Source organism: Lynx rufus, unplaced genomic scaffold (assembly GCF_022079265.1).
Source record: "Lynx rufus isolate CCGP_SWC_20201006 ecotype Redwood Valley unplaced genomic scaffold, mLynRuf1.p SCAF_1, whole genome shotgun sequence".
Classification (NCBI taxonomy): domain Eukaryota; kingdom Metazoa; phylum Chordata; class Mammalia; order Carnivora; family Felidae; genus Lynx; species Lynx rufus.
Window position 1 is genome coordinate 50,118,756 of NW_025814823.1, and position 288,358 is coordinate 50,407,113.

Below are 288,358 nucleotides of genomic sequence, written 5' to 3' on the forward strand. Positions count from 1 at the left end.
GTGAATAATATATTGGGGGGGCTAAGAATGGAGGTAGAGAGGTTTGTGAGGAGATCACTGCAATTAGTTCGGTGACGTGGTGGCTCGGTCTTAAAAAGAAGTAGTAATTTAGATAGAGGTATGTGTGTGAATTTGATGTGTGTTTTGAAGAAGGAAGGGCTTCAGCTGAGTCCTCAAGGATAGGTGAAAGGCGGAGGAAAGGTGGAAGGGTATTTATAAACCTGGGTCAAAACACAGGGTTGGTGTGATGGCAATGTCCCATATCTTTGGGGGAAGGGCATTGGTTACACAGGTGTATGCAATGATCAAATCTGTACTTCACTGCGTATACATTTTACCTCAGGGGAAAAAGATGCAGAGGTGGGTTGGAATGAGCATAGCAGTTAGGAGAAAGACCACATTGGTCTTGAATGAAGTTCTGGACCAATAACTGATTGCCAATGTGTACACGCGATCCACAGAGTTCACCTAGATTCCTGAGGCAGTGACAGGAGATCAGTATTTTAGGAAGAGTAATGGGGCAATGGCTTACAGAATGGGTTAGATCTATGTTATCCAAAGTGTGGTTGTATCAGTATTACCTGAGAGCTTGTTAAAAAAGAAGAATTTCAGACCCCAGTCTAGACCTACCAAATCAGAACTTACATTTCCCCAAGATCTCTGGGTAATTCAGTTGCGTATTAAGTTTGGGAAACGCTGGATTAGAAAAGATAGACTATAATGAGGAGAGGCACTTTGGAAAAATCTTAAGTTCTTTTTGTGGTGAAGAGGGCCTGAATGAAGTGATGGCAATAGGGCTGAAGAAATAATCTGAAACAACTGAGAGTGTTAGCAGATGGTGCCTCTGTCCTGCCAATAACAACCAACCAAGTGTCTCTTTTTTTTTTACATCAGTTGCATTTTGTACTCACGTCTATCTTGTATATTATCTTAGAATTTTAAGTATTCCTCAATAGTTTTCGCTGAATTTCTCCTAACATAGAATTTATTACTAAAATTTTACATCATTTCTCAAAGATTGCTGTGAGGAGTACTAATTTTTTAGACACTTAATATGCAAGAAGGGTTTGAAGTCAAGTATCTTGAAAATATCGGCTTAAAGTTGTTTTTTTTTTTTAATTACAGTTATATGGGTGGGGGCAACTGCAGAACTCAGAGCTTTTTAAAAAATAATCTGTATTATGGATGTCATTTTATAGATATTTTATGGAGCAACATTTTAGGGCTGGCATTCTTTTACACACACATTAGGATGCTGGTCCCTTGTGAAACTCTTTTCTCTTTTCTTAGGTTTATGCCTAGAATTTCAGTCCTACTGTATTAACTACAATACTTGGGTCACTTTCTTAAAATTTAGCACTTGGAGAAGAAATTGATGGTTAATTTTGTGTAGAAACTTCCAGAGAGACACACTAAGGGTGGTCGAGTCATGGGTCACTTCTGGAAATTGTTGTTAATGACTGATATACAAGTGGAACTGAATAGAACTAACACCTTAAATGTTTTTGCTTGGACTTTCGGGAATTGACGAAACATCACCTTTCAGTGGGTGTAATGGTTTGCTTTCAAGTACTGAAATGGTTTATGATATCCATATTTAACCTCTAATATTCTCCATGTTCATTTGTGACTAAAATAGGGATTTTCTGTATTCCGTGGTGAATCCATTTTAATATGTCTTAAGTGAAAACTATCTTTAATACTGTATAAAAATTGTTTACGCCTGATTTAAATTTAGTTCATTCCATCTTAGATTTGTATACAGTTCTTATTAGGTAAGCTTGGTATTGGGTTATGTATAACCTATAACTTGCTTGTTTCATTTTGAAAACAATATAAATTTTCAGCTATTGTCTGTGTACTATAATATCTTTCAAAGTAGCATCTATAAGCTTATTCCTGTACTGGAGCTTGTAAAAGAAAACTGCTAAAATTAATATTTTCATCACTTAAAATTTTTTTCTATTTATAGAAATTCATTTCTTTTAGAGAAAGCTTACATATATGTCTATATATATTTGTACCTATATATATTTTTTATATATATGCATTATTTGAGAACTAACAAATATATAGATATGTTTGTTCATGCATATATATGTGTAAACACATGCACACATGTTCAAACATTCATACTTTGAATAGGCAAATAACGGGTCTAAATCCTCTGTGGATTATTTAAATCCTTGGCTGAAATTAAAGTAAAACCACTCTGAAAACTATATAATCATTGTAGAAGGTTTAGAGCTAATTTAAAGTACACATATAAAGTTTAATAGTTAATGTCTTTATTAACATTCTCTGGTAATGGGGCGCCTGGGTGGCTCAGTTGGTTAAGCATCGGACTTTGGCTCAGATCATGATCTCAGGGTTCATGGGTTTGAGCCCCGCATTGGGCTCTGTGCTGATGGCTCAGAGCCTGGACCCTGCTTTGGATTCTTTGTCTCCCTCTCTCTCTGCTCCTCCCCCACTCACACTGTGTCTCTCTCAAAAATAAATAAACATTAGAAAAAAAATAAAAAAAAATTCTCTGGTAAGATCTTAAAACGAGGTTCCTTGTGCTGTCAACAAAATTAATACTAAAATCCAAGTGTGGAATATATTGAGTTTTCAGGTAGCCGAAAGTAAGTTTCGTCATTTCTTTTGATTTCAAAATATGGCCTGCAGAAACTATTGTGATGTAGAAGATCCAGTGTCATGAAGAACATTTGTCTAAGTGCTAGTGGCACTAGCTGATCCCCATGCCTAGTTTCCTGTATATTTTTACTTGTTTTGCTTTTGAATAAAAGTTATTCTAAATCTTTCTCTTGATTTCTTTGTTTAGGATAGTGGTTCTGAACCTGTCTGTTCCTTCCACCTACTTGATAGGTGAGAGTCCCCAGTATGACATTTCCATAGTCCACACCTAGGTAATACATGGGAAGTTATGTAGACAATAAAGGCCATATATTGTGAGCATTACCTTATTGTGTAACTGTTGGAGTGATGGGAATCCGTGGTTTAGGGCATTAAGTGGACATAACCTATACTAAAAGCTATTTTGCAAAATCAATTATTTAAATGGCTTGGAAAAAGATAACAAAGCCTTCCTACTCTATAAGACAGCTATGAATATAAACTGAATTATTTAGAATAAAAATCCATGCGGTCAAGAATAAATCCCAAAGAATGTGAATGACATATTTTAGTGTCAAAATGTGTCATTCAAAATGTGTCCTTTATCAACATGTAAACATAGTTGGTATTTATTATTTATTTACTTATTTATTTTACAAAGTCATCCATTTATTTGCTCTGCCACCCTATTATAACTACAGTTAGTAATATGTCACCTTTTTATTATATGCTTGGTGTGTTATTACATCCATGATCCTACCCACTCATACACTTTCATATCCTGCTTTATTATTTATAGACTTCCTTATGTTTTCCATTCTATTCATTACTAATTTTCAATGAGTACATAATGTACCATTCATTGGATACCATGGCTATATCTGTTTATTGACTATTTCCCTATACCAGGGGTTGGCAAACTTGGCTCTGCATTTGTAAATAGAGTTTTATTGGAACACAGCCAGGCCCATTTACTTACATATTGTCTATGGTTATTTTTGTACTACAGACACCACATTTGAGAAGTTTTAAGAGAGACTATATGGCTTGCAAAGCCTAAAATATTTCCTTTCTGGCCATTTACAGAAAGTTTGCTGACCCCTCCCTTAAACTTTTAAGTGGTTTATAATTAGGGCCATTACAACTAATACCACTTAGGATATCTTTGTGCATATAATTTTGTATACTCTAGGCACCATAATTGGGAGGTATTAACAAAAGTGGAATAACTGGGTCTACTTAACAAAGATGTTTCTAAGGCTGACACTGTCCTCACCATCTCTCTAATATTCTCGCCAGGATACAATAAGGGCGGTGGTAAGAATAGAAAAGCAAGGCCCCATGCTCTTATAGGCGGCACTATTAATCTACACGTATATGTACTTTTACAGTCGGAATGAGCATATTTTTACTTTTGATTTAAAGTTAACAGTAATTGCCACAAAAACCAACTGAGAGAAAACTTTTACTTTCTATTGGGGATTTAAATAACAGTTATGTTCAATAGGGTATCCTTTTAGAGCTACAGGATACACTGTCCTGCACATGTTTTGGGAGGACAAGATGGAAACAAACTGCTTGAGGCTGTATTTGTATCCTAAACATGAAAGACTTGAAACACATGCAAAAGTTGCAAATTAGACTATATTTAAAAGTGTCCTAAAACCTGTCTGTGAAAAAGTTGCATTGCCTACGTAGAGTTTAACTACCTGTAGTAGCAGATGACGGCATGACAAAAGTTTACATTTCTATTTTTCTTTAGGGGTAAGCAGTAGTAAGAAGTTATTTTTTCTTTATTCTGCCTGGAATACAAAGTCTTTGGAACCAGAAGTTCCTCCTGCCCTTCATCACCGCTAAAGAACTACACGCATTTGATAATAGCATGCACAGTTAATGGGGATGTGACATTGTTCATTGTTCACGACCAAAGTGTGATATTTCATAGTCTGGGTATAATTTAAAAGATGCATTCTTCTAAAAAATTGATTTATTTTAGAAACAAAATACAAGTCCTGAAATATTTCTTCATTTTAATGTTGTAAATATAATTGCTCTTATAGCCACAGTCCGGTATGGCTTGATAATCTAGTACGTATGAAGGATTCAAGATAACAGCATAATTATACTTACTGATTTTATTTTTAAGAATTTTAGAAAATATTGCTTGTGGGCAACATAAAGACAGAAGGAATATTTAAAAACTGTTTTAGTTTTTACCTTGTTGTCCATTTTCAGGAGACAGGAGCATGTATCTCAGTTGCTAAAAATATTCCAGGGAAGACTTAGTTTTTCAGGGCTAGTAGCCAACTATTTCCAACTAGTTCAGTTGGTTTCCTGACTGTGCATGAAATGCCTAGAGAAAGTTTCATCTTTAGCTAAATTAATAAAACATAGGGTAGACATGCTTAGACCAATTTATTCATATCCCTCTGATATTACTTGTATAGTTGATAGCTACAGAGTTCAGTGATTTGTTGAGCAACTAAGCTGGTTTTCAAATGGGATCTAGTTGTTCTCAAACTTTTCAGTCTCGGGAGCCCCATTACATTCGTAAAAATTATTGAGGAGCCCAGAGAGAGATTTTATAGTGATGACATCTGTTGACCTACAAATATTAGACATTAAAACACTTTCACAATATTTATTAATTCATTTTAAAATTAAAAATAACCCCATAATGTTAACATAAAAAAATTTTATGAAAATAACTATTTTGGGGGTACCTGGGTGGCTCTCTCGGTTAAATATTCGACTTCAGCTCAGGTCATGATCTCAGGGTTCATGGGTTTGAGCCCCACATCGGGCTTCACACTGGTGGAGTGCAGCCTGCTTGGGATTCTCTCTCTCTCTCTCTCTCTCTCTCTGCCCTTCCCCCACACTCTCTCTCAAAACAAACTTAAAAAATAACTATTTTCCTTAAAAAGGTAGGGAGAAGAGTAGCAGTATTTTACATTTTTCCAAAATCTCTTCAACCTCTGACTTATGGAAGACAGTTGAATCCTCTTACCTGATAATGAAGGAAAAGTGGAATTGGCAATTTAGAGAGTCAGTTGGTTATCGATGTCAAAGCAATTTCAGAGACAGTCATTTGAGGACAAGAACTGTGTCTCTTGCACAACCAGTTTATCCTCAGAGTCTGGTACAGTGTTTGGCATAGAGTAGAGGGCCAGATGATGTTCGGTGGGTGATTATGCTGCAGCAGGTTGAGACATGAACAAGAGGCAAGATGTAGATTTGGGGAGTACAGACAGCTCCTTCAAGGCACTTGGTTGAGAAAAGAGAAATGACGCGGGATGCACGGAGACAGCAGAGGACTTTTAAAGGAGTATTTCTGTGTGAGGGTAAACAAGACAAAAAACAGCAGAGAGAAATCGAAAACACAGGTAAGGGGATGATTGAGGGATCTAAGGAGGTGGGAGATAAGAAAATGCATCATCTAGCAGAGCATTTCAAACTTTAGTGAACATACAAGGTGCCAGATCTTGTCAAAATGCAGATTCCAATTCAGCCATTAGATGTAGGGCCTGAGATTATACGTTTCTAACAAGGACCCAATCTGATGGTCTGAGGACCCACTTTGAGTAGGGAGATTCTAGAACTCAGTTGAAGAGGTAAACCACCTCTGTAGGATTAAACACCTCTTCTATTCAATTTGGAGATCCTGGCTGATGGAACTTTTTTAAAACGGAATTTCCCCCCCCTAATGTCCAGTTGGTACTCTTTCTCACTAAACGGATATCTTGTGAGAATTGCTTCACTAGAAAATTTCTGGCCTTGGTGGGTTAGAATCTCAGTATTCTCACAATGCTTGATTGATGGCATGATACTGAGGTTATGGCATAAAATACAGTGGTTCTACAAAAAAAATTATCTAAATGTTATTGATTCAGGAACACAACTTAGACTTTTGTGTTAGACATGGTTTGATTCTTGGTTCTTCTGTCTCTGTGTGGTCTTGGGCAAATGAACACATTAGATAAATGACTGATGTGGGTCTTTTGTGAGAATTATAAATCTAGTACATAAAAGCCGGCGCTCAAAAATGATAGCTATTATTATCATAATCACCCCCAAGAGTGCAACAAGCTATACTGAACATAATTTTAAAGTTCGTTTCATGAATCATCAGACTCACCTAATTTTCTAAAGAATTTAAATAAGATGGAATGAATAGATAACATTTCGTTTCCAGGCACAAGGGAACTGTGCATACTTCTTCTGTAACTCAGAAATGGTTTAACTTTAAAAAAATCTCAAAATAGCTGAAGTTAGCAAACATGCAATTTAGCAAGGACGATTGGAATTTTGGTCTTTCCTGTAATAATACTATACCAGAGCATACTGCTCATTAGGAAAACATTTTTATCTGAATCTTTTACTCTGGAGGGCCAAGAATGCTGTTTTTCTTTTTGATGGCTATGTTTACAGAATCTAAATCACCCTGAGTAATTAATTCAACATTTCAAGTTAGTATTACTGTTCATGCTTCGTTTATAAGCTATTTGAATTTTGATGAATTCCAACATGGTGCTAGAATGACAAAACAAGGTCAGATAAGTTCAATATATATATGGTTGTGACAAAACCTGTTTTAATTTTTATTACAACAGCTGTTAAGAAAATTCGGATATTCAATATTTCCACTTTTTACAGTTGGACTTCTTATGCTGAGGACAGACCTCTGAGCACTGGAAATTTGGAGGAAACTGGTCAATGCCTACGTCCGGCTACATGTGGGTTGGCTATAACCCATGGAGGAAGTCAGCATCATGGAAGGTAATAGTTCTTTGACTCCTTCTATATTGTTGCTTTGAAAGCTCGAAGGTATGTCTCCATTTGGCTTTCTTCCAGAACACGTGCAGATGGAAAAAAGGAAGTCAGAAGGAGGTTAGGAAGTAAATACTACAATTGAGATAAAGTTGTCCATTTTGCAGACTATCCCCAGGCATATTCAATCTGAACTTTCATTGCCAGTAGCAAGAATACTGCAAATACTTAGCCCCCTCCTAAAAATTTTATACAATCATTATTGGTCTCTTGCACTGGCAGAGTATGTCTGGGTGGTGGAGGATATTAAGGTAGCATAAAGCATGTTGTAGTTTGTAAGGTGCATCCCATACAAGGTGTTAAGGGCATGCATAAATGTCAACCAAGCTACTCAAAGCCAGTTTTAGTTTAGATTTGTGGGCCCAGTGTTATTAAGATCCTTCTGGACTTAGCTTTGAAAAGTTTTTCTCCTTTTTCTAAATCTGGTAATTGTCTGTAACTACTACCTTCATAATTGATGCTCCCACTCTAGCCATGCTTTTAAGAGTTTTAAGAATTATAAGCCCAAAGACTCCTTTCAAAGGAACCAAACTAGAAATGGATACTTAAGGCAGGTGACATGTTGATTTATGGTCACGGTCCTAACCTGACATTAGATCTATTCAACTGATAGGACAATAAACATAGACACTACTAATGTCTGATTCTGAAAAATCTAGTTATGTGGGAGAAGAGTTTATCTTCTCTTCATGGTTGTAGCTGGATATGTCAATTAAAAACAGGTCAAAAACAAATCCTGCTCTTTTGGTTTAGTATACAATAAATTTTTCCCTGGCCACGAGGGCTTAATGAACAAAGCACCTCTTTGGCAAATAATTTTTCTGGCATGAAATAGTACTGTAAATTTATTTTGTTGTACAGATTAAAACAAAAGGTTAATTTTACATTGCCAATATATCTTGCAAAGAATTTTTCCTGTCTACAACAAACAGCCCTCTATATTATACACAGCAAAGTTTTAGGCCTTTCTCCCCATATTCTTCTATTTATCTAGATCGTGCCTGGAGGCCTATCTCTGCAAGAATAAAATACAGTCCATTATAATACTTCCTAAAGTAACAAAGCCATATGGCCCTAATCACTACGTCTCATTATTCAAAGATCCAGCAGAAGAAGATATATGTGTGTGTAATCTGTGGAGGAGTGTGCATGTGTGTGTATACATGTGTGTGTAGCCTTGATCCATATCAAAGTCTAATTTATTGTCTTGGTAAGCAGAAATGGAGTAGATAATTGTCTTCTTTCTCTGTCCTGAGAAAGCCCCAATGTCATGTTTTTGTTTTTATTTTTTAATTGAGTTATATAGGATTGAAATAGTTTGGCCTGACTGGTCTATTTCTGTCCACAGCAACCAGAGAAATTTATCATAGACTCATGGATGGAGCATTCCTCCAGGGGACTTGGGTGATTTATCTCAGAGGCCACCTGCTTTCATTGCTGATTCTCAGGAGCATTCTAAACTGAGGTCCACCTTCAAGGAACTCCTTTACCTCATTTCGTATGGAAGCTGCTGCTCCTCCTGCTTCTTCTTCTTTTTTTAATGTTTATTTATTTATTTGAGAGAGAGACTGAGACAGAGAATCCCAAGCAGGCCCCACAGCTGTCAGTGCAGAGCCCAATGTGGGGCTCATACTCACAAACAGTGAGATCATGACCTGAGCTGAAAGCAAGAGTCAGATGCTTAACCAACTGAGCCACTCAGGTGCCTCACTTTATGGAAGCTTCTGATGGAGCTGAGTGCAAGGCTGGCATCTTCTGTGACTATTTCTAATCCTTGAGGGAGCATCAGACCTGTGTCAGCACAGACAGATTTCATGGCCATACTGGAACTCTGAAGAACAGTCAAAGGCTTCTTTTCATTGCTGTTTGTAGTTTCTTTACATCGCATGAAAGTAAGAATGAGCTTTGTTAGAAATCTGTCATCTTACGACTGAGGCCTGACTAAGTACTAGTGGTAAGCCTAGGAGCCCAACTTGGGTCTCGTTTCCCAAGCCAGTTTATTTTGTGGTTTTTGAATCCTTTCCCTTCCTTTTTTTTTTTTTTTAAGTTTATTTATTTTTGAGAGAGAGAGAGAGAGACCGTGCACAAGGGGGGCAGGGGCAGAGAGAGAAGGAGACAGAGAATCCCAAGCAGGCTCCTTACTGTCAGCACAGAGCCCAACACAGGGCTCCAACTCACAAACTGGCAGATCATGACCTGAGCCAAAGTCCAGAGTCAGACGCTTAAGCCACTCAGCTCCCCAAATCCTTTCGTTTTTGCAGCTAATATATTATCGATACCCAGCCAGTTCTCATACAATAGGGAGAATGAAAGGGTTATTAAAAAATTCTTTCCTATAATTATATAAAATTAAGTTTCCTATAACTGATGAGCTGTTTCTTCTGTGGGTTCAATATCAAAATGTAAAAAATGGTTATTACGATTCTAAAGTATTAATAATATAGTAAACACCATGCTTAATTTTTTCCCCCTGGCTTTTTAGCAGAACAATTTGAACAGGTAGTATGGCTGTTGCTCTTTTTTAGTTAATTTTTTCAATGTTTATTTTTGAGAGACAGAGCGTGAGCAGGGGATGGTCAGAGAGAGGGAGACACAGAATCAGAGTCAGGCTCTAGGCTCTGAGCTTTCAGCACAGAGCTCTATGTGGGCTCGAACTCACAGACTGCGAGATCATGACCTGAGCCAAAGTCTGATGCTCAACCAACAGAGCTACCCAGGCACCCCTCTTTTTTTAGTAAACTTAATGAGAGGCCAGGAAAATCTTTTCTACCAAAACATAAAAACACAAAGAAAAAAATAAATATGTTATAAGGAAATCTGGACTTCATAATTTTTATCTGATGCTAGTTATTAAAGATATCCTTTTAAGGAAAATACAGTTTATTTTACTCATCTTACTGGGCTTCCAGAAGAGAAGTGTAGTAAACACACATTCTCTCCTTTCCCAGAAGCCCCAATAGTTTATTTTAAAGCTAATTCTAGGGTAAGTTCTTTTGATCTCACTGCTATCACTCAGAGAATTATAGTGTGGTTTTGCAATTCTGGCTAGAATGAGGATGCAGGACCTTAACAACAACAAGAAGTCCTAGATTTTATGTTAAATAATTTGAGTTCAATGATAGGAAACTGTTCTACATGTTAAAACAAAAAAACAAAAAACCCCCAACAACTCTCCCCCCCCCCCCCCCGCCCAAACTTCAAGCCCTTAAGATCTTTACAGTAGGAAGAAAATAATCAACTGTTCTTCATGTTATGGGCTTGGTCGCATGGACCAAAGTTACCATCTCCATCGACCTCTCGATGAGAGGTCTGTGAACACAGGGGGAACGTTGATAAGGACCAAGGGCTTCTCATCTGTCTCTTCTCAGTTAACCATCCAGCAGATTCAGAAGACTAGTGTAGGACCCTTGCCTTCGTCCATTGGGCAGAGCCCTCATCTCATCCTAAGGCTGTACTGAAAGCCTCCTCAAGGTTTGTCTACATTTTAGGGGGAATGATCAAATATGGGTTTACCTTGATTTTCCCCTTCTGCCTCCTGGCACATCTCTATCTCCACCCTGCCTCCCCCCAACTTCCCCCCGCCCACCCCCGCCTTATCTTCATTTCTTTCTTTCTTTTTTTTAATTTCTAAAAAATGTTCATTTATTTTTGAGATGGAGACAGAGCGTGAGTGGGGGAGGAGCAGAGAGAGAGTGAGACACAGAATCTGAAGCAGGCTCCAGGCTCTGAGCTGTCAACACAGAGCCGGATGCGGGGCTCGAACCCACGAGCCGTTTGATCATGATCTGAGCCGAAGTCGGACGCTTAGCCCACTGAGCCACTCAGGCACCCCTGCCTTGTCTTTATTCCTTAACTATTATCTGTTTTTCTTCTTTTTTTTTCTTTAGTTTCCAATTCCAAGTACAGAATCGAACCTACTTGTCTGAATGTCATTCTGTAAGTACTGACATCATAATCTTCTAATTACTAACACTATAGGATATATTTTTGTGGGTAAAGGTGGGATAATTGGGACTTTATCATTATATATGTGTGTACTTTTTGTTTACATGAACTTTATTTTTTCCAGTTTTGAGATATAACTGCCATACAACATTACGTAAGTTTAGCGTGCACAACATGATGATTTGATAGACACATAGTTGTGAAATGATTACAATAAGGTTAACACCTCCATCACCTCACAAAATTAACATTTTTTTCTTTTTACTGTGTTAATAACACTTAAGATTTACTGTTAGTAACTTTCAAGTGTATAATACAGTATTGTTAACTATAGTCCCCATACTGTGCCTTAACATCCTAGAATTTATTCATCTTATACCTGGGGAATTTGCACCTTTTGACCAAATCTGCTCATTCTATGCCCCACCTCCCCCCCCCCCCCCCCCAAGCCCTTGGCAACCACCATTCTTGTCTCTATTTCTATGGGTTTGGTTTCTTTAGACTCCACATCTAGGTAAGAATATACAGTATTTGTCTTTCTCTGTCTGACTTATTTTCCTTAGCATAATACCCTCAAGGTCCATCCATGTTGTCCCAAAAGGCAGGATTTCCTTATTCTTTTTTTTTTTTTTATGGCTGAATATTTCATTTTGTATGTGCATGTGTGTGCAAGCGTGTGTTTAGATTTTTCATCTATTGATGGATACTTGGGTTGTTTCCATGACTTGGCTATTGTGAATAATGCTGCAATGAACATGGGGTTGCAGATTTAGTGATTATGTTTCCTTTGGATATATACCCAGAAGTAGAACTGCTGGATCATACAGTTTTATTTTTAATTTTCTGAGGAAACTCCATACTGATTTTCACAGTGGCTGCACCAATACACATTGCCACCACAGTGCACAAGTGCTCCCTTTCCCCCACATCCTTGCCAACACTTGTTATTTTTTTGTCTTTTTGATACTAGCCATTCTGACAGGTGTAGGGTGACACGTCATTGTGGTTTTGATTTGCATTTCTCTAATGATTAGTGATGAGCATCTTTTCTTGTACCTGTTGGCCATTTGTATATCTTCTTTGGAAAAAATGTCTATTCAGGTCCTCTGCCCATTTTCTTTTCTTTTTTTGTTTTTTAATTTTTTTTAAATGTTTGTTTATTTTTGAGAGACAGAGACAGAGCACGAGCCAGGGAAGGGCAGAGAGAGAGGGACAAAGAGAATCTGAAGCAGGCTCCAGGCTCTGAGCTGTCAACACAGATCTGATACTGGGCTCAAATTCATAAGCCATGTGATCATGACCTGAGTAGAAGTTGGATGCTTAACCGACTGAGCCACCCAGGTGCCCGATCCTCTACCCATTTTCAAGTCATATTTTTTCTTTCTTTCTTTCTTTCTTTCTTTCTTTCTTTCTTTCTTTCTATTTTGCCTTTGAATTATATGGATTCTATATATATATATATATATATATATATATATATATATATAACTGATATTAACTCCTTATCGGATAGGCGGTTGCAAATATTTTTTCCCATTATGTAGGTTGTCTTCTCATTTTGTTGATTGTATATATATACTTTCATTTTGTTGATTTTATATATATATATATAACTGATATTAACTCCTTATCGGATAGGCGGTCGCAAATATTTTTTCCCATTATGTAGGTTGTCTTCTCATTTTGTTGATTGTTTCCATTGTTGTGCAGGAGCGTTTAATTTGATGTAGAACCACTTCTTTATTTTTGCTTTTGTTGCTTGTGCTTAGTGTCATATCCAAAAAATCATTGCTAATCCTCATGTCAAGGAGTTTTTCTCCTATGTTTTCCTTTGGTAGTTTTATAGTTTCAGGTATCACAATCCATTGCAGGTTAACTTTTGTAAATGGTGAAAAATAGGGGTCCAATTTCATTCTTTTGTGCATGACTATCCAATTTTCCTAACACCATTTATTGAAGAGAATATCCTCCCCAATGAATGTTCTTGATAGGGATTGTACTGAACCCATAGACGGCTTTGGGTACTATGGACATTTTAACAATATTAATTCTTCCAACCCATTAATATGAATATCTTTCCATTTAATTTGTGTCTTTGATTTCCTTCATAAATGTCTTGTAATTTTCAGGGTACAGATCTTTCACCTTCTTTGTTAAATTTATTATTTAAGTATTTTATTTTACTTTTTGAAGATGTTATAAATGTTCTTTATTTCTTTTTCAGATAGTTTGTTGTTAGTATGTAGAAATGCAACTGATTTTTGTATGTTGATTTTGTATTCTGTGGCAATTTTACTGAAATCATTCATTAGTTTTAAGTTTTTTGGTGGAGTCTTTGGAATTTTCTCTATGCAAGATCATATTGTCTGCAAACAGGAACAATTTTCATGTTTTATATAACGGAATGTATTTATATATTTATGAAATATATTGAAATATTTTATAAAATATATTATGTTTTGAAATATATTCATATAAATACATTTTTTCCATATATTTTATATATATGTTTATCTACCTTGTAGGGGTGAATCTTCCTGTTAATAAAGATATTCTATAAGCATGAGAAGTATACATACAATCCAGATGTTGGCTATCTTGGAACTCATAAAGGCTAGTACTTTTTGAACCATAACCAACCACAGTATAAATTCAGTTCTTTTATTAGAAGCATTTCCACTGTGCCTGTCTCTTCTCGCAGACCTTTCCAGTCACCAGATCCCTTTCCTTTTAGAGTCTTTGCCCCAGGCACCATTCAGTCCAGTTCTCTCTTGCCCCTTCCCCCATTAGAACACAGAATAGCCTTTTTCCTATGGTTCACGCTATCTCTTCTCTACCCCTACCACTTGTTTCAAGAAACCCGGGCTGGAGTTACACTTCATAGTGCCAACGCATTAGCTATCAAAGCCAGTCACCTCCTGTACAGCAGTGGTTCTCACCTGAGGTGATCTCGTTCTCAACTGAGGGGACATCTGGCAATCCCTAGAGACATTTTTGGTTGTTGAATTTTCAGGGATGCTCCTAGTACCTAGTGGTTAGAGACTGGCGATACTGCTAAACATCCTACAATGCACAGGACAATTCCCCATAGTAAAGAATTATCTAGCCCAAGGTATTAATTGTACTTCTGTTTAGAAACCCTGCTGTAAAGAAATTCTTGTATTAGCTGCAGTAATCAGCAGTACTTTCTACTCTGCTCTCAATGTTTTATTTTTTCTGTGCATTAAGAGTGATAGTATATTGGGGCGCCTGGGTGGCTCAGTCGGTTAAGTGTCCAACTTCGGCTGAGGTCATGATCTCACTGCTCGTGAGTTTGAGTGCCATGTCGGGCTCTGTGCTGACAGCTCAGAGCCTGGAGCCTGCTTTGGATTCTGTGTCTCCCTCTTTCTCTGCCCCTCCCCTGCTCATGCTCTCTCTTTCTCTCTCAAAAGGAAATAAACATTAAAAAAAGTGATAGTATATTAATTATATATATGTGTATATATGTATATGTATATGTGTGTGTGTGTATATCTATATATCTAGATATATATATATCAACACCCACATACACGTTGATCAATAAACAGTTGTTGAACACCAGATGTGTGTCACACACTCCTATTGCTCATGGTTCAATGAGAAAAATAGACAATAGAAATATAATACTTCATGAAAGGGGCAAAGACTACATAAAGAAGAGATAACTAACCTAGCCCAGGATGATCTGCAAAGATGTTTTAAAACTGAGATGCAAGAGACCTGAATTGAGCCTGGTAGAATAAGGAGGAGAAAGCCAGGCAAGGAGAGAGAGAAGCACATTTCCCACAAGGGGAGAAATATGGGCCCAAACAGGTGGTTAGAGATGTGGGCAGGCGCAAATTCTGAAGGATGACACTTAATGTTCTAGGAATCATCAAATGGCCCTTGAAGGCAACTGGGAGTCATTGAAGGAGTAAAGGGAGGTGGGATGTTTTGGTAGTGTGGTAAGATTTACATTTTAGAAAGGTCATATGATTTGTGAAATGTAGCTGAGAGCTAATGAGGGCCAGACCTAAGGTACTGGAAATGGGGATGGAGAAGAGGGGCCAATTGGAGAGATATTTAAGAAATAAATGGAAAGGAGTGGTATTGGGGTAGACATGGGGGTGAGAGACAAGAAGTCCAGCACAGTTCCCAAATTTTAGGCATGGTACTATTTACCAAGTCAGAGAAGGCAGGAGGAAGCTGAAGTTTGTGGGATGAGATAGTCAAAAAAGATATTTGGATGTCTCCTTTCTCGTTTATAAAAGTAACATATATGTCTCTTGCTAAAAAAAAATTGTAAAAGAGAGAGAAGTACCATATCTTCATTTAAAAATAGCTGGCATTAAAATTTAAGTGGAGTTTTTTTCTAGTTTGTTCTATGTGAGAAAATAAGCATTTTAAAAATATAATCACAAATTAGGGTGCTTTATACATTGCTATTTTACCCACTTCACTATATACCTTTAAACATCCCCCTGTGTCACTGAATAGGCTTTTACATTAAAAAAAAATTTTTTTTAACGTTTATTCACTTTTGAGAGACACAGAGAGACACAATGTGAGTGGGGGATGGACAGAGATAGAGGGAGGCACAGAATCCGAAGCAGGCTCCAGGCTCTGAGCTGTCAGCACAGAGCCCGACACGGGGCTCAAACCCACTGACCGTGAGATCATGACTTGAGCTGAAGTCAGACACTTAGTGGACTGAGCCACCCAGGTGCCCTGCCTTTTACATTTTTAAAAAGTTTATTTACTTATTTTGAGAGAGACAGAGACAGCGTGAGTGGAGGAGGGGAAGAGAGAGAGAGAGAGAGAGAGAGAGAGAGAGAGAGAGAGAAAATCCCAAGCAGGTTCTGTGCTATCAGCACAGAGCCAGAGGCAGGGCTCGAACTCACAAAGCCGTGAGATCATGGCCTGAGCCAAAACCAAGAGTCCAAAACTCAACCTACTGAGCTACCCAGGTGCCCAAGCCTTTTACATTTTTTTTAAGTTTATTTTGAGAGAGAGACAGAGACAGAGACAGAGACAGCAAGTGTGGTTGGGGCAGAGAGAGAGGGGAGAGAGCGAATTCCAAGCAGGCTCTGCACAGTCAGTGCAGAGCCCAATGTGGGGCTTAAACTCACAAACCGTGAGATCATGACCTGAGCCGAAATCAAGAGTTGTACCCTTAACCGACTGAGCCACCCGGGTGCCCCCCGCCTTTTACATTTTTAATGACTGTGTAATATCTCACTGTATGGAAGCAACGTGATTTACTCCACTGTCCCTGTTGTTGTTGGCTTAGATTGTTTTGGGATTTTCATTTTTAATGAATGCTTCTTGCCATCAAAGGTTTAGTCCTCCAGAAATGGCATTAGAAGAGCAGGTATTTATTAGCGATTGACCCCTGTGCAATGAAGAGGAAAGAGCAAGGGAGAAGCTGAACTGTGACACTGGCCTCATGTTTATGGGAAGCACCTATCAGAGGTACTCAACTCATTTAGGTGGAGATGACTGAGCTTTTCTAAGTACAGTCACTCAATCACCAGATGAGAGCCACTCTGGGAGGACCATGACCTCAGAAGAGGTCTGCAGCTAAGGCCGACCTCAAGGAGCTGGCAGATGCAGGCTGGCTGCTGACCACAGCCCTCCTCTAAAGGGAGGTTTGAGTGTATCTGTTTCCACCACACATGCTCATTTTGCACATAGATCTTCCTTCATATCCTTAGGATAAATTCCCAGAAGTGAAATTGCTGCAACAGAGCACGGATAGTTAAAAAACTTTTTAATATTTATTGCCCAATTACCTTCCAGAAAGATTGTACCACTTTCTCCCACCAACAGTTCATTGGTAACATATAACACATGACAGTTGTACTGTTTTTAAATAATGAAAGTATCTCCAATTCTCCTGGAAAATGAGTAATATTTTTGATGTTTTATTGTTGTGAATTTAATTGTAAACTCCTAAGGTAGGTTACTTTTCTTTATAGGGCTGATTCAATTTTTCCAGAAGGTTAAAACACTCACTCTCATGCCTGATAGAAGGCAAAGATTTGGATTTGGGTTTTCTGACTTGCAAATTTGCATCATTAAAGAGACAGAAATGGCTGCTGCCTGAGCTGATTTGAAACCAAATTGGCAATGGGAATACTTGAGCAAATAAATGAAATCCCCATTTATAAGGAAAAAATCCATATTTGACACACTACTGTTAGAGAGACTAATGGGAAATAACCATTATTTATTTAGTGTCCTCCTATGCCAAGCAGTGCCCTAGGCTTTTACATACACCATCCTATTTAATTTTCACAACCTTATTTACTTTGAAGTAGTAATTATCAGCACAATTTTCAGACGAGGAAATTGAAGCTCAGCGTGTCTGGTGACTTGGTAACTTCAGTCATTCATATTCGTGTCTATGTGCTTCTTACCAACCTGGGCTGTTACCCCCATAGCTTTAGGTCAAGTTACAGAGCAGTAGCTTTAAACAGTGTAGTATATGTACATAGTAACTGTAGTAACAATAACTCTTATGAAGCTTCGGGAATGTCTGTCCTTCTCCTGGACTAGAAGTACATAGGAGTCCGTCTAACAAGACAATGTCATTCTTAAAAAAAAAAAGCAGGAATTTGAGAAACAAAACAAACAAGCAAAGGGAGAAAGAATGAACGAGAGAGAGGCAAATCAAGAAACAGACTCTTCAATACAGAAAACTGATGGTTATGAGAGGGGAGGGGTGTGTGGGGATGGGTTAAATAGGTGCTGGGGATTAAGGAGGGCACTTGTCCTGATGAGCACAGGGTGATGTATGGAAGTGTTGAATCACCACACTGTATACCTGAAACTAATATAACATTGTATGTTAACTAACTGGAATTAAAATAAAAACTTAGAAAAATTCAGTAATAAAAAATAAAAGAGCGGGTTGGGGGCATTGAAAGAGGAAGCTATTCTAGGTTAAAAAAAGATGTAACCAAATGCAACGTGTGGTCATTGTTTGGATTCTGTTCTGAGTAAGACAGCTGTAAAAGACATTTTGGGATCAGTGGGGGAATTTGAGTCCGGATTGGGTATAAATTGACACTGGGTAATTGTTAGCTTTGGTTAGAGGTGAAAATGGTAATATGCTTTTGTAGACAAGTGTCCTTTAAAAAAAAAAAAAGAGATTCATATTGTACTATTTTGGGGTGAAGTATAATAATATCTATCTTTAAGCAGGAAATGAAGGTGATAAGCAAATAAGGCAAAATGCAAACGATTGTTAACTATAGGCGCTAGGTTTTAGCTTTTCATTACACTAGTCTCCTTCCTCCTTACTTGTTTACTCTTTATGATGAAAAACGACATCAATCAACCGGAAAAACGAAAGTAAGGGGTTATTTACTTTACGGGAGTAAGATCTTTATCTTCCTCCAAAGGTGACGCCATCAACATGTGGCCTAAACAGGGTTTCAGGAGTTTCAAGCGAGGTCCCAGGGAGACTAGACCAACGAACACATTCCTTTCCGAAGACCTGACTTTCGTGTGAAGAGAGAACGTAAGCCTTGAGCCTCCGAGCCTCCAGCCCCGGACCTACCCAGGACCGCTGCGGCCACTGAATAATCTGTCACGCTACCGACCGACGCTCGGGGTGAGCGCGGGAGAAATTCAGGTGGCCACCCGCTCGCATCCTTTGCGACGCGATCCAGGTCCCTTCCACCTCACCCACCTGGAAGCGGGGAGGAGCGGGGCCGGCTTAGTATGGGGGGAAATGGGCGGCACGCGCTCGGGCCACTACCCCCACCTGCCGCCAGGAGGGCCCGGGCGGCACAAGGGGGCGGAGAACTTGGGGTGGGGAAGGCCGCGCACCTGGCTGCGGGGCTGCGCGCAGCGGGACGGTGGGCTCCGGCCGCAGGTGAGGGCGGCGGGCTGGGCGGCTGCGCGTCGCGGAGGGCCGCGCTCCTCCACCGGGGAAGTTTCTTGGCCCGGAAAGGTGCAATTGTGTGCAGCTATTTCTGGTATGTCAGGCGGGCCGGGCGGCCGAAAGCCGAGGGGACGCCTCTTACCGGGGCCCCGGGACATGGAAGGCGGCCAGGCGGGCAGAGGCTGGAAGGATGCGGGCGTGGGGGCGCCGTCCCTCGGGGCGGAGCCGCGGTCTGGGCGGGCAGCGCGGGAGCGGGAGCGTGGTCTCGGCCACGGCCTCCTGGCGGCCGGTGGCATCCCCTGGCCCAGACAGTCTGACCACAAAGGCGGCTGCGGCCGGGAGCCCCGGGGAGCCGCAGGGGGGGCGGACGGAAGCGGCGACTCTGCGGCTCGCGGTGGGCGGCGGGGTGGGCTGGGGCGGGGCCATTCCGGGGAGGGCGGTGGCTGCGGCGCTGCGACTTTTGAAGTCCAAACAGTTGCCCGGCTGGTGAGACGCGCCGCCTCTAGTCCCCCGTCCACCTCCCGCGCCCTGTCCGGCTGCCCGGAGCCCCGGGGTTGTTTTCAGGAGTTGAGAGGAAGCCACGTCTTCAGGTTCTCGTGGGTTCGAAACTTTAGCGAACTGCAGAGCGCAACAAAGGGAAAGAGAACCCGGGAGCCTCGCAGCTTGAGCAGAGGCCGGGCGCCGGGGCCAGACGCGCGCGGGACCCCCCGCCCCTCCGTGCACTCACCGCGTCTCTCTCTCTCCCTCTTACCCTAGTCCTGGAAGGGATGGAGGAGGCCGGGGCCGACTGCGCCCTGGCGTTCGCCGAGGCCCAGAGATGGGTGGAGGTGAGTGCCTTTACCATTTTCCGCACGAGTTTGCGGCCTCGAGGCCGCTCCCGCCGATCTGCGCCCCAGCCTCCTCCCGGGACCTGCGCCGGCGCGTGGCAGCTGGTTGGCTTTGCAGTTTGGGGGACTTTGCAAGTCCTGCTTCTCTGATCTTTTAACGTCCAGCTGAGCTTAGTGCTGCGCTCCCCACGACGGCCTCGCTGGCTTCCCCAGAGCTCCTCTGCCAGGGCTCAGTGCAGAGCCGAGCGTTCGCCCTCTTGGGTTCGGGACCGCGCATCCTTGTGAGCCAGACCACGTCAGCACAGGGGCAGAGTCGGCCCCGCGTCCTCCGGAGTGGTTCTTTGCGGTGGTTACAGTGGGGATGCCCGACACTTACCTGCGCAGGGTATTTCGTGTGTGTGGTGTGGGAGGGTGAGTGGAGGAGGTTGGACGCTAAAGTCGCATCCGGAGAGAGATTTTCTCGCGCGCGGCATCTGGAGTCAAGGTTTTTACTTATTCAAAGTCGGCGTTGATGAGACTAAGATCTCCTGGGGTCACTCACTGACCCCGGTTGTGCCTTAGGGACAAGATCTTCCATTCCCTTTTCCCCCCGTCGAAATGGAGATGGTCTCTAGGAGGTTTCTTCGTCAACACCTAAGGTTGCACTTATCTGTAAAAAAGTTAACACCAGGACTTGCACCCGCTATTCTGCTGGATGAAAAAGATGACTTTTTAAATGATGCTAAGGCAGTCTTCAGAACAGATGTGAGCCAGGAACAACCGCTTGTTAGAAAATTGTTGCCTACACCAGCCTTGCAGTTATTTAGGAGTTATAGATGCCACGTGCTGGCTTATTCAAGGTATTTAAAAATGCAGATTAGGTTTAAAGGTTATTCCAGCGGGGGGAAAAAACCAGCATATTTAGGAATTCCCAAAGCACACAATGTTTAATAAGAATTAATTTGTCCTTAAGAAAACAAATGTATATATGGGGGGAAAGAAGAGAATAAACTTTCAGTGTTCCATTTCTAACAGTAAATAAAGGAATGTGAAATGTGAGTCGGGGGGTCAAGAAATCAGCTGTTGATGTCCTTTTTTGGACTGAAACTTTGAGCTAGTCTGAAGGTGATTTAGAAGGTTGGGGTGGGGGGAAGGTGTGAGGGGAGGGTATGCAGAGGTTGAGAGAAGAATAAACAGTGTATTTTGAATTGAAATGAGAGTGGGAAAATTCCAGCAGTGCAGTTAAGAGAAATGACTTCCCTCATTCATAAACTTTGAAAGACCAGGGCATCCAAAGGTAATTTTCCACTAGTAGGATTTGTTCTTCATAATTTTAGAAAAGAAATTAAAGTTGCCTTTTTGATTTTGAGTGTTAGGGCCGGAGGGAGAGAGAAGGGAAGAACTATGGGGACACTTTTGGTCATACGTGATTCCTATGCGGTGTTTGTATCTGCGTGCTCTGTATTTGCTTCAGGAAATCTATGAATATGGATGATTTCACACTTTCCTCGTTTAGTATACAGATTTTTGAAGTCTAAAAAATTCCTTGTTTGTTTTAGCTTGCTCATGACGGTGTAGGCTTTCTGTGAGAAATTTGCATCTAACAAACTCTAGCGAAGTGTGTTGCAGTAAAAGATATCATAGTGCAGGGTATATGTGCTCACCTTCCCACTCTCAAACGTCCCCTCTAAACGCGTTTTTTTCATCTTTAGCAGAGAGACCATTTTTCTTTACATTTTTTTTAGTGTTTATTTATTTTTGAGAGAGTGAATGAGAGAGAGCGTGCGCGAGTGGGGGAGGGGCAGAGAGAGAGGGAGACACAGAATTGGAAGCCGGCTCCAGGCTCTGAGCTGTCCGCACAGAGCCCAACTTGGGGCTCGACTCATAGACCGTGAGATCATGACCTGAGCCGAAGTCGGACGTTTAACCCACTGAGCCACCCAGGCGCCCCAAACCTATTGGTCTTCTTTTCTCCAAAATCATTGCCGATACCACCCATCACTGTTTTGCTTCCTACTACCAACACATTTAAAGAAGGCCTGTCTCTTCAAGTACAAGAGTAGAGCTTACCTTGCCATCAGTAAATAAGGGTCAAACATAAGTAATACATGGTAGGACCCAAAACAATCCCAATAAGCTATATAAGTATAGTCATTTTTGAAATCCATTAAAAAAAACGGAGTATAAAAAAAAACAACTAAATGAACAAAACTCTAGAAAATAACAAGCTCATAAAAAAGAAACAACCCATAGCTGCTGTCATCTCTGAAATAGGGAACGATCTGCCACTGATAAAAGTAATGAGGACCAGTCTACCTTTTTTTTTTTAACGTTTATTTGCTTTTGAGAGACAGAGACAGACTGTAAGTGGGGGAGGAGCAGAGAGAGAGGGAGACACAGAATCCGAGGCAGACTCCAGGCTCTGAGCTGTCAACACAGAGCCCGATACAGGGCTTGAACCCACAGGCTGTGAGATGATGACTGGAGCCAAAGTTGGACGCTCAACCGACTGAGCCACCCAGGCGCCCCAAGAGACAATTTTTCTTTTTTTTTTTATTTTTAAAATTTTTTTTTTTCAACGTTTATTTATTTTTGGGACAGAGAGAGACAGAGCATGAACGGGGGAGGGGCAGAGAGAGAGGGAGACACAGAATCGGAAACAGGCTCCAGGCTCTGAGCCATCAGCCCAGAGCCCGACGCGGGGCTCGAACTCACGGACCGTGAGATCGTGACCTGGCTGAAGTCGGACGCTTAACCGACTGCGCCACCCAGGCGCCCCAAGAGACAATTTTTCTAAAGGCTTTGCCATATCATTATAATATAGTTAATGAAATTAACATTCAAGTCATTTTTTCCCCCTCCTGCCACTGGGAGCAAGGCAGTATGCTCATTGAAGATATGTGAACGCTTTACATATTCATGTACACTTTGGGCATGCTCTGGGCATTCAGAGTGACAGCAGTGTGCCTACTCTTAGGTTTACTTTATTTCTCCAGTTAGTGTCCAAATTTATTTGTCTCCTTAGCTTTGCCTTTGCAACTAAAGCACATATTTTAAAACATTGTTCTTGCCAAAAGAAGCAGAATGGATGACTCCTTTGTTGCCACAATCGCCTCTTAATTCTGAGAACCCCTAATTTAAAGATAAAATATCGATTCCAAAGTGTATCTTATAACATATTTTGGAAAGTGAAGAAGATTATGGTGTAAGTCTTTCTTTTGCATGCTAATATTCTTGCTCCTGCTCCATTTTCTCTACCGTACTTTTCTCGACATATATTGAGGCATATGTGGGTTATTCATATATATAAACATATATGTATTATATGGTGTACTTTGCTGCCTTTATTCTCAGCTGCAGCTTTGACTAACCCAAGGTTGAGGAACTCCAATAACCTTGTAAAATTTTGAGTGACAGCCAGTGTCCATGTTAGTATGTTCTTTGTCATTTCCATTCTTTTGTGATAGCTAATACATTATTTCCCACAACCAGAGTTAAAGTTTTATTTATTTTATTTTGAGAGGGGAAGGTGAAAGGGTGGGGCAAGGGGCAGTGATTGTTATTCTACCAACTAAAATTTTATGGCTATTTTAAATTGTGCTTAAATGGTTAAGAGTGTATGTATTTTGGGGGGGCTAGTTTAGCATTTCAATTTAAAGCAAATGTAGGAATGTGCACTCTTTAATCCAACATAATGATATTGGATTATTATCTGGTTGGAAATGCTGTTTGGAATATTAATAATGTAGCAGAGCTGGTTTATGATTAAACACTGGTTTAAAACCAAATAACATAGTAGTTTAAAGGCAAAGGCAGAGAGGAAGTTTAATTCCAGCAAGGTCATGGAGTAGGTGATGAAGTAGAAAGTGCTGTCCAGACCCTCTAATTTTAAACTTTTTCTGGAGCACCTTCTAATTTTCTACACCTAATAGTTGCCTCTGTCTCTCTGTTTTGGGACATTAAAAAGTCTTTGTAGTGAACAGACAAAATACCAGTAAGATTGAAAACTGGATATATCACTCATTGCATTGGTTGGTGGCCAGTTTCCATTCTGTGGGTTAATGTTGCTCTTTAGGTTGAAGTTTATATACGGTAGTAATTTTCATGGCTGGAGAACAGACTAACTTAATTTACCACCTCCTTGCTTACCTGTGCTTCCTGTTATCTCGGAGTTTGATTCTTTCAGTATCACCATCATCCTGTAGAAGGACCTAAGGATGCCAAGTTGAACTCATTGCCAGACCTGGCACCAGAATATAACTCCTTCCTCAGTTACTTCCAATTAGTCTGTTTCTCCATGCACCTCCAAATCTTTCTAAGTGGTTTCCCTCTTTCTCTGTAACCTGCATCCTTTCTGCTAATGGTTCCCAACCTGTGATCTGGTTTGAAAGGGTTTGCTTGGGATATATGTGTCCTCAGTGCACACCAGCATTATCTGTGGACTAAATGAAGGTTTCATGGATTTGTACTGTTGCTTTGCAAATGTATGTGGAATGATGTAAACATTCACTTGAAAATGTCCCTAAATTCATAGAAGAATTTTTGGTAATTTCATATAATTTCAAGGAACAGTGTTAAACCTGGACATACTATGATGGTAAAAATTTATTTAAAAATTTAAATGTTGGGGGCACCTGGGTGGCTCAGTCAGTTGGGTGTCCGACTTCGGCTCAGATCATGATTTCACAGTTTGTGAGTTTGAGTCCCGCTTCCGGCTCTGCTGACAGCTCAGAGCCTGGAGTCTGTTTCAGATTCTGTGTGTGTCTCTCTCTCTGCCCCTCCCCCACTCATGCTATTTCTCTCTCTCTCTCAAACATTTAAAATTTTTAAAAAAATTTAATTGTTAAGAAGCAATTCTTATACTAGCTGTTGTAGCCAAAATTATTTTTTCAAAATAAAAACCTGATTTTGTTAGTTCCTTCTTTTCTGGGGAGTCATGAATAGATTTCACTTATTTTTTTCTGATTTTTTATTTTTAAAAAGTGTTTATTTATATTTGAGAGAGCGAGCCAGAGACAGAGATAGAGAATGTACCAGAAGGGGGAGGGGCAGAGAGAGAGGAAAGAGAGAATCCCAAGCAGGCTCCCTGTTGACTTGAGATCATGACCTGAGCTGAAATCAAGAGTCAGATGCTTAACTGGCTGGCCACCCAGGCGCTCCAAGATTTTAAAGTCTATCACCTTCACATCTTCGCAGTGTGAAGCATACCATAACATTTACAGCTGCTTACAATCTCATCTCTGCCTATATATCTATTTTTTTTTTATCTTTTCTCCATAACTGTTTGCCTAGGTGCCAGGTGGCATAGAGATTAAGAGCACTGTTTTGAAAAAATTTTTTAGCATTTATTTATTTTTGAGAGAGAGAGAGAGAGAGAGAGAGAGCGCGCGCATATGTTGGGGAAGGGCAAAGAGAGAGGGAGATACAGAATCTGAAGCAGGCTCCAGGCTTTGAGCTGTCAGTACTGAGCCCGAGGCAAGGCTTGAACTCTTGAACTGCGAGATCATGACCTGAGCCAAAGTCGGACGCTCAACCAACTGAGCCACCCAGGTGCCCCATGAGAGCACTGTTTTGTACACTACATACCCAGTACTTATTTGTCTTATAATTGGAAATTCATACTTTTTGACCACTTCATCCAATTCCTGAGGACTATGGTTAACACTGCTGTATGGTATATTTGAAAATTGCTAGGAGAATATAGATCCTAAAATTTCTCACCACAAGGAAAAAACTATTTTTGTAACTATATTGTAACTTCCTGTGGCAAGCGTTTTACAATATATGTATGTGAAATCATTATGTGTTACACTTTTTAACTTATACTGAACTCTGTGTCAATTATATCTCAATGAAATTGGAAAAAAAAAAAAAAAGAAAAAACCCTCACTGGTTTGGGAACAAATCATAGTTCAAGTCCTGGTTCTGCTGCTTAATTAAACCCACTAGGTCTCTGTTTTCTTCCTTGACCTCCCATGGTGGCTGTGTTGGTTAAGTGACATGCTTACCAAAAAGCAATTATTGTTCCTAATCTTTGCTTGAGTTTGCCCACACACAGGAAGCTGTTTTCTCACCTCTGGGTTATCATGTGTGGAATATGCCTTATTCCTTGTTTAAAAAGGAAGGAGAAGGTAAAAGGAGCCAGTTAGTCTCATCTTTGTGTGCCTGATACCCATTACTCCTCTTCAGTCCTCTATGCTTGGGCTAAAACTAGCCTTTATGTGGGGCCTTTTCTCAACTACCACACCTATACTGCACCCATTCCTTCCTCCCCTCTATCCTCGTGTAGATCTCTCTTTTTGCACTCATGCTATAATTCTATCCATTTTTTCCATATTAGATTATAAGCTGAGGGAAGGAACAATATCTTTTTTTTATGTTTATTTTTGAGAGAGATATAGAGTACGAGTGGGGGAGGGGCAGAAAGAGGGAGACACAGAGTCCGACACAGGGCTTGAACGCACGAACTGCGAGATCATGACCCAAGCCGAAGTCAGTTGCTTACTGACTGAGCCACCCAGGCGCCCCCAGAATAATATCTTTATTTCAGGGATTTGGCATGGTTCCTGGTAAGTGCTTGTTGAATGGAAGTATAATCTGAAGGCTACAGCTTTAACAAAACTTAAAAATAGGGTTTTAAGGACCAGAACTTATTTCTTCTCCCAGCAGAAACTTGCTTCAGGGTCTAAAGCTGAGTTCATTGCTTGCGCAGTTAGTTGCTTGGTCAGGACCAGCTAGCTACAAGATATGCCTTCATCTGAGTAGCCGTGTGTACTTGCCTGTTTACCTAACATTTTCTCTTCTGTTCCAGCCCTGCTCCTGAGTCATGGCACACTCTTCCTGCCTTCTGATTAATGCTGTCCCTCATGGGGACTTGCATTCAGTCAATGTGTTACCCAGAGATTGCCTATTATGTGCTTACTCTGTACTGGACACTTGCTGGGCTTATTGATTCAAATGCCACCTTCTGAGCCTCTTTCCTGGACCTCCAGATGGAGGCATGCCCCACAAGGAGCAGACATACAAACACACCCAGCAGCACTGTCAGATAAGTGCTGTAGTAGTAGAAATTTGCACAATTTGTAGTGATGGCACTGAGGGGGCAGCCTGAGTCGGCCTGGGGAGTCAGGTAAGCTCACAGAGAGGCAGCATTTGCATCAAGCTGCAGCGGGGCTAACACATTTGCCCACTTTGTGACTTTATAACTTGGCGTAAGAGCTTCAAGTTCTCTACAGCACAACTTTTAGAAGTTGCTGAGAGTAGTTTATTTTTACTCAGGTAATCTTTACATGCAGAGAAATGCACCGATTTTTAATGTACGGTTGTGGGAATTTTGTCAAATGTTTTTACACCCGTGTACCCAGAAATTTAATCAACTTATAGAACATTTTTGTCACTCAACAAAGTTCCCTTCCAGAAGGGCACTTGAGTCTCTCCCTCTTACAGGCAACCACCTTTTTGATTTCTAACATCTTAGATTTCTTAGTGTAGTTTTGAACAGCCAAGCAATATCATGATTGTCAAGTTGTTCCTTTTTTCTTCATGTAGCATTTTACTATTACTTGAACACACTATCTTTATTTGAAAATAAAAAAATTCTATGACAGGAAGGATGGCAAGAGATGAGTGTGTACTCACAAAATCCTCTTGAGAAGGAACTGATTCATACAAATAGAAACCAGGGCAGGGATGCCATTAAAATAGCCTGACTCTAGGAGGTATAAGCACACACATGTCTTGGCGTTTCCTGGGCAACTAGGAGGATTCCAGTATAGTGTTATTCTGGATCTTTTCAACGTACCTGTGTACTGAAAGCTAGAAATATGCCTTGTCTTAACATGAGGGGAAGTGCAAGAACTTGTACCTTTAATAAAATGGAGTGTCCTCAAACCAGTTACAGACATGCACTCACTGGGTCAAAGGAAATGAATGATTTCTTGGCTCTTGACACCTCACCAAGTTACCCTGTGAAAGGTTTGTGCTAGTTTGCAACCATGAGTGGAGGTTGATACATTCTGGTATATATAAATGAATATATTAATGCTCTCCAAATTCTGGCCAGAATTGGAAATTGTCATTTGTGTTTTTTCTCTAAATAAATGGATGAAACATGCATGATGTTCTCCCTCTTCTCAGATCCCTGGTGATGCTAAACATTTATGTAACAGATAATACATCGGGTTTCCTCCAGTGAGAAAGGATGGCCCTGGAACACGGAGGGTTCTGGCTCCTCTGCCTGCAGTCACAAAAGGCTCAGAGGGCCCCTGGCCTGCTAAAGCACATCTCCAAGGTCATGGGCATGGTGGGGGTCCTTAAGGAAGTGCCTCCTGAGTTGTCTTGGGTTTTTTTTTGGGCTGTTTGGAGATAGACGCTCTGAATTCTCAACAAAATTATGAAGAATGGAATGTTTGTCCATTTTGAGGAGTGGAGCACCTCGATATTCCGTCAGCCCTTGATAAAACACAGAAATCCTCTCTTAGGCTGAGAGGAATAACGTCCCAAGTGTGTGGCAGGGAGCCTGTTGCTTCATCTGGTTCATTTGGGTCTCGTTGTTCTGTGTAGGGCTCTAGCAGGCTCGCTCTCTGGATGCCAAGAGTGCTTTGGCTTAGTAAGGGACTCCTGTGGAGACAACTGGCTCCTTTTACCTCCTCCTTCACGTTTAAACTGCTGGCAAACATAACGGCATTTGAGTTAAAAGTACTCGTTTTGAGAATGTTAGTTAAGAAAAACAAAGCAACATTAATAAATTTTGTCCAACCTTTTTAGTTTGGAGAAAATGGATGTTGTGGGAAGACAATCTCATGTATTACCTTCTGTAGACTGAGTTGTTTCTGTTGTTCTGCAGCCTATAATTCCTGGCAGAAAGTTCTCAAATGCTTGTTGAAGGAATGACTGTTTTGTGTCCTGTCAAAAGATTGGCTTATTTACTTAATGCTTGCAGATCTCCTTAAAACTGTTAACTGTCAAAGAGTATATTAGAGCTTGAGGAGAGTGATAAAATATGTGCACTTCTACTTAGTCTTCAGTTTCGGAAGGTAATTATTGGGTGTGTGTGTGTGTTTTCTTAAAACATTTCTGATGTACTCAAAGCTCTTAATAAGGAAAAGAGTTGTCATCTGTGCACGACTTTGGGAACAGAGATTTAATACACTCAATCTGCCACTTTTCTCTAAGTAGACGGGCATTAGCAAATTCTACAGATGAATCATGACACAGTCCCATAAACAGTCTTTCCAAAGATTGTAATATCCTCCCTTGTAGGGTCCTCGAAGACCGGTTCTCATTTCTGTGTAGAGGAGGATCAGTTTGGTGCTTGCGTGCATTAGATGATGGTGCACAGACATTATGTCTCTTTAAGTACAGTGGGGATTGTCATAAGGACAGAGGTTAGAAAAATTCTATGTGGGTTCAAAGGGCAACACTAGTAATAACTGTTCGGGTACAGTGAGACCTTAGTATCAAGTATTTTGAAGATGTTTCTATAAACAAAGGGCTGTCCTGTGCCAGAATAGGCTGACTTGAATAGGCTGTGAAGGTTTTATACGAGAAGGTGAGTAACTGACAATTAAAGCAACTAGTACTTCCTTCTACATGTGCAAGACACGGGGCAAGTGTATTGTCCCTGCGTACCTTAATAATGAAGGACTGTTAGGACCAGGGGTGTTCTCTCCAATGAGGAAAAAAGAGGACTGAGAAGTCAAATAATTTTCTCAGGAAACACTGAAACTACTAAGTGGTGGTTGGGGATTTGAACCCAGGCATTTTGACTCCACAGCCTGCCCTCTTAATCACTACACTCTACTGTCTCAGAGAAACACTGGTCAGACAGTGCTCATTCTATCTGAAGCTGTAAGATAAACTATTTTCTGTTTATGGTAAGTCCTTCACACTAGAACGCAGCTTCTGTCTTGTGATGTTGGTGCCTGGAAAGCACATGGTGATCAAATATTTTATAAACTATAGAATTGCTGATAGACATTCCTGAACAATTGCACACTTTAGATTTATGTGTTCTGCTATATCTAAGTAACCAGATTAATGCTCAGTTAACCATTTAAAGTGTTGTAAAAGGGAAGCATTTTTATATGATGACATTGAATTATACTTTGAGCTACAACAGGAGATAAATTATATCTATTAGGTTCTTCTATAAGACTGTTTACAAAAAGTATCAATTTCTTTGTTTTTTAAATATTTATTTATTTTGAGAGAGAAAGCAAGAAAGGGAACATGTGTGTGAATGCATACAAGCCAGGGAGGGACAGAGAGAGAGAGAGAGAGGAAGAGAGAGAATCCTAAGCAGGCTCCTCACTGTCAGCACAGAGCCTGACATGGAGCTCAGTCTCATGATCCATGAGATTGTGACCTGAACTGAAATTGAGTCAGACACTTAACCAACTGAGCCACTCAGGCACCCCCAAAAGCATCAATTTCTTATTGACCTACATTTCAGTAGTCCATGGCATACTAGAAATTTCTCATAGTACTAGAAATTCAGTACTAGTAAGTACTGGAAAAAAGACCATGATGAAAGATTTTCTCTTCTTGACAAGGTTGAAATTTGATCTAGATGTCTGAGCTGGGAAGGAGAGATCTTGTTTTGTTATACCACAATTTCATAATATTCAAGGAAGGACACTCATTGCCTTCCTTATTATAAACTTTGATTCTGGAATTCTTTCTTACTAGGGTTTAAAGTCTTTCATTCTACCACAGGAAGGAGAAAATAAGCAAACGTTTTGCCTTCTTGAGTGGTGTGCAATCAATTTGGAACTTACCTTAGTGTCCGAAGAAAGTATTGTCAATCTATCAAAAGCATTAGACACAGACACATCTTCCTTCTTGAAACATTTCCTTCAACTCTTCTCTGGATTTTTCTCCCATTTTACTTGATGTTTCTGATTTTCCTTTGCTTAGTCCTCCTGATTACTTGATCAGTAAGTATTACAGTATCCCTGGGTTCATCTTCCCATGCCTTCTCTGTCTATAATCTCTCCCTAGCAGATATTATCAAATCCATAGCTTTATATACCTTCTATATGCTGATGACTTCCTTTTTGTATTCCTGGCGTTGACAGTGTCTCCCTTTTCCTCTCTCCCTGCCCTGTGTGTGTGACACACATACATGTATACATACGTACACTGAAGATTTCCAATTGTAGATCAAGTAGGCACATCCCACTTTGTTCCCCAAAAAACCTCTGAGTTTCTCCCCCTTCCTATCACCTGCCTACTCATCTCCCCCAGTGTTTCCCATCTTTGTACATGGCACCACTCTCAACCCATTTGCTTTGGTCCCCAGCTTTGAGTCATTATTGACTCTTGGTTGTTGTTGTTGTTTTTTCACACTCCACATCTAGTCTATAAAGAGATTCAGTTGGCTGTATCTTCAAATATATCCAGAATCTGACCACTTCTTACCGTAGCCACCATCCTCCCTGCTTCAAATATAATAGCCAGATTCCTCTTTAAAAGTGTAAGCTAGAAATAAGACATACAAATGGCCAACAGACTCATGAAAAGATGCTTAGCATCACTATTCATCAGGGAGATGCAAATCAAAACTGCACTGAGATATCACCTTATACCAGTCAAAATGGCTAGACCCCAAAAGACAAGAAATAATAAGTGTGGTTGAGGATATGGAGAAAAAGGAACCCTCATGCACTGTTTCTGGGAATGCAAATTGGTGCAGCCACTGTGGAAAACAAAATGGAGCTTCCTCAAAAAATTAAAAATAGAATTATCATATGATCCAGTAATACCACTACTAGGTATTTAGCCAAGGAAAACAAAAACTCTGATTTGAAAAGATGTATGCACCCCTGTGTTTATTGTAGCCTTATTTACAATAGCCAAACTGTGGAAGCAACCCACATGTCCACCAGTAGATGAATTAATAAAGAAGATATGGCATACATACAATGGAATAGTATACAGCCATAAAAAGAATGAAATCTTGTCATTTGCAACAACATGGATGGACCTAGAAGGTATAATGTTAAGTGAAACAAATCAGAGAAAGACATATACTATATGATTTCACTCATACAGAATTTAAGAAATAAAATGACCAAACTTAAAGACAAACAAAACAAAACCCGACTGTTAAATACAGAGAACAGACTGGGTATGCCACGGGGGAGGTGGATGGGGGAAATGGGTGAAATAGGTGAAGGGAACCAAGAGTACACTTACTGTGATGAACACTGAGTAATGCAGAGAATTGTTGAATCATTATATTGTACCCCTGAAGCTAATATAACACTGCACGTTAATTATACTTCAATAAAAAAAAGTAAACCAGAGATCGCATTTCCAACTCTTCCTCCTCCTCCCCCCTCAATGGCTATCTATTATATTTTGAATAAAATCTGCATTTTTGTTTAAAAAACTTTTTTTTTAATAAAATAGTCCCACTTGCCCATGTCATCTGCTGTCACTGTGTGTCTTCCCATGCTCTAGTCATACTGACCTCCTGCTATTCCTCAGATGTGCAGAGGTTTTTATTTTAGGGCCTCGGTGTTGCTGTTCCTCCTGCGTGAATACATTTCTTTCACTTATTCAGGTCTCAGCTCAAATGATACCTCCTCCTCCCTTTCCTCCCCTTCCTCTCTGTAGAATAACAATCTCCTGTCAGTCCACACTCAAATTTTGTAGCACTTATTGTTTGCTTTCATAGGCTATTATTTTTTTGGATTGGCTGTAACCGTCACTAGAATCTGTAAGTGCCTTATGTGCAAAGGTGTACCTTGTTTTCAAGCCTTAAATAGTGCCAGGTATTTGCTAGATGCCAGTAAATGTTTGTTGGATAAATAAATGGACGAATCAACAAATGTCTTACCTGACATGTTGTTAATCCTGTGACTTGACTGACTCTGGCTGTGCTTCACTGAATGAAACAAGCTGTTTTGTTCTGTTAGGTTTTTTGTTTGTTTGTTTGCTTTTCTTAAACTTCGGTTCCATATTGAGTAAGTTCAAAGCAAGTTTTTAAAAAAGCAGGTTTGAAGCATGGGTAATTGACCTTGTTCAACCAATGGTAAAGATGCCTAAATGCAAATAAGTATCATAAGATAAAGCAGCACATTTGAAAGTGAGCTGCCTTAGCTGAATATCCTGCACTGGGGACAGTACTTTACCAGGCAACTTTGGGGCATTTGTCATGAAAAAGATCTCACAACTCACCGAATAGTATCCTCAGCTTCAGTAGGAACCCAGAGACTAATTTGAGACAATGAAGCATAACACAACTTTACCCTTTTAGAAATAAATGAAAATAATTCAAAGAATTTGAGAATAGGAATGTTTTTTCTCTGCCCCACGCAAACACCAGAGGCCTACCTCATGCTTCCAAAGTGCTGTAATTTTGTGTGGTTTTTTTTTTGTTTTTGTTTTTTTTGGGGTTTTTTTTTAGGAATCATTCTGAAATGGCACATAAAACTGAGGAGTGGAAGTTTTCTAAAGAGCTTTTTTTCAGAAATGGGGGAAAAAGGAAGCTGAAACTAATTGTCTGTTTTGATGCAAACTGACTTTTTCTTAATGTGTTTTTTAAAAAAACATTATTCCTCCTAGGTGTCATATGAATTATGTGATATTGTTCTTTTTATAAATATAATTTCCTGGGGGGGCACCTGGGTGGCTTAGTCGGTTAATTGTCCGACTTTTGATCTCAGGGTTGTGAGTTCAAGCCCTGCATTGGGCTCCGTTCTGGGTATGAAGCCTACGTTAAAAAAATAAAAATAAATTAAAAATTTATAAATATAACTTTTTAACAGATGAGAAAAGATTAAAGAAGTGAAGTTTCTTTCCCAGCACCATGCAGCTGATACTGATAGAACCAGTATCTGAAGTTAGATTTTTTTTCTAACAGAAAAACTCAAGCTGAACTGCTTCATTTACTTTCCTCTGTTTCCTTCTGTTATAGTTGTATGTGTGGTTTTGGCACATACATACCCTTTTGTGCTATTAGCTATTCCATAGATAGTCCATGTGTGTGCCTCTGTCTTTCTCTCTCTCTCTCTCTCTCTTTTTTTTTTTTTTTTTTTGTATTTCAAGATTGGAGCTAAGTTAAAAAGCATAGGAAAGTTCTCAGACTTTGTGTAAAATGTGTAAATTCACAGTAAGATGTGAACAACTTCCTGCTGTTGGAATGTGATGGGTTTAGAGGCAGGGTGTGTGTGGAGAGGGGGGAATGGTGAGGGTATGTGCTATCGTGGTTCTTTCCGGGGCTTGCCCTGACAGGGAGGAGATAAGCCCAAGAACAGCATGGGAATAAATGTGACCATGTTAGACAGCAAATCTGCAGGGATTTTGAGGATAGGAAAAGCATTTGGAAGCTAATAGAGAAAGTCCTTCTTGAGCTTGACCAGAAAGATGATGGTGGTCCTTTGGACCACCATCATTGGCCAGGGTCCATTGGATTGCCCTGTTGGTAGGGCAATGAAACTAGTAGTCCACTGGTTGTGGAAGGTGCTTATCTGAAGGTAGTGAGAATTACAAGGCCAATTTGTGGATACAGACTTTGAATTTTTTCTTGAGGTGCTCTATCAGGTGATGGTGGAATTCTGGGGACAGAATGGGTCAGTGGAGGGGAAAGACCATATCACAGAGAGGATCAAGGACTGGGCCTTGGGATATGTCTTCTCTTAAGTGGAAAGGAAGCAGAAGGGGAGGTCATGTTCAAAAAGCTAGGCAGAAAACCAGGAATGTGTCAGAAATCTTAAGGAAACATTGTTTTCCTGAAAGAAAGGAAGAGGAGTATCAACAGTGCTCTGGATTAGAAGAAGTGATCGTGGGAAAAGAAAGTGGGAACAAAGGCCATTGCATCTGACAAGAGAGTAGTTAGTCTCTCACTTGTTGAGAGTACAGCTGGACAGTGTTAGTGTGGGAACCACATGAAGCTTCAGAAAATCCTTCTGGAAAGTCTTAGTGTAGGGGCAAGAGCGCCATGAGAGAAGAGGTAGGAAGAGCTACCAAGAAACCAACATTGTGTCAAACAAGCTATTAACTTGTGTTAGCAAAACCGTCCCCTAAGCGCAGTTGGTATCACTGGATCTGTCAGAGGTACAAAGCCTTCGTTCTTAGGGGAAGTATGTTGTCGGACAACGGGTCTGAAGGAATCATTGCGGTCTTCTATATAAAGTACTCTTAGTGTGTTGAACATCATCAGGAATTCACTTTAGTCTTCTGAATTTAGTTTCCTCTTCCATAAACTGGGGAAAAATGTCTCTCCTGTCCCCAGGGATTTTAGCTGACAATAATTTGGGGAAGATATTTTGTTTCAAATGTTCAGAAAAAAGTATCTTCATAGTTTCGATTTAGTGACTCTAAGAAAATTAAAATCATGTTAATCTGAAAACAGAAGGTGATCAGGAGATAAGGCATTTCTCTTAAATATACACACAAAATAGTTATCATGCAGATGAACGTTTTCGGAATGCTGTGTCTTTGTTTCTTCTCTTTGGTCCAGCATGGCGTAGTGGCAAGAGTGGCAGGGTTTGGGGCAATACTGACTAGGTTTAGCTGCCATATAGCGGCTGCTGCAGTAAAATGTGTGACCGTGGACAGAATATAAAGCTTCTCTAAACCCAAATTCCCAGAACTATAAAATGAGGATTGCAAGATGGTGATGGGTTTAGAAGAAAAGATGTGGAATATGCGTAGGCACTCAACACATGGTAGGTGCCCATATTATTATTATTATTATTATTATCATTATTATTATTATTATTATACTTTGTATATAATCCGAAATGAGGACCAATTGATGACTTTTTTTTTTTTGCCTTTCCTAGAATGGCTTATTTTTTTTTATTATTTTTTATGTTTTAATGTTTATTTATTTTTGAGAGAGACAGAGACAGAGTGCGAGCAGCCGGGGGACAGAGAGAGAGGGAGGCACAGAATCCGAAACAGGCTTCAGGCTCTGAGCTGACAGCACAGAGCCCCACGTGGGGCTGAGCCCTCGAACCGTGAGATCATGACCTGAGCCGAAGTCAGACACTTAACCGACTGAGCCACCCAGGAACCCCTAGAATGGCTAATTTTTAAGGGTATGTGTGTGTGTGTGTGTGTGTGTGTGTGTGTGTGTGTGTGTGTGTATCCCAAAATGCACTTAGATAACTTGATGTTTTTCCTAACCTCTGATTTGTGAATATGGGTTTTTATTGAGCCCTTTTTATATTGTTCTTAAGCTGTGATAATGCTTTATGAGAACTTGAGGTTGGAATGAACAAATGCCTTAAGAGTAATGAATTCTGTTTCTTTATGGTACTTCTGTCATTGTCTTCTCTCTGGGGATCCACATGTGCATGTGAGCCATTTTAGCACCTCTTTGCTATTAATTCTGTCAGTGGACTAATAAATCTAAGACTAGTCAACTTGCCTGAGACTTTTCAAGTTGGAGAATTCCATATTTATTGCTCTGTTGAAAACACTGCCATATGTTCTTATACTCCCTGCTTCCTTCCACTTAGCTCCTGTCTATTTGAAGTTCAAGATTAGACTCTAGGGTATGTAGATTCCATGCATTAAGCTGCTTCTTCTCATATGTATTGTACATAAATTGTTTTTTCAAGTCTCCATACATTTCTGTTATCTCAATTATTCTTAATGGTTTACTTTTTCATGTTTTGTGTGTGTGTGTGTCTTTGAGTCATCTGATTAATTTAGTTTCCCTGCTGTATTCCATTTGGAAGATGCACTTGTGAGATCTTTCCAAGGACATTTTATGATGTCTTACTAAAAATGAGCCTAATGAGCTATTTTGGTGAAGAGAAGCTTTTATAGTTTCCATGAAGAAAGGAAATACAGTTTTAGGTGTTTTATTCAAAGGATAAAGTTTATACTGCCTGTTTTTAAGCCAATTTGCAAACATTTTTAGACGTGGAAAATTTAAGTCCTAAAAGGTATAGCTTGCCAAATAGCTGATATTTTTGAAATTTGGCCTCCGATCTGGTAAAAGAATGTGGTTGACAGTCACACTGCAATTTACAGTAATCCTTTTTGTGTAAGGAAATGAATCTACTTTGGCTTAATAAATTCCAGATGAGTTTCTGGCTCCTTGATTATTACCAAATCATTTAAAATTCAGGTTTCATTTTTCACTCTAGTTAACAGCAACCCTCTCTGTCCTCATCATGGCCAATGTGATATTAAAATCCTTCGCAGAACTGAAATAATTTGGGGGATAATTGCATTTTGGGGTGAGTTAATTTGGGACACGAGTTTATGATGTGACCAGCGGCTCTGCATTTGGCATGACCTGGGACTAAAAAGTGTCAAGCATCTGTGCTTGTCCAGGCCATGAGGAGATCAAGGTGAAGACCCATAAGGAAATTCTGCTAGTGGCACAAAGGAGAACTTTCTTGGAGTCCCAGCTAAATATTTCTAGTTACTTTTCATTGGTCACCATTATCTGCAAGGGAGTCTGGAAAATGTTTCTAGCTGGACATCTCACTGTCTCCAATAATATGGGGTTTCTGTTACTAAGGAAGAACAGGTTGACAATGTTGGGTTGACACTAAAGTCCCTGCTACAGATATTTGCCGATGGTTCCTTTCATGTACCATTTTGCTTTATTATGGCAATCCAGTGATTGGAGAGAGAGGGAGACACAGAATCCAAAGCAGGCTCCAGGCTCTGAGCTGTCAGCACAGAGCCCGACGTGGGGCTGAGCCCTCAAACCATGAGATCATGACCTGAGCTGAAGTCTGACGCTTAACCCACTGAGCCACCCAGGCGCCCCAGGTTCTTTTTTTTAGTTAATAAAACTGTAATCTTTTATGTTTTCCCAGTGTTGAGATATAATTGACCTATAACTTTATTAGTTGAAAATGTATAAAATAATATGTGTATATATTGTAACATGATGACCACAGTGTTTAGTTAACATCCATCACCTCACATAATTAGAAACCTTTTCTTTTTGTGTTGAGAACTTTCAAGATATATTCTCTTAAGCTTTCAAATATCTAATACATTATTATGCTAACGATAGTTATTAACTACAGTCATCATGCTGTATACATTATGCCTCAAGCTTCTTAAGAACAGGTGCCAACCACCCAGGACCGTGCCTGAAGCTTGGGTGATGGCTCAATAGAAATTTCCTGAAAGAAAAATGTTGAATGAATCCAGTGCTTTATATGTACTATACATTCTTATTGAATGAGACCTGAGCCTTAGATAGTGACTTAGATGTGTAGCTTCTGGAAGGAAGAAATGCTGAGTGAGACAAGGATAGCCATCAGTACAACCGGAAGCAGTCTGTAATGGCTCAGGAATTTTGTGACTTCCGGGAGTATAGTCCACATCTCTGATAACAGATGCTAATAAGTAGTTTTCTGTTATTCTTGTGAATTTAGATTTGTAATTCTGGCATCATTAGTCAACAGATAATTCACAGCCTGATACCATAAATATGAGGTGTTTATATGTTACTCAGGTACAAATTTAGGTGAGATTGCACGGATCACTTAATGTATAGTGATCTTAATTTGTTTAGTTATCATCTCATGTCTTTGTAACTCCTTTTGTTTGCATTTAGGTTTCCTACTGCTGTTCCTCAAATCTTTTCATGTTTTCTGTCCCTAGGTAGTTTTGCTCTGTGGCTGATATTTTTTTGAGGCTTCTAAACTTGTTAGTACCAATGCTTCTTCAGCTCATGTGCTATTTTTTTTTAAGTTCATGCAATATACACATAGTTACAAAAAACTGCAGGTATGTGGTTATTTTTCTTTGTCTCCTTGTTGCAGCTCAGGTCCCGCTTCTGGGCCACCTCATGCGGGGGAGGCTCAGTGGTTTCTGTCCATGTGGCAGGCAGTGGGTCTGCAGGCAGGTTCTTGTTCTATCTGGAGACACCAACAGGAAACTCCTCTGCTCCTGGGTTTCTTTATGCTCTTGTACCCTTGCATAGAGGGGTCACATCCCTACTGGCTCTGATCCTGGGGCCATGGAAACTGCTACTGTTATTCCCTTGGGGATCCAGGTCTGTTTGTGCATCACTTCTTCCTAGAAGCCACTGTGGTCACAGGCTTACCTGGGGCTCTTCCACTGCTGGTCCCCAGTTCTCTCCTACTGAAAGGAGATAGTCCTGTGACAGCTCTCTTGTTTTTTCTCTGGGGGTCTTCTTGCTTGTAATGCTGAATCCAGGAGAGATAGATGGGTTTAAAGTTGAGAGAGAAAGGAAGGCTGTATTTAATATACTACCACTTCCTGGTGTATGTAAAAATGTTTTAGGCTTTCTCTAGATGCACTATTAACATTTATAATGTTTTTGACCATCTTTCCAGCAATTCAGAATGATTATTCACCTTTGGGATAGATTTAATTTTTTTTTTAAATTTCAGCATATTTAATGCATAAAGCTGTTTTTATATTTCAAAACCTAGACTGTAACATTTTGTCTTATATTATGACTTTAGAATAAATGTAGGCATCTTTTGTATACTGAGAGATTGTCCTAGTTAGGGTTTCTGAGAGGCCATGTTTAGCCTGTGGTCAGTAGACTATAGAACATTTATAGTTAGAGCCAGTGGAGAGAAACCCCAGCCAACAAGTTTTATTTGGATGTAAAATATGGGTTCTTGGAAAGGTTACAGCAGTTGGGTTGGCTGTGAAAAAGCTTAGTTCAGGACAGCCACACTGGCAATGTGAGGACCTGCCTTGTGAAGATTAGACGTCAGGATCCTCCTTTTCTCTTCCCTTCTTGAGTCAACAGTCTATACATGAACCCAGCATCAGTCTTTTTTTTTTTCTTGATTTTTTTTAATGTTTGTTTATTTGAGAGAGAGAGAGAAAGAGAGAGAGAAAGAAACTGAGCGAGCAGGGGAGGGGCAGAGAGAGAGGGAGACCCAGAATCTGAAGCAGGCTCCGTCCAGGTTCAGAGCTGTCAGCGCAGAGCCTGACGGGCTCGAACTCACAAACTCTGAGATCATGACCTGAGCTGAAGTTGGATGCTTAACCGACTGAGCCACCCAGGCACCCCTTAGCATCACTCTTTAATATTATATTGTTCTGGGTGAATTTTGGACCAAAATGATAGTCTTATTTTTCTGGAGTATTGGTTCTCACTGGGGGTGATTTTGTCCCCTAGGTGATGTTTCAGAATATCTGGAGACATTTTTGGTTGTCACAGCTGTAGTAGGGAGTGCCTCTGACTCCTAGTGGGCAGAGATTAGGGATTTTGGGAACCATCCTCCAGTGCACATGGCCTGAATATCAAAGATTTATCAGACCCCAAATGCCAGTAGTGCAGAAGTTGAGCAACCCTGTTCTTGAGTCTAGACTCTTCTCCCAAGTATTTTTTGGTGCAATATGTTCTTTAAAAAAATTTTACTTATTTATTTATTTATTTATTTAGAGATTCTCTACTGTTTGTCTGTTGCTGTACCAGTATCACTGTGTTTTTTATTTTAGTTGACTTTGAGCTATGTGAAATATTAGATAGTATGAATCCCTTCTTTTTGCAGTATTTCAAAGTTGACTTAGCTTATTTGTAAACTTGCATTTTTTTCAAACAAACTTTGGAATTTGTTTAGAGAGTTCTTCCAGCAATCCAGTATATGCTTGAAATTGCCTGAGTTTCTAGATGAGTTTGGGGGGGAATTGGCATCTTAATAGTTTTATCCCATCTGTGAACAGGGTTATTTCTTTATTTTTCAAGTCTTTTAACATATTCCTTTAATATGTTTTTTTTTTAATTTTTTTTTCAATGTTTATTTATTTTTGGGACAGAGAGAGACAGAGCATGAATGGGGGAGGGGCAGAGAGAGAGGGAGACACAGAATCAGAAACAGGCTCCAGGCTCTGAGCCATCAGCCCAGAGCCCGACGCGGGGCTCGAACCCACGGACCGCGAGATCGTGACCTGGCTGAAGTCGGACGCTTAACCGACTGCGCCACCCAGGTGCCCCCCGACTGCGCCACCCAGGCGCCCCCCGACTGCGCCACCCAGGCGCCCCTAATATGTTTTTAAAATTACGGATGAAGTCCTTATTATCAGGTTAAATCTGGGAACTTCATAGTTTCTTGCTGTCCTGTATGGTATTTGATTCAATGACTCCTTCTAATTTAATGGTTAGTGTTGACAAATACAACTCAGAAGTTTATCTTCAATTTGGAAACTCATCTCTCCCATTGATTTTTCTCTGCACATAATCAGATCATCTCCAAATAACGACAACTTTATCTCATTCCCTCCAATCTTGGATATTTTTTTTTCTTTTTACATTGGTCAGGACCTGCAGCATGATGTGGTATGTTTGACTCGTTCCTGTCTTAGAGGAATGTATAGAAGTTTCCTCCTTTCTACTATCCTGTATGGTCTAGTTTGGGGTATATAGCATCAAAAATCAATTGAGCTCACTCTTCTATTTCTGGCTTTGAGAGTATTTATCATAATCATATGTGGAATTTCATCACATACATTTTTGGCATCTTTTAAATTTATGTGTTTTTTTTCCCCTTCAATTCATTTATGTGGTGAAATATACTGATAGATGTTCTAATATTAAGCTAACCTTGCTTTCTTGGAATAAACTTTTTGTGATGATGATTATAAAAAATACTCTTGTTAACTTTTTTACTTGATATTTTTCTAAGATTTTTCTCATTTATATTCCTAAGGAATTAGCCCTGTAGTTTTCTTTTTTCGGCTTAAGATTTGGAATTAAGATTTTATTAGCCTCATAAAAATGAATCGTGTTGCTTCTTCTCTTATTCTGTCATGTGTAAAAACATTTAAGTATATATGGGTTTATTTCAGGGAAGGACTGATTAAAAATTTATTCCTTCTTGCATTCATTTTGGTACTTCATATGATTTCAGAAATCTATCCATTCTGTTTAGATTTTCAAATTGTAGTTAATAGTTTATAATGTTCTCGTAAACAAACAAAAAAGCCTGTGTATTCATTGAAAACAATGAATCGAGTGTCACTGAGCACTTACTGTATTCCAGACAGTATAGTCAGTGAGGACACAGCAACAAACGGGTAGATCAAGGTCCCTAGCCTCATGGGACTTATATTTTGGTGAGCCACCAGGGGGTGTCTGATGGGTGCCGCGCCTTAAGTCACTGCCCTGGGAGACTCCCTGCATCTTGCCTTTTCTCTCCTCTCAGTGTCTTTTCTCTTACTATAATGGGCAGGGAAGGGGCAGAGAGAGAGAGAGGGAGAGAGGATCCCAAGCAGGCTCTGCATTGTCAGCACAGAGGCCGACAAGGGACTCCATCTCATAAACTGTGCGATCATGACCTGTGCAATCAAGAGTTGGGACACTTAATCGATTAAGTCACCCACGCACCCCCTCAGTGTGTACTTATTCTGAGAAATTTTGATTATTCTTTCTAGGAGCAATTCTTCTATGTATTATTCTACTGCTTGATTTTCACCTCTGGTGTATATATCCCTTTCTTTTAAAATAGTTTTGCTTCGCTGTTTGCCATCCTTATGTGGGAACACTTAAAGGGCTGAGACCCTGGCTTTTTCATCTTTGTGTTTCCCATAGTACTGGGTATACATAGTAGGTGCCAAAAAAACAAAACAAAACAAAACTTGTGGTGTGTTAACCAAATATCGTCAAATGTTAATTTTAGAAAAGGTGGCTTCTTAACATTGGACAGTCAAGAATAAAATCTCCTGTGTATATATGAAAGTGGTTTGTAAACTATTGAATGTGACCATGAGCAAGTTACTGAACCTCTCTGTGCTTTAGTTTTCTTATTGTACAATGGTTGTAAAACCTGTTTCATGGTGTTTGGAGGATGAGATGAGGCATGTAAGAAGCTGTTTCAACCAGAACAACAGAGGAATGCAGAATATGTGGACACCAGAAGGAAGGAAAAGGGTGAGATTCCAGAAAAGATCAGAAGACACCATCGAGTGCCCAAAGGGTGCCTAGTAACTAGACCCATCTTCCAACCACTGCCGCCGCCTCTCCTGGTGGTGAATCCAGGAGGCACGGGATGTCCCTGTGCAGGACTCTCACATTCAGAATGCATCTGCACTTGAAGCCCATGATTCCCGTCTCTTTCTATGCTTTATTTTTATTTATATTTTAACAATTTTGTTGAGTATAATTTACATCTCATAAAATCCTGTGCTTTATTGAAAATTCTTAAGTATCCCCCCACAACAACATTGTTGTAATAATATAGGGTTACTTTTATAGGTGAATAGTCTTTTTTTCCCCCCTCTTTAAATGGGTGTGCTTTCCTGCCACTAGAAATCATAAATGTTTTATACATGGAATTTATAACTTCATATTCTTATTCTCCTGCCATTTTAAATTTTCTTTTGTTTTAAAAATTCTTTTCTCCTTGCCATTTTAATGTTAAGTAAAAAGTGATAGTTTTTTCTTTTTTCTTTTTGGTTTTTAAAATTAAATTAGTGTCAGGATCCAACATACGGATTCAACGAGTCTAAACATTATGCTGTGCTCACAAGAGTAGCTACCTTCTGTCACTGTACAATGCTGTTACTGTGCCCTTGACCATGTTCCCTATGCTGTGCCTTTCACCGCATGACTTATTCATTCCGTTACTGGAAGCCTGTATCTCCCACAACCCTTCCCCCATGTCACCCATTCCCCCCCACCCCCTCCCCTCTGCTAACCACCAGTTTGTAAAAGTGACACAGTCTAACTGAATGGCTACTCATGCCTGACCTTGACTCACCCTTAATCATGTGTTAAACTAGATTTCTTAATGTTCCAAAAGTTCTTTGGTGTGGTACTCATGGCATTTTTAGAAACTGATCATTTAACAAGCACTATATAATTTTCAGCTGTTTCTTTGCTTTCTTATTTACCTTTACATTCTTCGAGTATTAGAACATTTTCACAATTACCCTGTGAAGGCCAGCGAGGAGATAATGATTAACTGTTGGAAGAGGACTGGGTGGGCAAAGATGTTGATTTAAGTGTCCCAAGTTCACATCTCTCAAGTTGATGTTCGTGCTTTTGGGCTTCTACTGCCCTGTGTGTTCTCATCTGATCCTTCCGGAACCCCTCTCCACTACGAGTGCCAGGTGAAGTTACCATTTTACAGATAAGGAAACTGAAGCCCACTGAAGGGACCTCTACACAGCTCCCAAATGGTGGAGCTGAGGGTCTCCGATTTTGATCCTGATGTCATTTATGGATTGAATATATTCTCCTCCAGGTTATTCTATTTCTTAATTACAAGTAGAAGTAAAGTTTTTATTTTTTGATGTTTATTTATTTTTGAGAGAGAGAGAGACAGACAGACTGTGAGTGGGAGAAGGGGAGGGGTAGAGAGAGAGGGAAACACAGAATCCAAAGCAGGCTCCAGGCTCTGTGCTGTCGGCACAGAGACCCATGCAGGGCCCGAACCCACAAATGGCAAGATCATGACCTGAGCTGAAGTCGGACGCCCAACAAACTGAGCCACCCAGGCGCCCCTGAAATTTTTTAATTGTCAATTTTAACTAAGTATTGATTGATTTTTCTGGTATATGCCTAGGAGAAAGAAATTTCCCTTGTTGGAAACCAGTTGGTTTTGGGGAATAAAAACAAGCCCTGACCCTGTTTATAAAGAAGGGAAACCTCTTATTAAATCCCTTTAATTACCCCCCACCCCCTTTTTTTTTTCCTTTTGGAAGTTTTCTGCTTTTGATTAATGCTAAGAGTTTTAAGGAGTGCTTGTAGCATCTTCTGGTTAAGTAGTGTCTTTAAAGTGACCAGTGTGCCAAGTTTTCCATTTGCTTTCAATGCTGATAGTAACTGAGATGACTATTATAGAGGGGACAAGAATATTGATGATTACTAAGGAGCTTTTGAGATCTCCTTCATGACCGTGTGTAGCGTTTACTTGATCAGAGCAAATGGCATGAGTTTGTTCTCGTTGTTAAATATGAGACTTAGCTATCGAAGGATTTTCTCTGAGATACCTGTATTTTAAATTCAGATTTGTAAAATAGAGTTCAGCCATAATTTTTATTTCTTTATATATTACATGCTTCTTTAACTTAAAGTACAGTTTGGGATTTAAATTTTGGAGCTTTAATATGTTTTGAACTGTCAGTCAAACGCTAATTGTAAGATAAAATGGGTTTAGATTTACCTTTAATTATCTTTACACGAACCATTTACAAAATGTTATGCTGAGGAACACAAGATAAAGACACTGCATACCGTTGGAAGGTAAAAACAGCAACAAGACTGATGGCATCAACAGCAATTCTTCCTGAGGTATGCTTAAAAAAAAGTGACAGAATTTATTGCGCTACAAATTTAATTACTGCTTGTTTTGTCTTTAAGAAGCAAAATAGAACTTCTAAATATTTAAGTGAGAAACTTTTAAGTTTCAAAATCTTGTGAAGCATCAGTACTAGTGATGAGTAGTGGTGTATTTTAGTTTTGGGGCCAATTCTGGTCTTTATGTCAAATGTTTAAAGATCTAAAACGTTACTGTATCCCTTGTTCCAAAAATAGAAAAATTTACACGTAGGAGATTTTTTTTATATAAGCTAAGTCAAGGGATGACCAGGTGGCTGAGTTGGTGGTGTTTGACTCTTGATTTCGGCTAAGATCATGACCCCAGGGTTGTGGGATTGAGCCCCATGTCAGTCCATGCTCAGTGTGGAGCCTGCTGAAGATTCTCTCTCTCCCTCTGCCCCTCTCCCCCACTTACATTCTCTCTCTCTCAAATAATAAATAAACAAACAAAGTCAAGTAACATAATGAATAAGGAAAAATTAATATCTTTGTCCCTTTGCGTTCACATCTAGAACTTAATGTTTGCCAAATGAAAAGTTTGGGCTTTCTTTCTTTTTCTTCTTTCTTTCTTTCTTTCTTTCTTTCTTTCTTTCTTTCTACTAACTCTGCATGATTTGATACATTTAGAATCCAATAACAAAGTTGATTTTAATTTAGATAACTTCTGGTCCTTGAAAGGATCTTTCTAAATATCTTTGTAAGGCAACAATAGAGGGATTATATGTGTTTTTGCTCATAAGATTTTGGGAAAAATTTGTTTCATGGTTGAAGTTGATCACTGAGAAATATTTCCAACTAGAAAAAAGAACTTACATGTCTCATTTTTGTTTAGTGATTTTGGAAATTTATAAGTATAACTTTTAATTCTTACTGAATTCAGCATGGTGTATTAAATGAGCACTCCAAATTAGACATAGTGGTAGAGTAAAATAAGTTTATCTCCTTTGAAAATATATAGGGTTGACTATTTCCTGACTAGCTTTTTTACAGAAATTCTTTTATAGTCTTCCCTATACCAAGAATCCTTTTCTAGTACTGTTTTCTGTGATATTTTCTCTCTCCAGTGGTGCCTTAGATTTTTTTTGTTGCTGTTGATTTTTATATTTGGTAAAAAGGATTTTGGGATAGAGAAGATGAATGTAAGAAGTCTGTCAATGAATTCTTAAATTTTTTTTTTTAATCAAAAAAGTTGCTTTGATTTTAATTTTACTCTTCAGGTTGGCTAAGAGAATAAATGACTGTGACCTCTTCTCAAGTTGGACTTCTTGCTTGCTATAGAATTACAAAGAAACGCTTTCTAGACTTTAATTCCACCTTAATATAGTTAAGCATTTAGAGTGGATTATGTACTTATTGACCTCATAATCCCCATCTTTTATGCATTCTGCGTTCATAGTATAAAATTAGTGTAAGAAAATTTTTCTGTAGCCAACTTAGCAAGCCTTGTTTATATGATCATACCTGAGGAGCCCTACAGCTGGCATTACCCCCATTTAAATGAGCATAATGATATCAAGGTCAGGTATGTGTGTAGAATGAAAATTTTAAAATATTGTTTGTTTTTGAGGAAATAGAATAGCTATTGTGAGTTATAACAAATGTTTCATAATTTTAAATTTGTTTTCATGCTCTTATTCTTGGGTAGAATATGCTATTAGATTTTTTAGTAATTTCTTTAGAAATTTAAAGCTTTCAGAAATTTTCAAATTTTTTTTTCTTAATATATGAAATTTATTGTCAAATTGGTTTCCATACAACACCCAGTGCTCATCCCAAAAGGTGCCCTCCTCAATACCCATCACCCACCCTCCTCTCCCTCCCACCCCCCATCAACCCTCAGTTTGTTCTCAGTTTTTAACAGTCTCTTATGCTTTGGCTCTCTCCCACTCTAACCTCTAATTTTCAAATTTTTTAATATGAACTTTAAATCGAGTTAAAAGTTCAGGAACAAATCTGTAAGGATAGTGTCTTTTTTCATAGTATAGTAATTTTTCCTTATATATTTTGGATATTTGGAAGTAGTCATTTATTTTTTTAAAGCATTTTTTTTTTTTACTGTTTATTCATTTTTGAGAGACAGAGACAGAGCGAGTGGGGGAGGGGCAGAGAGAGAGGGAGACACAGAATCTGAAGAAGGCTCCAGGCTCTGAGCTGTCAGCACAGAGCTCGATGCAGGGCTTGAACTCATGAACTGTGAGATCATGACCTGAGCTGAAGTCGGACACTTAACTAACTGAGACACCCAGGCGCCTCTGGAAGTAGTCATTTAGATATTTTGTAAACTTAGTATGATCACATTTACTTTTGGATCGTTATTTTTATAAATTATTTTATTTTATTTATTTTATATTTTTATTACTGTATTAAATAAAATTTTATTCCAAATGTATTAAATAACTTGATGAGAGTTCTGATTCAGAGGCAATTTGTATCTACTTTGCCTATATTTTATATGTTCTATAGCTATTCAGTGTTGGAAGTTAGAAACCAGAAGTCAGTATGGTAGGGATTTCTGTAAGTGTTGATCGTTACTCAACCCTATGTATGATTTTATTTTAAGATTCTATTTTCTATGTAATGAAAAGTGAGGATGTTTAGATTAAAAAATCATAAAATATTGGAATTTTTTTCCCAATAATGTTTGGTATAAAAATATTCTAATGTGTTTCTGTCTTAGTTTGGAGTCAAAACTTAAAAAACATTTTTTTTAAGTTGGAAATTTTTTTGTTATTGATATAAGCCATGTTTATAGTTTACAGTGAAATACATTTTTAAAATTGACAATAAACTGGTTTATATTTAGAAGATGGATATTACTGTGAATAATTTGTGATTTTTATTTTTCAAAATGAGATTTCCCCAATGTCTTAATTCTTTTATGTGTCAGGATTTAGAAACTTCAAAAAGTAGAAATCCTCCTAAGGTGTTCACAATTCTGCTGTTAATTCTAGAGTGAGATGGTTAATATTCTTGATGACCTAAGAAAGTGTAAAATTGTTGATGCTTCCCTCTGACTTTACTGGCCAGCATTCCCCGCCGATGGAAAGGAAGTAGACTTGCTTTTTCTCCCCTCTTCCTATTCATTCACTGAGTGGTCTGGAGTTAAGAGAGGACTCACATGTAAGATATTTTACTCACCATTCCTGGGGACTGTACCTTTCTGTAGCTGCCCTCCTTGACAAACAAGTGGTGACATTTATCAGCCTGCTGCAGGTTTCTCAATTTTTCTTCCCACTTCAATATTTTTCATTACTTATTTTGTAACTTATGTGAAAAACAGCCAATCGGAGCACTCTTATTTCTCTGTGGGAATTAGGCCTTTGTAGTTCCTCATATATCATCTAGGAATGTGTTCCTGGTGACTCAACATGGTTACTAGGTATTTTGATAGCTGTTTCTTCATCATCAGAAATGATTCCTGTCATTCATCACTTTCTTCCTTTTCTTCACTTTATTTGAACCCTAAGAGGTCCAAAATGCTCAGTCTTTAGAACTGAAATTCTATTATAAAGGAGACCCTCCTAATAATTTTAATGTCGAGAAATGAGTTGAGTAGCTTGTTTATAGCCTAACAGACCAGGTTGTTACTTCTGTATTTACAATTTGGGGGAATGACGGACTTTATTTCTTTATTAGATCTGTAACCATTAAGGATCATGTATTTGTGTTGAATGTGTACATAAAATTCTGGGCCTTAATTCTGGGTTACAGAGATGAGTAACCCCCGTTATATTTCTTGGTTTAGTTGTCTGATAATGCCATGATTCAGGGAGGCAGAGCGAGCTATGGGAGAGGAGAGAAGGGACATGAAAATCAAACTGTATCAGAAAGTTTAGGAAATGCTTTCTGAAGAAGCAATATTTAAAGTCTTGGGAATGAGTAGGTGCTAGCTGGGAAATCTGGAACTGAAAGACTTTTCTTCTAAGGAGAGGTGCAGAGCACAAAGAAAGTGGTGTGCTCAGGGAACTGCCAGAAGCTTGGGCTAGCTGAACCTTTCACGGGCGGCTTGGCGCCTGAGGGGGTCCTGTAAAGCAGCAGTTCTCAAGGTGTGCTCTCTGAGAACCCCGTAGGCCCCTGAGGCCCCTTTTTGGAAGGTCTACAAGTTCAAAACTATTTTTAAAATTATACTAAGATTTCATTTGCCTTTTCCTCTGGATTCTCTTGAGAACATGCTAAGAATTTTAGAGGCTACATGATACGTGATGACATCATTGCTATCATGGTTAATGGGATATGTACTTATGGATTCTTATATCTGAAAAATTTCTCACTTTAAGTTTCCTTTTTCTTTAATTTAAATTTTCTAAATGTTTATTTATTTTTGAGAGACAGAGAGAGACAGAGTGTGAGTGGGGAAGAGGTAGAGAGAGGGAGACAGAGAATCAGAAGCAGGCTCCAGGCTCTGAGCTGTCAGCACAGACCCTGACGCAGGGCTCAAACTCATGGACTGTGAGATCATGACTTGAGCTGAAGTCAGATGCTTAACCAACTGAGCTACCCAGGCACCCCACTTATATATTTGTTTTAAAGTTTATTTATTTTGAGAGAGAGAGAGAGAGAGAGAGAGAATCCCAAGCAGGCTCTGTGCTGCTGTCAGTGCAGAGCCAGACTGGGGGCTCGATCCCACAAACTGAGAGATCATGACCTGAGCTAAAATCAAGAGTCAGACGCTCAGTTGGCTGAGCCACCCAGGTGTGCCCCAATTTTATTTTTTAAGCAATCTCTACACCCAACATGGGGCTCAAACTCACAACCTCGAGGTCGAGAGTTGCACACTCCCACCTACTAAGCCAGCCAGGTGCCCCTCCCTTTAAATTTGTAAAACAGTAAACACTGAGGGATAAGCCTACATAAACAAAGGTTTTTGGGACCTTCAATAATTAAGTGTATAAAGGGATCCTGAAACTCAGAACTCTTAGAATGTTGTTCTAAAGACTTTGGATTTTATCTTGAGTGTAGTAGGGGGTCGTTGAATGACTTTTGCAAGAGGTTGATATAATCTGTATTCTTAGCATGAGTTGTGATGTGAAACACAGTGTATAGGGGCCAGAGAGACTAGGTAAACAACTATTGCTGCAATTCTGGAGAGACATGAGGGCTCAAGCCACTTTTTTTTTTTTTTTTGAGATAGATATGGTATGGTGCAGATATACCTAAATGAGGTAGAATCAGTAGTCCTGAGAGCAGGTGAATATGAGGAAGAAGTCCAGCTCACTCTGGGTTTTTGATGTGGGATGCTGGCAGCCAGTGGTATTATAAGCTGAGTGGACTCATTATTTTCGTTCAGCATTTTAAAGGTAATGTGTGTGTGTGTGTGTGTGTGTGTGTGCGCGTGTGTGTGTCTGCCCACCCCTCTGACCTTGCAAAGATGAATAAATAAATGAATGCACTAATGTCCCACTGTCTTCTGGCTTTCATTGCCCCTGATGAGAAGTAACTTGTAATTGAAATCAGTGTACTCCTCCATGCGAGGTCTCCTTTCTTCTCTGCCTTCAAGATGTTCTGGTTCTATTTAGTTTTAGCAGTTTGGCTCTGATGTGCCCATGTGGCATGTTCTTTGTACCTATCCTGCTTGGGGTTTGCTTATCTTCTTGAATTGCTTTGGTTGGTAAGCCTCCTGGAAGCTTCCCTGGAGTAATCTGAAATTGGTCCCTATACTCAGAGGGCAGAGAGGGGCCAAAGAAAGAGGCCACCTCCAGGTTAGTAGGGGGTAGTCTCAATAAGCACAGAGAGCTTATATGTGAGTCTTGTACAGGGCAGCAGCAAGACGAGTGGATCCGTGCATCCATCTCCCAAATTGTAAAGGCCTCTTCAGAGGCCCTAACTGGGTTCAGCCATGTACACTGTGCAGGTTTTCTTAACACCAAATCACAATCTCAAGACCGTACCCTTGGAGCAGTCTCTGGGAGCAGGAAAGGCAAGCAGCAGCCACATTCCAAGGACAAGGGAGGGGCTGAGGAGCCTCTGAGTGCCCAGGTCCAGCTCATGGGTCACTTGGTGGTCAGGTCTTTTAAAATATCTTTTTTTTTGATGTTTATTTACTTTTGAGAGACAGAGAGAGAGAGAGAGAGGGAGGAGGGAGAGAGGGAGAGACAGCATGAGCGCAGGGGAGGGGCAGAGAGGGAGGGAGACAACAAAATCCTAAGTAGGTTCTGGGCTCCCAACTATAAGCACAGAGCCTGACCCGGGGCTCAAACCCACAAACCTTGAGATCATGACTTGAGCCGAAGTCAGACACTTAACTGACTGAGCCACCTAGGTGCCCTGGTGGTCCCATCTTTCTGATGCACTCTTCAGCAATCACTAAATGCCTTTCCCAATTTTTGAGGCATTCCCATTATTTTGTCAAATGATTTTTCTGCTCCATTCTCTCTCTCCCTTTTTCTGGGAACTCAATCGCAATTGTTACCCAGTTGTGTTAGACATTTTAATGTTACCCCACGGATGCCTATAAATCACTTTGCAATCTTTCATCTTTCTGTTCTCTAGATTGAGTAACTTTTATTGATGTGTCTCTAATATGTCTTCGGTATCTTCAAAGAGTTCACTGACTTCTCTTTGTCATCTCCACTCTGCTGCAGATCCCACCCAGTGAAATCTTTATCTCAGATACTTTATTTTCGGTCCCTGAATTTTCATTTGGCTCATTTAACATCATTGTTACTCAGTTTCATAGTTTATATTTCTCTGCTGAGTTTTTCTTTCAGGATTATGAGCATTTTTGCTTTCTATGCCTGAATGTTGGAATGAGAGCTGCTTCAGAATACTTGCTTGCTAATTAAAACATCTGGAACATCTTGGAGTCTCCCTTGACTATCTTTTCCCTTGTGAATAAGCCCCCTGTTTCATGGTTCTTTTATGTCAAGTAATTTGGATTGTATCCTGGACATTATAAATAAATTTTGGGTACTTTCAATTATGTTATATTTTGCCAAAAAATGTTTGTTGTTGTTGTTGTTAAACCAGGCACTAATTCGGCTGCAAATTCAGTTTTCCCGCAGTGATGGCAACTTAAATCTTTGTTCTCACCTTAGCTGCGGTGCTTGGAGTCAACTGGTAATCTGTGGTTCAGAGGCCATGTAAAGATTTGATATTTGTTCTCTCTAGCCCTCTCTTACCTGGCATTTTGTTTCATTTACCAGTGACTGCCGTTGCCCTGGACTCTGTTCTCTAGTTCTGAAACCCAATGAGACTGTGGGTTTTGTACCAGAATTTTTGGCACTTGCATGGTATGTACTGGGCCTTTCTTCGGGCTATAAATCCTAAAAACTGAAAATTCATTTAGTGCAGCTCCCTCTTTCAGTTGACTGAAGTCAACTCACCTTCAGTGATTGCCTTTTTCATCTGCTCTCCAGTGCATTCTGAACTGTTGTTGTTTTTTGTTTTTTTTTGTTTTTTTTAATATTTATTATTCTTGGGGCACTTGGGTGGCTCAGTCGCTTAAGCATCTGGCTTTGGCTCAGGTCATGATCTCAAGGTTTGTTGGTTCGAGCCGTGTCGGGCTCTGTCCTAACAGCTCAGAGCCTGGAGCCTGCTTCAGATTCTGTGTCTCCCTCTCTCTCTGCCCCTCCCCACTCACTCACTCTTTCTGTCTCTCTCTCTCTCTCTCAAAAAAAAAAAAAAAACATTAAAAAATTTAAATATATATTAGTCTTGAATTTATATTTCTTTGTATGTGGGAGAGTTGGTCTGATAGGAGCTACTTGGCCATCCCAGAAGTGGAATCATATTGTGTTGGCATTCTTAGTGAGAGATTATAGAAAGACAACCTAATTCACTGAATGTAATTTTGGCCATGTTGAGTATGATGTTAGCCAAAGTGGAGTTATCCACCAAGTGGTAGTTATGGAGGCATGAATCTTAGAAGTGTAGTTTGGTCTGCAGATACAGATTTAGAACTTCTAAGCACACTGATATGACTGAGGTCATGAGAATAGATGAGCAAGAGGGAGTGTTTTGAATGAGAGGCTCAACCTGAATTCATAACCATGTTTAAGAGGTAGGCGCAGGAAGAGGACCGCAGGAAGGAGGTTAAAAATGTAAATGGAGTAATTTGTAAAGAAAAGTTGTAAAAACTGAGCAAGTGGTCAGCGGTTCTTAACCTGGAATCTGTTGACCGAGTTGGTTTACGATGAAGTTTCAGGAGGTTTCTGGATTCTCTGCACAGTGTATGTGTGTATGAATCTTCCGGAGAGAAATTCTATAGCATTCATCAGATTTCCAAAAAGGTCTGTGACCCACAAATAGTTAAACATTGAAATGAACAGTATCAAAGTTCAGAAAAATGAGTGGAAGCCACTAGTGGCTTCATTATAGCAATTTCAGAGTGAAGGTGGAAAACAAAGTGGAGTACACCGCGAAGTAAATCGGAGATGCAGAGGTGGTGATACGGAGTGTAGAATTCTCTTTCAGGAAGTCTGGATGATAAGGTGAGGAGAGATTACACGATAGAGGGGAATAAGATTAAGAAAAGCGTAGCAATGCCCAGGCTGGCCTCATCTGTCACAGGCCACTTGCCATACTAACCCTTTGGTGCTTATGTACTCAGATCTTTAGTTTGTGAAAGCTGTGCTGTTGTGACAACGAGAGACCACTTGTGTGGGCTGGCATGCACGCTTTCACAGCTTTGGATCCCGAAGAGGTTATGAGCTCCATGACAACAAGGACTTATTTTTTCTGTATTTTGGGTGTTCTTTCCCTATACCACTTTTTATTATACTCTGCTTAAAGACTTAATGTGCTTCACTGGCACAGGTTTCAGGATATGGGATAGGGCCACGATCTGGTGGAAAGGGTTGTCTGTGCCAAGGGTGTAGAGAACGTCTCTGGTACAAGGTTTCCCTTACAGCTCTGCCTGGATATTCTCAGGTCCCTGGAGAGATTGCAGACTGCTGTACATTGTAGGCTTGGCTTCCTAAAGTTTACCCATTTAGAGGCCCTTAGAACAGGGAAAGACCTTGACACTTTGTCCAGGAGAGGTAGGGAAAATATGGAATATATACAGTCCCCACCCCTTTTGGGGGCTCACTTCTTAATAGGACAGAAGTGTCGATTAGATGGGGAAACACTTGGCTGAACTAATATGGAAATCAGAAAGGTAGCCTGAAGTAGGGAAATTGAGATTTAATAGCTTTTGGCACTCATCCTGATGGCCTTAAGTTAAGAGACAGCTGCAAAATAACTACTGTGGCTCATTTCTGTTACTTCATTTTCTGCTATCCTGCTTCCCAGTGTCTTGCCCACACCCAATTCACCATGAATTCTTCTTCTTTTTAAAATTTTTTAGTTTTAATTTTTTTAAATGTTTATTTTTGAGATAGAGTGTGTGCAAGCCAGGGAGAGGAGAGAGAGAGGGGGACAGAGGATCCAAAGCAGGCTCTGTGCTGACAGCAGAGAGCCAGATGTGGGGCTCAGACTCACAAACGGTGAGCTTATGACCTGAACCAAAGTTGAATGCTTAACAAACTGAGTCACCCAGGCACCCCATTCTTCCTTTCTTAAAATTTTTTTTTTAATTTATTTTTGAAGAGAGAGAGCATGAGTGAGCATGAGTGGGGGAAGGGCAGAGAGCAGGGGAGAGAGAGAATCCCAAGCAGGCTCCGCACTCAGCCTGGAGCCCAACAGGGGGCTCAGACTCACTCATGAACTGTGAGATTATGACCTGAGCCAAAATGAAGAGTCAAATGCTTAAACTACTGAGCCACCCAGGTGTCCCATTATCCTTCTAGCCCAAATGAAGCTCTCAAGTGTCATTCTGCTTCTCTTAAATGCAAGCTAATCCTCCACCAACATTCAATTATAGTAGAAACTTGTTAAAAAATAAATCTCTAGGGGCACCTGGGTGGTTCAGTCGTTTAAGTGTCCGACTTCAGCCCTGGTCATGATCTCACGGTTCCTGAGTTTGAGCCCCATGTCAGGTTCTGTGCTGATGGCTCAGAGAGTGGAGCCTACTTCAGATTCTGTGTCTCCCTCTCTCTGTCCCTGCCCCACCCGCACTCTATCTCTTTCTCAAAAATAAATAAACACACACAAAAAATTAAAAAAATAAATCTCCAGTTGCCTCCATTTGTGGTAAGAACATTTTGGACCTCACCCTTTTTAGGCACTCTTTCTAAGGAGTGAAATATATCATAATCAGCTTTGGTGTTCTGGTCCCACAGCCAGCCTCTTGCCTTCCTCACCTCTGTGAAAACTCTGTCTCACCTTGAGTTGCCACTGTTTGGTGGGAGCATGCAGTTCATCTACACATAGTAAATGAAAAAGAAAACCAAATGCTTCTGAGAAATAGAAGTACTTTAGATAGCCTGCAAATTTCATATATGACTTAATTTTTAGGTGTACAAATGGAAACATAATATATACACTCAACAGTTTTTGGTGCCTAACAACACAGCTTGGCTACACTTGTACATTGGCACAAAAGGTTAAAAAAATTCTTTACAGTTGCAAAATCTAGTATTTGTCATTATTGTATTCCATTGACTGGAATTTATTTAGCCTGTCCTCTTTTGATAGATTCTGAAGTTTCTTCTGATATTTGTAATTATAAGCAATGCTTCAGTGACTAAGATTGGGCCTAGGTCGTTGTGCATAACTGTAGGATTGTTCCCAGCTGCTGAATGTTGGTTTTCCTTTCTAGAGGGTCAGTTTACACTCCCACTAACTACGTAGGAGAGGGTTTGTTACACCTGTTGTTATTCTTAGAAAGATGAAGATCAGATCTTGTAGTTTTGATTTTGTACTTATCTGATAAGTGAATTTGATCATCTTAATATGTTTAAGGGCAATTTGTGTCTTTTCTATGAACTCCTGATATCTCCTTCCTCCTTTTTTAGGAGGTCTTTACTTATTAAGGAATTTGTTTCTTTGTCTAGCATGTGAGCTACAAATGTTTGTGTGTGTATGTGGTGGTGGTGGTGGGGGGTGGTTGTGTTTTGATTGTGTTTTGGTTTTCTATGAAAAGCTCTTTTTTTTTAAATATGTAATTGAGTTAATAATTTCTTTTATGGTTTCTGAGTTTTATATCACAGGGACCTTTCTCATTTCTGGAGCATAAAAATTCTCCCAGTTCTATTTAGCTTATTCTGTGGGTTCATCTTGTATGCTTTAAAATCATTGATTTACTTGGAATTAACTTATATGTAAGGCATGAGCTATGGATCTAACTTTATTTTTCCCCTCAGATGGCTACTCAGGTGAATTCACTTTTTTAAAAACATGATCTAGGGGTGCCTGGGTGGCTTAGTCAGTTGAGCATCCAACTTTGGCTCAGGTCTTGATTTCATGATTCATGAGTTCAGGCCCCTCGTCCGCCTCACTGCTGTAGGATCTCATGGAGCCTGCTTTGGATCCTCTGTCCCCCTCTCTCTGCCCCTCCCCTGCTCACACTCTCTGTCTTTCTCAAAAACAAATAAACATTTAAAAACTATGGTATACCTATGGCAGACATTACCAGTTATCTACTTGATAGCCATTCTTCCCTCTTCACCATCTGAACCCTGATGTTTGTAAGAATGTTAGTGAATCCTGATGAAAAGATTTGTCTTCTTGGATATCTTTGTGCTTAGTGTGGCCAAGAGCCATTCTCCTTGCTGACAAAGAGGGACAGACTGATGGCATAACCCTTTGGTCTTACCTTTTCTCTCTTTTCCTGTTTGAATGAGGGCATAAAGGGCAGATGCCCAGCATTCATGGGCCATTAAGGAATTCACTGTGAATTTCACTTTGAGAGAGAATCCTATGGATGTGTGAACATCACGGAAAAATGTAATGGAAATAAAGACACTTGTGGGAAAAGTTCCATTCTCTGGCAGTAGAGGTCAGAGTGCTTCTGTGCATGTGTGCGTGGGCAAACTCAAGGCAGAGGGTGAAGAACAGTGGAAAAAGACAACTACACAGAACGAGGGACTGAATTCTTGGTTTTTAGTCCTAATGTGTTGGCCTTCCCCAAATTCAATTTGAGAATTGGGGGATACACAAAACTACTCTGAAATATGATGGCATCTCAGACCAACTATGTTAGTATTCTCACTGGGTTTTTTTCCTGGGTTTTGTTTTGTTTTTAAAGTTCATTTATTGTTTTGAGAAAGAGAGAGCACATGTGTGCACGCACACACAGGGTGTAGGCAGAGAGAGAGGAGGAGAGAGAATCCCAAGCAGGCTTTGCATGGTCAGTACAGAGCCTGACGTGGGGCTCAATCTCATGACTATGAGATCATGACCTGAGGTGAAACCAAGAGTCAGATGTTCAACCAGCTGAGCCACCCAAGCACCCTGTAGCCTAGGTTTTGAGAGGCAGAGAAAACCCATTCAAAGAAAATGACCTACTGGGTTTCAACATAAGGGTGGTACCTTGATTAGAGTAGTGGAGTAAGTAGTATGTACTCTTTGAAGAATAGAGATTTAGGGGTGCCTGGGTGGCTCAGTCGGTTGAGCGTCTGACTTTGGCTCGGGTCATGATCTTATGGTCTGTGGGTTCAAGCCCTGCGTCGGGCTCTGTGCTGACAGCTCAGAGCCTGGAGCCTGCTTCAGATTCTGTGTCTTCCTCTCTCTCTGAACCTCCCCCGTTCATGCTCTGTCTTTCTCTGTCTCAAAATAAATAAACATTTAAAAAAAATAAAGAAAGAATAGAGATTTCATTGTAAAGAAAATGTAAGGAACAATTTGTTGATATTACTGGATTAAATCTGCTAGCAACAATAAATAGTAGTGAGTAGATGGTACCTGAGTTAATTTCAACTCCCTCTCCCTGTTATTTATAATTTTATGTATACTTTATAACAGAAGTATGTTCAAACATATTTGTATCCTATATTTCCTTTCAGTTATAAAATGTTTTGTAAGCCAAAATAAGCGAGGTCCATGATTGTAAAATAAGTACTTTCATGAAATAATATTTAAATAAGCTTATTTAGGAAATTGGGCTTTATTTTTGCAGATCTACACACTTTCCCTCCCCCATCCTACTGCTAGCATTTTCTTGTTGTTCCCCAAAATAACTAAACACTCTCTTTTGGAAGATATTCTCTCTTCTGTGGTCTTGGAAGCCTGAACCAGCAAGACAAATCCGAAGACATCTTTGTTGTTAGGGGTAAACTCTGAAGTGGTGGGTGAGCTTTCTGAGAAAGAGCTCTGTATCTAAATGTTACCCCGCCAGTCATTGCTGGAATGCTATTCTTTAAACAGACAAAGAATGAGTTATTAACTTGGTTGAAGAAGGTGGTCAATGAGAAGTGATACTTGTAACATAAAAAATTGAAGAACATTTTATAAATTGGCTTCCCTGTTCCTAAATGTCTCCTCTTATACAACACACACAGACACAAATGGGTGTCATTTACATAGTGCTTCCTAGAAGAAGCAAAGTAATAATTAAAATATTATTGGGGCGCCTGGGTGGCTCAGTCGGTTGAGCGTCCGACTTCAGCTCAGGTCACGATCTCGCAGTCTGCGAGTTCGAGCCCCGCGTCGGGCTCTGGGCTGATGGCTCAGAGCCTGGAGCCTGCTTCCGATTCTGTGTCTCCCTCTCTCTCTGACCCTCCCCCGTTCATGCTGTGTCTCTCTCTGTCTCAAAAATAAATAAGCGTTAAAAAAAATTTTTTTTTAAAGATTATTGAGCCACCCAGGCACAAGGGAGTGGTGCCTGGGTGGCTCAGTCAGTTAAGTATCTGACTCTTGATTTTAACTCAGGTCATGATCTCGTGGTTCGGTAGTTCGAACCCCTCGTTGGGCTCTGTGCTGACAGTGCAGAGCCTGCTTGAAATTCTCTCTCTCCCTTTTTCTCTGCCCCTCCCCTGGTTAGTGGCACATGTGCTCTCTTTCTCTCTCTCTCAAAATATACAAACAAACTTGAAAAAATGCATGAGAAAATTTACAGCATTTCCCTAAAACTGCACACATTTGGGAAAGACTGCATATACAAAATCAGGTTACTAATATATATGCGTTGTTAGATGTAGTCACATTCCTGTTGAAAGTATCTTTAGCGTCCCACTGGAGCATAGTAAATGATCAGTAAGTGGTGGAATGGATGAATAAAATTATGTTGTCAAGTACAGCATATTAATTTTTAAGTATGTGCCTTTCTCCAGACTGAATATTTGACTGACTTGATGAAATGGTGGCTGTTGCTACTCATTAATTTTTATGATTGTTAATGTAATTACAGTTGTCAAAAAAAAAAAAAAAGATTTTTCAGATCTTGCCTTTTTCTATCTGAATTACACACAAAGAAACCAAGCCTTCCAAACTGGCTTCTTTGCATTCGGATGAATACCTTCTAAGTGTTTTTGACTGGAGGGGGAAATGAGCCTGGAAGAAATGTAGCAGGTAATGTAACACCCAGGTGGGGGAGTAAGAATTTGTTAGGTGTTGATTCTCTTTTCAGTTCTGTGAATGTTCTTCTCTTTGTATCAATCCACACCTGAAGATTAGCTTTGTTCTGCTCTGGATAAAACATTCCTTATTTAATGCATTCCACAGCGGCTACCAATTGAATGTGAAACTCAAACCTTGTGTCACTAGCTAACAAAGATGAGAAGGCATTGCATTATTAAAGCTTTTAGCCACTTAGAGGGGTGCTGGGTAAAGAAGCTGAGGACAACCCCCTGCCATTGTTTTTCAAAGAAAAACTACTCTCCAAGGGTAGTGCTTTTCTGTAGCAAGGTGGTAGTTCTTTGAAGGCTGCATACAAGTTTTTCTTAAAAAGCTTTTCACCTATTAGTGTTTAAAATTGTAGTGTGGACTTCTACTTTAGGTCTGTAATTGAAGCTTTTAATATAAAAGTGGTGAAGTTTTGCTTTTGGATCAAATTCTGGTAGTACAACTTTTATTTTTAGGTCTGAGAGAAGAACAACTTATCTTTCTTTTTTAGAAAAAACTGTAAGACCAGGGCGCCTGGATGGCTCAGTTGGTTAAGCGGCCAACTTTGGCTGAGGTCATGATCTCGTGGTCCATGGGTTCAAGTCCCCTGTCAGTCTCTGTGGTAACAGCGCAGAGCCTGGAGCCCCCTTCGGACTGTGTCTCCCTCTCTCTCTGCTCCTCCCCTGCTCATGCTCTCTCTCTCAAAAATAAATAAACATTTAAAAAAATTGAGAAAAAGCTTTTAAGACCTAATTTATGGTATAGAATGAGCCCAAGTATTTTTTTTTTTCCTAGATTTGTTTTTCAAGATTTTGCTGAATTCAGAAGAGACATAGCTAAGAATATATACACCACACAACAAGAAAGATGCACAATTAGAGTGACAGCATGGCCACTGGTGGGAGATAGAGACCATGGAAGGTCCTCTCTACAAAAATCTACTCTAATACCTTTGACTAATTAGAGATGCATTTGCTTAAAGATTTTTTTTTTTTTTAATTGGAATTATCCTCTGGGAAATTTAACCATTGTCATTTAATTCTTACCAGTATGTATAATCGTATTTTCAATATACTGGGGGTTATGTTTTACATTGATGTTTATAAGCCACTTTATGTTTTGATATTCATTCAAAAATATTTGAGTACCTACTATGAGTCATAGAACTTCCGATGTGTTTGGGATGTAATAGTGAATAAACCAGACAAACATACAGAGTAATAAGTGTTAAGTTTAATAAGTGTTAAGTCAGCCAGGCTTATTGAATTTGCTGAAAAATTTTTGGTAGAAATTAGCCAGATTTCTTTTATGTCCTAATAAAAGGCTATGCATTTATTCTTGGAACCTTATTTTTTTTTTTAATTTTTTTTTAACGTTTATTTATTTTTGAGACAGAGAGAGACAGAGCGTGAACAGGGGAGGGGCAGAGAGAGAGGGAGACACAGAATCTGAAACAGGCTCCAGGCTCTGAGCTGTCAGCACAGAGCCCGACGCGGGGCTCGAACTCACAGACCGTGAGATCATGACCTGAGCCGAAGTCGGACGCTTAACCGACTGAGCCACCCAGGTGCCCCGAAACCTTATTTTTTGAGGATGTCGTCTAATGTTGTTTCACAGAGCAGAGCTCTCAATGATGACTTTTTGGGAGATGGGGTGGGGATGGGATTTAGAGAGTATATAGCTTTTCAGTGATGCTCAGAATCGTCTCCCACTTTATTAGACCAGCTGTACTCCTGTGAGTTTACACAGGGGAATTTAGCATGGTATTTCTCTAAAAATAAATATTCTACTTTAGGTTATAAATGGAGTAGATGAGTGTTAGAAAATGGAGATATTTTCTCCATTAATTTTTTTTAATGTTTATTTATTTTTGAGAGAGAAAGAGAGAGAGAGAGAGACAGTGTGAGCAGGGGAGGGGCAGAGAGAGAGGGTGACACAGAACCCCGAAACAGGCTCCAGGCTCCAAGCTGTCAGCACAGAGCCTGACGTGGGGCTGGCACTCACAAACCCTAAGATCATGACCTGAGCTGAAGTCAGATGCTTAACCGACTGAGCTACCCGGGTGACCCTTATCTTTTCCATTTGAAGCTTGCCTTAAACACAGAGAAATTGTTGGTTTGGATGTTCTTTGGTCATGTGGTCCATGTTTGGACCAAAGGTCCAACCTTTGAGGTCATGTTCCATGTTCACCTGTCAATTTCATTTCCTTATTGTCTTTCCAGCTTGGTAAAACTGTTCAGGAACACTAAGCAGGTGATTATCTGAAATCCATAACTCTCTTAGAATTTAAAGTTTGGGAAAGACTTTATACAGCATTTTGTATTTGATTATGTTTATTATGCCCACACCCTCCAGTGAGAAAGCCCTGTTCCCTCTATTTACAGTTGTTTCTGCCTTTGTAACATCCTGGGTCACATGCAGAACAGCTGGAGTTGCTGAACTTTGGAAACTAACAAGGCTTATTCAGAGGAAGAAATGATGGAAGGGTATTTGTATCAGCTTTTGCCATGATACTGCTGTGGAACAAGCTCAAAGTGTAGTCTTTGGATCACCTGCATCAAAGTAATCTAGGAGGTTTGTTAATGCTGCAGATTCCCAACTCCCACCCCCCAACTCAGGCATGGAGGCAGAGGTGGAAATCTGTAATATTAGTAAACAGTCCTGTGATCCCTAATTCTCAGTACAAGAATCATTGTATTTTAGCTTGGATAATGGCAACATTTCTGACAACTGATTTTGCATTGTTGTCTTTTTTTTTTTTTAATTTTTTTTTCAACGTTTTTATTTATTTTTGGGACAGAGACAGAGCATGAACGGGGGAGGGGCAGAGAGAGAGAGGGAGACACAGAATCGGAAGCAGGCTCCAGGCTCCGAGCCATCAGCCCAGAGCCTGACGCGGGGCTCGAACTCACGGACCGCGAGATCGTGACCTGGCTGAAGTCGGACGCTTAACCGACTGCGCCACCCAGGCGCCCCTGTTGTCTTTTTTTAAATTGAGGTATGATTGACAATGAAATCCTTTTTTAATTTATTTTTTAAATGTTTTTTATTAAAAAAAAATTTTTATGTTTATTTTTGAGAGAGACAGAGACAGTGTGTGAGCAAGGGAGGGGCAGAGAGAGAGGGAGACACAGAATCCGAAGCAGGCTCCAGGCTCTGAGCTGTCAGCACAGAGCCTGATGCGGAGCTGGAACGCATGATCCGTGAGATCATGTCCTGAGCCGAAGTCAGACACTTAACCGACTGAGTCACCCAGGACCCCGAAATTCATCCTTTCTAATATACTGATTTCTGAGAAATGCACACAGTGGCATGAGTGCCACCTCAGTCACGATTTGGCATTTCACCCCCCACCCCCCACCAAATTTTGTTGTGTACCATTTGTAGTCCCTTTGCTCCTCATCCCCTGTCCCTGGCAACTGCTGATGGGTTTTCTGTCCTTGCTGGTTATTATGGTTTTGTCATTTCAGTAATGTCCTATAAGTGGAATTATCCTATTTGTAGCCTTTTGAGTCCAGCTGTTTTCTACTTAGCATAATGCATTCAAGACTTATCAGTATTGTTGGCTCTATCAGTACTTAAGTCCTTTTTATAGTTGAGTAGCATCCCTGGAATGTGGATATACCATGGTTTATTGATTTCCATTTGAAGGACATTTGGGTTCTTTCTAGTTTGGGGCAGTTATCAAGTCACTGTGAATATTCATGACAGGCTTTTTATTTCACTTGAGTAAGTGCTGAGGATGGGATTGATGGGTCTTACCATAAGTGTGTTTAACTTTATCAAAAATTAACACTGTTTTCCACCTTGGCTGTACCATTTTGCACTTCCACCAGCAGTGTGAGAGAGTTCCAGTTCTTTGACACACTTGTCAATGCTTGTTAATGGGAGTTCTTAAAATTTTAGCCATTTTACAATATAGTAGTAGTATGTTTGTAGGCATGCATCATATACTGGTTTTAATCTGCATTTTCCTAATGCCTGATTGCTTTATTTGAGCACCCAGCATCTTCTGCTGGACACTAGGCAGTAGCTCCCCTCTCCCCCAGGAATTTGTGGATATCGGGACCAATGACACACAGCCATCAGTGGATGTGCAATCAAATTTATCACTCATATAGTGAATAGCAAGAGGACTTACTAAGGAGAAGAGCTTAAGTTTTGTCAGGAGCGAAACATGGTAAAGAAGAGTTCGGTAGATTGGGACTTTTACTGTAGTTGAGGGATGGAGCCTGGATGAACCCCCCTTTTTTTTTCAGCCAGGCTTGTATTTTCTTAGCAGGTTTGAAAATTCCATTGGTCCCAGTGGACAGATCGTGCATATGGGTTTTCTTATCAGGTTTTCCAGATGTGGGGTGAAGGGAAAGAGGAGGGCTGAGGACTTGAAAGCTGTAGAAACCAAACATCAAAACTTTAGTTTTTCTCTTTACTATCTACTGATATTGAGCTCGTCTTTGCTTGTTATCCATACATCTTCTCTGATGAAGTGTTGAGATTATTTGCCCATCTGTTAAATTGGATTGTTTTCTAGAGTTTGTATATTCTAGAAAGAAGTCCTTTATCAGTTATGTTTTGCAAAAAATTTCTCTCAGTGGCATGAGTTGTTTTGTTTTTTTTTTTTTTTAACTCTCTTAACAGTGTCTTTCAAAGAGTAGAGGTTGTGTCCCAGCACTAATTGTCATTTAATGCAGTCATATGAGTCTGTTTTTCTTAACAGATTCCTGTTCAGCTATTCTTCTCCAGTACTTTTTTTGTCTGTTTTGTTTTTAATGTTTATTTATTTTTGAGAGAGACAGAGACAGAATGCGAGTGGGGTGGGGCAGAGAGAGGGGGAGGCACAGAATCTGAAGCAGGCTCCAGGCTCTGAGCTGTCAGCACAGAGCCTGACGCGGGGCTCGAACTCACAAGCTGTGAGATCGTGACCTGAGCCGAAGTCCGACGCTCAACCGACGGAGCCACCCAGGCGCCCCTCTTCTCCAGTACTTTTAAACCCATGAGCAAGATCTTAAATTTATCCAGTGGCCGCATGCAGTAGTGGAAAAGAGTATTTTTCGTGTATCCAAACTTTTGAAATTCTTGGCCATTTTTTTTTCCTTTAAAAAAATTTTACCATGGAAGGCAGAAAGTCTTGTGGGTAGGGCATGAGATTAGCTAATCTTCTTATGAAAATGTGGTTCAATATGAGAGGAAAAGAGAGGATTAGACACTCTCACATAGCCACGGGCGGCAGAGCCTGAAGGGGACAACAGATGTGTCTAAGCCAAAGCTTGCGCTCATTGCCACATACTGTCCGTTTTCCAGTAACCATTTTACTTCATCTCTTTCAGTGAAGAGACTTAGTTTTCTCATCTTGCATATAGTGATTTATAGTTTACAGAGAGCTTTGGATGTCAGCTATTAGGAAATCTTAGAGGCCTCTTCAAGGCTTCATCTTCAAGGACATTGGGCTTTATTGGATTAGCTCTGGTAAATTCCACTTCAGCTATTTTTAAATTATTGTGTAAGAGCAATAGTGGAAATTGTAAGCATGTTTTCCATAACTTCGCAGTCCTTTATCCTACAGGTAATTTCCCCAGAATTTGTTAGATAACGGGAAAAGGTTTTGCCTCTGAGTATCATTTGGTTTCGATTTTCCGTGGAATTTGCCTTTATTTCATTTTGCATAGACTTGGTAAACATCCTGTAAAAGGCAGATGTGAACTCGATGCAACCTGGGTTTGCAGTTTCTGTGAACCCTGCTGGCCACTGGGAACGAGGCCACCACACCACATATTTGAGTGTCTTTCCACTGTATAGCTAGAGTTGACTCCTGTTTGTACAAAGTGGAAGGAAACTAAAGCCTCATCCCACACTATTGTCTTCCAAAAGAATGCCAAAGAAAGAGACCAATTAAAAGATGAAAGCCAGGCAGTGTATTTTAATCTTCTCATCTGCCTGTCCTGGGTGGCCTCCAGGCCCTGTCAAGGAGAGGAAGCAGAAGAGCCTGTGGAATATTTACTTTGATTTATCTTATGGAAACTAACTCAGTACTCAGCTGTTCATGGTTTGTGCCAAATGGCTCATGAAGAACACGTTGAAATGAAAGCCATGCTTTCAGGCTTCCTTTGACTCTCCACAGAAGGGGATCCCTCCCCTCCGTGCCCACTCTGTTTTATGTCCCTCAGTTCGCATACATGCACCTCTGTCCCGCCAAGCTGTCTCCCTCCACGTGTGGAGATTTTTCTGTCACTCCCCAGAAGGAATTCCTGGGTGTTCCAAGTGTTCTGTCCTTAATACAGCTGTGTTTGAGGGACAAGAGAAATCCTGGTTCCCCTACGTCTCTGCCATCTTAACCCCTACCCCCCCTCAGGCTTACCTTTGAATGTATAGCTCTGTGGAGGCCTGTGGTGGTGGCTGACTGATGCAAACATTGAAGAATGAGAAAAGATAGAGGAAGTTTTTTACAGCTTAGATGTAGAGGAAGTATATGTGAGCCATGTCAAATGACAAAAAATAATACAATTTAGTAATGAGTGTATCATTTTTTCAAGGGAAAACAATCTATGGGTTGGGGGAATACAGTGCCTAACAAGAAGGGGAGCACTGTTCCTGAGGGATTTGGACTAAGAATGAGTTTTATAGAGAATTAGAAGCAACAACATGGAAACAGGGAGTGATTGGCTTGGAGGTCAAGGATTTCCTGGTAAGGCTAGCAGGTCTTATTTTCTAGGGTAAAGTGAGGTAACTAAAGCTGAGTCGGAGGATTGTGAGTAGTGTATGTTAGGTTTCCTCGATCACTGTTTCCTGAAAGTGCAGGTTTTCTTAGGCTTACATTTGTGACATGGGCAGAACACTGGGGTGGCTTCCATTTTGTGGATCATGATATGGCCGTTAACTTTATCAGCCATAATTATGTGTATGAAATAATGGGTGAAAAATAACAAGAAATTGGAGACTCAGTCTGTCAATGAGGAAATGAGGAAGGGAAAATGAGACTTCATCAAACCCTCCCCTCACCCCCCAGGGATAAAATACATTGAAGTTGGCTTTGTGTGAGGGGGTTTTATATATGACAGATTAATAGAATGTGTACAGAAGGATCTAGGCAAAATTTGTGCAAACAATATCAAAAACAAATCCTTACTGAGAAAGAACTGGAAGAACATTTAGGAGAAGGCAGTACATGTGCAATTAGTTATCCTGTGGGGGGAATGAGGGACATACTACAGGTTCTGCCAGCATGAAGGGTATTGTTCCCATTCTGGATTTATTATTAGTGACTCTTTATAGGATATGTTTGTATAAAGTGACCGTTGGTTTTATGGGAGGGCTAATACTTGGCTGTGTTAGGATCTGTTTTGTCAGAAATATTAGGTCACATTGTTATTAGTCTTAAGTGACTGGAATAAAGCATGGGTAAGTTTTGAAGGAAAAGGACTTGGGGAAGTTCTAGAACAGTTTCAGTAATTTGGGTGAAAGCCCTTATGGGGGATAGTGCTTCTGAGCCACCAGAGGGCAGTATTCATTCAACAAATACTTGTTGAACTCCATGTTTCAGAGTACCACTGAGAATTGTGGGAAAGGAGCATGGCCTCTGGAGTGAACACAGCTTTGTTCTGATTTTATGTGCTTTCCCCCTTTTCTCTCCCTAACTCCAACAAAATGGCCTTTTTTCCCCCTGGAACTTTTTCTTTCTCCCCAAGCAGAGTTATTCTACATCTTTTAGTGCATAGGTCTATGTGGCACTTACGTTTTATTTTATTTTTCTTTAATTGAAATATATGTGAAGGAATGTAAAATGTAATTGCTATTCCTATTTATTTTACCATATGACTGAAATATTAACCCCACTGCCTCCCAGTTAAAGATTTAATGGTTACTTTTATAACATTAAAATAATTATGTCATCTGCAAAGACATTATCAATTGAGACCCTCTTGGCACTTACGACTGATTCATCAAAACAAACACTAATCTTAAAATTCCAGGATAGCATTGTTAAGCTGAATTAAGGTATAGGAGGCTCATGGGCTATGCTCTGCCAAATGGATGAAAACTGAAATGGATTGTATACTGTAGGTCTATATAAGTGTTAAAAATCATGGGGTGCCTGGGTGGCTCAGTCGGTTAAGCAGCCAACTTCGGCTCAGGTCACGATCTCACGGTCCGTGAGTTCGAGCCCTGCGTCGGGCTCTGTGCTGACGGCTCAGAGCCTGGAGCCTGTTTCAGATTCTGTGTCTCCCTCTTTCTGACCCTTCCCCGTTCATGCTTTGTCTCTCGCTGTCTCAAAAATAAATAAACGTTAAAAAAAAAAATCCTAGTGTATGCTTATATTTCTTGACAAATAACAGCACCATTTCATTCATTTCACTAGGATAAACTCCTTAGAAAAAGACTGAAAAGTTTCCATAGTTAGCTCCCAGTTTTTATGCTTGCTTTTTGCTACTTCTGTCAATTTCATGACACACTAAATATAAGCAAGAAGATCTTTTCAGTAAATTGAGCACTTGGAGCTCCCAGCTAGATTGAAAAGTCCCAAATCCCATTTTGCTTTGGTTTCCTATCTATTCTTTGCTTCAAGTCTCCATACGCATTTATTCTTTTCTTAAACAACCTGTGAATTCTCAGCCTCCTTTTTGGCTCTTACACAGTTGGGGCTAGCAACCGCTCTGACAGTTTTTACACCAAGCTCTCTGGTAACTAGCTGGTTGCTGAGTTCCTCGGTCTTCTCCTTGTTCTACTTGTCCACAGCCTGGTCTATGCTCTCGAAGGCCTGACTTACCAATTCTTTTTTTTTCTTCAAACCTATCACTGACTCCAAAAATTTGAATACACTTCTTCCCCTGGCTTAAAGATTGCCCTTCATTCTTCAACTTGTATTTTCTCCCCTCCCCTGAGTCTTGAGGTTGGGGTTTTATGCTTGGAATGTTTTTTTGCAATTCTTGAAATTGATTCCACATATTTAAGGAAATTCCAGAAGGGCATGCTTCATATGCATTTACATTTTCCTCTGTTTTGGTTTTTGCTCCATCTATAAAGAAATCTGAGATTTGGTTTTCTAATTACCCAACCTTTCTCTTCCTGTGAGTTCAGGCTTCATCTTTAGAGTTCAAGGCAACATCATTTCACTTAGGCCAAGAGGAAGCAGTCCACGCCACATCTTCTCTTAAAGTTCAAATCTTGAAGAAGACAGCTCTAGAAAGGTATACTTTCTCTGCCTGTTGGCTTTACTACACCTAGAAGTCTATAACTCCGGGGGCAGATTTTCACTTCGGTCCCAGGCACAGGACAAAATGCTCAGGTCCCAGATGTGATTTCTAGCCTCTTGACACTTCCTTAAACTGTAGGTGTTTTCCAGAATAGAATGATTGTAAACATGGTCCATTTTCACAATGGGGAGCATCCTTACTCTTCTTACTTTGGTTGGGTTGGGATCGAGCAACCCTTTCCCACCAAAGTCCTGGGAAGGTGCTGAGTTACCCTTTCTGTGGGAAGTGTGGGCCTGGCTGGGGTCTTCCATGGCCCACTCTGCCTATGCTGGGCCTCTTGGCAGGCCCTCTGGAACTGTCACCAGGAGCCAAAGCCTGTTATTTTATTGTTTATTTTGTCCTGTATTTGAAATACACTCAGCGCATGCTGTCTTTCCTGTACATTTGTATCTGTCCCAGCATTTGGCACTAATGTATTTGAATGAATAAATGAAATCCTTGGTCATTTGTCAATAACAAAAGTTGGCAAACTTTTTCTGTAATGAGCCGAATAGTAAATATTTTAGGCTTTATGGACCATACATTTCTGTTAGGACTACTCAGTTTTCTCTGCCCATTGTAGTGAGAAATCTCATTGCTACTGATTGGAATCTGTGTTCCAGTAAAACTTTACAAATACAGATGGTGGGTCTCAGTTTGGCCACAAGGCTCTAGTTTGCCTATCCCCGGTTTAAGATGTATTTTTCCAAAAAATTCGGTTTGCAAATTATTTTATCTCCTGTATTGCTTTAACATAGGACTAAGAAAATGCACAGAGTGATTTGGTGAATGGATGGCTAAACAATTATTTTCTAATGACTGAATAATAATTAAAATATTTTATTTCTTTTAAAAATTGTTTTTAATGTTTATTTATTTTAGAGACAGCGAGTGAGAGTGGGGGTGGGGCAGAGAGAGAGGGAGACACAGAATGTGAAGCAGGCTCCAGACTCTGAGCTGTCAGAACAGAGCATGACACAGGGCTTGAACTCACGAACTGTGAGATCATGACCTGAGCCGAAGTCCGACACTTAACTGACTGAGCCACCTAGGTGCCCCTATGATGACTTTTTCTGATAATACTTCATATGTAAGGGATCGTCTATATGTTGCATTTGTAAGTATTTACTGTAAAATTACACTTAAAACTGGATGTTTAATTTTAGTAAATGAAAAGTTTTGATAAGTCTGTTTGACATGTGCTCTTTAAGCGAAACTAGGAGGTTTTTCTAAGCCAAATATGTGACTGAGAAGAATGTTTTTAAGAAGCTTTAAAGAATTAGTTTTGCTTCAGGTAATGTGAAAATAGCCAAAATATCTCACTGTTTATGACCTAATGACCCAATGTTTGAAGCATTATTCATCCCATCAGTCTCCAGGGTGTGTGTTGGGTAGAGGATGTTTGTTCAGTTTAGTTTCAAAATGTGGAATGGTTTATCACAAGAAAAAATGCATGAGTTGTTCGGTCTTGGCCTGACCCACTGTTAAATGTAATAGGAAATGTTTAATATCATGTAGAGGTCATCTTTGTAGCCAGCTGACCTCCATGTCCTTCCTGTTAGCTTTTGTTACTGCCCAAGATGGAGGAATTTTGGTCATGGTGCTCAGTACTTGGTCTCCTGGACTGGTGCCCATACTTCCTCCCAGACCTTTCCACTCTGCCCTCTGGAACAATTCTGTGGTATCAACTTCTGTCCCTTCCTGAGCCTTCTCTTTGCGTCCTTTTCATGTGAGATCTAGTCCTCTTTTTCTCCTGTAGCCTTCCCCAGTACACTTTGCTCTTTCCCACACCCTGCATACTCCCCGGGCTGGAAGCAGTGGCCCCTTCGAGGCGAACTGAAAAGTGTACATAGAAATATCTATGCCTTATACCACGGGCTTACCTATCCAGTACCCTCCTCCTCATTACTATGCTGACTTATTTTTGTTCCTCTTTATTCAGTGAGGCCTTGAGCTGCTGCCTCACTATTTTTATTCCACCCTAACCCTGCCATATAGATACACTGTGGACCAGGAGGGAGGGCTGATCAAGTCCTCTCACCTCCAAAACCATGTCTTTTCACTTCTACTCCAGCCTCTTTTTTTGATGTCCTAATCCTGGATGTTGTTATTTCGTGAGAGGCCTTCACTTTTGCATTGCTACATCCCAGCGTCTCACTCTGCATCCTGCTCGGTGTCTTACCTTGCAGCTTCAGCTAAACCTACTTAGTCAACACCTCTTTACTTTCTTCCTTCTTACCAGCCTCCTGTCTTTCCCTCCCTTGTTTGCTTAGCATAGTCTGCACAGTCTAAAGTAAGCCCCTTTCTTGACTGTGCCTTCAAACCTGCTGTGTTGTCCTCTCACACCTACCTGGGAAAACCCAGCTGTTGACAGTCTGCTCAGGTCTGCTTGGTCTGCACTAGCTGTGGACCGCCTGGACCCTTGTTCTTTGGAGTGGCTCATAAGCCAACAGACACCAGCAAATTTCAGGGTTGTTAGCCCACTCAGTGTCTCTTATTTAAAAGGTTACTTACCTATGGCCTGCAGGAGTTCTACAATCACCTAATTCTTCTCTAGTTGCTTTAGGGTCCTGCATGCTTGCATATAGCTATTCATGTTCCCTCTGGTTAGCCAGGCAATTTTAGCTCTTTTGACCTGGAGTTTCACTTCATCCCAGATATCAAATGGCTGTGCCTTTCCAAATAATGTCTTCCTGGGGAATAACCTCTCTCCAGGCGATTGAATGCATTTTGTCAAGGCTTATAGAAGGCAGGTAACACTGGTAACCTTCAGTCTTATTTTGACTTCAGACTTTGATTAGATCATTAAAGAGGGCCTTTTACGCAAATGTGAAGTAGATCGGAGCATTTCTCCCAGACAAGCTAGAGTTAATAAGGCACTGTGGGCACTCTTGTGTAATCTGGTCTGCTCATTCTGAGGGTTAAGCATACATTTTTATAGTAGCTGTAACCTTGCTTAATTTCTCATGTAGAGATGCTAGGAACTGGCATGTACAAGTCTTCCTCATTCATAGCCAGAGCTATCCTTTTGGGTCAAGTGCATGGGTAGCTGAATTACCTGGTCTTTTGTAGTTATTAATACAGTCATCTGGAGAATCAGCTTAGGGTTCAAAAAAGTAACATTCGTTTTCATGCCATAGACAGTGGTCATTCTCATCAGCAAAAGCACTTATTAAACAACCACATTTTGAAAAATGTACAAATACAGCTGGGTAAATAATGAAGGCAATTTTAAGTCTTTTTTTGTGTAGTACTGACATTTGTTCTATTATTAGCTTGTTTGTGGAAAAGAGGCTTTCATTGTGTGGCCATTAAGGAATTCATCAAAATTTCATATCGCCTGTGTGTGTCCCCATTGTCCGTGGCTGCCATCTGGCTCTGCTTTTGATGGGGGATGATAATTATTTCATACAGCACTGCCAGTCCTCCTGACTACCTTCACTGAATCTGTTTTTCTTCTCTTCCAGCTTTTCCATCTTCTGACTCCATTCCCTGTTCCAGGTTGTAGACTAGCTATCATCCTCTGTTAGGGGAGGAAAATGGTAGTTGATGCTGGCTCTTGGCTTTTCCCTTTTCCCTCAAGATATTGGGTAGGTCTCTCAGGCACTCCGAGTGTTTTCCACATCATAGGTACCACCTGTCTGATCTGGGACTCTTCTTTCTGAGTTGTGGCCTGAGAGTCATTGAGGCTGGCTGGCTTGCCCAGCTTCTCCTTTTCCTGGCTGCCTTCTGTGGATGTCAGGCAGTAGCCTGGTCTTGCCCCGTCTCATCATACCTAACTTTTTTGTTTTTTTTCAGAAAGTCAAAGTCTTTTTCCTGAGCTGTGCTCTTAAAAAAAATTTTTTTTTAATTTAATGTTTATTTATTTTGAGAGAGAGAGAGAGATAGAGCATGAGCAGGGGAGAGGCAGAGAGAGAGGAAGACACAGAATATGAAGGAGGCTCCAGGCTCTGAGCTGTCAGCACAGAGCCTGATGTGGGGCTTGAACTCAAGAGTTGCAAGATCATGACCTGAGCCGAAGTCGGACACTTAACCGACTAAGCCACCCAGGCACCCCTGAGGTGTGCTCTTTTAGTCTCTGAATCTGAATTAACCGTTCTCTATAATACCTCAAGCAACAGTTTCTCTTTTCTTTTAACCTTTGGCTTTAGAGGAAGTTAATTATTTCTTATTACTTACAAGTACTGGTGTTCAGTGGGAAGGGAGAGAGAAGATGTGTAGAACCTTGATGTCAGTTGCTCACTTCAGTAAAGTTTCTGTGTAGCACAGAAGAAAAGTAACTACATAATGACAGAATGGCTCACCTCTGAGTTAGTGGATCAGAAAATCAGTGTCACAAAGATGTAGAGGTAGAAGGAATCTTTGTGGAGCAGTAGTGTTTGGGGAAGACATTTTACTTTAATGGAGGGATGAACATATTGGAGGACATGGAATTTTTGTGTTCAGGCAGAATCAAGGATTTCTGTGTGAGAATCCAGGGGAGAAAGGCTGAAGGCAGATAGGAAGGCCTTATTCTATAGACCAAATGGACCTTTGGAAGATTTTGAGCAGTGTTTTTTTGTGACAAAAAGCTTATTTTGATTTTTAAGGAGCAATAGGCAGGCATTGAAGGAGAGTAGATGCAAAGGAGGTTAATTTAGGCAGTGCAGTCAGTATGAGATAGTGAAATGTTACATCTGCCAGACAAGAAGGCTAGACCTTGGTGGAGAGAAGTACGCAGACCTGGATGGACAGGGAAGGTACATTCTGATGCTTTGAGTCTGGGCATCTGGGAGAATGTTGGTATCATGATTTCAATAGTGAATTGAGGTGTGGCAGTTGAGTGTTGGGTGAGAGGGTGAGGTCTATTTTACATGCTGGCTCTGTGGTGATATAAGCGTGCTCAAGAGGAAATGCTCAACTGGGAGCCATGAATGTGGGGCCGGAGGGACGTCCCAGGTAGGACCTGAGTTGTACACGTAGGACGACCTGCTTGGAGTTTATATTGGAATGAACAAAGTTTAGAAGGTGGAGGAAGAGCTCTGAGTAGGTGAGCTGAAGAAGAATTTGAAGCAGGGAGTGGTTGGCAGGTTAAGCTTCACAGTTTCGAGGAGGGTGAAGTAATCATGAGAAAGCTTCCAGATTAACCATGCTTGCCTGCCTCCCACACATCCTGTCACACCCAACTGCTCTCTGCTATGGATCCTCCTGAGTTTTGCCTGAACACCCAGGCAGAGATCTTCAGTTTGTTATGATTGGCTGTCAGCCTGTATTATCTCCCTTCTGGAGTGTAGTTCTAGGCTTGGAGAGCAGAATCCATCTGTAAACTAAACCCAGAAGTCTCATAGGACCCAGATTCTTGTGCTCCCTGGTACGATGTGCTCCCTGGTACGATATCAGATGAGAGAGTAGACATCCTGACCGTTGAGAGGAGGAATCATGGAAATCTCACCCAATCAAGGTGAATTACATATGTTTGGCCTAGAACATTTTCTGTATCTGGGGTTTGCTTTCTCCAGAAGTGCAGATAAGTCCATTCTGGAGCATTTTATTGTGGTAGAAATTTGTTCCATGAGTAGGCCCAAAATCTACAGTTATACAGACTGCATACTTTAATGTGTAAATATTTCCACTAAAAGTCTCAGCATATATTTGTGTGTTTCAAAGTCAGTTTTATAGAAACACATCCAGAAGCTCTTATAGAATTAACAAAGGAGACAACCTTGTGATATTAACATTTAAAAAACAATCAGCTTTATTGAGGTATAATTGATAAATAAAATTATGAGGTATTTATTTTTCCTTTTCACCAAATGTATCTTGGTTTTGTGTTAAAGTATTTTGTTGTATTTTTTATGTACTTGGATCTAGCCATTAAAAATAGAGGACACTGGGGGCGCCTGGGTGGCCCAGTCGGTTAAGTGGCTGACTTTGGTTCAGGTCATGAACTTGGCAGTGTGTGGGTTTGAACCCCGTGTTGGGCTCTGTGCTGACAGCTCAAAGCCTGGAGACTGCTTCGGATTCTGTATATCCCTCTCTCTCTGCCCCTACCCCACTCGCACTCCGTCTCTGTCTCTCAAAAAAAAAAAAAACAACCAAAAAAACCCTATTAAAACAATGAAAAAAAGAGGACAGTATTTCCAGGGCTGGTTTATACCTTTACCCTACCAAGAACATGCCAGCAGGGGGTAGCAGAGAACAGGAACTAATTTCCCACTTGTTTTCCTTAGACTTCCAATAAAGAGCCAAAGCATTTGGAGCTGGGAGAAGCTGTGGTGATTTATTACAAATGCTTTTTCTTCTCTTATCTATTCTTTTCTTTTTTAAAGTTTATTTATTTATTTATTTTGAGAGAGAGAAAGAACACAAGTGGGGAGTGGCAGAGGGAGAGACAGGGAGAGAAAGGATCCTAAGCCGACTCTGTGCTATCAGCATAGAGCCTGACGTGGGACTGGAACTCATGAACCATGAGATCATGACCTGAGCTGAAATCAAGAATGGGATGCTTAACCCACTGAGCCACCCAGTGCACCCTCATTCTTTTTCTTATAAGGAAATCAAGACTCATAAGAACCCCATGGTTTAATAGTAAAACCATGTTTATCTGAGACCATTCTTGGCAAGACTCAGTAAAGGTGCTTCTAAAAATGGTGAACTTCTGGGTGTCGACGCTGGCAGTTTGAATCAGGACCTCTTAGAGAAAGGCCTGGGTTGTTCTACAAGCACCATAGGTGATTCTTCTACACGCTAAATTCTGAGTCCACAAGCAAGAGTCCTTCCTACAGGGCAGGAGTTGTCCTAGGCCTTGAGGATAAAATGAAAAACCTCACGTAGTTTCGAAGGGACATGCCTGCAGGGGCCAGCCAGGTTGTGTATATGAACGAGAAAGGGCAAGGGTCAGCTGATATGGCAGCATAGGGTTGTCACTGTCTGGAGAGTGTGTACTCCCCCCGGCCTGTCATGGACTCAGGGGCAGCCTGTTGGGGCTGTGAGGTAATGCATGCCCAGTGTGGTCAGATGGTTTCTTTTTTAAAGAGAAGTTAGCAATCCAGAACTTTGTTTTCTGTTTCCCAACTTCAACATGTTGTGTGAGCCAAACAAAACATGTCTACAGGTTGGAGTCAGCTTATGGGCTGTGATAATCTCCTTTAGGAACTTAGGCTGGTAGATGAGTCATAAATGCGAATACACATTTGCCATTAGGTGCTGTGAATGTCAGGAGGTAAACGGGGCAGTGGGGCAGAAGGAGTCATCAATACTGCTTGAGGGAAGTCATGCTCACTTCCTGAGGTCCAGTTCTCAAGATCACCGATAATATTTTTGAGTAAAACAATCTCATTCATTCTTTGGGGCAGAGTCTTCCCTCTGTTTCGCTAAAAGGGAACACACATACCACTCTTTTTATGTCTCAATATATCAGAATAGCGTTAAAAAATTATTCTCAGTGCTTCAACCTTTGTAGCCTTGAAACACAGGATTCCAATAAAGAGAAATGAAATTATTAGTCAAGGACTTTCTTTTTTTTTTTAAGGTTTATTTATTTTTGAGGGAGAGAGAAAGAGTGCACAAGCAGGGGAGGGGCAGAGAGAGGGGGAGAAACAGAATCCGAAGCAAGCTCCAGGCTCCCAGCTGTGAGCTCAGAGCCTGATGTGGGGCTCAAACTCATGAACGGTGAGATCATGACAACCAAAGTTGGACACTTAACTGACTACGCCACACAGGCGCTCCAGTCAAGGACTTTTTAAACTAATAAGTAGGTATGTTATGGAGCCATCAGAATATCTACTTTTTAAAAATTTACTTTGGGGGCAGGGATGGGCAGAGAGAGAGAGGGAGAGAATCCCAAGCAGGCTCTGAGCTGTCAGCACCGAGCCTGATGCAGGGCCTGATCTTGGAGCTGTGAGATCACAACCTGAGCAGAAACTAAGAGTTGGGCACTTAATCAACTGAGGCGCCCCAGCATATTTACTTTTGACATGAATAAACTGGAAGCTTTGTTAAGATCTGTTAAGGCCATGGAGAGAATCTAGGGGAAACTTTGTTCCTGCAGGTTGTTTGAGGAAAACTGATTTCCTAACCATTCTGTTGTTGGGACTGTAATTACTTTACAGCAGGAGCTAATGTGGAAGTGTATAAGCTCATTTGCTGTGGCCCTCTTTGTTGCACTCTAAGTGTGTGTTCTGCTTTGAAACCATATAAGTAAAGCAAATTATCTAAAAAGGGCATATGGGGCGCCTGGGTGGCGCAGTCGGTTAAGCGTCCGACTTCAGCCAGGTCACGATCTCACGGTCCGTGGGTTCGAGCCCCGCGTCGGGCTCTGGGCTGATGGCTCAGAGCCTGGAGCCTGTTTCCGATTCTGTGTCTCCCTCTCTCTGCCCCTCCCCCGTTCATGCTCTGTCTCTCTCTGTCCCAAAAATAAATAAAAAACGTTGAAAAAAAAATTAAAAAAAAAAACAAACCTGTTCTTTCCTCCATTTCAGGTAAAAAAAAAAAAATAAAAAAATAATAAAAAGGGCATAGATGCACATAAGAAAACTTAGGGTTGTGGCATTATTTAGATACAATGCAAAGATGACACATTTAAAAACCAAAAGATAGGTACTATTATATAAAAGGAAAAATCATAATTTAATACTCAAACATTTCTATGTCAGGTAGAGGAAACTCCACTTTGGAAGCTTAGACCTATTTCTTTGAAATTACATGTAACTTTTTAAGGGAGGTGGGCATTTAGAGTACAGAAATTACTTTATTGGCTTAACTCATGTTGATTGTCTTTTGTGTATGGGGTATAGATAGTGTCTAAGGCCTTTTAGAACCATCTTTTTAAAAGTCATCCGTATTAACTTTCAGTAAAATGCACAAATTTCTAGGTGTACAATTTTTTTTAAAGAGCGTATTTATTGAGCTATAATTCATATACAATTCACTTTTTAAAGTATACAATTCATTGTTGTTGTTGTTGTTGTTGTTTGGTGTATTCACAGAGTTGTGCAACCATCACCACTGTTTAATTTCAGAATATTGTCATCCTTCAAAAGAAACCTTATACACATTAACAGTCACTCCCCATTCTTCTCTTCCCCTAACCTTCTGGCAACCGCTAATCTACTTTCTGTCTCTCTGGATTTGCCTATTCTGGACATTTCACATAAAATGGAATCACACAATATGTAATTTTTTTGTGTCTGGCTCTTTTCCTTTAGCTGTGTGTTTTTCAGGGTTTCTCCATGTTGTATCATGTATTAGTACTTTGTTCCATTTTATGGCTGAATGATCCTCCACTGTATGGTTATGCTGTATTCTATTTATTCATTCATCCATGGGTGAACATTTGGATTTTTTTTATTCTTTGGCTAATATAAGTAATGCTGCTGTGAACATTCATATATAAGATTTTGTGTGGGCATGTTTTTATTTCTCTTGGGTATATGCTTAGGAATATATTATAACTGTCTCTTGTTTCCTAGAAATTCACTGCTGAGTGGAAGGAAGATTGACAAGTGGGTCAGAAGGACTGAAGTGTTAGCTTGCAATAGGAATCCATCAAGAATCATTTAGGGAACTCCTGTGTTAGTGCTCACCTCAGCTCCATTCCTTAATACCAAACTTACACAGGCGACTAAAGCATATCATTGGTGCCAGGGGATGTAACTATCAATTTGAAGTTCATATAAAATAAGTAGTGACTCTTACCTGTAATATAGACACACTATTTCCCCAAATGAATGTTTCCCACAGTGATGACTCTCATAGTAATTCTCTGGGAGATAAGCAGATAATTGTTGAGACTTGCTAATGTGTATGTGAGACATTTCTGGAAAAAAGAACATCTCTTGACTCTTGACAACCCATGATTATATTAAGCATTTGAACTATACTTAAAATATCCTGATAATGGATGTTCACATCTACGTGTGCCTTGTGTGCTAGTTATTTGAAAACTTCTTGATCTGGAAAAAACTAATAATTTATATACTAGGCTAGGCTTTTTGTAGACTTTTTTTTCCCTTGGAATATCTTCCTTATTGTCTGCAACAGCATAAATTGGAGTATGAACCTGTATCTATAGACCAAATGTACTTTATACTTTACCCTTTGGAAGTAGTTTTTGTGATCGTTAACTGAACAAAGTATAGCTGTAAAACCTGAGCACATGTGTGTGTGATGTTTTCAGTGAACTTAACTAGCTGCTGACAGGTTCTCTTGGATTTGGTATCTAGATGAAACCTGGCGCATAAATGGTCAGCCCTGAAGCAAATCTTCCTCTTCCCTTGGTTTTATTTAGTTCTTTCCAGTTGCTTTTCATTTTTGGCTTATTAATAATTGGTTAAGCCAAGATTATTTGAGACTGTATCCTAAGAGTTAGTAATCGTATAGGGAAGTGGCCACTTCTGGAGCAGAAATTATGTTTAAACTCATTTTTTTTTTTTGCACTTCTAAATCTGAGTATAGTTGACATTTGGCCTGATGATGATTGAGTGAGAATTTTGAGTGTTTATAATGATAGTTGGCTCTTAATTATCTGGGAATGCAACTGGGAGCTTTGCATTTTGCTCTTTTTCCTTCCTGGCTTTATGAGGACCCGTGGGTCCTTCCCAAGAGAAGGCGAAGTGGGAGGTGTAACTTATGTGAACCACTGAGACTCAGGGCTTAAGGGAACCATGGGGGCAGGAAAAAGGTTTAGATTTTTGACCATTCGGAGACTTTTGGATTCCATTTAGAATTCGGTGATCTGTGCAATTCTGATTACCACTATTTTGGAAGACTGAGAGTTAGCTTTGGATTGGCTATCAAGTGATATTAGTATTGGCAAAAACAGTCCTAGTATACTCCAGGGTATTATGTAGTACAATGCCAAATCATAAGAGAGGCCAGTGACTTGAGAATTATGTTGCTTAAAGCAATATTATTTGCTGAATATACAATATAAGTTAACCAAGAACATGCTGTAATTCAGAGGGTTAATCACATTTTAGAGAGATGCCCCGGCTTAAAATAGCATTTTGGGTATGCATTTCAAAACAGGGTTAGATTTTTAAAGAGGGATTTCTGAGAATTGCTTCATCTCAACTTTTTATATTCCTAGTGCCAAGCGCCATGCCAGGTATGTGCATAGCAACTGTCATTATGTGATTTTTGAGTGAATAACTGGGTACTTTCTTAGTATCTCTGTTAAAATTAAGAAATAGTTTATTTATTTTTTTTCAACGTTTATTTATTTTTGGGACAGAGAGAGACAGAGCATGAACGGGGAGGGGCAGAGAGAGAGGGAGACACAGAATCAGAAACAGGCTCCGAGCCATCAGCCCAGAGCCTGACGCGGGGCTCGAACTCACGGAGTGCGAGATCGTGACCTGGCTGAAGTTGGACGCTTAACCGACTGCGCCACCCAGGCGCCCCAAGAAATAGTTTAAATGGAAAGTTAAATTAAAACATATTGTTTAGTCTGGATAAAATTTCAGGTAGCAAATCCATAGTGGTGACAAGTTCTCAATTTTTAACATTTTGTCCAGGAATATTCCCTTTAATTTTTTTTTTTTTTTTTTTTTTTTTTTTTTTTTAATTCTCAGGTTAGTTAACATACAGTGTAATCTTGGCTTTAGGAGTAGAATCCAATGATTCAGTACTTACATATAACACCTAATGCTTATCCCAACAAGTGCCTTCCTTCATGCCTATCGCCCACTTTCCCCACCCAACCTACTCTGCCACCCCCATCAAAGCTTCTAGTTTGTTCCCTGGATTTAATAATCTCTAATGGTTTGCCTCCCTCTCTGCTTTTATCTTGTTTTTTTCTTTCCCTTCCCCTATGATCATCTGATAAGTTTCTCAAATTCCATATATGAGTGAAATCATGTGGTATCTGTCTCTCTCTGATTGCCTTATTTCGCTTAGCATAATATCCTCCAGTTCCATTTATGTTATGGCAAATGGCAAGATCCCATTCTTTTTCATCGCCGAGTAGTATTCCATTACATAGGTACACCACATGTTCTTAATCCATTCATCAGTTGATGGACATTTGGGCTCTTCCCATAATTTGGCTATTGTTGATAACACTGCTATAAACATTGGGGTGCATGTGCCCCTTCAAGTCAGCACTCCTGTACAGGAATATTCCCTTTTGAAAAGGTGTATCACTAGAGTGATATGTTTTCATAGATCCTTGTGTTTATCCTTAAACTATTGACAAAACTAGAATGGGTTAGCTCTTATGCAGTAGAAGGCTACTTTAATAAAGTGATATCAGGAATTGAGGTAGGTTCTTCCTCCAAAACACTCCCCACCCCCCTCCCATCACCCCCTACCCCACACACTTGAAATGTAACCATCTGTTTGTTTTTGTTTTGTTTTGGTCTTGTTCTATTTTGCTTAAAATGTTTGTGGTGTAAATACTCAAAGGAAGAGTAATAATTAAATTTCACATAAGTGACTAGTATGTGTACACTGTATTTCAACCAATGGGAAGTTGGGTAAGACAGTTCTGCCCTGGAGACTGTGCAGTGTAGACTGGCATGGCCAGGGCATAGGTTCCTGATTACATTGTAGAGTTCACTCCATGCTGTGATAAATGATAGACATTGGGACTTGATTCTCAACTCCTGTTAGGTAGGGAGCTACTTACTGACCTAGATCTCAACCCAAGCAACCATATTGTAACTTAGTTTCCTCATGCAAAAATGGGCTAAGAGCTCCTACCACATAGGGTTACTGTGCCAATGAAGGGAGATTGTGCACGAAGTAAGCAGAGTAAGTGTTGGCTGTCATAATCCGGGTACCTGATTCACAGCAGAGAAGACTGAGGCCTGGGGACAATCAGAGACTCACTCTTGATTATACAAAGGAGCCTAAGGTTCCAGTCTCATCTTCTTTGTCTCCAAGTTCCTTTCTATTTGGGACACAGTATTAGGGTAGTTTCAAAAGAACAGGGCCCATCCTTTTAGGAAGAACTGGCTTCTCTAACAATGTGAATAACCTTTTCAATAATTTTACTCCAGGACAGGAGCTAGGAGGTAGACATTTGTTTTATTTGAATTATGTTTAGTTTCTACCTAATGCTTTTGATTGTGCACCTCAGTCCTTGTGTTTGTAAGTTTTTGGCATGTGTGACCAGTAAGATCTGTCAAAGTTATTGTATCATAAACCATGATAGAGACAACTAATGGGATATAAAAATTGGACCTGTATTGTGGAGTTGTCGGGATCATGTAGCAGTTGCTTCAAAAATGAATTAAAAAAAATTTTTTTTATGTTTATTTATTTTTGAGACATAGAGAGACACAGCACAGGCAGGGGAGGGGCAGAGAGAGAGGGAGACACAGAATTGGAAGCAGGCTCCAGGCTCTGAACTGTCAGCACAGAGCCGACACGGGGCTCAAACTCATAAACCATAAGTTCATGACCTGAGCTGAAGTCAGATGCTTAACCGACTAAGCCACCCAGGTGCCCCCCTTCAAAAATGAATTTTAATGGGGGTGCCTGGGTGGCTCAGTCAGTTAAGCGTCCAACTTCTGCTCAGGTCATGATCTTGTGGTTCGTGGGTTCGAGTCTCGTGTCAGGCTCTGTGCTGACAGCTCAGAGCCTGGAGCCTGCTTCGGATTCTGTGTGTGACTCTCTCTCTCTCTGCCCCTCTCCTGCTCACGCTGTCTCTGTCTCTCTCTCTCTCTCAAAAATAAACATTAAAAAATTTAAAAACCCGATTTTTAATGGAAGAAAGGAGAGAGAGGTGTTTTTAATTCTTTGACAGCTTTAGAAATTGACCGAAAGCGGGACAGGTCCTTGATGTGCACTGGCCTGGGGCTTCTGGCTGTGGAAACAATGCCTGATATGGGCTCTCTCATTTGAAGGCGAACACTCAGTCATTCCCTTGAATGGAAAAATTAGGGCAGACCCATCTTTTGTGAATTGTTTCATGATGTGTGTCCTGTGTTCCACAGTGACTTCTGGGGGTAAATGTTCCTTGGGTTTTGTTTTTGTTCTGTTTTGTTTTGTTTTTTGCGTTACTTAGGTTGAAATGATTGGCATGATGATAATCATATGTGTATCTTAAATATGATCTAGTAGTTGATCAACCAGTTAATATGTAACTCCATTTGGAACCAGTTATGAGACCATCGGAAGCTCATGGCCTAGTTTTTTTTGCGAACATCACTTTCCCTCTTTTAAAACAACTTAAATGGGCACTATGTTTTTATTCAGTGATTCACACAAAAATATGATTGAGAGCCATTTTTGGATTCTAAACATCTTTTACATGGCTGCTTGAAAGGAATTGAAAAATTTAAACGAGATGAGTGTCTGCTGACTTGCATTAGTGGATGTTTTGCTGATAACCAGTCTGGTATGAAGTGGTCTTTGAGAAGTTCCCAGAATGTTTGGGATTTAAGTCATGTGGGTTATGTGGTCAGGATTGGAATGGAGAGATGATGGAGCGTTAGAGAAGCGTGTTGCTCACATTTTGTGGGAAATCTCATCCAGCCGTAGGATTAAAATATAAAGGAGACAATAGAGGGTGTGAAGGTAGCTCCCATTTGTTTATTAAATTAATACATTTCATAGCAAAAGAAATGGCTTTTTTTGAAATTTGTGAACTTGTACTTATTGCCTGTATACTTAGCTGATATTTTCTTTCACAAAATATGCCCTTTGAAAACTTCCTATCATGGGCTTCTCTGGAGGCTATGGGTGGTAAGACAGGTTTGGTAGTGGTGTTTATGCGGAGTCTGCTTTTGGCCTGTCGCTCCACCCTTAATATGCTCTGGAGAGTAATTAACTTCATAGGAAGCTTCTCACCCAAGAGCTTCCTGCTTGGTCCTGTTTCTTCTTAGCTACTTTCCAATAGGATGGCCAGTCAGTACACGGGACGCACGCTGGAAGAGGCACTAGCCTGGACTCTAGTGTGTAGTCTTTTTGTTTGTTTGGGTTTTTCTGTTGTTGTTGTTTGTTTTTTAGAGGGCTCATGTATTTCTACATATCATTTGTGTGCTGTGAAGTAGATAGGGCAAGTATCAGTGTTTTTTGTTTTTGTTTCAATCAGGGGACTGAGCAGTGGCTTGTCAAAAGTGTGTCCATTGAGATGGGTCCAGGGTTAAACCCCAGGCCTTTTTGTCTGATGTACCTCTCAGGTTAGTTCAGGTAATGGTTTTATTTAGCTGCATTAGGGAAATATGGAAAGGGGCACAAAAAAGTAGAAAAAAACCAAGTTTTTATAGAAGGCAAGGTGTGACTGTAACTACTGAGTGATTATTACTCGTTTGTGTTGACTTCTGTTAGCTTATGAGGGAAACACGTAGTCTTTATTTATTTAGCTCCTATGAATCACAACCTCATTACGTAAAATGTATCACACCTCAAATAATTTACTAATGAGTAAGGTTCAAAATTTTTGAACACAATAGTAATTGTTAGATTAGAACTTCTAGTTTGTTCTTTCAAAATTCTGGAATTTCTGCGCACTGAATCTTTCTTAAAATAAGGATGGGTTTATATTTTAAAGTATGATTTAATTGTTTTAACAAGCTGCCTTCACTGTATTTTGAGTTCCTTTACAGGTTTCTACAATATTTACACTTTCCACGATACAGAAGGTAGTCTAGTGGATTTTTATAATGTAGTAAATCAGTCTCTTCCTTTAATTAAAGGATGTCATGTCTGGCAAAACAGACTTTTGTTTGTTGGATAAGATGAAACTTCTTGTCTTCATTCTACAGATGGATGGTAATGGCTAATTACACTAGCTAACGTTTGTCAGTGCTCCTCCTGAGGCAAGGGTTGAGTGTTTCATATATTTTATCTTATTTAATTCTCAGTCACCCTATGAGGGAGGGTACTTTGTGTCTCCATGGCACAGATGAGAACATTAAGAAAGTTAATCTGGCTTGTCCAGAGTTACAGGTAGAAAATGGCAGGGCAGGGATTCCTGAGCTGGCCTCACTGGGAACAGTAGATACCATATTGTATGTTTCTTAAGGAATGTGGCCCAGGTAGTTCTGTAGACCAAACATCTCTGCTATAAATTTACGCTTTCTTTTTGTGGTTTAAAACACTAGGAAAAACTTTTTTGTTTTAGTCCCCTAGGATGGGTCTTAGATGACTTTATATTTACATGGATATATAATTTGCTAATTAAAAATTTGTACTTTACAATAAACAGATGTTTTGAATTACTGAGGTTGGGGTAGCTAGCATATGTAGTATGAATAATTTCTAATGTTCATGAAAATATCCAGGGAATCTCTTAAACCACTTAAAGATAACTTTTCATTTTCATTTCAAGTACTGTATTTGCTTTCTTTGTCTCTCTTGCACACATAATCATTATATATTAAGACTCAGTTTTCTTTTATCCAGGAACATAATAAAAAAATTAATGGAACATTTTTAACTTACAGAGTTACCTATTACACCCAGAAGAGTGGAGGATTATCTTAAAGGGCATATTACATGGTGAAATACACTAATTTAGATTAAAAAAAATCTAAATATAGATTGAAGACAAGTTAATTTTTTTAGTTTAAGAACATTTAGTGTGTGATGCAGTTGGAATACTTTCTTGCTGAGTACTTACAAAATGCTGTAGGTTTTTGGTTGCATGTGGATGGTTCTGTAATTTTCTAGCAAGTTGTAATTAATACATTAAGTATTCTTTTTTAAATTAAATTAAAATTTTTTTAATTTTAGAGACAAAGCATGTGAGTGGGGCAGGGGTTGGAGGCAGGGAAGGAAGGAGAGACACACACAGAGAGAGAGAGAGAGAGAGAGAGAGAGAGAATGAATCTTAAGAAGGCTCCATGCTCAGTGCAGAGCCTCATGTGGGGCTTGATCCCATGACCCTGGGATCATGACCTGAGCTGAAATCAAGAGTTGGAAGCTTAACCAACTGAGCCACCCAGGTGCCCCTACATTAAGTATTCTTTACAAGTGATCTACTTTCATGACATGAGTTTAAATTTCATGTAGTTTTCTGTTTTGTGGTTATATCCTAATTTAACAAATTTCTTATTGGGCATTTAGGATGTTTATAATTGTTGCTGTTACACATAATGCTGTGAAACAGTCCTGTCATGTCTTCGTGTTCTTGTCCTGCTGTTGTAGTATAAATTCCTGGATCTGCACTTGGTGTGCCTCAGAGTATGCATATTTAAGACTTCAAATACATATCCCAAGTTGCCTTCTAGAATGGTGGTATGGTTTTATAATACCTTCAGTAATGTACAGAGAATGCCAGATTCCCATGTCCTTAATCTATGGACTCTTACTTAAAGATCTTTGTTTATCTTTTATATTCTGTTTTCTTTATAAATACAGTATAAATGGAGTCTGGTTTTATATTATCAATATTTAGATTTTGAAAATATTATAGATATACACATATATATACAAGAGTACACTAATATTTTGACATGGATGGGTGTGGTCTGAAATCTACATACCATGAATTTTGCCTTTCTGTAGTCTTTGTGGGGAAATAAACCATTCTGGATAGTTGGGTTTTCTGAATATGTCTGTATATTTTATTATTTCTACTTAATATTCTGAATGTTACTAAGCTTTCTGTATGGTGCAGAGATATTCCTTTGAGGGTTAATTATCAGAGTGTGTTGTCAGAGTGCTAACTTGCAGGTCAGTGCCTGTAAAGAGGTTAAGCTTCATGGCTGTTAGCTACCCTCAAGTATTTGATTGCACAGCCTCTTGGCCATTATAAGCTAATAAGTAGGTGCTATTTTCCTTGTTTGAGATGAGTAGATGGGTTCAGAAAGGTTATTTAACTTGCTTAAGGTCACACAGCTCTTAGGTAATGAAAGTGGGATATGAACATACTTTTGTCTGACATGAGCCCTTTCTCTTTCCATTCCATCATTTGCTGCCATGCCCTCTTGATTGGCCCCATCCAGGACTGTTGACTGTCTTCACTGCTATCCATGTGTCAGTACGAACAACCTTTCTTTCTTGTAACTTACTGCTTCTAATCTGGGTTAATTTGGGAACCTCAGTCACCAGATTGTGTCAGTGGTGGATAATCAAGTATTGGTGGCTCTGAGGGGCTGTCCTATGACTAGACAGAATAGACTTTGACATCCGTTTTGGATGTTCTTGGGACTTTTTTATGCCTTTTTGGCTTTGGAGAGGAGTTTTCAGGTAAAGGAGATGTTACTGTGTTTTTCCTGGTTGGGATCCATGCTTATCTTGAGTTTGTTTTGGGTCTATTTGGGGGAAATTCAAGAGAGTTTGTGCTACATGGGGTACCTGGGATAATCCATGGGCCACTTAGGGTTTTCCCCCCAAAGGAATGTATCAGTCTGTTTAGATATGTTTTATTGCATTTTTATACTTTGTGTTTACTTATGTGACTGTGAGGTCTTTAAGGGAAGAGCTTCTTGCATTTTTTTTTCTTTAGATCTCGACCCAGTATCCAGGTAAGTGTCTGTAACAGAGACACTCAGCACATGTTTAATTCATGCAGCAATGTAGCCTTCTGTAGATTAATGCTGTGTATAGGAAAGGATCTACTTCTTGTGTTTGAGTGTATTACTTCCTGGCCCAGGCTCCCATCCATATTTATAGAACCAGCTTATGAGAAACTAACTTTTATTCTAAAAACAACTTGTTTTGCATTTAACGGATAATATGTCTAGCTATAGCAATGTTGGGCATTATGGAAAAGATGCGGAAGGCATACAGGGACTCTAGGTGGGCTGAAAACCTAGCAGCGGTGAGTAAGGACAGCAGGAGCCTTATAGCTCACTTAGGGTTTAAGGTTAGGGACTTCCCGAGTCAGATTTCCATTTTTCCCCTGCAGTGGCAGGTGGAGTGAGGGCCCTTGCTTTCAGGTGACGGGTGCACCTCTAGGGCTGCTGGCATCACTGCCATTGTAGCATACTCTTCCCGCACCGTTAGCTAGGGAGCCAGTTTTGGGAGTTGTTCTTGGACCAGCTTTTTCCCACCGTGGCCTCCATTTTCTCTGCTACTATATCCTCTGTAAGATCCACTTTCCTCCCAACTACTCCACCCTCAAGAGACCAGATCTGTAGACATTTTTCCAGGTGGTTTCGCTAAGGAACATTGGTTGTGGTGACTGTAGGTGGCCTGTTCATATGTTATAGCCTTAAGGGAGGAATTGTCTGTTTAAAATATGTACCATCTTCCATGTCTTTCTTTTGTCTCTCTGTGTTGGGATTTAATAGCCTTCTCCCTACGATGTTTCAGTAAAGAGCTCATGATGCAAGTCAGGACCATTTCGTAAATCTGTTTCAGGAGAGTCATGCCCTCTGCTGTTTTGCTTTGCCATGAAACTTGAGGAATTTAAGGATGGGACTGAAATTAGTGATATGCATCTATAGTTGGTATTTCAAGTTTATATCTTAATCTATTTTTATTTATTCTTGGTAAACTAGGTTGCCCATAGGATTTTTACAGAAAACATATTGGAAATTTAGCTTCTAACTTTTGGTGATCTGCCATTAGATAGTTACATTACAGAAAACTCTCATTATGTTTTTTTTTCTTTTTATATTTGCTCATACTAAAATGGTTAATCTCTCTCTTTGTAACTTAAAACTACATGTAATTTCCTAAATGGAACGACTTTTGGTGATATATGCACTTCTTTCAGGTATAACATTAGATGCGTATTTATTAATCTTGTGCTGAATTTGACTTGTGTATTAACCCCGATTGAGAGAACATTAATACCTAAATCTGTCTTTCAGGCAGTAACAGAGAAGAATTTTGAGACAAAGGATTTTCGAGCTTCTCTAGAGAATGGTGTTCTGTTGTGTGAGTAAGTATTTAAAGCACTGAAAACATTCTTCAAAAGCAAAGGTGTGTATGTGTGTGTTGTGAGTTGTCATCATGGCCACCTTAGTCACAGATCTGTTTTCTTGGTAACAAGTGAGATTTGATCTCTGCAAATTGATACCCCTACAGTACCAGACAGCAGGAAGGGATTATCAGTCTCTGCATCTAAAGATAGCATTAGTGAAATATATATTATTTTAAATTAGTAAACAAGAAAGATTCTGTTATTTCTTGATGGGCCAGTAGGGGTGGGTGGTTGAGGAGGAAGCTGTATTACATTGCACCAGCTCTCCCTTACTCTGAGTATTCTAACATATGGAATTGCCTGGTTTAGAAGTTAATATAAGTTTTTTCTTTTTTTCATCAATAAAGGGTGATGCTTGTAGAACAAATTTAAGCAGTAGCAAATTTTTCTTTTAAGCTTTAAGTGGAGTCATTACATTACTGCAATCACGTTGAGTTATGCATGGGCCATTCACATTTAGCTAATATATTGTTGAAAATCGTGTCCCAGATTTTGGTTATCATAAGTAAACTAGGCTTCTGGCATGATTGATGGTATGAGGCCTACATCATATGTCTGGTATACTGCTTTGTCCTTCTGTGGATCAGAGTGCAGTTAGCCAGGTATGTGACCTTTGGGGGTAAGGGAGAGGTAGGGCTGTGGGATGTAAAGATGAAGTCTTGGGTGAGGGTGCAGGTTGCAGAAGTGAGCAAATAAATTATAAGAATGTACTTGAGTATGCACCCACGTTTTTGAAAGGGCTTAAGTACTCCAATCTAGACACTTACCACGTCGGTATTTATGGAATCTGTCCCAAAGCAAACACTGGGAGTATATGTACTTGTATTTAGATGACTTAGATTATCCTTTTAAAGGAAGGTTGTCTGCAGCAAATATCAAGAGTCAAAGGGCTTAGGTTTGATTTCTTGCCCCATTACTTTTGGACATTTGAGCAATTGATTTAACATCTGAGCCTTATTTTCTCATCCATGAAGTGGAAATCAGCATATCTGATCTGCCTAACTCACAGGGTTGCAAAGTTCCATAATATATATATTAAGGTTTTTATAAACTATCAAACTTTGCATAAATATAAGTTCTTGCTAGGAAGATGGCCATGTATATAACAGCCTATATCTCATCAGCTCTTTTGATAGATGTTCACACTTTTTTTTTTTTTGTCTTAGAGCAATGTTGTTAAGTTGAACCAGCTGAAGTTACTGATATTCAAGCATTTGTGACTTATAGAAATGTCAATTTCATGTGGTTCTACCTGATATACAGCAGAACAGGCATATGAAGAAGGGCCAAATAAAGTTTAAGGGGTGTTAGTTGTCCTCTTCTGATGTCACATTTAGAAGTGCCATTGCCAAATAATGTTTAAACTAATTCTTGTAAACCATGTGGTCACTCTCATTGGCCAATGTTAGGAAATTATATTAATTTGAAAACTGTAAAATTTAAATGTGTTCTAAATCATTCAGAAAATGGAGGGGGGAAATGATGGTTAGATGTATGTGATCTTAAAGCTACCCAAGCTAGGAGTATGGACTGTCTAGAGGTTTGCAGTGAAATAACTTTGTCCGTTGTAAGCTCCACAAGTCAGGATAAACATTAGGTAGGAAGTGTGCCTATGAAGTACTGAATGGTTTGTAGAGATGTGAGAGCATTTAGCCCAAACAAATGATCTTAAAAAAAATTGTTTTTAATGTTTATTTATTTTTGAGAGAGAGAGAAAGAGAGTGAGAGTGAGCAGGGGAGGGGCAGGGAGAGAGGAAGACACAGGATTCAAAGCAGGCTCCAGGCTCCAAGCTATCAGCACAGACCCCAGTGTGGGGCTAGAACTCATGAACCATGAGACCATGGCCTGAGCTGAAGTTGGACGCTCAACTGACTAAGCCACCCAGGCGCTCTGGTGATCTTTTCAAAGAAGTCACTTTGTGGGTTTATACTACCAGTGATGAGCTATTACTTAAATCCTTTTTAGGGTTCCTCCTTTTGGGGCATTGCCTGCATAACAAGGTCATTAAACATGCTGGAGAGACTCTTAGAGTTTTTAATTTAAAATGCAGTTTATGCACCAACTGGTCCCTGAATGATTTGAGGTGATTTCTAAAAACTATACCCAATCTGAGAGGATGAGCATATTGTTACCACTGAGGATATGCAGAGTTGATGAAAAACTGTTTGGACCACAAGCGGTATTATTAGATTAAACACAGCAAACATTTGGATGCATGTTTAGAGATCTATTGGCTTTAAAAAAGTCACTTTAATTCACAACTTCCAAAAGTCATTCTCAGATTGTTTCCTAGCTGGAATAACACCAGTTGGGGGTTTTGTGCATTACCAGAGGAGTCTAATCAATGTGTTTGGTGCCCAGTATTCTTCAAATGAATGTTTTCCAAAAGTAGCATAAGTAAATATTAAGCTGTGGTAATCAGCAATTGTAGTTTATTGAGGGACATCAAAGTATTGCATGTTTGTGTTAAAAAAAAATCTTTCTCTTAATTGTGAGTCACATTGTTTACAGCCACTGGTCAATGAAGCATTTAATCTAAAAGGTGTAATCCTGGGGGGAAAAAAAGCCTAGGTAACTATATTCTGTATAAATCCATAAATAAGAAAAGCCTAGCTGGTTGGTCTGTGAAATAATTAAGCAGGGATCACTGTTTGATCACCTCCACCTGAGTTATAATGCCTATGAGGAAAGCAAAATCCGCTGTTCAGAGTCTAGTATTAGAAGTCCTGACTCTTAAATTAATGGTAAATATAGTAAGCTTTGAGAATATTTTACCCATAAGAGATTTCAAGTGTTAGCTGACATATGATTAGGATATTTTAAAATTCTAATTCATTTTCTTACAGAAGAAGGCTGACTTCTGCTTGGTTCACTGCCAGAAAAATGGATTCATGTGAAATACAGGATCTGCTTGTTGCCTATTAAAAATCTCCAGGCATCCTAGTTCGTTATTGTCATTAGAGTTTTGTTATTGCTTCATCTAATTTCAGCAGTCTTTTATTCATTAGTTGCAGTTTATCCTTTTTAGCTGGATTCTGAAATATCAAAGTCAAGAGTTAGAGGAAGTGAGCTTATTTATAGCTTCCACCCAACTGGCAGTGTTCTGACATTTCAGATAGTCTAAATTGGGCATAAACTCTGTGCTGAGGCTTCAGACGAGATAGACACCTGAGTAATGAGGATAATGTGCCCCTAAATCTGATTGACTATTGAAGTTAGTATCGCCTGTTAATCATTTTAGTATCATTTAGTGTTTACTGACTGTGAGATCTAATTGAGCTGAGGGCTAAAGAATACTGTCCTGGTTAAAGCCTGTTGTGGTAATTCTTTTACTGTATACGCTACACGTGTAATCTCTCTTGGCTTTACTAAACAGTGAGATGGAAACAAAATCTAATTTGGGAATTTTTCCAATTAGTAAAAGGATTGACAAGAGTCTGTAAAGTGGCTTCAACTCCTTGTTATTTATTGACAGTATTCATTAGGGGAATAATTAGTCCCCTAACTTCAGTGTTTATTAGTGTTCATGAGGACTACCTTACTGTATATTTTTAAAAATATGAGATTTGCCACCTACATAAATATCCATAGCCTCTCTTGCTCTGTGGTTCTAGCAGAATTATTTCTCTTCTCTAAACATATTTGGTAGAGGCATATATAGCTAGTGATATGAGTTAGTAATTTCACAGTTACTCATCTTATGATAGCAATCTTGGAAATACTAAAACGAAAACATTCTTTATTCTCTTTATGAAGTAAGATCATTTGAAGATAATTTTATTGGGTGTGTCTCTGGTTAGTCAGTTTTATTTCCCATCCCTGGAATATTGCCAGTCTTTGCTCTATCTCAAATCAGGCATGCCCCAGAAGTTTATATCTCTTTGAACTTCGCTCAAATGATTGAGAAAACTCTTCTCACATTGTTACCAGGCCTTCTTTCCATGGCTTGCAGTTTGGAAAGAGTGAATCAAGATGTTCACCCGTTTGGTTTGAGACATCTTGTTTCTATTTATGTCTGTCATGTAACCACTACACTGTCTACCTAAAAGTAACATGATGTTTTGTTAAAGATGCATTCAATAGAAGGAGAAGGTTTATTTAAAAAAATGCTATTAATTTTCTATGGGATACTCAGTTGATTGTTCTAAGACATAGGACAAGGTAAAGAACTTTGTCACTTCTCATTCACACAAGAGAGCACTGTCTTTTGTGAGGGTTGGAGACCCTAACACATTGAATGACAGTGACATCAGTGGGCCTTTGGGCTTCTATGCAGTGTTCCATGTGAAGCCCAGAGGCCCTTCTTTAATAATAAAGACTTTTTCTTAGAGTTCTTTCTGGTTTTGAATTTTCTGAAGAGGACACTTGCTTCCATAGAGCTCTCTAGCATGCCAACACTATCCATTGATTCTCATACATATTATAGCCATTTATAATTTAAGTAATAAAACGATTTTTCTTCATTTCACTTTTTTGAAGTTTCTATATTGTTTGATAATCCAGCAGTAGGTAAAGATGCAAATATTCAAGTTCATAAAGACAATTTAAAAATTTTAAACTGCTTTATCTTCATGGCAGTAATTAATGATTGCCAATCTGTATGTTCTCTTTTTAAGATTCACAATCCATTTTTTTTGTAATTTGTTATCTATATATAACAAAACATTATTTTAAGAAAATAGTTTGTTAAGTTGAAGGCTAGCTTATTAAACATCAATTTAAAAATGCACTTCTGGGGCGCCTGGGTGGTTCAGTTGGTTGAGCGTCTGACTTCGGCTCGGGTCATGATCTCGTGGTTTGTGGGTTCAAGCCCCGCCTTGGGTTCTGTGCTGATAGCTTGGAGCCTGGAGCCTGCTTCAGATTCTGTGTCTCCCTCTCTCTCTGCTCCTGCCCCACTCACGCTCTGTCTTTCTGTCTCTGTCTCTCTCTCAAAAAAAAATTAAAAAATTAAAAAAAATTCACTTCTGTTATAGTAGTCATATTATACGGACTCACTGCAAATTTTGCAGATGGTTTTTTGTATTGTGGCCTCAAACTTGAAGTTAGAAAGCTTCAGTCCTGTTTCATGAACCAGCATGCATCATCTACAGGATTTTTCCACCATAAACATAATTACTGAGAGAACATATGGCATTTCAGTGGTAAGACCTCTGGAAAGAAATGAGAATGATGGTTTACTAAAAATAAAAGGAAGTAGTATGTATGCTTAGATGTATGAGATGTAAGCAATTTTATTAAAGTTGATCAGTAAGAAGTTATTCCTGAAGTCAGTTTTATTGTAATAAAGGTACTTAGGTAGGCACATGGAAAACAGTGTGTTGGCCATTAAATATACAAAGTACAATAATTCTAGTCAGTGTATTGAGAAGTAAATTAAATAATGGATATTGTAAAAAGAACAAATATATAATGGTGTCACATTAATTAAAAATAGAACATTTTCCTTATATGAGAGAATCTCTAGAATTTTTATATACTGACAGTCATTGGTCAGAAAATTAGGTGAGATCTAAGGTGACAAAAGCAATAGTGACAAAGTTTAGAACACTGTTTACTGTAGAGAAATGTGTGAGACTTTCATCTTGGATGTTGAAAATGTAATGGTAAACTCTAAGATTTAAGAAATGAAATGATAATTATATTTCTACATAGGGTAATAGATGTCAGTTAATTTATAATTTTAGTCCAATATTCATATTAAATCTAGCCAGGATTTTTTTTTTAATTTTTTAAAGTTTATCTTTGAGAGAGAGTGTGAGTAGGGGAGGGGCAGAGAGAGGGGGAACAAAGGATCCAAAGTGGGCTCTATGCTGACAGCAGGGAGCACTACACAGGGCTCAAACTTACAAACTGTGAGATTATGACCTGAGCCGAAGTCTGATGCTCAACCAACTGAGCCACCCAACGGCCCTAGTCAGGCATTTCTTAATGAGTATTATTTTAACATTCACGTGGAAGAATAAACAGGTGAGAATAGAAAAAATTCTAAAAGTAAAAGTTTCTGCAAAATGAGGTTGTCCCAACATAGGAACATGTGACAAATGTGCAAAGTAATTAAAAATTATGGGTTGCTTTATAAATGTACATACTGGGGCGCCTGGGTGGCTCAGTCGGGTAAGTGTCCAACTTTGGCTCAGGTCATGGTCTCACAGTTCGTGGGTTCGAGCCCCACACCAGGCTCATTGCTGTCAGCCTGTCAGTGCAGAGCCTGGAGCCTGCTTCAGATTCTGTGTCTCCCTCTCTCTCTGCCCCTCTCCTGCTCACTCCATCTCTCTTTGTCTCTCAAAAATGAATAAATGTTAAAAAATATATATAAATGTACATATTAATATAGGGGCAGGGTGCAAAATACATTCTTACCCATAGATATTTGTGATAAAGGAGATATGAAAACATGGAGAAGAGATGAATCACTCAATTCATTGTATTGGGATAAATAATTGGTTAAGAATGAATTTATTAACCCACCGAATATCCTAGATTAAGATAATAAAAAGGTGAAAAAATAAAATTTTAGAGTTAAAATCTTTGGAGGCAGTTTAAAATTCTAACCTTTGAAGGAATGAGGAAATAAGAACAAAAAATAGATTTAAAACTATATGTAAATAGTTATTCTGACAAATAACATTCTGAGAAAAATGTATGAAGCAAAATGACTTAATCATTAATCAAACAAATTGGTGAGATATACATTTGAAAACCTTAATAGACAAATAAGCAAAGGATGTGACTAAATACTTTACAAATGAAGTAATACTACTGGAAATAAACAGTAAAATCTCTGCCTTCATTAGTAAATAATTGTGCTAAAAGAAGATACTATGTGTGTGTGTGTGTGTGTGTGTGTGTGTGTGTGTTTTAAAGATTATTCATTTATTTTGAGAGAGAGAGAAAGCACAGTTTGGGGAAGGGCAGAGAGGGAGAGAGAAAGAATCCCATGCACTGTCAGTGCTGAGCCTGACACAGGGCTTCAACTTCCAAACCATGAGATCATGACCTGAGCTGAAGTCTGATGCTTAACTGACTGAGCCACCCAGGTGCCCCACAAGATACTATTTTGTAACTGAAGCCAGTAAATAATTTGAAATCTTACAAAATGTTGGCATATTATGGTGAAATGGTATATACTCAAAATGCCCAATTGAATATAAACTGGTACAGTTCTAAAAAGCAATGTGGCAATATCTATCAAAGTAATCATTTGCTAGTTTTTAAATTAATATGAACATGTATTTACTTACCATACAAATTATAGGACTTTTCTCAATAATCCTTGCTTTGGGGAATCATAAAGAAAAAGACTGCAAGATGGGGAAAATACATATAAAGCTTCTTCATAGTGGAAAATATCAAAAACAACTTAAATATCTATAATGTGATAGATAAAGCTGGGGAAATGTTGTGCATGCCTTAAGAGTGTGGTTGTGAAGGATGCAGCTCTGTGGAAGATCACGTAGCAGGGAGCTGAACTCAGCGCAGAGGAAGGTGCTGCCGTATCCTGCCGCGAGGTGAGCACAGGAGCACTGCCTTCTGGTGCAAAAGTAAATTGATTCACATTGTCAAATTCCTTTCCAGACATGTATCAAAAGCGTTGATGAGTTTATTTTTAGAAACAGAACATAAGAAACGGTAAGGAGCACAGGCGAAGGTATGCACACAGACCTGCATTGGAAGAATTTTCACGATGGCGAATATTGGAGCGAACCCAAGTCCCTCCCACAAGAGAAGAGCGAATCACTGTCATTTACATGAAGGGGTGGAGAGGACTTTAGAGGTGTTACTTAATGGTAAACGCAAGAACCAGGACAGGAACTCAGAGCGCCCTTGCTCTGGGACATGTCTCATCACCCAGTGATATCTATCTGTTAGTGCTATAACTGTCAAGGCTGCTTAAAATAAGGGAAATCTGCTGTCAGACCACTCAAGCGTTTCTTGACTCACTTCAGAGATCCTTTGCGCATAACAATGAGGCTAAATAAGAAGGTCCTATCATAATAAAATTATAATTATCAGGTGTATTGATACTGATTTGTTGCTCTTACACTTTCCCATCTTTGCATTTATTGTTAACTATTTGTGTTGTATTCTAACTCAGCCATATTCAAAGTTACTACCATAGGAATTCTAGAAATTAAACTGAGATTAATTTTACTACCAGTCTTTGAAAATATTAAGGTGACCATACTGTTTATATTGCATGCTTTTAAAGTTAAATGTATTTTGTTTGACGTTTATTCATTTTTGGAGACAGAGACAGAGTGCATGCAGGGGTGGGGCAGAGAGAGAGAGACCGTGTATCCCACGGTGAGGGATCCCACTATGTATCCCACACAGAATTTGAAGCAGGCTCCAGGCTCCGAGCTGTCATCACAAAGCCTGGCATGGGGCTCGAACGCACAAACTGTGAAATCATGACCTGAGCCGAAGTCAGATGCCTAACACCAGCTGAGCCACCCAGGCACCCCTAAACTTTAAAATTTTAAATTACATATGCTTATTACTTTACCCAAGGAAATGTGATCACTAACTTCTCAGTGTGGTTTTTATTTTAAAGATATTATAGCTTATGAATTTAGATGAAGGTAATTAATGAAAAATATTAGTTAGAAATTTACTTAGGATAACCTGTCCAAAGTAATATATCTGATAGAGAGTTTATTCTCTTGATCAACATTTGACAATTGGGAACCAACATCAAGGTTTGATTTGTCTGGCAACAGAAAACCTAACAGAGGGCAGGTGTCCTTTTTGGGAAAAGCCAAAAACCATTTCTCACATTTGAGTGAAACTAAAGGTAAATTTTTTCTAAATTTATTTTTGTAAAGAACAGAGAGGTTTTCAACCACAGAAAAATATCTGTATTAAAAGTTAGTGGGTTTTTGCAGACATTTTTAAAGCACCTTCACAATACCAGGTACCTTGCTAAGTGCCAGATGTTGGCAATGAGAGAATGTCCTTGTACTTGATATCTTCACTGTCTCCTTAGCACAGTGCTCTGTCTTTAGTAAGCATTCAAATGTTTGTTGCCAGAATTTGCATCTAGAACAAACTAGGCAAATAAAGATGTGCCAAATAGCAGATAAAACACAAGTCATTTTCCTTTAATTTGTAAGGAAATATATAATATTTTTATTTTGTCTTCTAAAAATTTATCAATAGGAAAATTTCACTAATATGGGGGTAGATATTTAGAAAATGTTGTCAACAGAAAGATAGTAGAAATATGTATGTGCAACTGACCATAGGTTAGCAAGTTCACTCTCAATGTATTGATATGCTGTTTGAGGTCAGTGTCTCTAGTGCATTTAGAAAAAACATCTTTGGAAATAGGAAGTTGAAACATGTCTCTAAATTTTCCACCTCTACTGAAGGGCTTTCTGGTAAAGGGGAAAATAAGGTTTGGCATTTAGAACTAGTTTCTGGAGACTAAGAACACCAAGTTCTAGCTCTCATTAAAACTGTTTATAACCAAGCTAGATGTTACATTGAACTTTATGTACAGTTTTCCTTGTGTTATATTTAAAGTCAGGTCACATTCACTGGTGACAAAGTTGCAGAACAGAGACAGCTTTCTAGAATCTGTTATGTAACTCAGCTCTCTCGGAGGGAGTGGGCAGGATGTTTTGGAGAAGAGAAGAAAAAGAAGTAGACAACAGTACAGGGATGAGCTGAGGGAGAGGGGTTGCAGGCTTTAGCCAATGTGGTCTACCACAGGAGGTAGCAAATGACTAGGTGTTTTCTGTCCCGGTTTTAATCTTAACCAAAAGAGCAAACCTCTGATGTGCTAAAAAGCATATACCAGATTTATGCCATGGCCTGAGGGAAGACTTGGGGGGGTAGAGGTATAATTTTGCGTAGGATTAGAGGAATGGTCTGCTTGCAGGCAGTTAAAATGGTCCCTTGACTGCCTTTAGTTCCTTGTGCACAGAGGCCATCTGGAAGATTATCATGTTATATGATTCTTAAATAGAGCCAGTGACCAGAAGTGAGTGTTGCCTTTTTGAATTTCACATGTGTAATTGAAGAACCCTTTTTTTTTTAAGTTTATTTATTTATTTTGAGAGAGAGAGAGAGGGCAGAGAGAGAGGGAGAGCAAGAATTCCAAGCAGGCTCCGTGTTGTCAGCACAGAGCCTGATGCGGGGCTCGATCTCACAAATCCTGAGTTCATGACCTGAGCCAAACCCAAGAGTTGGATGCTTAACCAAGGAACTACCCAGGTGCCCTGAGGAAACTTTATTATGCAAAGAAGTTCTATTTGTAAAAGAGAGTAGTATCTCCCTAGTGTGGCTTTTTTATTTGATTTGATGTTAAGACTCTACCCCTCTTTTTTTAGATATCCTTAAATTTCACAGAAGTTTAGGGTCACCTGAGTGGCTCAGTTGGTTAAGCATTGACGTCACCTCAGGTCATGATCTCATGGTTTGTTGGTTTGAGCCCGCACCAGGCTCTGCACTGACAGCTCAGACCTGGAGCCTTCTTCAGATTCTGTGTCTCCCTTTCTCTCTGTCTCACTCCAGCTCACGCTTTGTCTCCGTCTCTCAAAAATGAATCAACATTAAAAAAAATTTTTTTTTAATTTCACAGAAGTTTAGATTTAATGAAATCTATGTTTCTCCCTAGAAGAAATATCCTAAAAGTTTTTCCTTTAATTGTATATGAAAATAAGTATTCATGATTCACAATCTGATGGGACGTTCAGTTTTTGCCAAAACCATATGTGCATTTTCTCCATACTCTAGTGCTTAGAACAAATACCACTTTAACATTTGACAAAATAATGTTTTCTCCTAGTGACACAACTTTTAGAAGGTCGTTTGTATGTTATGCGGAGTGTTGTTTTTGCCTGGTGGCTATTTCCATGTTTCTACACGTGCTAGGGGACTCAGGAGTCAAGAAAGAAGCTAATCCACTGTGCTGTGTGTTGCTTCTAGGTAATAGCTGTGGAATCTTCTGATGAGGGAGGAGTCAACTCATTTTTGGGAGACATCATTTAACTGTGCTGTTTCTTTACTTCCATCCCTTACTTCCTTTTGCTGACTAAATTGAATGTAGGCCGAGTTATTATTCATTCCAGAAACTGTTTTTAAAAAATGCTTGTGATGTTACTAACACTGTAGTATAAGAATGATAAATGAAGTAAACAGGTAAATACAGTGATCTGGCCAAAGTCATCAGTGACTCAAATGTGTGGAGGAAGACTTTATGACATTCTTCTGCTAATGAAGACAACTGATGCTAGGCTTTCCTGACATTTGATAAGTTGACCCAGCTCATTTTAGTCTTTAACTTTTTACACCACCATAGGATTACATTTTAAGATCCAAGTTACTGTAGGAAAGTCACTGCCAAGTTAATGGCCAACAACTCTATGAATTTCTTGATTTATACTATGCCAGAATAATGTTCCTATTAAGTAATGTTGCATTTATTAGTTCTTCTATGCATTGCAAGATGCCACTGGTAATAGAATTTAATAAATACCTGGTTAATAGGGAACAGCTGGAAGAATTAATTTGGAACTGTCATTTCTTATAAACCTGTTCAACTTCTTTTCTAGCTCCTCAGCTAGTGATTAAAGAAAAATAATTCAGCTATAAAGGGAGAAAGCCTTCCTTCCTACATAGCTTTCTTTGTACAAATAAGAAATTAGGAATCAAAGAGTAACAGTTCTAGAAAATGCTTGAAGTTGAGGGGGTGATTTTATTATGTATATTGTCTAAAGATCTTTGTGTGAAGAAACTAGGAAAACAGAAAACAGCTCACCAGACTAAATCTTCATAAGCCATTGTTTTGTAATTTTGATTCCCGTTGAACAACATTCTGAAGGTTATTAAGTTGAGACTTTTGTCTTCTTTATTTTTAACACATTCAAGTGTATATATAAATCTCTGGAATGTTGAAGGAGTGACATTCCACAAGTGTCAGATTTTTTTTTTTTTTCTGTTGCCCATTGTGAAGAGGAGACCAGTAAATTAAGAATGTTTGATTCTTTTTCCTATATCTGCTTTCCTTTTGCAGCTCTGTTTACAGAATAAAGAATTGCTTTTTGTACCCAGATTATTGAATAGGAAAATCACTGTTTTAAATTGCTGTTTTCTGACAGTGACTAATGATTAATTACCCAAGCTAGCATTAGTAGAAAAGCATTACTATAGTATTAAATTTCTACATGGCTTAACACTGTATTGGTGAAAAACAACAACAACAAATAACATACAATTGATGATAACTACATTTAGAACCAAAAATTGTACTCTTAAGTTATAGTTTTTAAAGATGGCTTCTTTTTTTTTGTTGTTCTGGAATGTAGCGACTTATACATATCTTTGCAGATTCTGTCATAGCAACTTAAATGTGTTCAGTATTAGATTCTGAGGTAACTGTTGCCTTGTTTGGGGGAGTTCTGGCACATTTAATATTTATCCAGTCATTCTGCTATGGTAACAAAGCAGTTGGTCACATATTTGAAAGAGTTAACAATAAGAACTTGCTGGCCATTTGGATGAGTTCCACTGACCCTTTAAATCTGGCAAAATACATTTGTGACAACATGGATGGACTTAGAGGGTCTTATGCTTAAGTGAAATAAATCAGATGCAAAGACAAATGCTGCATGATTTCATTTACATGTAGAATCTAAAAAACCAAGCAGAGCAAACAAACAGAAATCGATTCATAAATACAGAGAACAAACTGGTAGTTGCCAGAGGAGAGGGATAGGGAAAATGGGTGAAGTAGGTGCAGGGGATTAAGAGGTATAAACTCTGGTTATAAAATAAAGTCATGGAGGTGTAAAATACGGCATAGGGAATATAGTCAATTATATTATAAACATTTTGTGTGAGGACAGATGGTAACTAGACTGATAATGGTGATCATTTCATAGTGTATATAAATGTCAAATCACTATGTTACACCACTAAAACTAATATTGTATGTTATAACTCTGGCAAAATTATATGGTTCGAATCTCCTTTTCAAAATAAAGATCAGTTTGAGGAAAAAATAATATGATTGATAGAAAAAATTATTCTTAGGTCCAAGAGAACTAAATTATAATGAAAGAGATTCTTACACTGCCTCTTGGAACAGAATCAAATGTTACCTTTAATAAATGTGGAACTATTTTTAGGGACATGGCTTTGAAGATAGTGTCTGTATGGTCTAAGAAGATACTTACTATTGTTTGCTGTGCCATTCTTCCTACTGTGTTTCTTGACTTGTTTTCTTGGTTGTTTGCCTTTTATTGGGCTCTTGGCTCTGAATCACATGTGGGGGATGGGGTAGTGACATACATGATTTAATACTAAACTGATATGGGCATTCTTGTAATTGCATGTGTTATTTCTTTATTTTCAGTTTGATTAATAAACTTAAACCTGGTGTCATTAAGAAGATTAATAGACTGTCCACACCAATAGCAGGTTTGGTAAGTAAAAAATTATCTTCAAAACTAGATTTCTTTGTTTTTGCAGTGTAAAAAGATGGGTGTAGACCGGTACTCTTATCTGGAACTATCATAGAAATTAGGTTTGGAGTTTTTTGCTCAAGAAAAGTGTTTTTAGTGATGTTCTCCTTATACCTTTAGTTCTTTCCTTTCTCTTCTGCCAGGAGGCTTTTATTTTTTTACTTTTTGTTTGCTTTGCTTTTTGTGCCCTCAAACTTCATATATCCCCTTTCTTGGCTTATTTCTTCCACAGATTGCATTTGTTTATGATCATGTTCTTTCTGAAGTTCAGCCCTGCATACCTTGTTTGCTAGTTGACCACAGTTTAGGGAAACTGTAGATGTTCACCAGTTGTTACATATCTGTTGCTTCTGCTTAAGGATGGCTCTCACTTAGCACACTTAGATCTTGGAGTGTATTTCTAACACTTTTGTTTTATATAGTAGATTCCCTACCAGTGTTCTGTGTGATATTGGGTAGGTCACTGTCTTCTTTGCCTCAGTAATACTACCCATGAAACAACTATGGGATAAGTCTTTAGATTCCTTCTAGCTTTAAATTTAGATTTTGTGTGTGAAAAATACCCTACACTGTCATTACATAGATACTCTGGTGGGTCAATAATAATTGAAAGACCAATAACAAGGTGGGGCTGTATCTTTGAAAGAAATAATTTATAATTAAGTATATACATGATGGGTTATTTTCAAAATGTTAGCAACTCCTAAGATTCAAGGCTGATCAAAGAAGTCAGTTTAACAAAACTAATTTTATGGGGCACTGGGTGGCTCAGTCAGTTAAGTATCTGACTTCAGCTTAGGTCATGATCTTGCAGTCCGTGAGTTCGAGCCCCGCATCGGGCTCTATGCGGACAGCTCAGAGCCTGGAGCCTGCTTCCGATTCTGTGTCTCGCTCTCTGCTCCTCCCCTGCTCATGCTCTATCTCTCTCTGTCTCTCAAAAATAAATAAACGTTAAAGAAATAAAAAAAAACCCTAATTTTATAATACACTGAAGTTTAAGACAGCTAATAACCTGGAATTAGATAGATAGATAGATAGATAGATAGATAGATAGATAGATAAAATCATCTTTACAATAGACAAGCTGCTTATTATATTCAAAAACTTTTTTTTTGGCCAACAATGTGTTTGCAGATGTCAGAGGCATGAAGGATTAAAGGGTAACAGCATCAAAATTTCTGGATTTGCAGCTGGTATGAAAATCTCATTACAGTTTTATAGGAATAAGTTAGTCACACATTGTGTATTATTGGAAAATAACTGTCTAGGAGAGAAGGAAAGAAGAGTTTTAGAGCTTTCTTTTTTCTTTGAAAGATCAATTATAATTTTCTTTTGAAACATAGAATATATGTAAAGTTCTCAGAGCAGCTGGGCTCAAATATGAATTACTTCTTTCTTACCAAGTTAATTCTATTCCATTTCTATCATGACATGATTTCTATCATGACGTGATATTTTTATTGGTCTCAAATTTGGTTAGGTAAAAAACCTATCAGGCATGCATATATTGCTATATATTGAAGATATGTATATGAATGTATAGCAATATACATATATGTATGAATTACTTCTAGTAATTTATAGTCAGTAATTCATAGTCAGAAGGTATTATTTAAGGAATAAAATTAAAGAAATTTGTTTTTTTTATTAAAAAATTTTTTTAAATGTTTATTTTTGAGAGAGAGAGTGAGAGAGACAGCATGAGCAGGGCAGGGGCAGAGAGAGAGGGAGACACAGAATCTGAAGCAAGCTCCAGGCTCTGAGCTGTCAGCACAGAGCCTGATGCAGGTCTCGAACCCATGAACCTCGAGATCATGACCTGAGCTGAAGTCAGATGCTTAACCAACTGAGCCACCCAGATTCCCCAAAGAAATTTGGTTTTTGAAGTCTTTCTAGGAAGAGACATTCAGTTTAATAAAAATAACTAAGTCTTATATGAAAATCATTTTTATGAAATAATTTCTGTGAAAATTAAAAGTTTGAATTATATTGAAAATCTTTTTGTCTCCAGTTTTTCTTACTTTAATATTTAAATTGTGAATTGTCATTTCTTGGATCAATTATACACATTTTAAATGAAATTAGCCTTTGATTTCAAACACCCTGCATATTTGGAATTCTTGAATTGTGGTGGTTTGTTGTTACTGGCCACTAGAGGTTTTATTCAATCTTCTGATTCTATGATTAGATATAAGCCAAATGTTTTTTATATTTAAATACAACAATCTCTCTAAGTATTTCTCCTTCAAGCATGAAAATTCTATCTAGTTTGGATTTTATCTCTAGAAACTAAAATGAGATGTATTTCCAGAATATTAAATGGGATGATTTCCCAAGTATAGGACACTGAACACTTTTAGTGGAGTATAGGAGCATAAGAATCACCACAGTTGTAGAATTGACTACAGTTGGTTTGAAGTTGTTATCATGCCACATGGACTCCTTCTTTCCATGCTTGTATGTCAGGATGGTTATGTCAAAACTTCTAGAAACCTCAGTTTGAAGTATGCATTAGAGCTCCAGCATCTATCTGGTAGGGTTGTCATATGTGGACAGAAAGGGATTATATAGTGTGACATACAGGTCCTTTTGTAGCACATTCATTTTTTAACAAATAGTTGAGTGCCTACTAGGTCAAGAATGTTTCTGGTTTGTAGGGATATATTGGAGGAATAAAGACAGAGAAGGACTTTATCCTCAAAGAGCTTAATGTTGTAGTGGTGGAGCAGGATCTGGAAAATAAATTAGTAAATGGGCAAGAAAACACCAGATATATAAATGTGCTGCAATGAATTATAATAGCCTGACATTTATTGAACACACATGAGGAATCGTAGTTGGACTATGAAGTTTGACCTCGAAGAACTCCTCAAGAAAACGTATGTTAGAAGCCTTCATTTTCGATGTGTATAGAAGAAAGATAAAAAGTCTGAGCCAGACTTTTTATACTAGAAATTTTTTTTTGGTTCACAGCAACATAATGATTGATATTTATGGGAGGCAAAATTTTTTTTTGAATGAATAAATGAAAAAGGTTCAGTCGTGAAAAATAGTAAGCTCCAGAATTAGGTCTTTTTTTTTTTTTTAACGTTTATTTTTGAGACAGAGAGAGACAGAGCATGAACGGGGGAGGGTCAGAGAGAGGGAGACACAGAATCTGAAACAGGCTCCAGGCTCTGAGCTGTCAGCACAGAGCCCAACGCGGGGCTTGAACTCACTGACCATGAGATCATGACCTGAGCCGAAGTCAGGCCGCTTAACCGACTGAGCCACGCAGGCACCCCTCAGAATTAGGTCTTTGAAGGAAGAGTGTTATAGGTTGAATTGTGTTCCCCCTCTACCCCTACTCACCAAAACATAACATATTGAAGTCCTAAACCCCAGTACCTCAGGGTGTGACATTATTTGTGAATAAGGTTGGTGAAGATGGGGTCATAATTGGTGGGGGGTGGGGGGGAACTGGTCTAATATGACTGTTGTCCTTATAAAAAGATGGCTATGTGAGTACAGATACACCCAGGAAGAATGCCATGTGACAGCTGAGGACTGAAGTGATGCATCTACAGGCAAGGAAAACTAAAGATTGCCAGCAAACCACAAGAAACTAGGAAGAGGCAAGGAATAATTTCTTTACAGGTTTTATAGAGCCCATGGCTTTGTGGACACCTTGATTTTGGACTTTTAGCCTCCGGAACTGTGAGACAATAAATCTTTGTTTTTTTCAGCTACCCAGTTTATGGGTAGGAAACTAGGAAACTAATACAGCTAGGTAGTATTTTTTATCTGATACTTGCTTTTTAAAAAACTTTTTGAGATAAATATAGTTTCATGGGAAGTTGGAAAAAAAAACAGTACAAAGAGGTCCTCTGTGACCTTCACCCAGTTTCTCTCATGGTAATATTTTGCATAATTGTGATATAGTATTAAAGCCAGGAAATTGACATTGGTATGTCCAAAGACCTTAATCTGATTCACCAATTTTATATGCAGTTATGCTTTTTTTAGTAATAAAAAGAGCATAGATGCTTTCAAGCTAAGTGAGATGAAGTGTTTTATTTTCAGGATTTTTCAGAGGACTCTGTCATTAATTCAGTGTTCAGTCATAAATATGGCAGCCACATTCCACATGATTACTTTTTTCTACCCCATTGCAAATAGGAAATGGTGTCTCTCAGTCGAGGGTCCCAAGAGAAGAGTCTGAATGAATCAAATTACCTTGTCTTTCCAGGCTACAAATATCATAGGTCACTGGCCAGCTGACGGATGTGTTCCTTGAGAAGGGAGTCATCTTGGCAAAATGGGTTGTAGTCTGGAGTGCTGGTAGCCTTTGGCTCACTGAGTTCAGGTGTGTGGGTTAAAGAGGATTCTGTGAATGAGGTTTCTCTAGGGTAGATACACCATATTAAATTAAATATAGTAAAAATTATACAATTTCCGTGCTCCAAGCCCTGTTTTCTATCATTCCATTCTTAATCTCTTTCCTTCAGCTATAACTTCCATCCACTTCATGTCAGCTACTCTGTGTATTTAGCTTCGAAGCCAAGGCGATGTGTTTACTGTTTGTAGGTGGACCTGTGTGGAACACATGAATATCCTCTGAGCAATGACAATATGGAGAGAGGTGTTTAGCTGATTTGGAAATATATTGAATGCTTTGCTTGAAACATTCATATGATTTTACGATTTTTTCTTTCCCTTTTGGAGAGACGTTAACCATGTTCTCCTAGATCTAGAGATATGGCTTTTCTCACTTAATACTAAGTTCTGATTTTTCAAGAAATAGATTTTCCCTATCTTTTCTATTCTTTTATATTCTTCACAAAGCGATGCCCCCCCAAAATCTAACCAGTCTGAATTTTCCAAAAAATTAGCTGCTGTTAAATGTGGGTATGTTCAATTCATTGAAACTCAAAACTAAAACTTTATTTGGGAATTAAAAAACTCAATCTCAAAACAAAACCATGAGAAACAGGCAAGATATTCTGATGGTGAAAAGAGTCATTGAACCAGAATAATGTTTACCATCTGATGTCTTAGTGTGCCTGAAATACAATATGTGCAGAGAACATCAAGGAAGTTATTAATCCCAAGACTTACAGTTGTCTTGGACCCCTGATGATTTAGTTGTATTTACTGAAGCAAGGTTTCTCAACCTTGGCACCACTATTGACATTTTGGGCCAGATCATTCTTTGTTTAGGGGGTGGTCTTTCCTGTGCATTGTAGAATGTTTAGCAACTTCCCTGGCTTTTACTTACTACATGGTGGTAACACCACGCTCCCCAGCCCCAAAGAATGACCACTAAAAATGTCTTCTGACATTGCCAATGACCCCTATGGGGTAAAATCATCCCTGGCTGAGAGCCATGGAGATAAAGAGTTGAGAAAATAAACGCTACCCCTTTGCATGGGCTGGTTTGTTGACTGAGTATAGATTTGAGTGATCTACTCATGCCTGCTATTTCAATTGCAGTTTCTCTGAGAAAAGGAATCGTATTCTAGAAAATTTGGTTTGAGGGGCTCCTGGGTGGCTCAGTTGGCTAAGCATGCAACTGACTGTTGATCTCAGCTCAGGTTTTGATCTCACAGTTGTGAGTTCAAGCCCCACATTGGGCTCTGCACTGGGCATGAAATCTACTTAAAAAAAAAAAAGAATATTTGGTTTGAATCATTTTTTGTTTGAAAGTTTGTGTCTGTCAGTGTGCTTAATTTAAAAATCTTTACTATATCCACACTTGCTTGAAAAATACGGGCCAAATTTGAATATCCTTCCTCTAAAGGGTTACTCTTTCAGATTATTTTCAAGAGTGGAATATATAAGGTGTGACCATAGAGACTGGGAAGGTTGTCTCCTGATTTAGGGATGCTGTAGAATGCAGGAAATGAAAAGATGCCAGCTAGCTTAAGCTGTTGGATGTCAGTCAGATTCTCTTCTCTTCATAATAGCTGCTTCAAGAAATCACACAAGTCTATGGGTCCATTCTTACTGCCATTTTTCAAAAGGTTGTTAGTGGCTAATGTTCTTGTGTCTGTAAAATTATTTCTGATTCATCTTCACTCTCCTCTACACTTGGGCACATCAGCAAGGTAGTGCAACCTAGTCTGTGCCAAGGTCACTATTGAAACATCTAGTTGTTCCCTCTCAGCAGTAATAGAAAATGCACCCGAGGAATCAGCTGTAAAATTTAAATATGCTTGTCCAGGTTTTATCATGTACTTTTTAAAACCCACTCTCAGGCAGTGACTCTATGTATCCCACTCTTTTTCCAAGGGGAAGGGGACCCAGGGGGTTGGGAGAGGGAGGTTTATGGGACACTAAGCTTCTGAGCTCTTTTACAAATAAAACCAGTAGAGGCCTCGGAGGTTAATGATATGAATAAACTTGATTAAAATTGCTCAATTGTGATTTCATGATTAAAACCACACTAAAGAAATCTTTTAATTTCAAAGGGAGGGTGAACCACTATTACAAGTTGTATAATTATGCCTCGTACAATGAAATTTAAACTATTTTTATTTTTCTAGCTTGTCAATCTGATTATTTTCTTTAAAAACAAACACTAATAACTAAAACATGGAGTGCTTTTTCTTCTTAATAAAGTTATAGGAGAGTACTATAGTGTTACTGCTTACAGTGTTATTTAATGTATTGTTACACTTAGGTAAGATATTATAGCATAAAGGCAGACCATTTACTAAAAATAAGGCCACTTTATGCATTGAAAATGACGTTTTCTGTGGTTGTATTTTAATTTAAATAATTTCTTTTCTAATGTATATTTTCCTGGAATTTCTGTGATCAGCAGTATTTTGAAATACTTTAGCATTATACAATAATCAAGTCTAAGAAAACAGACTGAATGGAGATTGTTCATTGGCTGTTTTCAAGGTAACAAATATTGGATATTTAATACCTCTGCCTTAATACCTCCATATAAATGGCCTATAAATAACTCCATGATAATTGAGTTATTTATAAAGAAATTTTAGGTGATTTCGTCAAGAATCTCCTTATCTCCTTACTTTTCTCCAACTCCCAGTTAAAGATAAGTATCACCAAAAATGAAAACATAAAAACTTAGTGTCAACATTGAAGTTGTTTCCAATACCCTCATAATGATACAGCACTGTAAATCAGGAAATTCCTGTTTTATTTCTGGCCATAATTTGTTAGTCATGGCACTGGCACAAGATAGGAGCATTTCCCTAGAGTTCCAAAACGTACTTGTTTTTAAATCTAAGATGAACGTATGCCAACTTTTAGCCTTGAGGGCAACATCTTAAAAAAACATTAATGAATTAGAATTCCTAAAGCAACACCATGATTAGCTTGTAAAGTTAAAGAAAAATTCATTCATAGTAGGATTATGTCATACAGGACAGTTTTATTCAGATATGAAAATGCTCAGAATGTCTCTCTTTAAGCACCTTTTGTTATGTAGAAATTGGAAACCTTAGAGCAAATGGAGTTAATAAGAAATAGAACCCAGGTCTAAGACTGGTATGAACACATCAGTTATTTGATAGGTTTTAGGCCCATGACTATCCCTCCCTTCCTAAAAGTATTTATTGAACACCTACTATGTGCCAGGCACTATTCTTGGAACTTGGAACAAAGCCACAAGTAAGGCAGAGAAAGTTCCTCCCTAATGGAGCATGGTCAGCAGGTCAGTAATAACTTATCAGGTACTAATAGTTACCATGCAGAATATGTAATACCTCGTCAGTTGACAATAATTACACTGGGAAAAATAAAGTGAATGGATAGCGAATGATTGAGTATGAGAAGTGTTTCAGAGAAAGTGCTTAGGGACATCTTGTTTCTGGAGTTGACATTTGATTGGGGACCTGAATAAACTGAAGGAGGGTAATGTACGGGGATCATGAGACTTTTCCAGACAGAAGGAAACGAGGGGGGATCAAGGCAGGATCAAGCTGGGCCAGCAAGGACTGTGGATCTGGAACTGAGTAAGGTGGAGAGGTAGGCCAGCAAAGATGTATGTGGCTCTATCAGCTTTGGTGGTAGATCACATTTTACTTCTAGCATGATGAGAAGCCACTGGGGACCTTTGAGAGGAATTTAATTTGTTGTTAGAGATCTTTGGTTGTTTGTGGTAAAGGATGTACATGTATCTGTGAACATACCAAAAACCATTGAATCACACACTTTAAATTCATGACTTGTATGTGAATTATATCTCAATAAAATGTAAAAGTAAGAAAATCACAAATTGGTATGTGATGAGTAGACTGAAGGAAATTAAGAAGAAAAGCAGGAAGGGCAGTTGAAAAACAGTTTTGATAGTTGTAATGACTAGTTTTGTGTGTCAACTTGACTGGCCATGGAGTGTCCGGATAATTGGTTAGACAGTATTACATTATTCTTAGGCAGTTTGCATAAGATTGCAGATTTGCAAATGTCAGAGTGATCAGTGTCAGTCTTAGATATTGTTCCCTGATAACATGATGGAAAAGATGATTAAAGGGATGGATGGTTTATGATTATTTAACAAGAAAGTAACATTAGAAGCCAGCCTTGTCCACCACAAATGCTCTAAAGAAAAATATTACCGGGTTGGTACCATGGCGAGTTCAGGAGACCAGCAAGAAGTCATGAAGTGGCTCATGATGAGTTTTGTTTGACTTAAACCATTTTTGCTTGTTTTTAAAATTGGCGCCAACATTTTCAGACCCTCAGGTTTCATTTAAAATCCTCATCTCCGGCTTCACAAGGAATGTGGCAATAACAGGCCTGCATGCCCCCAAAGCAACCATTGTGTGGGGGTGTCCTGTGGAAAAGATGGGAATCTCTGCATTCCTTGTTGCCTGATCATTTCCCTGACATGATGCTCATTTTATTCATTTATGGTTTATTCAGTCATTTTACCACCCCTCCCCTTTTAGACATGTCTTAATTCCTGCCAACTGTCTGTTGTGGCCTTGTTGTAGTCAAGATGGAGAAAAGTAGACCAGATAATATCTGTAGGTGAAATCTTAAGTAGTTGAGTAAAAAAGCTCAATTTTAAGGAGCTAAATGTAAATCCATATAAACTTGGAGAGAAGTTTCTACAGTTTGCCTTAGGGCTTTGTACTTGTGCTATTTTCATTTTTAAAAAAAAAGGATGGAATAAAAACATGGGGATTATGCTTAGTCTTGTTTGTAGATGTTGGAACAATCAGACATAGTTAATGTACTGAATATCAAAATCTGCAATTTAACGTGATCTAGATGGCTGCAAGACTCCAAAAGGATATTTATCAGGAATAGATTTGGTTTTTTGGGGGAAAAAAATCACAAGAAAGCAGTGGTTTTGTATTATCTGCAAACTTAATCGTGCACTTTATGCCTTTATCCATAAAACCTCACTTGATAGAATCCTATGATTTGCATTTCAGATTCTTTATATCCACCTTAGTTTATGCTAAATTTCACTAGCCTCCTGGTCCATTAAACTCCACAGGTCATCTTCCTGTGAATTATCTTGTCCCTGTGAACTGGTTGCTGCCAGTGTACATCTCAGTTAGCCAACAGCATCATGTAGATGCCACAAGGCAAAGCACCTGTGGCCTGTAACGAGAAGTAAGGTCCATTTATTGGCTACTTACTATATTCCTAGAAACTGCCAATCAATCACCTGTTTCCTCACTAAATCTTCAAAATCACTGTCATTTGCATTTTATAAGAGGACAATTATTAGTGACCCATCAAATGATGACTTTGATAATTAACCACACCTGGAGTCCTGTTTAGAGTTACATATGCTTCATTTTGAGAAGGAAATTGTCTATAAGGAACAGTGATGGTTGTCATAGAAAGAATGGCTCCCAATAATGTTCATGCTCTAATGCAGTGACCCTGCCAATGTCTTGTAAGAGGAGGTTAAGCATTGGGTTCCGGGTAGAATTGAGGTTGCTAGCCAGTTGACTTTGAGATGAAGAAAGGATCCCGGATTATCTAGGTGGGCCCAGGATAATCCCAAGAGTCCTATTAAGTAGAAGAGAGCAAGAACTAGTCAGATGGTGGTACAATAGAGACTCAGGCTGGTGCTGCTGGTTTCGAATGTGGAGGAGAGGGCCTCTGGAAGATGGAAAAGGAAAAGAAATGGATTTTCTCCTAGAGCTTCCGAAAGAAATGCAGCCCTGCCAACACCTTGATTTTTACCACAAAGAGACTGACTTTGGACTTCTGACCTCCAGAGCTTTAGGGTAATAAACTGGTCTTGTTTTCAGCCACTGATGCGGTGATTTGTTATAGCATTAATGGGAAATCAATATAGTGGTTAAGAGCACAGACTCAGGAATTGAACTGTTTGCTTTGAATCCACACTCCACCACTTACTGGATGACCTGGGGTAAGTCACACACTTCTTAGCCTCAGTTTCCTCATGTGTAAAATGGGTACAATAAGACTTCCTAAGCTTTTTTAGTGTGAATTTGACATAGTTTGTGTAAAGGGCCTCAGAATGCTGCCTGGCATACGATAAGAGTTCAGTGGATGTTAACTCGAGAAAATCAGCGATTCAGCGAAGGGCTGGTTGGGATGACATGAGAACTGAAAACTGTCACAGAGGGCTAAGGGGCACTGAGAAAACTGGGGATATTTGAAGAGAAGATGTGAGGTTGGGGGAATGTGTGGAGGGTAGGAGGCAGGAGAACTAAGTAGCTAAGGGGCTCTCGTGGGAGTTAGTTCATATTAAGTAGTCAGATTTAGGATTGGTGTTTTACAATTACAGCGAGGGAGTCTTTGGACTTTTTTTGACAGAGAAATGACTAAAAGAGAATCAGTCTCATAAAGCAAGGAGTCTCTGAGGCTGGAAAAGCAAATACAAGGGCTGATGATCCAGACACATCACCTGTAAAAGTGACTCTCGGAAGGGGGGTAGGAGCAGTTATACTGACGGAGCATGAATTCCCAGCTAGCTCTTAAGTTTTACTGTGTCGTTTGCCTTCATTAAACGTGCTTTACTGCTTCCCAAAATGTGTTTTGGCATCATTATGATGTGTTTCTTTAAGCAATTACGTATCTGTTTTACTTTGGAATGTAGAACATGGATAATTTGACGACAGAACATTTTTCTTTTGTTCCCCATGCTGGTCTCAGAAGTTCTTAAGCCTCTATTTCAGCATTTTCTTTTCTTGCTTTCAAAAGAGTAAGTATGTTTGAGAACTCCTTCATTTTTGATGTAAATTTCATCTGAACACCATGGAAGACCGTACCTTAATGCACGGTGCAATGTGACAGCCTGTCACCGCTTCTGTGTAGTTCATTGTCACCCGGGGTTGATGAAGCATTTCAGTGACCACCCTTTTACCAGAGCACAGCCCTCTGCTTGCCCTTCCCCTGCTTGCCAGTGCTTGGTTCTGCCTCTCGGTATGGTCTTTGCTCCTCCTCTGCCAAGCAGTGCTGGAGAAAACTACGCCAGCAGCTTGGTGGTTTATCATCTATAATCCCCTGGGCCCTCAGTGTCACTTGGCCATTCCTTTTAAGCATTCCTAGCTGGTTCTTATTCCCATCTCCACTCCACATGTGACAAAACCTTATTACTCTCCTCGTCCCCCAATCCTTTGCTATCTATCAGCACATGACTGAAGCTTTCTCTTGGCAGACAGATAAGAACCGAAGGAAAACGTACTGCTTACTTTCCTCAAATAAGTACCGAAGTTGGATCTGTAGGTTTACCTACATATTGTAATCATAACATGTAGGTATTAGTAACACAGCTTACATTTCTTCACTAAGCCATAAAATAGAGGATGAAGTCTCTAAAATAATAATAAAACTAGTGCCCCTGACGAAAATTGCAACCACACCACTTTCTTAATGGAAACTATATAATTAAAATGCACACTTGGATATATTGTAGTCACTTTGCTGCTTGGAAATTGCTTTCGAGTACTTGCGATTGATCACGATTAGTACATCACCAGAATGGAATGTGAGTACTTTTGGAGGTGGTGCATTGGTGAGCTCCACGGTCCCTAGGTGACCTGTGCTCAGACTTTCCTTATTTTTTACTTGCCAGAAAACTTATGTCTACAAAGACTCAAATCACCTGAGTGATTCTCTTAGCATGTGGGTTCTGATTGAGTGGGTCCAGGGTGGAGCTAGAGTCTGCATGTCTCACAGGCTCCCAAGTGATGGTGCTGGTGTGCGGACCCCGTGTTGAGTGGCCAGAGGCTAGGTCGGCTGTTGTCTAGCGTGTGCATCAGCATCACCGGTGTGGTGACTGTGTGCTCCCTCTAGAGATTCTGACGTGGCTGGCTAGGGACTGTTATTCTAACGTAGAGATTTAGTTCAGTTTCTCTGCCTCAAACAGTGGATACAACCTCTTGATGGCTGGCATATACTTTCTAACTTTTGACACTGTCAATGCCAGGGAAAGAGGAGACAGGGGCTTTGGTACCATATCATAAATGGAAAAGGAGTTGAGGTCACCAAGTCTCTTGGCCTTCCGATAAATTGATCCACACCGTCATGTTCCCAGGTTCAGAGGAATTGGATAATGTGCTCTCTTTTTTAATAAAAAAAAAATCTTGCTCAAAGTAGGCCTAGAAACTTACTGGGAGTAACAGGGCACAGGTGAGCACACGAGGAGCGCTTGGCTCATTGATGAGGGAACACTCTCAGGTGATGTCATTCTAGCTAGGTTTTGTTTATGGGTGTTGACTGTATGGCCCTTGTTGTCTGTACGGCTATAGCCCTGAGCACAGACCGTTTTACTCTTTTTCAGAATTAGGATCTTGATCTTATTCAGGGCTTCTGTAATAAATCTCTTTGTCTTTATGTAAAGAATCCATTTTTATTGATGACATTTTTGACCGTCTATACTTTTGCAGAAGTGGGTCTAACTGGTTTGACATTATGAATAGACATTCTCCATTTGTTGTCACATTAAGGTTTCTTGATACAAAGTATTCCCTCTAGAAGTTGGAAGTCTTGAAAGTATATCATTAAAGATATATTTCAAAGAAATGTATGAAAGATACGTTTTTTTAAGTTCCTCCAAGTGAAAATGAAAATGACTTTGGTCGGTGTAAGAGCCTAGGAAGGTATAGTATAGACTTTAATGAGGATTGAGACTTTTGTGTAACAAAATGGTTGAAGCTCTAAGACAAAAATGTGGACCATAATGCCATTTATGTAAATGAGATACATAAGTGAATCAACACTTTAAAGGACATTTACATTTTTAAGCACGTTAGAGAAGACACTCCTTTAAAAAATTTATGGAGGTGAAATTTACATAACAAATACGGCCATTTCAAGGTGGACAATTCAGTGGCATATGGTATATTCACTGTGTTGTGCAGTCACCAAACATTTCCATCCCTCCCCAGTGAAACCTCTTACCTATTAGGTCACTTCCTATTTCATACTGTCCCTTGCCAAATTCCTCTGTCAACAACCAATCTGCATTCTTTCTCTTAAGGATCTATCTATGCGGGATGTTTCATATAAATGGAATATGTAAATGTGTGTGTTTAGCTTTTACTTAGCATAATGTTTTGGTGGTCCATCCATGCTGTAAAATGTATCAGTTCTTCATTTTTTTTAAATGGGTGACTAATATGCCTTTGTGTGAATATATCACAGTTTGTTTATCCATTGCTGTAAATGTACATTTTAGCTCTTTCTACCTTTTGACTATTGTGAATAGTGCTGCTATTAATGTGCATGTACATGTACTTGTTTGGGAAACTCTTTAATTCTTGAGGGTATATTCTTTCTTTCTTTTCTTTTTTTTTAAATCCTTTAAACTTTTTTTTTTTTTTAGAGAGAATCCCAAGCAGGTTCCACGGTCAGCACAGAGTCTGACTTGGGCCTTGATCCCATGACCCTGGGATCATGATCTGAGCTGAAATCAAGACTCAGATGCTCAGTTGACCAAGCCAGAAAGCACCTTTTAGTGAAGAGGAGTGGGAGTGAATGGGGGCTTGGGACGAAGAGAAAAAAGTACTGAGAGAGCCCTTATATTGACTGATAGCAGCTTGCTAAAATGTATTCATTCAACTCTTGTCCCCTGATACTCTCCTCAACTCCCATCTCTGATAAGAAAGCAAAGTAATCTGCTGAAGTGACATGAGTCTGTGTTACTGGATAAGTGCTTTGAGAAGGAAAGTGGGGTAAAAGGCTCTGAAAGAGTTCATGTCGCCAAAGACCCATGTTACCTCTGCATCTAGTGTGAGAATATTCATTTTGGCCTCACGTTATCCTTCTTATGACTCTTCAGGATGTATAATGGAGACAGAGAGGAGTTAAGATTCCATAGAAATGTATAATATATGATTGTGTTCAAGTACCGTAGCCATCTTCTAACGTGGTCCCGATGATTCTCTCCCTTGTACCTATACATTGTACCTAATTAGGTGTTCTAGCCGAGACCTCCAGGTGGTGTGCTAAAGTGCTGCCTGGCGTCCTCTTGCTGATCCTAAGTAAAATGTGGGACAGCAGATAACATGATAAACAAGAGGGGCACAGGAATTGCTGGTTTTGAAAATCGTCAGCCTCTTTAGTCAGTAAAGGAGGCTAACATTGAGAAATGGCTTTCAGGCCAACATCAACTTAAGTGCACACTAGCAGGAAGACAAGGTCTGAAGATGAAGCTGAGCGTGTGGCTGTAAAATCCTTGAAGATCTTGGAAAGATCCAAAGTAGTGCCTCGGAAGTCCATCCAAATGACAGGGCTTCTAAGAAGCATAAAGGTGATGTCCCTCTGTCATCTCAGTGGACTAAGAGAAGGGCTGCTGTTCCCCCTTGAAGGGATTTGTGGGTGCGGCTTTTATCTAATGAAATTAAGGGCCAATAGGATTCATAAAAGATGGTATCGAGGGAATTCTATTTAGAAGCTGTAAACATAGACTGAAAAGGACAGAAGGTTACAAAATTAGTCCCCCAAACTTTTTTAGGCAGAAAGACTGAGAAAGCTACATACCTGCAGACACAAACTACTTTTCAAGGAAGCAAATGATGACTTTAAGGGGGAATCAAGAATCCGGAGGATGAAGCAAAAACCATGACGAATTCACTGGCCTTGAAGACTAATGAAAGACCTACCAATCTATGCCTTGCAGGATTTCAGAGTCCCTGAGGTGTAGTGACTCCTGTGTGCCCTCATTTCTCCACATTTGAGCTGAAATATATCTAGAGGTTACCCTACACCACTGTGTTGGGTATGTGGGGACAAGTAACTTGTTGCTTTAGCTCACTGGTATTCGTGTTGAGAGGAACTGTATTCGAGGGCTGTCCTTAAGGATATCCACCTGAGGAGCCTCATGTAAAGCCAGAATTGGTTTAGATGAAATTATGAACTTGGAGCTCACCTTGTATAGGGGTGAATATTTCTAGGGCTTTGGGAAGGGATTAGTGTATTTTGCATATGGGAAGGACATGAACCATTAGGGCTCAAGAGTGAACTGTGGTAACTGGTCCCCAGTGATCCCGCCTCCTGCCATTTATGTTCTTGCGTAGTCCTCCCTGCATTGAATGGGGCTGACCTAGTCCATCAGCAGGATACTGAGAAAATATTGTGTGACTTGAAAAGATAGGCCACGAGACCCTGCAGCCTCTATCTTGCTTTCCTTTGGATCATTCACTCTGTCAGGCAGCCGATGGAGATGTCCATTTGATCCAGAACTGAGGCTTCCTGCCGACAACCAGCCCCAACTTGCCACCTACAAGTGCACCTCTTTGGAAGCGGCTCCTTCAAGCCACAGGAAGGTCTTCAGGTGACTGCAGTCTGGCCTGATGTCTACAGCCTGCTCAGGGACCTCCATGCCAGAACAATCCAACTTGGGTCACTCCTGAATTCCTGACCTTCAGAAACTGTATCAGTCTGTATTGTTTTAAGCTGCTAAGTTTTGGGATAACTAGCTATGTAGCGGTAGATAATCAGTAGAGGTACTGCACTGCGCTACTATAAACCTGGGAATATTGGTAAATTTTTATGGAGTCCTCATCTTGCTTCAGGTGTTAGCAGGTACTGTTCCTGACTCCTTAATCTCTCTCTAATTTACTCTGTTATGATTGCCCTTATAACTGATTCAAGGCAAAGGGATGGAGAGGCTCTGGGGAAGAATGTGAAAATCTTGAGCCATCCCACCTTGTCTGTTTATAGTGTCTGCTTTTATTCCTACCTTAGAAGAACAACACTGAAAGGGGCTATTGCAGATCATCCGGGATCCTCATTTTGTTTTGTTTTTGTGAAGCCACTTTCCGTCCTCAACGTGTGGGAATTGCAGATGCTTAGTGGTGGCTTTTGCCATGAAGTCTTTTCTGCAAGTTGGGCTATGCAATACTCGTGTGAAGGGTTGAGCTGGGGAGGGCCGGGCTTCTCTCCGCTGGCACAGAGGTGTGTGCCCTTGGGAATGGGGTACGGATCCAGAAACTGCTCATTTCACAGAGGCGGACAATAGGGCCAGAAAGGCTGATACATTAATAATGTTAGAAATGTTATTTCTAAAGTTAGTGGCAGAGCTACTGGGCTCTGTCCTGGCTAACAGTCCAATGAGAAGATGTTTTCACGTTTGTCCTTTGTTTTTACTTTATCTTTGCTAGTTTCCAGGGAAAATGATTCCATTAATGAAGACTAAACGCTTCCCTTTTAATATGTTGAGTGGGGTGTGGCTCGATGGTTCAACAGACATTAAAATTTCATTTGATAATTCTGTATCTTCCCTGAGGGAACTCTCTGCCTAGGTCCTTTGAAATTGCAAAAAATAAATTACCCGTGGGCTCAAGTCCAGTAAGCTGGATTTAGGTTACAATTGTGATCTTAATACAACCTGTTCCTGCTGCATAGGCCATGTGCAGCCTCGTTTGTAAAGTCAACTTGAGTGTCATTGAACTATTTAAGAGAAACTCTGCTTTTTCATGTAAAGGCTTTATTTAAAACTAGAATTTAATCATATTCTATTTTTCCCTTCATCTCTAATTGACTATAATCACTTTGATTTTAAGTGGTTTCTTTCTAAATAATTGGGTGGGTTTTGAGGCATATGTAGTTTTGTTCTTAGCAATCTGTATATATATTTGTCAACTGGATGACTGCTATTATGTTTTTAGAAAACACATGAAGGACTATTTTGGCAATCAGTGCAATTGGCTTACTTTCTGTACTTACTTTCTGTTTAACTGTGTCATAATGTTTTATAACATTTTAAACATTCAACCAAATTGAGTTTGTGGGAAGACTTCTTGTGTGTGTGTGTGTGTGTGTGTGTGTGTGTGTGTGTGTGTGTTGGGAAGACTTCTAATGGTTTTTTTCTTCCTCTTTTGAAACGTACTTTTCTTCCTGTGGGATTTGGAGTACTGAAACACCAAACCATTCGTTCTTGTCTGCTTCTCTGAAGGCCAGTTTTAGAACCGTTAATTTGAATCATTGGGTAATGAGATTGTATGGGTTTTTTTAATTATGCGAGCTTAACAAAATGATCACTGTTGCTCCTTCCGGAATATTGCCAATATGTGATTTCCCCCTTTTGTTTTCTTCCACCAAGTCAGATTTATCATCTTCCATTGAGCCGTTCAACTTTGGACTTATAAATTCTTTTGCTCTTTGACCTCTTACTTAAAGTGAGCATGGATTTTAGCTTTCAGCCAGGTAGTTCACGCTGCCTTTTACTGATAGTGCACTAGAATAACCCCCCTCCCCCCCCACACACATATTTTGTTTTGAATGTCTCTTAGTCCCTAGTAGTTGGTGTGGCTTTTCTCTTGCTGTGCATTTGCTCACCTTTTCCCTAAATCCCCTCACTCTCCAGGAATCCATGCTGCTAAAATTAGCTTCTTCCTCCTTGCTTCTGTATCTTTCCTTCCCACTTTGCTAGGCCACCCTGCCTTTTCTTGTGGGGATTGGCTTCTCAGCATGGGAAAAGAGTAATTGTCTTTTTCCAAGCGGCAGGCTATCTTCTGGTTCCTCAGAGCCAGCTGTTAGGGAGGTGAGGTTTCAGGGAGGCCCTCTTAAACTACAGATGTGGTGTGAGAGCACTGGCATGTGCACGTGGACAAATGTGTGTTGGCATGCTAGCAGGCTGTTCTCTTCCTTGAGAGTCCTAACCAAGAGAAGGTAGAGTCCCCACGCGATCTTCCCAAGCTCAGCCTCATAAAGGAGAAGAGGGAAACTCCAGCTAATTCTGCCCGCCAAATGTGTATCTGTAGTAGTCCATGTTTGGGCAGCAGTTTACATGAATGGAAAGCATTGGTTTGTGAAAGGAGGATTTTGGTTTGTGAAATTAGCCAGGAGGGCAACCTAGATTTCCTTTTTTTTTTTTTTTTTTTTTTTGGCGGCAGTTCCTGAAGCAGGTGCAGGGCGTGTGTGAATAATGTACCACACCTAAACTATGCGATTTAGCCAATGAACGTTAGGCTTCTCCTGGGTCCTGTAGTATGGTTTCCCTGTCTGTCAAGAGCCAGCTCAGCAACCAAACCCAGATTCCAGGTGTGGTATTCCACGGTCGTTCTGTAATTTGTAATCATAGAAACAGAATGTTCCTCCTCTTATTTCTTCCCTGCCAACAGTTTCTGGGTGGGTGACTGTCAGTAGCTGGAGTTATTTTTAAAGAGGAGAGGTGAGGCTTGTCGTGCAAAGCTGGGAAGAGGGCGTTTGTTTGCAGAGCAGAGCTGACATCAAAGTGTAGATTACTGCTCAGTGGCTAGGCACTTGTCCTGTAACAGGTAATGTTTAACGTGCCGGTCACAAAGATCACAGAACAGCGTATGCCCAGGCATAAGCTAGCGCTACTGTGAATGCTCTGGAAGACTGAAAGGCTATACATGCCCATGTAATTAAAAAAAAATGTATGCACTAGTCTTGCTGCCTCATTTTTTGCTGGCTGTAATTGGACTTTGAAGCTTAGAAGTTCTATCATAAAAACATGTACCCTTTGTTTGAGAGAGAGATCGGCTAAGCAATCACTTTCCACTTCTTTTCACAGGATAATATAAACGTTTTTTTGAAAGCTTGTGAACAGATTGGATTGAAAGAAGCCCAGCTTTTCCATCCTGGGGATCTACAGGATTTATCAAACCGAGTCACTGTCAGGTAAGTTTCACTGGTTTGTTATATGTTTTTTAAGCTTAGGGCTTGTGGCTCAAGTGCAAAGAATTTCTGAGATTTTATGATGACTGAAAAATTGTTCCTCTGTCTTCCTCTGTTTTCATTCCAAAACAGATTATTTAAAAAATAGCTGAGGCACTGTGAATCGAAGCTGTCTGTAATTGAGATCATGGCATGTTGTTATTTTAAATCTCTCTACTAACTGAAATGGTAGTTTATATTTTAATGCTTGTCCAACGTGGTAGTGTTTGGTTTCTAATGGGGAGAATGGCCATTATGCTTATAAAACAAACTTAGACGTTATATTTATAAACAGAATTATTTTCATATGGTCTTTATGTATTTGGAATTAAGACTTGCTAACAAAAATGAGACTGGGACAGTGGTTAAAGAGACTTTCTTTTGTAATCTGGAAGGCAGCAATGCCTGGCGGAATGCTAATGACCTTGTCAGTTGTGGAGGATTTCTAAAAATGAACAGTTTTTCACTATTTTAATAGTGTGGATGAGAAAGTGAAAGTAGGGGTGAAAATGTGCACAGGTGTCTCCGTTGTGTTTTAGATGGAAAATGGTGTCATGTAGGAGTATATGGTTTCAGGAAATCTGGTTTTAAGCTCCTGTGAGATTTTTTTTCCTATAAATCTAATTTGCTTTCAGTGAATCGGAATAAACTTTTGTTACCAGATAATGGTGACAGAAAAATGATTTAATTTTGTGATAATGACTACCTCTTTATCACGACTCTTAAACCTAATTAACATTTTTTTTTCAAAAGGAGAGAATATTATTCTAGCTGTAGGAGTAATAGAAATGGGAAAATTAGTTTCTACCGTTTTAGAGCAAGATTTAGTTTATATGGTTGATTTCCCTGTTGTGGTAGCTTTAAAAGTTATTTAAAATTGATGATAAAATCTTAAAAATGGCCAATATTTTTTCCTAAAGAAAAATAACTCTCTATGTAAGTTTCATAGTACACATGGTCTTTTAGCAGTAAAACCTAAAATCTCAGATAGAATTCATCTTTTCAAAGCCTAACAATACATATTTTTAAACAAACAGTCCATTTTGAACTTACGTGCTTCTACTTCTGTTGAATTAGCATTTCTAAACTACACAACCTTGATAAGTGCATAGCAGGGAGGGGTCTGTCTGCATTTCTGATTAATTGGAAGATAGTTTGTTCCTAAGTTTCATCACCAAAATGGCACGTTGACTTCTGCAGTATTGCGAGGACATGCTTGATATCCATGAAAAATTACTGCATGGATGAATTTGTTTTATTTTTACTAATCAGCAATCTCTCCAGACACCTATCTGATGGGCAAAGAAAGTTTTCACTTACAAAGTGTTTTATTCTTAATGAACAGCAACAACTTAAGGAAAAAACACCCCCCCCCCACCCTACCCCAGTCACACCATTTTGAAACCCTGTAGCAGATGTTTGAGTAGGCTACCGATTAGGCAAAACATGTTTGTTGGCTTCTAATTCCAAGAATGCTCTGAGCAAAACTTGCCTGGAGCCTGTTTTATGAGATGTTGGGTCTACGGTGTTCAGGAAAAAAGTCAGTACCTGGGCACAGCCTTGAGTGAAATTAAATCCCTGACGAACTGAAACTGGGAGGTCACGTAGTTACAGCTGTAGTAGGAAGTATGCAGAACAACTTGTCTCAGTGGAGACTGCAAGTCCATAAAGGCGTGCCCAGGTAGTACTAGTGAGAATGCCTGAGAGCCTCAACTCTGCTCAGGAACATTTCCCCTGAGAATTCTGTCTTGTTGGCCCAAAGAACACAGGGCTTGACCCTGGGTCTGCTGCAGTGGAAGCATGGGAGCCTCCCGGTTATGAGACTTGAGGAAGCTGGCAAGTGGCTTATTTAAAAATGTTGGCCACAGCTCTTCTGCCCCGAGATTGCATTTTTATAAAAGGAAGCAGGTATATAGGAAAGCAAATTATTGGCTAGTAAATATCCATGCATTTCATAGGTTTTAGTCTTTGTTCTTACATAACGTGGAGATTTCTGTAGGTCAAATCTTGTCCTTTCTTTATTGTAGATAGAAGGACTTGGTGTTGGTTAGACCAGTGGTTTTCACCTGGGGGCAGTTTTGTCCCTCCAAGGGATGTTTGGCAAGGTTTAGGGATAGTTTTGTCGATATAACTGGGCTGGGAGTGCTACTGGCATCTAGTGGGTCAAGAATGCTGCTAAAAACCCTTTCATGAACAGGATGGTCCTCATAACAAAGAATTTTCCAACCCGAAATATCAGTAGTGCTGAGGTTGAGAAACCCTGACCTAGACGTAAAATTCCTTACTTATTTCAATGGTGCCAGCAAGACAATCATGTGGAAATGAAGGCTACTGACCAACAGACTGTACTTTCTGCTAAAATATAACTTTTTACTCATTAATATAATAATTTAGTATAATAACTTACATTTCTCCATGGTAGTATGTTTGCCCACTTTAAAAGGAAATCTTATTATAATTTGAGTCTGCAGTAATGTGTCAGTACATTATTATTTTGCTCTTCTGTATACATTAAAACTAGCAAAAATGGGACAAAATACTTAATTATTTTAAATGCTGTATCAGAGCTCAGCTGCTAAGACTGCACAGTTGATAGATGGGCTGCAAGTGCGATCTAAGATCCATGTTTGCATGACGCGTGGAAAGCTAATAGGAAAGGCCAGTGGATGCCCTCCATGTTGGCAAATGTGAGGTATTTTTTGTTAGAGGACAGCAGTCGTAAAAAACATGGATGGTGCACGGAGCCTAGGAGAGTGGTGTGTGGGTAGGAAGGAGTAGCAGGAGCAGAGGCTGCCGATTTAAAGAGCCGTTGATATTTCAATCATCCAGGCCCTAAGTACAAATATTTATTTTCCAGCAGTTCCAGATTTACAATTTAATTTGCAATAATAACTTTTTACTGGTCAAACAGAACTAGGTTACTCTATAATTCTATAATTATACATATTATGTTATGTAAATTTTCTAACAATTGCTTCTTGCAGGAAGTAGCTTGAATTTTTCCAAGTGTGTTTGAGTCACTCATTTATTTTGGGACTGCATATATTGTTATCAGTTACTATTTAAAATTTCTTTTTAGATATGTATTTATTTTTGAGAGAGAGGGAGAGGGTGAGTGGGGGAGGGGCAGAGAGAGAGGGAGACAGAAGATCCGAGTGGGCTTTCCCTGATAGCAGAGAGCCTGATGTGGGGCTCAAACTCACAAACCGTGAGATCATGGCCTGAGCGGAAGTCAGACGCTTAACCGACTGAGCCATCCAGGCACCCCTCAGTTAATACTTTTAACTTTGACATTCCTGACTTTAATGGGTAGGATCCATCTTGCCCCCCCTCTTTTTTTTTTTGCCCTGAAAGGCTAATGAGCAAATTTGTGAGTTCACCTTCATGAATGGTAGATTGAGGTTGAACTTACCCTACTTGAGATGTTTACTGAGGCCATGAAATTTGGCTTCTGTAGCAATGAATAACGACACCATTGTTATTAACCATTTGCTAAATGCCCATACTGAGCTCAGAGCCACAGCCCACAGAGAAGAGGTGCTGTGACTCCTGGAGCCAAGCAAGCACAGTGACCACCACATCACGTCACAGCACACTGGAGAGCCCCCGTAGCAAATCTCCTGGTCTGGTCATTAAGCAGCACAGGGCAAATGCTTGTTGTAGAAAGCAACTCAGCAGAGTGGTTTGGAGGTCATCCTGTTTTAGAGGAATCGAAGTTGGCAGAGAGGGAGAGTTGAATTATTAAAGGTTTTAATTTTATACATTTAGCAGTTTGACTCAGAAACAAAGTCATATATTTAACCATTGCTCTAACGAATTATATATTGAAATTTTTAAGCTGAGAATGTGAGCAGATTGTAAGCATGTTTCTTCTTTCTGCTCCCTTATCATTCCAGTCCAATTTTTAGCACTTCCTCCTTAGATGCATTCTGTTCATAATACAATTACAGGATGGCCATGCTTTTGAACACAGTATTTCAGTCATGCAAAGAAAAAAAAATTATTTTCTAATTCAGTCTTACTCTCCCATTTAGGATATTAATATTTTAGGTGTAAATTGTAACTTCAAATGTTTCAGTTTTTAAAAAATGTCTTATCAAAATGGAGGGTGCAGGAATCAATTTTTTTTACACATGGTAGGTGCCAAAGGAACAGTAGTTAGAAACAAAATTAGTGTTAACATATTTCCCGCATGAAAATAAAGGAGGCTCAAAGTGATATTTAAGGATTTAGCTGTTCTGTACAGCTTCAAAAGGGTGCTTGATTTTATGGCAATACTGTAAAGTCATTTCTCTGGAATCTGGTTCCCAGATGGCACTCTAAACAGTCTGCCAAATCGGGCGTGGGATATGAATGTGTATATGAGTATTTATTTAAGATTTTAATTCATGTAAGTAAAAATATACCTACTCTGAAGTAATTTTCATCATTTGCTGACTTAAACCTGCTTTTACTTTTTTTTCGTGTCTTTCAAATGAGTTTCTCAACATCAATCTGTGTTTTTTTTTGTTTGTTTTTGTTTTTTTTAATAATGATATCCAAACTTGGATCAGTAACTTGATCATGGTGACTTCCACCTGTCAATTCATGTTACTATTTTAAAATGTTCTCTTCCTACCAAGCAATTAGAAGAGAATGAAACAGAAAAGAAGTTTGCACTGCACACGTTTCTGTCCTGTTCAGTTATTCTCTGGTGGTAGGTAATTCCTGAAAGGGGACATTAATTCTTTTGGGTTGCCAAGACTCTGTTTAAGGCCAGCAGCAAAAATGTACGGACAGTTTTCAAAAGTTGTTTGATCGCAAGGTTAGATTATTGAAGAGCGTGTTTAGTCGCAGAGAAAGGTTGTGGAATAGGAGGTAGGTCTGACTCTGGACAAGCTATAAAATACCTGAAGTTTTATCTAGTATTAGTTTCTCTCCATTTCTAGTTGCTGGTAAGTTCTTGGAGAGATAAATAAGTTTCTGAAAGCCAGCTCTCCATCCTCAGCTCTTCACTCCCTTAAATCCCCAGAGCCACAGGGCCTGATTGTGTCTTGGCTTGCTGGGTCGGGCTTGAATGCTGTGGACTTTTCTGGCCAGGGTCTTTGTATTCAAAAGTAACCCCATCGATGCTCATTGCCTCAGAGTCTCATTTGGCGGCTCATCTGCTTAGCAGCTGGGTTCCTGGAGGAGTGATAGAATTTACTTCCCTTGACCAGCTAGCATTTGTTTTATAATGAGATCCTTCGAAGGGTTAAACCAAAGAAACAGATTTTTCTTGAAGAGATTCTTCTCTCTTTCAAATTATTACCTGTGGGGCTGCATATGTTGAATTAACCAAACCTTTGACATGACGTGCACCATAGTATGGATAGCCCTGTCAGTCACTTTTGAAAATGAGAGCTTTACCACTAACTCGAGGTGTTAAGCATTGCTTTTCTTTGAGTTTTTTTGCTATCTTGTGGTATGATTTACCTGATCATTTGTGTGAGGGTGTATGTGTGGGGTGTGTGTGTATTTACATCTACTTCTGGAGCTAGAGTAGAAAACAGCACTTAATTCAGTAAGGGGAGACTTTGGGGGCAGGAGTCACTCACTTGTTTGTCACACATCAGGCATTGATTGGGCATTTTCTCTGTAGCATCTAAGTATCAGATTCCCAGATGCCACTCTTAACAGTCAAAAAGTACAGAGCCCTGCCCTTAGTGGGGTTCAAGTTATAATTAAGGACATGTCTTCTTAAGTTCACAGAGTACATTGTTTTGAGATAAATGCACAGGGTTCTCAGAGTATATAGAGATGAGAAGCCATTTCAACTTTTTAATCAGGAAGACACTTAATTGGAGGTGACACTGATTTCTCATCTGGGCTTTCAAAGCACTTTTGTTTTCATCTACATCTAATTTTTCCCTAGACTTGAGACTATTTGAGGACAGAAACAATTACATTATTCCTTATTTCCTTAGTTCCCGACATCTTAACTGTTAAGTGTTTATTTGAAAATTAAATTTTAGTTATTTTGACTTCCTGGATGTTTTAAAGCCAGGCTTTAAAGATGGAAACTTATTTTTTCCTCTTTGTCAAGTTTTTCTTTTTATTACTCTCTTTCAAAATTGCAAAACAGTTCAGGCAAAGCAGCCGTTGATCCTTTGGTTTCTATTGCCTTTCACTTATCATTCCGGAATAATAATATGGCATATTACAACATAGTCTAAATGGATACAATTGAAAAGAAGAATGTGTCTTCACCTCAGTGTATAATACAGTAAAATGGGAACTTTAGACCATGTGCCTTTCAAAGTAGTTGGTGGAAGTCTTAATCTTTATGCTAACATGAAAATGACAACCGCTAATGTTTAATGGACATTTGAAGGATATTCTGTGCTTATAAGAAGTTTTAGAAAAATTTTAATGTTTTCATATCATGATCACAAATCCCTTCATCTTGTGAAATAAATCTAAATGTATGTTTAAGACTTTTTGGTGGAAAAATATGGTGGCTATATAGGTGCTGAAGTAGCTTGTAGAAGTTCAAGGGCAACAAATAGAAATTTTTGAAAGCTGAGACCGATATTGGAGGTAACTTCTTAAAGGAGTCCTGAAAGTTACTTTAAGAAATGTTGCCAGCAAGTTTTTAAGTAAGCCTCATTCCTTCCAAAGCCAGGCTAGCTGCATTGGTACATCTTACCTTTGCCTAGCATTAAACATCAAAGCCAGTAAGAAAAAAGTCACAAATTACCTTTGACTTTGATACGATAACTTTGACTATGACATGTAACCATTTGAAGAATATGAGCACACAGAAACTTGAAAATTTCTTGACATTTCATTTGAACTATTTCTACTACACCTTGGGCTGCGTTTCTGTCACCTTCCCCCAGGATGGAACAAGTTCAGTCATTGTGCCTCAGTTGTCATGGACAGATCTAAGATGAGCATCGAAGATGTGGGCAGGGATTTAGGTGTCCCCTGGCATGGGTTTAATCCCATCCCATTCAGTCACTTGGTAGCTGAATGGCCTTAGGTTAAGTTTCCTCCCTGTGATCACTTTGCTTCTTCATGAACAAGATGGATGTTACTGCTGCTCTCTTGGAACTTAGTAAGACATTTGGGGGCTATCCTTACCTCACATGCTGTAATGATTACAGATCAGGGATGTAAAGTATAAAGTATTTGGCATATACTAGTGCTCAATAAATGGTGTTGACTTACAACTGTGATCATTTTCATAATTTGTCTTTCCCTTCTTGACCCTCTGAAGATACATGTTCCCTGTGGAAGAACATGAAGGAAACAAATCTGGCCCCTGGGTCCTTAAATTGTGACAATTAGCTATAGGCTTTATATTTTCTTATGAGAATTTAGGTCTTTTGAGACTTATCCCTTCTTTCAATTGGGAGCAGATATTAAAACAGGTGTGTTTTTCTTACATTTATGTCTAGTCAACTTTTTACAATTTATTTTGTTAGAATAGCAAAGCTGGAAACCAGAGAACAACAGATAGCTATTTGCTCTTGTCCTTGTATATGTGGGACCAAAACAATTCTGTTACCTTCTATGAGAACTCAACCAACTTTTTTTTTTTTTTTAATGTTTATTTATTTATTTTTGAGAGAGACAGTGAGACAGAGTGTGAGTGGGGGATGGTCAGAGAGAGGGAGACACAGAATCGGAAGCAGGCTCTAGGCTCTGAGCTCTCAGCACAGAGCTAACGCGGGGCTGGAACTCATGGACCATGAGATCATGACCTGAGCTAAAGTGACTGAGCCATCCAGGCGCCCCTCAACCAACTTTTTATTACATTTTCTGAATTGTGAATGTTAGTTTGATTTGAATCTTTTAAAAAAGTTTTGTTGCCACATTTTAAAAACAAAACGTACATAAAAACCAGAATCGGTCTATCACACAAATCCAAATCTAAAACTTTATTGTTTCATTTTAATCGTCCCATTTCCCCTCCTTCATTTTTGTGAAAAGTGTGTCATTTTGGCCACGAGGAGAGGAAGTTATCCTTTGGATGGGCAGGGCTAGACACTATTCTCCAAAAGGCTTTTGCAGGGCTTGTGAGTTTCTTTTGAAAAGGTGTTCATAATCTTTAGGGAACTCAAATGCACATGCTAGACCTGTTTTCCACCAGACAGAAAACGTAGCTGCCACTTTGGGGCATCTCCCCTCTGTTTTGTCCACCAAAAGTCTGCTATACTAACAGCATAAAATCTTGATTATATTATCTAAAATATTTATGGTTTTTGCTCTAGACACTAAAAAAGTAACAGCAGTAGGCACTGTGTGGGTGGTCAAAAGTCTCGCTGCTTACTTCCACTTGTACCCAATGCAAGAAAGTCAGGAAACTAGGAAACATACTTTTGTGTTAATGCTCTTTGACATAATGTAACTTGATTTTTTACAAGATAATGTAACTTGATTTTACTATCAAAAATGTTAAAAAGAGTGGGTATTAAGTTATTTATTGACCTTATTGGTTATTTTTCAGAGTTTAGGTTAATGGGGTAGTGATGTTCTAGGGTAACTGCCCAGGTATAATTTGTCATGCTGAGCAGCTGTCCCAGGTGGGATTGGCTGCTGGTCAATGGAGACCTACCTTTTTGAGGATCCTTCCTGACCTGAGTATCCCAACTAAACTGTGAGGCAGGGTGAGGTGTTCTCTCTTTTTCTTAAGAGCCTAGTACCATTGCTTCAGACACCACTGACCAATGAGCCCAGTAAACCTAAGAAAGCATGTTTCTAAAGGATTACTGAAAAGTCTTGAATTTTAAGGAAACAAAGTATACTTGCCATCTAAATGTAAGTAACCCACATTAAGCATAAGTGACAGTGTAATAAAACTCCATTAAAAAAAAAGATTAAAAACATGCTTGGAACACACTTCATGTAAACCAGTTATTATTATTATTATTATTTTAAGTTTTTATTATTTACTTACTTCTTAAAAAGCATGAGTAGGGGAGAGGCAGAGAGAGTGGGAGAGAGAGAATCCCAAGCAGGCTCTATCCTGTCAGTGGGAGGTCTGTGATTTGGGGCTCAAACCTACCAGCTGTGAGATCATGACCTATGCTGAAGTCAGCTGCTTACTGGCTGGACCACCTGGACACCCTTCAACCAGCTTTTCTTAAGCTAAAAAGGGTGGGGGGGAAAGTAGGGGATCTTGCTGGCCTGGGAGAAGCAGCTGCTGTGAATTAACTGCATTAACCACTATCAATTTAACCAGGATTTTCTCTGTGTGCTTTGTGCAGGTTGGGGGAGAAATCTCTAAATAAATATCAGGTATCACTGTCATTACATTTTGCTATTTCATTACATTACAGTAACATTGCTGGTAGATTTTTTGAAATGCTTTTGTTCTGTATCTTTTCTTTTTAGTTGACTGAGGTATGGAAATAATCTTCAAAAGAATCACTGTATCTGGGTAAACAATTTGGCTAACATGTTACTAGAGTACTTTTGGCTTAATACCAAGAAGGAAAAATGTGTACTGGGTAGTTATTTCATGCTCTGTTTTGTGTATACTAGTGTGTATTCACCTATAAAATGTGCAATAGAACATACACACACACTCACAATAAGAATATATATGAAAATTTGTGTGAGGCTTCAAAGACTGAGACACCAGATCCTGAGTGTCTCCAGATTTTTGTTTATTTTGGTGATGAATTCATTTTACAAAGGGGCTTGGTCTCTGTCTTGGAGGAGAAACAGCAATAGTATGACAATGACTTATGGGTATCTGGAGCAAGATGATTAAGAAATAGAGCTGTATTCCATTGATATACAATGGAATACTACTTGGCAATGAGAAAGAATGAAATCTGGCCATTTGCAGCAATGTGGGTGGAACTGGAGGGTATTATGCTAAGTGAAGTAAGTCAGAGAAAGACATACCATATGTTTTCACTCATATATGGATCTTGAGAAACTTAACAGAAGACCATGGGGGAGGGGAAGGGGGGGTAGTTATAAACATGGAGGGAGGGAGGCAAACCATAAGACTCTTAAATACAGAGAACAAACTGAGGGTTGATTGGGGGGTGGGGGAGAGGGGAAAGTGGGTGATGGGCATTGAGGAGGACACTTGTTGGAATGAGCACTGGGTATTGTATGGAAAACAATTTGACAATAAAGTATATTAAAAAAAGAAATAGAGCTGATATCTTTTCTCATGTTTTCCATTCTCCATTGAATTCATCTTGCAAGAAAGAGGCAGGAAAACAAATATTTTTATTAAAGACTGTGACATCCATGGATATAAGCCTTGGGCTGCTGGAGCCAGCGAAGGCTGCTCTAGGGAAGCTAGAAGCTGCATGGTCCTGATGGGCTGATGAGGGTGGGTGGGTATTGGGTCCTCTCACCTGCAGGCCTTCTATCTTGTGGCTTGTCAGCCACATCCATTAGGTGTTTCATATTCATTGTGTACAGATCCTGGACCCTGGGTGGTAGGAGAAAAGCAAATCCTACTCCTTTTCTACCTCAATTTTAAGACCGATAGTGGAGAAGATGAAATGCATTCTAAAATCTTAATGTTTGCTTTTGTGTCTCAGGGAGCATTGGCATGATATAAGGGAAAACACTGGGTTTGGAGGGATGAATAGCAACTAGGTAAGGAAATCACTGTGCTAGAGTGTCCAGAGTATTTCAAATACTCAATCAGATTTAGACAACCCCGATCAGAGCTCTCAGGCACATTAATTATCCGAACCTAGTAACAGCCCAGCTAGGTGTTACCATTTTGCTTCTGTTTTGCTTCCGATGGGTGAAATAAAATGAGTCCGAAGAGTAACTTGTTTAGCTGTATGACATTGGGCAAATAACAGAGCTAGAAGTTAAATTCAGGGGCTGTCTTTGCCTACATAGCTTGGACTCCTTCCACTATATTGTCAAAACAATTAAAAAAAAAAACCCTACTATTTCTAGTGCTATATGACTGAAATTGTCTTTTGAGTTGTTTTTTTAACTAGGCCAGCTATACCCAAAGTAGATTTGTGTATATGATTGGTATTGCCACATTTGATACATGGCAAATATCCTTTCATTATGGTTGAAATTGTTTTTCCTTCTTTGTGAGCTATGTAACATCAAGTGGCTATAGTGCTATACAATATGCCATCAAATATAAGATCACCCATAAGACCTCCTAATCTTAGGAGTGTTGAGTGAACCCATGTGTGCCTTGGAATAGAAGAAATATGCTACATGTGTGGTCTTACCACTGGCTGGTTGGAAAACGGTGGGGTCTTTGGATTTTACTGATATGTGCACATAAATGCTTTTATAAGCTTTATGACTGACCCACAGATATGTATGAAAGTTCAGTTGTATTTGCCATGATAATGCAACATTCCTGTTAAAGGCTGTGGATTGTAAAACCTTACTAATCTAAATTGCTCAAGATCATGCTACCACACTTTGACCTTTATAACACTGGCATGGAAAATATCTTTTAAAATAGAACTGGTAAATAATTTATTTATGATAATTTCTTACCAATATTTGATGCTGCATTTTACTTGTTAAAACCAAGCTAAATTATGAGTCCCTCCTCTAAACATTCTTAGTTGGGAATAAGTGCTTATTAAAAATATGTAAGATGGAAAAAAATATATATATGATGAAATATTTTTATTATAGTTTAGGTCATTGTATATTAAATCTCATAAAAAGCCCTAATGATAAATAATTTGAAGTCTTGTTTGAAAGCCCAATCTATAAGCAAAAAGATGAATTACAGTCATGTTACCTAGTGTAATGGATTAAAGGAAGATTACTTCAGAGCACTGCCCAAAGTCCTGCTACCAGTGTAGCCATTGGGGGGTTAGAAACAGGTGGTGAGCACAGAGCATCAAGTGTAACAATAAATAGCACAGTCTAATTCCCGTAAGATGAAACTCCTTTCTCATTGCAGAGAAGAGTACGGGATCAGATAGTGACTCGGAAAAGCAAAGGCCAAGAAATGACTCAAGGACAGAAGCACTTTTAAAATTCCTTTACCAAGACTTACAATAAATGGAGTAATCACTTCTTTTCCTACCAAGTTATTAAAAATTGCTTCTTGCTGGTTGTTAAACATAAAACATCAGGCATAATTGCCTTTCATTAGTAGGAAGAAATATTTATTAAACTCCTATTTTGTGAATGTAATGTTTTAGACTACCAGAAACAGATGAAACTATTAGTAGCTCATGATAAATACAGAAGAATACAAAGAAATTTTTCCTTTTATTTTTTTAAAATGTGTATTTTTTTTGAGAGAGAGAGTGAGCAAGCGAGCATGGGCAGGGGAGGGGCAGAGAGAGAGGGAGACACAGAATCTGAAGCAGGCTCCAGGCTCTGAGCTGTCCACAGAGCCGACGTGCAGCTCGAACCCATGAACCGTGGGATCATGACCTGAGCCCAAGTCGGATGCTTAACCGACTGAGCCCCCCAGGTGTCCCAAAAATTTTCCTTTTAAATAAATGGTAGGATGGGTTGGATGCAATAATAGAAAACACTTGATTTTTAAGGCTATTAAATATGTAAAGAGGAAAAGTACTGCTTGTGAGAGAGGAGGTGGAGTAGAGTAGAAAGAAAATAACATTTGAATGTTTTAGTTAATGCCTTGTGTGATCTTATAACTGCTTTGTAAGATAGGGTGGTTGCCTGATTTTACAGATATGGAAACCGAGAAGTTCAGTGGCTGGCTCAAGGTCACATGCTTAGTTCAAATGGGAACCCTCATTACAACTCCTGACCCAGTGTTCTTTCCACTATAAAGTTCTGCCTCTCAAGTATGCCTTAATGAAAGATATAAAGATTGAATGAAGGACTTCTTTAAATGTGTTAATATATATCTGTCAGACATGACCTCCGTGAAGTTGGTTGGGTAGGAAGGAAGTTTTGGAGCTATGGAGGAATTTGTAATTTTTAGAAGCTATGGGTAAGAAATTACCTAGACTTTATTAGAGGTACAGTGCTTTACACAAGTGCTTCTCAAATTTCAATGTGCTTGTAAAACACCTTAGGAACTGGCTCAAATGCAGATTCTGATTCATGAGGTCCAGGAAGGGCTGAGATTTTGTATCTCTACCAAGCTCTCAGGTCATGACAACAAGGACCACACTTTGAATAACAAGGATTTTGGCATCAGATGCTGGTGGTCACGCACCGGAGTGAGGGTTTAACAGAGGTCCTGGGGGAGATGTAAGGCTTGAGCGTGGATCTAAAAGGTGAGTGGGATTTGAGTGAGAGATAGGAGGGAACTGCAAGAAGACTAGCACATTGGTATAAAGTTCTAATCAAACATTTTCCAGAGCCTTTGGGATTTAACGTAATGAGTGAAGAAAAACAAGATCTCTTCTTTTGAGGCCCTTGTTTTTGGGGAGGTGGAGAATGGGAAGCACATGGAATGAATGCATCTCTAGGCTGGCAGATTGGAGGCAGGAAGAATGAAAGGTTGGGCCCAGCTTGAGTGGTACCATGAGTATCCTGGCTGGGGAGTTTAAGTGTTACCTCCTAGGTGGTGAGATCATCTCCAAAAGCTTTTGAGCGGAAGGTTCTGATGTTCAAAGCAGAGATGGAGATCAGTGGGCTCCTGAAGTCCTATGTGACACGGAATGAACTGAGCACGACGAGGCTGGAGGTTTGGAGAGGTGTTTGGAGATTGTCGACGTTTGTGGCTGTTTTGATAAGGATTTCAAGGCTCAAAGCCGTGAAAATGTAAATGAGGAGAAATGCCAAAGATGTTTCAAGTAAGGCAGGATGGGGGTTGATTAGTATGATGGAGCTAGAAGAATCTGCTTTTGAGCTGTGCAACTGTTAGCAGAAACAGGAAAGGCAGCCGACTCTGCAGCAAGATGCAAGTCAGGCCTCAGCACACCGCATTGGACATGGCAGAAGAGCATCCACACGGAAATGGAGTCGTCACGGTATTTGTTCAGAAATTCTGGCTGGATGTGTCGATTTGAGAGTCCTCAGTGAAGAGCTAACAGCATTTGTAGAGAAGAAAAGCCACACTTTGAGGAAGTGAGGGTAGAGAGGAAGTGTAGTGGCTAAGCACTCCTCTTCGTGTTCTTCTCTGCGCCCTCCATTATCTGCGTAAGTGTGCATCTATTTTGGAGTCCCCTGTGCCACTGACCTAACTTCCTGCCTCTACTGCCCATGGTCTTGATAACTATAGCTTTAACCATTGTCTTTCCGTCTTTTAAACACAAATAAAAATTTCTCTTTTTGTTAAAGTTCAACATTGTTTTCTGTAGACCTTCTGGAAACGTGAGGCCTGAGTTCTTGTCCTAGGAATTACTTTGCTTTGGAAAAACTGGCACCGGGTGCCTTCAAGACAAGCACCATGGGCCTGTCCTTTTGACCCAGTGGGATGTTCAAATCAGTACAGAATCCAATATCCCTGTATGTCCTGGCTTTGGGGTCCTTAAATTGGGGCTCTCACTGTTTGTGTGGTATTCACAGCATGGGCCAGTGTCAGCTGTACCTAACCCCACTCATTTACTCTGTGGATTCTGCTATAGAATGAGCAAACGTTGTTGCTTGCTTGCTTTTCTTTTCTGTCCTCTTTTTTAAAACCCAAACTCCATGTTTCTCATATACGACTATTCAAAAAAGAATATATACAACTCCTGACAGAGTATTTTCAGGCACATTGCACTTAAATTCATGCAACAAAACGTACTTATCTTCCTGTTCCCCCTCCTTGGAAACCCTACTCCCAAACAACAGCACTGAAAACAAACCCACGAAGTTGACAAAATGATATCTGATTCAGCCTGGCACAATTTTTTATAACCAAAAAACTACTTCTGTTTCTATCTATCGAGGTTGAAGAACAAAAAATACAAAAATATTTTAAGGCATGTGTGATACCAGGGTATTTGATTCTATCACTGTATAAATGGATGGATGGATGAGTTCAACAACCATTTATTGAGCTCCTGCCATGTGCCCAGCACTATTCCAGGTATTAGGGATTCCGTTTCATGGTGAAAAGGACAGGGTCCTATCATCCCTAGGCATATATTCTAATAGAGAGGGCAGATAATGAATAAATAAGATAATGTGAGATGGTGATAGGGCTATGAAAAAACAGGAGAGGGCATGTCTGGAAGGTTCTTTTGGATAGAATGTTTTTGGTATATGCTGAAATAAAATTTTACATGCACTAGATTTGAAAGTGCTAATACAATAAAAGCACTGGAACTAATGTTTTATTTTTATCAGTATCGTAAATAGTTCTTGTCAAATTATCTCTTAAGAAAAGTTCATGGAATTGATGGTTTAGTGTGCTTTAAGAATCAGAAAGGAGTACACCTAAAACTAATATCATGTTTCAACTATACTCAGATACATTTTTTTTTTTACATCAGAAAGGCACACTAACTTCTGAAGGTTGGGGCCCATTTGTGTGTGTACAGGAGTCCTTTTCTCCTCTGTTCCTGTACTCCCAACCTGGTGAGCTGCTGCTGGCCCTGATCAGATGATTAGATGCTCATGATATGCATCATGCTTATGGATTTTCATAAAGAGATTTGGTATTGTCCATTGCTTTCCTCACATCTTGTGTGTAAACTTGAACTGTGCATTCACTATGAACCCACCATGGCTACTTGTCTAACATGACAATTCCAAGCACACCCCACAGACTTTCAAGGTGTTTTGCCTTCTGATTACTTTTTGCTTGTATACCTGCATTTATTCCCCTTCCATACAAGCTTTGTCAGTTAAGCCAGCTTCCTCTCTTTTGCCTCCTGAAGACAGCCATTCTTGGAGGCCAGGCTCCATCTGGCCTCATCCATGAAGCCCCCCTTCACTAGGAGAAGAAGCCAGACGGTGACTAGTCTCAGTTCAGCCAATACTGCCTGTGTGGGCTTTGGCCAGTTCCTGTGTCTCTTTGTCCTTCAATTTCTTTACCTGTAAAATGCGGAAAAACACTAATACTTGCTGCACAGGGACCATTGTGAGGATTAAATTTGTTATTAGAGGTAAAGAATTTAGACGCCTGACGTTTAGTAAATATGTTAGCTATCTAATTATTACTATTGATACTTTTTTTATGGTAAAATTTTATACTGCTCTTGGATCTCTGGACTCCTGTGGTTTGTACAATCTACATGACGACCTTTTTTTTTTTTAACATTTTTAAAAAATTTATTTATTTATTTTTAGAGAGAGAGAGTGCACGTGCCAGTGAGTGGGGGAGGGGCAGAGAGAGAGAGCAAGATGGAGAGAGAGAGGATTCCAAGCAGGCTCTGCACTGTTAATATGAATCTTGACACAGGGCTCGAACTCCTGAACCATGAGATCATGACCTGAGCCGAAATCAAGAGTCAGTCACTTAACTGACCGAGCCATGTAGGTGCTCCCTACATGACAACTTTTATCTTTCTCTTGTTTTTTTTACTTGTATGGTAAATACTAAACTGGTATATCTAGAGCTTGGTGGAATTAAAAAATACTTGATGAATGATGATAGGGTAGGTAAGAGTGTGAACACTGGCAGGCACAAAGAATTCTTAGGGATGGATCTTAACCACTTGCATGAAATGTGAGAGGAGGGATGGACCCAGTTGCTGCTCTGTTTTGACTCTTAGATTAATTTATTATTAATTAATTTATGGATTTTCTCATGGTAGTATTCTTTATTGTGGTCTGAATACTTAGCATGAGAACTACCCTCTTAACTAATTTTTAATTGCACACACAATACAGTGTTAACTTTAGGCACAATGTTGTACACCAGATTTCCCAGAACTTATTTAACTTGCACAACTGAAACTACATACCTGAGCGGCAGTAGGCCATTTTCCCCTTCCCCCAGTCCATGGCAACTGCCATGATACTGTTTCTGTGATGAACAGTATCTACATGGTAGATACCTCATGTAAATGGAATCATGCAGTGTTTGTAAACGCTTTTGTGGCTGGTTTATTTCACTTAGTCTACTGATTTCCACTTCTGGGTATATATCCAAAAGAACTGAAATCAGAATCCCCCATGTTTATTGCAGCATTATTCACAGGAGTCAAAATATGCAAACCTAAATGTCCACTGATGGATGAATCGATAAAGAGAATGTGGTGTATACCTACGATGGAATATTTTTCAGCCTCATAGTATTCTTAATTTTGTATGTCCACCTCAGTTTAAATCCTTAGTCTCTGATTCCCTAGAGTTTCTTAATAAAGATGCGGGTAAAAAAAAAAAAAAAAACTTTGTGGTTAATAGCTTGACTGAGTCTTAAGAAAGGATTGAAAGGGTGCATTTTAAATGAACTAAGCAATTAGATTTCATCCTTGGAAGAATAAGAAAGGAAAGTAAGGCATTTATCCATAGGAAGAGAAAGAAGAGGGAAAAACCTTTCCAGGAGAGAGACATCGGCAGGTGTGGAGGAAGGAGAGGTCTGGTAGAGGGACTAGAGCAGTTTCCTTTGCTTGGAGAAGATGGTATGACCCAGGGGACGTTCCCACAGTCTCCATCTATGCAACACACTAGAATGGGAGAGGAAGGGACTCTAAATACTCTTGACCTTATATATAAAAACATTTTTTTATTTGATATTTAGAGTAGACTAAGAACTGTAAGCCAATTAAATCTAAATCTTAAGGAATGGAAGGATTTAGGACTATCTGATGATCACTGTATATTCTTTGGATATTTGGATTGTCATGACAATAGTTGTAAACGTCTGGCTTCATTATAACTGATAATATTCAACAGTGTTCTTCGAAAGAAAAAGGTGAAAGTGAAAACGTTTGTATCTGCATCCTAAATGTAAAATGCCTAAAAGTATTGGATAGCCCACTAACAATTTATTTTTGTTTTAATCTAGAATATTATTAGGAATGGTTATTTTTACTATTTCCTTAATTACTTACTTTTAAATAGATTCTTTTGTCCTCCTAATTTTAGTGACGGTGGTATTAAAGTACAGAAGTAGGAAGAGCATTATTTTCCCAAGATGTCAGTAGCAAATCATCTTGGCTAAGTGTCTAAAGTCTTGTTTGAAAATCAATTAATTAATAAAATGATGGGAATTATGGAATCAGGAAGGACCTATCTTAGGTACACTTTGGACTTTTAAATATTCAGCCTCCACTCCCAAATATATTGGTCATGATTCTCTTCCTCCTCCCCCACTCCTAAGTAAATAATTTGACAGTTTGATATTTGATGTTTCTCTTATGGTCTGTTGAAACGTCAAGAAGAAATTTGGGATGCCTGGGTGGCTCAGTGGGTTAAGCGTCCAACTCTTGATTTCGGCTCAGGTCATGATCTCTCCATTGGTGAGACTGAGTTCCAAGTCCAGCTACACACTGAGCCTGAGCCTGCTTGGGATTCCCGTTCTCCTCTCTCTCTGCCCCTACCCTGCTCACATGTACGTTCTTTCTCTCTCTCTCTCTCATAAATAAACTTTCTAAAAAAAAAGGAAGAAACTTGGGGTTACATCATTTGAAAGCTTATTTTTTTTATGTCTGAAGAGTGCTTTTTTGGAATGACTTTGATAACCTACTAATTATCAGTTACCTCGATTATGATTTTAAAAGCATTTTTAGTTTCATAAGACTTAAAAATTGTAGATTTTCAAGGAGGTAAATATTCAGAGTTCTCAGCCTTCAAATCTGGAGCACATTATCCCACAATTACAATCAAAGTAATATATGAGGACATCTATTTATATTAGTTTGGAATGCTTAGTCATGTCATACAGTTGACAAGTGTTCTTTGTCTGATTTGAACTTACCAGAAAGGCCCTCTCGCCAGACCAGTAAGTCTTTATATTGCCTTTCATGTCAATTTTAAATTTGCAGTGGGAATTGTTAATTTCAGAAACTGTACTTTTGATGAATATTCCTTTGTAAGAGGTAAAAATCAGAGTTTCAGAGCCAGAAGGTACTAAAGAGAATCTTCATTTAATGTGTTTTTTCACAAAAAAGAAAGTGGCTCAGAAGAAGTCAGGTGGCTTTTGCAGGGCCACCTGCAGGACTAGTGTCCTGACTTCATTCCCTCTTCTTGCTTTGGGTGTAGTTATTTCTGCTGTGCCTCACTCCCTGCTTTACTACAGAAGCAAAAGACTTGAACAAGGGTAATATTTCATTTTATGGGGTGTTAATCTTATTCATTTCAATGACTGGCTGTCCATATTGGTACTTAATCTACATTTTAATGTATTATTTACTCTATTTTAGATTTAGTAAACTGAATAAGAGCTAGAATGAAGTTTTGAAGGAAACTACCTGCTTGAACCAGCAGACCAAAATATGTTCACATTATTTCAAATTTTAAAATACAAAGCAGGGAGTTTACCAATGGAAATTTAGTTTTTTTGGTGCAGCCACTATTCGTTTTTCTTTATCCATGTTTTGTACCTCTTTGCAACAAGTTCTGTTTTTATGTTTTAAATCTAATACCTTATAGCTCTACCTACTCATGACTGTTTTTACACAAACTACTTTGGTATTGTAACTTTCTGTGTAGGATTTTCTAATGCTCATTTAATCTTTTATCACAGTCAGATGAATTATTCCAGCATTATTTAATTCAGACTTCCTTACTGGGCAAACAAATTAGAGATTAGGCAATAGGAAAACATGTCTAGGCTGGTTTCTTACCACTTACTCTTCTTTGCAGACTTAAAATAGGAATGCATGATATGAGGAAATTATAAGATGAATGCAACAAAAAGGAACTAACTAGGACCTCCTGAATAGTATTCCTTTAAAGCCAGAAGTGGTTGACTTTTCAGCAAATCACTTCTGTGGTTCTTGCTTCTTGAAACATTCTGTTCTGTGGACTCGATGCATGATTTTTATGCTTAGATGTTCTCTTCTGGATCCCTTGGAGTGTTGGTGCTTATGGAGTGTTAAGTAATAAACTCAATGACTTTCCCTGTCCTTTAGATTCCTGAACCAAGACCCCCTGAGAGCCAGCTTAGTGTGCAGTGACAGCAGCAAATCAAGTGCATTTTTATGGTGCCCTCTTCAGCATGCCTAAGCACAGTGAAGCATGTGAGGTTTTTTTTCTGCCCACACTTGAAAATTGTTGGCAGGAGTTTCTGGCTTTTCACTTAATTTTGAGTTTCTCTGTGCTTTTTGTTTTAAATTCTAGTTGGGTAAGTCTAGAGGAATTAGGTTTCATTTTAACTTCCTTTTTCAAGAGAAGTAGCTAAAGTAGTTGAAGCTGTAGTTTCAGTTAAGATGTAGTTTTAACTTTTGTATATTTTTAGGGCACTGGCTCTCCATCATTAGCACACATTGGGATCACTTGGAGGGTTCAGTAAGCCACATTACTAGACCCCTAACTCCACAGTTGCTGATTCCAGAGGTATGGAGTAAGGCCTGAGATTTTTTATTTCCAACAATTTCTGAGGTACTGTGGATGCTGCTGGTCTGGAGACCATGCCTTGAGAACTTCAATTATAGGGAATAAACCAATGAGAAATACTCTAAAGAGAAGGTGTGTGAAATTGTTATCCTAAGCATATTTTCTACTTAAGTTTATAGACTTAACAAAACCCCTGTTATATGAATAATGTCTATAACAAGAAAAAGATTAGTCCTCAGAGTTCCTTTGGTGGTGGTGGTACAAGAACACAAATATTAACATTAGTAATATATACATGTGGAAGAATAATGGTATGGCTTCATATTCCTGTAACTACTATCCATATATACCCAATAGCTCTCTAGAGTGATGGTATTTTCAGTTATATGACATTGTCTTGTGGGACTTTACTGGAAATTGACATTTAAGAATTAAATATGTGACAGATTCTGGCATTTTAGGCTGAAGGAATGGCATATTTGGCTCTGCAGTGAGAATTAACAGCTCCTCTTGTGTTGGACTTTCTTGACTGAAATTGGAGTATAGTATGGGATACAACAGGAAATGGCTGAAAGATGGAAATGGGGCATGTAGCTAAAAATAAGTTCAATAGTAAGGCCTAGGGAACCATAAATTTTAATGGAGATGAGAGGGAGTAAATGATTTAGTTAAAATGTCCCCTCAAAAATGGTTCTGTATTCTTGGATAGATTTTTAGAGTGAAGAAGCTGAAGAATAATCTGTTCTGCCCACTAATATTTTTTTGTCTTTTTTGAATACTGAGCCAGAGATGAACAGCATTATGTCTCTGAATTCTGAATTCAGCATTCTGTCTCCACAGTCTAGTGGAAGAGACTCGGGAGACATCCATGGTACATCACAGTGTAATGGAATGCTCTAAAAGCAGTCTACTTTGGTTATACATGGGCTTACATGGGAGAGGCCTCTAGGAGAATATAGGAAGTCTTCAGAGGCAGGTGAAATCTGAGCTTAATCTGAAAGAATGAATAGCTCAAAGGAAGGGGAGAACAGTCAGGAGACTTCTAGAAAGAGAAAACCTGTTGTTTCCCATGTAGAGATGGGAGTCCCATGTAGGACTGTTGAGAGTAATCTAAGGATGCTTTATGGAAAGAATGTTGGGTTTGTGCTGGGGCAGGACAAGAAATGAGGTCACTAAAAGTGACCACAGCATGAATGCAAATGCCACGTTTGTATTTTACTCAAGGGAAATAAGCCATCAAGTATAAGGATTTTAAGGGAGAAGACATAGCACTCCAGTTTAGGAAGGTTCTTGAGTCACCCCTGTGAAGGAGGATGAGGTTGAGGTATGGGGAAAGACTGAAGACAGGAAATCGGTCTGAGAAGGAAGAGGTGAACATAAGAGATATTTAGGAGCTAGAATTGATAGGACTTGGTTGGTAGGGAGGTGAGTTTGAATGAGAGGAAGTTGTTTGGGTTAATTAGGCTTTAGCTCTCAGGCTCTGAAACTTAGCCCTTCATCAGGACAGAACACATGGAAGGATGAACAGGATTGGGGATTAGATGATACCTGCACTGGACAAGAACTTATTAAATTGTGCATTCTAAGCTGGGATAATGCTAGTGGGAATGTAAAGGGCATGTCTGAGAAAAGTTGTCTGGGAAATATTAGTTGAATTTGGTTTGGACTAAATGTGGTGAAGGAGGGGGAAGAAGAAAGAGCTCATTAATTTCGTTAGTCTCAGAAGTTTCAAAAAAGTATTCAGAAATGAAATGGGAAAATTGAAGTTGATTGCAATAAATGCCAGCTAGTCTGAAGGATATCCAGATTGAATGTATATTGACCTTGAAAGTTAATTGAAAGGCAGGGTTATGTTAATATGCATTTGAAAGCCAATTATGTTATTCCTTTGAAGCGTGTCCTTTCTTTCTCAGTGGTTTATATAGGATTATTGGTGATACTTTGGTGATATTCTGAAATTTCAGGTGTTATATGGAAGGCTAAATAGGAAATGGAAAATCTGTCACAGGTGGTATATGTAAATGGAAAAGTTTTAAATAATGCATGGTGTTGGTTTTCTAATAAAAGGCAGGTAGCTTTATACAAATTGCAACAACACCTGCAAAATCCCTTTTGCCATGCAAGATAACATTTGCAGATTCCAGGGATTAGGATGTGAATATTTTGGGGGAAGGGAATGTTTGTTATTCAGCCTACGATAGTACTCAAATTATCAATATTGTGAACAAAAAGAATTAGACATGGAATATTTGTGTTTGAACTAGGAAAATCCATGATAATACACTATGAAATAACAATATACAATATATTTTGTATACAGATGTATATACACATACAGACACACACACACACACACACATATATATATAATTATTAGATAATGGCTTAAATAGAGTTTAATTGGAGGACCATCTAAGTTGATCAGACTTTATAAGATATAATTTAATAGGACTGTGATGAAAAAAATGAAGATCTGATGCATTATTTCTTACCACTTTAAATATGAAGGATAAGCAAGCTGGAATGCTTTTTTCCAGGGTAATGAGAACACAACTCCTGGCTTATACTAGGTTGTTGTAATTCTTCAAGCATTTAGTATATATTTGCTGAGTGTCAAGTGACGATGCAGGCACTGAGTTAAGTCTTGCCCTTTCATCTAATAGTATGTTTTCTTTTTTTTTTTTTTAATTTTTTTTTTAACGTTTATTTTTGAGACAGAGAGAGACAGAGCATGAACAGGGGAGGGGCAGAGAGAGAGAGAGGGAGACACAGAATCAGAAGCAGGCTCCAGGCTCTGAGCCATCAGCCCAGAGCCCGACGCGGGGCTCAAACTCACGGACCGTGAGATCGTGACCTGAGCTGAAGTCGGATGCTTAACCGACTGAGCCACCCAGGCGCCCCTAATAGTATGTTTTCTATGAACTCTTCAGGTGTGTAGTCACTGCTTGGCTATTTGTTTTGTTCACAGATTTGATCTCTTTTTCTAGATTGCCATCATTAAATGACCCTTTCCACTAATTTTCAGCCGATGGGCATGCTTTATTTGGTTAAGAAGAGTTAGTTAAATTCTTAGATCCTCTACCACTGTGGTTCTCAACTATGGGCAATTTTGCCCTCCATGGGGCGTTTGGGAATGTCTAGAGACATTTCTGATTGTCATAGCAAGTGTGAACAGAGTGCTTCTGGTAGCCAGTGGATAAGGCCAGGAATGCTGTTGACCCCCTGCGATGCACAGTATAACTCCCCCACAGTGAGGAACTGTACAGTTCAAAAATTTTAATGCTGGGGTGCCTGGGTGGCTCAGTCAGTTGAGTGTCTTGACTCTTGATTTCATTTCAGATCATGATCTCATGGTTCGTGAGTTTGAGCCCTGCATTGGGCTCTACGCTGGTGGTTCGGAGGCTGCTTGGGATTCTGTATCTCCCTCTCTCTCTGCCCCTCCCCTGCTCATGCGTTTCTCTCTCCCTCTCCCTCTCTCTTTCTCTCTCTACCCCTTCCTCCCTCCCTCCCTCCTTCAAAAATAAATGAATAAACAAACTAAAAAACCCAACAAAATATTAATGCTGCCAAGGTTGAGAAACCCTTCCTGGGCTAAATTTATATTGCCTCTGTGAACCTTTGGATTAAATAAAATTGTGAAAACTTTAGGGTTTTTTTTCTACCTTGGAATTGCTCTGGTAAATATTAAAGTGAGGCTTATCTAGAATGGTAAAATTTAGGACAGAAATGATAAAATTGGGGTGGGGATTTTTTTGAGGGGGGAAGGAATACTAATTTTTCCCATAGTGGAAATTAGAACTTTGAAACAAGTATTAGAGGCAAGAGAGAATAATTTACTTCTGAGAAATATGGGGACTTTTGAATGTGTAACATGAACAAACAGTTTAGTATGTAACACTTTGACAATACGGGATTTATATTCTACACACACACGGCACATTTAATATTGATTATAGCTGAGGAATTAGCAGAGTGATAACTTACTGATAACAATTTATATCCTCTTAGGCTTTGCTGCAAAGAATTTTCATGTGTATCAGGAAGTAGGTAAGTTTTTACATGCTAGGCACCTGAAATATATCTTAATTTTCACAAACCTAAATGTAGATAATAGCTTTTTTTATATATAAGAAAATGTCCTTTTATGAAACTAACTGAAAAATTTTCCCATTTCATCTTGTGATTAATTTGTAATCTTATTAATTTATAGTTGATGGGTACTTGTCTTACAGAAACCATACTCATAAAGGCTTAGCAGTGGTGAAGTGGGGAATCTACACTTTGTAGTTGTTCTCTCACTCTGAGAGTTATTGTGATGTATTTCATTTACGTAGAAGTCTCCTAAAACGCGTTTTGGCAATTTTCCATCTGTGGAATACCAAAATGGGTTGTATGTTCAAGACAGTGGAACATATGTCTAAACTTTTCCAGAAAAGATGGTTATGGAGAGCTTCTGACATTGTCTCTAGGAGACAGGTTTACACAAGACATGGCTACTGCCATAGGTAGGTTTTTGAGCCAACACTTTGAGAAAATATTGAGCAACCTATTTCAGGATAATGTAGAGAGTTAATGGTTCTTTTCAGAATCAAAAAAGAAGTAAGTTATATAAAAATAGATATGATGGTGAAAAGTACGACTGCACTAATGCTAAAACACAGTCTTAGTATGGATTTTAGTCTATGGAAAGTATGGGTCACATCAAGTCTTAATAGTTTTATGACTCTGGGAAAGTTTTAAGCTTTTGGAGTCTGAGTTACCTAATTGGTAATCATTAGATGACTGTGGTGATTAAAGGAGATAATACACAGTAGTCAATATAATGGTTAATAGTAAGTGCTTTATAAAGGCAATTATTTTAATATGCATTGTATAATTAAGCATAAAGTGAGCTTAAAACAGAACACAATTGCAAAATACTTCAATACTATCAGTGTCTTTTAAGAGTTTAGTAGGGGCGCCTGGGTGGCTCAGTCGGTTGGGCATCCGACTTCAGCTCAGGTCATGATCTCGCTGTTGGTGGGTTCGAGCCCTGCGTCGGGCTCTGTGCTGACAGTTCAGAGTGTGGAGCCTGCTTCAAATTCTGTGTCTCCTCCTCTGTCTGCCCCTCCCATGCTCATGCTGTGTCTCGCTCTGTCTCTCAATAATAAATAAAACATTTTAAAAAATACAAAAAAAAGATTTTAGTAACAGTTGTGCCAAAAATATGAAAAAAAAATTCAAACTCTAAGTAAAATGGATTTCTTATTGTAGGACTTCTCAGAACTTTAATTTGCTATTGTGTATATTTAAGAAGAAAATACACACCACTTCACAAAAAATTTCTACCTTAAATCCCATTAAAATTTTGCTAGCTTCTCGTGTTCTGTGGCACATAGTTTGAGAAACACTGACTTTGAAAGTACCTCGCTTAGCATGTTCCAATGTCATGATGCTAGAAGACTTAGGCTAATAGTTGAACTTCATACTGACTTGGAAAATGGGCTACAGCATCTCGAAGGACACCTGAGGTATGTAGTTCAGTATTCTCATAAATTGTGTCTTTAGGACACCAGTGGTTTTGACAAGATTTTTGTTGATAATTCATTCTTTTTCCTCCTTTGAGGAGGAGAAGCAGCCAGTAATTTAATAATTATGTGTACATGTATAAGATATTATAAGAGTTTAAAAAACAATCCAATAATAACTCTTCAGCTCTCTTCTTAACAGCATGTTTTGACCCTGTTGGCCCCTCCATTTTCTTCCCTTCCATCTGGTGTGCCACTCTTCCCATCACACTGGGTGGTCCTCTGTCTGCTTTGCTGGTTTCTTCTCTCTTTTTTTTTTTAACGTTTTTTTTGAGACAGAGAGAGACAGAGCATGAACAGGGGAGGGTCAGAGAGAGGGAGACACAGAATCTGAAACAGTCTCCAGGCTCTGAGCTGTCAGCACAGAGCCCGACGCGGGGCTCGAACTCACGGACCGCGAGATCATGACCTGAGCCGAAGTCGGCCGCCCAACCGACTGAGCCACCCAGGCGCCCCTCTTCTCTATTTCTTAAACCTTACATGTTGGGTTTTCCAGAGCTCAGTCCCTACATCTCTTCTCTATTTAGCCTTATTTTCTAGGTGATACTATTTTAGCATTATGACCTTACATTTCGTCTCTATGATGACAGTTCCCCAAATTATATCTCCAACCTAGATTCCTAGCTTGACCATCTCACTTGTGTGTCTAATTAGCAATTCACATTTCTATTGTGTCTGTTAATTGTCTCAACCTTAACATGTCTGAAACCAAAACCCGCTATTTCCATTGCTGCTGCTACCTAGCATTGTTACCTGTGGAAGTAAAACTACGGCTCAGCCTGTCATTGACATCCTCTCTAGCTTCTCCCCAGTACATTTGATACAGTTGAGTGTATAATTCCATTTAGTACACAGCAGACATAACGGGTACTAAATCTTGTGTTGAGAATTGCCTGTTGCCTGTTTTGGGGTTTGGGGTTGCAATATAATAGGGAATATATATGTGTGAGTCTCCAGTGCGTAATCGGTTTCATGTAATAGCAAGCACTTGCTCCACGAAGTAAAAGAGAATTACAGAGAATCTGTGGTTGAGAGAGAGCGAAAACCCATCTTTTAGCTTCTGTTTCAGTTTTTAAGTGGAACTGTGTGCCAGTCAGCGTCTTTGGATGCATGTTGTTTTCTTCCTTTCTCTTTAAGTAAAACTTGGCTATTCTTAGTAGTATGTGGGAGGGTGTGAAATTTAATAAATTATTTTTAACAAGAGGTACTTATTTGATTGAGGAAGCATTTTATGTTGCTAGGGCAAAAACTGTTGAATTTCCAAGAGTTTTTTCTCACATAGGTAAATTCAGAAATCATCAAGTTTATCTATTTGTGCTCACTAATTACCTCCAGGTTTAATGTTATTTTCTCAAGTGTCATTTTTACAGCTTCCACACTCAGGTAGAGCTGAATTTTGCAGCAGTGGCGGATTACAATCTATGAGTCATGGGTTTCTGACATTACTGAAAGATTGTCCAATGGAATACAGTTTCATTTTTAGGGATGAAGGTGGGAGGAAAGGAAGAATTTCATTTTTTTAAATGCAGCTTGCTTTTGAGAGAAAGAATAAGTGCAGTATTCTAAGAATTCACCTTGAAACTGTTATTCACATATCTCTTCCTCCTATCTAACAGTCATTAGAGACAGGTGGTGATATTTGCTCTATATTAAATAATGCAATGGGATGAGATTCCATTAATAGAAAAATAGAGCTTCTGTTTATAGAAAAAAGGAGTCATTATCTGATCTATTCCTAAGTTGCTTCTTTGATTCCTGCATTTGGAAAAAAAGCAAGCCATTTCCTCAGAAAGTAGCGGTAGAAATTATTTTCTTGCTATGTTTCTGAAAATTTCACTTGGTATCTTTAGGGTTGCTCATAATTCCTTTTTTTCTTCGCATTTGGAGGTGACGGTCTTGTTTCACATGTAAAAATGATAGTACTCTTGTCATGAGAAGGACATCTGCTCAGAACTATCTCTACTGTCTCCTACTACCACAAATGTTCCTCCCTGCTTACCCCATACAGGTCTAACAGATTTAAAGCAGATGCTGTCCACACACTTCTACTTGTGACTGCTTATGAAATCATGACTCAGGACCTCATTTCTTGAAATATTTTTAAAGTTGTGAACAGGTGGCTAGACTTCATAAGCAACAACTGGAGGGCCGAGATTACTTGGTGGCTTGGAGAGGGACCAAGTATCTTGTGAGCCCAGTTTCTCTAACATCAGCCTGGTTTCTGAAGAGGCAATATCCAGGTCAGCTGGTGCCATGCAGGGCAGGGCAGACTAACTCTAGAAGGGTTGAGCCCCTAGGAGGAATCCCCACCTTACTCATTCTGGGAAGTTACCTCAGGAAGTGAATGCCAGGGGACAGAATCACCCAGTGAGTTGCAGTTGTTCTGAGGAACAAAAGTGGAAGCTTATTCAGGGTCAAGAAAGGGGGACCTTAGGGCTGTAGGATTAGGGGCCAAGAGAAGAATGAGTGCATGTGGCAGGGCAGACATGGGTGGGTAGGAAGCTATAGTTGAGCCCCATATAGAATTTCAGATTCCTTGTTAGCCAGAGAAGCTTTGGGGAGTGGCAGGTGGGACCACACTTCTCATCTTTCCTAGTACGATGTAGGGAAGTCTTCCACCATGGTAACTGGAGCAAAAATAATGCCACTCTAGAAGACGTTCCAGCTCGAGTTTTTAATCATGTTTCCTTGATGGTAGAGTAAGACAACTGTATTTGATCTTTACTGATTGGTAAAGGTTTGACAGGATGGGAGCTGAGATTTATGGAGGAAAGATGATTTTGAAGCATGGAGAATTCATTTCTTAGGGGGTTATGATATTGTGGCAGAACATGAGAAGATTGAACCTTTCACTGTTGCAAATGAGGAAGTTGATTCCTTGAGGAAAAGGGGTATCAAGATATAGGAGAGGAATAGAAAAAGAGAAGTGGGTTTATGCTTAAAAGTATGAAGTTTTACCTAATTTGGGGGAAAATTCCCTCCATCTCTTCGTCCTTCATTTTCTGGACTGGCTCTATGAGTGGCTTTAGGTAACTTCTACATGAACATATTGAGTGCAGGCCTGTGGCTGATTCCAGAGATACATCCATGAGTCAGGTGTGGCCCCAGCTCTCTGCACTCTACCAGAAGAGACTATAGGCTGTAGTGGGTGCATGCGTGTGGACCTGAGGTCAGGTCTTCAGATTAATAGAAGGTATTTAGAAATATAGTAAATTGGATTGTGAATAACTTGTTCTGTGAGTGTTCCACAAGATGAGCAAACATTTCTAATAAATTTTAACTTGATAAACGAGGGATGTCTTGCACGAGTAGTACATGACACCGAATGTCACGTGATTACAACTAAGCCAATGGTTCTTGAAATTTGCTTTGATATACAAGTGCTTTGGATTACAAGCATGTTTCTGGAACAAATTATGCTTGCAAACCAAGGTTTTACTGTGCTTTTGATGAAGCCCTAGAACACAACTGGCTACACCAAACTATAATAAAACTATAATGTCATCCTTTGTGTTCAAACTGTGCTATCAGATATTAGGGAGACAGATTTTTGGCCATGTAAGCAGGTTTTTTTTCCTCCAGTTTTGAGCTTTTGGAGAATTTACAGGGTTGGCCAAGGCAGTTTACAATAGAAAAAGGATGGATGATGAGGGTTTGATGCAAATATGGATGTTTGGCCAGTGATGGTAATACCCCACCAGTTTGCTTTGCCCTTTGTTTGACTGTATTCTAGAGATCATTAACTGTTCAAAACTTTCCATAACGTGAGAGTGTCTTGAATTATGCTTCACAGAAATGTCTTTTCTGAGGAAGGATTTTGTGCATAGGGAATCTTGACTGTCCTCTGGCCACTTCTCTTCCCCACACTATTTGGTTGAGATGGATAATTAGAGGATAGTTTTGAAATGTCTCCTTTACTTGATCTGCTTCCGTTAAGCACTTCTTAAATTTCTTATTTAAGCCCAGCAAGACCTGGTGTGTTGTTCCTAGGTAAGACTATGAGAGTTCAGTAATATGACCAAATTCTCACAACTAGTAAAAGTGGAGCCAGAATTCACACCCAGAGGTGTGACCTCAGAGCCTACCCTCTTAGCTATGCTGGCTCTTCCTGGAAGAACCTGGCATGGGTATCTCTGGAAGAGAGCTAGAACATCTGCATGGAATTTATTTCCCTTTGTTCAAAGATGGTATTTCTTATAAAGGAGGAATCAGACCTAGGACTTCCTGGTTCAAAGGATACCTAAAAGCTATTAGGATAAGGTAGTTACAGAAGGATGTGTTCACTGATGGGCTCACTTGAGAGTTTATGCCTCTTTTCTTCCTGACCTCTAGTAGAAGGTTCAGAGGTCTGTGATGGGCATGTTTTTTGGCCCTTTGTCAGGTAGCAAAGAAATTACCAGAGCTATTTCATATAACAGTGGAGGATTATATCTATGTTTTACTTGTGATTTTTTGGATATTAAACACAATATTCAAAAATTAGTGTATGACACACAGAGAAGACTAGCAACATATTCAATATAGTCATTTATTGACATTATTAATGTTTCACCTCTACCCCCTTTGATGGTGAATTTGGGTTTCAAGGAAAGTTTGGATTCTTTTGGCTTTTGTCTTTCAGAGCTCTGATGGGAAGCTCTTCATTGCAGGGACTAAAACCTTATCTTTGTACTCAGCACTCTTAAGTTGGTCTTTGTTTTTGAAGCTCTACCTTTTTGGACTCACTGATGTACAGTTGTAAAGAATTCCCTTTTATTGCAATTTTAGAAATAGTATTTTAAAAAAGAAACCCAGGGGCGCCTGGGTGGCGCAGTCGGTTGAGCGTCCGACTTCAGCCAGGTCACGATCTTGCGGTCCGTGAGTTCGAGCCCCGCGTCGGGCTCTGGGCTGATGGCTCAGAGCCTGGAGCCTGTTTCTGATTCTGTGTCTCCCTCTCTCTCTGCTCCTCCCCCGTTCATGCTCTGTCTCTCTCTGTCCCAAAAATAAATAAAAAACGTTGAAAAAAATTTTTTTAAAAAAATAAAAAAGAAACCCAATTATGGGTATCAATACAATTTGAATCAATTGGATATGTTTTAAGCAAGGTAATGCAATTTAACTGTTCTTTGACATCATGAATATTTATTAGGACTCTCCTGAGCTATTATCATTTTAGGCTTTCTCTTGCTAAGTTACATTTTTGTAAGCTAAATAAATGTATTCAGTCAATATTTGAGAGCATCTGTGTGCCATGCACTGTGCTAGGCATTGTTAATAAAATATTATGTGGTTGCCAAGTGGTAAACCTGTCTTAAGACACCTGAGATATGACAATAAACAAAACCACAAAAATCCTTTTGGAATCTGGTGCAGGAGAGCCGTAATGAATGCATGCATGCAGTAGATGGTTAGAAGTACAGAAATAAAGCAGGGATGAGTGGTGGGGAGTATCAGACAGGCTGGTTGCAATTTTAAATATCTGGGTCCAGCATGGCTTCAATAGGAAGCATTTGTACAGAGCTTGGTGAGTAAATGGGCTCTGCCCTCTCTAGCTTATAGTCTAATGATAATGTTCCTTGATGAACACTTACCATGACAGTAGGGATTCTGCTAAGTACCTGCGTACATTTCCTCCTCATCTACTGAACTGGGGACCATTATCCCCAGTTTCATAAGAAGGAAACTGAAGCTTTGAGAGTCAAATTGCTCAGAAGGACATAGTACAATCCAGATCTGACCCAAAGTCCATCCTCTTACACATGGTATTACACCATGTCAACTCTTGAAGTATTTGTGGAGGAATTAGCTAACTTTGTAGATAGGGCTGCCTTATTTTTGGTTCTGTTGTGTTGGGCAGTAACTTGGCTGGCTCACGGAAAGTCTGTGTTACCATGAGCTTCCCTTTGAGCCTGTTCTATTTAAAAGGCTTTGGGGTTGTGCCCGGTGGCCACAGAAGGCAAGGAAGCCACCTAGTTACTGACTTCCATGCGGTGGATTGTGTTTGCTATGTGTCAGAGAGTGGCCTCAATTGACTCCAGTAAATCATTGACTACTTGAATTCCTGGCATTACATTTCAGTGATAGGATACTAATTTGACTGGACTACATATCATTGTGTCCAAGAATGCATTATAAATGCTCATACATAGAAGAGAATGTAAAGTGCGTGGAAGGTTATGGTGCCAAGGTTACTGCTTATTATGTTTGTTACAGAATAGACCCATACCTCGCATTTATAGCGTTTGCTTTATTGTAATAAAAAGTAAATGGCAAAGGAGTGTGTTGGAATAGAAGCCTCCATGAGGGGAAGTGGAAAGGAGGTCAGGGGTTCAAGAGAGCTTTCTTCCTTCTGCCCTCACTGTGCTTAAGAGAATATTCCACTCAAAGCATCCCATTTTAATTGGATGGCAGTTTTCAGTGTAGCCTATGCTTTGTGTTGAATATTAATAGTTCTTTTGTGCTTAATTTCTTGGGTGTATATGTTGATCATGGTAAAAAGAAGCTCTATATTTTACAACTCTATGTGCTGTTTTTTTAATGATCAGCTTTTAGTGATCCCCCTCCATTAACTGCTTCTAAAACTAAATGTTTTTGATTTTTACAAGATGATTTTCTTTTACTTAGGAGATAAGCTATGATTTGAGCACTTAGGCTGTACAATTTATTCTTTTCATTTACCTCTTTGAAGTATAATAGAAATATATAAAAGGATATGTATTATAAATGTACAATTCAAAGACCTCAGAGAAAGAGAACCCTTAGGTAGCCAGCTTCTAGATCAAAATAAAGGGAAATACCAGTGTCCCCCTTCTTTTTCTAATCATTCCACCATCCTTCTCCACAAGGGTAACCGGTCTCTTGACTTCTCTCATTATATCTGTGTTTTCGTACTTGCTATGAATAGTCTGTACTGTTTGTGTTTGGCTGCTTTTGCTTCTCATTGCTAGACTGAATCATGTGGTTGCATGCAGTTGCAGATTGCCCGCTCTTGTGGTCATATAATATTTCATTGTGGGTATCCTGTAATTTGTCCATCCTATTGTTAAAGACATATGTGCAGCTTCCAGTTTATTCTGTCATGAAAGGTGCTTCCGTAAACCTCATAAATGACTTTTGGTGAATATATGTAGGCATTTCTGTCCAGTAGACACCTAGGGGTGGAATTGCTGGGCCACAGAATATGCATAGACTTGGCTTGAATAGTTACTACCAAATGGATTAAAAATTAAAAAGTAGTTGATCGGTTTATATTTCTGCAATAGTGTGGGAACTTGTGGATTCTATTTTTGTTCTTTGCTGGGATGGGTGGGAGGTGCATGTTATTCTAGGGTCCATTTCACTTCATGTTTGTTTTACGGAAAGGAATGGCCATAGCTGTCTCATTGATTCTTTGAAAGCTAAGTTAAATATTTGTGTGCTCATTCTCTCCCCTTTTTCCTTTCTGTATACATGTCTTCTATGTTAGATATGTGTTTTATATATCTCCTATGTACACAGGACATATATGTATATACATTTTATTTGGCAAATATACATCACTTACAGACTTTAGGCTAGAAAGCCACCTTAGAGGTCACCTAGTTCTGGCTTCTCCAGTCTGAATTAGCAACAATCCTGCTTATAAGTGTGTCTAATGACAGGAAGTGCATTAGTTTAGGGTAACCCTTTGTTAATGAAGGATTCCTTCTTCAACATTGTGCTGACATCTGCCTCCTTTTAACTTCTCCCATAAATATCATGCCCTTTTACAGGTGAGGGAGAAAACTCATGATTCTTGTGACAAAGTAAAATCGCTTCAAGCAGAGATTCATGGCCATTTTTTAAATTGTACTTCTCAACATCTGTAGGACCTTGATCTCTGAGCATTTGCTCTGAGTAACTTGGATGAAAAACCCATGGACGATAGAAAAGAAAACTCTGCAAAAATGCTTTTTCTCCCCCTCTTTTTTTTTTCTCAATTTTTGTTGCATGGGCACACTGATTCCTGCTTCCTGCTCTCCCCACTTTTTGAATGGTTTTAAACATTGTTTAAAATGAAAATACAAAAAATGCCAGTAGTACACTTAAAAAATCTATAATGAAAAAAATGAGAAAAAGACAAACTTGCTTATAGATAATGGACCATTCTATTTCATGAAATCAATGAATGTTGAAAAATTCTGATGGATAATATGCAGTCTAAGGTTTTTGAATGTCCAGGTGGTATTAATATTCATTTAGAATAAAAGAATTTTTAGAATAAAAGACCTTTTTCTACTTAATAATTGAAGGCTCATAGATGTTACTTAATAGGCATTTTCTCTTTTCTTTACAGGCAAGAAGAGACTGATAGGAGAGTGAAAAATGTAAGCTATATTTAAGGGAACATTATTAATGGTTTTTTACTTACATGTTCTGTAATAAGACAGTGGTATCTAAAAATATCTGATACACTCTGAATCCTTTTTCTAATGGAATTTCTGACAGTAGCCAACAAGTCAGGAACTCTAAATATGTTTAAATAAGGTTAAACCATATGTTCTCTGACATCAGAGTGTAGGAGGGTAGGTGAAACCTGGGAAGTGGCATCTTATATGTGAGTAAGGGTGGGAAAGGCAAAAAACATACTTCAGGATCTTTAGAGGTGTAAGTCAAACCACAAGATCAGACTTTAAGGAAAAACACTGAATGTGTAAGAACTCCGGGTAATTGCTCGGTGCACACTTCTATCTCTAACATTCTGCATATTAGAAGAGTTTCTAAAACTGTGACAGCTTTAGTTAAAAAAAAATACAAGAGCTCAAGATCCTTATTAAGGAAGCTGAGAATTCCTGATTTTAAGAGTTTAAGCTGTAAATTTGTTGGAAAAATTTATTGCTTTGGAAGTTTAATTTGCTTTCTTCATAAATGTTTTCCTTCAGATGAACTAGTAGATTATACAAATGCCTATTGACATCTGAGCTTTTGGTCTGAGAATGTGCTCGGAGACAGAAATCTAAGAATAATTAACATTTTTAATGGCCCTTCTCCTTCACATAATTTAAAAGAAAACCTACTTTTCAACCATAGATAAATACACTATCTTCTGTCTGGAGTGCTCAGCTGCATTTGAACTTGCAACTAGTTACTAACTAGACTGATGTTGTTTCATGGCATTTTTCAAGGTTTTGATAACATTGTACTGGTTGGGAAGAAAAGCACAAAGTAACCCCTACTATAATGGACCCTATCTTAATTTGAAAGCATTTGAGAATCTTTTAGGACAAGCTCTGACTAAGGTAAGGAAACTACATCTGGATTCAATGAATACTGTTCCTTATACTACTGCTTTGTCCTCCTCCCCACTCCCTGTATTCCTTTCCTTCCACTTCCCTTTTTCGTTCTTCCCCTCTTCTAACAAATATGGCAGCTCCTATTATCTTTACTCCACTCTGGATTGTGCTGGGTAGAAAGCATTGTTATTTATTTGCTGGCTTTGTATGCCACCGCAAAGCAGTGAGGGAGTCTAGGAATTTATTTCTTAATTTTAGTAATTCAATGACCGACATATCTGCTTCCTTTCTAAGGCACTGGATATAAGTTAACTCTTTCTATATTAGGAAATTCAACCTGTATTAGAGAGGTGCTGCAGGATAGCTACCGTGTGTTGAAGTTACTCAGTTTCTCTATCTTAATATGTTGTCATGTTTCATTAGATCTCTATGCCCATACTCCATCCTCCCCATAATTCTGTCATATTGCTTGTGTTTCCTAGACAGCAGTAAATGCTGTTACAGGAAACATGATATGGGGCTTAAATTAGAATCTTTTGTTTTAAACACATTTCCAGTCCTTTATGTCCTGAAGTCAGTGTTGTAGCTTTTGAATGCTCAAGGATTCCTTGAGCAGGGTCAAGTGCCAGGACTGACCATAGTTCTGCCAAATTTTCATTTATAGGATCCAAATGGGGAAATTAAGTTCTCTAGGGGGATATTTATCCAGGGGAATTTACAGTGCTCAGAAGAAAATAGGTAGTTAAAATAATATACCATCATCTGATTCATAGTAGTTGCTCCATGGGTTTTTATGGTGATTAAATGGTACTGTACCAATAAGGCATTTAACATTAGTCTCTGGGACATTGTAAGGATGTAATAAATGTTAGTTACCATGATTGGAAGATAGAAATTTAGGCCAGGATGAAAATGAGCACCTTGCCTAACATCTACTTTGATCTTGAAATCCTTTTGCTTGAGTCTGGCCACATATACTGTAGAAATATGAGATTATAGAGCAAAGAAGATTAAAGTATTCCTTCTTGATTTTTATTTTTGAATTGTAGGGAGCGGATGGTACTTCACCCAAATTCTTTGAAACAGTTAATTCAGGTTATAGAGCATTGTTCTAGATGTTGGAAAAACAGTCACGAAAGGCCCATCATCCTAGAGCACCAGTGTCTGATGGAGACAGATGAACAGGTCACAGAAGTTGAAGAAGATAAGGCTGTGACGGATGAATGTGCAGGTGGCCTGGGGCATGAGCAGAGCCTTGCCTTACAGTTATGTCAGCTAAGAAAACATCCAGTTAAAAATAATGTGGGGCTTTGGCTCCTGCATCAGTGCTCTCTTCACAGCCTTTGGTTCTTTTTATGGCAGTCTGACTCAGGTTGAATAACCCTAGTACAGCATTTGTGCTGGGAATGCTTTATTAAAAGCTGTATCCTGTCACCAGTGTCACAACCAGAATAGGTAAAAAAAAAAAGAAAAAAATTGATCAAACCTCAGTTGTTGCCATTCCATTACTATGGAGTGGGGATAGCAGTAAGAAGTGTGTAAATACGTATGATCTCTGTTTTGCATCTGTTCTGTTCCACTCAAAGTCATTGTGTTCAGATGTTTCCCACTGAAGTAGATAATGCTTAATGGCCAATCCAGAATGTCAATTAAAAAACAAAAAAAAATTCGTGAGCTGTTGCACCTGAGTCATCATATAATCGGAGATGACTCATTTTAGATGACTTGTCAGAGGGAAGTCCTCGTAAAAACCAGGCACCAAGGCCAGACTCAGGTTCTTTTATAACTGAGGTGGCCCATCATCAATAACTTTAAGATAACTTTTTATGAGGTCAAAAATCATCTCACTGTGTGTTGAGGACTCTGATACTTCCACAAGTGCATGTCTAAGAAACCTGAAAGAGCTAAAGATATATTTTAAAAAATTGTAATCTTTTTATATTTTGAGAATTAGTTTGGTGGTACCAGCACTAAGCCCAGCTTCCCCATCTCCTTGAAAATAAGGTACAAGGTAGGTGCTGACATTTTTATGATAGGATATCAATGCTAATGCCAGGGTGTCTGGCATCGAAAGTATATGAAAGCTCACGTAAATCCACTAGATCTTATTGGTGCTTCATACATTTGTCCAACAGTTGAACCATGAGTTGACAGAGTCTCAGCCAAAAGTGTGCCCGGGACAGCTGCTAATGATGCATTGTAAACATTCTTTTTTCAACTTTATCCATATGTTGAAAATGTTCATAATTATAAAAGTTGAAAGAATACTACAACAAATACCCAAATATGTACTGTCTGGTTCAATTGTTAAAAACTTCCCATACTGGCTTTACCCATGTGTCTATCCATTCATCTGTTTTTACTTAACCATTTCAAGGTAAATTGTAGATTTCTTATGTCTAAAAATTCAGCATGCATCTCTTAAGAGTAAGCATATTCTTCCATATACCTACAATGTCTATTATGTTGAAGGAAATTATTAAATGTTGCCTACTATCTATTACCTAGTCCATATTCAGAATTTCCCAATTGTCTCCCAGCTTTCTTTCATGGCCCATTTTATCTGAATTCTGAGTAATGAAGATTCACATATTACATCTGGGTGTTAGGAATTCCTACGTTCTTTAAACTGTCTCTGTAGTTTGCTCATCTGAGACTAGCATTTCTGATTTATATACTAATGACGTTGTATGAAAAAATTAGTCATTAGATGTTCTTTGATTACTATGTATCAGGACAAGGCTAAGGGCTTTATAATTTTACTTAAATCCTAATTTTAAAAAGTCCAGTTTTGGGGCACCTGGGTAGCTCAGTCAGTTGAACGTCTGACTCTTGATTTTGGCCCAGGTCCCGATGCCAGGATCGTGAGGTAGAGCCCCGTGTGAGACTACTTAAGATTTTGATTTTTCTCTTTCTGTCCCTCTGCCCTTCACCCCAGCTCATGCTCTCTCTCTGTCTCTGAAAAAAAAAAAAAAAGTCCAGTTTTATTTTGCTATTAACTTTTTCATAAAGGAATGTTATTCAAAATAATGCTTATATACGTATTATATATATTTGTATAATGTATATAAATTTTAAAAGATTTTACCTTTAAGTAATCTCTACACCCAACATGGGACTTGAACTCATAACCCTGAGATAAAGAGTCGCATGCTCTACCGACTAAGCCAGCCAGGTACCCTCAAAAGGATACTTGTAATAAGTTCTATATAATTTACAAACCTATGGCTAATCACATTTGTTATCTGTCTATTTATCTCTCATGTGAGCCAAACAAATAAATACTAAGATTGAGGGAAAGTAAATTTTGAATGTCTGCAGACAAGTCTACTTTCCTTGGCTCAGATCTAGGTGTTGTGATCAGTGGAAATGAATGAACTCTGTGGTGTATGCCTGCTGTCCTTGCCCTTTTATCTGTTTTTAAAGTTTTTTCTTAAGAAACTATGAGTTAAAGTTACTTTATTCTAAACACTGCAAATATTTCCTGGAGGGTAGGCTGACTAGAATCTTGTTAACTTACCTCCTTTGGAACATGGAAATTAAGGTTGACTTTTTGCTTTGACTCCTTTCATGTTTATTGCCAGATACCTGTAGTCACTGGTTTTTAGCATTTGAATCTATTATTAGCTTCTCTTTTATTAAAATGCCCCCCCACACTTATTTTTAGATAAACTGTAGTCTTTTATTAAATACTGTTGAATACCTCCTCATTGTTACCTAAGTGCCAAATACTGTGGGAAAACATTTACAGATTTATACTCTGATTTTTGTCAGATTTTTTTTAATGTTTAACAGAGAAATCTCATTGCCACACCTATCAAATATAGCACAACTTGAGCTATACAAACAAGTAATGACTGATTACATTTTTGGAAGTTTATGCTGACTCACTCTTCTTTAAAAACTTTTCCTTTAGGCTCTTGAAGACTCCAGGTGCCTGAAAAGGAGTGGCAGGGACAGTGGTTACGGTGATATCTGGTGTGCTGAACGTGGAGAATTTCCTACTCCTCCAGGCAACCATAAGAGAGAAGATTCGTTTGAAAGCTTGGACTCTTTGGGGTCTAGGTCATTCACAAGCTGCTCCTCTGATATCACGCTGAGAGGGGGACGTGAGGGTGAGTTGCATCTTTGACTGTCAGTGTATTTTGTGCTTGTTTGCATTATTAAGAGAAAATTGGAAATAGGAGAGAGTAGGAAAATGGAGCAAAAACATTTGGGGCAAAAATTTTACAAAGATGTGGATTTCCATAGAGACTAAAATATTGGAGGTTTCTTTCTCGTTTTCCATTTCTTTTTTTTTTCTTTCTTTCTTTTCCTTTCTCATTGCTTCCTCACTGTATTACCACTAGAGTGATCATTGTTTCATTGTTTTTCATTCCATGGTTAGAAGAGAGTGGGGAGGAGACCATTAACTGTGACCTGTTCTATCAATGATGATCTATCCTGATTCTCTTCTGTCCAGATGCAGGTTTGATAATCTGTGCTATGAGGCCTATTTACCAACGTACCTAAACATAAAAAAGAAAGCTTCTATAAAATTCTGCTCTAGTTTCTGAATACTTTTCTCTCCAAAAGATAAAAAAATTTCTCTTAAGGAAAAGGAGGAAACATATCCCTATAATTCTGTCCAAAAAAAATGATTGATATCTACCAGAATAGATTATTATGCTAAACTTCGATAAATTAAGTAGCCATACTAGCATGGTGTTAGGAAACCTCTTTTGTTTTTATTAGGGTCAGAGCGAATCCAGGACAGAGTGAGAAAAGAACATAAAATGAAAGTTACTTTGTTACGAGTTTCAAAATCCTAATATTATGGCCACATCAGTTACTTAAATGCATGTCTTCTAACAATGGCTATTGGATGGGGTCAGAAATTCCCGACTGTGTACCTTTTAACAATTCAAATTCGGATGGATCAAAACCACAAGTAAAGTTTCTGTGCTTCTAGCATTGACATGAAAAAATGGAGAGTTCTGGTTGTGAGTTGGTGCTAAATTGTTAGGGATTTTACTTTGCTGGTTATTTTGATAATTACTTTTATATTTTTACTTGTTTTTCCTAATGTTGTTATCATAAAGCATTTAAAACCTCAACAAAGTTGAAAGAATTTTACAGTGAATCCTCATGTTCCAAGCCCTAGTTCTTACCATAACATTTTACTGGGCTTGCTTTACCACATATCTTCCCCTCCCTCTATATACATTAATTATCCATCTTGGTGTTTGAGGCACTTCAGAGTACATTAGACTTTGCCTAAATATTTTAGCACGCAGTGCTCAACTACAATTCAATCTTTGTTGTTGTTGTTCTGATGTAAATTTACAAAAAAGCAATGGATGTACAATGTATTTGGTTTTGAAAAATAATCAACAAATTAAGTGAAACACAACTCCATCTCTTTAGGTTTTAGAGTAGTAGTGGCATTTGAAATTTTAAAAAAATGAGTAGCTATCAAAGAGTTACCCTTTATGATTATTGTTGCATGTGTTGGTGGCTGCTATCCAGGTATGACATTTTCATGGCCCAGATGACTAGTACAGGGTTAAGGAAATGAATCTGAGTTTATAGTTCATCTGAGTGATTAAAACTGTAAAAGCAGAGGCTGATGTTCTTAATGAGCTATATTCCTTTGTCCTGACTGGATAACCTAAAACATTCAGTGTTTAAATTTATATCTGGCCAACAAAGAATAACAGGGGCAAAGACTGAAGGCATGTGGGAATGAATATACAGACTTCCGTCGGTTCAGTATAGTCGTCCCGAGTGTGGAATTAAAGTCCTTTCCTCAGATACTTGGTGGACTGGATGCCTGGTATGTGTGACAGAAAGCAGACGGCCACTGTCACACTGCTTCCTGATCTTGGGAAAGGGGTTGCAGAGCTTGTGTGAAGAGTGCGGAAGGGAAGATGTGGTACTTACAACTGAGGAAGAAGAGAAAAGCCTGAGGGTCACCCGGATGATCAAACTTTTTTGCAATCAGCATGTTGAAATTCTGCTGCCTGCCTGGTTGAGGTCCCAAACTGATCCCCACCCTCCCGCCCCTTAGGATAATATTTTTAAGTTAACAAACTGAAAAGTCAAATTCCTTAGTTTTATACGAACTCCCTTTCCATATCAAGAATATTTGCTTACTCTGCGGGAACTTCACTGCACTCAAAAATAAAAAGATTTTAGCTTTAAAACTTCCAAAGTAGAAAATCTCCCTGTGTGTTTAAAATTCCACATGTACACATTCGGGCAAGAACCTCTAAGACCTTTCTTATTTGCAACAAAATGGGATATTCAGGAAGTGGTAAAAATGGAAGCACCTGATGATTGACCATTAACCCTCCCGGTCTGTCGTAGCTGCTCATTCTTCCTCCCTTTTTGCCTTTTCTCCTTTACCCTATTCCAGCCTCACGGTCTCCCAGGGTGTGTGAAACCACTTCCTGTAGGCCATTCTCATTGTTATTTACTGTAGATTTCTGCCAGGCAGGAGGGAGGAGACCAGATGGCCTTGAGCACAGGTTGACCTGCCCTGAGTTCGCTGTGCCCAGAGGCTGCAGCTGTCAGGTACCAGCTATCCTCTGAAGGAACCCTGGCAGGAAGGGGGCAACCTCTACAAACTATCTTTGCAAATACATGGAGGCAGAAAGAACAAAAGGGTAGAAAAGGGAGACAACTCAGCGTGGATCTGTAGTAGTATTTTGTAGTCTCTTTTCTTCCTGTGTCTTTACAAGAGTAGACTTATTTATTTAAGAGAACAGATCAGCATTTGTGTCTATCTGACCTTGAGGTGTATCACAGTGTATTCTTTTGAATTTGTATTTAAATGATTTGATTTGATTTTGGAATCAAAATACAAGGTTCCCAGAATGTTCGTGGCCACCCTGAGAAAAATCCTTGAGTTGTGTGTTCATTTAGACATGAGGCTTGATATTCCTTTGGACCAAATGATTACTGAAGTTCCAACCTCCTGTTTAATGTGTGACCCTTGCCTGTAGGGATCTCACAACGATGTAGCCAACCCCTTCCTGATACTATGCTTTCTACTGCTTTTTCCATGTCCTCCCTTATCTCTCTTGCCCTCACAGAAATTTGAGACAATGGTGTGCTTTATTTTAAATTACAGACTTTTCCTTGAATGACTCTTTGATCTAGTTTTAGGTGTCTTTGACTCAATTGCTATATTTTACTCATATGTATTCCATCAGTAAATTTTATGTACAGTCACAGGGTCAAGGAGGATTGGGAAGAAAAGAAGTTCAGTGGTTAATGGGGACATTTTCTGTTTAGAATGTTCAACAGTAAAAGAATGTAGCACATGTGCCTCCAGTATGCAAAGCAAGTTCCTCCTAATGGATCTTATCACAACTTCATGACAAATTTCTAAAAATATTCCCCAGAGTTAGCAGAAGAGCCCTGGGTTTCCAAGGGAAAGACAAAGCAGGCATGCTGTGTGGGTTCAGTTAGACAAATGATCTGGAGAGTAAAGCAAATTCTCGTGCTTTTTTTATAGGTTGCGAAAGCGACACAGATTCTGAATTTCCATCCAAGATGCAGGATTATAATAAAGACGATATGTCCTATCGAAGGATTTCAGCTATTGAACCAAAATCTGCTTTACCATTTAATCGTTTTTTACCCAACAAAAGTAGACAGCCATCCTATGTGCCAGCGCCGTTGAGGAAGAAAAAGCCGGACAAATACGAGGATAACAGAAGAAGTTGGGCAAGCCCGGTCTATACAGAAGCGGATGGAACATTTCCAAGGTACTGGGATGCGAGCTGATGATGGAGTTTTAAAATTCAGTGCACTTTGTGAATTTGCAGGGATATTTAAATGTGGGAAAAGGAATAGTTCTTAAAATGTATTTCATAGCCCAAAAATTTCACTAATGAAAATGCATTTTTTTCTTACTATTATCTTTAGTCATGCATATCCTGAAGGTGTTTCTTCCCTTTTAGGATGTCAGCCTATGGTGTGTTGGTTCTTTTTTTAGATACATGCCTTTAGCTTATTGACATCTTTCAGCATATTGGATGACTTCTGCTTTTCACTGTGAGCTGTTGTTTTCTTCCATTTTTTCCCTGTTTGATTGATCTCAGTGGACACACAGAGAATCCTTTAATTTCCCATCAAATTAGCAAAGCAGAGTGGGATTTTTCCAATGCAGCTTCCTGTCAGAAGGAGGTATACGGTTCTGAAAGTGGTTCGGACTCCGAGGATGAACGAAGGTTGCCTGATGTAGTTTTGGATGACTTAGCCAACCGTAGATTCCAAGTGAAAAAGAGGCCTGAGTGTTTCATCTCGAAAACCACCTCTCCTAGCTCTTATTCGCAAAGGTTTTCTCCTGCTGACCCATTAGCCACTGGGCTGTACGAGTTGACGAGGTCAGAAAAATTCTCCTAGATCAGAATGTCTGTTATGTTGATTTTAATATATAACACCCCAGATTGTTTGCAATTTTATCTCTTTTTAACACATCTTATAATTATCTTTGGCCCTTGCATATCATGCTATCCTCTGATTAAAATGAGATGCTGTTATCATGCCTTAACTTTGTTCTAGGAGCTGTCATGATAGAGTGGCAACTAATTTGTCTCATTCAGTGATATAAACTTTGTGAGCCAGAAAGCATGCCTTTTGTGTTCTGTGTCACAAACTGCTCATTCAGTATCTTAACTGGTTGGATGTTTTGAACAGTAATGAGAGGAGAACTTGGGGTACCAATGTGGAGAATTGGCCAACAGTACAAGAAACTTCAAACTCCTCTTGTTACTTGGAAGAGAAAGAAGCAAAGACAAGTACACCCAACACCGTAAAGGATGATCTTTATGTGCGAAAGCTAAGTCCAATCATGCCAAACCCAGGGCATGCTTTTGATCAGTTTCTTCCCAAATGTTGGATCCCAGAAGATGTGAACTGGAAAAGAATAAAAAGAGAAACTTACAAACCATGGTATAAAGAATTTCAGGGATTCAGGTTTGTCTCTGTGCATGTTTCTGTTGTTCTAATGTTCATTCGGCACCCTGGCTGGGTGTGTTCTGTGTGTGCTTTTTACGAGAGGGAAAGAGAAAGGTTCCTTTTCCCTTTAATACCCATAGAACCTCTATCACTGAAAAAAAAAATGCTGTTTAAGTTTAAACCTTAGGATCTGGATCTTAAAAAGCCTTCTGCACGGCAGTATTTTCAGTAGTTCTAGTTTTCTCCAACTCTTTCTCCTTTCCTCCCTCCTTTCTCTGTATCACTCTACAGTAGGAGGAATTCAGATTCTGAGGATGAGGATTCAGGCTCTCACAGAAGCTCCTCCATTTTTAGTAGAATCCAAAAAGCAAAGCGTAGGCTAGACAGCAACTGCCAAAGACGTTCACTCTTGCTGGAACTGGCTACCAGAGGGGCCAAGAACTCCTGGGACACCCATGCAGCCAGGAGAGCCAGTGGTGCCGCGGACGAGCCCAGGTGTACCTGTGTGCATGAGCCTGCCTGCTTTGAGTCTGGCCTGGGACATCTGTGCCAGTTTCTGCTGCTACTTTAATCTCTGACCATGATGCGCTAGGTCATGAAACCTTATAACATTTAGCATAAAAGCATAATGTATAACGTATTGCTTTCTGTGGGAACATATGAGCTTGGAAGTCTATGGAATTAAATATTCTTCACAGTAATGTACAAGATAGTACATGTGGTATAGTCTGTGCTTTTGGAAAATTATTTCTAAAAAGCTTTTGTGAAAGTTGACCTAATTCTGTGGTTTTGTTATGTATGGAGATGTGGAGAAAGGAAATAACTTTTTTTAAAAAGTTTTTATTTAAAAATTTTCTTTGAATGTTTATTTTTGAGAGACAGAGACAGAGCACAAACAGGGGAGGGGCAGAAAGAGAGAGGGAGGAACTGAATCTGAAACAGGCTCCAGGCTCTGAGCTGTCAGCACAGAGCCTGACGCGGGGCTCAAACTCAGACCGTGAGATCATGACCTGGGCCAAAGTCAGACGCTTAACCGACTGAGCCACCCAGGCGCTCCAGAAAATAACTTTTAGATAGACACCAGGGCGCACAAGTCTAGTGGGAAAATGCAGAGAAAAGATTTTTTTTTTAAGTTTATTTATTTATTTTGAGAAAGGGAGCTGTGCATGCACCAGCAGGGGAGAGTCAGAAAGAGAGGGAAAGAGAGAGAGAATCCCAAGCAGGGTCCACGCTGTCAGTGTGCAGCCCGACTCTGGGCTCGACCGCACGAACCATGAGACCATGACCTGAGCCGAAATCTATAGTCGGACACCTAACCGACTGAGCCACCGAGGTGCCCCCATTGGGGTCTTTTTGAATGCTTCACAGCATTTTATTTTTTTAATTCTGCTGACTACCTGTGCCTATTGCATAAAGTGCTTAATGACCGACTCTTTAAAATCTGCAAGATCGCTGCTTCGCTGGGATGGGGGCTATATCACTGTGGGTGACAGAATACGGGCAGGGTAAAAGCAAGTACGTATTCATCAGGGAGGTGTGTGCTGTCTACGTTTTAGCCCCATCAGTTGGCCTGGACGGCACCCACCTTTCTTGAGAAGCACACGCTGCATTTGCTTATTTAAATGGTATCCAAGAAAGTCACGGGTGATGGCATTAAAGGCTAGTCTTTCTCCCAAGCAAGAATCCCTCCTGTGACTCCATGACATAATTCACCCATGGTAACTGAGTAGTTGGTCTGCTGCCTAATTACCTGTTCTACCTGAGCTTAATAAGATTCTCCCTTCCTTTTTCTTTTCTGTGCTTCAGTCAGTTTTTATTACTTCAGGCCCTCCAAACATATTCTGATGACATCTTGTCTTCTGAAACAAATACCAAAATTGATCCCACTGCCGGCCCCAGGCTCATAACACGCAGAAAGAATCTCTTTTCTGCACCAGGGTATAAAAGAGATGACCTCGAGATGTCAACCCTAGACCCTGATTTAGAGAATGATGATTTCTTTGTCAGAAAGACTGGTGCTTTCCATGCAAATCCATATGTTCTCCGGGCTTTCGAAGATCTTAGAAGGTTTTCTGAGCAAGATGATCCTGTCGAGCGAGATATAATTCTGCAGTGTAGAGAAGGTGAACTTGTACTTCCGGATCTAGAAAAAGATGATATGGTTGTTCGCCGACTTCCAGCACAGAAAAAAGAGGTGCCTCTGTCAGGGGCCCCAGACAGATACCAGCCAGTTCCTTTCCCTGAACCCTGGACTCTTCCTCCAGAAATTCAAGCGAAGTTTCTGTGTGTACTTGAAAGAACACGCCCATCCAAAGAAAAAAGAAAGAGCTGTAGAGTGTTAGTGCCTTCCTACCGGCAGAAGAAAGATGACCTGTTGACTCGCAAGATCCAGTCCTGGCAGTTGGGGACGACCGTGCCTCCCGTCAGCTTCATCCCTGGCCCCTGCAGTGAGGCAGACCTGCAGAGGTGGGAAGCCATCCGGGAGGCCAGCAGACTTAGGCACAAGAAACGGCTCATGGTCGAGAGGTCAGAGTGTGTTTCTGCAAGGATGTGGCTTGTAATGGATGGTCTTGTATAACTTTTCTGTGTGAGAAAGTGGCATTGTGTTGCCCAACTCTGCATGTCACAAGCCATTTTGAAGCATCCTGCAAAAAGTTGTGTTGTTTTGAGGAACCTGTAGTGATTTCATGGAAAAAGTGCAATTCCATATTTGCACATCTCTAAATCTAGAGGCTAAATCTAGAGGCTAGCTGAGGCCTGTTTAAAAAAGGTGTGAACATAAGCCTTGCCTTTGGCCTTAAGGAAGACTATGGTACTATTTGCAACATGATGTTTCATGAAAATGTTACATTTACAGACTTTATAGTCTCATGTCCAGGCATTTCTGAAACAGTCTGGTTGTAGTTTAGTTTTCTGTGTTTCTCATAATTTGGAATGTATGATTTCTGTGTAACCATGTCCCTTGAAATATGGCATTGCAAATTTCATTTAACTTGATTATAATTTTTGTTTTTGACCTAGGTTCCTTGGATTGTCAATATGTGACTTTTTAAATTTCTAGTTTAAAATTGAGTGCAGACTTTATTAAATGCATGAATGTTATTTGCTGTCTGCTAAATTTTACATGTATGTAATTATGGCCATAATGTGTCTGCATTTATGTGTTATGCAACTTGCCATTTTGATGTTCAACTTGTTCAACTTTGGGATGGACAAATGTAAGGCTGATTAAAATCACGAGATCCAAATGCAACATTTTATTCTTGACAACAGGAAGTTTTCTGTTATGGATTTGTTGGTTCAAGGTAAATTAGGAGACTGTTTATCTTGCTTAATTTGATTCCTTGAGATATGAGATCAATTAGAATTTGAGACATTAAAATGTGATAAAACTTTTTGAGTTTTGTCCATCTCAGGTTAGAATCTTAAAGTTATTGAACATTTAGAAACTAACATAACCGAAAAATGACTTTTAATTTTTGGTTTTCTGATTTCTTAGACTCTTTCAAAAGATTTATGGTGAGAATGGGTAAGTTTTTTAGTTTACTGTAAAAGAAAAAATCTTCGCATATTGTTTGTCCTTTGTATAACATGTCGTCGCACTTCTGTCCTGGCATGTCACTAAATGCGGATGCTGTGTGCTGTGCATGTAACTTTTTAAAATGGGGAATTTTTTTCTTAATTTTACAGCTTAATGATGATAATTCTGTATCCAAGTGTGCAGTGCATGAAGTGCTATATGACTGCAGTAGGTTTTGTGTTTATTAGAAGTTTAAAATCCAAGTTGTTTTTTTTTTTTTAAATTTAAGGAGTCGATTAAAGGTAACACAATTACTTGCCTAAGATTAGATATATTTGGTTTGGTATTTGATTGCCATATAGACCAAAATTCTCACTGCTGGATGTTGAAGCCCTAATAAAGGTATTTTAGAAAAAATCTATGATGGAAAGAAATATTAGCATTTACCTTGAAGTTGGAATTCATACAGGTGGTATTATCTATACACTCCTAGCTTATGGAGAGGTTCATTAGTCAGGGTGGTGAATGACATTAATATTCCCTTAGTAGAATTTGGAAGTATTTTCATGATTCCTGATTAGGGTAAAAAGTTATAATATGGCTATGTTACAGCGCCAAATCAGCTTTCCAAATCTGCAAAAATTAAAATCTTTTAAACTCTTCTGGAAATGTTTTCCTTTTCTAGAATAATGGAGAGTTAAGAGCAAATGCTGCCATACTTTTACTGCACACTGGAGAATCATTCATGCTCAGGGCAGGATAACCAGGTGGCTGCATCTCAGTATTTTCCATCAGACTTGCAGTAATTTTGTGAATCTAACTGCTAATAGTTTTTTCCAATAAGAAGAAAATTTAAGTATGTCAAATATTTTAATCTGCCTAAGCCTTAGTAACTAAGTATATTCCCCTACTGGGATTTATGTCATCTCTAAAAATCTCCAGTTTTGATAGCATTGGATAATTTTTAGAGTGTAGGAATTTTGGAACTTGCTAAAATTACTATTTAAAGCAATATAACCATTCTAGGTGTCAAAAGTGTAATTGAGCCCCGGGCAACTAATTGCAAGTACTTCTCAGCCACTGATTTTAAAAATCAGGCTCCCAGCATGCTTTCAATGGGCCATGCAAAGGCACATTATTCCCTATCCAGCTCCTCAAGTGCTTAAAGATTTCTCACTGGTGAGGGTGAACAAGGCAATTGTCAGCATGAAGCTTAAGCATCTGCTAATCTCAATTCACCATGGGAAAGCTGTTTTAACTGATAAAAAATCTCTGCAGCTTCAAGCATTTTGAATGAAAACTTGCAGAATTTTTATTGCTAATAAGGCTTTATAATCTAAACAGTTTGTTTTTCTGAGTATAAGAACTTGATGCGAATATAAACATGTGCGGCCATTTCAATGACTGTACATGTTCCTCCTTGGGGATACCCTGTATGACTGGGTTAAGAAAAGAGAAATGAAACCCAAATACCAAGTTTAGAAAGCTAAGGATTTTTCTGGTCTAGAGCTAGCTAGCAGCAGCAAATACCTTCTGTAGACTATTTCAAGATTGTTGCTTGTGTGGTACAGTATTTGTTTTAAAAGCCTGTTCTTCTTACAGTTTAGCCAAGGTTAACACAAATAAAGCAAGATTGTCTGTAAATTGAAATTGATGAAAGTAATGTGAATATGTCTTCAGAAAACTAGAGTGTACTTTATACCACTTGTAATCAAAATCTTTTACATGGGATTTTTCCCCCCATGTTCTATTGGTTACCAATAATTTCCTTAAACTGATTTGCTGCGATGAAAAGAAAAAATTGGATTGAGTACAGGCATTTAATCTAGAACTTGTTTCCTGTGGATAAACATGTTTGTAAATGTTTATCCACAGGAAACTAGGGATATTTCTTCATGATATTTCTTGGACGACATGTATGTGGTTGAACTTAGAATACTTACCTGGAAAATCATTATTGCTCACCATCCTGTGATTGAAAAATGCCTGCCTGTAGCATGAATGCTTTCCTTTTGGTAAGGACCAGGTGAAAGAGAAATGTACATTCCCTTTTGAAGTCTTAGAGTGTTCACTTTTGGCTTGCTTTTATTTGGCGCTTAACATCTGTCACTTTATTTTTACTCTGATGCTTTATATGTGGCGGTCATTTCCTCACGTGTGCTTTTGTGTCGCATGGATTTGTCTGTATGGTTCCATGACATTTGAAAACATGGTTATGATGCCTCTTGGTCAAAGCTGTTAATGACAAAGTTATTGTAAGGGTATATAGCTATAATTTGTGATATGACTGAGCCATTAAATCTTCTGCCAGGATCAACAGGAAATGAAAACTGATTCAAGGTGAAGTTGTAATCAAAGGCAACTAAGAGATACATATTTCACCTATGGGTTTTGGCCAAAAGATTCTATAGAACTGTAAGGACACCTAAGAAAACAAAAAGGAAAGGACAATAAAGTTGATGCAAGTTTCTGGGGATTTTGTCCCTAGGGGACGTTCAGCAGTGTCTGCAGACATTTCTGATGAGTTACATCGGATGGGTTGGGGATGGAGGTTTGCCACCAGCACCTAGTGCTTTTATATCCTGGGATCCTGCTAAATTGTCCTGCCAGATGCAGGATAGCCTGTTACAGTAAATAATTCTCTAGCCCAAAATATCAATAGTGCTGCTATAGGGAAACCCTGACTTAGACTATCAACCTAAAAATGAAAAGTTTCTTATATTATCATTCTAGTTTGTGGCCGTTCTAAAGCCTATTATCCAGGTTTTAGTACTGATTATGCTTCAGAGAATTCCTACAGCACCTAATGGGAATATATTTAAAAGTGCATAAGTAAGTGTATTCCTCTCTTTCCTTGAAAGTTCAGGACCCCGGGGACCCCAAACTTAGTATCATGGAATTTCTACTTGCTGTTTAAGGCAATCAGTGATTTTATATTTAGTAAATTTTGCTACATGTTAGTCCTTTTTGATCCCTTGCTTCTTAGATATTACTTCTTAGACTATCTCTGGTCCTTAATCTCAATTCTATGAGGTAAAGAGGTTGGTATTGGATGCATTGTAGAGACATGAAGAGACACAGCTATTGCAGCTTTCCTGAGGACAAACATACAGCTAGTGAGTGGTAGAACCAGACTAGGACATCATTTAATAAGATAATCCATGCAGACCACTTGCCAGTGTTGCTGGCACATAGTAAGCCCTCTGAAGTTTAATGTTATGCTGTTAACTCTGATAAGGAAGGAAAGAATTCTTCATGATCTGGCTGAAAGACTTCTGTACTCAAAAAGTTCTAGATTTTATCAGTGTGGCCTGGGGTGACCTCTCTAGTCTGAAGCTGTTTGGGGAGTTAGTTTTCAAGAGATCCCATGCAGCCATGTTTGCCTTAATAAGGATCATTGGTGTGTAGCACCTGATGGTTTTTAAAATACGATCAGTATAACCTTCCCCTTTTCTCATAATAATCCCATTCTGGCTTAAGTGATGAGGACCTGAGGCTCAGAGAAACTAAGTGATGTTACGTTAGGGTGAAAATTGGTGCCACTTCCAGGCCTGGAACCCTCACCGCAGTCTCCTGTGCTTGGTTCAGCCTGCATGGAATGTGCTCAGGCTTTATTTAGGTAACTTGACATCCTAGGGAACAAAGGGAACTCCCATTTCTGCCTTACAGAGGGATTAGTCTCTTCTACTCTGTTTGGCTCACTTGGTTCATACTGGGGGCCTCCTGGGTGCCAGGCTCTGTGCTCTTAGCTACCAGGAGGACGATGTAGCATATGCTCATGGTGAATGTATTTTCTGAAAAGACACCTGTTAAGGTTTTATAGTGCAGGAGGATGAAAGCTCAAAGAACGTACATGGCCATTTCTGGGCCAGCTGAGACCATCCAGCCTTCCCTCCCACTGGAAGATTATTAAAGTATTAGCATATCCATGTTTCTTCTGGAACATACATAACCTTATGTGTTGGGTATCCAGATTCCTCTCATGCCTTGGTCCTGAAAATTTTTTTCTTGCCTCTTTTTAGTGAGTCTTTTAAAGTATTAGCACAAAAAGTCTTATTCTTTGCAGTTATAACTTAATTCATACTTTCAAATTCACATAAATCTGGTTTATATTTAGTCATACCTAGTTAGGTATATATTTTTAAAGATGCAATATATATAATTATATATGTATTCTGTATGTAATTCCTTAATACTGTTTAGTAGATCCTACAGTGTTTTCTTTATAAAACTTTGGGGAGGGAATCTTAATTTGTTATACACATAAGAAACATTTCGAGTTTATTTTTTGCTTGATTAAATATGATAAAACTTTCCTCATTCTTGCCATCGATGTTAAATGCGTGTATCCTGTGTGCCTTGTTATACATCAATGTGTTTTTCTCCAAATAACATGTGGACTCATGAGGGAGATAAGCTAAGCGCACACACACACACACACACACACACACACACACCACGCACTATAATGCTGAGTGTTAATGCCAGGAGGAAGGTATAGCTAAAGCACTAGAGAAGTAGAGAGAAGGGACAGGCCACTTTTAGCATGGAAGAGGTAGGAATCACTACCAAAGTGGTAGAATATTCTGTAGAATAACACATATATGAGCACCTACCATGGGCTGGGCACTCTGCTAGGTGTAGGTGATATAGAAGCTGACAGACTAAATCCCTGCTTTATAATCTTACAGGATGAGGCAGGTGATTTGTAAATAAACTTTTCAAATGACAGTAAATGCTATATGGAGAAATACTATGAGGAGAAATGGTGAGGGATAAGGTGACCAAGGGAGAGGGGCATTTGCTCTTTTTTATAGGGTGGTTAGGGAGGGAAATGCTGAGGTAACATTCAAACAGATGACTGGAAGTGAGAGGTAAGCCATATGGTTGGTTGAAGAGCTTTCTGGGTGGGTTGAAGAGCAAGTAGAAAAGCAAGAGGTTGAGCAAGGAAACCAGTTGGCTGGAGCAAGGTGAATGAAGGGGAACACGGTGGGAGATGAGCACAGAGAGGTGGGCAAAATCCAGGCAATGTCCTAGATCTTAGAACAATCTGCTTTTAACTCGTGTGAGGTGGAAAGAAACAGATGGGTGCAGTGTACATGGATGTCGTGGTCTGAGTGTAATTTTGAGAAAATCCCTCTGGCTGTGGTATTGAGCATGTGCTATTTGGGCAGGAAGGTGTAGAAACAGGAAGATTGATTATTGTAATAATCCAGGTGGGAGATATAATGGCTTGGATCAGGGTGGTAATGGCAGAGGTGGTGAGAAGTGGTTGTATCCTCATTATATTTAGAAAGTAGACAGGATTTAATGATGGAATCAGTTATGATGTATTAGAGAAAGAGAGGAATCTGGGATGACTCAAAGAATTTTGGCCTAAAATCTGGAGGATGGAGTTGAATTTTACCGATGAGTAGATTGTGGGGTGAATAATCATGGTTTTGGTCTGTTACAAGTCAAGTTTGAGTTGTCTGTTAGACTTTCAAGTGGAGAATGAATAGGAAGTTGCTTACACCCATCCAAAATGGAGTGTATCAGGGATCTTGAGGAATGAGTGGCATTTAAAAAAGGCATATATACTGGTGAAGGGCTTTCATGTTGGAACAGTTAAAGAAAGACTCACTGGATCTGGAGGCTGGGTGATAATTTAAGCTACTTTAAAAGTCTAGCTAAGAGCTGGCTGTGTTCTGATCTAGGTGTTGGCAATAGAAGTGGAAAGAAAAAGACACTGAATAAGAGGACTTGATAACTAATTGAAAGTAGGGAGAAGGGAGAGGCAAAGGTGAAAAATAGTTCTTAGGTTTCAAATGTGGATGATTGGAAGCAGGTTACACCATTAACAGCCACAAGCAGAAAAGCAGGTTTGGGGACAAGATTCAGTTTGGCTACACCAACAATAACCATGTGTTTAGTGAGTTATAGTTTACAAAATCCTTCCTGGATATTATTTCAATTGGTCCTTTTACAATTGAGGTGCCTAGGGGATATCCATGTAGGTAACTTATTCAACAAGTAATTGGAATTGAGTAAAGGGAGGATCTGGCCCTGGGCTGTGGATTGGGAGTCATTTGCATAGAAACTAGTTGAATTCCTGAGCTAACTAAGGGCAAGTATGTTATAAAAGAAATGTGGTGATAACAAAATCTTGGGGAAGGCAAAGTTTAAAGGCCCAAGAGGATGTGGAGTTACTTAAATAACTAAAAGTAGAGTCTGTTTTAATGAAATAAAATCCAAAGTGCATTATGAAAGATCTGTGGGAAAGCACATTTTGAATACCCCACCTTCAAAAGCTCTGTCTTCTTTGATTCCTCCAATATTCATACTGGACTCCTCTCACTACCCCACTTTCCAGTGTAATTTACCATCCATTCTGTGTGCGTGTAGACAGCACACATATATGCCTGTGTCTAACACCCCACTCTGTTCATTGTTTCCAATCTAGAGTGAACTGAGAGCTAATCCACAGTACATACCCATGGCAGGAATCCATATTGGGAGACCTGAAATCTGCCAAAATAAAACACAGGGCTATAGAAGTCATTCTATTATAATTGGCTGTTAGAAACTACCTGTGGTGCTTTGAGAACAAGTCCAGGGCAGTGGTAGGGTGGATCTTAGAGAATCCTTGAGAAGAAGCAACACATTTATTCAAGGTATTGAATTTGAGGAGAAAATATCAGGTAATCATTAAATTATTTAATAAGTGCCCAGAAAAGGCAGCCAAACCTTAAAAGATTATCTTTGGGGAAGACAGAAAATTACAGATGAGTGTAGTAAATATTTCTTTCTAAAGTAATCCCTTTATGCACGGGCAACTCCAAATATGAACATTGGATTATTTTTTAGACTCATGCAGGGTTCATTTAGCCATTTTGTAAAAGAATTCACACTTGAGTGTTAGGCTCTTGTTTCTCGTTTTGGAAAAACACCCATTTATCTCTGTAGTGCTATTTCTGTGATATTATCAGTAAAACGTCTAGGTCGTACAGCAGAAATTTAGATGGAATTTCCAAATAAAAGCCCAACCTTCCAGTTTTAACCCTAATCCGGTCATGTGAACCTTGGTTACCATGGGTATTTTTGTCGTAGGAGCAAGTCCATGAGTGATGTCAGCGCAGACGATGTTCAGAACTTGCGTCAGCTGCGTTACGAGGAGATGCAGAAAATAAAATCACAATTAAAAGAACAAGATCAGAAATGGCAAGATGTGAGTACGTTTTATACTGGGAGATGGGAAGACTGGGAGAATGTATTTATTTGACTCTTCCTTGCTTCTCTTAAATGAAAATCAGTATACTTGAAATGATTTTCCTTGATAAGAATTCAGTTCTATAGAAAATGTGATCGACCTCCTGTAAAAGATTTTACCTTTTTGACCTATTACTGTCGCCTATTTTAAAGGTCACTGTGAAAAATACAATAGGAGGTTTATTTTCTCATATTCGCTATGAGTTCTAAAAAATGTGAACCTGCTTCCTTACAGCATGGTTAACTTGTTAACTTGCTTTGGTTGGTTGAATTTGGAGTATGACTGTTATTGAAGCTTGTGAAGAGAAGAGACTTAGCTCAAAGTTTAGGGGTAGCAGAAGAGTAGGGGGTCCAGAACAGTCTTGGCATTAGCAGGGAGAGATGAAGGGGGCTCTGAGAGTTAATAGAGATTTGGGGAGAAATAAGAAATGTAACTAGGAGTACTATTTGGGTTGGAAAAGTAGCTGATATGAATCAAAATCAGATGTTTTCACAGAGCTGACCTATATCCAGATGTTTATATGGATATAGACGTAATATTTAGCTTTGTTCCTGCAGGAAAAAAGCTTGACCTTTTTTTTGAAAGAGGTAATTGTTACAAACCAAAGGAGTGTCTAGAAATACACAATAGATAATTTAAACAGAGCAAACTCAAAAGAGTTTGAGGGCAACTTTATGGGAAGGGCAGAGTGTTAAAATGAACAAGAGGGCCAGAGATAGTAAATCTTCATTTTCAGAGAGATTAGAGTCTATGAAATGAAGAAGAACCCTCTGCCTTGGCTGACACTAAATTCCAGTGTCTCTTTTAGTTGGGAACTCGATTTAATTATCAAGAAACAGTAATTCAATGTCACTTTGCCAAAATACATGGTGGTGGTTTGGGTATGAAAATAACTATTGAGAGGTTATCCATTAAGTCAAGTCAGATGAAAATTCATGCTGATTATCTTGTGGGACTAAATGTACACTGCTTTTGTTCTTTTTGGAAGTAGTTTGTATTGGCTTCAGGCTGTTTTTAAACAGGAGTGGCCCTGTCTACTCTTAAAGGTATAAAGCAAACTTAGTCTGAGACCTTGTATGTGCTTCTGTTTGGACTGAAATGCCACTAGTAATTCTTAACATGGCATTTCTCTATTTTGGAGACATAGAAAAATGTCTTAAACTCCTGAGTGTGACAACCAGCTTAGGCTGCTAGGGCTAATTTAGAAGGAAAATTAAGTTGATTGTCCTGGGGTCAGCCAGCTAGGTTAGACTTCTATTCCTGGGAATATGGGAAACAGATACACTTGTTCCTGTGTGGTCTTCCTTATTGCCCTGTCAGTAGGGGGAGTTTACTGGCTTTGAAATCATGTACTCAAGCCTGGCCTCCCCAGGAAAGCCTTTCCAACCTCTGCCCTCCCCTGCCTCAGGTACAATTGACCACTCCCTCTCCTTCAAACCCCCACCATCCTGTGCAATCCAATCATCACATTCACTGTTGAACTTTTATTGACAAGTCTCTTTCCCTTCAAGACCAAGAGTTCCTTGAGGGGACCCACATCTTCTGCGTCTGCATGTTTGTGGTCTTCTGGATTGAGCTGGGTGTACGTTAGATGAAAGAGCGTGCAGTCATGCTTAACCATTGCAATCCTAGCTCTGTCCCAGTTGTACTCGTGAAATCTGCCATTTCACATGACAGACAGATTATTGGAGTGACATGAGAATAAATTTGAAACAGTTCCTGATATTTCTGACCTGGCACCCAATTACAAGCACTTAGCGTTCTTTGTGAAATGGTCGGGGAGGCAGGAGAAACAGTAATGGGGTCTATCTTACTAGGTCAGGTTTTTTAGACAGACACATGAGATAAAGGTTGGTACAGAAACGCCAGCTATAAAAAGCAAAATTAGGGCACCTTGGCATCAAGTTGGAGTGAATAGTTTCAGCGATGTAATGGGATACTCTGGCAGTTTCCCACCGCTAGAAAGGGTGTGTATGAATTCAGGTATGCCTGTGCTGATGTGATTTTCTTCTGTTAGGACCTTGCAAAATGGAAAGATCGTCGAAAAAGCTACACTTCAGATCTGCAGAAGAAAAAAGAAGAGAGGGAAGAAATTGAAAAGCAGGCACTTGAGAAGTCTGAGAGAAGCTCTAAGACATTTAAGGAAATGCTGCAGGACAGGTAAGAAAGCTGAGTGCATCTCATGGTTGCAGATACCAGTGTTAGAAATCCATATTTTATGTAAGTGTAGTGTGATGGAAGGTGTATGCCAATATTAAACCATAAACAGATAGACATTAAAGTCTCAGTATGTTGCTCTGTAAAGAAAAAGCAAAGTATTGCTGTAATAAATGGTGACTTGGATTAACAAAAGAAATGGGCGCTTAATATAGTGTGCTTTACTTCCTGATTTTTACATTGTATATTCACATGTGATATTGGATGGTGTTGGCTATAATTGGTGCCGAAAATAAACTACTTTTCCTCCTTTTAAAGTGAATTTAGGAATGGAGTGGCCAAATAAAACCAGGTCCCACTCTTCCAAATTGTGTAAAATATAAAGTTCCTTTTCACGTTTTAGTGGTGCGATTAAAATTATATTTTAAAAGAAGACAATATAAACGTAAATGGGAGGGGGTGTATTTTTGGTGTTACAACGTGACAGGATAAAGGTCCAATTTAAACTTTCCTGTAGAGCAGTTGCTGTGAGAAACCTTGGAATATTTCTAGGTCATGGGGAAGGCAAATATGCTTTATGGATAATGTCAAAAAGGAAATGTGCTGTCAGGCGAAATTAAACAAAACTCCTTTGTGCCCTAGAAGCAAATGGTAAACATCGTTTCTTTCACTTAAAGGCAATGCAGTTTGAAAGGTATTCCCTACTAAACAGGAGTGACGAGGATGTTTCATGAAGTTCTCTATAAATATGAATGGTGTCTTTAATCTGTAACAATTGTCCATGTGAGTTCTCTCAAGCCGTGTGAAATCATATCCTAACTTGATCTTCCTGAAGTCTCAGTCCTTTGTGGAAATCTTTTATTTTCACTAAATTGTTTAAAATTGTGTACAGGGAAAAAAAAAGCTCATAATCTTGTAAAGGAAGCCACATTTTTGGAAGGTTCAGATTGGTTGTAAGTTAGTTATGTCTACAGTGTGCTAATTTGGGAAGATTTATGAACTTGTGGGTAAAGCTTTGTGAAGAATCTCTTATTAAATATCTTAATTTTCTTATTAACAACTCTTTACAATTAAAAAAAAATCCCTCTCCAGTATTTGGAAGTATTTGAGAACCTGCTTAAAAAAAAAAAGTCCAGTTCTTACAATTTTTAAGTGTGGCACTAAAAAAATCACGTGTATTTATTCTATTACCATTGTATTGGTTATTGTGTGAAGTCGGTAGCCTTTTTATTCTTTGTCTTATGTTCTTGCTAAAGTAACCCGTGTGTCTCTACCTCCTTGTGCTAAATGCATAACTTTATGGTTACGGTGTGCTTCTTTCTGCTAAGGGAATCCCGAAATCAAACATCTGCAGTTGTATCAAGAAGGAGGTTGCATTCTTCTGATGATATCTTGCATGAAGAAAAGCTTTCCCCTAGACTGACCACGTCAGAAGCAAGTTACCAGAGTGAAAGAGTAGAAGAGAAGGAAACAACGTATTCTGCAGAAGTTCCTAAGCAAGATTCTACAACTTTTGCAAAAAGAGAGGATGCTGCAGCAGCTGAAATTCAGCTTTCTTCTCAGAGCCCCATGGAAGAACAACACCCAGACGCTTTGTCTTCTCAGCATTCACCGAGTACACAAACCGAGTCGACTCGAATTTCAGCCTCTCTCCCCAGAAGTTACCAGAAAACTGATACAGCCAGGTTAACATCTGTGGTCACGCCTAGACCTTTTGGCTCTCAGGCAAGGGGAATCTCATCACTCCCGAGATCCTACACGGTAAAAAAAAAAAAAAAAAAAAAAAAAAAAAATGTGTTCCCAGTTCATTTAGTCTGTTCTCAGGAGCACGGTGCTGGTAAACTTATGCAGAAGTTTGAGCTCCATTTACTTGATGTATAAAATGTACATAACTTATGTATAAAGCAATTCCAGCCGGTTTAGATTCAAAAGACATTCAATGCTTAAAATATAACAACTCTGTGGAACTATTTTAAACTTTAAAGTCAATGAAAGTAAGGCTGATAACATTTTAAAGAATGAATAAGCTCTTTCTAAGGCAGAGCATTTTTTTAGTGTTATGTTTTCTCAAATACAGCTTTTGTAAAGTATTAGGTTGAACTATGTGAAGATGCTAATAGTTCTTTTTGACCTACAAAACAGCAATTTCATATGGTTTAACCTGAATGTTTTCAGGTGCCTTATGAACAGCTTTCTAGTTTCCTCTGAGTACCCACTCTATTAGAATTTACTATGCTTGAAAGTGGTTATTAAAATGTATTTCATGGTTCTAGTTATATTGGGATTTTTAAGAATATAGAAAATGAAGTTGTTTGCCCTGAGAATGAAGCAGTAATGCATACCTGAAAGTGGATGTATTAATTTTAACTCTGTGTCTTAAGATCAGTGTTCAAATTCTTTCTACTTCTGCCAATATTGTATCCTAAAAGCTAAGAAAAAGCTTGAAAGAAATATTTAAGGTAAGGAAAACCTGCATAAACTAGCCAGGGAACTCCTAATCATTATATTAAGTAAAATAGAGATATATTTGGTAGCATAAAAATCAAATATATATGACTCATTACTAACATATCAAAAGACAATTTATAGAGTCAGAAAAATGTTAGTCAGATGAATTCTAGATGTAGGGTTAACATCAGTAAGATTTAACATGCTCCTACAAATGGGTAAGAAAGGATAAGCACTAGAAAACCACTAGAAAAGCACAAAAAAGATAAGCACTCATGTGGAAATGAGTAGCCAGTTTAAGGAAGAAGGAATTCAGATGGCTGATGACATAAAACACATTGAAGCATGTTCAACTTCATTAGAGCAAGAATGAAATGTACAGCTTTCAGTCATCAGACCGACAAAGATTTAAAACATTGAAAACGTCTGGTGTTGGCAAGGGTGTAGAGACACAGCCATTCTTGTACATTACATTAGGAGTGCACTGCTATAATTTTTTGAGAAGATATATATATATATATATATATATATATATATATATATACACACACACACACATATATATACATGTAATTTATATATTACATTAGGTTTTTTAATATTGCATTTATTATACATAAAATATCTTTTGGTCAACAAGTATACTTTTGGAAACCTATGAAAATAAATATTCCAATTGTAATAATATGTAGGTACTTGTTGCAATAATTTTGGAGGTTACAGAAAACTTGAAACGACATTAAATACATATCAAGTGACTAATTTGTAGATATCCCTACTATACAGCATTCAATAACTAAAAAGTCTAGTCTAGAGATCTATTAAACCCATCAGAATGATGTAAATGAGCAAAGAAAGTTTCAGAAGTCCGTTTTAATATCAACACTTTTGTAAAAACAAGTCCTCCTCCCAAAACATCATGTGTCTATCCGTTAGCATGAAAGAACGTGCTCCAAACTTTTAGCATTGGTTGCTGTGGGAGGTACGTTACTTTTATAGTTTTAAAGTATTTAGTGTATGTATTTTTTAAACAGAAATCTAACAAGGCCAAGCTTAATATGATGTTTTATTTTTAGATGGATGATGGCTGGAAGTATAACGGAGATGTCGAATATGTGAAGAGAACTCAGAGCAGTTTGGTCAGCACCTCTGTGCACAAACCTGACACGAGCCAGCTTGCTACCAGCAAGTCCAGTGAGAGAGAGGGAGTAGCGGTGGGAGAAGGTGTGATGCAGCTGCCCTCCCCTACCCCCTCCTTCTCATCGCTTTCCCAGGAAGAGGCTGCCACTTCTAAAGCCACACTGTCTTCACCATCTGGCCCTGACTTAATGTCTGAGCTTGGAGAAGGGGGAAGCTCACCACAGACGGAGGTCTCCAGATCCTCACAGGTGAATTTGGGGAGGTTCCTCGTCACCCACTGCTCTGAAACATAAGTATTTCAATCTGCAAACCATGCTTCTGACCTCTAGGCATTATTATCTGGGCTGATAATGTGGAAAACAATATTGCATTTTATTTTTAGCACATCTTGGGAAGAAGGAGGCCTCTTCCACCTTTGAGTTTATGGATCCAGATTACCCTTATGATGTGTGTGAATCGAGGCTTGCTGGACGAGTCTCTTTAGGGTTTGGCTGGTTTTACTCTCTACTCCTCATTTCAGCAACTGCTGCCTTATACTTCTAGTACTCAGCAGTCCCTGGTTCAGCTGTGGGGGTCACTTGGAAGGTTATAGATTCAGGCCTAACAGGTAAGTGAGTAATAAAAGCCCTTTCTCAGGGAAATTAACTGACCACAAGGGGAAATTGGTACACATACTACATGCTGGTCTCTAGGGGCTTGGCATTTCTTTCCTTGTATAAACCATCTAGTGACTTAATACTGATTTAGAAAGTCTACAATTTTGTCCCGTTTCTTGTATCTTAAAGGGAATATTGAGGCTTAGTTACAGTAGAACAGTTGTGTTCTGTAACATTTGGAGTCCAAACAAGATATGCCATCAGATGAAAGAATGACTGGAGGCCATTTATAGTTTTTCCTAATTAAAATCACCAAGAGAATTACTAGGTAATGAATGCAGTATGTTTTACACGTAAGTTAAAAGTTGTTGGTTGTCCAGAGAACAGAAAGCTTTTCTTTGAAAAAACAAAACAAAACAACACCTTTGTTAAACAGTTTGATAGCTGTATGAACCCCTTGGCATGGAGGAGCTTGTGTGATTCTTTGACTTGTCAGACATTCTCTGGTGCTTTACCGGAATAGATGTGTTTTCCAAGACACAGCATCAAGTATATAACTTGGCTTAAGTTATAGTAACGAAATAACTATGTGCAATAATTGGGTCTGGTATATTTACTACAGAAAAGCTTTACAAGTTTATGTCTTCTTTTGATTTTGGAGTCCTTTGTTCTTGAGAAAATTTGGGAATGCAGGAAAGTATACATGATGAAAGCCACTGGTTGTCCCATCATTTAGAGGTAGTTGTTGTTAACATTTAGGCATATGTCTTTGTTGTTCCCATGCATGTTTACAAACATAGATCTAAAAATATTTCTTCAGCTTACAAAAATCATGAGTTGTAAATTTTTTGCTTCATTTTTAAAGAATGGGAAAGATATCATTAGCATCATAAGTTTGAGTGGATCAGAACAATCGCCTGTGGTATATACTCGGAGAACATAAGGTACTGGTGGGTGAATAATAAAAACAGAAACAAGGTGTCTTTTGTTTTACGGACTTGGGACTTGCGTGTTTGCCTTCACCTTTTCAAATAGCAAACCCAACAGAACAGCCTCATTAATGTATTGTGCATGAGGGGGTAGTCACTCCCTCGGGGTGGCAGCTGCCTAGCTACATCCAGGGATTAAGAACAAGAGGCTAAGTGTGGTGTGGGGGTGTGTTCCAGGTTATTGCAGTTCAGAGGAACCTGAATTAACATGGCATGGATCCAGGTTTCATCATTAATGGATTTATGCTCCTTTGTCTCCAAGCTTGAAATGGTATCCTACCAAGCAAAATTAGGCTTTCCCAAATAAAGCAGTTGGAACTCTTGAACACATGTATATGTCATACGGTGACTTACCTGTCTCTGAGTTGCTTGCACTATGAAGAAAGCATCTCGGGTACCGTCACCTGCTCTTGTCACTGAGAAGGAGCTTGCTTGCCTTGGGAATAGGACAGCCAATGACTAATAAGTCAGAGGTGTTTGCAACACCCTTCCAAATGTTTGTCCAAACTCTGTAATTCTAGGTGTTCAGAGAATAGAAAAATCACAGATAATATGTGGGTGAACATCTAGATGTTTTGGTAGCTTTGTAAGTGTTCTTCAGGTCTTCTTTCTCCTTCTTACTCATGCTTTCACTAGTAATGTCCTTTCATTTCTTTGTTCCAGCATCTCCCATGATGTTCTTTTCTATCTTTGTTTCCACTACCCTGATTCTCAGGCCCTTTCCCCATCAGTGCAAATATTTTGTAAATAGTCACGTGTATTTGTACATTCTATGCAAGCCTGATGTTAGATTGACTTGCAGGAGGCCAGGCTGCCCTTGGTAATTTCTCTGCTGCAAAGCCTCCAGTGGCGCTCTGTGGTCTGTTCGGTGAAGTTCAAAGCACTCAGGAGAGCGCTGGGGTCCCTCAACACTGGTCCCCAACTCCCTTTATAGTGCTGTAACAGCTGTTTACTGAGTGCTTACCATGTGCCAGACAGGATTCTCAAGCTATTTCTTAGTCCTCAGTGATCCTTGTATCCCTGTTATGCTGTTGTGGAATTTGAGGCGTGGAGTGGTCATGTTCCTTGTCCAAAGCCATACAGAGTAGTGAGCGGTAGAGTCAGGATTTGAAACCAGGCAGTCTGACTCAAGGTCGCCCGTACCACACTATGTTGTGGAAAAAAGAATTGGAAATAGATGACCTGGCCATACCGCACCACTTGCTTTTTCTTGAATACCTAGTATGCTTTCTTAAACACATCACAGATATTCGTTCTTATTGTTCACACATTCTAAAATGCTCATTTTACCCATGTTTGTCTTGTGAAGTCCTCCTGTTCTTTCAAAGCCCAGGAGGGTCACTTCCTTTGTAAATCAGGACCTCTTCTTCCCCTAGTTGGAATTGAACTTTTCACCTTTGAAAGTGTCATTTGCTGAATTCGTCCTTGTTCTAAGTGTTCACCGTTTCTCCTTCACTGGTGTTCTGTGTACCCTCCACAGCCTTTACACATAGTTGGCATTTTTGTATTTACTGACTCGAATTGCAGTCAAGGCCTTGATCACCAAACCGAAGTATGAACTTGGTCCAGCAGGTAATTTAGGTCCTTATAGGTTCTTTCCCGTCTCCACTGCCAAGCAGGGATTTCATTCCTCTCCACTCCCTTTTCTCCTGTACTTCTCTTATGGTATTGTTTCTTTTCCTGCCTCTTTTTCTGACCCAGGCTTCCAGGGCAATCCTGAGGGTGACCCTGAAGCAAGGGGAGAGAGTGTGACTCCCAGATTCACTTTGATAACTTTCCCCTTGATTGGTCATCCATAGGGTTTTGTTTCCTGTTCTTTCTTGTCAGAGACCTCTTCTCCCAAACTCCACCCAGATCCACATTTCAGAACCACTGCCCCAGATTTTTTAAAGTTGTACCCAGAAGCCAGATGATACACCTGGAAGGAAGGATGCTTTTTTTCATGTTTGCTTCTTAATCAGCAAGCCTGTGATAGTGCCCCTTTAGAATAGTATCCAGGGCTGACCGTGTCATAGCTGCCTCCCATGCACTGTGCTTACTTGTCACCTTCACTAGACTCTTCTCTCAGGGAGGGCAGGAAGAAGCCTGTCCTGATCACTGTTAGCACAGTGCCTGGATCTATATTAGTTGAATGCTGACTGAGTTCTATTGGCTTCAGAGCTAAGTACGTGAGCATTAAATAGGATTCTCTTTAGTTGATCTGGAAACTGCTTAACCAGCATTTATACACATATATAACGTTGTTTCCATGGGGAACAGAAAATAATTATGGCACAGCAGCCATGCACCTCGGTACCTCTTAAATGTTTCACTTAATCCTCCCAAAGACTGCAAATTAGGTGATATTATCCCCACTTTTACTGATGAAATACTTGAGATCTGAAAGTTACATAACTTGCTTTGGGTTGGTTAAGTGCTTAGGCCACAAATGTAATTTCTCTGACCCTATTTTTTTTTGAAATATGAGAAGCTCCAATTTGAGAACTGCCTTATGTGAAGTTAAGTGTCCAAATGTTAACTCATGTTAACTTTGTTGTATCTCTAGAATTTTAGAGCCAACAGGGACTGAAATATCTTCTGTTTCATAAAGTCATTCTTCAAATTGCTTTTGAGGGAAGCTGTATGGTTATCTGAAATGTAGAATTTCTGAAAGGTAGAGTTTGAAATCTCCCCAATAGGTAGTAAGTAGCTACCAGCAATTTTAAATGGCATACAGTAATAATAATTGGCATATTCTGTGACTGAAATTCTGGTAGCTGTGTAGAAGATGGAGGGAAAGAACGGCAGGGGCAGGATAGCCAATGATAAGCTGGCTGCATTAGTTTGGGCTGTGGTCTCCCCTCTAAATTAAGATGGTAACCTGAAGAGCAATGAAAGAATGGGATGATTCAGGATAGATTTATGGACTGAGGACTTGGGAGCACTTTTTATGAAGGCATGTGTGTGGTGGAGAGTGGGGGCTGTCGTGTGCAGCTGGGGTGGGAAGGGAAGGAGGAGGAGCCCCTGGTGTTGCTAACTTGGGCATCTGGTCAGGTCGTGATGTAACTGACCAAAGTCGAGAAACAAGAGGTGGAAAAGAGTAGGTTCGGGAAGAGGTCGTGAATTTAATTTTGGATATCATGGGCTGAGGCAGTAGCTGAAGACACAGCAGGGAAAGAGGTTAAGTCAGGAAAGCTTGTAGTCAGAAAGATGGGAGGCTGGCTAGGGAAGAACAAGAAGTGAACGTAGGAGAGCAGGCAGAAGAGCACACTAGTGAAAGTGAGAGGCGGCCAGACAGATGGAGGACAAGACGGGGGAAATGGGATAGTGGATGACAGAGAAGACCGTTTCTGAAAGCAGGAATCGGTGGTAGTGCCTGCTGGAAGGCGGATCGAAAACAGATTCGGTAGGAAAGAGATAAACTTGAAATGAGTTGAGTTAAAGCCATAGAGCTGGAAACACCACCTGCCTCTTGGAATGGAGAAGTGGAGCCAGTAGGTATAGATGTGCCTCTGGCAAAGGAGAGTGGCTCTGGTGCCAGAGTGGTGCCACGATTTGGGGCCACCCACCTACGTTCTCACCCTACTCAGACCCTGAAAAAATGATGCAAAAGAATCATGTGTACAAAAATCAAAGTTGATACATTTCCTCTGTTACTTATCACTATAGAGTGTTTTAATTTTGTCAGTTTCAGTAAGGCTTCCCTTAAGTCAACACATTTATCTAATTGAAAAATTGGGGAGAGGGTGCCTGGGTGGCTCAGTCGGTTGAGCGGCCAACTTCGGCTCAGGTCATGATCTCGCAGTCTGTGAGTTCGAGCCCCGTGTCGGGCTCTGTGCTGACAGCCCAGAGCCTGGACCCTGTTTCAGATTCTGTGTCTCCCTCTCTCTGACCCTCCCCCGTTCATGCTTTGTCTCTCTCTGTCTCAAAAATAAATAAACGTTAAAAAAAATTAAAAAAAATAAATAATAAAAACAATAAAAAAAATTTAAAAAAAAAAGAAAAATTGGGGAGAATAGCTTTCTGACCTGTTAGTACGTAAGACTGACCCTATTTTCCACCACTTCTCATCTTTGGTCAGAGGAAACTCTTACTTAATCAGATATCCTAAAATTAAATGGGTCATTGCTACTCTAGATAGATCATCATATTGTTGTCTAAAAAGCTCAGCTTTCAGTGTATACTTCTGTTTAAATTGTATCTAATTTGAGGGAAATTATTTTTAGATGGTGATATGTTCATAACCATACTCATATCTTTTCCTGCATAGACAACTGGAACCACTTGACGTGGTTCTTTATCAGTCATCAAGAATCTAGATTTCCCCCAAGAATTTATATTTCTGGTTCTATCTAGTTCAAGCAGTAATAATTCCCTTATCATCATCTTCTGAAGCATGAAAAGCATGGACTGTTTGTGGAATATTCACATGGCATGTGTCTTGCAGAGATAAACAGGGAAGTAGAAATCCTAACTGAAATCACTGCTGAATAGTTTATGCTAAACTATAATTATAGATATGTTCCCCTGCTAATCTAATTCAAGGTCCGAGGATTCCACAGCAATGCCTATGGGACTGCCATAATGGGCAGGCCATGCCACTGAAATTACAGCTTGAAACTGAAATTATAGCTACTTTTATGGATTGGTTTGGGAGGGAAGTGGTCTACATAAGATTTTCATTTGAAAATAGGGTTTTGCAAAACAAAAAGCTTGCAAATTAACATCATTATGAGAGAGAAGTTCCTGCCAGAGTCCCTGACTCTAGCAGGCCAGAGGTCGCCTGGTTATGGATAGAAAAACACCTGTAATTGCTCCCGGGGTTCTTTCCTCCTTTGCCTGTATATAGTCCTAAGGACCCACACACTTACAGTCTGTCAGGCTGCTGGCAGCCACAGTGAGGCTGTTCCCTGTTAACTGTTTCTGAGAGGTGGTTACTGCCCTTTTATTCAATATGTTCAGGTAGAGGCTTCTTTCCAAGGTAAGAATATCCTTTTGTGAGACAGTTCTTCTTGTCTAATAAAATTGTGAGTCTCTTTCATCTTTAGCTTCAGCTCATTCTCTTTTATCCTATTTTTGGTAGAAAAGGATAATGTTCACTTGCTGTCTCCCACAAAGTATTCTTTTTATGTAGTTTGAGACTATTTATTTGAACTCCATCATATCTTTTATTTTTCAAGATAAAAAACATCAGTTAGTATCTTGAATATCTAATGTATCATTTGTCTTTGTGCCCTTTTATAGCAATAGATTCTGTAGATGGCTGTAAGTCGAATTTTTTTTTTTTTTTTTTGGACGGTTAAGTGTGGTGATAACCGCTTGTTTTTACTGAGTCGTCTCTAATGTAAGTGTATGGTAGTTTCGGTTAAGGACTGGAACTAACCAGTAATTTTTTCTATTCATAGCAGAGCTTTATTCTGGAGATTGGTGTTCATCAGGCTGATTATTAATGTGTTCTCACTACCTACATCTGGGTTCCTGTATTTAAACTGCTTTACAAGCTTTCTGATGAAGACTTTTCTATATCATTAGCTACAGATTTTTAAAAAATAATTCCATACCCAACTCTTGAAGAGTCAATAATTATTTTTCAAGAGCCAGGACCATGCCTCATCCATCTTTATTTCCCAAGAACTAGGCACTGTGTTTTATACAGAATAGATGTACAATAAGTGTATGTTGAACAAACGATAAGTAAATGTTAAAGCACTTCTGTGTCCATAAATGTAGTAAGTTCTTGGTTCAGTGTCTTCCTTGCCTTCTATTTCAATTCTTATATAATATCAGTTTTTCTCAGAATATACTCACATGGATTTCAAACTTGTTTTAGAGATGGAAAAACTTCGGCATAAAGCTTTATGAATTGCCCAATTGGCCCTAGGTTCGGTTTTCACGGCCACGTTGTACTGGAGAATGTGTAGGGTTTTTTTTTTTTTTTTTTCTGGAAAATTAAGTGGCTTTAGGAATAACTTTTTCTTTTAGTCTAAATTCTTAATTATTTGGAATCAAAGACTGAAACTAGTCTGGGAATGGTAAGTTAAAATTCATATCTGCTGTTGACCCAAAATGAAACACATAAATTATGAAAGATAACTTAAATGTTCACAGACATTGTATATTTTAAAACTTAAAACATTTGTTTTGGAAATGGCTGTGAGTCTGTGGCCCTGAGAATTTGCTGCCGTGGGGTATGGTGGTGGAGGCTGGCTGTTGTCCGGGAGGCCGTCGTTCTTGGGCTCACTGGCTGTTGTTACTTCAAGGAGGTTGTGACTTGTTGCTCAGCGTGTCTCAGCAGGGGCCCTCTTGGCATCTGACCTGTGGTTCCTCTGAGGTGCCATCGCTCCATGTCCCACAGCTGTGCGGAGGCTCTGCCCTCATCACTGGATCTTCGCGTGGCTGTGGGGCAAACAACACCTTGCCAAAGCTTCAGGCTGTCTTTAGGGGGTGGTGTCAGTCCCACAGGCGCCCCACAGCTTAGCTGATTGTGTGTCAATGAACCCCTTGAAATTAGGCAGCTATGTTAAATGTCAGAGACACTTTTTCTAGAAGTACGGTGGCATTTTTAAAATGGTTAACACTTTTTTTGCTATTTTCAAAAATGCCATTTTATTAAAATGTATGATCTGTAACATTGTGTGCATTTAAGGTATATAGTTAGTATATTAGTTTGACACATTTATGTATTGTAATATGATTGCCATTGTAGTGATAATTAGCACCTCGATTACCTTACATAATTTTCTTTTTAGTGGTTGGAATAATTAAGTTATAGTCTCTTAGCGAGTTTGATCATAATACAGTGTTGTCTGTATTCACTGTTCTGTGCATTACATCTCAAGGGCTCATTTACTGATTGCCAGTTTGTACCCTTAAACAGCACACAGTCTAGCTTCTTACTCTTTTCCTATTTGGGTAATAGCAAATGGTCTATAAAGTAAACCCAGTTGTATGGTGAGCATATGCCCAAGATTTATTAATGTCCAACTGATTTAAAGTATTGGTGTGAAGAAAAATATCTATTAATGTGAAGTTTTCCCTTATTTTATCAGAAAAGCTAACTCACTGATATTTATATAAATGAAGGTTTTACTAAACCCAAGTTAAAAAGATGGATGCTCCTGGTCTATCATGAAATAATTCAAGTGTACCTTGAATATAGCCTCCCTCCTTTCATGGATAGACTTTCCTCCTTGCGGGTGCCAGCAACACCTGATCCCACTGGTTCATATTTGTTTTCAGGATCAGTTCAGTGATATGAGAATCAGCATACACCAGACGCCTGGGAGCGGTCTTGACTTTGGGTTTACAGTAAAATGGGTGTTTTCTGGGATCTTCGTTGCGTCAATTGAAGCAGGTAAATCATTGATTTAGCTCTACTGAACTTTCTTCCCCTTGTTATCCTATGCTGTTCACAACCCCCTCCAGAAATTAGTGTGTTTGCTGTAGGAGGAGAAAATACATGTGAAAAGTGCAGCAGTAAAGCCAGGAGGTGCATCCTCTTCCCCGAGACTTCCCTGAGACTGATAGTGTTTTTTCTCTTTGCCTAATTAATTTGAGTTTTGTGGGCTCTTAGTTTTGTGACCTTTACAGAATTCGTTTGTCAAAATTTTAGGTTTGATATTTGGAAATGCTACCAAACAACACCTCACTGGAAATTCAAAAAGAACTTTCCATGATTGGCTGTGTCTGTGATGGATATTTGAGTGCTGTATAATAAATTGATGTTTTCTGAGCATCATAATATATCTGTTGTCCGTGGAGTGTCCTCAGGATGCTTCAGAACTTCTACAAAAGTCCTTCCCCATCTGGGGTTATATCAAGTCAGTCCCAGGCAGTCTTCAGCAAAATATCACCACAAGGCCTAAAATTCAAATGAAAGCTACTGTTGTTAAGAGGAGTTCCTCACTTACATGTTTTAGCTATATAAAAGTGCATGCTAACACTGTTGTTTTTTTTTTTAATTTAAGAAAGTTCTTAAAAAAGACTTTAATTAGATAATGGTAAGTGGCAATTGTAAGCAGTTTTAAGTGGCCTTGCTTTTTTCCTTTTCCTTTTTCTTTAAAAAAAAAAAAAATCCATTCCAGGGTACATTTGGTTTTGGAAGCTCAATTCAAGTACAATATATTTCACATTTTTAATTTAAAAATAATTAAAAATTTTTCTTTGTTCCTAGGAAGGTAATAAATTTTATTGAATAGATGAGCTTATTTCTCCTTTGCATGTTAATGATGATGCTTACTGTGGAGTGAAAAATGCCTTTGCTGCTTTGTATATTGTGGATACCCAAATATTTGATAACGTAAAAAAAAACCTCATGGATCTACCCTAACTGAAAAATATAAGAGATGGTTAGTTGACATTAAGAAGGCATTTTTTTCTTTAAGTAAGCAATTGGTAGAACATGTATTTTGTTGTTGTTGTTGTTGTTTGTTTGCTTAGAATTTTTTATTACTGGTTCCTTAATTGATTTTGCTTTATTTAGGTAGCCCAGCAGAATTTTCTCAGCTACAGGTAGATGATGAAATTATTGCTGTTAACAACACCAAGTTTTCATATAAGGACACAAAAGAGTGGGAGGCGACCATGGCTAATGCTCAAGAAACTGGAAACCTAGTAATGGATATCAGGCGCTATGGAAAGTCTGGTAAGTTGGTTTTACCACCGTCTGGCTTTCTAAATCGGGAACTGGTCTTTGGCAAGTGGTTCTAACAGCTTGCTTCAATAACGTCTTCCTCCGTTTTTAAAAATTTTTTGGCTTCAAGATGTTTTGCGGTTATGCTGTCACAAGTCTTGAATGATACTTCCTTGACTATTCTGTCTGAAGACTTTTCACTAGCAAATTTACTGAATTTACATTATTTATCGACTGATTTACATGCTAGACTGACTTTGAATGCAAATATTAACTGGAAGCTATTGTAATTGCATCTGCATTTGGGAGTCATATAATAATGCTGAGTATTAAGAATTACGCTATGATTTTACTTTCTCTACAGCACCATAACTAACTGGTATGAGAGAGAACATGGTAGGTCATTGGTCATGTTGCTGTTGTTCATGCTCAAGGAACTTTCAGTATATATTCTATTATTGTGTTTCTTAGCTGTTGAGGTTAGATGGAGAAGGGCATTAAGCCTCCCCCTACCTGTTAAGGTATGATATCAAAATATGATACTCTATCCTGGCTTACAGAAAGATTCAGCAAATTTGCTAGTCTTTACATTATTAACATCATCTAACCCTTGTGTTTTTGGAAGGTGATCTGTTGGTCAGAACACGGAACTCTTGACTTCTTTCACACACTACCTGATTTGTTTGTATGTCTTCTACATGTTCATTTTGTATATGTACATTCAGTAACTTTGTTCTTTCCACTCCAACATTTATGTGTACTCATTTCTTGATCACCATGTGCCAATCAGACTGGGGCAGAGACCAACCTTCCCTGCCATTTACACGGCATAAAACCCTCAATCTCACCAGTATGGCTACCAAAATTATAGGTTCACCTGAAACAAAGTGGATTGATACAACTTCTGGAATTTACAACTCAGACAAATCTTCAAATCTGTCAGTAACGACTGATTTCTCGGAAAGCCTCCAGCATTCTGTAAGTATTTTGAGAAGTGGGAGTATTTGTGTAGAGCAAAGTATCTGTAGGAAGTCTGTGTGGGTGGGAGAAAGGATTTATTTGAACCATTTTGATGCTACTTTAAAAACCATTAGTTGAATAAAATAATTTATAGGAATGAGAGTAAAAATGTATTTTTGACAATCCTATGGCATTACTATTAATAGAATAATAGTTACATAATTGTAAAATCAAAAGATCCTGTACTGTTGTTTTACGGGTATTTCTTACCAATCTTCATCATTATGCCCATTCCTCAGATCTTTGTGGATATGAAGTAGTAATAATGTAGAATTATACACTGTAATTTGTCTATGCTTTCTTTAGTCTTTACAGGTAAATTGTACACAATTACTGTACTTATTTTAAAACCTCATGAAGCATGTTTAGTTTCTTATGTAGGTGAATTTGATGGTTAGACTTAGATGTGTGGTTAAAAGATATTCAGTGACATTAATTGATGAAAAATAATTACAGTCTAGGCATTTTCCTAAGTATCAGTTAAATTTAAAATTTCAAATAAATGCTTATATCGACTCCCTAGATATAGTTGTTGTTATCTAAGATACTCTTTTAGCCAATAAGGAGTTCCTGCTACATTGTGTGAGAAATGCTTAAATGCTGAAGAATCTTATGTGCTTATGTTGCTTAGTCATAAATACAAGCTAAAGTGAACTAATTATTTGACATATCATGTTTCTTGGAAAAGGAATGACTGAATTTAAAGTCATTCATGCTTATCGATAGATGGTCATTAATCCTTCCACAAATATTAAAGAAAAATGAAAATTTTTTTCTATTGATGTAAAAGGCTGTAAGAATACATTAATATCCTGAAAAACTCACCTTATTAAGATATTTTCACCAATGGGATATGCATCATTTAAACCCAAAGTCCAGTTGAAGAAATAGATGCTAACTGTCATTTTATCCTTTCCAGAATACTGAATCCAAGGAAATAAATGGAATTCGTGATGAAAGTAATACTTTTGAATCAAAAGGTAAACATCACCATTGTAACTATATTTATAATATAGAAGCGCTAGCATTCAAGTTTTGCTATTATAAAAATTAATGTCAGAATAGAGGCAAAGAAAAACTGATCCCAATGCAAGTTGAAACTAAAAGGTTAGCACGCAGATCCAGTTGCAGCCAGGTGGAAAGGCATTCAGTTCCAGGGTTTGAATAGTTCAGGAACTGCAAACAACGCTTTGGCAGCATGCCCAGCAGCTTTGAGTGCCTGTGTGTCTAAGCCAAATAAGAAAGACTGGTTTCCCGAGGCCATTAGCCTTCTTGCAATGGTATGTTGGCAGAGGGAATCTTCGTTAAATCTGAAACGATGAATGAAGTTTCCTGCTCCCCTTTATTGTGGTGAAAAGGACAAGTTCATAGGCAGCTAGTCTTAGTAGAGCAATGGCAATAACAGTTATTAGTGAAAAGTACCCATTTGTAATGACAAGGCAGGCATAGTATCTAGGGAGATCTTGTTTTAAGGAGTTAGTTACTGCTCTCTTCCTCCTTCTGTCTGTTCATAAGTAATTGTCACCACATGCTATGTGCTATTCCTTAAGCATACAAAATAAGTAAGAAAGATCTGGTTCACATAGGCAGGGAGAGAGAGACCCAAAGGAGATAAAACTCCTTTTACCATGAAGCTAAGCTCTGGTCGGGCTGGGTCTTCATAGCAGTTTGATGGCTTTGCACCTGCATTTGCCAGTTCATAATGGTCAAAGCCAAACCAAGTTTGTAAATTTCCCTTTGTTGATGACTTATTTTGGTGTTAAATTTCTGATGGTTACAAGTGACTGTGTTTTAATTGTCTGATACTGCATTCTTAATCGAAGAAGTTTTGTAAGCAAACCTAACATTTTTTTTAAGTTTATTTATTTTGAGAGACATAGAGAGGGTGCGTGCACACACGTGCAAGCCAGCACGAGTGTGGGAGGGGCAGAGAGGGAGAGAGAATCCCAAGTAGGCTCTGCGCTGCGTGGACATGGGGCTCCATGCCACGACCCGTGAGATCATGATTCTCAGCCGAAATCGGGAATCGGATGCTTAACCAACAGAACCACCCAGGTGCCCCTAACCTGACTTATTTTTGATTTATGATGTTAAATCCAAGATGCCCAGGTCCTATTCTACCAGTTATTCAGGCAGAGCAAACAGATAATAAGACACTGAACTTGTCATTAGTGACTGGCACTGTATGCTGGCCTGTCATTTGAGGGGTATGTTAAGAGAAGTAAGCACCAACTAGTGTCAAGTAATAATTTCATTTACATTTTATGAATAAACAGAAGTGTAATGATCATTTGCCATGACCTTGCAACAGATCTGTAGAAGTCAGAATGTATCTTTTCATCCTCTCTCTCTCTCTTTTTTTTTTTTTTTTTTTTAACCGGACTGAACTCCATTTACTTGAAGTTAGTGGATGTTACTAGGGCACAATACAAGAATATTTTAATTTGGGCATTTGTTTTTATTTCGTCTTTCTCTGGGTATTAATTTATTTTCTTGTCTTCCTCCCCACTATTTTTCAGTTCATTTTTTACTTAATACTGTGAAAACTCTTAGTTGCAAACAATTCTCCTTGGACTTCTAGACTTTGGATTGATTAACCTAGCAAAACATATTAATGTCCATTTCTCTAAAGCTGTGTGATCTAGCATGGGGCTTCTGTGAAACTATGATGCTATCTGCTAGAATTTATTAATGAAATAATTAGTTCCTCTACTAATCCGAATGTAGTATAGACTTCTAAAAATATGTGTCTCTGTACATTGAAATAATCCATATCTTCTATGGCCATCAGTTTTGTCATCTTAAAACTAGTGCTGCAGACATTAGTCAAATGTTTTCCAGTGGTGAGAGATTAAAATGAATGACATGGTATTGATTTTTTTTTTTGTATTTTTCAACTAGCATCTGAACCTATTTCTTTGAAAAACTTAAAAAGGCGATCACAATTTTTTGAACAAGGTAAACTACCAAACTAACAATTCATGCACTTTCATCAACTTGTTCCCATTCTCCACTCTTTCCTAGTCGTCTGTGGTGCTGGGCACTGAGCCTTTCAATTGGCTGTCATGACCAAGCAACATAACCCATTTCCATTCTTTTCCTAGGGTCGTCAGGCTTTTCTTACAGTTCATGGGTCTACCTCTGTGGTAATGGGTCTTTGCGTGTCCTGTGAATTTTTTTTGGTTTTCTAATTAAAAGATTGAGATGCTGTTAAACACACACTTATTTCTTTCCACTGGGTGACAGTAAGAAACGAGGAACTTCACTTACGCCTTACTGCTTCCTACAAATTGCATACTACTAGATTACACCAACATACAATTGTTGAACATTTATAAAATCTCTAATTTTTGATTATGGACCGTGCTCTTAATAAAGAGCAGAGTTGTTTATTAGTATTGGGGTGATGGCTCTGGAGTGTTACTAGGAGTGCTCTGTGGATTCTAAAGCAAATCAAATGTAAATTTTGGTTGTACTTCCAAAAACGTGCATCTTGAGAATCACTGTGTTGGTGTAGTTGAGCAGCTCTGCCTTATGTGCTATGCGTGTGGCATTTCTTACCCCTGTCACGTCTGTCTAACTCCCTGTCTCACGAATGCATTTCCAGCTGTGCTGTGCTATCAAGAACTTAAAAGTAATAGCCAACATTTGAGATGCAATGGCACGGAGAGTAGTGTGCTGTTGGTGTCTAAATGTTGTTGTTTCTTACTTTTAAGATGATCAAAAATCCTTTACACACTTGTCTTACAGTATACTTCCTGGACTCATGGATTTTTTTTTTTTTTTTTTTGGATCTGCTAGCCTTCCTTTGGCAAATTAAGGTTTCTTTTTGACCATAAATAAGAATAGCTTATCAGCCATGCATGTGCAAGGTCTATTCGTGTCAGTATCCTTCGTGTTTTTGACATTTTTGTTAAATTCCTGTGTTTCTGTGGTAATTTAATTGAAACAGTGTGATACTCCTCGCCCAAACTGGCTAAACTGAAACAATTCCTTTTCTTGCTCTGTTCTAATGTTCACTTACTTTTCTTCAACAGGCTATTTTAGGGAAGAACTTTTTCCTAAGTCTCAAAGCAGCTTTCTTAAAAAAATGTGCGAGTGAATAAATTTACCAGACAGCTGAGGTTTCAGGAAAATTAAATAAATACTGTATAATAATGCATTTCATGAAATTTGCTTACTTGTTTATAATCCTTGTCCTACATACAGACCCACATTTATGTAATCCTCCTACGAATAAAAAGAGTGATACTAGGCCCATAGCCTTACACATGAAGTTGAATATCTGTGCTTCAAGTAATAGGAGAGGGAAGGGAAAGATTTCTTGAACATGTTTTTGTGGGGTCTTATTTAAGGAAAGTTGCTTATTAGCAAGGAGACTTGGAAAATGTGATTGGGAGCTGTCACATAGTAATTGAACAGTGGCAAGTAAAATTTTTGATTTGTAGATGTTGCAACACTTGAAATTCTTTTTTTCCCCGTATTAGGCTGAGCTATGAGATACTACCAAGTCTATTCATAAAAGAACCCCGAAACCTCTTTAGAACACACCATCAGTTCAGCTCTAGAAACGGGAGCTAGGGTTCACCTTTGGCATCCACAGTTTCTCTCTCTCTCTCTCTCTTTTTAAATGACTTTGACTTTGGGAGGTAAAAAACAAGCAGATGAAATTAAAGAGAAAAACTAAGATACTGCTGTGGTTTAAAAAAAATCGTTGATGTCCCTTAGTATACTGGCATACAAACAGCTGGTAAGACTTTCTGAAAAGAATTATTTCACAGAAATGAAAAAACTTATTGTCTTTTTCCTTTCCCACATGCTGCAATACAGGAAGCTCTGATTCTGTGGTTCCTGATGTAAGTAGTGTTCATTTGTTTTTGGAATAAATAAGGTGACCTTGGTGGGACCGAATTAGCACCGAGTAGCATCGCTTATTTTCAGTTGCATAAGAATTTATCAAGGAGCAGTCTTTCCAAGTTGGAAAGACCTATTTTGAGATGAAAAGCCAAGCCTCCTCTGGTACTGCTTAGGCAAAGGGTGGTATGAATAATTCATGTTAGCGAGAGTGCTTCAGTAGACGACTCAATGATGTCACATGTTCTTCCTTGTTTGCACATCTTCTCTTCTGACTGGTTAGCTTCCAGTTCCAACCCTCAGTGCCCCGAGTCGCTGGGCATGGGATCAAGAGGAGGAGCGGAAGCGGCAGGAGCGGTGGCAGAAGGAGCAGGACCGCCTTCTGCAGGTAGAGCAGAAATATATGGGCTCCCAGGAACTGGTCCCTGTCAACCAGCATTGTGAAGCAAATTAAAAAAAAAAAAATGTTAAAAGCTAATAACCTCATAATTAACAAATCTTTTGATAGGTAGCCCATCTTGTGTTAATTACATTTCTATTTTGAAACTTTCCCAGCCCTCTTTTTAAATAATTATTTACCCCGTGTATGTTTTAGAATGAGGCACTACAGTTTTGTGGAATTCTTACATGTGGGAAGTGTATGGGTTGTAAGGACTTAACACCCTTTACGCTGTGTGCTTATTCTGTTGCAGAGAAATCCAGCCCCCTTGCTAGCAAGGGGCTCTAATCAATTACAGCTGTGGTAGAGGGTGGCTATAGATTCAATTCTGAGTATCTACCCTTCCCTCAGACTGTGTTTTAATTTGATATAAGCTATTTGTTTAAGTTTATTTATTTCAAGCGGAGAGAGAGAGACAGAGGGAGAATCCCGAGTAGAATCCATGCTGTCAGCGCAGAGCCCAACGTGGGGCTTGATCCCACAAACCATGAGATCATGAGCTGACCCAAAATCTAGAGTCAGACGCTTACCCAACTGAGCCATCCAGACACCCCAATGTAATAAGCTATTTTGTACTTTAGGGTTGGTAGTCCTATTGGTTAAAATAATATCACTGCCTTTAAAGATTGAGATGAATGGTAGAGCTAGAAAAAAATGCTAGTAAAACAGATTCTGTTTAACATCATTAACCTGTTAATTAACTAGTTAACTAACATGCTGTCTCTTCTTATAGGAAAAATATCAACGTGAACAGGAGAAACTCAGGGAAGAGTGGCAAAGGGCTAAGCAGGAAGCTGAGAGAGAGAATTACAAGTACTTGAATGAGGTAGTGTTGGAGTATGCTGTGTTCTCTGTCTTGGTGAAATTAGCTGAAAAACGGAAGATACTATATTTCACCTGGCTTTGGCCACATATTCACTTAACACAAGCTCTTTGGAAAATACAGTGAGCTTTGATTTGTCAGAATTTTGCTTTGATGTTTCAACCTTTCTCTTAGTTTCTCTAGAGTATCATTAAATAATTGTGTTAATCAACTCTAACTGCATCTTTGTCTTCTTCTGTCTCTGTCACCCATGTGTGGCTTTGTTGGCAGTGAAACTTTTACCATCATTCCAAGTGGAATTCCAGGCCAACTGCTATAAAGTCTCTAAAACTGACTATAGATCTGTCTTTATGACATCATAGAAAGACACAGATTTGGACGGGTTTCTTGTTCTCTCTGGTCACCTAGGAACTGATGGTCCTGAACTCAAACAGCATTTCTCTGACTGCACGGGAGCCTGCCGTTGCCAGCTGGGAAGCCACCTGGGGTGAGGGGTCCAAGTCCTCCGACCGGGAAGGAACCCGAGCAGGAGAAGAGGAGAGGAGCCAGCAGCCAAAGGAGGGTGCGGACGAGGACCAGAGAAAGAAGCTGCAGGAGCAACTAACTCTTGAGAAAGAGAGGACACCAGAGGAGCCACAGTATCAGGAAGGGCAGGAGCAGAAGAGGCATCCGGCGGAGGCTGAGGAGCGCAAGCACCAGGCAGAGAGAGAGAGGGAAACTTCAGTCAGAATATACCAGTATAGAAGGTTTGTCCCACAGCCGAAGGGCACTGTCATATTTTAAATTGGCTTGGCTTAGTTGTATCCGTTCCCCACTCCAGAGGCACTATGTTGATCCCTACCATCCATTCTCTCCACAGGCAGCCCAGTATACCTGATCCTGTCACCTTACTTCCCTGCTCACATCTATTCAGATGGCTCTCTGTTGTGTTAGAACACCACCCAAGTCCTCGTAGTAACCTAGAAGGCTTGCACGAGCTGGGTCTTGGTCTACCTAGCTTCCTACTACTCTTCCCCTCACTCTGTCTGTTCCAGACACACTGGCCTCCTTTTCCTTCCTTGAAACTCTCCGATGCATCCTGCCCCAGGACTTCTGCATTTCTCAGTCCCTGTGCTTGGAGACGTCTTCCCTCACATATTTGTTTGTCTTACTCATTTTCTTTAAGTCTCTGCCCAAATGTCACCTTCTCAGACTTTCCGGAATACCTCATCTAAAATATGTGTCTTTTCCCCACCCCTTCTCCCGACATACCATGCTTTATGTTAAGTGTTTGTGGCCTTCCTGCCCACTGAAACATAAGAATTACATTTAATACTTCTTTGTTTTGTTTGCTTCTCTAGCCCAGCCCTAGAACAGTAGCAGGTATACATCTGTGGGATGAATAAATTGCAAAATATGCTATTAGTAGTTCTGCTTTCTGCAGTGCTTGATTGAAATACTTGTGTTTAGTTTTTAATCCAGAGGCCGTCTCATAAAGAGGCTAGAATAACATTGTTTTGGTATCAATTCCTCAAGCTCAGGAAAGGCATTGAAGTCTGATAGTTTTACCGTAAACTCCTCTATCTTTTTAGGCCAATTGATTCCTATGATCTACCAAAGAGAGAGGAAAAATCCCCAGGGTTGCTTCCTAGTGACAGGTATGTAGGACATCTCATTGTAATATGGTTGGAATAATTGGTTTAAATGAATATTTGAGGGCTTGCCTAGATGTTTTGTAGGACTACTTCAACTTTTTCTGTGTGTGGGGGGGTGGATACATACAAAGATCTTGCTGGTTGATCTTTGTACGGACTAGCTTTTGCTGTGTAACCAGCTACCCCTAAACTAAGTGATTTAACATGGTTTTGTGGGTATTTTGGGGCTGATTCTAACTGGCAGTTCTTCTAATTGATTGGGCTCCTCATACATCTGCTACCGGTTTACTAGGCAGCTCTGCTTTGGGGAGTTGGCTGACTGTCAGCTGGGATGATGAGGACAACTAGGCCATGTGTCTTTCAAGACCCAGCAAGCCAGTGCAGTCTTGTGTACGTGGTGGCTGAGCAGAGAGAGGGAAAGCGAAGAAGCATGCAAGGCTCCTTGCAGTCTAGGTTCTGAACGAGCCCGCCAATACTTCTGCCACATTCCATTACCTAAAATCACAGGCCAGCCCAAGTTCACAGAAGAGAGAAAAACTCTACCTCTTTCCATGTAGGAGGAGCCACAATGCCAGGGGAATGGACGCTGGGTAGAAGTGTGTTCATCTTCGGCAATCTACCTTAATTTTTGTTTTAAAGAGGTTACAAGCAATGGCCTAAGCTTACTCGAAGTCATGTGTGGACATCTGAAATGAGAATTGTGGCCTTCTCTTAGGCTGATTAGAACTACCGGTCAATTCCAGTAAATGTTATATATGTCTTAAAATTCCCTGAAATGTTAAATTTAATGCTTGAAAGTAACTTTAAAATGCTTTGCAGTTCTGAAACCATTAAGGACTTCGGGGTAGAACTCTGTCTATAAATACCCAGTGTATGACCATTAATTTGTGTTTTCAGAGCTGACATTTCTTCTTTAGGAAGTTTGCCTTAGATATATGGAAAGAGTCATCTCTATGGGCAATGAGGATGACTGAGTAGGACTCCAAGTCGATAGGGAACATTAATATATAGGTAGTAGTGGGCTGACATGAAGCTAGAAAATGTTTTAGCGATGGATGACCTTATTTATAGTGAAGGTTTCTGGGTAATTGTGGATCATTAAAATGTGTATCTCTCTTTTTTAAAGATATGCATTTACTTATATATTTAAACAATCTTTATTTATGTGGCTTATTACCTTGAGAAAATAATTAGATTGCAGAGGCAAAATCAGTAACTCCTGGAAGTATAAAACACTGCTAGGCATTTATGATGCAGCATGGGCTGAGGGGCATTAAGAGGTGTGGCTGGACACCTCGTAATAAAAGTGTTTTCTATGTTAATACAAATGAAACCATCATGAAAGTTGCTAACAGTTGTGATACATTATTATGTCCTACACATTATTATATGTTGTATATATGCACATGTATGCTCTATGCATACGTTATGTGTATGTATGATAACATATATTATTCGTTATTACCGCTATCATTTGGAGTTCTTATGCTTAAAGAGTGAGAATGAGAACAGCATGGGTTGATACAGAAACCTAAATGTTGCCATTACAAAGTCAGGTAACTTCATAGGTTCCCTATGCCAGCACGGGTGAATTCCTCTTTGCACTGCCAAGATAGCATTGGTCAGTGGCTGTTTCGGAGTAAGTACCCTAGTGCCCAAAAAGTCAACTTCTTGACCCTTGGGCAGCATGGAGGAAGTGGGGGACAGTATGATGTTAGGTAATCTGATGACAGATGTCTGGTATAGCCTGTGAGATCGAGATCTGGAAGAGAATCAAAGTACACAGATTGGTCAAAAATCATAGGCTTAATCATCCTACAAACTGGAGAGGATCTTCACATTTATATCTGCTTCAAGCATCAAGCTGTTTTCTCATTTAGAGACATCGCTGTTTTCTGCTACCTTGTACAACATGAAAAATTCCTTAGTATGAAAATAAATGTTGCTCTCAACAGACATAGGAAATAAATCAACTGCTTTAAAAAGCAATCTTTTTGGTGTTCTTACATCACAAATGTAAAAAAGATGTTCCTAATGAGACGTCTGTAACATGTTGTGTTTTGTGTTGTAGGAATAAATCCAGATCCACTACTGAACTGGATGACTACCCTACAAATAAAAATGGTAAATGTGAATTTTCCCCCCAAATTCCTCAGCATAGTTGCTTGTTTATGCTATCACACGCTATGATCAGTATTTTTAAAGTCAATATATTTCAGATTCATTAAGATTACATAATTAAAATACCAAGTATTTTTAGCATTTGTGTATAAAAACAAAACTATCTTGTGGTTATTTTGGCTTTACTTTATAATGGAGGGGGTACTGGGAGGTTAAAATGGTTTTAAATAGCTAATGAAAAATGGGCATTTTTCAGTGCTGCTGATGGTTTTGTATAGATTTCATCTTGCAGCCAAGGAAATGGGACAGAGAAGTTTTCTGCAGAATACCAGGGGACTTAAAAATTGTTTATAAACTTGAAATTGTACATTTAAGTGCCAAGTGTCCCAAAGTCCGAAATGATAATCATTTCACTAACTTGGCAAAAATGAGCTGGAACCTGATATTATTAGTATAAAGTGTGCTTTTATTTATTTTTTTTTTTTTTAATTTAAAAAAAAAATTTTTTTTTCAACGTTTATTTATTTTTGGGACAGAGAGAGACAGAGCATGAACGGGGGAGGGGCAGAGAGAGAGGGAGACACAGAATCGGAAACAGGCTCCAGGCTCTGAGCCATCAGCCCAGAGCCTGACGCGGGGCTCGAACTCCCGGACCGCGAGATCGTGACCTGGCTGAAGTCGGACGCTTAACCGACTGTGCCACCCAGGCGCCCCTTAAAGTGTGCTTTTAGAAATGCATGTGGGGCGCCTGGGTGGCTCAGTCAGTTGAGCATCTGACTTCGGCTCAGGTCTTGATCTCATGGTTTGTGGGTTTGAGCCCTGTGTCAGGCTCTGTGCTGACAGCTCAGAGTTTGCTTCAGATTCTGTCTCCTTCTCTCTCTGCCCCTCCCCCTTTCATGCTCTTGCTCTCTCTCTCTCTCAAAAAGAAATAAACATTAAAAAATTAACTAGGGGCGCCTGGGTGGCGCAGTCGGTTAAGCGTCCGACTTCAGCCAGGTCACGATCTCGCGGTCCGTGAGTTCGAGCCCCGCGTCGGGCTCTGGGCTGATGGCTCGGAGCCTGGAGCCTGTTTCCGATTCTGTGTCTCCTTCTCTCTCTGCCCCTCCCCCGTTCATGCTCTGTCTCTCTCTGTCCCAAAAAAATAAATAAAAACCGTTGAAAAAAAAAAATTAAAAAAAAAATTAACTAAAAAATTAATAAAAGGAATGCATGTGACTGAAATTATATAACTAAGCGGGGGGGGGGGGGGGGAACCCCAAGCATAAAGCATCATTTTAGAACAGGGTTTGTATATCAGTCTTTGGGTAAGCAGGGTGTTGGCCGGTTATATGAATGAATCGAAGGTCCAGGTGAGGATTGAGATGAATTTGGTGGACATGCCCACTGATGGATAGCTGCTTCCAGCTCCAGCCTGCTGCGGCATTGTGGGAGAACGCAAGCCTGTGAGGGCCAACTGTTTCTGTTGTAAAAGAGAAGTTAATTGGGGCGCCTGGGTGGCTCAGTCAGTTAAGCGTCCGACTTCAGCTCAGGTCACGATCTCACGGTCCGTGAGTTCGAGCCCCGCGTCCGGCTCTGGGCTGATGGCTCAGAGCCTGGAGCCTGCTTCCGGTTCTGTGTCTCCCTCTCTCTCTGCCCCTCCCCCGTTCATGCTCTGTCTCTCTCTGTCTCAAAAATAAATAAACGTTAAAAAAAAATTAAAAAAAAAAAAGAGAAGTTAATGAAAATCCACATTTTAAAAAATCTTTTAAGTGCTGACAAGGATAAACAAAATTTAAAACCTCTGTGAGCCAAACAACACATCTATAGCCCTAATTGGTCTAGTTTGTAACCTCTGGTTAAAGCTCATAGAATTTAGTTTGTTAGGTTCTATGATCACCTCCTTCTCCTTAACACATAGGACCTTCCATTATCTGGTCCTAGTGTAAATTTCCAGCTGTTATGCTGTCTTTCCTGGCAGGAACCCTTATCTTAAACCAAAATTTTTTCTTTCCCAGTTCCCAGTTTATCACATGCTTTCTGATCTTGTTCCTCTGGTCTTACTTGTTTGGATCTCTGAGTTTCTTTCCCCCGTGAATTTGCCCTAGCCACAATTAAAATCAAACTTTAAGTACTTCAATCTTCAATGTTTGCTTTCTTCCCTTTACTAACTGTAAAGCTCCTGAGTAGCAGGCAGTGGAACTAATGAAATGAGGTATTTTATTGAAAGACTCAGTTATGCCAATAAGGCACTTCTAAGATAGAAAATGTTTAATTTAAAATCTGACCAGGGGTGCCTGGGTGGCTCAGTCAGTTAAGAGTCTGACTTTGGCTCAGGTCATGGTCTCACAGGTTTGTGGGTTCGAGCCCCATGTCAGGCTCTGTGCTAACAACTCAGAGCCTGGAGCCTGCTTCGGATCTGTGCCTCCCTCTATTTCTGCCCCTCCCTTACTCTCTCTCTCTCTCTCTCTTTCAAAAATAAAAAATAAAAAAAAAAAAACCTGACCAAATTGATAAGCTGTATGCATACACAAATGTAAATGTAGGTATGTATGAGAAAACTTTGGCCTTTTTCACTGCTCACTAATGCAGAGAGGTGCCATGAATTTTGAAAAAAATGACAACAGCAGTAAATGTGGAGAGTGAAAGGAAACAAATCCTGAGATGAAATTTCCTAATCCAAGTTGAAAGGGGGAAAATACTTCAAAGTTATGGATGTTTTACCCAAATCAGAAATTAATCAGCTTATCCAATGAGACAAAGCCTTCAGGATAAAACCTCACTTAATTGTCATTCATATATTCAGCATCCAAATTCTGGCTTTGTCAGTTTCTTAGAGGACAAACAAATCTGATAACATTCCTCGGTTAGCATTTGGGTTACTTGACTATTTTTCAATTTCACAAAAGCTATTTCAGTGATAGAATGTGCTCTTATTCCTACAATTTGGTCATGACTTATTCTAGAACTTACACTCAGGAAGACTTGAGTCATGTCATCTGGAGATGCAGGCATATATATCTTCCTCCCCCCAGAGAGAGTATATGTTTTTTGAAAGCGTGTCACAGCAAGCTTTCGACGAGCATGTGTTTGATTGATTTAATTTCATGAGGAAAGAGAAGCGGAAGAGAAAGTATTTCTAGATGATCATTTTGAAGCTTACTAGCACTGAAATCAATGCTGGTTGTTTCCTTTTTGGGAAGCCTGCTTAAGTCTTTCTGGGTGCACCTGTGACGCGCTTCTGGGTGTGGAACTGGAATTCGCAGGAATAGCGGACTTACTTCTGTGTTCCCATTAAGCAGTCTTATTGAGAATTGATGTTAGCATATGTGCACAATGTCATATTTTTTGCTACATTGTATTTGGAAATTTATCCACTATCCAACCTCCTTTTTTTTTTTTTAAATAATAGCTAATCCTGCAGTTTTTGATATGTTTTTAATTTAGGAAGCAGTAAATATTTAGACCGAATTGGGAGCACTAGCTCATCACAGAGGAGCTCCAAGAAGGAACAGGTGCCGTCAGAAGCAGAGTTAGAGAGACAGCAAATCCTTCAAGAAATGAGGAAGAGAACATCTCTTCACAATGACAACAGCTGGATCCGACAGCGCAGTTCCAGTGTCAACAAGGAGCCCATTTGTCTGCCTGGGATTATGAGAAGGTGCGAGAGTTTTTAGGAGTTAATTCCTCTTCTGTACTGTGAGGCAGATATTTAATTTCTGGACAGGTGGGGGACTTTGGACAGGAGAGTTGTCGTAATATTTTTTCTTATCTAAAATTCAGTGGAGAAAGGGCAGCACAGTGAATGTGACTGGGCACATGTTCGAGCGCTTATTTGAGGGCCAGACATATGCCAGTTACTTTGTCTACCTCATCTGACTTCCTCTGGGGAAAATGTTTTGAGGCAAGGATGGTGATTCTGTTCTTCCATATAAAGAAACCGTGGCTCAAGCCGGGAATACACTTGGACAAAAACACATGGCTAACAGGTTGCAAAGGTGGATGTGAAATTCTGAAGTAACGATTCAGTCGCTTAAAAAATTTATGCTGATCTTTGTCCTTCCTTGGCTGCTGAACTGAGAAAATTAAGCCTGTTTGTTTATAATGAGCTAATGGTTCATTTGGAATCATAATAGTGTTTACACAGTGTGAAACCTAATTTTTATAACTTTAAGGAAAACATATAGATATACATTAATTGAAAATGAGAAGATGAACATTTTGAAAGATGTTGATAAATGAATACTGAAGCTACTTTTATTAAGTGTTTTGCCAGGTGACAAACTGAGGAAAATTTGGAACACGTTACAAGGGATAATTATCTCACTATACAAGGAAATTTCATAAATCAATAAATAAACCGTGACAACTTTATAGGAACATAGACAGGTGGTATGAACAGATAGTTCACAGAAAAAGAAAGTAAACATATAAAAGGTTAACGCTACTCCTAAGACAACAATGATGTATCTCCTTATAAGATTTGTAGAGGCTTAAATATTGACTAATTCAATCTAGTCTTAGCAGTGGTATAAGGAAACAGGAATTATTTCTCCCAGTTGAGTGGAAAGTTTTTCAGTATGTATTCAGCAGAAGCTTTTATGTCTGTACCCATGTGAGCTACCTAGTTTCTGGCACTTTATCTTCTGAATGTATTTGGATAAATATGCAAAAGAGAGACCAAAGGATATATACTTAAGTATTATTGGCAATAGGTAAAAAGAAAAGAATCAGAATATCTGTGAATAGGAGTGTACTCAGTTCTTGCTAAACAACTAATGGCACATTGATGAACCCCAGTTTTGAGGTGGTATATGATACAGCAATGTCTCTTTCGTTCTTTCAGAGTTGTGTAATATTCTACCTTACCACAATTCTTATCACAACTGACTGGGCAGCACTTTGGATGATGTTGGTTGGGGCACTCGGACAGCCCTTTTGAGCTGGTGTTGGCAAAAAAAAAAGTTACTTTCTCTTTTGATAAAGGATGAGATAGTACATCATTTTGACTTTGTAGGCCACATCAGTGTCTGTCACATATTCTTTGTTGTTTTTTTATGACTGTTTGAAAATAAAAAATATCCTTAGCTCATGATTTGTGCATATCCTGATGGTGGGCTGTAATTTGCTGACCTCTGATGTAGTTGCTGCACTGAGAGCTCATCTGGAGCTCTTGGTGAGGAGCCTCTGCTCCTGCATGGGCCTCTCCCATAGCTGCTTGAGCTGCCTCATGACATGGTACCTGGATTCAGAGAGGAAACCTTTCAGGAGGATAAGCCCTCATGTGCAGGTGTGTCACGTGGCCAAGCAGAGAATCAGTGGGAGGGGACCACGCATGTCACGTGGCCAAGGAGAGAATCAGTGGGAGGGGACCACACAATGGCCTGGATGCCAAGAGCATGAGTCACGGGGGGCCTCTCAAGTACGGTCTACACATGAACCGGCATGAAGATGGTTCTAATATAATACATGCTCCATGGAATAAAGTGAGTTATGAAGAGTATGCATTGTGGAATAATCCCAGTTGGTTAAGAAAGTTAAAACCATGAACACATTACATACGTGTATAGACATGGCTGTACTTACGTAAATTTGTATCTGTTTGTAACTCTGTAAACAGAAGAAGTCTAGAAGTTAACAGTGGTTACCTCTGGGAATTAGGGCAGGTAAATTGTGGTAAGTGAGGGTGGTCGGGGATCTACATTCATCCCTCAGATACCCCTGTATACCGCTTGGGTCCTTTTCATCATGATGATGTAGTATTTCTCTAATTATAAAAGAAAAAAATGCATATTTTACACTTGGGATAAAAGATCAAGTTTTAAATGTAGTAACAAAATTGACCTGTTAGAAATTAACCATTTATAATTTGGAGTCAACCTTTGTAGATCAGAATTTATGTAAGCACTTGACTTTAAGAGAGGTTTTCCAGAAGTGTATTTAATTCAGTTTGTGAGCTAAGTTCTATATTAAGTGCATATTCACTTTAAGGGAAGTGGCTGGTGAATGCTTCCACAAGATAGACATTGAAGAGTTGACTAAATTCAGGGTTTGGGGTGGTGAGTGAACGAGGACTGCATAGTAGGAATGGTCTGGATTGCCCTGGAATCAGACAGACACTGTTGAAAGCCAGTTCTACCTAGCTCTTTTTCCTATGGAGAAGTTAGCATCTGTGAGATATAAAAAAATTGTATATAGTGTGTGAAAAATAAAAATTTTGGCTACGTTTAGTCTAACACCTGATATATATAAGTGCCTAAAATGGTATTTTTTGGTTCAATTTTAAAAATTAAGGTATGTCTATTCAGCTGAATATTTAAAGGAAGAATGTAGTAGTTTATTTTTAAAAAATTAATATTTTCCACTTTGGTGTTTTTTATTTTATCTAAGCACCAAATAAATAAAAATAAATGAAGATTAATTGAATATGAAACATCATGATTCTGATGAAAAGAAACTTTGGTTATTAGTGGCAACTTTATACGTAATGGGACTCGCTAGATTAATACCTACTTACAAAATACAGAAGGTACATATTTTAGTGACTGTAATGATAGATTCTAGTTGAATGTATTATATAACCTTAATTAACCCTTTCTGTGTTCAGAGGTGAATCTCTAGATAACCTGGATTCCCCAAGATCCAATTCCTGGAAACCATCCCCTTGGCTCAATCAGTCTTCAGGAGTCCATGCTTCCTCCTCCGTTCAAGACTTCAGTCGCCCACCACCTCAGCTGGTGTCCACGTCAAACCGTGCCTACATGCGGAATCCATCCTCCAGCGTTCCCCCTCCTTCCACTGGTTCTGTGAAGACCACCACCGCGCCTTCTCCCACACCACGCAGCCATTCTCCTTCAGCATCACAACTGGGCTCCCAGCTACGCAACAGGTGAGAACCCTAGTCTTGGGGTATTTTTTCATTAAAATTTCCCCAGAGTCTTGTCCAAGTTTTCTGGTGAAAACCAAAACCAAGCCTTTTGGAATCTGTCAAATTTAGCGTTCCTTTGCCAAAATTAATTAAGGTTTTCTTAATAGCTTTCCATGCTGCCCTAAGAGCATTTACGGATGTCTTGTGAAGCCATCGGAGACCTTTGAAACATGTGCTTCATTGCCACTGTCCCGTTTGCTTGTGGTCTGTGCACACGTACTTGTGTAGTTCTCAACGTGGAAGCATAAAAATATACAGTAATTTGTGAATGCATTTGAAATTTATGAGTAAGAGCAGTATTGTAAATGTTTGACTTTTATTGAGACTATATGCAAACTCTTTTTTTAATAGGAACTGAGTGTAAAAGGAAAACATTATAACCCAGCTCCATTGTCTGTGCAACTTTTAACAAGCTGGAGAAAAAATGTTAAGTAGTTAGATACTGCTTTTTTTGTTTTTGATTTTCAAACCATTGCTGGCTACTTATGTAGTTTGCCAATATTTTGTTCAGACTACAGAACCCAGTTCTGTAGGTTAAATGATGCAGGAACTGGTTGGAGTCGTAACCATAGACCTTGACTCAGCTTGTCTTCTGATGTGGAGTAAAACTCAGACATCAGCCTGTGTTGGGTTTTGAGGTTTGTTAGCCTCTGCACAGACCCAGTGCTTCAAGAAGCCGTGTGTATACTCCGAAGGGAGTTCTAGGCATATAGTACTTTCCATTGCAATGAAATACTGAAGAGTAAAAACACGGTGATTAATATTGGAATTTTTTTTAGCTATCCAATGAGGGATTTGTTAAGAAGACATAGCCATCTAAAATAATGTTACTTGTTCCAGGATCTCTAAAGTGTGTATCATGGAGTTTTGAATTAAGAAGGGATACGAATTTGTGGTAAATGTGGGGAGAGATGAAGTCTATGGAGTTGGAGGAAGGCAGAGGACAGAGTGTGCACTTACTTATCTGAGAGCTCTGCCCTACAAGAGCAGATAGGAGACGGGCTGTTGACTTTTTTGCCCTGGAAATGTCTCTCTCAAGGAGGCAGCATGGGCAGTGATACACTGTGTCACTACTGTGCTAGTACGATGGGATGCAATGGTAAGATGTGATCTAAGGACAGTAACGTCAGGAGGTACAGAATGGACGAATTACACTGAAATTGTTCATTTGTACAAATAGGTGTCAAGGGTTTCGGAACCACCATGGAGATCCTTCAAGGTACAACATAGCATACTTTGATTGTCTGGTGACCACTCTCCTCCCACAGATGCATACTTTCCTAAGTACTTATTAATGTTAATGCCAGAGTGTGATTTTAAGTAACCTTGATTTGAGCAGATGAAAGCCTCCCTTCCATTCTTGTTCCGCGTCTAGGTCAGTCAGTGGGAAGCGCATGTGCTCCTACTGTAATAACATTCTGGGCAAAGGAGCCGCCATGATCATCGAGTCCCTGGGTCTTTGTTATCATTTGCATTGTTTTAAGGTGAGATGGAGACAGACAGCCTGTAGGCCCGCAAAGCTTTGCTTGGAGAGCGCATGGCTTCTTTGCGCGCTGGGTGTGGATGTGTCACTAACAAAACTCCGTGCTACATGCGTCAGTCTGTGCTGCACTTTGAATCACAAATTGCCTGTTCTCAAATCTTAAACTAGTTTCAAAAATTAAGTCCAGAAACACTATGTACTACCAGCCTCCAATCTGTTAAGATTCTAGAAGTCAAATTTACAGCTTATAAATGCTTCATCTAACATGCTGTCATAGGCATACCTGAAATAAAATTTACCAGTGTTGTTAAGAGCATGGGGACATGCAATTCCAAGTGTCTGAAAGCTTAGCTTTACTAGGGAGAGTATGTGAAGAAGAACATTGTAAATATTTTTATAGCTGCAAAGCCTGCTTACACCTGGTGGGTTTCTGCCCATAGGAAGTAAGCCTGTAATTACTTTTTTTTTTCTTCAATATCTATCTTTAGGGACACATCTATGTGATTCTAGAACTTGCATTGGGCCAGAAAGAGACTTTGGTTCTTATTCCTGGAGTCTCGCAGACCACAGCTTGTTTAAGCCTGTGTATTGCTGGCTTGAGTGGTTCCTGGGCAGAACAGAACGAGTCAAAGTAATTAGTGTTTGAACATGTGGAACCGATATATGTTGCCTTGAAGTGAAAGTGCCGTGTCCAAACGCTTGCCAGGCTGGTGCAGTGGGGACACTAGGTGTTGCCCACCCCAGAGGAAAGTGCCAGAAACCCACTCCTCATTTACCTCACTAGTTCATGCAATGCCTTATCCTCTCACATTCCCCTACAAGAAACGAAGACTGAATTCTTTCAAGCTAATCAGCAAATCATTTTTACTCTTTTGGTATATTTAGAATGATAATTTTGACTCTTAAAATTGGACTTAAGAACTCTTTAATGTCTCATCTGGCAGGCTTGATTTTCATCTACTAATTATCTTTTGGGCTTTCCCCCCCCCCCCCTTTGCTGAAATGTATTTAAGAGCTTAGAAGCTGCATTCTGCTCAATCTTTTCTTGTTTTTACCTAAGAGTGCCCCAAGACTTCCTGAGCTGACTGACTGTGGTGGTTCTTTCTCGTTCCTCAGTGCATTGCCTGTGAGCGTGACCTCGGAGGCTCCTCCTCAGGAGCTGAAGTCAGAATCAGAAACCACCAACTGTACTGCAATGACTGCTATCTCAGATACAAATGTAAGAGAGCAAATCAGGGAGAAAATTTCTTGTCTTCTAAGGAGACCACGGGTTCCCGTGCATTTCCCTGAACCTGCATCCACATTCCCCTCAACTTCCCTGCCTTAGATGCCAGGCTTTAGGAATCTTAGTGTGTCCCCCTCAAAGAGGCTGCGGTGAGTGGGTCAGTGCTCCAATGCCAGCCACACTCTGGTGGGTCAGGGGTGGAGAGTGAGGAATTGGAAAGGGATGTATGGCTGAAGCAGGACAGCATTCTGTGCTGTCTGCTCAGTGTTTGGAGAAACTTCTAATGACTTGAGGATATCAACAAACCAAAACAGACAGCTAAAATGATCCTTCTGGGTAGACTGTAAGCTGTTTTTTGGCAAAGAGTTGGTCCCTCATCATTAGCTGATTCCTATTAGCTAACAGTGGGCTTTGATTATGTGATTCAGAACATGACCAACTTTGAAACCTATGATTTAAAAAAGGTAATAAAGAATAGTTTATGCTTTGTTGCTATACAGTCATATATCCGTATATACAAAATTTAAAAAAGGAGAACATTTATTCTGATTATATGGTGTTTCAGTGTCATTTTTGGAAAAACTGAGTTTTTTAAAAACTTCACATGCTGGCTTGTGTCTAAGCACGTTTTTGTTTGTGTGTTAATAAAACATAAGATAGCACAAATAGATTGCATATTGTTTATAGCCACATAAAGACAACTATTACTGCTGTTTATATTTTGAACCTTGATGCTGGTAACATGTGTTTCTTCCTTATTGTGAAAGGGTGTTACAAGTGGTATCAGCAAAACCATTTGCTTTTGAACTCTGAGGTATTTATATGGCCCTTTATGTGAAGAGTGCTTTGAAAATGGTTTCAGCTCAGTCAACTCTCTCTTATCTGTCAGCGGGTTGTGAACCTTCTCTCCCCAGCATCCCGTCCTTTGGATGCGACCACTGAGGTTGGAGAGTGGCAAGGCTGGGCATGTAATGGCGGGAGTGTGTGTATGTGTGTGCGCTTTTCTCTCTTTAATCAAATTCCCAAGCCAAATATATTTGATCTTTGGAATCTTCAGGGGAAAATTGCCCATGCCTTTTCTCTCCTCCAGTACAAATAATAGAGAGTTGAGTGTAATTTCTATATTAGCAGTTTATTTTTATAAATAATTTTAGAAACGAGGCTGTGATTTGCCTAGCTTTACCCTAAGTGAGTGACAAGGTCACGCTTTCTACCTCACGGGGCCATGCTCTGAGTGATTACCACTATGTATCCCAGGCAGCGATACTCAAGTATTTCTCAGGCCTAAGTACTTTTCTTTTTTTCTCCTTGCCCGATCAGCTGGACGGCCAACCGCCATGTGATGTAAGCCTCCCTGCGAAAGCACTGTTGCAGATAGAAGAAGAGGTGGTTGCTGCTGATGTAGATCTATAAATACATGTTGGATTTCTTTTGTGCTCTTTTTTAAAAAGGATAACACTTTTTTTTTTTTTTGCCTCTCTAGATTACATCAGAGCATTATAGTCTTGGTAGAACGTGTATTTTTGTTGTTGTTGTTTATTTATAAGAAGGTAATTCTGTATGGGGGGAAAAGTGCAGTATTTACTTTTTGAAGTCAGCATCTTAAAAAGCACAAGGGAAAAATAAGAACTTCAAAGTATTTTTGGCGCTGATAATGATCTAGTTTGACTTTCTAGTGGTGTTTTGAAGAGGGTTATTTTATTGTTTCTTTTTTAAAAAGGTTCTGAAACATTATTTGAAATAGTTAATATAAATATATGATTGCATTTGCTGTTTATTGTAATGTATACTAAATTAATACAGAACCGTATAGAAAATGTCACTAAAATCTACCCACAAATCTGCCTTCTGTATCCTTCTTTTCATCTATGTAATATTGTGCTTTTTTTTTTTAAGAAAAACTTTTAGCATACGTGACATTTTATTTGCTTGATGAAGAGATCTCTATTTTCTTCAGAATTGTCGCTAAGCAGTTCTCAATAGAAAGCTGCTGTTTTTCATTAATACAAAATCATCAGGGTTTGTATACCAAAAGTTTTCTCCAGGAACTAACAAGCCTTTCTGTTCATTGCATTTGTAAATAAACTTGCTGTTGCATTAAGGAATGGTTCTCCTTTTTCTTCTCTGTGTGTGTGTTTGTCTACCTCCCAAACCTTTTAATCCGATTTCAGTATGTGGCTTTTCTTGATATTTTTTTATTTAGCGTCTTTACTGAGATATAAACTAACATATAATCGACTTCATATATTTAAACTGTACGATATGACAAGTTAAATATGTGTGAATACCTATGAAATTATCACCATACTCTTGATGTTGTTTTATGTGGAAAACTTTCACTAGGAACTTTATTTTAGAGGGAAGGTTATTTCTGAATGCAGTACACTTCGATAGTAAGAGGTGAAATGGATAGTACATTGTTGAATCATTTGGTTAAAATCTTCATTCTTCTGCTTCCCCAATGATAAAAGAAAATAGTGGTTTAGAAAAACCTTCATATGTTTTCAGTCATATGTGGATTTTGAGAAACTTAACAGAAGACCATGGGAGAAGAGAAGGAAAAAAGATAGTTACAGAGAGGGAAGCAAACCATTAGGAACTCCTAAATACAGAGAACAAACTGAGGGTTGATTGGGGTGGAGAAGCCAGGGGTGGGAGGGGGAGGCAATGGGTGATGGGCATTGAGGAGGGCACTTGTTGGAATGAGCACCGGGTATTGTATGTAAGTGATGTATCACGGGAATCTACTCCTGAAGCCAAGAGCACACTGTATAGTATGTTACCTAACTTGACAATAAATTTTATGTATTAAAAAAATCTATGTAGAAAAAAACACATGTACTTTGTTTTAGAAATCTGGAATGGCAATGTAAGAATAGAAAACTAGCATGTTTTGAGCAAAAATATCAACTTGCACGAATCTTTTGTAACAAAGTAGAGTAGATAATTCTAGGGTATGAGAACTGTATTCGGAATAGGTTAGAAATAAGCTCTAATATGGGAGAAAATTTAAAATTTAGTTTGCTCTTATTTTTTAGTACTTCTTTTATTTAATCTAAAATAAAGAATGTGCTTCCTGGGGCACCTGGTTGGCTCAGTTGGTAGAGCATGATTCTTGATCTCAGAGTTGTAAGTTTAAGCCCCATGTTGGGTGTAGAGATTACTTAAAAATAAAATCTTAAAAAAATGTGCTTATTGATGAAAATTTATCAAATGCCTCAAAGCATAAATTTCTCAATTCCCAAACTCCAATGACAAGAACTCTGTTTGGATTCATTCTGTATACATTTACCCTACATTCTTGGTTAACACTGGATTGTGAATTTTTCTGTGTTCTTAAAATCGTTTCTATTTATCTTTATTAATGGTTAATATTTAGTTGATGATTCTAATGGGCATATTTCAGTTGTTTCTAGTAAGCATTTTAATATATGCAATGATTACATATTTACATATAAATGTATTTCTAGCTTAAATCCTGTAATGGACTCTTTGATCATTTTCTTTTTTCTTTTTTTAAAGTTTATTTTGAGAGAAAGAGCACAGGGAGGGAGGAGCAGAGAGAGGGAGAGAGAGAATCCCAAGCAGGTTCTGTGTTGCCAGTGCAGAGCCCAGCATGAGGCTCTATCTTACCAACTGTGAGATCATGGCCTAAGCCAAGATCAAGAGTTGGACGCTTAACTGATTTAGCCACCCCAGTGCCCCCATTTTTTCTCTTTATGTTGTCATAGATATGAATTTACTGACCCAGAATATAAGCGCATGCTTATATATATATGCATATATATATATGCATTTTAAGACTGTCACAATATATATTGCCAAAGTGGTTTCTGGAAAGATGCTACCAGCTTAGATCCCATGAGCAGCACATGGGCTTGTCCATTTCACTGCGTGCTTGCCAAAATGAGTTTCTATTGCCTTGTTGTCTGCCTGACACGCAGTAGCCCTCAATATGTAGTAGCTGCAGAAATTAATAAACTGGTTCAATTTGTCATGTTAATTCTGCTGCTTCTTGCCTGTAGCACAAGCTTTAGTTCTTACATCATGATTTTAGTTTTCTGATCTGACATTTTTTCTGTTACTCCTTTTCATCTAAGTCTCTTGTGTTTTCATCTTTTTTTTTAACGTTTATTTATTTTTGAGACAGAGAGAGACAGAGCATGAGCAGGGGAGGGTGAGAGAGAGAGGGAAACACAGAATCTGAAACAGGCTCCAGGCTTTGAGCTGTCAGCACAGAGCCCAACGCGGGGCTCGAACTCATGGACCGTGAGATCATGACCTGACCCGAAGCTGGACGCTTAACCGACTGAGCCACCCAGGTGCCCCAGTCTTGTGTTTTCACCTTATCTGTTCACTTTTCATCTCATTATGTTCTTACAACTTTTTTCTCATGTTTCTCACATTATCTTGCTTAGTGATATCAATTTTGTTAGTATAAATTGTTAAGACGGTTTTCAGAGGTTTTCTTCTAAGACACTGGTTCTAGATACCACTGGTTCTAGATACCAGCACATGAGTATGTGTTACTTCATCTAGGAACAAGGAAAGATACAGTCATTCAGTATTTTTTAATTGTACTTTATGTCCCAGGTAGTTTTGGGCACTGTAGATAGAGCAACAAATCAACACAAAGTCTTGCTTCTGATTGGGCTTAGATTTCAAGTGGGGGGAGAGAAAGGATAAATGCAGGAAAATGTAACTTATAATAAGGGCATCGAAAAACAAATGACCCAAGGTATAAGGAGGATCGACAAGTGTGAAAATGAGAGTTTGGCCATGCATTTTGTTTGTTTGCTTGTTTTTTGTTTTTTTGTTTTGTTTTGTTTTGTAAGGGTTGTCAGAGACTGCCTCTTTGACCTTTGAGCCAAGCCTGAAGGAATGAGGAAGCAAACCTTACAGGTACTTGAGAGGAAAGCATTCCAGACATAGAGGAGAGCAAGTGCAAAAGTCTTGAGGTAGGAGAATACATGCTGTGTTCACGAAGCAACCATGGGGTTGGAACAGAATGAAAAGGTGGTAGGAGATGTGGAGAGGGAAGGCACAGGTCAGCGGGCTGTTATAGGACTTTGGACCTTACTTTGAATGAGACAAAGAGATGTCGGAGGGTTGAGCAGAGGAGTGAAATGAATTACGTTTTATAAGGACTACAGACCACTGTGTGAACTGGAGATTGGAGAAGGGCAAAGGTAAAAGCAGGGAGACGAGTTTGGATTCTATTGAAATGGTCCAAGCAGAAGATGTTTTCTTCAACAGGGTAGGGGCAGGGGAGGGAAGGAGGAGTAGGCAGATTATATGGCGTGTGCATGGGTCTTGGAGGTGAAGCTGACAATTCGATGATGGACTGGATGGAACGGGAGAGAAAGGGAAGAGTCAAAGTCTATAGTATTGTCTTGAGGAACTGAAAAAATGGAATCTTCATTTCTTGGAAGGGGTCAGGTTGTGGGTAAAGCACATTTGTGGTAGTGGGGCAGGGAGATCAGAGGTTTGGTTTTTAAACAGGGTAAAGGTTGAACAGTCTATAGATCATGAAATGACAGTGTCGAGTAAGCAGCTGGCTAGGCACGTCTGGAGTTCAAGGGTTCAGAGATGAATGTAGAACCCATCAGTATATAGCTAAAACTAAAGCCGAGAACCAGGAAGACTCATCTGGGTTCTGAGTAAATAGAGAAGGTGTCCAAGGACAGCACTAACTTCAGAAAGGAAAGTAGGATGAAAGTTTGTTGTATTCAAGAATGTAAACTTGGCATTTTACCTAATTTTCATTTATATCACAGGGTGAGAACTAGCCAAACAAATTAGAAACTATCTGGATTCCAATGAAGAGAAACAGAATAATAAGCACTGCCGGTTAGAATTGAGGGATGTGTCTAAAAGGTATGTCAGGTTTGGGATTCAACTTGTTTTATTTAGCACTTTAACATCCATCCCTGCAATCTGAAAGAGGGATTAAAGGCATGCTAACGCAAGTCCCAGTTCATACCAGTAAAAATGGCATTAAAAAAACCCTAATTTGTGTTTAAAATTCATGTGTATGGGACAGGAAAAACCAACTTCCAGATTCTTGTCATAAAACACATAGGTGCTGGGAGTATATTTGATGAAGACAAAGCAATCCTTATTCTCGTATGGAGGAGACAGGCACACCCCCACAAGATTCTAGTACATGGTATAAGAGGCCAGGGAAATAGAGTGTGTGAGAATCCGTGTGTCCTTTACACTAAGGGAGCAGAAGTGACTTCACTGCAGAGTTGCTATTTGAACAGCATCTTTAAGAGCAGATACAACCTTGGCAGATCTTGTAGATGGGACAAAATACCCCTTGAGTTGAGATCAAACTCCCAGAATTTGTTCCCTTACTTTGTTTTCCCAACAAAACCATACGCCATTTGGTCTGTTTTGCAGAGGAATGGGAATATTCCTCGGTAGTCTGTGGTAGTGTATCCATGAAGCCATGAGGATCTCCCCAGGTAGGGAGACTACAAAAAGGAATAAGGTGAGAGATCATGACTCCAAAACCTGAAGTGAAAAAATAGCTCTGGGACCTCAAGCTTGGAGAGTGTAGAGACTGATACTGTTGTGAGAGAATTTCGTTTTAGACTTAACTGTAAACTTGACATATGAGAAGGGTCTGAAGGTAGCTGGGTTTAAATAGAAAAAAATGGTGGGGCATCTGGGTGACTCAGTTGGCTAAGTGTCCAACTCTTGATTTCGGCTCAGGACATGATCTCACGGTTCATGAGTTTGAGGCCTGTGTTGAGCTCTGTGCTTATTTGCCTATATTTGAACCAAGCGTAATCCCATATTTTGGTAATCAGGACCCCGTTAAGTGGAGTCCAACTTCCAAATCATGCTATTGCTAATTAGAGTATCATGGAGTAAATGTTGCAGAGTCAACCACAATGTGTACCATAGTTGTTAGCCTTTATGAATGCTCTGGAAAATTGAGTATTTGCATTGTGCAAGACTCTGTCTTGCTTTCATAATCAACACCTTGTCAGTGAGGTTTTTTTTTAATGTTTGTTTTTGAGAGAGACAGTGCAAGTGGGGGAGGGGCAAAGAGAGGGGGGCAGACACACAATGTGAAGCAGGCTCCAGGCTCTTAGCTGTCAGCACAGAGCCTAACGCAGGGCTCGAATTCATGAACAGTGAGATCATGACCTGAGCCAAAGTCGGACGCTCAACCGACTGAGCCACCCAGGTGCCCCTTTGCCAGTGAGTTTCTTAAAGAACAACACAGAACAGGAGAAGGAATGAGAATATTTTATCATATCCAACAAGGAAAGGACCATATGAGGGAGTAGTTGCTAGAACAGTTAATATGTTCAAGCAAAGATCAACTCATGGTGGTGATGAGGGGGAAAATTGGGAAATGATAGTTTATGAATACTTTGTGAATATGAATGTACAAAACAGTCATACTTTTTCAGGTTTCTTATATAAAAATTCATAAAAGGATATCAAGGGTTAAATACTCATCTCTTTATGACTAAATTTTAAACTTCTTAAGATTTTGGATTTTATATGTTATAATCCCATGATATTGTTTAACACATTCAGTTGACCCCATAACTCTCAAAGATCTGTTTGACAACTCTCTGTGAAGCTTTTTAAAAAATGTTTATTTAGTTTTGAGAGAGAGAGAGCCTGGGGGAAGAGCAGAGACAGAGGGGGAGAGAGAATCCTAAGCAGGCTCTGCGTTGTCAGCACAGAGCCTGATGTGGGGCTCAAACTCATGAACCATGAAATTGTAACCTGAGCCAAAGTCAGACGCTTAACTGACTAAGCCACCCAGGCACCCCTGTGTGAAAATCTTTAGTGCTTACGCTATCAAGATCCTCAAAGCTCTTCTTCAATAGTATTTTCAACACCAATTTTAGAATACAATCTTTGGCAGGTTATTAAAACTTCTTGGTATTAAAATTAAAGAAAAAATATGATTTATTTAACATTCCATAGGAGCATAGGAGAGGCCTGGCAGAAATCAGGAAAATGATTTAATGTAGCAGTGTTTTCTAGGTTACATTCAGACTTTTTAGCTTGCATATTTTTGTGTGCCACTTGCTGCTACATTTTTTTTTAAGCTAAAATGCCTTATTAGATCCATAATGAATTCGGTGTCACAGACCTGCATGTGAGGCATTGATCTGCCAGTTGCCACTTCAGGCTAAATAGAGAGTTCCTCTTACATTTGTCAGAGGCTCATTCACCTTTTCAACCTGTTCTATGGTGTCAGGAAAACAGCCCTCAAAGATGGCCAGAGGACGTCTGTGGGTGCTCTCAAATCCATTTCTTCCTCCAAATCAAACGAGCTCCCTCTGATCACAAGTCATAAAATGCTCAGTTTGTGGCAGTTTCAAGTTCAGAGGTATAGTGAGGTTTCAGACGTCCTTGATGCCTTCATTCTGAATATGTGTAAATTGTAGTCTGGGGAGTATAGCCCCAAGCCGAAGAGGAGGCCAGGTGAAGTGGATAGGAGAGAGAGAGAGGAAAGAGCCTCTCCCTGGTTCACCTTCACAAATGTTTATTGATTGCTTGCCATGTGCCAGGTTAATTAGGGGCATGATAGCAAGTGTGGTATTTTCATACTATGAAGTTCAGCTATGAAAATGACTTTTGTCATTGAAATGAATATCTACTTACAGCCCCGGTCCATCTGAAGGCAGAAAACTCAAATCTAGTCTATTTCTTCTCTCCAACTTTTTCAGATTTAGATCCCGTCAAATCAGGATTTTCCCTTGGGTGGCACCTGGCCTTTGGCCTTGGTTACCTTGGGGCAGAGTCGTGGCCCTGTGGAGGGTCTGTGGAAGCACTTTGTTCTCCCCGGTTTCTGTGCCGATGTTCACTGCAGTCCTATTGTCCTCTCTGATCTTTCGACTTGGTCAGCCCTACATGATAGCATCCACTGGGGTGTCCCCTTTCCCATCTGATCAATGGCTTGGAGGTCTGTGCAGTACAACTTACCCAGGATGCCTCTCCAGCATCCATCCCTTCACTTCAAATATGCCGCTCCCTGGATCAAGAGGTCTGCTGTGTGTGTGTGTGTGTGTGTGTGTGTGTGTGTGTGTGTGTGTGAAACCCAAGCAGACTGGAAGGTAGTTGTTAGCCCTGGAGGTCAGGATCAGTCCAGCCAGATGGAGGGAAGGATGGGCAGGAGGCTGGGATAATGGGAACACAGGCCGGAAACTAACTTCATGGGAAGAACCTTGGGTGGGAAGGAGGTTTCCAGAGCCATGTTGTGGTTGAAAAGACGGCAGTCAGGAGAAGTGTAGAGCCAGACAGGACTGGGGGTGTCCTCTGTTCAGGGCTCTGCCTCTCCACCTGGAGCCAGCTGGCCTCAAAGCTTAGGATATGAAGCAAGACCATAGAGCCTGCTGGTAGTTTGAATTCTTTCTTTCTTGTGGAAAGGGGGATCCACCCCTAGATCCTTAATCACATCTGCAAAGCCCCTTTTTCATAGAATGTAACATTTCACAGGTTCCAGAGATGAGGATGGGCCCTTAGTTAGCATTCCAGAGTCACCTTGGTATTTACCAACCACGCACAGGAATTCATACCCTCCCCTCATGCCTCTTTAAAAGGAGTAAATTAGGATGATTCTGACTAAAAATATTTTTCTAAAATTGTATTTATAAATATGTGCTCATCGCTAAGAGATGCAGTAAAATGGCATTTATAATTCCAGGAGACTTAATTTTCAGTGGGATGGTGGTGGTTCCAATGACCTGGACATTGCCTGCTTTTCCAGTTCACAACGCATTTCTTGTGGGAGTGCTCTCCAAAATGAGGTGCAAGCAAGATGATCCATTGTGTTGTAGGAAGAATATATTACATTTATTTATGTTTTATGTTAAAACTAAAAAAAATTTAATGTTTATTTTTGAGAGAGGGGGAGAGAGAGAGAGGCAGAGCACGAGCGGGAGAGGGGCAGAGAGAGAGGGAGACACAGAATCTGAAGCAGGTTCCAGGCTCCGAGCTGTCAGCACAGAGCCCAACATGGAGCTTGAACCCACAAACCTCGAGATCATGACCTGAGCCAAAGTCAGACACTTAACCAACTGAACCACCCAGGTGCCCCCATTTAAAAAAAAATTTTTAATGTGTATTTATTTTTGAGAGAGCACATATGTTTCAAAAAAAATTAAGCTTTTCTCATATTTCATACAAAGGTTGACACACACATGCCTGTCTTTATGTGTGTTAGTCACTTGTGGCACAGACGACACAAGGTACCCTGAAGGCTAAATGGGAATTCCATACCGTGGAGGGGTTGACAACGGTGCCCTCATTTGGCATGTTGTGACGTATTACAATTTACTTGTGACATCACCTTGCAAGGTTAAAAAAAGACTAAGCGTGAAGAGCATGAAGAAGAACCTCTAGGGGCGCCTGGGTGGCTCAGTGGGTTAAGCTTCCTACTTGGGGGGCTCAGGTCATGATCTCCTGGTTCATGAGTTTGAGCCCTGCACGGGACTCTGTGCTCAGAGCCTGGAGCCTGCTCTGAGTTCTGTGTCTCCGTCTCTTTCTGCCCCTCCCCTGCTTGCACTCTCTCTGTCTCTCTCAAAAATAAATACACATTAAAAAAAAAAAAGCAGAACCTCTACAAATTTTTCAATGCTGTTTAAAGTCAAGATTTAATCTGTCCTTCACATACCACATATCACGATAAATGTTTACAAGTGTCTCTTGCAGATAGTAGAAAGACAAATAGTCTTGTTCTTCCTGCTGAGGTTAAAAAAGCTTAAATAATGCCAAAGGATGGAACCTGACACGCATGTATTTCTTTGGCAACTGGTATTATAGGGAGAGGCATAGAAAATATTGCTGAAGTCCAGAAGAAACAAGTATGAAAACAATTCCTTGGAGGAGGTTTGCTACTAGTACAGGTATTTCCAACATATCTTAGTGTGTGGTATTTGCTAAATTCTGTTTCAGTGATGAAATACAAGAAGAACTATTTCTTTATGAGCCGTCAGTGGGAAAACATTCCGGAAGACAAAATCAACATAAATTATTATTTTTTCTTTTTTAAAGAGTTACGCTTTCTACGACTGTGCCAGCCAGTTTATTTATTTATTTTGAGAGAGGCGGACACAGTGCAAGTGGGGGAGGGACAGAGAGGGAGAGAGAGAGAATCCTAAGCAGGCTCTGCGCTGCCCGTGCGGAGCCTGACGCCCGATGTGGGGCTCGAGCCCCTGAAGCCGTGAGATCATGACCTGAGCTGAAACCGAGAGTCAGACACTTAACCACTGAGCCACCCGGAAGTCCTGTAAATGATTTCTGTATTAAAAATTATTTATGGTGGGGGTACTGGATCAGGACCTGATCTCAGTGCTCAGGAGTTTGAGCCCTGCGTTGAGCTTTCTGCTGTCAGCACAGAGCCCCCTTTAGATCTTCTGTCCTCCTCTCTCTCTGCCCTTCCCCCCTCACCTGCTCACATGCACTCTACTTCTCAAACATTTAAGAAGTTATTTATGGTAAAACTGCATGTGTACACCTTGATGAAACAGTATTTTGGAATAAAAAGGAGATTCCAGGATATAGTTACAAAGCGTCTCACATATTATATCATTATATATAATCATCATATATCATATCATTATATCTCACATTATATTATCATTATTATTATGCTATTTTGCCTCATCTATTGCAAGTTTTAGCTTTAAATTATAGCCAGAAATTCACAAATGTCAAGTTTATAAAAATCTTTTCTCAGCTATTTGATACACATATACATTGTGAAAGGAGTCCTGCGATCGAGTCGAGTAACCTATCCATCACCCCACATACAGCGGTGCCCCCTTACCCTGGCTTTTGCTTTCTGTGGTTTCAGTTAACATTCCCCTCCAACCACCCCCCGCCCAACCATCACTCAACCAAGATCCAGAAGCAGGTGATCCTCCTTCTGATATATGGTTAAGAAATCACTAAGAAATCAATAGTAGCCTAACTACCTCACGATGTTTATGTCATTCACCTCTTCCTCTCATTACGTAGGCATTTGGTCATCTCACATCAATACAAGTAAAAGGGTGAGTACAGTAAGGTATTTTGAGGGACCACATTCAAATAATTTTTATGACTGTATATTATTATAATTTATTATTAATCACTGCTAATCTCTTACTGTGCCTAATTTATAAATTAAGCATTATCTTACATATGTGTGCATAGGAAAAAACAGAGTATATGCAGGGTTCCATACTATCCATGGTTTCAGGCATCCACTTAGGGGGCTTAGAACGTATTTCCTGAGGATAAGGGGGAGACTGCTGTATTTCTTCCCTTTTTTTGGTGAGAACATTTAAATTCTACTTTCAGCAAATTTCAAGTATACAATACATTGTTATCAACTAAAGTCACCATTGTTATTAACTAAAGTCACCATGTTAAACATCAGATCCTCACACCTTATTCATCTTGTAGCAGAGCTTATACCTTTTTATCAAGTGTCCCTATTTCCCCCCAGCCCCTGGGAACCACTTTTCTACTCTTTATAAACAAGATCTTTACCAGACTAGAATACCACTTTGTAATGAAATAGAGAATGACTATGAAAATCATGTGGTGTTTTCTTTGCTATACTTGATGGCAACAATGTTCGATGGCTTTGTTTTCATTACTTTGGCAGTTGTTGAACTTGAAGATGTTATGCATTTTTTCCTTTGCAAAATCGTGTCCCAAATTTGTTGACCTTTTCCTTTTCCTTGGCTGTCCGTAGTTTTTCTGGTAGATATTTAAAGTACAAAAACAAACTCCATAATCTTCTTATACAATAAAGGTGATAAATTAAAAAAATGAATAAGAAATAACTCCTTTTGAAAAAAGCATAGGCCATAGAGTATTTTGAAGATTAATGTTTGAAAAGTTCCCATTGTTAATATGGTTTTGTTGCAAAAAAAAAGTAAATATTTCATGCATAACAATTTTCATTGGAAACTAGTGTGTTTAAAAATATTTTCAAATGATATATTTTAGAGTTTGAAGCAATATGTTTAAGTTTACACCAACGGAACATTCAGTGAGTAAATATAGCAGGATGAAAATTTACCAACTCATTTTTTTAAGTTTTTATTTTAATTCCAGTTTACTAGCTCATTTTTAACAAAACTTTTGCCTAAATGGTAGGTAGCGTTGAGCAATGAGTGTCAGGACTTAGGACCAGCCAAGGACAAACTTTCCACCTGCCTCTGTGTGACAGCATGCAGACCAAGGATGTCCGTACATACGCCCACACCCAAATCTTCTAATCCTTTGTTTTCTTCCAGTATATATATTTTTTATCAACAACCAAGATATTTTATAAAATTAGGGAATTTTCATTCATAATTGTGTTTATAAAAACATCTAGAAAAATAAGAATTTTGAGGAGGAAAGTTTTATACCAATAAATAAATAGTCTAAAATTCTGCTTTTTATGTTGATCTTTTTTTACCTTCTATTTTTAGCATTTTTGATTGTATACAACTTACTATAGTGTTTGTGTGTGATTATACATAAATATTAATAAAAGGGGTGATGTTTTTTCTAAACCGAGGTGGTACATGATTTTCAGAGGTGGGATTAAAAATGTTTACAGTCCTGGCAACTGAAACCCAAAGAAGCAAATTGAATTGATTCAGGGGTCTCAGACCAGAACTGGAACTTGGGTCTGTCTTTTCCTATGTGGGTTTTTTTCCATCTTACACCCTTCTAATGTATTTTTATTGCCCTAGGTGAAAAGGATTGTGTTGAAACACATTTACATCTGCTGGAGAATTGGAGCATGAGCAGTGGGACTCACTCTTTTGTTTGGTTATGATACAGCTGGTGGTAGAAACCTGAACTCTCAGAGATACACATCTCCATAGGAAAAGCAGTGGGTGATGGGATAAAACACTAGGTCTCAAACCTGAGTTTCGCTTTTTCCATAAAGAACTGTATTTTTTTGTCCCTTAACTCCTTGATGGTTGGATCCAAGTTTTCTAATTATTTTGTGTTGCCTTCATGGTGATTAGCACTGGGTATGAGGGCAGGATGGTCTAATGGTTAAGAAAATAGTGACTGTTGAGAGTCACAGGGTCTGTGGTATGGCTGTCTACTAGAGGTATAAACTTGACTGATGGCCTTTCCATGCCTTGCTTTTCTCATGTGTAAAACAGAAGTAATAAGTGGGTTACTAATAGACTATATCTCATGAGCTTCTTGTGACCAAGAACTGAGTTAATTCATGTAAAGCTCTTAGAAAAGTGGCTGACAGAAAGAATGTTGATAGCTGAGTTTTGGAAGAAAGGATAAAGAAACTATCTTCTAGAACCTTTATTTCAGCTTTTAGATGAAAGAGGATTGGAATAATCTTAGCAGATTGACAGCATACAGTGCAACTGTGTTCCTAATTCTGGTCTTGATGAGGATTTTGACTTTTATGTATTTATAAATACATACAATTATAAAAAGAATGTCTTTTATGTATTTATAACACTAGGTGGCAGTGTTAGCACAAGATGGGAAATCCAGAGCAGTTTTTGTTTGTTTTTTCTTTTTCTTCTCTTGCCTCTCCCAGATTTATAACTTTCTAGTCAGCTTTTGAATCTCTGATCAGTCCAATATTAGTAGTCTTAGCACATCCCAGAGCTGATTCCTACCAGAGAACGGCTGAAGGCTGAAGGATTAACAGGAAATTTAAATGATCATTGTCTCCTATGGGCTTGTAGCATTGTAGAAAAGTTAAGGTGGCTTTTCTACTGTGCAGGAATGGATTAGGGAAGGCTTTAGTGCAGTAAGCAGTGGCCTGGAGAGACCGTGCCTCTCCCCCAGTACGCCAGCTTTGAGAGGCTGTCATGTTTCAGGAATCTCCATGCTTCTTCTGCTAATGAGCCACATACACTTAGCAGTGAGGATTCTGCTGCGGCCATTTCTTGCTGACTCTCTCTGTGGGGGAGGCAAGTCTTTATTTGCTAGAACACTTGGGTCTTGATTTTAAAACTGCCAGTGTTTTAAATAAAATTTTTATTCGTTTTAGATTGTTTACCCGGGGCTCCTTCAAGAAAACAGTAAGCAGACTGCTGGAATTATCACCTGTTAAAATGAAATATGCAGCTGGCCCAAGTGGGCAAAGGCATGAGGACCACAGGGACGTGAGGGCTGCTCTTGCTCCTTCTTTGAACTGCATGTTCACAGTGTTAATTGAGCCCAAAGAGTTCTCATTAGGCAGATCAACCCTTCATTGGATTTCAGCATCTCTTTCTCTCTCTCCATGCACACACACATATTTTTGTTCATTCAAACCACAAATATTGAGTGCCCACTATGAGCCAGGCACTGATCTCAAAGATGCAGATAAAGCAGTGAACGAAACAAGTGATGACACCTCTCTTACAGAGTTTATATCACGGTATGAGACGCACAAATATGGCAGGTGGTAAGTGTTGTGAAGTAAAGTGGTATAAATGGGTAGTAATGGGAAATAAAGGGGATTCCATTTTAGACAGAGTGACCAAGGAAAGGATTCTTGGCTATGGTGAAGTCTAAGCAGACACCTGAATTGCTAAAGACTGAATGGTCCACGACTCCCCATTCATATGTTAAATCCTGATGCTCATTGTGGTGGTATTTGGAGGTGGGGTTTTGGGGAGGTGATTAGGTCATGGGAGTGGAGCCCTCAAGAATGAGATTAGTGTTCTTATAATTGAGGTCTTAGTTGTCTTTTCCACCATGTGAGGGCATAGCGAAATGACAGCCATCTAATAACTAGGAAGGGGTATTTCACCAGACACTGAAGCAGTGCCCTGATCTAGGACTTCCCAGTCTCCAAAGCTATGAGTAATAAATTTCTGTATATAAGCTACCAACACATGGTATTCTCTTACAACAACAGCCTGAGGGGACTAAGACATGAATGAAATGAGGTAGTGAATGTGTAGTTTATTAGGGTAAGAACATTTCAGAGGGAGGTGCATACAAATGGTCTGAGGAAATTGGGGGGTGAGGCACTGAGGCAGGAGGGGCAGATACAAACTGATGGGGCCTCAAGCTTGTGAAAATTAGTCACCCTCTTTAAGAGGGAATGCAAAAATAAATACAAGAGTAAACATTTACGAAAGAAAATCCCAAGAAATTACAAAATTGAAAAAGCTGACAAGTTGTACGAGCATCAGAGTCTAGTTAGGGTATTTTACCCATTAACTGCCCGACACACGTGTAGAATGATTTTCCCTTACAGTTTTGGCTGTGCACTCTTTGATTACTTCTTCATTCAACTTTGATGGTGTAATGCATGTTTATGGAGACAATAGATAATTTAGTCTTTCCTTTAGCATCATTGAGCAAAATATTACTGATGGTTTATACATTTCTTTCAGCTTCACACCTTTTTTTTTTGTTTCTGTCATGTGAATTTCCAAAGTTCTCAAAATTGGAAAATCTCACAAATTTCTTTCAAATATGAACTGTAAGATTTGAAAGATTTTTCCACAAAGTGGCTTTCAGTTTTATTCATTTCTATCCTTGTTTTTTTAACCTCTGACCAAATATTTCTAAAGCTGGATGTTGTGGGACCACATTCACATCTCATTTGACTTTTGTCTTCACTGTCACATCATGACATTGTAGAATGGGTCAGCATGGAGGAGGACAGCCATTTCCTGGAAGTCCTTCCTATGCCAAGATAGCTAACAACATGCAGAAGTAACAAGGCACGGGGACATATCACACAAATGAAATCCTGGAATCAACTTCTTTTTAGCTAGATCCTCAAAATGCCCAGGGCCACTCCACAGCCGTCTGATAAGAGGAGGGACACTAATGGAGGGAAAACAGGACTGGAAAGAGACAGAGGTCTTAACTGATTGTGGTTAAAATATTTCTCTTTTTTAAACTTTACCAAATCTTAGGACTATGTCAACACATCACTATACCAGTAAGGGGCCTGAATCTTATGCTTTATTAATTTCATGGTAAAACTGGCTCTTCCAGGGTAGAAAGATACCCCTGCCCCACTGTTAGGTCATTAAAGGGAGAGTAGATCCAAGAGCGTGGGATTTGTTGAGGAGAGTGATATGACAAAGTTCCAGAACATACCCAACAGGCCATGGCAGACAGATTTCCCATCTTGTACAGTTGTGCTTCTCCCCAGAGGACATGAGACTGTGGGATAAACATGGGAGGGTCATTTTACTGAATGGGTGGTGATGGTGGTGGGTGAAGGGGAGGTGGGGTTAGGCCATTTCACTGTTAGTTACCATTTTAATATTGAAATATTTAAAAAATGTCAATCCCACTTATAAAGTATATTGATCACATGTGAATTTTTAGGTCGAAATAATCTTCCAGAAGAATGTTTCCCTTTAAGTGGCCTGTGTTAGGGACATGGCCATGACCTTTTCACAGGGCTTTCTCGGTAGGAAATTCAGAGAAGTGTATATTGACTAAAAGTTCCATCTTATAATGGCCTATGGTCTCTTGTCCACCAGTGTGACACTGCTGATGTCACCGGAACTGACAGGTTTTTATTTGTTTTTTTCATAGTCGTGGTTCTTCACACAACCTTTTTGTATGGATAAGGACTATGGCATAGAGGTTAAGAGTGAAGTCTTTTTTTGTAATGCTTATTTATTTATTCTGAGAGAGAGTGTGTGAAAGGGGGAAGGGCAGAGAGAGAAGGAGACAGAGAATCGAAAGAGATTTGAAGCAGGCCCTGCTGTCAGCACAGAGCCTGATATAGGGCTTGAACCGTGAGATCATGACCTGAGCCAAAGTCAGATGCTTAACCGACTGAGTCCCCCAGATGCCCCACAAGTGCAGATTTTGGTGCCAAAATGTGGCTTTTCCTTGGGCTCCACTACTCACTTTCTGGATGCCTCACCATTCTGTTTCCTCCTCTGTAAAATGGGGATCGTGAATCATGCAGTTATTATGAGCATTAACTGAATTAATCTTCGGCATGAGTCAGTGCCTGGCACAAAGTACGTATGCTATTTGTCATGTCAGCTACTTGAATGATGTCTCCGTGTGTGACTCCTACGCGGCCTCTTCCCTTTACTTATTATCCATCCTCGCTGAGAGACAAGTTGTTGGCGTTCACGGTGCCACTTCTGAAACGTGTTGGAAGGCCCAGCTAATCAGGATGAGGCTCGCCACCAGGCCTCATGAGGGCCATGGTCCACTCCCATCATACTTTGAGCAGGTGTCTTATGGCAGAAGCTTTTCACTCCGAATAAAATCATGTAAAATGTGGCTGCTTAGTTTAAATCAGGGATGGGACGTCCAGAAGCCCACCTATTTGTGCCCCGTCTGTAGTACTGTCCCCAATTTATCCTTCTACAAATCCACAGAGTCATAATCCTGTGTGCCAACCGAACTTCTAGCCAAATTGTCAGTTGGAATGATTTGAGTTTCTTCTCTGGGTCCTGCCCTGTGTATTTTATAGTTTTAGGTGGAAGAAAATTGAGGGCTGGCTGTCCTCATTTTAGATTCAACTACCACTTCTTGAACATCTAAACATCATGCCACAAACTCTCATTATTAACCTGAAAAGTGTGCATTGTATTTTTAGATGCATCTAGTAAGCCTCAGAGAGTTAAGATCCTTGCTCACAACAGAACCATCATGACTTCGAAACACTTCTTAAAATGCTCTAGACTTTATGCCCACCTTTTAGTGCAACTGAAATCGGTCTCAACTTGCATTTATATAAAACTCTGTTATGTAAAAAATTCTTTTACTTTTGAAATGTTGGCATTTGGTACTCAAATATCATTTTTTTCTCCTCAAGTATTTGTTCTCAAACTAGGCTTTTCCAGTTGACAAAATTGAGTCTCTGAAGATTAGTTGAAGACCACAGAACAAGTGAGAGACATAACTGGGATTCCAACCAGGTCATCTGGCCTCAAGCCCAGGGTACCCAGCCCACCATGACTCAGGTGAAGGTGAGAGGACTTTTATTCCTCTGTCCCACCGTGGCCAGTTTCCTGGTAGAAAACATTCTTGGTGACCCCCACATCAGGATTTTCTTTCTTTTTTTTTTTTAAATTTGTCTTTTACATTTATTCATTTTTGAGAGACAGAGACAGAGCAGAAGCGGGGGAGGGACAGAGAGAGAGGGAGACGCAGAATGAAAAGCAGGCTCCAGGCTCTGAGCTGTCAGCACAGAGCCCGACGCGGGGCTCAAACTCACGAGCTGTGAGATCATGACCTGAGCCGAAGTCGGACGCCTAACCGACTGAGCCACCCAGGGGCCCCAGGATTTTCTTAATATGGTTCAACTTAGCTCTTTCTGCCCATGGGAGCCTAGCCCTGATCACAAGCATCTAGAGCCTTCCTTTTGTTTCCCCACAACCATTTGTACCTGGCACCATGGGAGGTTAGCCGGGTGGTGGAGAGCCTTGCAACATAATCCCCTTCATTATTCAAGGAAAATGGCCTTGTTGCTTAAGAGGTGAAATAAAGGGATATCTGTACTTGGTATCCATTAAACGTCCTGCTTAAACTTCTCTCTGCTTTCTACAGTTGGTAGAACAAAACATAAAGAGGAGTGATGCAGTTTGCATTCCAATTCTGCCTCTTAAAACACTGTGACCTTGGGGAAGTCATTTTACCTCTCCAGGCCTCTGGTTTCTAATCCACAAAAGGATAGTTCACCTGTCTGAAATGGGCTTGTGTTACCACTAGGGGGCAGACAAACACAACCCCTGAGGGGCTTCGTAGCTGCCATACAAGAGCAACGGATGAAAAGTTTTAATACGAATAATGCAAATATAAATAAATTCAAAGAACATTTTTTAATGAGATAAAATATAGACTTTCTGATTGGGTCTTTGAGGACTCCCGATTCTGGGTTGCACTCTTAATGTTGTTCGGGTTCAGATCCTTGCACTGTAGGTTACAATACTGTCTAGCATTTACTGAGTGCTTACTGTATGTGATGTACATGTTCCCTTTAATCTGAACAACAAACTGTTTAACGTGGGCAACGTCCACGCTTTTCCTAGAAGGACCCTGAAGCTCAGCGAGGTTAGGTGACTTGCCCAATGTCATTCAGCTGGCAGCTGGCAGCTGGCAAAGCTAGGATCCCATGTTTTTCCCGTTGCTCCCAGGCAGACCCTGCTTTTATTCCCCTAGTGCCCCCCTCTCAAAGGCTCCTGTATATGTGTGCGTGGCCCGCTGCACCACTGCAGTCACCCAAGGGCACGATGATGTCACAGAAACACTTTTCCCTTTGGATGAGCGATTCTAATTTCATAAGGCCATAGACATTTCTAGTATGTAAAAGATTAAGTCATGACAGTATTTCTGGAACATTATTGGATTCACCTGTTCTGTCTCCATTCATCCCACACAGGTCTAAAGTCCACACCGCACTTTCCCATACAGGCTGCTGCTTCTCAGAGGCCCTCCGCCTTCTCCAGATCCTCTGCTGTTGTATGTCCTCATGGCACACAAAGGAGAGTCCATTGTAAGCTGCAAGTGCCCCGTAAGATTCATCACAAATTCTTCCTTCTGGCCCTCACTGGTCTTCATCCTCCCCACCCATCCCATCTCACCTTAGCTAGGGTTTTGCATGGACCTGCTAATTTGCATGATTTCCATCCAATGTAAATCAATGTTTGTTTCCTAACAACATCTAGCATTTGAAACATCCTTTTCTCTTAACCCCTCACTTATCTGTTACTTCTCATTTTTCACGTCAAGTTCAAAATGTCTCCTCTACAATGCTTTCCTGAGATATCACTACTCAACTTGGAATGTGTCTGCTTAATTTTTATTTTCTATTTTATTAATTCTGTCACTTTGTGTGTTGGTTCTCAGATCACCAGTTTTATATGTTTGTAATATGTTCCTGTCTGGACTGCAAGTTTCTTAAAATCACTGGCATTTGATTTTTCCAAGTATTTAATTGAGTATTAATAATAATATATACTCACTGAACTGATCCTTATTTATGAAGCAGGGATCAGATCCAGAGCGTGATTTCACTAGCTCAGTGGATCATCAGAATGCCCCCTGGGTGGCATTCATGAGCACCTATGATGTTCCCCATTCTGTGTTTTGTATTCTAATGCATAGTCTGGTATCATCTTCTCAGTAACCCAGTGACGAAGATACCATTACAATTTCCAGTGAGCAAATGACATATGTAATGGTAAGTAGTCTTGTCCAGAGGTACAGTGCTGACTAGGGTGGGATTTGAATTGGGGGAGTCTGACTCCAGAGCTCTATGTACCTTATGTCCAGACTTTGGTACTGCTTGGTCTTGAGGTTTCAGAGTTGGGGATGTGGGAGAGAGGACGAGAGTAACGATGGCAAGAACGAGAAAAGTGGAGTGGGGTAGCTGGTGGAAGTCTTCTTATTCTCCAGTCTTCCTATAACCCTGAACACTTTGAATAAGTTCTACCCAAAGTCATGAAATGTTTGAGACCAGAGTTCTTACAGAGACTCTGGAGCGGGTAAGTAGCTCCAGAAGAGCAGAAATCTTGGTAGAATACGTATCTCTAAAAGAAATAGGTACCTCAGCTAATTCGGAACAAAAGTTACTATTTTGGCCACTAATCTCTAAAACAAAACCCAAACCAACAACAAAAAAAACATATATCACTTTGAACTAAAATGATTCAACTCAATGCCAAGTAAAACTCGGTCCCCAGTTGAGATTCACTAGGCTTTTGTGATCCTCCCAAGCCTTCTCTTGATACTGTCACTGCTGTGTGGTCACCGTGGGGATAGCTCTTAGCATTGGGAGTGCAGTCAAGAGGGGAAAAGCAAAGGCTGGAGCTCCCCCTTACCCTTCTGTCTGCTTCTTTGAATCTGTTGTAACTGCTGCAGAATAGAGGCCTAACACTCAAAATGGCCATAAGTCTCTTACTCTTTGGTTAGTACTGGTGTTAACATTGAAAACTTTGAATCACTGGACTGGCCCAGATAATGGTCATCAGATGAAGATTATAAACAACTCGGCTAGAGAGTATCAACTGAATATTGGATATGGTTAGTCCAAGCTTGTGCTTTACTGTTTCTCTGCTAGCGAACAAGGAGGAGGTGGTGAAATTAGCTTTTAGCTGGGCTTCAGGTAGTAGGGAAGACTGGGATTGAGTGCTGCATTGGCAATTCTGGTGGGTGCTCAGGAACATACTAGGGGGTGATGAAATTGGATGTGGTATCCAAGAACAGAACATCAGGTAAGTGGTACCCAAATCTGGCTAATTATTGATGCTATCCTATGGGTTAAAAAAATACAGACTCTAGGAGCGCCTGGGTGGCTCAGTCAGTTAAGCATCTGACTTCGGCTCAGGTCATAATCTCACAGTTTGTGAATTCCAGCCCCATGTTGGGCTCTGTGCTGAGAGTTCAGAGCCTGGAGCCTGCTTTGAATTCTGTGTCTCCCTCTCTCTCTCTGCCCCTCCCCCACTCGCTCTGTCTGTCTGTCTCTCAAAAATAAATAAAAACATTTGAAAAGTTTTTAAAAATACAAATGCTAGATGCTGCACAGGACTGTTGAACCTTTTTAACCATGAGGGATGAACAGCTGCATTCAAAAAATAAAAATTCCCCAGGAGATTTTGATCATCAGTTTGAGAAATAACATATTTGAGGAAGTATTCCACTATTGTTCTTTACTTTTTCTTGACACTTCTTCCTCATTTCCTGGTTGAGATCCAGGATTGTTTCTCTGATTACAAAGATCAATTATCTGAGCAAAGGGATATGTGGATAGAACCTTCAGAAGGATTTATGCCATCCTTTGTGTGTGTGTGTGTGTGTGTGTGTGTGTGTGTGCACGCGTGCATATATGCATTTGAAATGACTTCATAATTAAACCTAACAAAACTGTGCTATTTTAAATCTTGGTTTCATTATGTGCAATATGATAATGGTTATAATAAAAGTGATGATACATTTAAACCATCCCAACAGCATCAGCTGTGAATCACTGCCCTGTCCATGGCTGCCGTAGGTAGACTTTGGCCTAATCCCACAAGAGAGTTATGATTTATTCTCTTCTGAACTTTTAGTCTCTCATAGACTTCCCAACAATAGAACAAGATCAGTACAATGCCCTTAATGACAACTTCCCTTTTCTCAGGCTTTCTATGGCAGGGCAGTGGTTTTCAACTCAATAGATTGGCCAGTGGGAAGTCTATAGTGAAATCAGAGTTGTGCCTGTAAGTTTGCTTGGGGATTACCTCAATAAACTCTAGGAACTAGAACTCTTTCTGCAGAAGAATCAATAATACTTACCTGCCTTGGGGCCAGTTCTGAAACAAAGGACTATGTCACTGGTTATAGTTCTATTTCTAAATTAAGGGATGCAGAATGTTCTTAATTACCAGAACCTGACAAAAATGAATATGGTGATTAAATACCCATTGTGTTTATCAGAGAAAGCAGAAAACCAGTGTTGGAGATTCTGTGATTTGCTATATATACAAATAAACTAAAAAAAAAAAAATCAAAGCTACAATTCCCAATCAGGTGTCTCCAAAATAAATAATGAGTGGGGAAAAGAGACTTTTTGTTTAAAAAATTTTAAATCCTAATAAAAAGTGTATGACTTCTATGAAAAGACAAAATAATAAATTAATATTTCTTGGGAATCAAAACATTTTAAGATTGGGCATGTGAAGGTATAGAAGGAAATAATAACATGTAGAAAGCGTGAAATTTTGCTTCAAGGTATTCATTACTCAAAAAGAGACCGAGTTCCTTGTATCCCATTGTATTTTTAATATAGACTTGAGCATTCTTATTTAGGATAGTGGATCCCAACTGCTTAGTTGCTTAAAACTTCACTTTTCCCCAATACACTCTGTGAAATAGCATTTGTAGTTTCATCTCATAATAATTGGGGTGATGCATATTTACAAGGCCACAATTAATTTAATAGTATTTCAAATTGTTGGTGTTTATAAACCGGGCAGTATAGATAAGCTATATATGATTAAAAATAGTAGCCACGGGGCGCCTGGGTGGCGCAGTCGGTTAAGCGTCCGACTTCAGCCAGGTCACGATCTCGCGGTCCGTGAGTTCGAGCCCCGGGTCAGGCTCCGGGCTGATGGCTCAGAGCCTGGAGCCTGTTTCCGATTCTGTGTCTCCCTCTCTCTCTGCCCCTCCCCCGTTCATGCTCTGTCTCTCTCTGTCCCAAAAATAAATAAACATTGAAAAAAAATTTTTAAAAAAAATAGTAGCCACTAGGGGCACCTGGGTGGCTCGGCCAGTTGAGTGTCCAACTTCGGCTCAGATCATGATCTTGTGGTTTGTGAGTTCGAGCCCTGCATCGGGTTCCGGGCTTATAGTTCAGAGCCTGGAGCCTGCTTCAGATTCTGTCTCCCTCTCTCTCTACCCCTCCCCCGCTCACGCTGTGTTCTCTCTGTCTTTCAAAAATGAATAAATGTGAAAAAAAAATAGTAGCCACTCTATATGCAAGAAAATTTGTACAATCTATGGACAAGATTTGAGGATGTATGTTTTGAAAACATGGATTCTTCTACCCTCTTTATATTATCTCCAAATTTCCAGGTGATCCATGGTCCACATATCTGGCATCACTACTTTACAGAGTGAAAGTAAGAATAGTGGATGGTTTATTAACCTTTTCCTGAGACACACTATCAAACGTCTCTTGGCCAAAATGTATTCTCTCCTACCTGTGTCTGTGTTGACCACCACTTATATCTGGTAGAGTGCATCTTGTTGATTGCAATCCTTAGCAACTCTAGTATGCAATTCAACAGTATGATGTGGGACTAGAAAAACAGAACCAGGGGAGAGCGCCCAGTTTCTAGTGTTGGATTGGGACCTGGGGTTAATCATTTTGTCTCCCTTTTTAGGTCCAACATAAAGACAGTAATGCTCCTGTTATTAACCCAGCTCACAAGGGACCAAGAGGAATGAAGTTAATAAGAAGGAACAATCTGAAAGCTCTGGCTGAAAGGTATTATTTAAGCCACTGGAGAGAACTATCCAATTATGGATAAGGGAGTAGAACTGATGTAAACTTGTGGGTTTTTTCCATTTATGTAAATTAATGGTAAGAGGTCTAGAACATACAATTTTCTTACTTACATTTTATTCTTTTGCTGGTAGATAGAAATAAAGGCACCCAGCTGCAAAAGAAAGTTGAGAATAGTGGGACTGAAATAGCTATTCTTCTTGTTTCCTTGCCCTGTAGCTAGCCCGGTCTGTTATTCACGCTGCACGTTCTGGCAGTGGCTTGCCCCCCCTCCACCCCCCCCCCCCCGCATGCACCCTGCCTCCCACACCAAGCAATACCCAGTGCTCAGTGCGGTGTAAAGATTCTTTGGAAGTTGTTTAGATGAATACATAATAATTTTTCATACATTCAAAATACTGTTTATTCCTTGAACTCACAAGAGAGAAACTCTAATCATGGCAATATTAAGTACTATAATGAACCACAGGATAGCAGATGGGCCCTGGGGTAAACCTTTTCTGTACTATTGATTTACTTATTTGGTTTCCTTGTAAAATGTCCGTGACCTGAACCATTGCTGCAGAATACAAATACAAGTTTCTGACCCAAGCCAAACATTGAGATTTTTTCTTTAAAACAATCTGAGGGTTTTCTGGAAAGCAAAAAGAAGGCTGGTTAGTGTCTTGGGCCCTGGAAATCAGAGTTTTGCAGTTTTGTCAGCTTTGTGAGGACGAATTCTCCATAGAGAGTACCACAGCTTCGTCTTTTTTTTAAATTAATTTATTTATTTTGAGAGAGAGAGAGAGAGAGAAAGAAAGAAAGAGAATGAGAGGAGGAGGGGCAGAGATCTCACAAACCGTGAGATCATGACCTGAGCCGAGTCGTCTGAGTCAGATGCTTAACTGACTGAGCCACCCAGGGGCCCCAAGTGTACCACAAGAGCTATCATCATACCACCAATATGATTTCATTTCCAGAAACCTCTATTTAGAGCTCAATATGTGTTTGGCATTCTGTTGTAAACTGTCATGACATGAGGATATGAAGATATGATTTTTGTCCTCAAAGAAATATGTTATATTTATAACATTTTTTACAATTTATTAGAGTTCGCAGAAGACATATAAATATATCAGACGCAAACTTAATGCCTTAAGGGCCACATAGATGGTATCATTGTGTGGGGCTATTATAAGACCTTACGGAGCAGTGGAGACTGTGGCCAACTAGGAATGTATTACCCTCTTAAGTTCAAATTCACATTAAAAAACCTGCTCTATTGTTCAAATGAAATACATAGTTGGGCTGTATTTACCTACACCCTTTTCAGATACACAAACTCTTATTTGAGCTTCTAACAACGATTTGAAGTTGACTTCATTGCAAATGAAGAGACAGAAGCTCTGTGAGAGGAAAGTCTTGGACAAGGTAACTTAGCTAAAAACTGGGAGGGCAGGGATAAGAAATTGAAGTTCTATGGCCCCATGCCATGCCCAGCTGTTTTTATTAAAAACTTGTAGGTCAGGAAGAGGCAGAAATTGCTAACAATTTTGGTATTTCCTCTTTTATCTAAGTCATCATCCAAGGGCTCCTCCTCTGCTTCTGATAGCCACTCTCCCCATATTTTCACACAATAAAGAATGCAGCATGTGTATGCAATACCTTACAGTTAACAGGCTTCTGGTATGTCGGAGGTCTCTGAGTTGCTTTCAATACATTGATTGGCTCTTTGAAGATGAGAAGTGGCTGAGGAAAGTAGCTTGATGCAAAGGGGAGCTGCTGCCTTCCCAGCAGGCTGGTCTATCCACAGTGGACCCAACAGAGAGATTCAGACCTCCCCAGGGCTGTCTGGGTAGGGTGTTCCAGAGGATGGATACAAATCAGATAGCACTTGAGGTGCTATCTTTAGGCCACATTCAAGTACCAAGATATGGGCTTCTGAGTCAGAAGGAATTGGATGCAAAATGTCTTTTCCTGGGCAACCTTGAGCAACTGGTTAAACCCTCAATATCAATTTTGTTGTTTGAAAATGGAGAAAAATTATTATGAGGACCAAGTAAGTAAATATATTTAAGCCAGGTGTTAAGGGCACAGTTACTGAATAGTAGGTGCTCAGTAAAGGGTGGTTCTCCTCTCTCCCTCTTTGTTTCTCCTTCGTGCCCAGTGGAGGAGGCTTGTGGCCATGCTGATAAAAGGAGCAGTTGGGAGGTAAAAGGAGCAGTTGGGAGTTGTGTCCTGAATGCTGAAAGACCACAGTCCTCACTGGCACAACCAGTACAGTGTTGACAGGGACAATATCTGCCTTGGGATGCTCCAAATATCGTGTCACTCTTAAGGGACAGTGAACAGGAAATAAGTTGTGAAAAACAAAGTGGAATTTCTGGAAACGGCTGGCATAAAAGCTCTTGAAGGGGTCACATGCAGATTAGCATAATTTTTATTACATGTTCTATTTTTGTCCTGTGAGATACTTATTTGGATTTCATTGTGCCCATTGTGAGGCTTTTGTTCTGAGGCTGTGAGTTTAATTATTTAGTTATTTATGAGTGCATCTGGGCATAAGTGCCACAGTTTTATTTCAGTGACAAATTTATGGTCAGTGAATTTTAGTAATTAATGAATAAATTATTTCTCCTTCATAAATGCCTCTGCAATTTGTGATTTCCATAACAATTCATAATACTTAAGAAAGGTTCTTTATTAGTTGAAAAATCCAGTGCTAATGGAATCAGGAGAGGGAGATTTTAAATTGCTTTAATTAACTGTGTTAATTAATACCCAACATGTGTAAGATATTGGATTGGCTTTGGCTGGCTTGATTAGAAATTGGTTGCCTAAAATCTGCCTAATATATAAATGTACTTTGTTAAAAGAAGCAAATGACAGGAATAAAAAGGCTTCCTCTTTTATAATCTTTGATTCCTGGCTTACCCCTGAAATTTTCAAAAAAAAAAAAAAAATCAGCCCATGCAAACAAATGCACATTTTGACTTTCCAAAAAAGAAAACCTTAAAGACACTCTATGATGTGATTTCAAGGAATTAGGGCAGCTTATAAGAGTTTGTATGTTTCAAATCTTTTTCAAGATAATCAATACAAAAAATGTAAATAAACCTTATTCTCCACAAATCACTGCACTAAGTCGACTGGGGCAAAAAAAGATAAATAAGAATAATCCTTACCTCTGTAGAGCTCACAGTTGAGTGAATATGGAAGACACACAGGTATTTAAATGGGGAGTTGAGAAGAGTTTGGGCAGGAAGAAATGCTGAGTATTCAGCATTCATCCAGTATTCTGGGTGCAGAAGAGAGGTACACAGACCAACAGACTATTTCCTTGAGGTTGATGAAAACTTAGTTTTAGATCCTCCCAGGGTTAGCATATGGTTCTTCAGTGGAAAATACCAAGAATTATTGTTGATTTCTGTTTTCCCTCACACCCACACCTATTTCATCAACAATTCCTGTCAGCTCTACTTTCAAAATATGTATTGAATCTGGACACTTATCACTTCTACAAATACTACATAGTCTAAGCCCCTTCCCAGACTCCCTGTTTCCACCTTGACACTCTCCAGTCAATTCTTCACCCAGTAGCCAGAGCATTTCCTGCTCTGATCTAGTCACGTGGGCTTCTTGTTTCTCCAACAGGCTAACTTATTCCTGGCCCAGGGCCTTTGCATTTGCTGAGATTATTCCCTCTTTTGGAATAATTTCCCTCCATACTCTGAGGACTGATTTACTCCCTCATTCAGATCTCTGTTCAAATGTTACGTCCTTACAGAGACATATCCGACTACCCTATTTAAAATAATCTCCTCCTGGGAAGGCAAGCTGGTGCAGCCACTCTGGAAAACAGTATGGAGGTTCCTCCAAAAACTAAAAATAGAACTACCCTACGACCCAGCAATTGCACTACGAGGCATTTATCCACGGGATACAGGTGTGCTGTTTCGAAGGGACACATGCACCCCCATGTTTATAGCAGCACTATCAACAATAGCCAAAGTATGGAAAGAGCCCAAATGTCCATCGATGGATGAATGGATAAAGAAGATGTGGTATATATATACAATGGAGAATTACTCGGCAATCAAAAAGAATGAAATCTTGCCATTTGCAACCACGTGGATGGAACTGGAGGGTATTATGCTAAGTCAAATTAGTCAGAGAAAGACAAATATCATAGGACTTCACTCACATGAGGACTTTAAGAGACAAAACAGATTAACATAAGGGAAGGGAAACAAAAACAATATAAAAACAGGGAGGGGGACAAAACAGAAGAGACTCATAAATATGGAGAACAAACAGAGGGTTACGGGAGGGGTTGTGGGAGGGGGAGATGGGCTAAATGGGTAAGGGGCATTAAGGAATCTACTCCTGAAATCATTGTTGCACTGTATGCTAACTAATTTGGATGTAAGTTTTAAAAAATAAAAAAATAAAATTAAAAAAAAAAATCTCCTAGGGGCGCCTGGGTGGCGCAGTCGGTTAAGCGTCCGACTTCAGCCAGGTCACGATCTCACGGTCCGTGAGTTCGAGCCCCGCGTCAGGCTCTGGGCTGATGAGTCAGAGCCTGGAGCCTGCTTCCGATTCTGTGTCTCCCTCTCTCTCTGCCCCTCCCTCGTTCATGCTCTGTCTCTCTCTGTCCCAAAAATAAATAAACGTTGAAAAAAAAAATTAAAAAAAAAATCTCCTATTCCCCACTGACCTTTTTTTTTTTTTTTTCAATCATAGCATCTGTATCAATCAGGGTTCAAGCAGAGAAATACACATGATATCTACATGTGTTGTCAGAGTTTGATGTTCATACTACCATTGTCAGGAGGGGAAGGTAGATGTGGAGAGGACAGATCAAGGACTGCCTGGGACCCCACAAGGACAGACTGAAACCTGTGTCCAATTTTGGCCTCCGACCTTGCTGACAAGGAAGGGTATCCTGCAGAAACCAAAGCCTTTCATCAGGGAGCCACACACACACCTAGCCCAGGACTCAACCTGGCCTGGGTATCAAAGAAGCAGAGGGAGGATCAGGAAAGGTAGTCCCAGCTACCACTTCATGCCAGGGGTATGAGTTAACTCAGCAGATCATCAACAGTATGTGTGAGCTACACAGGAAAGGCTGCTGGTCCCCTTCAACTCTCTACACCTTCCAAGACTCCTCCTCTGGTCTAACAGGAAAGACGTGAGAAGTGGAAATGTAGTTCAGCCCAGCCAAATAGACACATGACAAACCCATCACAGTCTCTATGGTACCTAACATTGTGCTGTATATTTATGTGTTCCACGAAAGCAGGTATTCTTTCCTTGTTTTCAATAGAGTGGTACTTGGCACATAGTTGATACTCAATGAATATTTATAGAATGAATATAGTCAACATCTAAAGGTGAATATCCAGGTGAATATAAGGTCAACATACTCCTAGGTCTAAGACAGGAGTAAGGGTCAAAGGAAGAGGTTGGGAGGGCAGGTTAACTGAACTGGTGACCGATTTATTGAGTGAGCTGGACCTTACGTGGAGACCGTGAGCAGAAAGTAAATCCATTTTTCTCCCTGCCCATTCAAAGACACTCTGGGCTCAGACTTTTCCACTCTTGGACAAAATTTTAGGCAATCCCCAAAGCATTTATGAACTTTGCAGTTAACTTGGGGTCATTTGACCAAGGTCTGTCTAATAGAATATGGACTGAAGAGATGCTGCTTTTCTTTTCAAGACCAGAACTCAAAGGGATCCAAGTAGCTAATGATAATCAGAACTTGGACACCAGAACCAGGAGCTGAGGCACAAGCTCCTGAGTGTCCATCGAATTACAGATCCTAGTAAGTGTGTTTGTCCGTGTGGGTCCTTGAAGAAACTGTGCGTCTTTGATGGGGGAGGGAGAACTATAAATTCTGAGAGGCTGATCTTAGCTGGAGAAAAGAGGACGGAACTGAGGTGGCAAATCACACGACACAAGCTTCCATATCTTGTATAGACTATGCTGGAGCGGAAGAGCTGATGAGACAGAAAACAGAGACCTTTGTGGTTTTGAAAAAGAACCGCCACAAGAAATGTGTCGAAAATGAGCGGATCTGGAGAGGCAAGCGCAGGATGTGAGAGTTAAATTGTGAGATGAAAGATTTTTTTTTTTAAATCAGTGGATACAGAGAAAGAGATAGATCAAGAGAAGCTTTGAGGGAAATAAAACAACTAAAGCTGGTGACAGTTAACTTTAGGGATGGGAGGGAGATGAGTCAAAGTAACTCAGTTATTTCGAGGCTCCAAAATTTGGGAAATGACAATGTCACTGGCAGTGACAGGAAATATTTGGGGAGAGGGATCATTTTTCATGGAAACGTGATGAATTTTGTTTTGAATAGGTTGAGTTGCAGTGACTTTGAGACACCCAGAAACATCCAGTAAACAATTGATCAAGTTCTTCTCAATCAGGCCAACTTCCCTTTTTCTTCCAAGTGTAGAATAATTAGGCTTCTGATTATTGGAGTCTTTCAAATGAATTTTGGGGGTGTCAAACCTGAAGGCAGAATAATAGTTTTCAAGCACTGGATATATATCTTGGGATGATGGAGATATTTAATTCCTCCACCATTTTGTTATCTTTTATTCTATCTCCCACACCACCATGATAATTAAGGAGTCTACACTTTGTTCACATTGCTAATATATTTATAAGCGTGGCCCACCTGCTCTTTCATGCCCTTGCTAGTTGCAATTTATTTTCCGACTTGACCTTTCTGACTTGGCCTCTGCATGTGTCAAGTTGTCTTATACACGTCCTTGATCTTTTGCCCTGCTAACATTTTGCATGTGATTACATTTTAGAGTTTGGAGTCTTCAATCATGCAGTAAACAGAGATGCTGCATTAATTTTAAATTCAAGAGGTTGAAAAAGAGGTCAACTTGGAGCTAGAGACAAACTGGATTTCTGTAAGAGGCAGCATGCCTTGAAAGCCTGTATTTCAACCAGATGATTGGTGAATGACCCTTGTGGCTGATATGCAGGGGGAGAAATAAATGATTTGGAGGTGACAGCCGAGTTAATGCATCACTGCTGGTCAGTTTCCTGTTCCCCTGGGAGACCTAATGCTAAAAAATATCAAGGATTGTTAAGACCAGAAAGACATGGGGGTTTGGGTGCCTGTGAGATCTCCAGGTTGTGCCAGGAGAAGAACGTCTGTCCTGATGAGTCACTTAGTGCCTTTTCATTTCCATACATATGGCAAGAATATTTGGAAACAGCTCCCTTCTCTCTGAAGCTGTGATACAGCCAATCTCACTAGCCAGTTCTTTCTTCCCTTCAATGCTTTACGCAGACACAGTGTAGGTCCAACTGTCCTACCTGTCACTGAGTGTGGTGATTGTCAGGGAGGTGGGGGAAATATCACTTTGACAGATATATTTGACATGCTTATTCAAATATGCCCTCTGTCCACTGCTGCTTGTGGAACGACCTCTTGCAAAGGCTGGCCTCTTTGCTTCTGCATGGGAGGCAGAAGTGTGTTTTTCCGTCACGTCCCCATTTCAAATCTTGTCGAAGCAGACATAGACGTGAAGGTTTTCTCTTTTCTCATTTCTCAGGCCAACTCTGTGTGCTGATAATGCTATTGCCTTGGATCGTATAGGTTAAAAAAAAGAGAGATAAAATGATGATTAGTACTAATAAGTGTAGGGTGAAATAATATATGCCTGCAGTGTGAGCGGAGCTGTGCACAAATAAGTGTGCAATAAGGTTTTTCAGTTTATCTCTGTGGACAGGGGGTGCATCAGAATAGGAAGGCTGTTTCAAAAATGCCCACGAAGGTTACATTTTCATTACCTCCATGACAAGCAATGACTGATGATACAGCTAAAAATTCACTGTGAATTTGACCAGCATAGAGGAGAAAAAGGTTGAGCACCAAGTCCTGTGTGATTGATTAGAATAAGGAGGAGAATCATTGTTCAGATTGAAGTCTTTACTGATAGCAGATCAGAAGCTGAATATGAAAACCAGACCAAATACACTGCTATAGCTCAACATTAGCTTAGAATTAGATTAGACTTCTTTATGCCTGAGGTTTAATAAGATTAGAAAATCATGTTGCAATTATGCATGTTTTGGTGATTCAAATCATGGAGGGGAGCTCTGAAGCCTGGAGAAGTGAAGATTGCCCATGGTCCATGCGGTGTAAGGGCAAAAACCTAGGCTTTGTAAGCACAAGAATCTGAGTTTGATTTCTTGACTGGCCACTTGACCTTCAGGGAGTTTCTTAACTTTGCTTAGCCATGGTTCCTTATTAGCAAAATCAGAAGGTTAATACCTGTCAATCAAATTTGTGGTAGACAGTAAATAAACTAATCTGCAAAACAGTGTCAGGCATGTCGCAATCACTGAACAAATGGGGCTGCCAGTATTAAATATTCTTAGAAAAGAATGACTTAGGAATAAAATCTGTACCCGCATTCTAGAATACAGCTTTTATGTTATTATTGTTATTATTTTTTACATCATATAGCTCCTAAATCAACTTCCCCACTAACAAGAACTAGCATCTGTAGAGAGTTTGCACACATTTTCAATTCTGCTATTCAGGACAAAAAGGAGGGATCCAGTGTTGCAATCCAGGTGGAATGGTAGGGGACATTGACTTTGAGAGGCTAAATGACTTGCTCAATAATGCTAATAAGAAATAGAGTTGGGACTGAATCCAAACTCAAGGTTCTCTTGCTCCAACCCACTCCAGCTTTATTCTTTTATAATCAAGATTTTATGAGTCACCATTTCCTCACTCTCTAATTAAAGGGGAAGTATTAGTGCTCCCCAAACATACTCTCTTTCTTATTCCATACACATCCATACATTTCTGATACGGAAATGTAACTGGTATACTGAATCCACTGAACTCTATAGGGTACAAATGGAGAACCAGTTTACCATTTTCATTATAGTCCTTTCAAACATTGTGGATATTTATTCCTATAACTGGGATGAAATCTTAACCAGCTTTTGATGCCTCCAGGCAATCTTAGATAATAAAGTGTCAACTGACCTTCCAGCCATGACAATAACTGGTACTTGACTACCTCTCCTAACATAAACAACTATCAAGCTAGGCAAATATATATGGAGCAACTATTTTCAGATGACGGACAACAGGCAGTAATAGACTGCAATCTCTACAAGAAGGAAAACACATGAGCCAGTGACTACCCCAGATTGCTGACTGGAAGCACGTTTAGACCATGGCACAGGAATCTGAAATCCAAGCAAAGCACAACAATCTCACTGCACTGAGGTGGCAGAGTTTGGGGCTGCTAAGGTCAGAACTTGCAGGGACGGATACCTGGAAGGAGAAAGCTGGGCAGAAAAAGCGCTCCATAAATCTGCACATGCAACCCTTGAATCTTTGGCCAAATACTCAGCTGCATGTGTAGAGAGAAATTCTGCAAGGCCTGGAAGCAAACAACTACTTAGGGAACTGTGAGCTGACTTGAAATTTTGGAGATCACAGAGTTCATGGTGGCATTAAAATTCAGATCAATCAAAATAGATCTTGCTGAAACTTCAGGCATTTAATTGAAACTCCAGAAAGGCCACAACTCAAGATACTTGGCTACTCTGGCCTATGAAAAGAAGTAGCAAAATGTGCTCTACAATCATTAGATAAAATAATCAATGGCAACAGACCCAGAGATTACAGAGACATTGGAATCAACAGAAAAGAACTTAAATAGCTATTAGAAACATATTCAGTTATTTAAAGGAAATATTGTCACAACTGGTGAACAGTTGGGTAATCTCAGCAGAGAAATTGGAATTATAAAACAAGAACTAAATGGAACTGAAAAACATGACGTATATGAAATGGAAAATGACCTGGATGAGTTTAGCAGAAGATTGGATACTGTAGAAGAAAAGATCAGTAAACTATCCAAATAGAATCAGAGAAGAAGAGCCTGAGAAAAAGAAAGGGCTTCAGAGATTTTGGGAGCAACATCAGTCAGTGTAGCTTGTGTATAATTGAAGTCCCTGAAGTAAGGAACAGTGAGATTGAAGCAGAAACAAACAAACAAACAAACAAAAAACCAAGGAAAAAATAATTACCAAAAAATTTCAAGTTTGACCCCAAAATTTGAGAACAAGCAATCCTAAAACTATTTTTCAACATTGTATTGGAGGTATACAGTATATTAAAGTATGACGAGTAAATCTATCTAGCAAGGTTTCAGAATTCAAGATCAATGTATAAAAACCATTGTGTTCCCACATGCAATATAGCAAAAAATAATTGGAAAATGAAATTAAAAGTCAATTCCACTGCCAGTAGCATCAAAAATTATGAAATACTGGGGCGCCTGGGTGGCGCAGTCGGTTAAGCGTCCGACTTCAGCCAGGTCACGATCTCGCGGTCCGGGAGTTCGAGCCCCGCGTCGGGCTCTGGGCTGATGGCTCAGAGCCTGGAGCCTGTTTCTGATTCTGTGTCTCCCTCTCTCTCTGCCCCTCCCCCGTTCATGCTCTGTCTCTCTCTGTCCCAAAAATAAATAAACGTTGAAAAAAAAAATTTAAAAAAAAAATTATGAAATACCTAGGAATAAGTTTGATGAAAGATGTGTAAATTCTCTAAGTGAAACATGACAAAACAATGCTGAGAATATAGAAAGACCTAAATACATGGAGAAATATGCCACTTATGGATTGAAACTATTACCACTTTCAATAGCATTAAGAATAGTATTAAGAGGAGGGCACCTTTTGGGATGAGCACTGGGTGTTGTATGGAAACCAATCTGACAATAAATTTCATATATTGAAGGAAAAAAAAAGAATAGTATTAAGAAGTCAACTCTTCCCAAATTGTTCCATGGATTCAATATGATGCCAGTTAAAATCCAAGCAGGTATGGAAATGGAAATGTGGACTTAGAGTGGTCAAAACAATTTAAAAAATAAGGAACCTACACTGGTCAATTTCAAGGTTTATTTTAAATTATAATAATTAAAATATTATTATTGATGTAAGGATAGGTGAATATCAATAAAACAAACAAAAAAAGTGTGTGAATAGACCCCACACATATGATGTTATGGTTTTAAAGATGATGACAAATTCTCAGATACCTCTCTGATCAGGACGTGGGGTTCTCTGGAATCTGGATGGGCCTGTGACTGCTTTGACCAGAAGAATATGATGGAAGTGACACTGTATCATTTCTGAGAGTAGGTCATGAAAGGTTATGCACCTTCTGCAGTTTCTCTTGGGACATTTCTTTTGGGAGAAGCCAGTCATTGTGTAAGATTGACTACCCAATGATTGCCATACTGGAGAGGTCAGAGGTAGATATTTTAATTGCTACTCTCAGCGGGGCTCACAGGAGACCGCCAACACGCCAGTCATGTGAGTGTGCTCCATCTAACGCCCAGCTAATTGAGCCCTCAGATTGCTGCAATCCCATGCATCTCAGTGTATTCACATGAGAAACTCCAAGAGCTGCCCAGCAGAGCCTTTGTCAAATTCCTGACCCACCAAATAGTGACCAAACTAAAAGATCTGTTCTAAACCACTCATTTCTGTGGCAGTTTGTTATGTAGCAGCAGTAATTGGATAATTTAATGGGCAAATGAGAGTCTTTTCAAGAAATGGTGCAGGAACAACTAGATATCTATATGGAAAAAAAAAGGAACTTCAATTCATACTTCACACCATACATAAAACATTAGTTTGAATTGGAAGATAGACTCTAATGTAAAAGGAAAACATATAGAGCTTCTAGATAAGCACATCGAACTATAATTATTCAATGGGATATACTCAGCAATAAGAAAGAAAAATAACCTACTGATAACATGCAACATCGTGGATGTGTCTCAAAAACATCATTCTGAGCAAAATAAGCCAGACATGAAACAGGACATACTATATGAACCCATTTACAGGAAATTCTAGGACAGGTAAAGCTAATCTACTGTAGCAGTGAACCATAGTTGTCTCTGCACAGGGGTGAAATCCTGGCACTGGTGCCCTCTGTTCATGGCAGGTCTCTAATGCCGATTATTTTCTTTCAGGTGCTTTTGTGGTTTCCACAGAAATACCCCTGTTGGGTTCTCTAATTGTAATTCTCATAATTTGAGTCTAAGCCTCTGTGTATCCAACAGCTCATCCCATACTAACTCTCTCTTTTGGGTTCTATCATACACTTCGGGAATCGCCTGAGCAAATTCCACTGGAAGGCAGCTCCGGGTCAGTTTCCTTCCCAATATGGCCCATATCTCACCGCGAAAACACTCACAAACTCTTATCCCACCGTGAATTGTAGTTTGTTTCCAGTGTAGGCTTTTACTCTGTAGTCACAAGCTTCAGCTTTTTGCCTCAGACTTCTTCCAGCATTGGTCTGACATCTGTCTTTGGACCTCACATATGCTAAGCAATCAAAGTTAGATGCTCTTAGCCGTTTGCTAGATGCTTCTGTTACTTGCCTTTTTCCCCTCTAGGAAGGGCAGAGAAAATATTATAGCCCTCCAGATCTTGTAATTTTTTCGAGTAATTTTTCTCTGCAATCCCTTTAACTTTCATCTTTTTTATACCTCAAGAGAGTTGATGAAAAATCATGGCAACACTGATTTCTTATCATTCACTTTGCAAGTTCTGCAGAGCCGATCATGCCCTGCACTTTGTAAAGCAGGGGTACTTAGTACCTATTGTTTGCTTTCTCCAGCTTTAGACTAAGGCATAAAGAGTCCAATTTTAACATCTTGTTACAGAAAGGGGTCATTTCAATGCCCTGGAAGCTGACCTTTAGCTGACATTCTTGGTGTTCCAAAGCAGAGCACTTTTACTAAATTACTGGCTGCAGAAAATCTGTCAGAAGATTCAGTTTGTCCACAATTAACATTAATGTCAAGTATGACAGCTAATTCTATGATGCTTTCAGCAGTGAAAATTCTCTTGTCTCACCAGTCTTTCTGCCACCCACAAATAAAAAAGGCTGACAGTCGGTGGATATAACTAGTTCTTCTCCTCCATTAATTAATTCTCTGTTCTCACGTTAGAATTTTATTTTTAAATAAAACAAAATCAATGCAGTCAATACTATCATGGGATAAGTCACAGTCTCATTGCAGTTAAAAGAAAACTTTAGTTTATTTTTTGTGTTGTTCTTAGCTTTATTGAGGTATAATTGATACACAAAAAATCCACACATGTAATGTATACATCTTGAGAAATTTGGACCTGTGCATATACCTGGGATACCATCACCACAACCAAGATACCAGGAATTTCCTTCACCTCCAAAAGTGTTGTCATATTCTTGTGTGTGTGAGGTGGGGAATGTGATGGGAAGAATATGTAACATCAAATGGATCCTCATATTTTACAGTGCATATACTGTATTGTTACTAGGGGTACCATGTTATACAGAAATATCTGGAACTTATTCACTTTGTATAACTGAAACTTTATACACATTGATAAATAATTCCCTATTTCCCCCTCCCCCCAACACCTGGAAATTATTATTCTATTTTCTGCTTCTATGAGTTAAAACTTCTGTCAACTGCTAGCATCTATTGAGATGACAAATACCTGGGATTGAAGTAACATGACCTCCTTGTTAACAAGTTATGCTAGACAAGATGATTTAGTCATGGATTTCCTGATAAAAATAGTAATTAGAGTGAAAAGCCAACCAATACCCGAGAGTGTGTACTGACTCTTGTGGGTTTCTTTGTGAAGAATAGATTTTCTACTGGAAAGTGAAATTTCTTCTTCTTCTTCCTTTCTTTTTATTGATCTCTGTCATTTTTAGTTACAAAATTGGTTCTCTCTTAAGATCTAGTAATTTCCATTCTGAAGACGATGATACCAAATTGTGATGTCCCTCTTCCCCTTTTGGCTTGTCCAAAAGCGGCAAGAATGAGAAATGGAAACCTAATATCTGTCTCCAGTAGAAGTGAGAGATAACATATATTTGGAACAACAAAGCAGGTGAAGTATTATAACGGTGGGGGTGATCTACCCATGGGTGGGGGTGGAATCAAAGAGATGTCCATGTGAGTAGATCCCAGAAACCTGTGTGCTTTTCTAAGGTAGAGTTTCACCTAGAGGATAAAGCTCTTGGAGGAAATTGGGAACAAGGTTCACGGCTGGCATAGATGTCTTCCCTCTGCTTGGTATTGTTCTGTGAAATGAAGGACAAGACCAAAGGAAGAATTACATAGGTAAAACAATTTGCAAGAAGCTTTCTGTCCTTGTGATCATGGGTGGAACTCTGGGAGTCTTTACGTTATAAACCTCTCTACAACTGATGAACTCCACAGCTAGGGAAAAGTAAATTCTCAAAAAGCTCATAGATACTCCCATGGGACACGAGAAACCACGTCCTGGCTCCTTTCCCACACGACCCTCATATATACAATTTGTTCATGAAAAACTTACCTCATTCAAATGGTGGGAAAAAATCATAAATACATACAGTTATTAATAGAAGAAGAAAAGGAAAACAAGTTGCTGATAGTGAATGCTCACTAGAAATACATTGCAGATGAATATTATACCCAGATACTCACCAGTCATTAAAAAAAAAATTAAAGAGGCTATTTCTCTAACACAGAAAAGAGACAAAGCAGAAATATAAGGCATCAAGGGGAGCTGGTTAGAGAGTACAAAGATAGACTGTAAGCTGGCAGAGTTCAGGAAAAAGTCAAAGCCAAATAGAAATAAAAAAGAAAGAAAAACTGCTATAGAACTAAAGCAAAACTATTAGTAGCAAAACAGAAACCAGACATTGATGAAAATACAATAAGGGGCATGATAAAAATGAGCATGCTGAAATAGAAGCAAAAAGTTAGAAAGAATAAATAGTCAAAAATGATATGCATTAGTTGGGTCCTAAAGAGGAAAAATGGAGATAATGAATCAGAAAAATAGGCAATTTTGTGGATGAAAGAAAAATCTACAGTTTGAAAGAGCATGCTATTTCCCGGAAACCTTTTACCCAGAATGATACATGCAAACCTCAAGTAAAAGAGAAAAATTCCAGCCAAACACAGGAATCTAGACTTAGGCTTCTTCACAGAAAATACTGGGCAGCACTTAAGAATTTCATACCCAGCCAAAATATTATGCCTGTATTAGCATGACACACATTTTGTAATATGTTAGAATGCAGGGAATTTTTGACCCCTTCTTTAAAAAACTATGAGAGGATAAACCTCAGCTAATCAGGAGATAAATGGCAAATACAGAAAAATGGTGGTGTGCACTGAGTCTATTTCATTGCACAAAAACAAATATGGCCACAGAACACAGCATGAATGGTATAAACCCTGACAAATATTAGAAAGGCATGAATATGGGAATGCAAGCTGGTGCAGCCACTCTGGAAAACAGTATGGAGGTTCCTCCAAAAACTAAAAATAGAACTACCCTACACCCAGCAATTGCACTACTAGGCATTTATCCACGGGATACAGGTGTGCTGTTTCGAAGGGACACATGCACCCCCATGTTTATAGCAGCACTATCAACAATAGCCAAAGTATGGAAAGAGCCCAAATGTCCATCGATGGATGAATGGATAAAGAAGATGTGGTATATATATACAATGGAGTATTACTCGGCAATCAAAAAGAATGAAATCTTGCCATTTGCAACTATGTGGATGGAACTGGAGGGTATTATGCTAAGTGAGACTAGTCAGTCAGAGAAAGGCAAATATCATAGGACTTCACTCATATGAGGACTTTAAGAGACAAAACAGATTAACATAAGGGAAGGGAAACAAAAATAATATAAAAACAGTGAGGGGGACAAAACAGAAGAGACTCATAAATATGGAGAACAAACAGAGGGTTACGGGAGGGGTTGTGGGAGGGGGATGGGCTAAATGGGTAAGGGGCACTAAGGAATCTACTCCTGAAATCATTGTTGCACTATATGCTAACTAACCTGGATGTAAATTAAAAAAAAAAAAAAAGAAAGAAATCACTCAATAATTGTTTGATTATAGTAACTTAAAAAAAATAAAAGCATGAAGAGACAACAATTTATGATCATTTTGTTGTTTTTCTCATCGTTTACAGTGAAGCATTAAAAGATATTCTATAAAGCTGATAAAACAACTGAGAGACATGGAAAAGGGTATGTAGCAGTGGGAGTGGTGTCTCCATATGAGGAAGAATATTTTATCACTGACATGTATTACTGGTGCAATGTGGGTAATAGTGACCGACTGACTTGTAGTTGGTTTTATTTTTGTTTTAAAATTTTCTAGTGAACAATGCGCATTCTTACTGCTAGTACCGGGCACAGGCTGTTCCCGCAGGCTTGTTCTTGGTAATCCTCTAGATAAAGGCACAAGTATACTTTCCATTACAAAGGCGAACACTAAAATGATAATATCAGCTCAATGGGGCAGCAGAGTAGAGGGAGGTGAAAGGAAAGGAAAAATATATGGGCTAATTTCATCATTGGTCAAAGCATAAAGTTAATTGGTACTGCAAAAATACACCCCTGTGACTTTGAGTAGGCAAGGATTTATTAAATAAGGATCCCTGCAGCACAAACCATAAAGGAATGATTTTTAACCTATAATAATTCTAAAAAACCTCTCCTCCTTAAAAGAAACAGAGGATTAAATATATTATGTAAAGTCATAGATAGGAATGTAATCACTAGAAAAAAAGTCTTCCAAATTTTTGGAAAAATTCAAATACAAAACTAATGTAAAAAAAAAAAAAAGGCCACACAGGGAAAGCTTTTTAAAAAAGGAAAATAAAGAAAGTATACTTTTTTTTTAAAGGCTTATTTTTGAGAGAGAGACAGAATGTGAGCGGGGCAGGAGCAGAGAGAGAGGGAGACACAGAATCCAAAGCAGGCTCCAGGCTCTGAGCTGTCAGCACAGAGCCGGACGTGGGGCTGGAACTCAGAAACTGTGAGGTCATGACCTGAGCCAAAGTCGGAAGCTTAACTTACTGAGCCTTCTGGGCACCCCAAGAAAATATACTTTTTTTTCTTAAGAAAATGAGATGTTTCTTTCTCTTCCAAATATCACGGTCTCTTTCCTTCCTGACTCACCTGTCTCATTTTGTTCTTTTTTCCCCTCCACCTCCTGCCTGCAGAAGACATGAAAAAAAATCACTTTTCTCTTTTGAAAAGGCTTGTGGTCGGGGGTATGTGCTGGTAGTGGAGCAGAGAAACCCAGGCTTTTATAATCATAACTATCATCATCAACTGTTACCGTTACTTGGGCTACCTTTCATTATGCCCAGGAGTTGGTAAGGCTTAGAACAAAAGCCTAGCTGTGAGTGTCACTGAAGGGAGGGTCAGCATGTAGTGAGGCAAGAGCGTAGGTTCTGGAGAATGGTTCTTTTGAATTTAAAATGTAGCTTTGCCATTTACTCTCCGTGCAGCCTCCTCATTTCTCCAGGCTTGGCTTCATCCTTTCGAATATTGGAATAAGATACACTTGGCAGAGCTCTCATATAGGTAATAACAAGTAACGTTTGTGCCAAGATTTTTAAAGCATCTTACCTTGTGTTAACTCATTGAATTCTCACACTTATTTGATGAGGCAGGTACTGCTATCATTCCCATTTTGCAGATAAATAAACTGATGTGTGGGAGCATGAAGCTGCTAATTCAAAGCCACACAACTAGCTAATGGAGAAACTGGGATTATGAGCCGAGGCAGACTGATTCTAAGGCCTGTGTCCTTAACCTCTTTGTGCTATTGCCTGTTGAATTCACAGGATTAGAGGTAAAATGTGTTGTGTGTCTCACAACAGTTAGTAGGTGTGAAAGAATAAAACGGATCCCAAGGTGAGCTGGCCTCATCGGGGTTTCAGGTCAGGGCATGGTTGGGGTTCAAACCACCATGAGAAGCAGTTGAAATTTCAGGAAAAATGAAGAGACAGGAGGGTAGTGGACATTCTGGATAAGTAGTAGTTCACCTTTGGAAGCTGGAACAACGAGCAGAAAGTTTGGAGCAGATTGTCCCTGGCAACAGCAGAGTTACTCCTAAAGAAGAGAAGTTGTCAGTCTTGAAAAAGGCTCTGAGGGAGGAGCCTGGAATATCCTGGGGAATGGCTGTAAAGCCATTTTGTGGGGCACCAGGCAGATTGAAGGGCTTCTGTTACTCTCTGGAAACTCAAGGGGTGTCAGTCGGTTCGTCTATAATGAGTGCAGTTAACAGTAGTTGATCTCAAGGTGAAAGTTTCAGTGCTTCATCAGTGAGCAGAAAAGATCAGCTCCCTGACTACAGTAAAAAGAGTGGGAGTATGCCCACAAACTCATGCTCACACACGTATATACACATTCACATGCTCGCATACCTACACACACACACACACACACACACACACACCCATGACCTTTTCAGGCTGTGAGTCCCAAAGTCCTCCAATCTATTTAATTGACTTCTGTCTGAGGTGAAAACTCCATTGATCTGCCCGAGTGGACACCTCCTTCTCTCTGTGTGAATTCTGCCTTTCAAAGAGAGATTGCAAAGTTCTGCAGGGACCACAGGAGCTGACTTGAAATGGAAAGCAAATGTTCAGACGAAAGGAAGTTACTAAATGCATCACACCTTGAATGCAAAGGCCTCTTTTTGACTTTGGAGATAGAGCCCTTTAATCCCCTCCCTCTGCCTCAGCCCAGAGCCCAGGTGCTTGCTGGTGCCACATCCATCTGGCTGTGGGCAGGGAGCAAAGACCTTGGCCTTCCTGTGCCTCCAGTTTTTCAAAGCTTCCCAGAAGGAAAAGAGCCTTTTCCAGTCCTGCAGAGCATGAGCCATTCCCTTCGCCTCATTCTCTGCTGCCATCCATCATCTCTTGATGTTACGACTCTTGATTTCCAAAGTCCAAGTAACTTATTTGTGTTGCTCAGGCACTACTGTGTCCCTACACGGTGACAGCAGTTGTTGTACTATTTGCCAAAAATATTTATCTCCAGTCACGCTGCCTTGCTGAGCTGGCGAAACAGATGCATTCATAATGCCTGCTTTATGCGAGGAGGCTCTTTGCTCTTTGGCTCTCACAGAGACTAACCCGGCAGGGGTGCGAGGCCAGACCAGCTGAAGGGAAAGATTCGGGGTTCCTTCCCCACCTGGCATCCCAAATGTGCAGGCAGACGGGAGCACAGCCGCTTCTGGGCACTAAGGGGATGCAGGCTCATGACCACCCCCACTGGCCTCCGCTCCTCTGTTTTCCTTAAGACAGCGGATGGGAGGGGCGCCTGGGTGGCGCAGTCGGTTAAGCGTCCGACTTCAGCCAGGTCACGATCTCGCGGTCCGTGAGTTCGAGCCCCACGTCGGGCTCTGGGCTGATGGCTCGGAGCCTGGAGCCTGTTTCCGATTCTGTGTCTCCCTCTCTCTCTGCCCCTCCCCCGTTCATGCTCTGTCTCTCTCTGTCCCAAAAATAAATAAAAACGTTGAAAAAAGAAAAAATTAAAAAAAAAAGACAGCGGATGGGAGAGGAGTTGTTCAAAGACTGTCCTGTGCCTCCAGAGCCCATAGGGAGGCGCAGCATTTTGCCGTAATTACTCTGTGCACCACCGTGCTGTTTAGCAGGGACGCTTGGCTATTTGGATGAAACGAGACCCCCAATTTAAAGCCACATGGGCATGAAATTGTGTGCTAACTGGGCCACGGGATTGCAGATAGACCCTGCCACCTCTGTTCCTCAGGCCACCCGAGGAAGATGCTACTGATATTCCAGGGTTGTTTCTGGAGTCTGAGTTAGAAAAGCTCTAAAATACAATGTCATGGTTAAACTGAAAACCTTGAAAACCTTGGTAAGAGGAGGCCAGTGGGTACCGGCAGGGCTTGGACCCTTCCAAATGTTTCTGTGCAGTTGGCAATATTTCTTTTTCAGGTGATGGTGAATGTATTGTAAGTGTGGGTGAAGCAGATGTGTCCTGTTTTTAAATAGCTGTGATTTAAGAAATGTAGAGATAAAGAAGGAAATGAATTAAATCAAGTAAATAAAAAATCAATCAGATGAGATTGGATCTGTGCAGAGTGCTATGTATTGCATGATTCCACTTATATGAGGTATCCGTAGTAGTCAAGTTCATAGAATCAAAAAGTGAAATGGTGGTTTCCAGAGCTGGGGGTGGGGCAGGGGTGGTGGTGGAGAAACTGGGGAGTTGCTAAATCAACTGGCTTTAAACGGTAAGATTTCAGTCTGGCAAGATGACAAAGTTCTAGAGATCTGCTGTACAACGTTGTGCCCATAGTCTACCATAGTGTGTTGTATACTTAGAAACTTGGTAAGGGGACACATTTCATGTGCTTTTACTAAATAAAATAAAATAAAATAAAATAAAATAAAATAAAATAAAATAAAATAAAATAAAATAAAATAAAAATAATAAAACCAAATATAAAATAAAAATCTGAGAAGCCTGGGTGGCTCAGTTGGTTGAGCTTCTGACTTCGGCTCAGGTCGTGATCTTGCACTTTGTGAGTTCGAGCCCCGCATTGGGTTTCTGTGCTGACAGCTCAGAGCCTGGAGCCTGCTTCAGATTCAGTGTCTCCCACTCTCTCTGCCCCTCCCGCGCTCACGCTCTGTCTCTCTCTCTCTCTCTCAAAAACAAATAAACTTTAAAATAAAATAAAATAAAATAAAATAAAATAAAATAAAATAAAATAAAATAAAATAAAGCAATCTAAGAAAAGTGCCAGAGGAACATGAGGAGAGAGAACATGAGATCAAAGATGACGTTTTCTACAAGTGTTGGCCTCACTGCTTTTTGGTGAGTGAAGTCTGAGTGTCGGGGCTTCATAAACATGCTCTGCTTGTCATCAGTGTCAGTGCAAGGAAGGTAAGGGTGACGCTGTCCTTTTCACCATTGTATCTGCCTTACCTAGAGATGCTCAATGAATATTTGTTGAAAGCACATGTCAGTGGAATTGCCCTCTGCTGAAAATAAAAGCAGTGGATTATTTTCTCTCAAAAACGCACATGACCTCATGGGTTTCTGAGTCAGCAGGGGACCGGTACTCCCTCTGTGTCAGGGAGAAGCAATGGCAGTCGCCCACTGATTTTCTGGCTCTCCACATACCAGTGCGGACGTTGGACTGACCTCTTCCCTGCAGACTGCCAGAGTTCTTAGTCTACTCACAAGGAGGAGAGAGCCTCTCCAAGAATATTCCTGCTCCCCTGATAAGAAGAACCTTGAGCTGGCTTTGGTACACACTATTCAACAGCAGAGATGTGCCAACGCTTATGTCCAAGTCTCTGCAGGAGTTTACTATATTCACATATAGAAATAAATTCATAAACTCATGACTTTGCAGCTGATACAAAGGCACTGATTCAGTAAGAAGGTCCTGGGACTCAAAAACAAAGTTTCCAACATGGATAGCACAGGACAAGAACCATATGAGACACAGATGAGAATTCAGCCTAAAGCCAGACTAAAAAAAATTAATATTATCTTTTAGAGTGAGGAGAAATTATTAACTAATATAAAAATCTACCTCATACCCTGTGAGATTCATGGTTTATAATTATGAATAGTAAAATATACATCTCAGAGATGTGGACTGTTATTGTCAGTCAACTTTTAGAACAGCTGAATTTAAGAAACCCTCCCGGTTTTGTTATAAATGGACCCCTGGGTCTCATGGCAGCCTGCAAGGTTCTGAGTGGGCCAAGCGAGGCAAGCTGGTGTCCTTAACAGAAATTTATCTTGAAACTGCTTTTTTTCTGGCTTGTTGTGGTGCCCATTAGTTTATGGATGGGGGAAGTAAAAGCAGTGTTCTGATTCTCACATGTTGTTTATCTGCACTTCTTTCAGACTGATGGCACGGTAGCAATTCTTCGGAGGTTGGCAAAGACCTTAACATTTCTGGGGGAAAGTGGAGTGGGTTTGGTTGGGATAGGGAAGTCTTTGCTGTCTCTCAGGGGATATGGTTTTGGAGGGAGGCTGGTGGATTCTCCCATGGCCTCTTTTACTCTGTAATTTGGTCAAAGAGGAGTCAAGTGATACCAACAACAAAAACAATATTCGGTGTTTATTGAGTGTCCACTATGTTTTGGGGGCTGTGTTAAGTATTTTACATATATTGTTACTTTTTAAATGGTGAGTACAATGCTATCAGTTCAATGGTACTACATTCATTAGGTGGATGGGAAAATTGAGCCACAAAGAGATTTAGAAACTTGGCTGTAGCTAGTCAGAGAGAAGTCCTCCTGTGGAGGTATCACCAGGAGGGATGCAAGGACCCCAGGCGAGGAGACGGAAGAAACTGGAGATAAACTCTGCAGACCTTGCTGGCTCTGCACCTGCCCTGACTGTGTTCCACAGACTGGATTTTCCAGGCACTGTGTGTGTGTGTGTGCGTGTGCATGCATGCATGCGTGTGTGTGTTTATAATACGAGGTTGTAGTTTTAAGCACATTTGGGCCAAGCGAGGATACATTACAGAGGCTAAGTGGGGTGATGCACAAGTGGAAATAAAGGATTCAGGGGTCATTTCCTATCTAAAGACCTATCAAATAAAAGTGATTCGTGCTGCCCACTGCAATGCTGGAGTAACAAATGGATAATAATATCTGACACTTGCTTCACAGAGTCCTACTTTTCCAGAATGATTCCCTGAAACCAACATTATAACGATCTTCTTTCAAGTCCACCTCCCTAAAGTTAGACTCTTTTGATGTCAGAATCAGCAGTGGAAGTGGTTACCAGCTTCCTTTGCTCTTTAGCCACGTTGCCTAGGTTTATGCCGTATTGAGTGTTCTTCCATGTTTTCTGAACTTTTCCTGATTGGGAAGTGGAAGGCAGGAGAAGAGTGGGGGATGGGCAAAGCAGAAATACATCCTCATTTAGACACATTTTTTCTAGTGGTTCAATTTCTTTTCAGCTTCACTAAAGCAGATCAATGTATTCCCATGATAGTCTGGATTTAAAAAGAGAGAGCGAGAGAGAGAGAGAAAGAGAAAGCGTAACAAGATAAAAGTTTCCTCACCAGGACTTCTCTCAGGGGAGGGAGAATTTTGTTGTGTGTGGTGGGGAGAACTTCATTAAGTTGCTTGGGTTGGAGAGTAAGACCCAAAGGGCATGCCTGGGAAGGAAAAGAGAGTCCCCTAATCACCAGATAGGACAAGAAAGGAAATGTATGTGCATAACAGGTAGATACAAAGCAATAGGGGTGGTGGGATGATCTGGAGTGAAAGCCCCGGGAGCAGCATGGCTTTAGGAAATTTGGGGTGAAGAAAAATGTGCTCCATGAATTTTTAAGTTGGTTTTTGTCTGTGCTCTGGCAGTTACTCTTCTCTGCTTCTATTCTTCAAGTCCTAGCAGAATAATCTTCGTTGCAATAGACATTTCTCTTTTTGGGGGGATAAAAGTGGATTCTTTTGAGAAAACTTGATGATGCTTTTCCTGTGTTTGGGGCAAATGGGTAGCAGGTGGGAACACATCGGGCAGCTAACGTGTGCATGACAGAGTGATGAAGGATAGTAATTTATATTGAATGGCAACTGTCATATTTTTGTAATTGAGAATATCTCATTTTATATAGAGAGCATTTAGTTTAATTTTGTTTTGCTTATGATTTTATCTTTTCCTTTTTGTGTAGTGTTTCGTATGGCTCCCTCCAGGAAAGCTAAGGTGGTCGATTACCTGTTGGCGGATAATGCCACTTGTGGGTGATCTGTTGCTTTCTCTAATGAATTATATGTTTTGTGACTTTTTTCAAGGCACATTCCATGGCTCGGCAAGCTGTAGAATACAATAATAGTTCCTTTATTTGTGGTTTTGCTTTCTGCTGTCCCAGTTACTGATGGTCACCCATGGTCTGGAAGCAGATGGTCCTCGTTTTGATGAACCGTGAGAAGGTCCAGAGTAGCCACATGCTACGTGCCTGTGTCATTCCCCTCACATGATCTCAGCATGTGGGCGTTTTACCATCTCATATCGTCACAAGAAGACAGGTGAATACAACACAATAAGATATTTTGAGAGAGAGACAGCAACAGCTATATAACTTTTATTACAGTATATTGTTATTAACTATCCTATTTTATTATTGTTATTAATCTCTTACTGTGCCTGACTTAAAAATTAAGCTTTATTATAGGTATGTATGCACAGGAAAAAACATGCAGAGATGCCATACACTCTCCTGGAGAGCTAGTTCTGAGTTGCAAAAATAAGAAAATAAAATTGTAAGAAAGAAGGCATTGTTCATGGTGAGTGAAAATAAATGCACAGGCAGATGGGAATGAAGAGCTGTTTGCCCTGCCTGAAGGAAAGCACTAGAGACTTTTGAAGATAATATCCTTAACATTTATATGGCTCTTCATATTTTTAAAGTGCTTCCTGGTAATTAAGAGTCATTAATCAGATATTAGCTGCAGGTTATTCAATGAAATAGTTGTTGATTTCAACTCAGAGCTGTATATAATGTTGCAGACTAGAACTGCTTCCTTTTACATTTCACAAAAATCTTGACTTTCTTGTGCACATTGGGAGTGTCGCTATGTGTGGGTTTTCATTATGCACACCAAGATGTACTTACTATTATATGAATTCACGTTTATATACCAGTTTGTGATTTGTTGGATTGATACAGTGATCCCTCCTTATCCATGGTTTCACTTCCTGCAGTTTCAGTTACTTACAATCCAGAAGCAGATAATCCCCCTTCTGCCAGTTCTGGATTCTGCCAGAATCCCCCAGTTCTGCCGAACTGCCAGATCGGTAGTAGCCTAATGCTCTATCACATTGGCTACGTCATTCACCTCAAGTCATTTCATCACACAGACATTTTATCATCTCACATCAAAACAAGAAGAAGGATAAGTATGGTACAGTGAGATATTTTGAGAGAGAGAGAGAGAGAGAGAGAGAGAGACTACACTCATGTAACTATTATTACAGTGTGTTGTTATAATTGTTCTATTTTATTATTATTATTGTTAATGTCTTACTGAACCTAATTTATAAATTAAATTTTGTCATAGGTATGTATATATATATATATATATATATATATATATATATATATATATATAAAACCCAATATATATAGGATTTGGTACTATGTGTGGTTTCAGGCATCCAGTGAGGGTCTTGAGACATACCTTCCATAGATAAGAGCAGACAACTGCATTTACAACTGTGTTACAAGAAGACAAATCGCGTAACACAGGGGGACATGCTGGCTTGGAGTGGCCAGTAAAAACCCAAAATAGAGTCTCCTTTCTTCTATAGTTTGAATGTTGCCACTTGGATGCACCAAAAGATTTTCACTGCAAGTGGATGCCTTATCTACTTGGCTATTTCTAGGAATAATAACTTAGTTCACCTCCAATCTAAGCTGAAATAAATGATACATGTTAGACTGAGATTTATTTGGCACATTTGTATCTAGATAGCAAGAAACACTTGTTTCCCATTTGTATTTCTGCATACCTGTTCTTCAACCAATTATCACAGGTAATTGAGGTCTGAGGGAAGCCATAGGTCCTTGGAGTTGAGCTTTTCAGAAATTAATGGGGACTCCTTTGGCTTTGATGTTTGAATATATTAATATCACTATAATTCTCATTGGTTTTCCTATAAAGGCTATGAAACTGTGGTTATTTCTCCCCACAGAGCCTCCACATTTCTCTTCTTCCTGTAATCATAAACTTTGTCATAGGTCTCTGCAGTCTGCAGCCAGATGGGCTGGTTTTGAATCCTATTCTCTGACTTACCAGCTGTGTGACCTTGGACAGATTACTTTGCTTCTCTGACACTTGGTTTACTTATCTGCAAAATAAGTATCTCTTGCCATCAGTTGTTAGAGGGTTAAGTGAGTAAATATTTATAAAGCGCTTGGAACAGTGTCTGGCACATTTGTACTACTACATAATTATCTGTTAAACCTATTAAAGGTTTCACATTTCAAAAATACCTTGTTGAGCTGAATATAGAAGATATTCTATTAATGTTTGCTGAGTCTTTTTTTTTAATTCACATTTTAAAATACTTTGCCAAAAAATGAGTTCAGATTCCTTCACTTAGCAAAAAAGAAATTATACTTTGCTATGGGTAAATTTTAAGGGACAAAAATTGGCTAAATTTCCACTGCCAAGAACTGCTTGAAGACTGGGCAAAGAATATTTGGTGGTGGTTATTAAACATTGTGGACATGTTGGCATGAAAGAGAAGGGCTGGGTTAGCTTTAGCTTCTCATGCTCGTGCTCATTGGTGAGTTTGAGGCAGGAAGCTTGGGAGGGCTTGGAAAATCTTCCTTGTAGTTCTTCAGCTTTACTCACACCCTATTTCACTGCTACATAGGTTAAGAAAAAGTCACAAAGCAAGCCAACAGCCAGAAAAAAAGGAGTGATTTGTTCCAGGAATGTTTAAGAATTCCCCCAGATTCTCAAATGAAACAATTTTCATTAAGTAAAAATATTTTAATGTTATGCAACAAACTTTTAGAAGGGTGAATTTTGTGAACAACAACAAACAGATACAGAATAATGGACCATTAAAATTCCTGAAAGATTGCATTATATTTAGAACATTTTTCTTGGAAGTATAAATTTCAGGATACTCTTAGGATCATACAAATGAGGTCAGGAAACTGATGTTACAGCCCCAAATCCATCATAGAAACAGTTGCTCTTATCTATATTTCAAGAGCTAGTACAGATTCCCAATATTGACTCTATAGTTCCCTTTTTTTCCATAATGTTGATTCAGGTTAGGCAGATGATTAAGTTATGATAGGCTAAATTATAGTTCAATAACAGGTGACCCTACCTCTGACTGGTAACAGACCTGTGTTTTGTATTCATACAGTACTCTGAAGCCAAGTAACCCTCCCTCCCCTCAAGGCTATTTATTCCTCCTCAGCCCTGCCTCTCCTCTAGCTAAAGATGCCTACTGCTTACTCAGTGCAAGACTCTTAGTGGGGACTGGAAGGACCTCCCTCTCCCTCAGGGACTCTGCCTCCACCTCTCCCTGAGAAACGGATTTTACATGGTCCCTGGGGGTAGGAATATTTCCTATCCCTCCCATGCCACTTCAAATTTTTGTTCTAAGCTGGTAGCTGGTAGACCACATTTGGCCTTTGAAAAGTCATTAAAATTGTAGCTGTTTTCTTTTTCTTCTTCTTCTTTTTCTTACCTGCTTTTATGGTGGTCAACTTTTCTTCCCAGGCTTTTCCAAAGGTGATAGTCATATGACCTTCCTCCTCTGAGGAGCTTGGTACCATTTGTACTTTGTTTGATGCCTTGTAACCTCAACTCCCTGATGGCCTCAAGAAAAATTATGATTTTGTAGACTATCTGACTTTTTCTAGTTGTTAGGGGGGAGCGATGTTCTCTTGCAGCTTTATGCATTTTAAGCAGAAGCTGAATTGATTTTGAAGCCTTCATCAGAAGGTAATTGTGTATGCTTCTATAGCCCAGCCAGGAGATGCAGAAAGACAAGAGTTCCAGAAATTCAGAGGAACAGGCTACATTTGACCCAGCCAAAGGAGCATATTCTTGTTCATCTTTCTAATGATGTAGAGAAGTGGGGACTCAGTATGTCCTGTTCAAAATGTCTACCTCGGTAATCCTTTCATGTGGAATTAATCATAATCTCTGTATCTTATAGTCAAGGCCACTTCACTTTGGTCCCCAAATGCTTTTCTCAACATCTCCCGGCATGCTCAGCTGCACCTGTGATTCAGTCACATGAGTTGATAGACCTCTGAGAGGGGTCAGACCTCCTTCACTGGAATCCAGAGGACGTCACTTACTAGTTCTGTGACCCGGGGCTAGCTGCTGAAACTCTCCATGGCTCAGTTTCTTCATTGGTAAAATGGAGAAAGTAGTAATACGTACTTGCACCATAGATTTGTTATGAGATGCCCAACTTATTCTAGACTATTTCCATTTCTCTGAGAACCTCTTGTGCAAAACTAGAGTATATAAAACACTAATGTTCGGCTCAGATTCAAATTGGTATCACATTTCCCCTTTGCTGTTCTTAAGATTGATTTTGTGAGCACGTGAGAAATGTGAGCCTACTTCATTCATGTAGAAAAGTAGGAGGTCCTTCTAAACGTAGGGCAATGGGTGAAGACACCTAGTTTGATGAGTTCTGAATCATTCCCAAGCCTTTTCTCTTATTATCCTGTTTAGCTTACAATCTTGTTATTCCTACTAAAAGAGTGTTAAGATTGAATAATAATTGATTTGAAGTTCTAGCTATCAGTGGAGTTTTAAAAAAACACTTTAGTTCTCTGGAATGTGGCTCCACCAACTGTTCTTGCACTAGGAGCCAAGGAAGGAGAGAGCAATGTGTTGTTGAGACCATCTGGAGGATATATGTGGCTGAACCCTGTTAGAACCTCTCTATAAACTTTTAAGAGTCTGGCAGGCAGGTGTGCGGATTTACTCATTTGTAGTCACCAAAGGCGAAAGCCTCATGAGTTCCCTTGCTTGTTAAAACTGCCGCCCATGAGTCTGGGGTGGCCGGTTTCTGTCTTCTCTCTCTCCTTGGCTCTGTGTCTGCGGGCCAGTTGCCAATTTCACCCAGGGAGCTCCTAAGGTTTTGAACCGACAGAGGGAGAACGTTCCCTCCCTGAAACATAATTCCTGAGTCCTTTCCCAGACACCATACACGTGTATATATTCAGTGCCCACAGAAAATCAGCCTCTGTATATATGCTAGGTGGTAGACACTTTGTTAGCCCTGCTCTAATGAGTTCAGACCCTTTAGATGTACTTTGCTGAGTTTATTGAGTGAGGAAAATGGATTACATAATGTTCCTGACACTGCTTTGTTTACTGAGATGAAGTGAGTAATTTGCCAAAACAAACAAACAAACAAGCAAACAAAAAAAACCAAAGCAAAACAAAAAACCCTTCAAGGTTATGTTATAGCATATGCAAAAGCCATAAAATTAGCCTCTAATGTCTCAAATTGCAGCCAGGTACAGTGTAGAGGTAGGAAATTTTCTGAGATGGAGAATGTTCACTATGCTTAGTTTTAAATCCCTTATCCAGTCCATCCCTGTGCTGGGCACATAGTAGGTCTGTTGGGTGACATAGCACATACTGAACAAACGCATGTTGCATGATTGATGCATAGAAGAGCTGGCGTACTTTGTCACACACACACACAAAAAGGCACCATAGGCTTTGAAAATGAAGATCACAGTCTAAGCAGGTAGTTGTCCTTTATGGAGAACCCACCATGTGCCTGTCTCTGTGCTAAGGATTTTATCTAGGCGAATTCACTTACTCTCAGAAGAACCTGCAAAGGTAGACTTTATAGCATGAGGCATCAGTGATAGAATTGGAGCTGGTGTTCTGATGAGGTCTAGAAGACAGGGAACAGAAAGAGAGGTAGAGTGTTCTTAACCTTCTGTTTGTTATATCACCGCTGCTCTCCTCTTCATCCTGAGATGGGATGAGGGCTCCCATACCTGATGTAGAAGACTGATGTAGGTGTATGTAAAATCAAGGAATTGATAAACATCTTCAGCTTGCTGAGCCATAATTAATTCCTATGCCATGTTCCCTATTTTTAATGACTAAAAAGATCATAATTTCACTACTTCCTCTGACCATCATTCATTAGAACTATTGTTAGCCTAACAAATCCCCTGGTTCTCATTCTAAATCATCTCTTCATTTAATTTTACCCCGTTTGTTACTCTTAATCCTTTCTGAATATCTCATTCTGTTTTTTGGACTGGTTCGAACTTCTCACTCTTTTCCTGTGGATTTTGCTTGTCCAACATACTTATTTCACTCTTGTTAAATTTCCTTATTAGGCAGCTCTTCCACTTCTTAAATTGTTTTGTGTTTCATTCTGAATGATTTCTGACATTTAAATTATTTATGGTTAGGAATGTTGCAGAACCAAATGCAGTATCTTCCAGAATTATGCAGAATGTGCCTGGGGGAAAAGCCTAAGTGTGAGTCCATCATGTCTAACGTCTTCTTTAGGGATTTTTGTGAATGAATTGTGTCCCACAAAAAGCTATGTTAAAGTCCTAACCCTCAGTACCTATAAATGTGACCTTACTTGGCAATATGGCATTTGCAGATTTAATTAAGTTAAGATGATATCATAGTTAAATAAGGATAGGCCTTTAATCCAATGTGATTGGTATTCTTATGTGAAGAGAAGACACACAGAGAAAAACACGTAGCAGGAATGCCCTCCGATAACAGAGACAGAGATCGGAGTGATGTGTCTACAAGCCAAGGAGCAGGAGGGATTGATGGCGACTCCAAAAGTTAAGAGGAAGGTATGGAATAGATTCTCCTTCTAGAGCCTTCAGAAAGAGCATGGCCCTACCAACTCCTTGATTTCAGACTTTTGGTCTCCAGAACTGTGAGACAACAAATTTCTGTTATTTTAAGCCACAAGGTTTGTAGTAATTTGTTATGGCAGCCTATGAAACCAATACAGGGACTAAACCATTTCCTGATTTATCATCATCCTCACCTTAGTTGTAATAATGTCAATATACTGGGCATCAATGTGTTCCTGGAAATGGGCTAAGTGTAAGCATGTCATATCTGATTGAATCCTCATAGCCCCTCGATTTATTTTTCCTGATATACAGATTAAGAGACTGAGTATTGGTGAAGTTGAATACATTCTAGTAAGAGGTGGATCTTGAAATGGATCCAAATGGATCAACTCCAAAACCAGTGCTTTGAATCACTATGCTTTTCTGCCATCCACGGAAGCAGTATGATCATTTTCTTTTACTGATTTAACATTTGAGGATTATATTCTATATATAGCATTCTAGCTTCATTTTTTAACAGGATAAAGTCATTGTTATCCCCCCCCCCCATATTCCATTACATTTCTAATTCTTCTAGCATCCTCTGTTCTCATTATTACTACTCACTTTCCTTCTTTAAATAGATTTTAGTCACTAGTAAAGTAAAGAATCAGCTCAGGAGAAACTTGATTATTATTTGTTTATGTCTCTGAGGAAAAGTATAGGTCAAAACAACTTCTCTGAAGCTTGCAATTCAAGGAGATGTGTGTCTAACTATTAGGACACAAATATGCTGTGTCTGCCTTTCCTTCACGTTATAATTTGGTTAAAAAACTATTCTTGGCTGAAACAAGGAACAATAATCAAAGATTCCTTGGCTTCATGCTCTGAGGAAATGTTTTGAAAAGCTTCTAAAGTGACCCAAAACCTTTTGGCATGGTTGAGAGAAAAGTCTGGAAAGGAGAAGCCCCAGTAACTATTCTCTCTTTCATTTGGTTACTCGGTTTACTTTATTTTTAGCTTGTTACTAAAAATGCCTTAGAGTTTTATCTTATTATCCATAAAGCTCTTTCACTTATATTATTCAGTTGATTCACACAACATTTTTGAGATACAAGCAGGACAGATATTATTACTCTCATTTTAAAGATGACATGTAGAGATGACATGTTTTGCTTAGGGTCATACAGGCAGTAAATGGAAGTGGTATTAGACCCAGAGATTGTGATTTCTAACATCCAGTTGTATTTTCATAAACCAATGCAAATTAATAACAAAAATTAACATCTATATTGCATATTTAATCTCAGAATCCTCATAGCCACATTATAAAGTAGATTTCTAAAATTGCTATTTCAAAAACCCGTGGACAAAGACCTAAAAGAGAAGCTTAAGAGGGTTGAGTAATGCAACAGAGGATTTGAACCTATGACAAAACACACACCTTTGCTATTTTACTGCACATCGGCCCCAAAGCAAGCATTTGTTAATGTTAAAATTAACGTTTGTTAATGTTAACCAAGGAATGCTCTACAAGGTGATGATACACCAGGAAGGTCAATCCCAGCCTGGAATCAGGCGACTTGGAGAATAGTGTAATTTGAATGAAAAGGCATCCAGTAGTCCTCCCTCATCCGCAGTTTCGTTACTTCCGACAGGACGCAGACGATTCTCCTGACGAATCATCAGAGGGTCAACAGTAGCCTAGCGCTGCGTCACAGTGCCTGCGTCATTTTCTTCGCTTCATCTCATCATATAGGTATTTTACCGTCTCACATCGTCATAAGAAAAGGGGTGAGTATAGTGCAATAAGATATTTAGAGAGAAAGAGAGAGCCTACATTCACGTAACTTTTATTACAGTACATTTTTGTGATGGCTTCCCGGCCTCTTGGCTAAGATCAAGTGTAGTATTATAGTACATTGTTATAATTGTTCTATTTTATTATTAGTTGTTATTATTAATCTCTTACTGTGCCTAATTTATAAATTAAGTTTATTGTAAGTATGTACATATGTATAGGAAAAAAGCATAGTATATATAGGGTTCAGTACTATCCGCGGTTTCAGGCATCCATGGTGGGGTTGGGGGTGGAACAGATCTGTGGATAACGGGGGACTGCTATATATTTCTTTTACATTGAAACTTCAGTGGAGTCCAGATTCCCTTGATTCCCGATTCACATCACATCTGCCTATTCTGACAGAGCATTTAAATAATTTACTTGACTTTTAAAACATGTACTCATAGGGTTTCTTCCCTGTCAGCGTTTGCTCAGGTACCCTGATGAGACGTGTAGTTGAAATCCTTGAGTGATGACGGCTCTGTGCTATTAGGTGACAGGTTTCAGGACCTGACAGACAATCTAATTGGTTTAACAGTGATCAGACTTTTGAGAAGTTAAACCCACCTTCGAATCACAATGACATATAATGGGAGAGTTTGGAAAAAAACCCACACACAACAGCCTCCAATTTTTTCCCCCTGCACTTTATTGTTACATGTACAGACCACATTTTTTTTTGCAGTTAAATCTTAGAGACAAACATTTTTTCTTTTCAGAAAGAAGGCTGGGTTAGGAACTTTATCAGAATGTTTTATATTGAGCAAATTTCTTTGGACTCATTTGAAAAAATAAATAGAAATCTCTTATTTAAAAGAGATGTGTGATGGAAAATCTTTGTACACTAACCATTGAATTATTGACTTCTCTGTATACTTAGATTGGAGGATATTGGAAGATTTTCTTTAAATTATTCATTGAATGGCTTTAAAGTAAATTTAATCCCCAGAAATATTCAGAGCCTTTATTTTGAATGAGGAAAGACAATCAATTCACTGAGAATTGTTGGTGTCCAAATATCAATGTATCTGAATTATGTTTACTTTCACATGTGCCATCTAATGAAATATTCAGAGTGGCTTTTCATTTTCCAGAGTCAAGTCATCTTAAATAATTTATTCATCTATAGAATCAGGCTAGCATTAAATCACTTCCCAGGATATTGACAAAAATCTGTTTTCCTCCCAATTTCAACACATACTAAAACCCAAAATGAATTCAACATTGGAGTAAGTGATTAATCTAATTTGTACTTTATGCAGTTAAAAAGCCTAATATAAAAAGCCTATATAATTTTTTCTTTAAAATTTTAATGACTTAACCTTTAGGATGTGTGTTGATATTATTGGTTGTTTTAGCAACCTGCTGTCCTCATATGCTGGATTGACAGAACATATCTAATACATTGTTTTTAGTAGTCAACTTCAATGCCGTCAGATGCAGTGTCGTAGCACCTCTTTATACTAAAGAATTTATCAGCCATTACTCCATTGTGAGGGGTTTTCTATGTCTGGGTTTTGATTCAGTCTACTTGTAGACAGAGGGCCAATTTATTTTTATTTATTTATTTTTATTATGAAGGCTTTTTTTTTTCAATATATGAAATTTATTGTCAAATTGGTTTCCATACAACACCCAGTGCTCCTCCCAAAAGGTGCCCTCTTCAATACCCATCACCCACCCTCCCTCCCTCCTACCCCCCATCAACCCTCAGTTTGTTCTCAGTTTTCAAGAGTCTCTTATGCTTTGGCTCTCTCCCACTCTAACCTCTTTTTTTTTTTTTTCCTCCTTCCCCTCCCCCATGGTCTTCTGTTAAGTTTCTCATGATCCACATAAGAGTGAAAACATATGGTATCTGTCTTTCGACAGAGGGCCAATTTAATGGAGAGACACACCTTTCTGTTTCAGCAGTGATATTCTACAGCTGAAGAATAACCAAAAGCAAATCAGGATGCTGACATTAACTGCAACTATATTCTGACATTTGTAGGGGACCCCTTTTATGATGTGTAATTTTCCTAGGTTTTTTTCTGTTACGTAATTTTTTTCTAGATCTTTTTTATGGAAAGCGAATTCAATGTCACATTTATCAGTCTAGTTTCCTTGCTTAACATGAGAATCTTTGGTTTCCTAGGGTTATTCCTTAAGATACCATTGATATATCAGAGGGCCTTAGTATTCTTTAGTGAAAATTTAGAGGAAAACAGTTTGGAACTTTTGCCAAGGCTCCGAATCGCTGAGTTTGGACACTTCTCTGTTGTCCATGCAATGCTGGCAGTGCTTTCTAGGGACTACAAATGCTCACTCTAAACCGAGTCACTGCCATGCAAGCAATACTTCCTAGTGACTCTAGGCAGAGGCTTGATCATGATATTGATCATGTGTGTAACTGTAACTAGTGTGACCTTGGGCAAGGTGATTGCTTTACCCTTTAAGCCTCGGTCTCCTCATCTACAAAATAACAATAATGATAAAACAGTATTTGCTTCATAAAGAGGTCATGAGGATGGAATTATCTAGCAATATACTTTGATATAATAGGTGCTCAAGAAAAAGTACTCGTGTCATTCCTGTAGTAGCTAAAGGGGCAGAGGGGTATAATAGGAAGACTGAAGATAATCAGCTAAAATTTTATTCGTCCTTAAATGAGGTTCCACTGCTCCAGGAACTGAGTTAGGCAGTTGAACATACATATATGGGACAAAGACAGGAAGGAAATACGGCTAAGTGGTATTTCATGTGTGGTAGAATAAGAAGTGCTATTTTTTTTCTTCCTTATACTTTTCTGTGCTTTCTGCATTTTATACCATAAAGATGAGTTACTTTTTTAATCCTAAAATTTACATTTAAGGAATAATATAGAACTATGCTGCCCTTTGTAATTTTTCTTCCTGTTAACCCAGCTCCAGGAACCTTTGAATTGAGTCCTTTGGAGAGATTTTGCAGGATGATATTTGCCATTGGTGTTGCAATAGGGTCCGAGATGTGGGCGACCCTCGGAAAGCTGGAAACACAGGTTGAGAGTCAGACAAAGCTGGGCCTGAGTCCATCCACACTCTATCAGTAACAAGCTGTGCAGTCTTGAGAATGTTACTTCATCTCTCTGAGTCTCTTTCCTGATCTGTAAAATGAAGGTGACAATCTCCTTTGCAAGATTGTAGTGATGATTAAATCAAGTGAGAGTTCCTATGTAGTGCACTTAGCATAGTCCGAACCATAAAAGTAGTCATATAATGGTGGCTATTATTATTCAGTGAAAGATTATTGAAGGTCAACTTCTTTTTTTTCATGAAGCAACTGAAGCATATGGAAATTACATGACTTCTCTGATATCTTCCTGATAGTAAATGACAGAATGTCAGGTTTACTAACATCAGTACGGCACTCTTTCCAATTGACAGGTGTTTCAAAATGTGTGTTATTGAATACGATCTTCAAAATTTTTCCGTATAAACATAAAACCCTGGTATTATTTGCTTAATACTTTTCTTCATGTTTACTTAAATAACTTTTTCACTTATGTAAATTTATTTAGAAATTGTCTGCCATTATTTTAAATATAAATCAGTATCACTTCCCGTGTCATAAACAAAAGGTGATTATGAAATAAATTCAATAATGCAAAATAATTTTATTATATTTTAGCTAGATAGTATTAGAAGCGAGTTAAATGTCAGTTTTAAAAGCCTAGAACACTTCATGACATGAAGGAATTGGTGCCCTAATAAGTAAGAAATGAAAAAGCAGAAAGATGTTAAGTTATGGTACCTGGCTGTAAGAGACTGGCCATTTGCACTTGGTTTCAGAATGGATCAGAATGGGTGATGATAATGTGCAAAGATTGGTCATGGAGTGAGTGCATAACCAGAGTAGAATGTCATTTCTGTTTCAGAAAGGTCTGAAACCATCTCATACTACTCATCAGATTTCCTAAAAGGATATTACTTGTTTAAGAACCTACCTAGTTTATTCTAACTGATTCCTCAGCCATCCATCCCACTTTCATGTAGTTTCTGACTTTCCACGATGGTTTTATATCAGCTGTTGCTGTTACTCTTATGCTAATGCATGGAACATGAGTTTTATTGCAATGAGGCAATCCATTTTCAGTGACAGGTTGTAATGAACTGAGAGGGTTGTGCTATGAACTTTATTGTGGTGGGAGAGATGGCAGTACAACATATACATCAGTCAAATTGCCAAAAAATGTCCTACTGCAAAAATGCCAGTTGGGGATGTAATAATGTGACCATGTTCAGAACAGGTGGGGGTAAGGCAGGTCGGCAAAACACCTCACCAGAGGCTAAACTTCCAGAGTTTTCATCAGTAATGTGTGAGTAATTTCTCTCTGTCTCAGTCAACATTTTAGGAACGTAAATACTAAAGTACACGCGTGAGAATGGCACTATAGTTCTTGAAATGAGGAGGAAGTAAAGAAAGTCATACAAATGACGAAGAAACTAGCAGGGAAACCCCTCTCCTTCAATGAAAAAACCTTTCTGTCCTAATTCTCCCACTTTGATTCTCTTCCTCACTTTTCTTTATGTCTTTGTGTTTTTCTCTCTGACATACTATCCTTCAATTTTTCAAGTAACTTAACTCTGACCCCTTCTAATTTCAGCTTATTATTTTTTTGAGAAGGTCTACAAAGGAAGTATGTCCAGTTTGGGAAAATAAAGTCTTGAGGAGATTGTAATCAAAGCACATGAAATATATGAAGAGGGTAAAGATAAAACAGGTCATCGCCAAAGTCTAATATAAGATTTTTCTGTGAAACTTAGAAATGGTAGGTAGAAGATACAGAAAAAATGTCAGGTAACTGACATTTAAGGGATCTATCCTGAGATTTTTCAAGAGTCTTTCAAATTATAAATATCAATGAAGTATAAAATATCGCAAATAAAACTGAAGAAAATATACTGAAATGTATGTGTGTTTCTTCTAGACTGTTAATGAATCCTTACATTATAAACTGATACCAGACTATGACAGTGGATGATTGGTTGGTTGCTGATATTAGGATGAGCAGTTTGATAAAGAAGCCAACTTTTGATAAAGTTTGCCAACTTTTCTGTGAAGGACTTGGTGGTAAATGCGTTGATGAAGCTACTCAAACAATCTTTAATTTTATCTCTTGGGTGATGGTAATTTTCCCACCAGTTGGAACACTAGCCAGAACATTGTCATATGTTGCTTTCTTTCCATTTCTTTATTATGGATTTATTCACTTTATAGCTATGAACACTGCTGAAATAGACATTCTTTAATTTATTGCAGAATTCTGTGTTAAGCTATATTGAGTATGTGAACCATCACTTTCTTAACCTTAAAATTCTATTAACAGCACTATTATTGGCCTTTTATTTTGAGAATGACTTTTTCTGTAGGAAATGTGTGTGTGTGTGTGTGTTTTAAATAACATTCAGAATACTACTCTGTTGTTTCTAGAAAATTGTCCAGACCACACACATTTGTGTCTTCTGGGTCTGGTACATATTGTGGTGCAATGAATCTGAATTTCTCCACATGTCTTTTATTTGCAGATGGCATAATAGCATACTTGAAAAATTCTAGAGAATCAAAGTAAAGCTAACTCACACAATAAAAAAATTCAGCCTAGTAGCAAGATATAAAATTAATATGCAAAAATCAATAGCGGACATGTACATGAGTAGCTAGTTAGAAGTTATACTGGGATAAAAATCCCATTTACAGTAATGACAGAAAGGTAATGCATGGAAGAATAAATTTAATAATAAATCATTCTGTTTTGAGAATCAAATGAGAATAGCTTGTAAAATAGGATAGTGTACTATCAATATAGCGTTAGTATACCTGGCATTATGTTGGCTATTAGTAGATGGTGAGTCACTTGAAGACAAGAGTCATAGCTTAGCTCCGTTTTCTGCAGCGCCAACCAACACACGGGTCATGCGTTAGTACTCCCTGTGTGTTTGTTGCAAGCAGTGGAAAGCACACAATTGATGGCCATTGGGAATTTCCAGGGAAGAGGTAGAAATGCTCCTTCCTGATTTTGTGTGGTGGCTAAGGGCTCCTGGGATGGAGCTCTGTTTATTTTGTGCATGATCCTTGCAGAAAAGTTCCATCATAGTCTCCGGGGAAAAGAATAGTGGGAGCTGGACTGGAAGCCCCATTATCTGTGGAGCTTTGCATGCTGATGGTGATGCTGTATTGGGTCTGCCAAGTTTGTCCACTGGGGCTCCTGGAAGGAAACTGTATGTACATTCACAAAGCAAACATACTTAAGGAACAAAATTATTTCTATGAAAAATTTAAAATTACCTTCCACTCTGTTAAATAGGATGACTAGTATTCAGTATCTTTCTGGCAGTTCTAGTCAACATAAAATGGGAGGAAAAAGTGATAAGCTGGGGCGCCTGGGTGGCTCAGTCAGTTAAGCTACCTACTTTGGCTCAGGTCATGATCTCACAGTTCGTGAGTTTGAGCACAGGGCAGAGCCTAGAGCCTGCTTCAGATTCTGTGTCTCCATCTCTCTCTGCCCCTCCCTGCTCACACTCTGTTTCTGTCTCTCAAAAATAAATAAATGTTGGGGCGCCTGGGTGGCACAGTCGGTTAAGCCTCCGACTTCAGCCAGGTCATGATCTCGCGGTCCGTGAGTTCCAGCCCCGCGTCAGGCTCTGGGCTGATGGCTCAGAGCCTGGAGCCTGTTTCCGATTCTGTGTCTCCCTCTCTCTCTGCCCCTCCCCCGTTCATGCTCTGTCTCTCTCTGTCCCAAAAATAAATAAAAAACGTTGAAAAAAAATTAAAAAAAAAAATAAATAAATGTTAACAAAATTAAAAAAAAAGAAAAAGTGATAAGCTATACGTATTGTAACAAAGGAGATAACTTTTTAATGACATGAGAATTAACTATTTTTATGAGTTAATAAAATAACTTTTATTACAGATGGTATAAAAACCATTAGAAATAAAAAGGTAAATACTGTAAATATAAGATCATATTTATAAATATATTTATAAATATAAAAGGTAAATCTTAGTAAATATAGTAAATACATAAATATAGTAAAAATAGTAAATATATAAATATATTTATAAATATAAAAGGTAAATCGTAGTAAATATAAGATTAACGTATAAAAACCAATAGCATTTCCTTATACCAGAAGTAACTTATTAGAAAATATAATAAAAAATTCTAACCCATGATAGAAAAAGCTTGGGAATAATAAATAATAATAAATAATAAAACCCAGCAGGCTTTGAATTTGATGTCATCTGCCCCCTTTACTTTGAGACCAGATAAAGGCCCCTTGTTGCGGAAGCTGCTCCTTGGTACCAAGCCTCAGTAGCTCTAGGATCCCACCTCAGGGTGCAACCATAGACAGGCAACTTTGGTGGTGAGAACATAGTCCAGAGGGAGGCTGCCTAGATTTGAAACCCATCTACATCAAGATGTAATAGGCATATCACTGGCAAGGACAGGTCCTAATTTTTTCATCTGTTAAATGGGGCTAATAACTCTATGTAATAGGGTTGTGAATATTCAATGAGTTACTACATATAAAGCAGCATCTGGCACATATAGTTGCCACACAAGTGTGAGTTCCCACTAGGATCATCACTGTGTATGCTGCTTGACATCATCCACTGTGTGGTCCTATAGAACTTAGTTCCCCTTTAAGGCCCTGCCTTAACAGTTATAATGAAGTGAATTTCATTTCCAAAATGTTAACAGGAAAATGATAGATGCTTACATGGCAAAGATGGGTCAGACTCCAAGTTTCAGAGGATTTAGGCATGTTCTCCTGAATGTGCATTCTATCTTCCTACCTTACGAAACTATAAAACCTCCCCGATGGTTTCATAAAACTGTAAAAACCTTCTAATGGAGAGACATGCTATATCTCAGATGAGATTCAATATTATGGGTGTGTCAATTCTTCCCAAACTAATTTATACACTTAATTCCAGTGTAATAAACTCTCTCTGCACGTTTTTCCTAACTTAGCAAGTTCATTTTAAACTTTTATTGGAAGACTAACTGCACCAGAAAAGAAAAAACAAATTAAAAATAAAAGGAGAATAATGATGCTGTTTGCTTTACTATAAATCTAACAAAAATACAGCTCTAGTGATGGAAGTGGTCTAGTGCTGGTATCTAGTACACTATGAAATATGGTAGCCGTTAACTAGACATGGCTATTTACATACAAATTAATTAAAACTAAAAATTAAGATGAAAAATTTAGTTTTTAACCATACCACATTTCCAGTGTTCAATAGCCACATGTGGCTACTGCATCAGACAGCACAGACATAGAACGTTTCCTTTAGCACAAAGAGTTCTATTGAACAGTGCAACTCCAAAAACAGATATACGATAATCTAGTATAGGATAAAGATGGCGATTCAAATAAGTGGGCAGAAGTGGATTTTTTCAGGAGGCCATTTAATTTTTTTTTCTCGTTGGAAAAGTCTATGAAAAATGATAAAATATTCTGAAGCCATGAAGAAAAATAAAGCAAATAATACTACATCAAAAAGGAAACTTTTCTGTAAGAAAAATATAAAGAGAATAAATGATAGGTGACAACTGGGAGAATTTTGTAACCTATTGACAAAAGGACTATTTAAAGAACTCCTGAAGATTAATTAAAAAAAAAAGTAAAGCTTCAGTAGGGAAGTGAATAGAGTATATCAAAGGTCAATTCAAAGAAGAAAGAATGCCATGGCTATCCAACTTATGAGTAGATGGTCAATTTCTTTAGTTAAAAAAATGCAATTAAAACAACATTGAGATATGATTTTTTTACCTGTCATACTGTCAAAGTTTAAGAATGAATAGACATCAGGCTTTCTCCATACTATTAAATGGAATATAGATGGCTGCCGTATGTTTGGTGAGAAATTTGGCAAGCATATAAAAATTTAAAACATGCTGACCTCTTTTTAAAAATTTTTAATTTAATTTTTTTTATTTTAGAGAGAAAGAGGGGGGAAAGGGACATATGGGGGAAAGGGGAGGAGGGAGAGAGGGAGAGAATCTTAAGCAGACTGCAAGCTGAGTGCAGGGAGCCCAAGGCAGGGCTCTACCCAACAACCCCGGGATCTGATATCCAGTGGACTGAGGCACCCAGGCTCCTTGACACATGTTTACTTCTTGACTGGGCAATGCCACCTTACATAAAGATGTACTTGTATGTAAAAGACTAATTGCAGGACTATTTATAATTCACTACAAATGGAAACAGTACAAATGTCTGTAGTGGATTTGTTTAATTATGGCATATATATAGGGTGTATATATGTGCACATACTTATGTACATGTGTAACAAAATATGTACAACATATGTACATGTGTAACAGAAATATTACATAGCCATTAGTACAATGAGGTAACTCTGTATGTTCCAGTATGGGCAAATACCCTCAATGTACACTGAAGTAAAAAAGAAAGAGTATTACTTGTAAATAGATACCATGCATCTTATAAATTTATAATATAATTAAATAATTGCCTTACAGAATTATTTATAAATAAAGCAAAAACTATTATATAGAATATTACCAAATTTTAAAATGCATATTTCCCTCTCTCTCTTTCTCAAACATGTATATTTTTCATATGCTTAGAAATAAGTCTGGAAGACTTAAAACTATTTATAACATGCTTTTAAACATAAAAATATTCATATGGTAAAATGAGAGACTAGAGCTACCAGATGCAAAGAAAACTTTCTGGGTAGCCCAGGAAAGAGGGCTTAAAAGTTTTCAGAAAATAATCTACACTGGTCAGACTGAAGTAAGTATTACATAGTAGGTAGAAAATATACTATGGAGGTCCACACGGAGGTGCAATTAATTCTAATTTAGGGGAGGTAGAATAGGGGAAGGGGTCCCAGAGGATATTTGACTTGATTCTGAAAAGACTAGGATTTTATTCCTCCTTTTTCACATCAAAGAATCAGGGGGTTAGAATAAACACTTAAAACCTTGGATTGTGAGTGACCTGTTCTGCGAGTGTTCCTCAGACGAGCAAACATTTCTAATAAATTTTAACTTGATAAATGAGTGATGTCTTGCAATATGAGTAGTGAGTAGTACATGATACTGAATGTCACATGATTACAGTTGAGCCAATGGTTCTCTCTCTCTCTCTCTCTCTCTGTCTCTCTCTCTCTGCGGGATTGTGGGTGATTGCTTCCCATACTCGGATGCTCAGTCTCAGGCTGCAGTGTTTGGCAAAAACCAGTGATTTTTCAAAACTTTGGAAGGTGCCCACAACTGGCACTAGTGTATTTTTGTCACTTCAAAGCACCTATGGACTTTGCTCTTCCATACACGAGTAAGCTTAGGAATGCTTGGCTTCTCTCTAGGTCAGGCTGCCTGCAAATATCTCTTTCTTCTGCTGCCTTATTGCCAGTTGCATTTAATACAGTATATGAAAAGAGTTTATTAATACCGTAGTCAACATCTGTGCGAGTGTATACAATGACCCCCATGTAGAAAAAGGTTGAAAAGAAAGGTGGTAAGAGGAAGGTGCTGATTACCATGGAGGTTAAGAAGAAAATCGTCAAGAAGTGTGAATGAGGTGTGTGAGTGGCTGAAATTGCATGATTTTTTAAGAAGTTTACGTCTGCATCTCTTCCACAGAGGAGGAGGAGACAAAGGCAGAGGAATCCCTCACTTCAAGTGAGGTTAGGGAGATGTATAAAATGTGGGAAACAGTGCAAAATTTTGTAGAAGAGCCCCACCCGAATCAGGCTGTAGCAGTGTGAGGGATGTATCTGTTTAATGACAATGTAATGTCACATTTTCGCAAAATCCTCAAAAGAAGGCAAAAGTGTCATTGGATAGGTTCCTTGTTAAAGTTGCACGAAAAGAAAAAGATTCCATTGAACCAATAGATAGCAGTGATTCCGTTACTGATAGTGAAAGGCATCCTACACAATCGTCTCTAATCTTCCTCACACCAGCCCACGAAGGTTTTTAAAGGAAATTACAGGTTAATTAGTTCATTTTCCCTTATATTTTGTATTTTCTTTATTATTTGGTATTATATTGCAGTATTGTAATCATTTTTATATGAATATTTTTGGGTTGTGGAATGAATCATCTGAGTTTCCGTTATTTCTTACAGGGAAATCTGCTTTGATATACAAGTGCTTTGGATTGCAAGCATGTTTCCAGAACAAATTATGTTCACAAACCAAGGTTTGGCTGTATAGGACAATATACTGCTTGCTAATGAGTTTTGACTGTATCCTACAACTAAGCACAACTAAGCAATAGAGAACTAGTCAAGGGTTTTGAAGAGTGATGGAGTAAGATCAGCCATGTGTTCTGGAACGATAAGTTTGATGGCAGGATGAAGGATGACCTGGAGAAAGAGACTAGAGGCTCCTAGGGTATCATGTGTTCACACCAAGAATGATGTGATCCAGAACAAAGGTATTGGGAGTGGAATGTGAAGGAGAGAGTAGGCAGGAGAGAACCTACAGGTATCTGCAGAGGTTATATGTATGCCACCCACCTCACAAGATGTTTTCGCTACTCCCAGGGTATTTCACACCATCCTTCCCTGTCATGGGTTTTGTCTATTTCCCTTCTGCCAGGTTTCTCTTTCTTGAGCTGCCTGCCAGCTATTGAGGCTAATGTGCCTTTTTTGAAATACCATAAGGCCTGGAAGCACTATTGACTTAAACATTAATTAATTAGTGAGGCAGATCCTAAAGCAGATCCTTTTTGGCCAGGGAAAGCTAAATGTCTAAATGTAGAGTATAAATATGACTGTAGTTCACTGTAATTGTGAAGAGTGTGAAGCAATTTACCTAATGGTTTAGGGCAGGTTTAAAGTGGGTTTAATTAGCAACTCATTGCTGTGCAACTCAGTCATTTGATCAGCATCGCCCTTGTCTTTTTAAATAAAAGGAACCGGAGAGTACAAACAAGGGCTCTGAAGGCTAAGTGATTCATCAGCTTCTTCTAGGCAGCACTGCTCCAGGAATCATATGGAGATAGCTTTCTCTTCCTCTAAATTCTCTGTGCTGTCTTGTGGACTTTGTTGGTAAGGAATCTGGCCAGGATTGAATGCACATGGGAAGAGAAATTGAAGATGGGCTGGTGTCTGGCCATTTTCCTCTCTGGGACTCACCAGATCTTTAGCCCTTTACTAGGAAACTCCACAGTGATAATTTCTGCTGGAGTGACTGCCTCCCATAGCTCTTGTATTCACAGAGGTTTCCTTGCATACGACACTAGGCTTGGTGCTGTATGAGGGAAGCCAAAAGATTGAGACTTATGCTGGGCCTTAGGGAGCTTGCAGTTTTTTTTTTTTTTTATTTATTTATTTATTTATTTTTTCAACGTTTATTTATTTTTGGGACAGAGAGAGACAGAGCATGAACGGGGGAGGGGCAGAGAGAGAGGGAGACACAGAATCGGAAACAGGCTCCAGGCTCCAAGCCATCAGCCCAGAGCCTGACGCGGGGCTCGAACTCCCGGACCGCGAGATCGTGACCTGGCTGAAGTCGGACGCTTAACCGACTGCGCCACCCAGGCGCCCCAGGGAGCTTGCAGTTTAAGTGATGAAATAAGACTAACAAATGGGGAATGGAGAACTCAGTGCAAAACTGTCAGAGGAGTGGCTGTCCATATTGTTAGCAGGGGACTAAAGACATGTTATCATCAGAGATCACATAGTCTTCAGTCTACATTTGGTTCTTGGGGTACTGGAAAACCCCTGTCTTCTCACAGTGGATTGCTCAGCCAGTATGTCACTGACCCCGGGTTGCAGCAACTGAATGAGAGAATTCCTTGTATGATCCAAGTTGCATTCATCTTAAGGCATTTGGAAGATGGAGAGATTGATACAGGCCGAGAAGCCTTTGATGCAAAGGTGGCACAGAAGGATGGATGTGTCAGAACAGGCAAGATCTGAGGAACTTTACATCTTCTTTACTTTCAAGTCTAGGAATTCAGAGGCGGATGTGATGCTATTCAGGCCCTTAAAACAAAGCACAATTCTGAAGGGAGCAGGACATGCCAACAGTATTTGTCAACACACACATACTGAGAAAACTGTTCTGTAATAGCTGCTGAGCCAAGCAGAGGGGAAACAAGATGAGAAAGACATGACTCCTGCCCTGGAAAAGCTTCTTGGATGAAGGTGGAAAAAGATCAGACTTAATATCTTTATATTTCCTGCATCTGTTGGAAGACAACAGCATCCGGTACATCCGGCAAAAGGCTGTTTTCTCTATCCAGGTGAAACTGGAGCGAAACACATGGAATGTCACTTAACTGATCATTCAAGTCTTGCTCTCATTACCCCTTTCCCCATATTCACCAAACAACTCGAATGTTACTTTACTGCAGTGATCATGAAGTCTGAAGAATAATGGTGGGAATATATATTGATGTTTGAATACTTACATTTATAAAATGTGCTCCATTGGGAAAAATACTTAAATTCATCTGCATGCTTAATATTTACACGTTTAAAGAGATTCAGAATTACTATCATATTTCTACATTTATGGTGGTGAAAAAAACCGTTGTTATAATGATTTGTTTGATTTCTGTTCATAATTCAGCAATAGTATAATCCTGAAGTCATTCATCATCTTTTTTGCATGCTCTTCTCCCAGTCTGTTTGTCCTCCTACTTTCTACCCTGTCTCTGGTCAAGACATTCAGCACCCTTCCTGTACTCAGCAAGAATTTGAATACTGGGGCCCTTTTTGGCTTCACCCCTTCTTTTACCTGTAGGTCTACTTACTGGTCCAATTATGTCTTGCCATGTTGCCTTTCCCAAGTGTGTTCTCTTCTATTACCTCTAGGTTTTAATAGCCTTTAACGAATGTGCAAAATACTACATCTCCCAGTATTTCCTTACAGCTGAACGTGTTTCTCTGTCTCTACCCTGACAAACGAGATAGGTAGTAATGCTGTGCAGCAACTTCTAGGAAGCTTCGTAAGAGACAATGTGTGCCATTTGTCATATTATTTTTTGTCTGTGTGCTCCCTGGCTGGAGCTGAGGCAGCCTTTTTTTTTCTTTTAAAGAGAAGTTTTTAGTTTTGAAGGTCAATTTTTCCATTTCTTTTTCTTAATGGATTTTTCTTTTGGTGTCCTATCTAGTTGCAGACAGGATAACCAAGGTCACAAAAATTTTTTATGTTTATTTTTCCTAGAATTTTTATAGCTTTAGCTCATATTTAGGTCTGCAATCCATTTTGAGTTAATTTTTATGCATGGTGTTAGGTAAGGATCCATAATCGTTTCCTAGGGCTGCAAGGAGCCCTTTTGAAACATGAGGCAACAATACCAAGCATAGCGGAGTATTAGGATAACAGAATGGGGGTCTGCCAGTGTGAAGCTGCTCTCCCACATCTGGACTGCTTAACTCTGAATTTCTTTCATGTGAGAGAAACATTTCTGTCTTTCAGAAAACACCACTGTTTTGGGTTCTCTCTTACATGACTCTGATCTAATCCTGATTAATACATGTCTGCTGCTGTCTGTTTCTTGCTCTCCTCACTATTGTTATTAATCTCACAGGAGACTGATAAACATAATGTAAGCCATGTAGTGGAAGGCTTAGCAGCACAGGCTCTGGAATATTCTTGTGTGGGTCTCTGCTTTCTATATAGCTGTGCATCTCTTTTCCTCAGTTTTTTCATTGTTAAATGGGGACCACATAAGTTTATTGACAGAAACAAATGAGATAATGCCAATGAAAAACCAGATGCATGGAGTCCAGTGGCAAGTGCTCCATAAAAGGTAGCTTCCCTTGATATTATCATATTGCATAGTTTTATCTGAGAGAGAGATCTTAGAATAAATGCCGCCAGACACGATACGCTGATACAATGATTTACTAAATAGCAACCTGCCAGTCATACTCTTCTCAGCTAAGTCATTTTTATGTTTATACCAAAATTTTATATTTGGCATATTTATGTTTACATTTAAACTCAAGGTGCCCAAATTTATAGGACATTTACAGTCACAGGCTTGCGGTGACTGATCTGTACATGTTGATGTGCTGTATTTCTCAAAATAATTTTCTGGCATCATCTTTTATACTGTCCTCTTTGGCAGTGGAGCCTCTCGTACCCAGGTTTTCTAATATCTTCTATAATATTTACCACACCTGGAGGATTATTCTGATTATTTTTTGCCCTAGGCTTTCTTTATGCCAACATAAAACTGTGAAACACAATGTTTTCCAGACAATTTCAGCAACCACCTGATTAAATTTCAGACATTCAGTGAAATACTTCTGCCAAATCTCACACTCCATCTTCTTCTTTTCAGGGATCCTTTAAAAACAAAATTTTTAGGGGCGCCTGGGTGGCGCAGTCGGTTAAACGTCCGACTTCAACCAGGTCACGATCTTGCGGTCCGTGAGTTCGAGCCCCGCGTCGGGCTCTGGGCTGATGGCTCAGAGCCTGGAGCCTGCTTCCGATTCTGTGTCTCCCTCTCTCTCTGCCCCTCCGCCGTTCATGCTCTGTCTCTCTCTGTCCCAAAAATAAATAAATGTTGAAAAAAAAAATTTAAAACAAAATTTTTAAAAAGTTGATTGAATATATGTATCCCAGTAGTGTTTGTGACCTGGCTGTAATCTGTAACATTTTTAAATAGTCTTATTCTTAAACAGGATAATGTATTTTATTTTGAAATCAGTGTTCACTCATCAATACAATTATTGATGCCTAGTCTGTAACTGTAGCCTGACGACTGTAGCAGATTTCCCTGTTACTCTAGTCCAAGTGCTCTTCTCTCCTGCCTTTCCCAGGTCACTTCCTGAATCCTCCTACACATCGCTGCACAGAACTCAATCAAATCACTCTCTTGCTCAGTAGCTTTGGTTCACATAGCTCTTTTCTCACCTGTCTATTATATTTTCTTTAAAAATTTAATGTTTGGGGCGCCTGGGTGGCGCAGTCGGTTAAGCGTCCGACTTCAGCCAGGTCACAATCTCGCGGTCCGTGAGTTCGAGCCCCGCGTCGGGCTCTGGGCTGATGGCTCAGAGCCTGGAGCCTGTTTCCGATTCTGTGTCTCCCTCTCTCTCTGCCCCTCCCCCGTTCATGCTCTGTCTCTCTCTGTCCCAAAAATAAATAAATGTTGAAAAAAAAATTTTTAAAAATTTAATGTTTATTTTTGAGAGAGGGAGACAGAATGTGAGCAGGGGAGGGGCAGAGAGAGAAAGATACAGAATCCGAAGCAGGCTCCAGGCTCCGAGCTGTCAGTACAGAGCCTGATGTGGGGCTCGAACCCATGAACCGCGAGATCATGACCTGAGCGAAAGTCGGATGCTTCACTGAATGAGCCACCCAGGAACCTCTGTCTGTAACATTTCCTATTCTTCCAGACATATGCCATCAACTCCATGAAACCTGATACCTGCAGCCAAATGTGATATTTCATTCTTCTGCCTTCCCAGGAAGGGAAAAATTCCCCCCAAATCATATATCTTGTAGAATTATTATGTTTTGCCTCAAATTATTCAACTTTATTATTCATGACTGCCAAAACTGAACATGGGTGGGCTAGGCTCCCCTTGGCCTCTGTCATGTTGATTTTTTTTTTCTCCAAAGGAGTTTGGTAGGGCAGGAGGTTAGAAATCCAGGACCCAAAGATGTGAGCAGAGGCAGAATTCGTGAACAGCAAAACTGGTGAAGTCAGAGAAAGAAACTGAAATAGGAGTTGACCCAGAGCTTAAATCTTGTTGGATTAATGACCAAGTGAGTTGGAAACAAGCAAAGCTGAAGGAAATTGATAATGCGTTTTGGGAAATCAACTTTGATTTCTAGCCAAAGTTTATGCATTTCTGTCTTGGGCTGGCAGGACCAGTGAAAGGTAGATGGGATGGAATTGCTGGATGGGAGAAGTGGAAGTGGAAATCCAATGGGACCAATTAGCTCTGTATCTTTAAATGGCCTTAAAATGTATTTTTTTCATTTTTTTTTCAAAGTAGGGTGGGCGGTATGACATTATTAGAAGGAGAGGCAGATGGTGTCACTAATTTGGATTGTCTCCCAAATGATGCCTCTTGGCTCTGCTCTTTGGATTCTAGATCACATACTGTATTGTGTTTGGTGGCCAACAGCCTCTTCAAACAATAACAAGGTAGAAGTGGGCTGAGCGGGGAGCTAGAAGTAGAAGACCTTGTTGATATGGAATGGTGGAAATATGCAGAATTAGTATCATGAAAATGGGATTTGAGCTAAGCTCATTATTAGCACTGCTGCAAACTGCAAGTTGTAGATATCTCTGCAGAGTTAATGCTGTGTGTTAAACTGGGGGGTTTTCATGGGCCACCTGTGGATTTCTATTGAAGGCGAGGCTAAAGATCCTGTGGTGGTTTTTGTGAATGGTCACCTTACCTCCTGGGAGCTGTAAGTGTTGTAATCCCCTAGTGCTCCCATATTTTAGTGGTACTCTGTGTGTGTGTGTGTGTGTGTGTGTGTGTGTGCGCGTGCGCAACTCTTTCAACAAAGGATTCAAAGCAGTTTGGACTCTCCCTCCATAGTTCTTCCTGATCTCTCACTGAAACTCTTCTAATATCTCCTAATTGATATACATCTAGCTCCAGCCTTACATCCCTGCAGTGCTTCATTTGTATTGCTGGGAAATCTTTGTGGAACACAAAGCTAATGGTTTCTCATTGCCTGAAGTAATTTGGCCACATATCTAAAGGTGACATTCACCTACACATCCTGTAGAAAGCAGTCCTTTTGTTGTACAGACATGGCCTTCCACATCCTGGCTTTTCACTGTCTCCTGCCTTACACTGCTGTAATCCTTTGCTCTACTCATGCCTCTCGGCATGCAGTTTACTCACACTCCAGATTGTTTCTTGTCCATGTGCCTTTCCCACAGTACTGTGTGTACTCATGGATCATGCTATTTTTGATGGAATACTGGATGGTGTATATAAAATATGTAACCAATTTTGAAATCTAGGATGATGTTATTACCTACCAGAAATAATATATATGTATGTCTGAGAGGAGGATTTAGTAACCTGATTCTCAGCTCCTCTTTTGTTGGAAATGTGGTCTCAAATGCCAGTCTCACCAGCCTGGGTTTATTTCTACTGCTAGATAGTCTTTACTGACTTAGTACTCTAATGATTTCAAATATATATATATATATATATAAAACATATGGTGGTTGGTCCATGATTACCAGAAGTGGAAGTATGAATAAGTAATTTTAATACTTTTAATACCCTGGGAAAATTACATCAAATCCTCCAAAGTAGAGAGCACAAACGTCTCTTATTCTTGGTGAAGAGGGGCCATAAAGAAATATATGTAGATTATTCCTGGCTCCGCTCTTAATCCAGTTATTTGCCAACAATTTATAGAGTTAGACTAGTAATTTTGATTTTCCATTTGGCAAGTTGTGTATATGAACATGGGTTACTATATTTTTCCATTCTCTTAAGTACTCTTCTTGTATACTCTGGTTTCTCTTCAGATCGCATAAATCTTTCGCCTTTTAAGTACTCTTCTTGCTATATATGTTTTTCCTGAGAAAACTATATTTCTAATCCTAATCCTAATCAAAAAATTTTTAATTATTTAGTTATGACATTTTGTCTCAAAGTAATACTTATGAATTAAAATGTTCTGCCTAAGCAGTTAGTAACTGGAGGTGTAGGAGGGTGTTTTGGCTGATACTCATAGAGGCACATGAAGTTTCTTATCACACTCCCCCAGAGCATCTCTGTTTCCTCTAGGAAGACAAGACCTTGAACTGTCAAGAAGTTCTCATAGGAAAGGCTCTAGCCATTCCTTGATTTACTAGGGCCCTGAATTTAATTAGAGTTTAGAAATATATAAACATGGTTGAAAGACTGAGATGGTCCACCA

General features: G+C 39.3%; 1 protein-coding gene and 1 pseudogene across 1 annotated transcript; one reads left to right on the forward strand and one right to left on the reverse strand.

Moving 5' to 3' along the window:
• The first annotated feature begins 18,758 nt into the window (after positions 1–18,758).
• On the forward strand, positions 18,759–214,581 carry LMO7 (LIM domain 7). Its single transcript, XM_047080733.1, has 34 exons — positions 18,759–19,006; positions 20,036–20,106; positions 88,602–88,672; positions 102,076–102,145; positions 121,116–121,222; positions 155,417–155,447; positions 156,246–156,359; positions 160,270–160,468; positions 163,855–164,107; positions 164,444–164,728; positions 165,042–165,320; positions 165,594–165,797; positions 167,109–167,828; positions 168,802–168,831; positions 175,912–176,029; positions 178,089–178,231; positions 179,557–179,989; positions 181,753–182,064; positions 190,620–190,734; positions 191,863–192,024; positions 192,884–192,990; positions 193,952–194,012; positions 195,934–195,990; positions 197,863–197,888; positions 198,170–198,274; positions 199,059–199,151; positions 199,557–199,894; positions 200,720–200,785; positions 202,854–202,906; positions 206,327–206,540; positions 209,487–209,768; positions 211,183–211,291; positions 212,407–212,509; positions 213,836–214,581. Exons 2-34 carry the CDS (start codon positions 20,047–20,049, stop codon positions 213,856–213,858), a joined length of 5,343 nt encoding a protein of 1,780 aa, XP_046936689.1. The 5' UTR covers positions 18,759–19,006; positions 20,036–20,046; the 3' UTR covers positions 213,859–214,581.
• Positions 68,268–68,822, reverse strand: LOC124514045 (protein FAM204A-like; annotated as a pseudogene).
• Positions 214,582–288,358: the final 73,777 nt, after the last annotated feature.

What these genes read in the sequence shown, in the direction of transcription:
- LMO7 (XM_047080733.1), top strand. Translation starts at nt 20,047, where the DNA reads ATGGAGGAGGCCGGGGCCGACTGCGCCCTGGCGTTCGCCGAGGCCCAG. An exon ending in AAGATCAGAAATGGCAAGAT is followed by an intron (nt 176,030 to 178,088) that starts GTGAGTACGTTT and finishes TTCTTCTGTTAG; the next exon opens with GACCTTGCAAAATGGAAAGA. An exon ending in GGCTCCCAGCTACGCAACAG is followed by an intron (nt 209,769 to 211,182) that starts GTGAGAACCCTA and finishes TTCCGCGTCTAG; the next exon opens with GTCAGTCAGTGGGAAGCGCA.